Source organism: Pteronotus mesoamericanus, unplaced genomic scaffold (genome assembly GCF_021234165.1).
Source record: "Pteronotus mesoamericanus isolate MK-2021 breed Mesoamerican mustached bat unplaced genomic scaffold, CSHL_Meso_final scaffold_165, whole genome shotgun sequence".
Classification (NCBI taxonomy): domain Eukaryota; kingdom Metazoa; phylum Chordata; class Mammalia; order Chiroptera; family Mormoopidae; genus Pteronotus; species Pteronotus mesoamericanus.
In genome coordinates, this window is record NW_026555307.1 from 2,073,667 (window position 1) to 2,314,944 (window position 241,278).

The following is a 241,278-nucleotide window of genomic DNA, read 5'->3' on the forward strand; positions in this document are numbered from 1 at the left end:
ACACAAAGCAAGCCTCAGTAAATTCAGGAAAATTGAAATAATACCAAACTTTTTCTCAGACCACAAGGCCTTGAAACTCGAAGTCAACCTCAAAGAGAAACTTCAAAAACTTGCAAACTCATGGAGACTGAACAGTACACTATTAAACAATGAATGGGTCAATAATGAGATAAGAGAAGAAATCAAAAAATTTCTGGAAACAAATGAAAATGAACAGACAACTGTCCAAAACCTATGGGACACAGCAAAGGCGGTCCTGAGAGGGAAGTTCATAGCAATACAGGCTTACCTTAAAAAGATAGAAACATTTCAAATAAAAGACCTAACACTACAACTTCAAGAACTGGAGAAACAACAACAAATAAATCCCAGAGCAAGTAGAAGGAAGGAAATAGTCAAGATTAGAGCAGAACTGAATGACATAGAGACAAAAAGAACAATTCAGAGGATCAACCAATCCAGAAGCTGGTTCTTTGAAAAGATTCATAAAGTTGACAAGCCTTTAAGCAGACTCATCAAGAAAAAAAGGGAGAGGACCCAAATTAATAATATCAGAAATGAAAGAGGAGAAATAACAACTGATACCACAGAAATACAAATGATTATCAGAAACTATTATGAACAATTATATGCCAAGAAATTTGAAAATCTTGATGAAATGGACAAATTTTTAGAAAAGTATAATCTTCCAACACTGAAGGAGGAAGAAACAGAAAGCTTGAACAGACCGATAACAGCTGGGGAAATTGAAGCAGTAATCAAGAAACTCCCAGCACACAAAAGCCCAGGGCCAGACGGTTTCCCAGGAGAATTTTACAAAACATTTAAGGAAGAGCTAACCCCTGTCCTTCTCAGACTATTCCAAAAAATCCAAGAGGAGGGAAGACTCCCAGACTCCTTCTATGAGGCCAGCATCACCCTGATCCCAAAACCAGATAAAGACCCTACAAAGAAAGAAAACTACAGGCCAATTTCGCTGATGAACATAGATGCTAAAATCCTCAACCAAATATTGGCAAACCGCATCCAGCAATACATTAAAAAGATTATCCATCACGATCAAGTGGGATTCATCCCAGGGATGCAGGGATGGTTCAATATACGCAAATCAGTAAACGTGATACACCACATAAATCAAAGAAAAGACAAAAACCACATGATCATCTCGATAGATGCAGAAAAAGCATTTGACAAGGTACAGCACCCATTTATGATCAAAACACTCAGCAAAATGGGAATCAATGGGGCATTCCTCGACGTAATAAAGGCCATATATGAAAAACCTACAGCCAATATCATACTCAACGGGCAAAAACTGAAAGCTTTCCCACTAAGATCGGGAACACGACAAGGATGTCCGCTCTCACCGCTTCTTTTCAACATCGTATTGGAAGTCCTAGCCACAGCGGTCGGACAAGAGAAAGAGATAAAAGGCATCCAAATAGGAAAGGAGGAAGTAAAACTATCATTGTTTGCAGATGACATGATAGTGTACACAGAGAACCCTGTAGACTCTACCAAAAAACTCCTCAACCTAATAAGTGAATTTGGCAAAACAGCAGGATACAAAGTCAACATTCAGAAATCAAAGGCGTTTTTGTACACCAGCAATGCAATAGAAGAAGAAGTAATCAGGAAAAATATACCATTCGATATAGCACGAAAAAAGATAAAGTACCTAGGGATAAATTTAACCAAAGACACAAAAGACCTGTATGCAGAAAACTATACAACATTGAAAAAAGAAATTAAGGAAGACACAAATAAATGGAAGCATATACCGTGCACATGGATTGGAAGAATTAATATCCTTAAAATGTCCATACTACCAAAAGCAATTTATAGATTCAATGCAATCCCTATTAAGATACCAATGACGTATTTCACAGAAATAGAACAGACATTTCAAAAATTTATATGGAACCATAAACGACCTCGAATAGCCGCAGAAATTTTGAGAAAGAAACACAAAGTAGGAGGGATCACAATACCGGACATCAAACTCTACTACAAAGCCACTATACTCAAAACAATCTGGTACCGGCACAAGAACAGATCCATAGACCAGTGGAACAGAATAGAAAGCCCAGAAATAAGCCCAGGTCTCTATGGATATCTAATATTCGACAAAGGGGGCAGAAGCATAAAATGGAGCAATAACAGCCTCTTCAACAAATGGTGTTGGGAGAGCTGGACGGCTACATGCAAAAAATTGAAATTGGATCATCAGCTGACACCATACACAAAAATAAACTCAAGATGGATAAAAGACTTAAATATAAGTCGCAACACCATCAAAGTCCTAGAGGACAACATTGGCAGGAAACTCTCAGATATCCCACGCAGCAATTTTTTCACTGATATGTCTCCTAAAGCAAGGGACATAAAGGAAAGAATAAACAAGTGGGACCTCATCAAAATAAGAAGCTTCTGCACGGCTAAAGAAAACATCAGCAAAATGAAAAGGGAGCCAACTATTTGGGAAAATATATTTGCTAATGATACATCAGATAGAGGTTTGATCTCCAAGATATACAAAGAACTCACTCGACTTTACTCCAAGAAGACAAACAATCCAATCAAAAAATGGGCAAAGGACCTGGGCAGATGCTTTTCTAAGGAGGAGATACAGAGGGCCCAGAGGCATTTGAAAGGATGCTCTGCATCACTAGCCATCAGAGAAATGCAGATCAAAACCACCATGAGGTACCACCTCACACCGGTCAGAATGGCCATCATAAATAGATCCACAAACAACAGGTGCTGGCGAGGCTGTGGAGAAAAGGGAACCCTAGTCCACTGTTGGTGGGAATGCAGACTGGTGCAGCCACTATGGAAAGCAGTGTGGAATTTCCTCAGAAAGCTGAAAATGGAACTGCCTTTTGATCCAGCGATTCCCCTGCTGGGACTATACCCTGAGAACACCAAAACGCCAATACAAAAGAACCTATGCACCCCAAAGTTCATAGCAGCACAATTTACAATAGCCAAGTGTTGGAAGCAACCTAAATGCCCATCAGTAGATGACTGGATCAAAAAATTATGGTACATATACACAATGGAATACTACGCAGCAGAAAGAAAAAAGAAGTACTAAACTTTGCGACAGCATGGATGGAACTGGAGAGCATCATGCTAAGCGAAATAAGCCAGGGGGCGAAAGACAAATACCATATGATCTCACCTATAAGCGGAACCTAACCAACAATGCAAAGAAGCAAGGAAAATATGACCAGCAACACTGAAAGGAAAAGAAATCAACAGAGACAAGAGGGAAGGGGGGGCAGGGAAAGGGAAGGGAAGGGGAAAGTCAAGGAACATATAGCAAGGACTCATGGACAAAACCAAAGGGGAAGAGCTGAGGGAGGGAAGGTGGGAGGGGGCAAGGGAAAGAGGTGGGGGGAAGGCAGAGACAAATGTATTTAAAAAGTAAATAAATTAATTTAAAAAAATAAAATAAAATAAAATAAAAAATATAAACCAATACAAAATAGTGTAAGTTGTTTCCCTTTTGAATTTGATTCCATTGTTATTCAGTTATTCATCTTGATGCTTATCTTTTATTTCTGCTGTTTCCCTCAGCTGATGATTCTTGACTTTTTCCATGTCAATTTTTGACAGAATAATTGCTAAAGCTAATGTGAACGTACTCAACCAATGACCCCACGTTGCACCTCTCTCCTTTATGGAGGGGGTGGCTGCAGAAGTAAATGGGCAAGGACATCTATGTAATTAGCTAAGCATCACTTCATTTTTTTGCCAATTTTTTTTTATTGTGGTAAAATACACATAACACAAAATCTGCTCTCTTAACCATCTTTCATTGTACAGTTCAGTGGTGTTAAGTACATTCACAATGTTGTGCAACCATCACTACCATTCATCGCCAGGAAGCGTCTCACCTCGTAAAACTCAATCTCTGTCCATATTAGACACTAACGCCCCGTTTCTTCTCAGCTCCAACCCCTCCACCATCCTACCCCTCACCAGCAACCACCCTTCTGCTCTCTGTCTCCTGAATTTGAGGACTCTAGGTACCGGGTGTGTGCGGAATCATACAGTGTTTGTTGTTTTGTGACTGGTTTATTTTAATCAGCATAATGTCCTTAGAGTTATTCTAAATTGCAGTGTTGTCTAAATGTGTGTATGTATGTGCCACATTTTGTTTATCCATTCATCCATCAATGAACATTGGGTTACTTCCACATTTTAGCTATTGGAATAATGCTGCTGCAAACAAGTGTGTACAAATATTTCTTCAAGTCCTTGTTTTCATATTTGGGGGGCAAAGACCCAGAACTGGAATCGCTGGATCATATGATAGTTTTATTTTTGATTTATTGAGGAAACACCACACCTTGTCCACAGCAGCTGTACCATTTTACATGGCACCAAGAGCACACAAGGCTTCCAGTTTCTCCCCACCTATTTGACCAAGGTGAGGTTGCTCAGGTTGCTTTATGTTGAGAGTAGTTTTCTGAGAGTTGCCTTTAGGAAAAACACCCATGTCCAGCATGAATTGAGTTGACTATATGTTCTAGTTTGCCTGAGATCGTCTTGGATTACACCTCCATTCTGGGTATCCCATCTGGCTTATCATTTGCCCCACACAGAAGTTTTGTGTTTGGACAGTGAAAATGTCATCAGTCTAATAATTATGGAGGTCGGGAGCGTGCTGTGCTCTCCTGTGTCTTGGCCACAGGGTTCTTGCCAGATTCACCTTCCATCTGGCTGCTCTGTGTACTAAAAACAGGGAATGGCTCAAGCTGCTCAGACAGTCCGCTGGTTTGCTTTTGGTCAGCCAATCACTGCACAGCGACAGGATCCTCTTGATGGGCCTGGAGATTTTCTTTTTAATTTATTTTTATTTTTTTCTCAACTTTTTTTAATAAGAAGCTATAATCAAATAAAGCTTTAAATGCTCCTGGGGTCAAGTTCAACCCTTCTAGTTTCCAAAAAGTTTGCAAACTTGGGTAATTCTATCATCCTATTTCTTCCCCACGAGAGGACACTGAAGTCCTGTGTGGGGATTTAGTGGTCCACTCACTGCGTGTTTGCTGCTGGCCTCTCAGCCCTGGGAAGAGCCCCTGGTTAGGGCTGCCCCGTGCCATCTGTGGAGCCCAGCCCACAGTACTGGAGGAAACGCTTTAAACACAAGGAACCTGTTCCCCAAGGCAGGCGGCTTAAGGGAAAGTGCCAGACTGGAGACTGAAGGGGCCGGGGGGTACTGCCAGCTGGCACTCTCTCTGAGCACCTCGGCCTGGGTGCTGGCCCCAAGACAGGACTGCTTTCCAGAGATAGCAAATAAACTGAGGAGAGACCTGTGTTTCCCTGTGACCTGGAACAACAGGCTGTAAGTTACAACATGCCGATACATACAGACCAGATGCTACACTCAGGCTCACACGCCCAGGAAAACCGCTGCAAGGAGAGCTGTCTCAAGCCAGGCCTCAGGCATAACAGGCTTGAGCTCTGGGCTCACACCCTGGGCTCAGCCACCCTCCCGAGCTCTCGTGAACATGTCCACCCTCCTGCCTGGAGCACACCTGCCCCAAATGCTGAGCGTCAGAGCAGATGCCTCCCCCCACCATGTTGTCCTTCACTTCCCTTTAAAAGAGTCATTAAATCGCCGGGGTGCTCGCCTCCTTGCTGTGACACACCCACCCTGGGGGTGGTCCTGGGTGGGGCTGGCAGGGTGCCCATCCCAGCCTGCCTTTGGACTACAAGATGGAGTGGCCGGTGGAGGAAGCTGAAAGGACAAAAGCCGGACAAACAGAGACTAAAGCCGCTGCCACCAGGGTAGACACCTCATTGGACACCAACTTAGCCTTTCCTGAGCTACAGGAGGTTCCTTGCGCGCCCACTCCTCACTCTCCGGTGGGACAATTGAGGTGGCAAGGGGAGCCTGGTCAGGGAGCCACGGGCAGGATCTGCCTGTGAGGCTGCTGCCCTGCTGGCCCCTCGCCAGGCGGCCTGTGGCATCTCCCTGCTCTCCTCCAGGCAGGCCTGTGGCCTCCGGGAACGTGGGCTTCCTATCCTGGGGAGACAGGGCACCTGTCCACCTCCGTGTGGGGCTCCCACCCAATTCCCCAGAACGCAGGCTTTGGGCCTCACTCAGGGACGGCACACTCAGATAAGACACTGGCCTGGCCTTGGAACATGGCTTTTCCAACACGCAGGGTTACTGGAAACAGGTCTGACCAGCTTTTGAGGAGCAGGGCAGGGAAATGCAGGGAGAGCCCAGGGAGGGCTGTGAATGCGGGTATTAGGGAGCCACCTAGAGCCATTCTTTCTAACCTTAGCTGCGAACCCGAGTGTCCTTTCCTGGCCATCCAGAACCACCACGGCCCCGAGGTATGGCTCATGGGCAGCGGCTGTGCTCTGCCGTGTTCCCGCCAACAGAGGGTTAACTGGACTTTCATACATGGGGTGGTGGGAGCAGTAGGGTAGGGGCTCTGAGTAAATGTGCAAGTGATGGCTTAGGGCCAGGCAGTCCACTGACCAGTACTGGGGCTCAGAAAGGAGGACAGGGCGAGGGGCCCTCGGTTACAGTCCCCCTTACTCTCTGAGCTGGCCTGCCTGGGTGGTCACCCCGAAGGCCAGCTCGATGGAGCCTTCCCCCTCCTGGATGCATTCTCCACAGCCGCCTCAGTCTGATGACTGTGGGAAGGTGGGAGGGGGGGCCAGGAGGCGTGCCCTGACCTCCTGACCCACAGCAGGAAGCCCAGGAGGGGAGGAGGCTTCCGGGGCAGGACTAGTCTTCTTGGCTTCAGATGGGTGGCCCTGACATCAACGATGGGCAGGTGTGGGGCTCCGTTCCTGACAACACCCGTGTCCCCAGGGAGGGGCCTTCATACGGCCTGAGGCAGTGGGTCCCAGGGGCTGCTGGGATGGCCCGAGCCTGAGGAACCCCTGCGGGCCTGTGTGAGGAGAGCGGGTGTGTGCACCGTGGCGTGAAACACACTCCTGGTCTGGCATGCGACTCCCCACTCATGGCTCTGCTGTCTTTTTCTTTTTTTTAAAATTTTTTATTTTTAAATCATGTTTATTCAATTACAGTTGTCTCAATTTCCCCCCCTTTGCCCTTCTCCACCCATCCCACCCCACCCTTCTCTCCTACAGTCAATTCCCACTCTGTTGTCCATGTCTGTGGGTCATTCTTACATGTTCTTTGTCTAGTCCCTTTGCCTTCTTTCTACCCTTGTCCTCCTTCCCCTTCCCCTCTGATCACTTCCAGTCTGCTCCATGTTTCCGTGCCTGTGATTTGTTTTGTTCATTAGTTTATTTTGTTGAATAGAGTCCACTTATAGGTGAGATCATGTGGTATTTGTCTTTCACCAGCTGGCTTATTTCACTTTGCATAATATTCTCCAGTTCCAGCCATGTTGTCGCAAAAGGTAGGAGTTCGTTCTTTCTTTCTTCCTTTTTAAAATGCAGATTTATTTATTTTTTTAAATGTCAAAATCCATTATAAAATATTTAAAATTTAAATCCATTATAAAGTTTCAACAATTAAAACAACATGACACCGGCACAGAAATAATCAAGTAAATCAATTAAATAAAATGAGCATTCTAGAAACAAATGTATATATCTGCCTAACAATGTAATATAAGATTAAATTGATATTTTGAATCAATGGGGAAAATAAGGCTTATTCAACAAATAAGGTGCATGGACCACTCTTACTTGAAATAAAACAAATATAGAGCCCTATTTCACATATTATATGAAAAATATTCAGGTGCGTTAAAAATTGATGTGTAAAATCTAAGGAGTTTTAGGAGAAAATACAAAATAATATTTTTTCTAAACTTGGAGTAAAATATTCAAACCCAGAAGCTATAAAGTAAAATACTGAAAATATGACTACATTAAACATTTAAGACTATACAGTAGTATACATATTTAAAAAGTTAAAGGACAAATAATAGAATAGGAAAGTATTTGCTACACATCTAAAAAAGGGTTAATAGTTGGGAGTTTTTTAGGGAAAAAAATTATACAAACATTTAATCAAAAAATGGATGAACAATATCAAAAAGTCATGTAAAGCTTTTTTAAAATAATAGAAATAGGCAATATACAAAAACAGGTTTAGTTTCAACAAATAATAAAGTAACAATTAAAATAACACATCATTGTCACAATCAGATTAATACCTATTAAAAATATTGGTAATATCAAGTATTGGTGACTGTGAAAAGAACTGGGTATTCATGACTCTTTTTCTTCATCTTCTTAAAGCAGTCCCTTTAGCATATCTTGCAGTGCTGGCTTGGTGGAAGTGTATCCTTTTAGCCTTCTTTTGTCTGGGAAACTCCTTATTTCACCTTCCATTTTAATTGAGAGCTTTGCTGGGTAGAGCAGTCTTGGTTGTACACCTTTGTCTTCATTACTTGGAATATTTCTTGCCATTCCATTCTGGCTTGTAGAGTTTCTGTTGAGAAGTCAGCTGCTAGCTGTACTGGGGCTCCCTTGTATGTTACTACCTGTTTCTCCCTTGCTGCCTTTAGGATTCTCTGTTTGTCTTTGATATTTGCCATTTTAATGATGATGTGTCTTGGAGTGGGCCTCATTGGGTTCCTCTTGAATGGGACCATCTGTGCTTCCTGGATTTGCGTGACTTTTTCTCTCCTCAAACTAGGGAAGTTTTCCATCATTACTTTTTCAAACAGGTTCTCTATCCCTTGCTCCTCTTCTCCTTCTGGTATCCCTATTATACGGATATTATTACGTTTCAGGTTGTTCTTCATTTCCCTTAATGCCTCTTCATTCTTTTTGAGAATTTTTTCATTTTCTTGCTCTTTCTGCAAGCTTTATTCTACCTTATCCTCCAGCTTACTGATTTGATCCTCTGCTTCATCTAGTCTGCTTTTGATTCCTTCTACTGTGCTCTTTAATTCAGAAATGGTATTCTTCATTTCCTTTTCTCTCTTATTGATAGTTTCTATGTCCTTTTTCATGCCGATATAGTTTGCAGTAAGTTCCTCATAGTTTCCCTGTAGTTTTTGGTAATTCTCTCTGAGCTCACTGAGTTCATTGAGCTTCCTTAGAACCATTGTTTGGAACTCAATATCTGAGAGTTTATGTGCCTCTACTTCATTTAGTTTTCTTTCTGAGGATCCCTCCTTTCCTTTTGACTGGGGGGGTGGGACAGTGTTTCTTTGTCTTCCCATTATTTGTGAGACTCTTCTTTTTCGCTTCTGTTCCTTAAATTGATGTGTCTTGATTTCCTGACTTTGTGGTGTGAACTTCTATGGTAGGAGACCACTGTTTTTTCTTTCTGGATCTGCCTCTGATAATGTCAGATGTTGACCCTATCTGACCTTAGGTAGTCTGTTTGAGCCTTCCAGGAATCTACTGTCTGTAGCTGTCTCTTTCCACTGTTAATCTAGTCACTCTGCAATAAGCAGCTTGGTTTAGACACCACAGGGGAAGGCAGAGTCCCTCCTGGGGGTGGGGCTATTGGGTCCTCTCACCTGCCACCGCTCAGAGGAGTGGTCTGCCTAAGCCAGATGGCTGCTATCATATGGGGGAGGAATCAGCACCGGGATCCTGCCATTTACTCTCTCCGTTCTCTCTCCAAAGCTTCATCCCCAGTCTTTTCTCAAGTGTCTCTAGCCCACTCTGCGCCCCCTTTAGCCAGGGATCTACTATCTGTGGCTGCCACTCTGTATTCAGCAGTCAGGCTTTAGCACTACCGGGCCAGGGCTGAGTCCCTCCTGGGGTCGGAGCTATTGTGTCCTCTCACGCTGTTGTCACTCAGGGGAGTGCTCTGCCTGAGCAAGACAGCTACCACCGCATGGGGGATGCATCAGCACTGGGGTCCCGCTGGCTACTCTCTCAGTTCTCTCCCCAAAGCCTCCTTCCCCAGTCTCTCCTTCCCAAGTCTCTCCTCAGGTGTCTCTACCCCACTCTACCCTGACTTTGCCGGAGACCAGGGTAAGTGGCTGCAAATAAAAATTTATTCACTGGCCCTTTAAACGGTTCTTTGTGTCTCCAGCCACCTGTCTCTGGAGCTGGTTGTTATCTGTGTACTTTTTGGGCTCTGGTGCTGTAGGCTGGAGATCCCCGCTTATGGTTTAGACCCTGCTCTTCTCAGGGGGATCCAACTGGTTTTCAATATCTTTCTTGTGCTGCTGTCTGTGGGCGCCCTGCCCGTCTTTTCAAGTCTCTACCGCACTCCTTACCAGTTAGGTTGTGCTAAAGCTGATTCTTCTGTCTGTCCAAGGTTATAAGGCTCCTCTCTCGCTATTGTTGAATTGTTTGTTCCAGGTGATATCTCAGCAATTTAGTTGTAATTCCATATTAGCCCTGGGAGAAGGTCATTGTGACATCCATTCACTCCTCTCCTATCTTGATTCACTCCACTGTCTTTTTCTTGTCTTCAAATGTTCAGCTGTTGTGACAGTGAGGTGGGAGCCAGAGAGCAGGAATGCGACCTGCCCCACCTGGTCTTTGCAGGCCTGACTGGGACATCCTTCAAGCACACTTTCCCCTGAGCCAGGGGACAGCACAGGTTGGTGTCTCAGGCCTCAGGCCAGGGAGAAACCATGAGAACCAGCCACACTGGGCCAGTATTGCCCATCCCTGGCCTCTGTTCAGGATGTACTTACTGCCTGGTGAGGAGACCTGGGACTCTCTTCCCATCTGAGTGCTGGGCGGCCCCTTGTGAGTTTGTCTGATTTCATCTCCCCTCTCCCGACCGCCTCTGAGGGGCTGCCACTGCCACTTCTTGATGATGTGGCTCCTGCGGTCCTCAGCGGGGACATGGCCTGGCCCTTTGGCATTCTGTCACCGCAGAGGCTCTCTCGCTCGGTGCAGCCGGCGTTCTTCCAGGCTTCTGGGGCGCTGCTCCCTGCACTCCAGCCGCTGCTCACACTGGCGGTGCTGCTGGAACAGGTCCTTGGCACAGTCAGAGCTGCGTGTCCAGGTCGCTGAGCTCCTCATACACTGGGCAGTGTCCTCATCCACCTCCACGCTGCCCCCTGGGGCTGTTGTATTGCATGAAGGACCAGATGAACTTGAGGGAGAGCGTCCGCTGGAACTCTGTCAGGCTAAAGAAGGCCATGCCCCACGGGTCCTTCTTGGCACTCTCCAGTAGCAGCTGGGCCCGCTTGCCTTCGGGGATGAGGGACAGGTTGGGGCAGCCCACCAGACTCAGACTGGCCAGCATGCACACCTGCCTGTTGTTGGCCAGGTTGCAGGCGCAGTCCATGAACTCCTGCAGTGTGCAGCCTGCCCAGTCCCTGACCTCGTAGCTGGGCAGTAGTTAACTCTTGCGTGAGTGTGCCCCCATCACGCATGCAAAGACACGTCTTCCATGTGGCCCCACGCTGCCGGCGCCCCACTCACTCAGGAAGCGGGACCCAGGGCCTCGCAGCAGGGCGATGTGGTAGAACTTCCTGGGCGTGCGCAGCGCGGCAGGGTCACCGAGGGCCAGGACGCCAGGCACACAGTTGCTGAGCTCCATCCGGTCCGCGTGTAGCCCGCAGCTCTGGAGGTAGAGAAGTGGGAGAAGAGCCAGGTCTCCCGGCAGTTGGCCCCGTAGCAGGTGCACTTCTGGCGCGGACAGCAGTCGCAAGGCACCTCAAGGAAGCACAGTTCTGCACAAGGGAGAGGCCTAAGGTGGTGCCGCCTATCTTCCGGATGTGCAGAAAGATGACTCCAGCGGCGTCACCCCTCAGGGTAAAGTTCAGCGAGGGCTCCAGCTCCCACACAGGGAAGTAGTACTTATTCTCTCAGTGCGGGTGGGGCGTGGGGAAGGTGTCCTGATAGGAGGGCGGCGCGTGGCTGCTGGGCGCGCAGGCTCAGTCCCGGCCGGCAGGCTCAGCCCCAGCCCGCTGTGGGTACAGGACGATCCTGAAGGTGTGGAGCCGCCACCACCAGCACGGGCTTGCTGGCGCGCTCCACCGTGGTCCTGACACCAGCGCGCCGCATGTGTCACCACCGCCGGCCTGGGGACGTGGGGTCCGTAAGGGCGGGAGCCGTGTGCTCAGCTACCTCCGTCGCGGCCTGAGCCCTGGCCCTGAAAGCCTCGGCCGGCCCTGCGCTGCCCCAGGAGTGTTACCGGTCCGTCTTGGCTCACCAGCTTCCCCCTTGTCTCCCCTCCCACCCACTCCAGGGCTCGGCTCGCCTTGGCTCTCGCCCGGCCTGAGCCCACACCCCAGGGGCCCCTCTGACCGCCGTTCAGCACCGCGCGCAGAAGATTCTGTGCGGCCCTGCGCGCTTCCACGTCTCCCCAGTCCTGGGCCTAGAGATTCTCAAGGGCTCTCTTGGCGAGTCTGCTGTTCACTTGTGCTGCACCTGCCCTTTACCAAGTGGCTCCACGGCTCTGATTACTCATCTACTCTACTCCGTATCTCAAGAATTTCCTCAAAGGAATCCCTGCTTTTGGTAACCTCTATGTTCCAGTGCTCCATTTCTTCGACTTGTTCTTTCAGGGTTTTGTCTTAGGGAAGTAATTGTGTATGTTCCACTCACTCTCTTGAATTAGAATCAGTTCTCACAGTGACAAAGCTGTTCTTAACAGTGTGCCTCTTGGTCTCTCTGCTCCATGCCAACCTCCTAATGTTGACGCTGCTTCCTTTTTGCCATTGGTGCCTTTCGCACCTCATCCCCTTCCTTCCCCTTCATCCTGCAGGATACACAGCACAGCCCGTGAAGCCTAATCTGGAGACTCTTGTTAAACCACCCTCCACCTTGTACGTATCGCTAATAACACCTCAGGCATTCCTGCAAGCAACAAATATTTACTGTTGCAGGAATGAAATACTTTAATTAAATTCAAAGACAGGCAAAAACAGTCATGCAGGTAGTTAGCTGGAAGAACTCAAGGAGCTCACAGTGGAGGTGCCTGTCAGAGCAGCGAGTGCAGGAAGGAGCAGACCAGGGAGCGTCTGGGGGCACCCATGCGAAGAGGCAGGGAAGAGGAGGAGCCACCAGCAAAGACCACTGAAGAAAATGACAAAGGATAAAATGGCTGTGTTCATTTACATGGTGTCTCCTTATTGGGATATAAACTTTCTGAGAGCAGGAATAATGTTTTACTCATCTTGTGGCCCCCCAAACTCACGCACTTCAGTTGCAAAATCAGGACTCAGTTTCTATTTTGGCTTGAGGGGTTTTCGTTTTTGCTTTTGACATGAGAAGGAACCCAAAGGCCGTGCATTTCCAGTGTGGTTTGTTTTCCTTCCACAGTCTGTAACATAAAAAGGTATACAGTGTTCTTAGTTGACTGTACATGTGAGCTCGGTAAGCTCGTGTCCCCATTTCTCCACTGAACCCGATTCTGACCACCCAATTCCATGCCATTACAGGGGCCAGTGTTATTCAAAGATGTGACTGTAGACTTTACCCAAAGGGAGAGGCAGCAGCTGGATCCCACTGAGAAGACAGCCTACAGGGACGTGATGCTGGGAAACTACAGCCCCATTATCTCTGTAGGTGAGGAGGGCTTGTTCTCTGAGTTGCTACTATGTGGGGTTTCTAGTCAATGATATAGTCCTTGAGATTGAAGAAATAAGTGATAAAACCATTTAATTCCTTTTGGGCACCAGGTAGAGTATTTGTATCCCTGCTTCTCCATCAAAGGGTTCTAATGTTGATGAGGTGCAAAACTGGCCACCTCATGAAGCAGCCTCTGAGGCTGCACCTTCTACTCAGGGATGTGGAAGCCAAGCAGCTGGTCCAAGCCTGGTTCCATTTGTCATGCACAGGGTACGACAGCACCAGATCCATGTGATCATTAATTTGAAGCAGGCAGAAGAGCCATGGGTGGCAGCAGAGCCGTGTGTAGCAGAAGGTGACTTCCCATGTCAGAGTCATCCAGGTCAGTTAGTAGAATACTTTTTATAAACAGTCCCCCAGGACCTTTGGGAGAGGCCAACAGCACCCCTGTGCCTCAGATGCCCTAAATCACACCGCCAGGACCCAGGCGTCACTCTCCCTCCAGCACGTGTTCACAAGCTCCTCTGTGATTTTACAGGGGATTTCCGTGGGAGGGGGCGTTCTGTGCTTGCCGGAATAGAGTCAGTCCTCTGGTCCTGGCATTCTCAGTAACTTACCTATGTCCCATTGCCACAGGATTCCTTTGTTTTCAGGCATTCAACGGTCTAACAAGTGCCTTAACTTCTCTGAGGCTCAGTTTCCCCATCTTTGAAATGGGCATGATGAAATGGCTGTCTTGCTGGGCTGTGTTCAAGATCAAACTTGACAGAGACTGCTAATCGTCTGCCCAGCATCCACTCTTCCACTGCCCTCAGTAAGGAGCCTGGTGTAACGCAGGGGCGTCGCGGTCGAAGATGACACCTGCACTCCCAGGCTCCACACAGAGGGGCGCCCCCAGACACAGCTCTGGCTTAGAGTATTAAACCTTCCAGAAGAATGTACCAGTGAACGTGTTATTCGAAATTTGGGGGAGGGCTACCTCAGGGAGCTGTGGTCAGCAGAATGACCCCAGAAGATGTCCGAGTCCTTGCCCCTGACACCTGACGGGGGAAGAGGCTTATTGAATAAGTAATGAATAACAAAGTAGATAAACTGTCGAGTTCCATGGTGGGAAAAAACTGTCAACCAGAAACACCTGTCACTGAAAGGAACCTGATGGCCATGACCTTTCACAATTTGGATGCTAGTTCGCCAATCCATGTGTTTCCAAAGTCGGGACACTGTCTACTTCCTTGGCCAAATGTTGAGCAGGAGCACTTGGAGCCCGTTTTAGCCCAAGATCACCGTAGGTTCAGGGCTATGGAGAGATCTGAGACTGTTCTCCCTTCAGACTGTTGCATTTCTTCACTGGGGAGCACGTGGTTGCTGTCGAGTATGAAAGCACCGTTAACCTCTGAGATTCCTGGGTTAGCCACACAAGCGGAGAGCTCGCCGCTGCTCCATGCAGCCGCTGACTGGGGCCGAGCAGTAGTTGTGGCCACGTTCTCATGACAGACGAGGACCCAAGCACTCGCTGGATGGGAAAGCCACTCACCCTGCCCCTGAAACAAACAGTGGGGTCTGCATCTTCCCAGGGCTAAGAGAAGCTTGTCAAATATGAGAATCACTTCTGGCAGGAAGAGGCTGACCGTTGTTCTGGAAGCCAAGGGAAATGGGCTTAGAGGGAGGGACCGGCTCTCAATTGGCTGTAAAGGACTTTTTCTAGAAGGATAATTTAGGGAATTTCCCTGGGAGGAGGCTGAAAGAGATCCTCTGGCTCTCACAGGATCCTTGCCAATCCTAGAAACTAATCCTGATCAAGAGTTTGGGGCCCTTCGCTCGCACTTGAAAAAGCCTGACATGTTAAACCACTGTTAGCCCCCAAGGGATCCTGTAAGCTTCCCCCCCTCAAGGAATTGTTCACCCCTCTACCCATAACAGTCTCTCCTGCCTGTTGCATGAATTTGTTCTTTGCTTCAAGTCCCAACTACCAGGGAGCCTCCCAAGACCCTGCCCCTACAAGGTGTCCCCGGCTTGTACCCCACACCCCCTTGCTCCACATGCTACCCTGCAGCAGTGGAAAGCCTGCTGTCCTGTCCCCTCTTCACCCACCACCACACTGGGACAGAGGTCTGGGCCAGGGCCCTGTGTGGGACAAGGAGGGGACGGCCAGCGTCTTGGCGGGAGCAGAAAGATGTCCCCATCGATGGATGTTGAGGTGCTTCTCGGGTGATGTTCTGGGTTCAGTGAGGCTGCTTTAGCCCATGGCAGCAGCTCAGCCACGTTCAACAGCATAATCTTTTCAAAGTATGGCTTCCCTCCGATGGTGTGCTGCCCTCGGTCCCCGAGCAGGCAGCAGACACGCTTCTTCCCAGGAAGCCAGAGACGCGGTTTCCCAGAGGAGAGGCAAGGCCCGGGTCAGCATCCTGCAGGTCACTCAGGTCTCTGGGAGCTGGCCTGACTCTGTGGGAAGGGGGGATGGCAGGTTGCCACTTTCTTGGGGCCTGGGTCTCCACACTGTACTGGGATGAGTGGCCGCCCCACCTGGGGACCCGTCCCCAGGGTATGGACTGAGAGCTCAAGGTGAAGATGAGGCAGCCAGGGAAGCCACTGCCCACGCTCTCACAGTAAAAAGGCTTGAAAGGCAAGAAGCTGATCAGCATTTCTAAAACAAATGCTGTGACCAGGGTCAGGGAGCATTCTAGAGGGTCATGAAGCCTTGGTTGGGTCCCATGGTGCTGTCAATGTGAGCCAGCAGGGAGGACAGGTCAATGATCTCTGCTGCCCAATGTGCTAGCCACTGAGCACACATGGCTGTTTATTTATTTTATTAAAATAAAGTGCTCTTTTTAAAAATATTTTATTTATTTATTTTTAGAGGAGAAAGGAGGGAGAAAAAGAAGGAGAGAAACATCAATGTGCAAGAGACACACCGATCGGTTGCCTCCCGCACACCCCCTGCTGGGGACCCGGCCCAGAGTCCAGGCACCTGCCCTGACTGGGAATGGAATGGGCGACCTTTCCATTCACACGCTGGCACTCAGTGCACTGAGCCATACCAGCCATGGCTATCCAAATAAAGTTTTCTTTTTATTGATCTTGGAGAGGAGAGAAAGAGAGGGAGAGAGAAACATCAACTTGTTTCACTTACTTATGCATTCACTGGTTGCTTCTTGTTTGTGTCCTGACTGGGGATTGAGCCCACAACCTAGGCATATAGGGACGCCGCTCTAACTAACTGAGCTACTCAGGCAGGGCACACACATGGCTGTTTAAAGTTAAATTGAAGTGAACATATATCAAAATTCAGACCCTCACATGCAGCAGCCACATTTCAAATGCTCAATAGCCACATGTGGCTTTTAGCTCCTGTACTGAAAGGTGCAGATCTAGAACATTCCATCATAGAAAGCTCTTTTGGATGGGGCTGTACTACATGGTAATTGCTCAATAAATAGTACAGGATAGAGAAAAAAGGGGAAGAAGAGGAGACAAGAGAGGGGAAGGGAGGGAAGGTGTTTCTTTGTGCTCCCTGACTTGAGTCTGAGGTACTAGAGATCCCAGGAATATTTTTCCCAAAACCCCTTTAAACTGCTTGGAACACCTTCTGTCCAGAAGGTCACAGGTGTCTGGGCCTCACCTGCAGACAGCAATCAGCAGCCCCAGGAGACAGCTGGTAAAGCCAGGGCCAAGCTGGGTGATGGAGAAGCTTCCAGTCCCGACCTTCTCTGAGAGGTCTCTCAGACAGTGCCCTCTTGTGGCTCCTCCCGGCAGCTTCAAGAGAACGCATGCAGGCAGGGAGCGCCTGGGCTCGGTCTCATAGCCACACAGCACGTCCAGCTGTGCCGCTGCAGCCTAGTTGTCACTGCATTAAGGACAAGTGGCTGTGTCACTCCCCTGGAGCACATCTGCACAGATTTCTGAATGATGGCACCAAACCCTCCTCCGTACCTGGAAGAAAATTACCACTACGGCCACTGAGGCCCGGGCACCACCCTCGCCACATCACCATGCCTGCCAGGTGGCCTGCGGCAGCCTCCAAGGGGGCCTCCCTCGCCCACTCGCGCCCTGCATTCCATTGAACTTGATTCGGCCATACTGGCTTTTCCCGAATGCAAGTCTGCTGCGCTTGTGATCTTTTGAAAATCTCCCTCTCTCTGCCCCAGCTCCAGCTTCTATCCCTGGCCCCTCCCAAGCGCGAGCTTCCTCTGTAGGTTGCGCACACCGTCATCTGGAGGCCTCCGTGCTGCGTGCCTCTGCCCAGACATCCTGCCCTCACCCTTCACGGCTGGGATAACCAGACTCGTCTTCCTGTCCCAGCTCAGATGGCCCTGCCCCCAGGAACCTCCCTGACCCTCAAGACCCAGTCCGCATGCCTGGTCTTATCTAAGGTCCCCCAACAGGGAGCCTGAGGCAAGGGCTGAGGACCAGTGCTTTATTGCGGGGTGATGCAGGCAGGCTTGTGAGGAAGTGGGGAAGTAAGACAGGGGAGGAAAGGAGCCAGGACAAAGGACATTACCAGGAAGGCGACCACTGTGGGCAGTCGGGGCTCGGTCCTGCTGGGGCCTCCAGGAGACAGGAGAGAGCACAGCTCGTGGGGAGAAGAGGATGGGCGTTTATCCACACTTCCCACCATCATCGGCTGAGGACGCTTCCTGGGGTGTCACTCACATCATCCTGCACCTGCACAGGCTCCCACAGCCAAAGATCACCCCAGCCAGGGAGCGCTGGTCCTTCAGGGAACATGGGAATGTGGGCAGAGTGTGACATGGGCGATGTCCCCTGCACTCCCACCCACCTCCCCGCTCGCATGTGCCTCACTCTTAACGCCACTGACCATCTGCCTGAGGGCAACTTGGGGTTCAAGTGCATGCTCTTATACTCTCTCCCCAATGACTGGCACATAATAGGCACCAATGTTTGCTGACTGAATGAATGATGCCTAATGTGGCCCTTGGGGCACGGAAGATGTACCCAGGAGAGCACAGCTGTGCCACCCCAGGGGAAGCCTGGGGGCCCTTCGCAACAGCCAGCTCAGGGGGAAGGATGTGCCTGGGACACGCCGCAGGGCCAGCTACTGGCCCAGTGACCGGAACCCTCATCGTCTTGCAGGTCTGATGCACCCAGTCCTCTCCCGACTAGACTTCCTCCTGTCGCTAAGGTAGACACCCCAGTTCAGACATCCCAATGTCTGGTTCCTATGGGGATCTGCCTGTTCCTTCCTGCAGGGCAGCCAGAGGTTAGCTCAGCATGGGGGATTTGGGTGGTTTCTCGTCTCTTCTTTGTACTTCTCTGTATTCTCAAATCTCCTGAAGCAAACTGTACTGCTTTTCTAATTAAACTTTTATTTTGAGATCATTGTAGATTCACGTGCACTTATAAGAAACAACAGAGATCCCATGTTACCCTTCATCCCGTTTGCCCCTCTTGGTAATGTAACATCTTGTAAAACTACAGTACGATATCACAACCAGACAACTGATGAAAGTCAAGGTACAAAATAGTTCCATCACATGCTGCCTTATGTTGCCCTTGGATATTCACACGCATTTCCCCCTACCTTGCCCACTCTTGAACCCCTGGCACCACTAATCTGTCTCCATTTCTATAATTTTATCACTTGAAGAATATTATGTAGGACAACTGGCTATCCACATGCAAAATAATGAACTGAGATCCCTACCTCATACCATATACAAACACTATAAAAATTAACCCAAAATACATATAAAAAATCTAACTGTAAGAGTTAAACTATGAATCTCTTAAGAGACAAGTAGGTACCGACCTAGTTGTGAACTTGGATTAGGCGATGGTTTCTTAGAAATGACCATATGACCTAGAGAACAAGCAACCTAAGATAAAATAGAAAATGGATTTCACTGAAATTACAAACTTTTGTACCTGAAAGGATATCAAGAAAATGAAAAGGCAACCCCCAGAATAGGAGAAAATATTTTCAAATGATATATCTGATAAATATCTAGTATCCAGATTACATACATAATACAAACTCAATAAAAAAGATAATTCAATTAAAATATACACAATAGATTGGACTAGACATTTCTCCAAAGAAAATATGTAAATAGTAAAAAAAAAAAAAAAAAAAAGAAGCATACAAAAACATGCTCAGCATCACTAGGCATTGGGGAAATGCAAGTCAGAACCACAGTGAGATACCACTGCGCACCCACAAGGATGGCTGGCATGAAAACGAGAGATAAGTGTTGGAGAGGATGTGGGGAAATCCAAACCCTCATGCTTCGCTAACAGGAGTATAAAATACAAAACAGTGCAGTTTTCCTCTGTGGAAAACTGAGACAGCTCCTCAAACATGAAGCAGAGTTACCCAGCATTCCTAGGCACACACCCAAGAGAAATAAAAATATGTTTGCATGCAAACTTGTGCACAAATAGTCATAGCAGCACTAGTCACAATAGCCAAAAAGCAGAAACAACCCGAAGGTCTACCAACTAATGAACGGACAAACAGGATGTGCTCTGTCCATATAATGGAATATTATTCCGTCATAAAAAGGAATGGAAGCACTGATACCTGCTACAGTGTGGGCGAGCCTTGGGAACATTACGTGAAAGAAGCCAGACACAAGAGCCACATATTATATTATTACACTTACATGAAACGTGCAGAATAGGAAAAAGTCAGGAAGCAGGTTAGGGGTTTCAGGGGTTGAGGAAGGCGAGGAGGAGGAGTGGCTGCTTGGCAGGTACAGGGTTCCTTTGGGGGGTGACGAAAAGGGTCTAGAATTACATCGTGGTAAATATACTCAAAACCACTGTATCATATACTTTTAAAAGGTGTAATTTACGGTATGTGAGTGGTGTCTCAGTTTTAAAATTTCAATTCACATACAATGCTATGCTATCTGCAGTGAGACCCACCTGAAACCGGTGCTGAAGGCATTTCAGGCCCCCCGCAGAGGGCCTGCTGTCCTCGGCAGAGGGAGGGAAACTTGGAAGTGGCCCCCACCCCACAGGGACACAGAGGTAGAGGGCACGTCACTCCTTCATGAGGGGAAATCATTATCAATAAAAAGTGGCCACTCTAGAGTTCCACAAATAACATTTATTGACTACATTTATAACAGAATCTCACCCACATTCACAGCAACTCTGTACAACCAAGAATCTCTCTATGATAAGTAATTTAGGTGGAACCTTGGGTGTGAATGATGTGATCTGAGGAAACAGTGGCTATCAGAGGCTCCTCCTGGTTTGACAACTTTTGTTAAAGACTTTGATTGACATTTTTGTTGATGTTCTGAGAGTAGCTGAAGATCCCAACCCTAACCCTTCAAATATGGCTGGAAAGCAAAGAGAAAGGCAGTTACCAGGACATGTCCCCCTGCCGGGCCTGTCAGGAAGCCTCCGTGGGGAGGATGGTAGAGGGTCCCCCTCAGTGGAGGGGGATGTCACCCAGGTCCCCAGTGCCCTCAGTCCCGAGCAGCCCAGACAGGACAGGGGTGCAGGGAGGCGACGCCAGGGTGGAGTCTCGGCGGCTCACTTTCCAACTACTGGGTTTGAGGAGACTCACTCAACCCCTCAGAGCCCACGCTCTCCTTCTAGAACAAGGAGCAGAGCCCCAGCTTTGCAGAACTGGAAAAGGAATCAAATAGCTACAACAGTTCTGATCAAGAAGGCAAGCACTTGATCACTGCTCCTCGGGGCTCCCTGCTGGGAAGGTTCTGAGCTTGCCCTCCTGAGGCCTCCCCAGTTCTAGCAAGTCTCTGCCAGGCCGGCTGATGGGCGGCCGGTGGCTTCTCCTCAGATAAGCTGGTTGTGTAAGTTCGGGGTATCTCACTGGGCGTCCCACACACACGGCAGCCAGGCAGGAAATCTCTCCTGAACAGCGGGCTGCTGCCTGCAGCTCTGCTCTAAGAGCCTGACTCAAAAGCAAACACCTCCCATAAAGCGTCAGGAATTCTCCGTCTGGCCTGCCCTGACCAGAGGCTTAACACTCCAGTTTCTTTCTCTGCTCTTCCCAGAGTGGGTCCAGGAAGTCCCACTAAATTTGGCATCTAGTTGACAAACATAAAAACAAAGATGAATCTTCATGAACAAACAGCAAAGGAGGAAAACCTCACAATGCCGCCCTATGCGTGTTTACAGGCCACACCAGGCTGAGCAAGGGGCCCTGCCCCGGCCCCCTTCCTGGGAGCACACGCCCCGCAGAGGTTGTGACCCAGGTCACTTGTAAGTGAACGCACACCACAGGGTTGTTTGTCATCCCAGGGAGTCCAACGCTAGGGAGAGACAAGCAGGACACGGGAGAGGGACTCCCGCTTCTGGCCATGGCAGGGTGACAAAGACAAAGCTAACCTGCCATAAACGACCAGAAGACTGGGGAAATGACACCTACAGCTGTTTCCAGACACTGGGCATTTTCTAGGATATTCCTCTTACAATTACATGGAGGAGGCAGACAATTAAAAAGCAAACAAGTCAATGTGTAAATTAGAATTGTATACATTTACATATTAATATATATTTGCATGTCTTTTATTTATATATGTTTTTACATACAAGTGTGTTGCAAAGGAACTGGGCTGCATAGGGATAACGTTTGGGAAAGATGGGTGAACTGGGGCCGAGGGAGTTTGGAGGAGGAGGGAGCCTTTTTCAGAGGAGACTAAAGGAAGAAGCTGGGTGTGGGGAGGCCCTGGCTTGAACCACAGTGTCACCCTGGGGGCTCCTGGAGGAGGGACTCAGCAGGGTTCCAGGTGAGACTGTGGAACCTGGTCAAGGTTTGTGGGGTCCAAACTGGGTCAGGGCTTTCCAACATGGCGCCTCCATGGTTGGGGCCGGGCTGGGGCCAGGCAGCCGGTCCCCACCCGGGAGGTGCAGTCAAACCCCGAGGTGCCCGCTGGGCGAGCTGGCTCTGAGATCCACTTTCAGCCCCGACACCATGAAAATGTGTGGGAGCTGGTGGTCTTTTGCGGACAGGAGAATTTTAGAGCTGGGGGACAGAGAAGTGAGGAAGGAAGGGTGGGCGGCCCCGAGGCGCCCCGCCCCCCACCGCCCGCTCTGTCCTATCCGCGGCGGTCTTCCTTAACCGCGCTGGAATGAGAAGACGCCTGCGCTGGGTAGGACGAGACTCTGGACAGTGCTGACAACAGAACGGTAATCATGGCCACACCCATTTCTCACCCTTTTGTTGAACTACAGCCAAGTTCTCGCACATCCTAGACTCAACTAAATCCCAGCAGGCCCTGGAGGAAGCAGTCCAGGCAGTGCGATGGGCCCAGGACACCGCTGCCCCCACCCCGAGCCTGCTCACCGAATGACAGCGATGACCCTCAAGACATCCTGGAGGAAGGCCAGGAGGCCGAGGCAGAGAAGCAGGAGGGAGGTCGGGGGGTTCGCTCCCCTCCCCTGGGCCAGCGGCCCATCCTGGTGAGGGGCCTGAAGGTGCAGCCACTTGAGGCGGAGGCGTCTGTTGCAGCAGATCCGCCAGCGGTTGTGCCGGGAGCGTGAGTCCTGGGGGGTTTCTAGGCAGAGAAAGCAGGTCAGGCCCCGCCTGAGTGTGAAGACAGGCCCGTCCTAGGCTTGTACACGGCACACCAGACAGCCCTCCAGAACCCAGGGCAGGGAGCCAAGTGTCCCAGCCGGGGCGGCCACAGCCCCAGGGTGTGGGCGGTGAGCCAGCACTCGCCAGATGAAGAGAGCTGTTTACTTATTTCCAGGGTGACTGTGGGGCCTCCTGGCTGGTTTTTGAGTCTTTATCTTTCAGAGCCACATACTGTACTGACATAGTTATGGATGAAAGGATAGGGAATTTAGCTGGGATCTGCTTCACAGTAATCTTTTTCTCTTTTTTTTTTTGAGGGGAATTGGAGTGGTGAAGCTCAGATGAATCCAGGTTGGCAAGGAGCTGATGGCTGGAGGGGAGTGATGGGAACATGAGGTTTTTCTGAGTATTTGAAATTTCCCATAATCCACAGTTAACAGCAACCACAAGCACCAGTGGGATCCCAGCGACTCCACCGCCTTGATGCTCTCCGCTCGCCCGAGGCCTGCTCTGTTCAACACATGCCCTCCTGATAGGACAGCTCCCTCATTTTTATTATGCTATTAATATGCTACACAATAAAATGTACACTCTAATTATACTGATACAAAGGGGCGTTATTAATATAAAACATAACAAATGTATTTCCCTTATAAGAAATTCAACTGCAAAAGCATAGAGAAGAAAAGTATAGAAGCCCCCTCTTTACAAGGAAAATCCAAGATGAGAAATATGGATTATCTCTTAAAATAGAAATCAGACAGACATGAGGCCCAGAGAAACACATTTTTCAGTTCCTCTGTATGAAGCTCCAGGAGAGACGCGCGCTAACTCTCTGCTAACTCTCCTCGTGGGTGAGGCTGCCCTCTGGACCCTGGCCTGGGAGCCCCTCTGAGGTCTTGAAACATTATTAATATAGACTGCAGATAAAACCTTGGTTGGAGTAAAAGTTAACCTTGTTTTTTAACAATGTATCAGATGATGCATATGGTTCAATAATAAACTGAGCTTTTAGCTTTTCTTAAAGACGCAGAGTATTATTCAAAGCCAAAAACAATCAATAAAAACAAACCCATAAAAGTGTGTGATTATATGGTTAGAATAACAGTTTTTCCTACTGTCCTTCTACTGGTGTAGAGTTTGTTTAAATAAAGTGATTTTTGGTTCTTTTACCTGAAACTAGAGCCTACGCATTGCTTCCTGTTTTATTCACTGTGCATCCCGTCTCTCTTGGTGGGGCCTTTACCTGCCCTCTTCCCTGCTCTCGGTGACCTCACAGGTTACCAGTGACTGTCAGCTCAGACCCACCCCACCCAGCCCTTACCTACATCCTAACAGGGCTTTCACTTGTTAAATTGACATTAATGGAGTCCTATTGTGTGGGCTACAGAGACTTGCTTTTGTTCTTCTCTGTTGTGATGTGTCAGGGGGGTCCATTTCACTGCCCCTAACAGCTGCACACTCCAGGCAGCGAGTGCCGCATATCCAACCCCGCCCCCCCATGTCCATCCTCCCGCTGAGAGAGGCTTATGCTGTTTCCGGTGTTTTGCCATGGAAATCACTGCTGCAGACGGGTGCACGTGGCAGTGGCTCCGGGTACGACCCAGGCGTGGGCTCGCGGGATTAAGGTTAACCACGTTATGAAATTCGATAGACACGTCCAAATTGCCCCCCTACCCCCAGCAAAGGCTGTGACAGTTCACACTCCTCCTCATGTGTTACTTTTATAATCAGGAAAAAATATGAGTCTTTTGCACCATGAAGAGGTGGGCGTGTCGGGCAGTGGCCATTCACTCCCCAGGCTCCCTCCCACCCGGCTCCCCCTGGGCCCTGACAGGGCTGCCCAAGTCACCCGCCCGGCACAGGAACCGCGGCGACAGCTCCACAGTCCGTCCCCTCCTGTGTTTACAGAAGCCATCAAGGGGTGCTCACGACGCAGAGGCTGGCAACACAGCACGCCAAGGGAGGACGTGACACAAGCGACAAGGCACGCCCACTCCTTTGCTCCCTGCAAGGCCGAGGAAGCTGACGTGTCGGCCATCGGTGCCAGAAAGGCCCTTCGAGAGCAAGTCCAGCCCACTCGTTTTAGAGACAATAAATGCAAAGGTCAGGGTGCAGGTGCCACCTCCTTGTATAGCGTGACATGTGTGCATAACTGAACCTATATACTGGGTCACAAATATGTACATATATGAATATACTGTGTCGTGAATATATACGGCATTGGGAACGTACAAATATGTGTGTACTATGTCTTCATGAATATATGAATGTAGACATACGAGGTCACAAACATGAATGTATTAAGATATAACACATGATATGAATATATAATGTAGGAATATGTACTATGTCATCAATATATAAATAAATATACTCTCACAAATATACATATATACAACACACTCACACACTATGTGATAAGTTACAGATGGTTTGGGCTTTAAAAAAACTTTAAATACCATATAATGCCAAAAAGAAAAAAAAAGGATAAAAAAATATCATCTAACTCCTGACTGCAAATTGGTTTCATCTTAAAAGCCAATGCTGTTTGATCGATAGAGTCTGAGGCTTCCCTGGGGTCATTGGGAAAAGATGGTAGGCAATTAGTGAGGCCTAACAGGGGTAGGAGAGATGCTGTGTGTACCAGTCTGTGGACGTCTCTGCGTCACAGGCATCTGGGATGACAGGTCTCCCCATCCCCGTCATGATGGGCATGAGACCCGCCTTCCTAATAGAGACTCATCTTTGATGCCTTTAAAACTCTGTAGCCTTTTCACCACCTAGAGGAAAAGCATGTGGGCAAATACATCCACCCGGGTGACTCATGGGGGAGTCATTTGGTCTGGAAACCTCCAACAGAGCCATGGCCAGCGCAAATGCCAGCCCTGATCTCCTTTTAAAAGGACTCTGGGTCTTAGTTCTGGGGCTAGTTTACTGCTTGATGATGGAAACCCAGCACCTGGAATGTGGGTGAAGGCAGGAAGGAAGCCTCTAACTACCGCCCAGGACACACGTGGGAGGAAAGGGCCCGGGGCGCTGAGGAGGGCGGGACCACGCCAACCTGCACTCACTGCCTTGGAACCCAGAGCCCGGGAGGCACCAAACAGAGCAAAGAGTGAGTACAGAAGCGCAGGGCTAAGGTCCTTCCCTGCCACCCTCCCTCCCACCACCACCCTCTGCCCAGGCTGGGGCTAGAAGCACAGGCTGCTCAGACAGGCTGGGAGAGCCGGAAGGGGGTGAGGGAGGAGGGGGTAGAAAACGAGGAGCAAGGAGGTGAGTAAGTAATCCAGGTGGTAGAACAGAGGGAAGAGGAGGAGGAGGAGGAGGCAGGGGAGGGGAAGGTGGCAGGAGAAGCGATGGGAAAGAGGGCAGCAGAGACAGGCGCCCCCCTCAGAGGGCAGTGCGCCCCCCTTCCCAAGCCCCACCAGGACACATGACCTGGCCCCATCCCACACACCGCCTCTGGGCCCCTTTGCCGTGGCTTTCAGAGGACCCCTCCCCGCAGGACACCAGTGGAGGCCTCTGTGGAATAAGAGCCCAGCACCCTCCGCCCCTCACCTCTGGGTCCCTCCCAAGGCCCACACTCGCTCTGAGTCCTCGCTGCTGTAAAAGCCTCCCTCTTACCTTTTTGTAAGTCGTTAAGACCCCAGGCACCCAGTAGGGCATCACAGCCTGACCCCTAGGCACAGGGAAGCGGCCCCCAAAGCGGCGACTTGGGCAGGGGCACGCCTTGGTGGCTTCAGGAATATCCACCGGAACCATCTTTTGGATCTAACAGAGGAGGGGAAGAGAAGGTCCAAAGGAGGGTGGGGCTGTGCCCCAAACAGCCTCAGGGACAGAGCCTGGTGGGCTCCTCTCGACATGCCTCCCACAAGCACAACCACCCCCCAGCTGAGGGAGCAGGCGCCCCCTTCATGACAGTCTGGGGCCGGAGGCACCAGCACCTCCATGCTCTCTGTGGCCCTGCGACCCACCACCTGCAGGGGCAGGGCACACAGGACACACAGGTCGGAGGCAGAGACCTGGCTCTGTGCTGGGCCTGGTGGCCTGCAGGAGCAGCACTTGGGCACAACGTTCAGCCCCTCCAAGCCTCAGCATTCCCAGCCACACAGAGCGCTCCGCTAGCATTTTGACAATATCAGAGTCTCAAATGACTGTCTCTGATTCAGCAATCCACTGCTGGGACTGTATCCCAGGGGCACTTGCGTGCACTTGCAAAATGTGTGCTCAGAACACTCATTGCTGCTTTGGCTGTTGTGACCAAACAGCCTGAATGCCCACCAATAAGGAACAATAAATGACAGGACAAGGAGACAAGAGGAAACAGCGTGGCCTTTGAAAACAACAAGGTGGTCCAGGCTGTCAGCACATGGTATTAAATGGGAAGTGTGGCCTTGTAAGCACATCACGCTACCATTTGCAGTTTTAAAAGAATATAAGTGTTGTGGTGCTTGTAGATGAGTTGTGGTGGGTCATACCCAATTCTTCATCCCTCCCTGCAGCCTCCCCTTTGCCACGTGACTCTGCAGTTCCTCCCAGCAGGGACACGGTGACCCCGCCCTCAGCTTTGGTTCGACCAGGCACGGGCTTGGCAGCAGGAGGAGGAGGGAGGTCAGCAGCCAGACTGGACCTGGGCCAAGAGATCCTGGCAGGTCTCCAGCTGCCCTCACTCCTGTCATTGCCACTAGGAGACCACGCCTGAGCAAGCCCACCCGGCCCGAGATCAGGGCCACGTGGGGCTCAGCTGCCCAGCAGAGGCCTCCTCAGACACACAAGTAGTAACAGTGACTGCTGTTTCAAGCCAGGAGTTCGGGTGGCTTGTCATACATCACTGGTGAAAGGGCAGAGCACCAGAAATCCTTGCAGGAGGGGCCAGGCAACAAGAAAGGGGGCCGGGGCGGGGGGAAGAAGTAGGTAGACACCTATTGTATGCCCTTTGTATGCCTGATTTCCAACCATGTACTCAGCTCACACATTATAGAAAATAATAAAAATTGCTTCTGAGTGACCTTTGTATGGCCCAATTTCCAACCATGTGCTCAGCTCACACATTATAGAAAATAATAAAAATTGCTTCTGAGTGACCCCGCGGATGCCCCCAGGCCACTAGGAGCGCCAGGCAGCCTGTGAGAGACGTCCTACACAGCGCAGGTGGCTCTGCCGGGCAAGGGCTGCGGGACCCCAGGGCTCGTGCAAAGGAGAAGACCGAGCAAGGCCTGGAGCGCTCGGGCCCCTCCCCCACCTCTGTACCTCTTGCCACCGCAGCATGGACACCCCTCGCCTGTGACCCTTTTGCCTGGCAGGAAGGGGACACCGGCCATTTCTACGCAGTCCGCTAAGCACTTGCCGAGTGCATGCTCCGAGGCAGGCGCTGTGCTAGAAGCACATAAAGCCCCACCTGGCCCACGGGGGTCACTCCGCCTCACCATCTGCGAGAAATAATAAATGCCGGGGTGCTGGGGAGCAGACTGAGACGGGAAAGCATTCCAAGCCAGAGGAAGCTTTCTGAGAAAGTGTCACTGAGCCGAGTCCCAGGGGGCTGACTAGGTGGCGAAGGCGGCAGAAGAGCAGGTGCTGACTTAAGGGCCCTCAAGGATGTGGATCACAGAACTAGCTTAGGGGGCAGACCTTATAGTTTGTCTGTACAGCGATCATTTCCTCCCTCTTGTTAAAAGAACCCAATTTTGCTAAGGGGCACAGTGTCCTATCCCACGTGATCAGCATCAGCCAGGTGGGGCTTTGCCAGGAACGGGTCTGGGGTGAAGTCAAAGGGATGAAAGCGAAGTTGACTGGGGTTTCTGGGAACATTTTATTTTTTATTTTTAGTACTGTCCTCACTGCATGCTCATTGGACAGTAGCGCAACCCCAAGAAAAATATTTGGGAATTTTTTGTCCCTGATAAGAAAGAGGATGAGAGAGTAAGCTTTCTGTGCCCTCCTATGAACTTCCTGCCATGCGCACTGTGGTGGAAGAGGGAGACTCGCAGCCACTGTCTGGAAACATTAGTGGTGACGGCGCCAACACTCTGAGCTGACAGATGAAAAGAAGCTGGGTCTTGAAGACACCATTAAGCCATAAAACCGACCCTGAAAGACTCTTCTTCTGTCAAAAATACTGGATAAACACTGGCCTGTGAACCAAAGAATCGCAGTTTGATTCCTAGTCCGGGCACATGCCTGGGTTGCAGACCAAGTCCCCAGTGGGGAGCACACAAAAGGCAACCACACACTGATATTTCTCTCCCTCTCTTTCTCCCTTCCTTCCCCTCTGTATAAAAATAAATAGATAAAATATTTTTTTTTAAAAAAAAGACACTGGATAAAACCACTGTCAGTCAGTTTTCTATACTAGCAACCTAACACCTACTCTCTGATGGAACCGGAGCCGCTGGGGAATAGGAGGCCCCGGGGCACGCAGAAGGGGGCTGGGGAGCCAGGCAGAGGTACGATCAGCAAGGACCCAGCAGTTGTGTCAGGCAGTGGGGTCGATATTCTGAGAAAAGTGGGAAACCCCTGGGGAGTGACAGGACCAGATCCATGGCTCTAAAACTCGCGGGGCTCCAGAGCAGAAAATGGACAGTCAGAGCTAGAGAGGATGGAGGCACAGAGACCAGCTAGGAGTCACCGTGGTGGGACATGCTGGCACCCTGCCACATTCCTTCCATCCTGCTTAGAGCCACCTCCTTCCTGGTCCCAGCTGCACACCTCAGTGGGGACTGGACTCAGAGCCAGAGACCTGGGTCCTAATCCCTGACCTGCTATGGACTGACTCTGTGACCTTGGGCAAGCTCTGTCCCCCTTTGGACCTCAGTTTACCTGTTACAGGGGTGTGATAATAACTACGCTACCCAACTTTAAATGATACAATGACCGAAGGCTTTCATCACTGCCTAGAACAGAATGACCTAGGTATCTTGTCACTGATCCCTTCTTTGAGAGTCTATTAAAAAACAAGAAGTGAGAGAGATGGCATCATTACAGATTCAACCGATATTAAAAGGGCAATAAGAGAATATTATGAACAACATTATGCCAATAAATTCAACAAGACTTAATGGACAAATTCCCTGAAAGACATAAACTACTAAAGCTTACTCAAGAAGAAATAGATAACCTAAATAGCTCTTATCTATGAAATAAATTAAATTTGTAGTTAAAACCTTCCCACAAAGGAAGCCCCAGGCCCACATGGCTTTACTGGCAAATTTGGTCTACCAAACACTCAAAAAAGAAATACAGCCAATTTTACACAAAGTCTTTCAGAAAAATGGTGGTATACTTCCCAATTCATTTTACAAAGCTGGCATTACCCTAAACAAAGGTGCTATGAGAAAAGTTCAGACCAATATTCCTCATGAATACAGATGCAAAAATTCTAATCATGTCAAAAGTATAGTACATCATGATTAAATCAGGTTTATCCTAGGAATGGCTGGTTTAATTTTTGAAAACTTATCAATGTAATTCATTGTATTAACAAACCAAAAAAGAAAAACTGTATGATGATCTCAATAAACAAAGGTAAAATCCAGCATTCATTTCTGATAAAAGCTCTTGGCAAACTAGGAATACAAAAGGAACTTTCTCTGCCCAATAAGGGCATTTAACCTTACAGCTAACATCATAATTAATGGCGAAAACCCTTTAAGATCAGGAAAAAGATAAGGATGTCATTCTCCCCACTCTATTAAACAGTGTACTGGAAGTTCTAGCCACTGTACCAGGCAAGAAAACTAAGTTAAAAGCATCTAGGTTAAAAAGGACAAAATAAAACCATTTCTATCTGCAGGTGACATGATCGTCTATGCAGAAAATCTGATATAATCTACAAAAAAAAAGCTACCAGAATAAATGAGTTTAGCAAATTGTGGAATAAAATTAAAATGCAAAAATCAATAGTATTTCTAAATACAATGAGCAATCATAAATTGAATTTTAAAAACAATGTCATCAAAAATACGAAATACAAAATGGACTCCCTTTTGACCCAGCAATTCTACTTCTGGGAATTTATATGAAGAAAACTGAAATGCTAATTCAAAAGAATATATGCACCCTGTGTTCATAACAGCATTATTTACAATTGCCAAGATTTGGAAGCAACCCAAGTGCCCATCAGTAGATGTGGTACATTTACACAATGGAATTCTACTTGGCCATAAAAAGAAGAAAATTTTACCCTTTGTGACAGTATGGATGGACTTGAAGGACATACAGTAAGTGAAATAAGCCAGTCAGAGAAAGATAAGTACCATATGATTTCACTCCTATGTGGAATCTGATGAACAAACTGAACTAACAAGGAAAATAGAAACAGACTCATAGATACAGAGCAGGAGACAGCTCCAGGGGCGGCGGGCAGTGTGGATGGGGAGGTTAGGAGGGGTCAGGATGGAGCCCAAAGAAAAAGAACTCATGGACATGAACAACAGCGTGGTGATTATGTTAAGCTGGAACATTCCTCCATGGAATCTATTCCCATGATTCAGAAGGCCTCAGCTATGGGTAACTGGTGATTGGCAGCTTCATCACAACAATGTGCTGGTTCATGCATCATGTCTCATGCAGAGATTTTTGGCAAAACATCGTATCACTCAGCCTCCTTACAGCCCAGATTTGGTGCCCTGCGACTTCTGGCTTTTCCCAAATTAAAATCACCTTTGAAAGGGAAGAGATTTCAGACCATCACTGAGATTTAGGAAAATACAACGGGGCAGCTGATGCTGATTGGGAGAACTGTGTGAGGTCACAAGGTGCCTACTTTGAAGGGGACTGAGGCATCATTGTCCCATGTACAATGTTTCTTTTATCTTGTATCTTCTTTAATATATGTCTTTATTTTTCGTATTTTTCATGGCTGGATACCTTCTGGATAGAACTTGTGTAATGTTACAGCAACAAGACATCTATATGCAAAAAAACTAACTCAATACACACCTCGTACCATATGCAAAAATTAACTTGAAATGGACCACAGGAACTAACACAAACTGTAAACTATAAAACTTCCAAAAGAAAACTTGGAAGAAATCTTTCTGATCGTAGGTTAGGCAAAAACTTCTAGAAATGCTTAGAAAGCATAATCCACTGCTTCCTAGGGGTGGGCACACCTAAACAAGATCTAGAAAAAGGTCAAACTGATAAGTTGGACTTCATCAAAATTTAAAACTTCTATGCTCTTTGAAAAATTAAGAGAATAAAGACATAAGCCAAAGGCATTGAGAAAATATTGGCTCATTGAATATCAGATAAAGAACTTGCACCCAGAATATATAAAGGCATGGAGAAAATATTGGCTCATTGAATATCAGATAAAGAACTTGCACCCAGAATATATAAAGGCATGGAGAAAATATTGGCTCATTGAATATCAGATAAAGAACTTGCACCCAGAATATATAAAGGACTCTCAAAACTCAGTAATAAACAAACAGCCCATTTTTTCTAAATGGACAAACTATCTGAACAGACACTTAGACATCAGATAAGACATGCAAAATCATATGAAGAGATGTCACCATATGTCATAACAGAATTACTAATTAAAACCATAATGAGATACGCACCTATTAAAATAACTAGAACTTAAAAGACTGACCAAACCAAGTGTTAGTGAGGATATGGAGAAACTTGAACTTTATGCTACTGGTGGGGATGTAAAATGACACAAACACTTTGGAAACACAGTTGATAGTATACACCTACCATATGATCCAGCATTTCCCCTCCTAGGCATTTACCCAAGAAAAATGAAGTCATGTTCATACAATACAAAGACTTGTACACAAATGTTCATAGCAGCTTTATTTATAACAGACAAAACTTCTGCAAGTGATCCAAATGTCCTTCACTCAACAAATGGATAAACTGTAGTCCATTCACATAATGGGAACACTAATCAGCAGTAAAAAGGAATGAACTATTGATACACACAACCACGTGGATGAATCTCAAAAATAACTGTGCTGAGTGAAAGGAGACAGACCAAAAAAAGTATATATTATATGATTCCATTTATATAAAATTCAAGAAAATGTGAACGAATCTAGAGCAACAGAAACAGGTGAGAGGTTGCCGGGGAACGAAGGCAGGGCAGGGAGAGTTAGATGGGAGTGACAAAGGGGCATAAGGAACCCTTCAGGGTTGTGTCTCAATTGTGGTGGCGTATACGTATGTCCAGACTTAGCAACTGTACACAGATTTAGCAACTGCTGCATTATCATGAGCAAGTCTCAAGTTCTGGCTCTGAAAAGTGGGGAAGTACAATCAACTCTAGTGGGGAAATGATTGCTCTTTTTGTGGTTATGTGTCAATCTGCATACAGAGCTTTCCATTGGCAAAGACTTCCACATCGATCCCATGTGATCATCCCCACACCTACAGGCAGGAAGGAGATGGGAAGTCCTCCTCTTCAGGGGCAGATGAAGGCGCTGACGCCCACAGCAGATACTCTACAGGGCAGCGTTGGTTCTCCCTGGCCTCCTGAATACCTGTCTCAAAGTGTCATGAGGAACTGGGGTCTAGGGATAGGCAGTGGGTGACCCTACATAGAGATTTTAGGGGCTCGGTGAGGGCACCTACAACCACGGACTCCTGTGGATGATACATCCTCTCACGAGATGCTGCTTCTAGACACACATTCTCTGCTCTCCCCACCCCACAGGAGTGTGTCGGGGTTGGGGTAGAGTACCTGAGGGGTTGCTTTCCTTACCGAAAGATCTTTCCCAAAGGTTTGAAATTTGCTCTTCCTAGAAAAGAAGAAAAGGAAGTCTTTGAAAGCTCTGGGCTCTGTGTAAATTGGGGACAGGAGTGATAACCTGGGTCAGCCTTCCTGGAACTGGTTCCTATCATTAAACATCAGGGGCGGCAGGGGTCATCCTCCTAAGCCTAAGAAGGGGGGCACAGTGATGATAACAGAAGGTGTGTGCGGGATCATGTGCTAATGTCTGGGGGTTCCCTGGAGTTGGATTATTTCGGAATCCTGCATTCCTGAACCTGCTTGCTCAGGCACACTCCAGCTAAACTCGTGCGAGGCCCTTTGGGAAAGACAGGAACATTCCAGCCTGGTGAGAACTTTGTAAAACATGGAGCTGCCAAACACAACACCTATGATGCTTTATCAGCCACCCCCACGCTTACCTAGAATACTGAAGAAAAACCTTGTCAGCAATGCACATTTAATTAAATTACTTCCAGCATAAAAACCTGGGTGCTTTGTCTCTGGGATGACAAGACTCTGGGTTACTCTTCCTCATTGTCTTCCCCAAATTGTAGAATGTTGGTCATATGGAGTCTCCCATGGGCATAAATGGAATGTGTCAGAAGTGTTTTGTAATATGGAAACCACAAGAGTGATACAAGTGTTTTTGTGTTTCATTATTAGCATAATTATTATTGCTCTTTTATTACAGCAATGGCTTCAGGTCATTGAGTGCAACTCATCCAGCTAATATTTGAAAACACAGAAGATGCGGCACATTACCCTGCACAGCACCCAAGCAGCCCGCTGGTAGTGACAGCGTTGCTGTTTCCTTGGGGGACCGCGCCCATCTCAGTTCCCTTAGTTTAAATGGGCTGAAACCCCCGACTCGCCAGGCGGGAAAGTTTGGCCCAGCTCATTTCAGGGATTGATTCGGAACGGTTTCATCAACCAAGTCAGTCCAAGGCACTTCGTGCTATAATTACTGGTAAAGACAACCCTCATTTCTGCTGAGGATGTAGGCCTGTAGAGGTCTGGGTGGTCATTTGCCTCCAGGGGAAAATCCAGTAGACAAGAACGCAAAGCTGAGAGATGCAGACGGTCAGTCCTTGACCACAGCTCTTGAGCACCTGGATACATCCGTGCCGGAAGACCTTCCCCGGACATTTTCGGTGAAACAAGAAATTGCTGTTTTCTGTACACACACACAAAGACCCACATGTCGTCCCCGCCCCTCCACCTCGCAGGCCGGGGACCACAAGTCCCTCTTCCTTCCCCGGGGCTCCGAGACCCGCCCTTCCGGCTCCACCACCGCTCTGTGCACCGCGCTCAGCCCCGCTGATTGGTGGGTCTCCAGCCAATAAAGCGCTGCCTCCCAGGCATGTGCACTTAGATGGCGGCTGATTGGGTCCTGGTGGAACTGCCCTCGGGGTTTAGCGTCGGGGGCGGGGGTAGTCCTGGGTTGGAAAGGAGGTCAGAACGGCGCTGGTGGGACGAGCACCCTGGTCCTTGTTTGTCCCACCCTGCGGGCTCTCCCTGGTGGGCGTCAGCCGGAGAAGCCCACCTGCCCACACTGGCAATGCCTGCTCACCACTTCTGATAGATTGCTCCCGGGGCGCCCCAGCCTAGTGCGGGGGTGGGTCTGTTCCCTGGAAGGAGAGGAGGTGGGACCCGCGGCCTTACAGGGTCTCGCAGACGCGTTCCAAAGGTTGGTTTCACAGAACCAGGCAGCATCTCGGCATGAGTGTATCACACGCATGATTTGGCATATACTTGTATTTAAAATTATAAGTCGTTTTAATGAAATTCATATTTAACTGTGCATTTCACTTGCTGAATCTGACGCCCCTACCGATGGGCTCAAATTGTGATTTTCAGAGAAATGTGTATTGCTTGAGCAACCTGAGGTTTAAAAGGCCATGGAATTCAAAACAGCTGTCAACCTGAAGTTCCTGCTGCTGTTTTGAACCCTTTGGCCACTTTTCCTCCGCCTCTTAGTCTCCCTTCCCTCCACTCACTCCCGTGTGCAGGTGCATGCCTGGACAGCTGCTAAATTGAAAACAGGATTATGTCTTTATATTTTCGTAAAACCAAATGCATTGTCTCAATATGTTCCTTTAGTTGGTCACAAACTTCTATTTGTATTTCTTGGAAATGCGTTTTTACACACTTTGCACTATTTTCATGATGACTTGAATACTCTTGATATCAATATTTGCCCAAACTATCATAAAAGGAACTGTAGCCCTGGTGGGCAACACCCCAGTGCGCTGTGTTCTAACCAGGGAGCAAACGGTGCTCGCAGGCACTGCTCAGCTTTCTTGGCTCTGCTATTTAACCATTAAGGTGGTGACCTGTGAGAGGGACTGAGTGTGTAAGCCAGAACCCATGTGCGTGCTCTTGTGGCCGGCACCTGTGCTGTTTGGGCAGTGCCCCTACCATATTAGCTGCTAAATATCTGGAACCTTACCCCCTATATCTGTGTGTTTATAAAAGTCATCACTGGTCTCTTCATAGCTAATGACAAAATTACCCAGGAATCTCATCATTAGCCTGGAATGTTCTTTGCAGGTAGCTGTCCTGTTCCTGCCCACTTCGGAGCACTCCTGGCTACCCTGCTGTTTTAGTTCTCTTGGGCCCACCAGAACATGGCTATACTATAGAGGACAAGCTCATGCCCCCTGGAAGTCCGGCCATTACTACTGGGACACTGTCCTGCCCTTTTCATGTCAATAGCTCATTACTGTCTCCATCCCCATCCGGAATGACTAAAATTAAAAGAACTGAAGATACCAGGTTTTTGAGGAAGTGGCAGGTGGAATCCCCATACATTGCTCATGAAGTAAATACAATCATGTTGGCAAACTGGCAGTGTTACAAAACCTCAACATGAACACTTGATGACAAAGCTGTTTCTTGCCCAAGTGTAGACCCAAGAGAAATGTCCACCAGAAGACATGGGCAAAATATCCACAGCAATCTTCTGTTAACAGCTCCAAACTGGAAACGACCCAAATGTCCATAGGAGAAAAATTTTCTTAAAAAATGAATGGCGTATTCCCCATGTGACAATGAAAAGAACACACAGTTGCAGCCCACAACAAAGTAGATGAATGAAGCACATGGACAAAGAAGCCAAACCCCAAAATGTGCATGTGATTCCACCTGTATGATGTTCAAAGCTGGGATAGCAAATCCACCACCACACCAGCTGGTGATCTGAAGGAGACCCCCACCTCCCCGCCCCAAGTGTTCAGAATAACAAGGGGCCTGATCCCAATCCTCGCCCTGCCTCTTACTCACTGTATCAGGCAAGTCTCCTAACTTTTCCAAGCCTCAGTTTCGTCAGCAGTGATAACCACAGAACCTATCCCACAGGAAGTTTGAGATCAGGTAAGACAGCATGAAAGGCGCTGGAGAGCCAGGCACATCAACCATCGCTACCTGACTGTGGCAGAATTGTAACCGCCTCCTACTTCCCTTTCCCTTCCTACTTTAAGCAAAGGTCGGCTCATTGCCACGGTCTCTGGGGAAGGAAGTGGGACCAGAGAAGCCTGTTACTGTCCAAACGTTTCTGTGCTGGCTCTTGTTTCCAGAGTTCCCCGGTAAGGAGAGAGGGAGCAGAGCGAGGGCTCTATGAGTCCCTGAGTCATGGTGCAGATGTGCAGTGTGTTCACCAACCAAGGGTCCCTGCATGAGAGCACGAGGAGGACTTGCATTTAGTCTGCGCTCAGCCTAACACCCACCACAGGCACAGAAAAGGAGCTCTACAAATCTAAGCCCTGTGGGTTAAGTTACAACATAATTTTAACATAAAATCTAAATAAGAACTCTAATTTTTAAAATTTCATGTTCCTTACTGGGGGATTTCTGTGTCATGTGCCTGGTCCCCACTAGTGGACATCATCCTGTGAGACTCTGCTGTCAAACTCTTACCCTTTCCTGGGATCAAAAGTTTCCTTGCCTCCCAGGCTGTGACATTCTAGAATTCTCTCTTCAATGAGCTGTATAACTTCAGCGTCTTGGTCTTTCTTCTTCTTCATTGGGTGCTCCTGCCATCTGCTGAGAAACAAGGAACCCACCATCATGCCCCTCCTGTCATCAGAGCACTGTGAAAGGGGCGTAGCCCAAGCCAGCCAGCCAGGTTCTGAGTCTATTCGTTTTCAAATGCCTCTGACACCATCACACCGTCCCCTCAGCTCCCCCCATCGCCCGCCCCCCGCCCACACATACACCAAGGACTCACATCCTAGCACTCTCCTGAGATCACCAGCATCCTCTAGGAGAAGAAGGGTTCTGAGAAGTGTCTCACTTGCCTATGGCGATCAGTGGAAGCTTGCCTTCCAATACAACCATGGAACAGTGGGAACAGAGAGAAGCTCTGTGGTGATGAGGAGCATCCACTGGGCTCAGCCAACTTCCATCTTCATCCTGCATCCTGCAGGGAGCCAGAGGAGAGGACAAGAATTGGGTCTAGGTCCTCGCCTGCCTCCTGGCCGGTCCACATAGTACTCAGCAGACACTCTCTGAATGGCTGTCTGAACAACAGTGTCCTGTGAATTCCTCCTCTGCTGCCTGGATTTCCGGGTTAGGATGGCAGCTGCCCTGAGCTATCCTAACCAAAGGTGTTACCCAACCAAAGTGGAGTTCAGCTGCCCACAGCCACCAAAAGGCAGACTCTAGGGGCAGAGCCTGGTGAGAAAAGAAACATGGTTGGTTGGTTGGTTGGTTTTGTTTTGTTTTGTTTTTTTTCAGATGCTGCACAATCTGGGAGAATGGCAGACTCTTGTTTCAAAGCCCATTTCCTCCACAAAACCTGGACAAAACTCAGCTGTCTTCAGCAAAACCAAAACAAAAGACAGAGTCCACCCTGACCGGTGTGGCTCAGGTGGTTTGGTGTCAACCAGCAAAGTAAAAGGTCACCAGTTTGATTCTTGGTCAGAACACATGCCTGGGTTACGGGTTTGGTCCTGGTTGGGGCACATACAAGAGGCAACTGAATGTTTCTCTCGCATAGATTGTTTCTCTCCTCTTTTTCCCTCCTTTCCCCTCTTTCTAAAAATAAAATCTTTTAAAAAATAAGACAGAGTCCAGAGTTCCTGCTCCCATTTAAAGTACTGTCCTTTGGGACCCACAGGACAGCAGTCAACCTGGTAGCTTAGCTTGTTCCTGGCTGCTGCCAGGCTTCAGCCTCTCTTGTTCCAGCATGTGGGGCCAGTGCCACCATAGGCCATGTGGCTTCTAGGGCCACAAGGTCCCACAAACACACCAGCCTGTGCATTCATTAGGTGAGCAAGAGCATTTCTTCATTCCCCTGGATATGTATCAGCTAGGGAGGGACCAGATTTTTTTTATGCTTTGGGTGGGTCCACCTCCCAAACAGTCCTTTCTCTTCCCTGGCTACACTGACACCTCGGTCAGCACCTCCCGTCACCATTTTAACTTCTATTTGTGCATGTTCTGGCTTTCCCCTGGTCTTACCCTGAATCTCGCACGAAAGGGGATAGAAGGGCTTTTCCCCTCTTATCCAATTATCTTGCTAACCTTGCACATGCACAGTCTAAGGACTTCCTTCTGTCCGCCATCTTGCCCTGGGTCAGGTGGGGTGGATACGCTCCGTTACCTGACAATGCCCCCCTTGCACTTGCACTACCTTGCCTTGGCCCCTCTGTTTACCATCGTGCCCTGGAGCCCCTTCCTGTTCTCCGTCCTCAGCCTGCTCCCAGCGCTCTGGACAGCCCATCAGTATCACAGGCACCTGTTGTCTACGGAGTGGTCATGGTGGCTCTGTGAGGGGCTCCAGGACTATGCCATTAGCAGACCGGTCCCCTGAGACTACATTGGGGCCAGTGGCACACAGGGGCAAAAGCGGCATCAGCTCTTCTCATCCACTCTTCACCCAGAGTCTTCTCACTTCCCAGGGTTCAGACCGTGTCAACCCTTACCAGAATCCCCAAAGCAGCCTCCTGGGAGACATCTCCCCCCACCTTCTTCACCTGCAGTCCCTTCTCACATTGGCAGCCAGAGCCATCTTCTAATCCGAAGTCTCCAGGAGCTCCCAGGGCTCAGAGGCAGATCCCCGGTCCTCACAATGCCCAAAGGGTGCCGTGTGCTCTGCCTGTGTGAGCACAAGCACACGTGTGCACATCTCATTCCCAATGACAGTGTCAGGCAAACTGATGGCACTGTGGTGTTACCAAATTTAAGGCGTTTGTCACTTAGGTGGTCTATTCAAGAGGGAGATGTGGTTATGCATGGCTAGTCTCATTTACTGGCAGCAAGTGAACAAGACAGATTCACATCCAAAATTGTCTCCCCCAAGGGAGGCTTAGCCATTGCTTGTATGCACTGTTTGGTCAAGTGCATGTTCATTTCTTCTTGGCAGTTGGCTAACCATATCAGGCTGGGTTCTGATTAAGCTCATCCTTTACAGCTGCCTCTGAAAAATACTGTTACATTTTAACACTCAGCAAGAATAGCATTTAGTAATAGTAAGAACTGCACAGATCTTGAGATCCTTGTCCTATCCAACAGTGGTTTTCTTCAACTCTTTAAATACTTCTGAGAGCATTTAGTCAAATTATGTTCTAGATCCTCTCCCAAAAATAAAGACAGAGGGGTTAGCCTCTGTTAACACTGGGATAGCCCATGAATCGGGGTGTTTTCTCCTCAAGCCAGGTCAGGGTTATATGAGGACATTCATAGCACTCCTAACAGATGGAACATGAAGGTAGTGAACAAAATATAAGGTTCCAAGAGAATATGACTGCTTTCTCGAAGCTCTGAGCCATACCTTGGGCTGCTCAGAGTCTATACACCAGACACCATGGCCACAAGGAACCCAGGAAATTCCAAGATACCTGTGACCAAATTCACCAAATGACAGAGACTGAGCAGGTTTGTGTTCCTCTCCATCACTGCTTAAGAATACTAACGAGTGACACTCTGGCAGTGCGAGAAAACACGGGCAACCTACACACTGAAATCCAGCCCCAAATAAGTGTCCTCAGGGTGCAGAGAATGAGCTGGCTAAGCAAGGGCTCCTGGCTGCCTGGGCTACAGCAGTCAACTTCAAGTTCTCAGTGAAACAGAAAGCCTGTCAGGTCAACTAGACTCCTGGGCTAGTGGGAATGGAGGCCTGCCTGCATCTAGCTGGTCAGACCACTGTGGGCGCCGCTGGCCCCCCATGCTGGCCAGGTGGACGTGCCTGGTCCTGAGCTGCCTGGTGTGGGGATGGGAGGGTGAGGGAGGAAAGGAGCAGGGCAGCTGTGGCAGTGAGCACCAGCCAGTGAGCCAGACGCCCAGACCCGGCACGTGGTCAGGGAGGGAGGTGCCAGTCTCAACTGCAAAAGGAGTTGGAAACTCTCCCACTGCCAAGAGGCCTTCAGACCTGCTCACACTCAGCTGTAGATCCTGGCAGTCTGAGCTGGACAGGCAAATATAAGTGGATATATGGCCAGACCCATGTCACATAGTTGGGAAAAAATTCATTTGCAACAGTCTCATGCAATGAGCATCCAGCCCAATACAGAAGAAACCTCCAATGACATCCTCTTCCGGTGAGTAGCAGAGAACAGAGCACACTTGAGTATGCAGATACAGCTGTTTCTTCCAGTCCACGTAACAGACTCACCTTACCCAACCTCACAGCAGCAATGTGGCGTGAAGGTGATGCCAACGTTTGAAATGTGTCTACGGGTCCTCCTAGGCCCACCTGCCACCTTCCCCAAATCAAGCATTACAAGGGCACTGCTGGTCCCTAAAGTGGGTCATTCAGGTCTGGTTAGTTCATTGGAAGTTAATTCATGCAACAAGTTCTAACAAGCTGCCCGACCATTCCCATGACCAAGGAAAGCCAGCTGGTGTTGGGTCCCTGCACATTCACCTGCAGAGCTGGAAACAAAGGACACATCAGAGTGGGAGAACAACACATACTCTGAGCTGCTGGCCCTGCCTGGCATCACTGCGGGCCACTGCCAGATGGACGGACCCCACAGACTTTGGGGCTTCACCTCACACCAGAGGCAGAGTTAATGTGAACACAGCCAACAACCTACAACTGAGGGCTATTGTAGTCAGTATTAGTAGAAACGACATATAGACCCCAACGCCAGGGGCAGGTTACATCGTTCAGATTTGAGATTGCTTTATAATCAGAAGTGCTCATCTTTGATCCGTGTGCACTTTACAATGCTTAGGGGAGGCCTCAGATCAGAATGAAGTCCCCTACAGCGAGCCTCAGGCTCTGGGTAAAATAGGCATTTTCTTAATTTTATTTAAACAGTGGTGAAACTTAGAGAACAAGAGCTGGCATGCCCAGTTTTCCTTCTTCATTTTCCTCAAAGCTTCATGGCCATAGTTAACACGCACAGTTCAGGGCTGGCCACATTTGGCATGAGAAAAAAGTCGTACCGCAAGACAGAAGCAGTGACGACGCTTGTAGGCTCAGTCCTGCAGAAGATGTGGAAACTGGGACCATGACTCAACTCGACTGCAGGACCTGCTAGAAGGATCTGGAAGGTACGCCCTGGGCATGCATCCCTGATGAGATTCAGCTGATAATGTTGGGCAGCTGAACCCCGCGGCTGCCCAGGTGGGACCTCACCTTCTCCATTTGCCTCTCCGGGTCTCCACAGAACCTCCCAGGAGGGCCAGTTGGCCATTGAGGGAGTGTGTCCCAGAGCCTGTTGATTGTGCCACTGGGAAGCAAAAGGAGGTCAGAGTTGCTAAATGAACTGCAGTTAGGGTAGTGGGGAATTTTTTATTAAAAAAAAAAAAAAAAAAAGGCCAAAGAAAAAATTAATCAGGAAAACAGAGGACACATTGCATGAGACAGCTCAGATTGGTCTCTGTCTGAAGGCACCACACAGCTGCCCCCTTCCCTGGGGATCCTCGCACTCATCACAATCCAGCCAACAAAGACAAGCAACGAAGGGACAAAACTCTGCCCAGCCCTCCATAAAGCGCACTCCTGGGCAGGTAGTGTGGAGAGGGCTCTCTGCGGGCTGGAGGGGGAGCCGAAACATTCTTGGAGGCCAGCACACATTTAGGGCTCCATTCTGCAGGAGACGCTGAGATCGGGGACCTTGGGAGGGGGTGGTCCCCAAATGCAGTTGTCAGCCCAACATGGGCACAATGCCAATAGAAGAATCACTACCAGGGTCACCATGCAGGAAGGTTCTGGTCTCGAAAGTGCACCCTGATGCAGTGTGACTTTTCTAGAAAGCTGCCCTCTCATCTGTGAAGGGGCTGCACCGTCACACTTCTGATGCTTCAACACTTCCCAGAACAGCGCCAGTGTACACAGTGCAGATGAAATAAACGCAGGGCCATAAAAAGACGTAGCTCTGACCCAGTCCTGGGACACGTGGCTGCAGTTTGGGAATCTAACATCAAAGCATGCGTGTGTTGGTGGCGGGGAGTGCACCGTGAGTACTGACTAGAACTGGCTGCAGGGAAGGTTTTCAACCTAGAGAGGCCAGGGCAAGCATATCAGATGCTGCCCGGGCACCAGGACCAGGGGTGGTCACAGGGCCTCTGTGCTGCTCAAAGGCCCACAGTGACATTCTCTAGTGACCCGTATCGCTAGCCCCATTTCCCTGATTCAGAAACTGAGATGAGGATGAAACGCTTTTGTCCAAAATCCAAGTGAGTCAGTAGAGAAATGGGAATTCACAAAAAATGTGGAAAAAACAAAACAAAAGAAAAAAGAGACAACAAAAATAAAACAGAAATAAAACAATGCAAAAAAAAAAGGCGGGGGGAGAAATAGGAATCCAGTCCTCAGTCTTGAGACTGACACCCCCAATTCTCTAGAGCTGCCTTTCCACACACACTGCTCCCCACCTGCCCAGGCCGCACGGAAGTTCGCCTCACCTGGGCCCTCAAAGGGCCCTCACAGGCCCATGGCCACTTTCATTTGCTTCCTGCGGAGCAAAAGGTAGAGTTGGCACCCCGCACACTGGACCCCTTAAATCAAGAGACTGAGCTATGTCAGGAACTTCCCTGGAGGATTTTGTTTTCCCTAGAAAATCGTCAGTGAGCCAAAGACAAACTCAGTTTCTCCAATTCTTTTTTTGTTTTGTTATAAGACATGCTCAGCTCAGCTTCCCCATCAGCTACTGACAAATGTGCAGGCCTATGCAGCACCCTCTATAGAAAGCGTTTCAGGTGGCCGGGCCGAGGCGCCTACAAGAAGGTGGGTGTTCTGGTCAGAAGGTTGAATCTCAAAAGTGCATGCTGCTGCTCTTCCCAGGCTACGGGCTCTGGAGCCGCCCCTGGCAGGGAAAGGGGCCGTCAGGAGGTCAGGGACTGAATGTTCTTGAGCATCTCCTCGAAGGCCTGTGGGGATGGAGCATCTGCATTCCGGAAGGTGGCCTGGACTCTGCTGTACAGGCTGAAGGATTTCAGCTCCAGCCAGATGAACCCAAAGCGGTCCTCGTCGAACAGGATGAAGACCCCGGGGGTGCGCTCAGGGCTGGTGAAGCCATGGTCGGCGATGAGGCCTGTACCATAGAAACTGAACAAAGAAAGAAGAAAAACACACGGGAGAGAAGAGTGAGAGGGGCTTTCAGGAACTCCACTGGCCCCAGTCAATCACCGTGTCATCCTGGAGTGCTCTAAAACCCTTTTATCCCACTCAAGCCGCTTTTCGTTCTTTGGAAGCAAGCAGCTAAGAATCAGCAGGCACCCAAAGAGAGCCTGTCCTCATGGAGCCCCTGCACAATGCTCAACGTCCAGCGCACCGAGCCGTGGCAGTGGAGGGGCAGGGCTTCGGTGAGCGGGGGATGGATGTTCACTTACGGAGCGTGTGAGGGGGCGTGTAGCGCTTGCCCCATAAGGCTGGGCTCACCCCGCCAGCTGCTGATTTCTACCACCTCACTCAACTACGGAAGGAGGCTCTCAGGCAGCCCCGCCTCACACCCCTGTCCCTAGGATGATGTCTTTTCATCATGCAGGCCCAGGTCACAAAAATCTTAATTCGCAGGGTAGTTAGGCCATCATATGAACACTTCAAATATAATCAATAAAGACTGACTGGCATGCAACTGACTTTAACTCAGAAGGTAGAACTTTCAAATACCTATATGGCCAACTTTTGAGATCTACATCAGGCCGAAATACATTTGTCTTTCTTACAAACAACTTGGTGCTTCTGCCAGTGACGGGAAGTTGGGGCTGGCCTGATGCTCCCAGCACATGGAATGGTGCCCGAGGCCCCCACCTCCTTCCACCACACTGATACTCTGCTGGGTGGGAGAGGGGAGAGCAGCCTGTGGTTCAGAGGGTTTCCCGGGTGGGAATAAAAGCACTGCAGCGCACAGGGAGGCAAACAAATGCCTCCTAGATTCAGAGAACACACAGCAAATGTCTCCTGCACCAGTGCTGTGACAAAGCCTCGCAGACACACAAATCAGATAGGGAAGGAGCACAGCAGGCCCCCCAAGCTGTGGGGCCCCTGATATTCAGCACAGGGGGGAAGATCACCCTGGGACTCTGCCAGGGGGCTGGATCAGACTTCTAGACTGGCAAGCCCCAGCAGGCTGGTGATCTGCTACCGGCTCCTGGCTGGCCACGCGCTACGAGTTAAGTTTTACAGGAAAAACAGAGCCTTTTCCTTCTATGGCCTTTCAAACAGGCATGTCATATGCAGCATAGGGCAAATAGTCAACATTATCCTAATTACTTTGTATGGTGACAGATGGTTACTAGAGATGTACTCTGGTGATCACAGTGTAAGGAATATAGATGTCGAGTTACTATGCTATATACCTAAAACTAAGAGAATATTGTATGTGAACTGTACTTTTAAAATTTTAAAAACTTTATGAAAAATTTACATCAGGTGAAATAATATTGGAATGCCATTTGAATGCCTCCCTCTGGAAAAACCAAATTCAGTTACTTTTATCATAATTGTATAACAAGGAGAAAATGTACTCAATTTTTCTGCCAAGCCTACACAGGTACCTAAATCCCTTTCCCTTTCAGGGAGCTTGGCGTGCACACTGGTGGTCTGTGTGTAGATACCGCTTAGACAGCTGAAGGCACATGACACAGCAGTCAGCCCAGAGGCAGAGGGAAACAAACCTTCATACATAACTTGAAAAAGGTGGAGACTTAGGTGTAATGCCAGGAAGCTGACAGATTACTCCTTCAGAATATCCACTAAGGCAACTGCACAGGAGAACTTTCTGCAATGATGGAATGTTCTCACCTGCATGTGCAATATGGTAGCCATCAGCCACGTGTGGCTACTGAGCCCTTGTGGCCAGTGCAGCTGAGGACCTGAATTTTTAATTTTACTGATTTTAGTTAAAGTTAAATAGCCCTAAAGTATAGGAAACTGGGGCAAGGATCTCATGATACATCTACCAGGGAATGGCCTGAATGGCAGGGCTGGGTTCAAGTGGCTGAAAGTAGAGGCCAGAGAAAAAACCGTAGGAACAGCAAGTCAGGCGAGAGGCTGGCGGCCTGGGGGAGGCCTTGGCCCAAGATCAGGGATCCTGACCTCTGTACGGAGGGAAGCGGCAATGCCAGCCCCTCTCCACATGCTGTCTGGGCTGAGGTTCACTCTGGTGGCCAATTAGGCACCAGCTCAAAGTAGCTGAGGAGGGCATAGAAGTAACAGAAATGAGGAAGAAAGGAAGGGAGGGAGGGAGGGAGGGGAGAAATCACAGGAAGAAATAATGATCTGACTGCAGAACTACTTCCTTTAGGACATGAATGGAGAACCCACGACAGGCCTTACCTACAAGGACATCCGGGGGAGCTCCGAGCAGGCTTTCTACATGGAGAGGTGTGCGCTGGGGGAAGAGTCCTTCTCCTCACTGTCTGCTGCAGTGCTGCCTCACATCCTGCCTCGTATTCCTTTCACCCGAGTAATTATGTGACACAAGGCATTCTAGGGGGAGTCTTTATGCCTGGTAGTTCCAATAACCCCAGTCTGAGGCTCCCCAAGGGGGTGTGACAGCTGACTGTTCAGCCTAGGAAAGTGTGCCATGTTTTTGGGTCTGAGCTGGGGCTTGGACCAAGCTGTCGGAGGCTCCCATTCTGGGGCAGAAAGCCCCTGCGCCAGCCGGTCAGAGCCCAGGCCCACCCTGAAGCCCAGTCTTCACCCACCCGCATGTCCTTACCACATCCTGCAGGTTCGGGGGTAGTCCTCGTTCCTTGAGCTCACTCCCACGGGCAGAACGAACTGGACAGACTGCTCTTTCAAAGCTGCAGCCCCTCTGTCCCCGGACTCCCAGGCCTTCTCAGTGGGTGGCCCGGCACCCTCACTGTCCTCAGTCCTGTCTTCTTGCTGCTGCTGCTCCTGGCGCACCTGCTCATGAACCTCCAGGACGATGCGGGAGAGCTCATTGAAGTTGCAGAGGTTCTCGACGTTGGGCAGCTGGATGCGGTGCATGAGGTTGATCTCTACCGTTTGCTGCCCCGCAGGAATATTGGGGTCACCCTGTGGAGCAAGTGGATGGTGGTCAGCAGGGCTCAGAAACACACTCCAGCCTAGGTCCTGCCGCTGGCCAGATAAGCTCACACTAGTGTTCCTACTGACTTAGAAGCAAAAATATTTTTTTTTTTTTGAGAAGGAAAAAATATTTTAGAAGCTCTTAAAAAATTAGCCCATAGAGCAGGTGTCCCCATCTGTGAAGGGATCTTTGAGGCCAGAAAATGACAGCACCTACTAGTAACGGAAACAATGACTCATCTGCACTCAAAGACCTCAGATGACAACTTGCTTGTGTGACAGTTGAGGAGACCGAGGTTTAGAGGACTTCACCCTTGCCCAGGGCCAGCCAGAGGCCAGCCTGCCTGAGAGGCCAGCCTGCAGAGGTCTGCCTGGAACGCAGAAGCTAAGCCTCAGCCCTAGGAGTCCTCCCAGGCTCTGCAGTCCCATGTGAGCCCCAGGAGCACGCCGAAATCCCCACAGCAGAGCCCTGGCTCCAGGCTCCCATGCACAAGGAGCTTTCCAAAAAGCGGAGGGACCCCAGAGGACACAGGCTCAAAAGCATTGCTGTGTGAGGACTAGGACATGGTGTTGCTTCTTCAGGAGGCTTTAGTGCACCTGCCAGAAACCCAAGCCAACGAGCTACGCAAATGACAGGGGAGCACAGTGTGAATGGGGGCCCCTGGAGAGGGCAACAAAGGGCCTACTCCACTCAACAACCCTCCAGTTGCTTTCACAAGCTGCTGAGGCCAGGACAGGCAGTGGGACCTGTATGCTGCCAGAGGGGATCTCCATGGTGGTGGCCCTTGGGGTCACCTTGGAGCTTGTAGAACCCTTACCCAGCCCCCCACCTGTTAAATGAGAATCTGTAGGGTAGGGCAAGGGCATCAGTGTTTCCACAACTTCCACAGGTATCTCAATGTGGGAAAGCGGAAGTGCTCACCATCCTGAGACCCTGGCTGGGTGGGTCCAGGTGGGGCCTAAGGATCTGCATTCCCAATCAGCTCCCTGGAGAAGCGATGCTGCAGTCTGGGCCCCTCCGAGGAGCCCGGGGGCAGCCCAAGTCATGCTACTCCAAGGCTGGCCTGACAGGTGCACGCAGGGCTGGACCCACCTGGCAGCCCCAGGACTTACTGTGATCTTCGTGGCCCTGGCATGCTTCCCGTGGAAGCTGAGCATGACAATCTCCAGGCCGTGGCTGCCATAGGTGCCTTTGAAGAGGCCTGGCCTGATGAGGTCATCCGGGTGGCTGGGCGGGAGGTAGATGCGGCGGTAGGTCAGGCAGTTGCTGTGGGGGAGTGGGTGGTGTGAGAGCCACGCAGAGCTGCAGCAGAGCAGAGCCCACGCCTCTCTGCCCACTACAGGGAGCGGGCAAGGCAGGCGGCCTAGCACAGCCAGGTGAGTGGGGAGCAGGGGCACCCCACGTACCTGAGCCATGCTCACCCCGCCCACATGCACACAGCACCCTCACACTTTCTCTGATTCCAACAAGGCTTAACAGGGCCTCACGTGACCCTACCAGGCACCACAAAACCGCTGGCGTGGAGCTCAGTGGAGGGAAGGGAATGCCACTCCTACTGTGTCACCCTGGGACAGGAATCCAAGACTATGCAGGAGACATGGCAAAGGAGCTACACAGGGGCTGCAGGGACAGGCCCAGGGAGAGAGAGGTTGTAAAGCAACCGCCCCAGGTGAAGGTAGAAAGACAACCCCGAGGTTAGACACACACGAGGGCCGCCAGGGCATCCTGCTGGTGGATGGTGATGATAAATAAGACAGAAAACGTACGGGGGGAGGCAAGGAGGCGGGCATGGGGACTGTGCCACAGCAGCTGGAGGGAAGCACTGAGCTCACAATACTCTCACAGAGGGGGACTGTGCCCACAGTGCCCGCAGGGGGGGCTGCGCTTACTCATACTGACTGGTGTAGATGAACTTCATCAGGATAAGCTCCTGCATGTGCTCATGGAAAATGTCCTCCAGCGTCCGCCCCCATTCTTCCCTCAGCCACGTTCGGAACTCCTTCCAAGAGAACACAGATCATGAAAACCACCATGACACCGGGGCACGGGGAGGCTGCTCTCTGTGACACTGAGTGGACAAAGCAGCATTTTTATAGTTGTGGGTGATGCTGCAGGCACCCCTCTGACAAAGGAACCCACCTCAGTGGACACATGAAGACGGGGCTGGGCGGGAGAATGGGAACCTGCACGTGTTTGGTCTCCCAGCACCTGGTCTCCCTTCCTGTGGAGGCGCGCCACCAGCAAGAAGTGTGGGGCTCTGCTTTCCCAGAGCAACGAGCCCCGACTTCGGGGGAAGCAGCAGGCAGATAGGGTCCCTTCAGGTGAGGCTGGGGCCACAATCCACGCCCAGAGCTCCCAGGGAATGCCACATGAACCTCACTTCGTGCCCACCCAGCAAACAGGCGGTGTCTACCCTGAGCTGGCTCGACACTGCACAGCCTCTGAGCCCCTCTGACAGTCTTCTGAGAGAGCAGTAGGCACAGCAGGACTCTCACTAATCCCGTGCTGGGCGAGTTGGCCAGAGTTGCCTTCTGTGACTGCCAATGAGGACCATGGTAGGTATAGCCAGAGTCAAGGGACTGTGAGTGGATTTTCCTTTCTCAAATGTGCCTTCCTAGTTCTGTTGTATGTTAAGTATATGCAAAAAAGGGAGCTTTTATAAACACTGAGTCTCCAAAGCTCAATAATTCATTTTGGAATCAAACACTGTGAAGGATATTTGTGCTTAGTTGCTGGATTCTGCACATTTAACTTAATCCAGAGAACTGAGTTCCTAACTTGATATAGTGTTTCTAATGATTATCTATAATTAGCTCTATAAACAGAAGCAAAAGCAATTTATGAAAACAACAAAAGAGTTACAATCTGTCTATTGCCCAAAATCTGGCAGAGAATATTACTATAGTGACTAAACAACTATTACAACTACAAAGTCAATATATAAAATCAACTGAATTTTTATATATTAACAGCACAAAATTGTAAAATAAAAAATTTAAATCCTATTTATAATAGCCTAAAATAAAACAAAACCAAACTAGAGGATTTGGAAATAAATATTAGAAAATATATGCAAGACCTCCACTCTGAAAACCTCAAGACTGCTGAGAGAAGGTAAAGCCTAACAACAGTCAGAGGTCTCTATGGACTGGAACACTCAGCATTAAGTTAGCAGTTCTATACAAACTGACCTACAGATTCAATGTCAATCATAACCCCACCAGACCAGCCTTTCTTTAGAAACTGACAAGCCTATTCTGAAATTCCTAGGGAAATGAAAAGAACCTAAACATCCAAAGCAATCTTGCAAAAGGATAAAGCTGAAGGACACACACTAGCTCATGTTATGACTTACTCTAGGGCAACAGTAATCAAGACAGTGGTATGAGCATAAAGACTAACAAATATATTAATAGAACTAATCAGACAGCCTGGAATAAGTCCCACATTTATCTGGTCCTCTGATTTTCAACAAAGCTGACTTAACTACTCGGTGGGGAAAGAAAAGTCTTTTCCACAAATGGTGCTCCAACAACTGGAAATGCATATAGAGAAAAAGAATCATGATCCCTACCTCACACCATATACAAAAAATAACTCAAGATGAGTCTACACACCTAAACATGTGAAGCTACCAAACTAAAAAGAGAGAGATTCTCTGTCCCTTGAAGAAAGGCAAAGTTTTTTAGATCACAAAAAACAATAACCATAAAACAATTTAAAAATTTTCACTTCACCAAAGTCAAAACCTTCCACTTAAATGGTTTAGGCCCTTTTCCTTCATGAAGGAAAGGCCCTTAAAAAAACCTAATAGATAAATAACAGATAAAAATGGAAGCAAGTGCAAGTAATGAACAAGGATTTCAATGTTGCCATGGTGAATAATCAGACTTGAGCTAAATGCCAAAGAGAAGATGGCTTGTGAATAGTCATAATCTTGTTTACTTTGCATGAAAAGGTCAAAGTCATTATATCAACCAGACTCAATTACTCAGAACAAATAACTTTGAAATATATGTGTGTATTACAAAATAATCTTATAAGATACATATGCATAAGGAAAAACACAGGGGTCTAGAACATGTAAGAATCAGTTTAACTATTATCTGGAGCTGATTCACCATGTGCTAGCACTGTACAATCACTGCGTTAATCTGCACAATGTCCTAGGAGGTGGGTGCTAACATTTTTCTTGTTCTACACAGGCGTGGGACTTATCAGAGTAGAGAAACCTTTCCAAAGTCACCCAGCTAGTGAGTGACAGAATCAGAGCTAACCCAAAGTCCACATGCTAACTGGTCTTGCCTCCGCCATGGCCAATACCAGAGCCAACAGGAGCACGGGAAGCAGGGCTCACCTGCCCTGGCAGGCTGTACACAAGGACCATCAAACTGACGACATGTAACAAGAATTTGTAATGTCTTCACAGCCTTTTACCCGGCAATTCCATTTCTGCACGATCCAAAACCCAGATAAGGTTTTGCATGGAGTTCAAAGAGTGGGATGACAGTAATAACACTTGGCATCCTCCTGGTGTGGTACCCTATTCGACTCTCCAAAGTCACCTGGGGTCCACAGGTAATCATATGGCCCTACTTTACAGATAAGAACTGAGGCTCCCGGAGGGTAAGTCACTCAAGCATGTGGTCAAGAGGGTAACAGGAGAAGTGTGAACATTTGAGACAAACCCCATGGCCACCTGCAGGAGAATGGTTACATCTGATGACATCATGGCAAGATGATGGATGCTATGCTGAATTATGAATAAATCTTGTGAAGGGTTATAATGAGGCTGGAAAATATCTCTGGAGTAACAGTTAAATTTAAAAAATACCAACTGAGAGAGTTAAGCTGTAATTACCGTATTTTTCCATGTATAATGCACAGTTTTTTGCCCACATTTTTGAGGGAAAAACAAGGATGGGCATTATACATGGGTAGTACTGAGGATGTGCATTACATGGGCAACACTGAACCGTGGGTGCGCATTATACGCGGCAAAACGTGGTATGTCAGAAATGCCAAAAAACATAGAGGGAGGCTGGAGAACAAGCTTGGGGAAGACTCCTAGGTGGGGCTGTGCCAGTACTTTTCCCCTCCAGACTGCTCATTTCATATTTGATGATAACACATCATTTTAGTAACTGGGTGATTACTTCCCTATCTCTGCTCCTCCCTGCAGCCCCCAGGTTTCCAGAAGCCTCAGGAAATAAGGTGGTGGCTGGGCCTTGGCCATTGTCCATGAAGACAAGCCAGGCAGCATCTGCACTAGGGAGGCAGGGTCGGGGGCGGCCTGAGGGCTACACTGCTGCTCACAGGACAGCCTGGACTTGGCCTTCAAGGGTGCACTGAACCCGCAGAGAGCCTGGAACTAGAGTTTGCATGCAAGCAAGTGGGAGAGTTGGCAAGCCCCGTGGATGTAGCTTATGACCCCCTGGAGCTGGCTTCTGGTATTGATGAAGGGTGGAGCCCACGTGAAGGGCTAGGCAGGACGACTCACTGGTTTCTTCATGAGCAGGATGCTAAAGGGACCATGAGCTAGCTCAACCCATCAGAGACTCAGAAACTGGCTGAGAAATGCACATCCCACAAATACACAGAACTGTAATGAGTCTTCGATTTTAAAAATTCAAGATTTTCTTAAGAAATGGCAATATGACTTGGATCCTCAGAAAACTACAACTCAAAGACAAGGTAAAATTACTAATGCAAACAAAAGGAAGCACAAAGAAACTCCTAGGTGTCGCTGACACACAGGTTTACCCACTGTGCTGCCTGGTCTGAAATCTCAATCACCAGGTCCACCTGTGGGGAGAACAGCGCGGCCCTAAGAACAACCCCCAGGCCTCCCTGCATCTCACCTCCAAGAAGAAACATGCACGGCACACGGACACACTCAACAAAGGGGTGAGGGAGAACCACTTAGTGAAAACTATTTCCTTTTGGCCATACCTTCTGAGGGTTGGTGCAGAAACAAAAACCTATGCTTCCGTACACACATCCCTCTGAGGCCATTTTCAGACACCCTTTCTGTGCCAACAACATGAGGATGAACCACGGGAGAGGGCCCTCTTGTTGGTATGCAGACGATGTCAAACCGCTCAACCTCATGTCTGCTTCTTGTGCACAGAAAAGGTATGGCCTTACCTCTTGCCTTCCACCAGACATCCTGTGGTGGTCTGTCTGGTTGCACTTGGTGGAGAACTCGTCCTTCTTCACAATCTTGAGCATTTATGACAAAGGAGTGAGGGAAACAAATCAGTCATGGCATCTCCATCAGACAATGAGCCCCTCCTCCCCGATGCACCCCGCTCATCTACAGAAGCCCAGTATGCCAACAAATCGTGACCAGTGCAGAGAAGGGAGCTCCAAACCACCCCAAGCATGCACTCCATTCTCAGAGGAGTAGTGCATCCAACAGAGAGGTGTTTGTACTTTTCCAAAGGGATTCTTAGAGCAGGAAAAAGGGGCTATCATTTCATAGTGTTAGAAGTTTTGAAAAAAGAACAGTGAGGAATGGAGTGGTTGGAAAGAACAAATGGTTTTAACTGGATACTGGATGCAGAACCAGTGGAGGGTTTCAACTGGTGATTCTTTGGGGAGTTACATCACAGCACCACAGCATAAATAACACACAGAAGGGGTGCGGTAGAGCCCCATTTCCTCCCATTTCCGCTGATCTGTACAGACACAGTCTTGTAGCTACGGACACCACTGAAAACTCAGCTGGCGCCAGGATGGGGAAGAGCAGAGGAGACCCTGCCCCTCGCCTGCATGTGGCTGCCGTGCCTAAGGGAGTCCAAGCACACAGTCACCTGGATGTGGCCGTTGTGGGGTCCTCTGTGGCCGTACATGCACTCCACCGTGGGTGATTTCCTCTCTGTCAGGTGAATTCTAAACAAGGGCTTGAATCGCATTGGGTCATCCACATGAGGGTCATGGGGAGGCAGGTACATCCATCCAATAATGAACAAGCCGTCTACCTGCGGTGAGGAGAAAGGGCGCATGTCCACGTGGGGGTTACGTGAGGCACCGGGGCAGGGGTTCCCCATCCGCAGCGGTCCACGATGACCACCCACGTCTCCACACTCCAGGCCCACGGAGAACCTCAGGGTCAACAGACACTGAGATGCCCCTGATCTATCACAATGGGACAAGCACGGCCCCGCCCACCCAGTGCTTGTTAATTATAAAGTAGTTGTCTAATGAAAAACAATGTGACTATGGTTAATGACAATGTGTTGATCACTGAAATTTACTGAGAATAGAACTTAAACCTGTGATGATGAATACATTAACTAGATGGTGGGGCCATGAAGTGTGCTTTATAAATCTTACATTTTTGCCAATTATATCTCAATAAATCTGAAAAAATTAACTTTTTTAAAATAAAAAAAAAGCACTTAGACCTGAATCCAGGAAAGCCTTTTAGAGAGAACTTCAGAGCTAAAGTGGAGGGTAGGGGGAGCTAAATGACACAAAAAAGAAGCAAGCAGAATAATCCAGAAAGTGATACCCATTAAATAGGGTAACTGACCCAAGAAAAAAATGGAGGTACTGCTTTCAACAGGAGAGAGTCATGAGGCAAAACACACAAATGCAATGTGAGGGCCTGATTTAGGTCCCGATCTGAATGAACCAGCTGTTAAAAGGCAATTTTGAGACAATCGGGAAATCTTACATATGGACTGGGTCTCTGGTAACATCAAGGAATTACTGCTGTTTTTGGAAGATGTGATAAGAACGTGGTAGATATGCAGGAAAATACCCACATTTTTAGAGGCCCACACTGAAGTACGGACAGATGAAGTGACACGGGCCTGGGATTTGCTTGAAACTTCCTGAAAGCAGAACACCAGGGCAGAGACAGAGGCCACAGACTTGGCACACTATCGCTAACTGCCGAATCCAGGTGGTGGGCGTCGGCAGTTCATGCTGCCATTCCCGCTAGTCTTATGGGTTTGAAACAGTGATAGAAAGTGACAGAGCGCAAAGGACACGCACACATGCTCAGCACAAAGGCACCCACATTCTCAGTGGAAAGACAAGGACAGCCCCACTTGAAATGACCCAGCAGTCACTCCTGCTTTCCCAGGGGAGCCTAGATCACAGCTTCTGGCTCTAGTGACAGGAAGAGAGAATTTATGCACTTTTGTGGCCAACTGGTCTGAGACAAGAGCCAGTTGCCACTGTTCAGTCATGGGATCCATTTTCTGCTAATTATCCCCTACTTTCAGAAGCTTTTTTTTTTTTAACTCTATTACTCACTGCCAGTATGAAAAAAACAATTATCATCCTCCCTGACTAAAAGGAGAAAAATGTGCCCACGCTGGGAGGTGTTAGGCTTGTCCCTGAGAGAATGTTTTAATAGCAAGGCTTTTCCCCAGTGACATTAAACATAATGTATCTAAAGTGTGTTTCTGAATGAATGCTTCCACCAAATATGAAGAGTATAGAGCAATATTTACTCCTGTCCAAACCCCACCTGGTGAGCAAAATACAGAGTGACAGAGTCCAGAGTCATCAGGTGGTCCCTCTGGACCAGGCTCAGAAGAGCCACACCAAGGCCATCTAGGGCCACTGCAAAGCAGGCCGACCACTACTACATGATGTGCAGCCGGTCTCCTGGGCTTCTGGCACGAGCCAGCAAGAAGGGAAGTGGGGGCGGAACACCAGTGCTCCCCAGGGGCACCTGTTTTCACTGGGACGTCAGCTACAGCGGCACCTGGGCCCAGGCGCCTGCCCAGAGTTGGCCAAGTATTAGCTGCACATGCCCAGCCCTAGGGCTTCTGTTCAAGAGGCACCATTCAGAGCACATGCAGACCTCACAGTGGGGGAGACAGCTGCTCTGTGGAGAACCAGCTGGGGCCGCAAAAAGTAACCTGATGAAAAGTTCCTTGTGATTAATGTCACGCAGAAAGCAGCTGACTTGTCCCTCTGGTAGAAAAGGCACTACGTCCCGTCCCCGTGGGGCAGCAGTCCTGACCTCACGGGAATCCCCACGCGAGGCTCTCGGACTCACCACCACGTTCAGCAGTCCTCCGTAGGGCCCGATATCCGGCTGCCACAGTCCCAGGATGTGCCTGTATCGGTGGAGCACTACGGGGAGAGAGAGAGAGAGCAGGGCTTCATTTTAGAGGCAGCCAGTCTTCACTTTAAAGTACATCAGAGCAAAGGGCAGGAGGAGGAAGAGAGAACTATGAGGAAATGGCAAAGGCTTGTAACAGAGCCTTGTAAGCAAATGTGGATTTAAGCGAAGCTTACCTAGAAAAGTTTCTAAAGAATTCTAAGAATGAAAATGCCTTGAAAAGCATAATAAAACAGACAACAGGATCCTTTTGAAACCCAGCCTCTATGTGAGCAGCTCCAAAGACAGGGAACTGCTGTCTTATAAGACTCAGGCTGAGCGCCGTTATGAAGCGGTGAGCCTGCCACCCATTCACACAGTTAAGGAAGCATTTAAGATTCCTTAAGAGGTGGGGACAGAGTCTACAATGTCATGGGGCTGGATATTAAGAATTAAGTTGGGTCATCTCTCTGTTTTAAAAACACCACACTTCCTCACCTTATTGTCAAAGCAATGCATACATATTCATTAAAGACACTGGAGAGAAGGAAACCCAGTGCCAACCTGAAATCCCACCACAGCAATGACCAGCTGCAGAAAACATTTTGGAAAATGTCCTTCACTTCAGCTTCCTCTGCCCTTCCACATGCATTTGTTGACTGAGTAAGTGAATGAATTAATGGGCAACCAACTTACATAAGGCCCTGACTGCCTGATGTAGGGCCTGGGGTCTCTGTGCAGGCAGAGTGTGCTGGTTAACATCACGCACCAGCTGGGCCGGACCGCGGGGTGCCCAGACACTTGGTCAAGCATTATTCTGGATGTGCATTATTCTGGAGGCTGTTCCTGGCTGGGGTTGACAATCACATCAGTGGACTGAGTAAAGCTGACTGCTCTCCCCAATGTGGTGGGCCTCACCCAATCTGGCGGAGGCCTGAGTAGAAGGCGGCTGACCTCTCACCAGGAAGAGGGAGCCCTCCTGCTGGGCTGCAAGAGCTGAGACATGTTTTCCCTAACTTCGAACTGTGGGCTCCCCCTGACTAGAGTAAGAGGCTAACTCCTGCAAACAAGGGGGAATTTCCTCCTGCCTGATGGCCTTGAGCTGGACACTGGGTAAGAGTGGTGAGCAGTGTTCTACCAAATTCCTCGCATCCATCAGAGCGGTCGGGAGCCAGGACTCGAGGTCAGAGCCTCAAAACCCAGAGCCCTATGGTTAGTTATTTTTGAGTTCAAAATGCACTTTGACAGTCACCATCAATTTGCACACAGGGACATGTGTTAGATATGCCTTAAGGACAATACATCCCCCCATGATGCTTCCAACTTCTTATAGACACAAATTATCAAGAATATTACACAACATATTGAGACATTGAGAAAAACAGACAAAAGTGACACTGCAGAAGCCGTTAATCGGAGGCCACAAAGCTCCTAACAGTCAGAACCTGCAGCCTCAGACGATGCTGGCTTGCTTCTCTCCAGGACGGTGTCGTGCCCTCAAGACTGTGGATCCTTTCTGGTCCAACAGAACACGGCCCAGCGGCTCTCGAGAGGCCATGGGAACACAAGTTCTCAACAGCTCCAGGAACAGTGCAAATGGATGAGGAAGAAACAGTGCAAGGTCCCAGGTACCTCACGAGCCAACCATTACAGCAGACTTTTCTGGAAAGTCTGGCTAACAGGAGAGAAGAAATTCTAAGCTGCGCTCTGTGAGAACATTCTAGGAGCACTGGAATGCCAAACACTGGGGCATAGAGAGGTTTGAAATTGGGGTTGAAATGACCTTTCTTTTTTCACACATGTAATTTTTTTCTCCTTACAGTCATGGAGGTAACAGACCACCCAGTTTAAATATGTCCACAGAGAAATGCAACCAATGCTTGCATTATATTTTCTGGATCTTCCACGTTTCCTATAGGGACTCCTATATTTTTATAACTACACTCAAACCTTAGAGAAGAAGGCAGTCTCCAGTTAGAACAGTCTTTTCTAAGCTGCCAGCTGCCCGCGGCTGGGGGACATCCAACATGTGGCTAAAGTCCAGATGCTCTGGAAGTTGTGGTGAGTCTGGACTCATGGCACATCTTTACAAGATACAGAAAGCTTCTGAGCAGCCCTTGGGAACAAAAAGAACACCCTCCCGACACAACCCAGCCACCGAGCCTCCCTCCCAGAGCAGGGTCAGAATTCCGTTCTCAGACTCAGGTATAAGTTCCATATAGACTGTTGTTCTAGAAGAATCCTGAGGCAAATGTATGACATAATGAGCCTCTAAGTGCTTGTCCACTTGTATTTAAAAGCTCATCCCAGCCTGTTCCCATCAGCACAGCTGTGATGAGGGATCCGCAGTTCTATCATTAAGTGCTCTCTCCCACGGGCCTGGAGGGCAGGTTGGTCTATGGCAAAATGTTCCAGAGAGGCTACTTCCAAGAGGGTTTGGAAGAGAACAGAGGTCATGCCTTCGGACTCAGCCCACCTCACCCCCTCGCCACCAACCGCAGCCGCCCCGCTCCTCCTGACTGCTCATCTGCACCCCTGACACGGCCCTCGCCGCCGGTCTTCACTCGAGCAGCCCAGCTCTGGGCCTGATGACACAAGCACTGTGGGTGCTGCTCATGGCCGTGCACCGTGCTCAGTCACCGCCCCAAGCACGCCGACCGGCGCTGGCATCCGCACACTGCCTCCGGGGTGGCTCCCCGGAGTAGGTAAGATGGGACCAGCGAGCCCTGTAGCTGCATGTCCAGAGCCTGGCAGGGGTTAGGAGAAATTCCATAAACGACTCTATTCCTTGTGTTCCAAGTAGGTTTTGTTAGAGACTGTGCCCTTGTAAGACCCAGAAGTGGGTCTGGTCCACGCAGGCGATGCTGACACAGGGCACACACAGCGGGGCTGAGGGAGTACACAGCTGGGGGTCCCCGCAAGCAGATACTTCTAATATCTTTCTTGAAAACTGAAATTCGCACTCTCCCTCTCAGCTCAACCTAATAAAAAGTGGAGGTACCCTTAATCACTAAGGAATGTAGCTTAGGAAAATTTCCAGAGCCATTTAAGAGGAATCAGGTTCTAAATAATCGTTTCTACATGGCTTGGTCTCATGTGTATATGGGTACAGATGTATGTAGTTTTTTCAAATTCACATGTGCTGTCTAAACACGACTGACTACTGAAGGCTGGAAGTAACCACTTACATTTCATTTTGGAGTACGAAGGCACTAAGGCTTCTATTCTGTTCTCTCCCTTTGGCCTCAGTAAATAATAAGTGCTAAAATGGGCATCAACAGAGTGATCGTGCTGCTATTACCCCAAAACACAAAAGATGCTGCGGAAACCTGGCCCAGGCCACCGCTCAGGTGTGATCGTGGTCATGGCCGAGCCACAGAGAATGCTGCAGAAAGGTGGAAAGACAGCGAAAGCCGAGGTCAGCTCGCTCTTAGGACCAAAGCATCGGCATGCTGTGAGTTAGAGGCCCCCCTCCATGCAGCTTCTCACAGTGCTCCCCCGCCAAAGCCAAAGCAGCAGGAGGTACATACGGCAGGTGTACACATCTCTGTACTCCACGTGCTCGTAATCGGGAAGAACTTTCATGAAACGTCCCGACTTCACGTGAGGGTTTATACCTGAACAGACACAGCAGGGAAAGGGCTAAGGATGGTTCCACTTTCACAATGGTATAAACAGTTTTCATAAGACTCAACATCCTTTCCTTCTCTGCCATCATACTCAGCCCCTTGTGCCTTGGGAGGCAACTACTTGCCAAAAATGAGAGGCTTGGCTGGAAAGAAAATGTAATATATCTTCTTTTAATCAATAGATTCACACCAGAAACTCACGACAGCAGGCAATCTTGAGACACTCTCCATGCTCACTCTCCTCTTGCAACTGTCATGGGTCAAGGGAGGTAGGAGAGCGGTGGGCATGGCTTGCAGATATTGGGACTGGCTGTCTGGGAACCCTCATGCCCCAACTAAGATATCCAGCTGGTATAGTGTATGCCTAGTGTTCTCCTTTGCTTGTGTTTGTTTTATTTTGTTTTTGACTATGGATAACGTCAGCCAGCTCCTAACTCAGACCCTTCACTCCTAAATCAAGGCTGGCTCACGCTCACCTAGCCAGCAGATAAGGCAGACCTTCTAGTAGCACCTAGTCCAGAGGTCATTTTCTCCTAGATAAGGCTCTCAAAGCAAACTCACAAGAACATGTTCCTGCACTGTGAAAGCTTCTTTGCTGGTGGCAAATTAAATACTTTAGGATACTAAATAAAGATAATATGAACTATTCTCTGAATTTCCCAATCATTTTCAAGGGGTGAAGAATAACCAGTCAAAAGAACTTTCCCGGTGTCCTCCTTTGTCTGCCCACATCGCCACATGCATGTGTGTGCTTATCTCGCCATGGCCTTGTCCCACGCCCGTTGTCCACCTCCTGACTTACCCCTGGCCACACCATCTCCTGCCCCCCGCAGTCCCTACACACCTGTGGAGAAGAGACTGTTCCTTGACAGGACTGAGTCTGTCCCACAAGCTGGACTTGCACGAGAATGAAGGTTGATTTCTGCAAACCCCCCTCAGAGACTGGCTGAATATAAATGATGTTCATTTAGATATAAATCAGTACCTCCATAGCCTCCTGCTGTGTATTGGTTCCTGGAACAGGTGGTTGTCCTGACCTCGCCAAGCATGTAATTTCCCGTGCCTGGCAGCGTTCACGGACTAGCCCCTGTGAGTATCACCCCTCTCTCCTGAATAATCCTTGGGTGCCTGCCAAGTGGCAGGAGATCCTTGTCATCTTGCAGCTGCCCCAGACACGCCTCATATATAAGTTTCCCCTAATAAATTGCGTTGATTCCTAGACAGGAGTGGCCAGTCTCTCTCTTCAGTCTGTTCCCTGCCCTCGCTTTCAGAGGTACATTGTGCCATCTTGCGGCTTTTCCCTGGGTCTGCGTGTACAACCACCACCGGCCTGCCCACCCGTGCCCAGACGTCCCCTCCACAGGACAGCCTCCAGCAGGGCCCCGCCACCGCCCTCCACCCAGAGCCGAGACGCACTCCGTGGGGCCCTTAGCTGCCACGTGTGCTGAGCTCTGGGTGTCCCAGCCTGTAATGCCCGGGACCTGTGCGCACCTGCCCGCCTCCAGAGCGCTATTCTGAGAGCTCCCAACCCCTAAAGAGAGAACAGTCTTCATGCTGCTTTCAGAGAATATTATCAAACGGCCTAAGAAAACTCCAAAAGCAGTGATCAAAGACAAGAACTTCTCATGTTAGATACCCAGAAAAGCCGCCTGGCCGTCCACAAGAGCCACGGAACCTTCCTGGAGGACATGCACTCAGAGGCTGCGGCAGCGAGGGCTTGGTTCTGACTCTGACACCAACGGCGACAGCGAGGCTGAATTCCTCCCACTCTACGCTCTGACGAGATGTGAGACACTGGGCTCCGGGTGAACAACAAAGGAACAGAGGGTGGGGCCAGGACCTGGTGGGCTCCTACAGGGCAAAGGGTGGAAGGAGCGCGGTGGAGCACCCAGCTTCCTGCCTCTGAGACTCTGGGCTTGGCCAGAATCACAGAGGCATCGTTCTCGCCCGTGAGACGAGAGGACGGGAAGGGTTACATTTCCAGGAGACATGACGGCTCGGGCCTCCCCGACTCAATTCCTCTGGAGACACACGTCTTCCTGGGTCGGTGGGATGTGAAGCAGAGACAAGAGAAGAAACCAGGTGTCTAAAAATGACATTGGGTTTAAGACCAAACGCAGAGGAAGGAGCAGCGGGCGGTCCGGAGCAGATCAGCCTTGCCGTGGGGCCCAGGGCCGGGGGCAGCAGCGCAGGAGGCAGCAGGCAGCGTGAAAACCGTGGCTGAGGGGGAGGGGTGGAGCCCGAGGCCCACAGAAAGGGGGTAGGGGGTGCCAGGAGTCGGCAGAACTGGGATGAAATGCGGCAGGGCAGACGGGTCGACAGCAGCCTCTTGGAGGCTCGCTGAGGCAGGCGCGGGTGGGGACAAGAGCTGGGGGGGCAGGGCTGAGCCACCCAGAATCATCCTGCAGAAAGGGGACGGCCCATGAAGATCTTAGAGCGTTTGCCAGGAAATGCCCCAAAGGTGGGCAAATGCTAACCCAGAAACACTAGCCAATCCGGCCATCCCAAACGGCCACGGGGTCATAGTGTGCAGAGTCCCGGCTGGGACGAAGGAATGACGAGACGATGAGAGCGGCCCAGACACAGGGGCTGAGGCTGCCCCACGCCTCCCCGCAGAGTCAGCCGCTCTGCAGAAGTGCTGCCCTCTGCCCGCGCTGGTGGCCCAGCCACGTGAGGAGGGGCACCTCAGGTGGCCTCCCTGAGAGGAACAGACCCACAGAAAAGACAGAATACACAAAGCGACACCAACTAGCCCCAGACCTGGAAGAAAGCTTGTGGCACTTGAGTGCACAGACGGCCGCCTGGCCCACAGCGAAGCCCGCTCCACTGCCTGCCTGTTTCTCGGTCCCAAACCACAGATGTTTCTCTCACTTCCTCACTTCAGGGAAGCGCGTCCCTCACTTCCTGGGTGAGGTACTTGGTGAGAACACATCCCCTGGTCTGCTTTCAATGGGGAACTGGGTAGAAGGTGCTAAAGAATGTGGAAACCAAAACCTTCTAAGATGGGTTTAGGACGGACACGTAAGGTCCTTTTCAGAGAGGTCAACAGGTCCACTTTAGGCCAAAGAGAACGGGGTCACCATGTCTCTCTTACTCTGCTCTTGACTCCGAGTCCTGGGGCCTCATAATACCTGCCCCACCCCAACGGGGTGGAGGATGAGTGGGCTGCTCCCTGTGACGCCGCTGCTCCTGGGGACCTCGGCGTTAACAGGAGCCTTCACAGCCTCCCGCCCGGGGCACTGAGGAAGGCCAGCGGGGTGGGTATTTGGGGCTGGGGAAACTGGGAGCGCTCAGCGAGTGTTGCTGCTGACTCTGCAAACTAAAGCAGCAAGGGGCAGAAATGGGGGGCTGGGAGGACGGGGTGGGGGTCGACACATCTAGAGGAAACTGAAGGGAAGGCCGAACGCAGGGCTGGAGCCCCGTGCCCGGCTGGAGCGGGGAGCAGGCCCGCAGGCAGCCCCGGTAGCTGAGGGCGCCAGCGGGAGGCTCACGGCTTCATTTCCCACTTACTGTCAGCCGCCCGCTCCTGTGCTCAGGCTGTGGGCACAGAATCCAGAGGAAGGGAGCCCTGGACGCACCTCAGAGTTTGTTCCCAGGGCAGACGTGTTCTCAGATCAAGGTCCTGACACCTGTGATGGGCTGAAAGGAAGGATACTGGCGCGCCCGGACAGGGAGGGGAGCGCGCCCTCCACCCAGCTGGCGTGCTGTTACTACCGGTGAAGTCTTTAAAATGTCAATTGTGACACTAAGATTAAGGTGTCTGAGAATGAAACTGGACTTTGGGTCAAATTAATGTAGGATCCATTGTTGATACTCACGGTGTCTGCTCTTGGAACGAAGTTAATGATGGATGATATTAGGTTAACTTACGCTTCGCATAGACGTCTCGACAAGATACACCCGTGATCTCCAGCTTCCGCAAGTTTTCACAAACGCCATACTCTGTAACAAGAAACATTTGCTAGACATCGCAGTGAAGAAATCACAAAGCAACAGAAATAGACAGATAGGAGGGAGAGGAGAAAAGGAGGGAGAGGGAGGAAAGACTGGAGGAGGCAAGAAAGTCTGGGGAAGGGAGGGAGGGAGAGCGGCAGGGTGCACACCTAATCCTTGGTCTTGTCTTGTGGATCTGATCACACAATCCCCAAGTTGGACAATGCCCAGTTTATGAATATGGTGTGGCAGAAATTCAGTGGTCTGAGGTAATGCATGTTTCCATGAAAATGAGATTGTCACTGGTGTCAGGGTTCCACAAAGACCCATTTAACCCCTAGTTCAGCACCACACTACTAATGCTATTAAACAAAAACACAGTTCCTGCAACTGAAGACCATGCATGACGCTGGAAGGAGGGAGCTGGAGACTCTCTGCCCTTTTGCACCAGCAACCTTAGAATAACAGTTAGTAAGGAGAGATCCGTGACACCCTCCCCACCGCCCTGTCCTCCCCGCTCGCCTGGCTGACAGCACGTACCCTCCTACTTCTTCCTCCCTGTTCCTTCTCTCACCCTACCACGGCCCCACTTTTCAAAATCACCCTGCCCCCCACCCCCCGACACACACAGCAGCACTTCCCAACGAAAACCTCAGGTCCTTCTGTTCAGATCTCAGCCAGGCTTTGAAAGGAAAGCACCACAATTGAACTAATCCACACTAATACAGAATTGCCTGTTGGCCAAAAGCTAATAATGACAATGCCGGCCTCATACCAACCTTTGTGCATGCTGGGCGCCATGCCAAGCTCCTGCCAGGCACCACTGCAGTCTATTCTGCCAGCAGCCCATGAGAGAGGTGCTACGGTCATCTCCATTTTAACAATGAAAAACCAGGGGCACAGGGGTGACTGTTTTGCACAAAGGAGCACGGGCTTGTGATGGGGACCCAGAGTGAAAGCCTGGATGGGAATGTCTCGTAGCAGTGAGCGCAGCCTGGGCACAGGTATGTGCTCAGCAAGCATCTGATGACGAGAACAGGGGGCCCCTAGGACTGCATAGGAATAACCACTCACTGCTCATACCAGGCGCAGGCATTCAACTGGGGCTTCACAGGACAGCCTCGTAACAAAGTCCTGATAATTACCTTTAAGGCCAGTACTGTGCCCACTGCATAGGGAGGGAAACTGAGGCTTGAGGATGTTGGTGACTCAGCAATCATTTGGCCAGTAGCTGTACAGCACTGTCCCTCATCTCCTCACTTTCGATTGTGCCTGAACCCTCCTGAGGTCTGGTCTTTTCTTTTGTTTTCTTTTTTTAAAACTCAAGCACACATTATTTTCCTTGAGACAATCATTATACTCCTATATACAGCCTGGTCTTTTAAATAAAATGGGTGATATTAACCCAAAATACTTCCGTAACTGTTAGGATTTTGACAGCACACAAAGAAGAACTCAAGATGCACACAGGCAGAAGCTGTCTGGGGCGACGTGGTTACCACTCTGCAAACCCTTTTCATGAGGCCTGCCTGGGGGCTCCTGCTTTCCCCAGCTCCACTTCCGATGAACAGACATGAAGTTAAAGACCTAAAACTATCGCCTTGCTCATTATCAGGCCAAATACACCTGCTTCGTCCTTTTGCCAAGAGGAATGTGGACTCCATTCTAGAGGATTATAGAGATTATAAACACTGGTGAGGAAACATGAATCATAAAATACACTGTTTGAGAATCTAGGGTAGGGATAAAATAATGTAGGCATGTAATATGAGTTACCAAAAATCTGAGAGGCCACAGTTTGTCAGAATCTTTGCAGATCACCCCTGGTGGGTGAAACAGGAGCAAATGGCCTACCCCACTCCCACGAGAAGAGCTCTGCCCTGTGTTAAACTATCTTCACACTTTCCTGTGGCTCTGTGATGCCAAGGGGCTCCTCCCGAACACTACCAGTTGTCACTACTTTGTCCAGCTCTCCGTAAACACACTTTGTCCTTGTACAATGACGCACTTCAAAGTTGTCACCCACATAGTAATGCTGGTGCTTCACTTTGTTTTCTGTGTGGCTTTGAAAGGCCAGCTCCTTTTCTCAGTTCCAGCGTGCCACCAGTACAGGAAGCAGCCAAGGACCAGCCTCTTTCTGCCTTGCTGACAAAGCAGTTTGATTGTGGGGCAGGGGGTGTGGGAAGGTGTCCTCCTTTGAACTGCATACTTCTGTAACATGTGTTAGTGCTGCAGACCAACAGTTACACACAGGGCAAGAGCTGAAAATACACTGTGCTCTTGTTGCTGATGGCGCCTTAAGTCAAAAGCCAGGCCTTTTGTGATGCACTGAGACTGTCTCTTGGGCATCCCTCTGTGCTCAGATTGCAGAAGGCTGGTGATTTGGTTTATGATCTCTCTCACTCTTTTTTTTTTCTTCACCTGAGGGCATTTTTTTCATTGCTTTTTAGAGAGAGGAGGGAAGGGAGGTGGTGGAAGAGGGGAGAGACGGAGGGGGAAGGGCAGAGAGAGAGACAGAGACAGAGACATCGACTGGCTGCCTTCTTGTATGCACCCCGACAGGGGATGAAATCCCCAACCTGGTTATGCCCTAACCAGGATTAAAACCCATGATCTTTTGGTGTACAGGATGATGCTCCAATCAACTGAGCCATACTGGCCAAGGCTGGTTTATGATTTCTATATGAGTCCAATGGATACTCTAACCTGGTAGAAACAACCATTGCCCCTCACTAATCACTTGGACTTCTGAGTGACTCTAAGGTTTTTAGCTAGGATGACCAAACCTTCATGAATCTCTGTATACTTTGTCAACAAATAATACTGCTAATATCACACAGGAGATGAACTTGCACAACCAGATAAAGCATCTACCAAATATGCCATTAACAATTAAAGAAAAGCAAAGTTATGATGTACTGCTAATGAATACGGCAATCCTTAGTGGACTTTTCTTAATGTTCCCAAAATATCACAGTAAATCCACCAAAGTGAAATAATGTCATTCTGACCCAAATGTTCCTGTAAGAAACGTTTGGTATTTTCCACATGATGGAAAAATCCCCCCCCTTTTTTTAAGAGTGGCCAAGAACAATTCCATATCCTCTTGACTGTTCTGTAAACCTTCCCATAAATCATCAAGGGAAAACACCCTGAAAACAGCTTTAAGGCCAGTTTACTTGCCCAGACTACATATCCTCCCTTCCAGGAAAACAAGTGTTAACTCTGTCCGTTGGCAGAGACCCTATCTGAAATGATTTAAAAATTAGCAGACCAAAACATACTGCCTACTGCTGCTCTTTAAGTATGGGATTTGGTGTTGCAGGCTGTCAATTTAAAAAGTTTCCTTGTTAATCTAGTACACGATTTATGAAATTCTTTTTTTAAAGTATCTGCATAAAAGATGGCAACAAAGTATCAAAAACGGGTGACCTGGACTTGGAACTTTATAAAATTAAATGGTCTTATTCTGGCAAACAGTCTGGTGCATTTTCTCAAACAATAAAACATAGAATTACCATATGACACAGCTATTATTCTACTTCCCACACATAATCAAAAGAACTGAAAGCAGGGACACGAAAAGATATTTGTACAACCACGTTCACAGCATTATTCACAATAGCCAAAAGGTGGAAGCAACCCAAGTGCCCACTGACAGAATGGATAAACAAAATGTGATCCTTCCATAAATTAGAATATTACGCAGCCTTTAAAAGGAAGAAAACTCTGACACATGCTACAATGTGGATGAACCTTGAGGACATTATGCTGAGCGAGAAAAGCCAATCACGAAAGGACAAATACTGTATGATTCCATTTACAGGAGGTCCCTAGAGGACTCAAATCCATAGAGACAGAAAGGAAAATGATGGTTACCAGGGGCTGGTGAAGGAAAATGGGGAGTTAGTTTTAACGGGCAGAGAGTCTCAGCCTGGGAAGATGGAAAGAGCTATGGAGATGGGTGGAGGGGGACAGCTGTACAACAATGTGAATGTACTTAATGCCACTCAACTGTACACTTACAAAATAATTAAAATAGTAAATTTTATTTTATGTGTATGTTACCACAATAAAAAATTAAATTGCTACTTCAAATATTCCAATCAGAAATTTTTTCAAAAAGCTATCTGAAAGATGTTATGCCAAAGGTTAAAAAACAGCACAGTGGTTTGGCCTTCGTCAAGTCAACACTGAAGCTGCACCTGACTGCCAGGGGCTGCTGACCTCTCATCACTCATTTCCTGTCCAATGAGGCCAGCGCTGCTAATGGAGATTACGAAAACCCCTCTGTCCCTTCAGCACGTTTCTGAATATGCACTGAATCTAGTCGGTCTCTATGGGTGGGATCAAGAAGAATTTTCTCTGTCTTTTCTGCTCTCTCACCCCCACAGGAGAGCCCGAGACATGTCTGCTTCTTTAGGCTCCTTCCCTAAAAGAGAAGATGGAGCAATGGAGATGGCACCCATGCCAGTGTAGAAGATCTGTACACACTTTGCACTGGAACAGAAGAGGACCAAGAAAGTTAAATACCATTACTCTGCATGCAGTTTTGGTATTGGGAGACCACAATTAGAGAGGACTTAACCTCCTTGTCCCCAAAAACGCCACTTATGAGGGAACTCTGCCACATTGGAAAGGCACAGTACTAACACACCATCTAAAGCAAGGTGGTGGGGACCCAAAGTAAGTCTGGAAAGGGAGATCTCTCCTGGTCTTCCAGGGGCTCGAATGCCAGATGGGAGTCCACAGGCAACAGAGAAGCACTGAAGAGTCTTAGGGAGAAAAGCAGCAGGGAGGGGGCCTGCACAAGTGGGCTATTTACCTGTGGGTGGAGCCAGCAGAAATGCACCTGGAAGTGCGGCAGGTGGGGTGCAGGGCAATGAGAAGGCCACTGTACCACCAGGTAAGACAGAGGCAGGAGAAAAGGAGGGTGCAACCTAGATTTGGCACCTGGCACGCAGGAGGGAGCCAGGGAGAAGGGATGGAGAGTGGGCTGGGGGAACGCTGCTGGCTTGTTTCCTACCGGCTGTAAACTCAATTTTCTAAATAAAACTAAGAGGTGATACTGATGAGAAAACTTCATTTTTTGTTTGTACTAAGTTAGGGGATAATTATAAGCTTTAATGAAATATAGTTAAAACTTTTACTTCCAAGGCTACAAGAAATCAAAGGTGGGGGGCAGAAGCTGGTGGGAGGGTAGAGGAGGGCACTGAGGCCACTAGGTGTCCTGACAGCTCCTCTGAGCGACCATCCAAGAACACTCCTCAACAACAGAGCCCTGATTTCAAATCCCCCTGTGTGTTCTCCAGTGGCTGCTTTACTCAGCTATTACGGTAAATGCATGTATGTCCTTTAAAAAAAAAAAAAATGTAGCAGATCTAGAAAAATGCTCTGCAACCAGCTCATCTTATGATGGGAAAAAGTGTAAAAGCCAAAACCTGGACATGGGTGTCTTCTATATAAACACCTTAGAACACTCAGGACGCTGAACAAATCGTTCTCGAGGACAGCTGAAACCACCTACATAATCAATGTGGCTTATTTCCAACAAGTTCCACCCCTGCAAAGATAAACAGCCTCGGTGCCAACAGGAACCTTGAGAAACTCTTCCAGCCAGATGACTCTGACCCGCCTCCACCTCCCATGACAGGCACCCCGCTAGCCAAGGGAGACCCACTAAGGCTAAGGCCCATCTGTCATCCCAGACACCCCTTCTTCCTGAGTGCATTCACCGCTGCTCTTCCGCGGTACCCATCTTGAGACCAGGAGATGTGCCCACAAGTCTAACTGCAATCATCTCACTCTGGCCCTTTTCTAATATTCCAGACACATCCCTATTCCTATTCCTCTAATACTAGACAAGCAGGCCTGGCGATTCCAGGTTTACTCTCCATTGCCACTGGGTGGACAGTGATGGCATCGCTGCAAAGGATGCTGACTCATGAGTTTGGAACCCAGGCCATCTCCTCAAAGAGCCTGGTTTTAGACTGAACACTTGTTCCTCTCCAAAGGCCAAAGACACCCTTGTATTTATTTGTATGTCCTTTACAGCCAGAGAGACAAACTCAGATCCTCAACTGCATTACATAACCACTTTATAAACAACAGTAAAAAATGGCAGTGCCTGGCCCTCTAACCACCAATCAATTCTTTTTGGCAAGTCACCAGTGTCTGACCAATTAAACAGTGCTAAAGCAAAATCTTTACGCAATGCTTTCTGGGTACCAGATTCACTCTCCAGCTCACTTTTTTAAAGTCAAAAAGCAGAAGTTTTAAGGGGTACCATTTTTCTTTATCCTTTTTTACTTTGCTAACTGAAAGGCCTAGGTTTCTCTATGAAGCGGCATATGAGATTTAACTTGCAAAAATAACAGAGGACTGTTGCCCTTTTAGTTAGCAAAAGAGAAGAATAAAGGTTTTCCCTGTAGATTTGGATCCTGCTGTATGTCCAGGAGGTGGACTGGCTTCCTTCTGTCATGATTGAGACACATGTTTCTATGACCCGGACAGTTTGTTCATTTACTGCCAAACTGCCCTCCCTACCACCAAAACTGGGGGGCTCTAGAAGCATCCACTTAACAGGAATCAAAAAATATTTCTCAAGCCAACACTAAAACCAAAAAATGGGAGAGGCCAACAACTTGACCATCTCCCCTCTTCCCGTGATGGCCCTTCCAATTTCAGCCATATTTAACAAAAGCCACATTACTCATATTTTGCATCAGCATATCAGACAGAACGGAAATAGCATTTTCTTCTGCCTGCACAAAACAGAATTAAATAATGGTTTTTAATTTCCCATTTCTGTCATAAAGATCATACATTATGGGAAAAAGATATTTCTAATTATGATGGAATGTAAGCCCACTTTAGATTTAGAACTGATCCAACGATTATACAAATAAATAGTATCCCACGTGTCATTAAAAACACCATTTTAAAAAACTCACTTACCATCAAAAAAAGAAATGGGAAAATCACATATTATTAATTAAAAACCTGATGCTGGCAGCAGGCACTGAGCTAAAAAATGCAAAATTTTTGTGACTAAGTATTTAGAGTTCAGTGTGGAACAGAAAATTACACATATGAGTATTTCCTTTGTTTTTAAAGTTATCTTCTGTTATTACTTGAATATTCTGATTTAGAACTATGGTCTGAATTTCGTACTCATAAGCCTTAGGGAGACTTCATAAAATATTACATAAATAAAGTGTTAAAATTGGCAAGTATTTCAAAATTCACCAACTAAACGGTGAAGTATTAAATGAAAAAGCCCCGTCAGGGTCAAAGGCAAAATAACGGACTTGGCTTCCACCCTGGGTACTCTGAGAACTGAAGACTTATTTATAGCTCCACATGCAAGTAACTGCAAGAGGCCTGTAGCCAAAGGAATGATGCATCAAAAAGTGTTTATCCTCCATCTATCTGCCCCTGCCTGCAAGACTGGGTTGGGTTTGGTTTCCTTTAAGAGGGAAAAATATCACCTATTTGTCATATACTTGCCCCAAATCAGGAGCCCAGATTTGGCTTTTCAGTAGCAACCCTTGTACCTGCCCAGAGAAATACCACCAGAAAATATTACATGCAGGGGACTAGAAAGGCCCTATAAAAAGTTCTATAAAAATAACTGATTCACTATTGCTAACTTACTATTGCTAGAACACTGGAAATTGTGAGCTTCTCACAAAACATTACAAAAAGATACCTCATTTGAAGTTTCTAGTGCACCTCCCTCCCCTCTGCCCCAAAGTCATCCTATCATTTTAGGAGGAGCTATTAAATGTGCACGCCTTGTCGGCTCAGGGCGCCCTGAGCGTTAATCACAGCCCCAAATGCTTTGAAGCGACAACAGGTGAGTGGCATCCTCCTTCCCACTCCCATTTTTTTTGTGGCTTGTTTCCTGTCCTGGAAAATCCAATTATATAAATACAGAAAGCAAACACGTAAACACTGAGTAGTAAGCACTCAAACCCACTAGTCTCACTCACCCTCCCAAGACACGAAAAACTGGAGCCACCCTTATACCCCAGTCAAGACCAGACCTGAAGGCTATTCAGGAAACCTGATGAGCTAGGACCATCCAGCTCCCCAATCAGCCTGAGACCTTGTCTCCTATTCACCAAGGCTGGGGCAGCTTTGGTTTTGTACCCACAGGGGCTTGACTTTGGCCTTATTAATATCCACTATACCCAAATGTCTAGTACCAGAAAGGTGAAGTTTTGAGGTTCAAAGAAATAAGACCACCCTTGTCTCACACACAACTATTCTTAAATACAAACCCAATCATAATTATACTAACTTACAAGACACCTGTGAATACCACATGGGATTATCCGATTATTGACTAGATAAGCTGGAAATTAAAGCTATTGGGTGAAATAGTGAAACTGAAATCTAGCTATCGACCACCTTCATAACCTTGGAATGGCAATTATTACTTAAACCCAAAGTTAAAATTTTGTAATTCTGATTTATGTTGCACACTGTCACTATAAATGACGTTAAAAAACAAATGACTATAGACAAGAAAATGTTTTGCAATGTATTAAACAGAAATCTATCCAGATTAAATAAATAAAATCCACAAATCATTAACAAAAATAACAACAGAAAAAGAGGGCAAAGATTAAGGATAAGCAAATAAAAGAAATCCAAATGACCAGTAATTATATTTTTGAACTGTGCATCCTCACTAGTCATCAGGTATACACAAATTAAAATGAGATGTTGCTTCTCCTTCAGACTGGTGCACTTTTTTTTTTTAATCCTTACCTGAGGACATGTTTTTTTATTTGAGAGAAAGAAAGAGGGAGGGGGAATGAGGGGAATAAACCCATAACCCCACAACCTGGGTTACGTGCCCTGATCGGGAATTGAACCCACAACCTTTTGGTGCACAGGAGGATGTGCCAACCAACTGAGCCACTGGGCCACTGGTGGCACACATTTCTAAAGATGCATCATTCACATTAGAGAGAATCTAGCAGATAATGGATTAAATGAGATAACTTGGATCACAGAAGGCAGCTACTTTGTAATGATGCATACTGAGCATTTGTATTTCATATTTTGTGACTAGCCTATTCATGCCCCAGTGACAGGTTTGTAAAGTGGTAAAATCACTCCAGGAAATAACTGGATAGTATCCAGTAAAACTGCAAATCTCAAAGCCCACTGCCCAACTACACTGCTTCTGGATATAGTCCTTTATATGGACTATATGCATCCAAGGAAAGACATATTTATATGCATCCAAGGAAAGACATATGAGATTATTCACTGTCACACTGGGTTTAATAAAAATAAAAATAAGGTAAGGAACAAAAGTGTAGCTTCTTCATATTATGAACCAGCACATAGCATTTAAAAAGACTTCACCAGACTTAAATGTATTAACATGCACAGAACTGAAAGAAACACAGGTTGACAGGAGAAAAAAGAAGACGCACAATACTTACAGTATGATACAGCACTAAAATTTAAACCATCACAAAACAATGTAATGCTGGGAATGTATACACGTATATTTATATACAAGTAAACTAAAACCACAACAGTGGCTGCTTCTTAGAATGGGAAGGAGAGTGGTGATCAGAAGGGACTTGAGTCTCAGCTGAGACATGTTCCTAAAACATGGTAGAGGAATCAAAAGCAAATATGACAAAAGACTTTTGGGGGGGAGGGCAGGATAGGAATATGCTTGTTTTATCATTATTATCTTTCATTTTTTTAATTTCTCAAAATGAAAATTCCCCGAGTATGTCAGACTACCTGGGTGAACAAGATGCCTGGATTCCACTATCATGTCTGTTGTTAATAAGAGAGCTGAGCTGAGAAGTGCACTGAGAAAGGAAGGACTCAAGGGTTCTTCCATGTCCGCTCCTCATCTTCCTTCTATATCTTCATCGGGACTTTTTATATTTCCATTAAAAATTCTAGGAACTTACCTTGAGTTAAAACTCCAGTTAATTTGACCCTGTAACATGCCTTTGAGTTTTCTAATTACACCAGAGTCTTCTGTTACCTTCCATTCCTAGAGGTGAACTACACACAGGTACATTACAGTTCCCAAGAGACCACAACACAGGTTTGCTTGACTGATAGAGAAACTCCTCAAAGCACAATGGAACATCTGTGATGAATCTGAGTCTTTTTTTTTTTTTAAAGATTTTATTTATTTTTAGAGAGAAGGGAAGGGAGGGAGAAAGAAAGGAAGAGAAACATCAATATGCAAGAGATACATTGATTAGTCTCCTCTCCCATGCCCCCAACTGGGGGCCTGGCCCACAACCCAAGCAAATGCCCTGACCAGGAATCCAACGAACAATTTTTCGGTTTGCAGGCCGGCACTCAATCCACCGAGCCACCCCAGCCAGGGCTAAATCTGGGTCTTACACGAATACAAAACACAAAACAAAGCAAATGAAAATCACAGAGAAAGAAAAAGTGGAACTTTTTTGCCTCTTTTTTAAAATGTCAAAGGAAATTTACTTGCCATATATATGACAAAAGGTTAGTATTGCTAATAGTCAAAGAGTTCCTACAAATTTGCAAGACAACAGACACCCTGCCCTGGCTGGTGTGGCTCAGTTGGTTGGAGTGTAATCCCATGAACCAAAGGTCACTGGTTCTATTCTAAATCAGGGCACATACCCAGGTTATGGGTTTGACACCTGGTTATGGCACATACAAGGAGGTAAACAATGTTTCTTTCTTACATCGATGTTCCTGTCTCTCTTTCTCTCTCTCTAAAAAGCAATAGGAAAAAAATGTCCTTGGGTGAGGATAAAAAAAAAAGTGATAATAGACTCCCTAAGAGGACAAGAGACAAAACAAAAAAAAACAACCCACAAATAAGAAATTCATAGAAGATGAAATAAGAATGGCCAAAAGCTGTGATAACTAAACACTTACCACTTAAAGGGTGAGGGTTTCACATGTATCGTCTCATTTAAACCTCAAATCACCTCATTTAATCCTATGGGCCAGCACTTCCCACTAGCATTTGGGCAGGTGAAGCAGCCTATCCAGGATCTCAGTGAATACACAACCTGCCCTTATGACTACAAATCCAGAGTCTTGACCATTGAGGTTTATAGAAGAGAGAAGATGACTGGCTGATTCCCTTGCTGGGGAGGATTTGAGAGAGGAGGCTTTCTCATGAAGACGTCCTGGTAGTTCAAATTCCAACAACTGGGCAATGCATACCATTGTGTTATCAATGTGCACATCCTACTACCCACAACCCCACTTTGGGAAACGTGCACTAAGAAGATAATCTCAGAAGCGGTAGAAGATAGATGTAAGTCTCATAAGTTCCTATGAAATGCACAAAGGCAGTCTTGATAGCACTGTTTATGACAAGAAAAAATAGCAAATTTAAAAATCTATCAGTAAGGGACTAGCATGTGGCATATGTATGCAAGGGGAGTAACATAAAGCTTTTTTATACTAAACTGTCTCTAAGAGAATATATATGGTACGATCTCATTTAAATGAAAACATGTACATGACTTTATATTTGTATATGGAGAGGCATTTTCCAAAAGTTTGAGTTTATCTTTGATTGTAGGGGCTCTGATGATTCTTACTTTTAAAAAAAAAAATCAATTTGAGCCACCTTGATGACATACGCCAAGGAAGCAAGATCTCAAATGCTCCCTGATGATTCTTACTTTCATCCTCTTGCAGTTCTGCGTTGTTTAGATTTTTCTTGCCTATCCTGTTTACCAATATATGAGAGCTTATTGAACATCAAAGATCTTCTAACATTTAAACGCAGAGAGTCTTGCACTCTGGATTAAATAAACCTTTCCTCCTGGGATTTGTTACAAAACTAAGTATTTATTACCCTCACCACTACCACGAGCATCCCTGAGGTGGACAGCAACACCTCTGACACTGCCGGGCTCCACTCACCTGTCCACAGACCCAGTCCTTTCCTCAGGAGACCCTCCAAACACTCAGCCCCTCTACTCCCTAACTACTCATGCTCTCCTCAACTTCCCCCTCACACACTCCCAAAGGGCTGGGGGCTCGGAGTGCGCCGGCGGATTATCAGCGGAGGTCGGCCTAAAACTCCAGGGTCTCACACCTAGAAGAGACCACCCCCCATGCTAGCCCCCCCCCCCCCCCCCCCCCCGCTCACTTCACTTCCCTTGGCTCCGCTGAGTCCTCTCCCGGCAGCTGAGAGACCACTCACTCCTATCTGAGCACCCCGATGTCCACCGGGAACTATACTTCACCCGCACCCCGCATCCCGGATCTGCTGCGGCCCCCCCCCTACCCCGCACAGCCGGGTCCACCCCTTGGAACCCACATCTGTGTCAGAACCCCATCCAGGGCCCATGCAGACTCGAGAGACTCCGAGTCCCCTCGAGGCCCGAACCCTTCACCCAGCCGAAACCCTGCCCATAGGGTCCCCCGATCTATGGCATGTCCCTGTCGAGGGCCCTTGGGGACCTCCGAGCCCCCATTCCAGGCCCGTACCCCAATACAACGCACTCACCCTCCCGACAGCGCCGTCTCCAGATGGTGTCGGTGTGCAAGATGTGACGGAACTTGGTGCAGACCTGAGCCAGGCTGGGCAGGTCCGTGCCGGGTAGCGAGGCGAAGATCTCCACCAGCAGCTCGGGAGGCAGCTCCAGCAGCGAGCAGCGCGGGGGCGGCGAGGGGCTCGCGCTCCGGCCGCTCCCCGCACCGTATAGCGCCGCCGCGCCTGCCTCGATGCGCTCCTCTTCCGGGTCTGTGTCCGGTTCGCTGTCGGCCGCCGCCGTCTCCGCCGGGCCCCGGCGCTGCTGGCGACGCCGGCATCCCCGCGAAGGGCCCACGCCGCAAAGACGAGCGCACACCGCCATGCCGGTCAAGAAGCCGCTGCTGCCGCGCCTGCGCCGCGCATCTGTGAGCCGCCCCGCCCCACCCCACCGGAGAGCCCAGCCAGCCCCTCAGGGCCTAGTCACGCCCACTTAGAGTCTAGCCCCATCCCCCCCCCCCCCCCAACCCCCGACCCTGCTCCTCTTGCTATCTCGTCTCGGCCCCGCCCCCTAGGAGGGACCCACAGAGGACCCGCCCCGGCGAGCCCCGCCTGCCGGAGGGGCCATCTGCCTGTTTCGGGGGGCGATGCCCCGGGCCCTCTCCTAGCCCAGTGACTCCCTAGCGGCCCTGGCCTCAGCTCACCGGAGGTCTGAGGGCCTCCTGTCCCGCTCCCGGACCGAGCCCAGGTAAAGAATGTCACCCACATGCGCGCGACGGCTGCCCTTTCCCAACCGAAGACATGCCGGTGGGCAGCAGAACGGCGCGCTGCCGCATGTGAGGACCAAACTCGCCACCTCCAGAGTATGGGACTGACGCGCTCCCCGCTGCACGGACCGGGCTCGTGGAGGCAGCTCCTCACCCTGGAATGCCCTCAGACGTGTCTGCTGGCCCGAGGATGGCCCCAAGGACCGCCCTCCCACCTCCCCACCATGGATTCGAGGACCCCCCCACCACAACCCCAGGGCCTTCCCCTGAGGACAGCCGGAAGCACTGGCCCCCAGTATTCCCCAAGCACACCTTCCTCTCCAGGAAACCCCACCCCCACCCCCTGGGGAGCTCCCGATGACCCCCAAGGACTGACTGCTGCACACACGGAAGGCGTCATTAAGTGGCAGGAGGAACTAACTAGTGCCAACTGCTAAAGCCCTACAAACTAGGTAAGCAAAATAGAACCCTGAATTGTGCCTGTCAGCTCTTTTATCTAAAAATTAGCATTCACTCATTTCTGCCCTCATTACAGTGGAAAGGGGAAATCATGTTAGCGGGTAAATCCTGTGTCATCTGTCAGGGATCTCGTTATACCCTAGTTACCTTGTTTACTGTGCTCCAGGGCAGGTGTGTTCTAGAGAATCTGTAAAGCCACCTGTGACAGTGGCTTCACCTTCAGTTGCCGGTAACAAGAAACTGTTGCTGTTAGTTGTTCCCAGAGAGGAGGGCTGGGGGTGTGGAGCCAACTCCTCTCTGGTCGAGACTGACTTCAATGACCGGAAGGGCTGGAGAAGTTGCCCGGAATCTAAATGGAAGCTAAGAATCCGCCGGCTACCCCAGTGTTTCTGGTCGAGTGCGGGGTCTTGCTAATCTAATAAAAAAAATAGTAAGCTTGCCAGTTCCCCTGGGCAGTCTCCACCAATCGCTGGCTATCCACTATCACCTCCATAAGGAAATCTCTAAGCAGAAAAGAGGGAGCCTGCCCTAGTCCACCGAATCCCATAAATGGGGAAGTGCATCTTCTGACAAAACTAACAGTACCTTGGTTCAAATTTTGACCATCTCGGGTCCACACAATTGAAAACAACAGCAGAGTGACCTCCCTGCACCTAGGTTCTTCAGTCCACTCTGTGCAGTTACCAGTACTCACTAACCAGTGGCAAACAAAAGCAGACTCATCCTGTTTAAAAGCACCTAGGAGGCCCACTGACTCCTCCTCACATCACACAAAGTAGCTCACTAGCTTGTCCTAACATCCCAGCCTGGCTTCCTCTCCTTCCCCACACGTATCTTTCAGTGGGAGCCACCAGATTCCTTAGCCATAATTCACCATGCCCTGTCACATCTCTGTCACTTAGCTCAAGCTGTCTCCTCTGCCAGGAAGTCCCATCACCCCAGCCTGTGCCATTAAAACCAACCCTCTTCCTCCTTGTCCTCTAATGGCACCCCCTTCTAGGAAGGATGGCTCCTTTATTACAGCACCATCATATCGTTTTATTGTAAACACTTGCTTTCTTTGGCACCTACTTTATTAATGTATCCCTTGTAACATGATAGACTAATGTTTCATGTAATCAAGGGATGTTTGCTGACTAAATGTTTGTTGAATGAAAACAAACAAACAAATAAACTGGCTAAAAGATGAACCAAACAGATGTAGAGAAGACTGGTGGGCTATCACCATCCAAGCTAGGAAGTATTTCAGCAATGTATCAAGTAATATAATAAATATTTACAGAATGCCTGACTAGCCTAGGTGGTATGTTCTGTGTGGATTCATAGATTCTAAAGCATGATCCTGGCTGCTGTTACATTTCAGTCAGTTTTTAAAATATATATATATATATCTATTCCCTACTAGGTCCTATTAATAAAATATAATTTTCTTCTAGAGGAGCTTAGAGTATATTAAAATGTACAAAATAATTTGCTCCAATTTCCATCTTTAGTAGAATGGTTAAACTATTACATGTTCATAATTTGAATTATGCAGCTATACATTTAAAAGGTATGTCTATATATTCTTTACAGCAGGAAATCTGTGTGCAATAACTCACTAAGATGCTGAAGGACTGAGTTGGTGCAGACCACCAGAACAGAAAGAAAAAGACAGTTGTTAGAGTTTGGGTGATCCATGTTGCTGTAAGGGAAACAGAGGGAAAAGACTGCATATAGCAGAGAACTATTACAGGGTGAACCCTGGAAACTTTATGTGTCCTTGAACAGTTGTACAATCCCTTATACAGAACTGTATCCTTTGCAAACAACACTAAGGAGGATGCATTCATACTAAAATGAGGAAAAACTTGGTAGAAGAGATCATTTGTTTTAACACTATGAGAATACAATAATCGACTCTTTGTTAGTGAGAATTGATAACATTTAAGGAAATAAGTAGAATACAGAGCAGGGAAGACATTTTCCAACTGGTAGTAAACAATGTTAACTTCACTCATGCTGTTTCTCAGAATCCAGATGTGAAAAATGCCATCTTATCATTGCTCAGCAGAAACAGTCAAGGTGAATGGGAAGGAGGGAAAACATTCACAGGCTGAACAAGAGGTTCATGGTTTAAAATGAGAGTCTGAACAGTTACATCCCTTATATGGGGAAAAGCTGGAAAAACAGCAACCCTTTGAAATATGTTAGAATTAAACGAGCAAGCAAACACCGACAAAAAACCTGTGGAACGTCACCCAGTTCCATCGGTTGTTATTCACTCATTTAAGAAATAATGTCAGGTTCTGTGAGCGGTTCATAGTGGCGCTCCGAAGTGCACTAGGTTGCTCTCTTCTGGAGTCGTACCCCAGAGGCGGGGCTTCAGGGGAGAGGAAGCGCTGGCTCCCGAAACCTCCCGGGAACCGGCGAAGACACTCCCACGGAGCCGCACCGCGGGCCTGCCAACTCCAAAATCCTCCTGACTGGGTCCTTTCTGAGAATAGCTCCTGCACTCCTCTTGAGCAATACTTGTTTGTTTACTTGTTCTAAAGAGCAAAGAGATGACACACGACACACGACTGATTGGACAGCTGACCAATAGTGGCCCAGACAACTTCCAGGGTGAAATATGCCTTCCAATCAGGAAGAGGAGAGGTGGGGCAGGCCAGGCGGGCCTGCGGAGGTGAACTACTTCTCAGTGTGACTTGCCCTCCATGTTGAGTGTGGCAAATATAACCCTTCTGTGTTCTAGACTGCAGGGTAGTGTTTCCTGCCCCATTGTACAGATTCTTAGAAACAGCTAGACGGCATGATTTACAGCCATGGAAATCATGTTACATCACTCATGCTGGGATGTCACATTTATTTTTTATCAGTTAAATTATGTCCCCCATGATTATGGTCATTTAATGTTATGAAAAAAAGAATAGGTGAGAGTTACTTAAAACTGGCACTGCTTGGCTTTCTACAGTGATTATTTGATAGTTTAAAAGCACCATGAGATTCCTGGAAAAAACACTAAATAAATTTAAATGAAAGATGTGCTTTTGCTTTTTCCCTTCATATGTATAGTTCTAAAGGAACAGTAATATTTATGTTATTCACCTAAAAATAATATTATCCTTATATTAGCTAACATAAAATAATTCATGAATAGTATTAATTTACCACTCCGAATATTGTTAACTACATCAAACTTCTATTAAATTGTAGTCTGGGGAACAAGAAATTTTTCTCCATATACTTAAGCACACTTGATTTCAAAAGTTACATGAAATTATTCTTTTTTTTAAATTGATTTTAGAGAGAGAGAAAGGGGGAGGGAGAAAGAGAAAAACATTGATTTGTTCTTCCACTTATTTATGCATTCATCAGTTACTTGCAGTAAATGCCCTGACCAGAGATAGAACGTAAAACCTTGGTGTATTGGGATGATGCTCTAACCAACTGAGCTACCCAGCCAGGGCCTAAAGTAATACATTTTAAAGTAATTTATTATTTATTCAAATATTCTAGTCTAAAATGGAGATTATGTTTATGAGACACCTTTACACACCAACTGTACTGGATAATTTCCTGAGAAGTATGTAGGGATATGTGGTTTTAGATTCCAGTAGGAATTTGTTAGCGGCAGGACTATAACGAGTGCTATAAATGTGGACTTCAGTACTTAAAAATCACAAAGAGTAATCCTGTCCAATCACTAGCACAGTCCTTGAGGCTAATCCCTTGAAGCTATGACAGTGAACCCAAGACCTCTGGCAATTTGGTATGGATGCCTTAGGGACCAGGAAAATATGAAACCCTCCTTCCCCTCCCCCTACCTCCATATGCCAGATAATGGAGTCCCCTCCTCCTCCTGCGTTTGAAACAGTTGTCCAGCAAGAGAACAAGAAGTCCATTTCTTACAGAGCAGCACTAAGCCAAGAAAGCACTCAGCAGCCAGTCCTTAGTATCATAAAAAAAAAAAAAAATCCTTTTTGACTTTAAACTGATCATTTTGTGTTTGGCACAAGGTAGGTACCTAATAAGCACTTACTGGATATATAATTTTTTCAATCCTCACAGAATAAACACAAAACAACCAATGTAGTACACTTGGAATTTTAAAACCTTCCTTTGGAACTTTGGAAACTACATAAACTGTCTAAGTACTATCAGATTTTCAAAGTAATGAATTGTGTCAGGAAGGGAAAAAGAACCCGGGAAATAAAGTGACACACGCACAATTGCACTGTCCTATTGTAGACAATGGTAGGATAATGAGCTGCAACTAATATTGTTCTGGTGGTGGAGAATAATTAATTACACGAGGTTCTCCGACATACTTGCTTCTCTATAAAGAAAGAAATCCCAGATGTATTAAAACCACTTTGAGAAAAGTATCTTAGAAAGTCTTGAATGCTTGTATAATAATGTATATTATCACAATCCAATTACTTTATCAAATAGGCATATAGGAAACGGTTTTTCAAACTAAAAAGGTGGGGCGGGGGGAGCCTGGAACTAATGCCAATCTTACAAAACATTACATATTAAAGAGCAAAACCAGCCAAAGAATCAAGTGCTGTTTTTAGATGTATGTTCGGCAAATGTTAAGATGGGCAATAACTGAACTGATAACTAAACCTTGTAGAGTGATCTAGATGCTCCAGGTCACTTTGATTTACTCCGCAAAAAGCACTTGGAGTTCTAAGATATCGCCCCTTTACCCGAGTCTGAGAGTTAAAAAAATGGCTTATTCAAGGTTGCTCAGCTAGTTAGTGTTTGAAATGAGTTAGATTCAGTATTTAAGAGATTGGAATATCCTCCTTAAATGGAATCAGCCTTAATGATGTTGGGCAGGCTCTCTTCTCCAGTCCCGTTGCAAGTACAAATGAATCAAAAACGCTCCAGGGCCCCTCCAGAAGTCACCTAAGGGCTGTTAGCGACGGGTCAAAAGAGGAATCCACCCCGCAGGAAGGTCTTAGGCCCCAACGATTATCCTTAGCCTTTCTTCCAAGTTCAATACTAGTAAACAAAGCCTGAATTAACCAGTTGCAGTTCTCTCCTCGTTCGGACGACGTGTGACAGAAGTTACCAGTGGAGATTCTTAAAAAGTAAAACACACACCCACAACTGAATACACTTGATGTGGAAGGCCAGTGAAAACAAAAGGCTTACACCTCAGAAATAACCAGCAGCTCCTAGGTCGGTGGTACTCGTGAAGTAGGAGCACAAACGTTCTGTATTTTTCAGGTGGAATCGTTGAGTCACCAGCACGGAGCGCTGGGAACACTAGCGCACCACTCAAAGCAGCTAAGCCATTAGGGACGGCACGACGCGACAGAACTCCGGGGGGCGCACCCACACCTCTCGGCGGGGCGGGGGCCAGGCGGGCTGCCTGGTCCCGTTTCGTGCTCCCTCCCGCCGGCCACGAAGAAACGCCCTCACTTGGGGCTGCCAACTCAGACATTCGCCGCGGGCCCCCTTCCGCCACGCACGACATGGCGGCTGCAGAGGCCGCCCTTTGCCCCGCCTCCAGGGGCGGTGCGCTGGTCACCTGACGCGGCTGCGGGCTGAGGAGACACAAGAGGAGTCGCTGTCGCCACTGTCGCATCCGCCGCCACCTGAAGCTGCTGGGACCCCCAGCCTCGCCGTCCCTTCCAAGCCTCCCGCGCCATGCCGTCGGAGAAGACCTTCAAACAGCGTCGCACCTTCGGTGGGTGCCGCGGCCGGGCCCGGAACGACTCAAGGGGCCGAGGCGGCGGGCCGGGCTGGGGGGGCCGGGTGTTGACGGGGCCCGGAGAGGGCTGAGGGGCCGAGCTGGCGGCCGGGAGCTGACGGAGGGCCAGGCCCGGGACAGATGTGCGGCCCAAACGGCGGCAGGACCGGGGACTGACGGACGCCCGCAAGGGCTAGGGAGCCGAGACGGCTGGCCGGCCTGGGGGCGGCCTGGGGGACTGACGGGCACCGTAAGGCAGAGGTGCCAGGGTGGCGGGGATCACGCTCCGGGCAGGTTGAAGGCTAGGGGCCGCGGGGCTGAGGTCTGGGTGGCCGAAGGCTGGGGGGCGAGGGGCCGGGCCCGCGGTGTTTCGGGTGGGGCTCGGGGCCTGACGCGCCGAAGTCGGGCGGCCGACGGGCCTAGGGTTCCCGGGGAGGGCCTGTGAGGAGGGCTGAGAGGGCAGCGGGGCGGGGGGGTGGGGAAGGTGGGGGGAGGCGGGGCGTGAGAGAGCCGGGCCCGGGGCGTTCACACCTGGTCCCGCGAGGGCGCGCTTGCGCGGAGGTGCTGGGTCGCCTCCGGCCCCTCGTCAACCCTCCAGTCGGGGGCGGGGCGCCGCCGAGGCAGGGGTGACGGTCCGTCCGAAAAGCGCAAACCCCTGTAAGAATGTCCCTTCGTGGGGAGGCTGTCCTGGACGCCGGCAGTGTCAGGTCCTTTGAAGTGGTTGGTGGCGTGAATCATCTCCAGGTAAGTTGTCCTGATCGCGTGTGGGCAGTAAAAGAACGTCAGTGCCCTAATTGAGAGGAGCGAACGCTGGTGGGCCCCCGAATCTGCACTGTGTCTGCACCCCTGCACCGGCCAGCACAGACGGACATGCCGGGACATCGTGTCCCTGTTTGTGGCAGGAGAGCTGGGGCGGGTCGTTCTTTCTCTTGGCTCACGGGTACGTTCTTAGTTTGACACCAGCAATAAATGAAATCAGTTCTCTACCACTTTAAGACGACAGACCCAACCTAGGTTTACTGGCATTTGGTTGAAATTGAAAGTAACATCACGTTATTTACTCCTCCACGAAAATGACGAGAAAGAAGCAATTAGTGCTCCTTTTAAGCAAGAAAATTCTGCAATAACGAGTGACTTCCGTCGATGTCTGTCCGAAGGGCTAGTTTGTAGCGACTCGGGGAGGGCAGGTAGGGTAGGGAAGTACCAGGTTCCTTCCCTCGCACAGAGAATTCCCTGGGCTAATCTCCTTTAGATCTAAAGCAGTGATACCTTTGTCTAGATTCCTGGCCTCTAGAAGAGGTGAGCGTTCCTTCGAGCTTGGATATGGGTTTCTAGATCTCATTATTGATAAGTATTTGATTTCTTGTGCCTGAGAAGTTTCAGTAAATGAAATCCATGTTGGCCTGCCCAGCGTGCTTCAGGCAACCTCTTGAAGGCAGTTTGGTGAACTAGACTTAAGATGCCCCTTTTTTGTTAGAAATTTTTTCTTCAGTGACCTTAGTGAACTCTTAATATTGTTTAGCTTTTATGAAACCCTGAGAGCAGCATTTGAAGCAGATTTGCTGTATCTGGCTTCCGTCCTTACTGACTCTGGCATTTAAAAGTTAACTGGGGACATTTGTGTGGGAAAGATGCCCATTTTCTCATGACTACAATGACTACAACTGTACTCTCCTTTGCTTAAAGTATTTTTAGGTTATTCTGAAAAAATATTTTCTAATGAATTAGAAGGATTTCACCTGGAACCTGTAGCCCTGGGAGTAAACAAGCAGGAATGCCCCATTCCCCCCGCCCCCCAGTGTATCATACTGTGCCATTAAGACATTCTCTTGAGTTAATAAAATTATTGTAATAATCATAACCCACGTCTTTCCACATACAAACAACTGTAAACCTACTTTTGCCCACCCCATATATTGTATATGGGCTCTTCCCTTAGCTCACCATTCCTCCCTGCCATTTTAAGATATCTTTAGTAGTAATTTTGCAGAAAAGTATCAAATATCTTTTAATGATTTCTGCCTTCCCTTGCTCCTGATTATCATAACAGCACTGACAGTTGACAGTTTTCAGAGATTTTTAGCACAGTAAATGAGGAGAACCAATTCTTTGGCAAGAACCTCTTTATAGGCTCTAAGGCCAGCCCCAGTTGGCTTAATCACTTCTTTCCAAGTGAGTGAGTTTAGGTTAATTTAAAATTGTTATACTTCTATTGATACACCATAATTGAAAGGGTTGAATTGTATCTTAGGGTCCACCCCAGGCAACCCCTTCCTTTTGCAGCTGAAGAAGCTGGGTGGAGCCCAGAGAGGTGAAGATCATGGTCCACCTAGTGGCAGAATCTGGACTTGTACTTCTGACCTTCTGGGATGAATTCTATCCTCTGTAGGTAGCCGTCATTTCCAATACATGAAGTGGACCAACACTCTCAATCAAGATGCATAGTATAGCTTTTCAGATGATTTGAAAACTATAATGGACTTCAAAAGTTGTATTTGAGTGACCTGGCTAGTGTGGCTCAGTGGATTGAGCACCAGCCTGTGAACCAAAAGGTCGCTGGTTCAGTTCCCAGTCAGAGCACATGCCTGGTTGGCAGGGCTGTGAGAGGCAACCAACTGATGTTTCTTTCCCTCTCTCCCTCCCTTCCCCATATTTGAAAATAAATAAAATCTTTTAAAAAAAGTTGTATTTGAACAAACAATTTTGGATTCAGTCATCCCAAACGGTATAAGAATTTCACTCCATTTTCTTCTGGGGTTGGCCAGTTTATTTAAAATCAGAACTGTTTCCCAGACACTATTCTGCTGAGATTCAATGGTAAACTTAGGTCTTGAAGCTTCTCCATTGATAATTAAAGGGCTTGCATGTGTCAGGGGAAATTTATGTGTTGGTCTAGAATATTAGCTCTAATAGGTTGACAGGAGGGTGAGATTGATATCAAAACCTAGGTAGCACTTCATGAACTTAACAAGCTGTGGCACTCATTGATAGGTTGGATGTTATGTTTATGATTTATAGACAGGTTGAGGAAATATTTATTATGCTTCTGTTTCACTTAGTGAAATAAATCCTGGAAAATCTATGTATGTGAAGTTTTACTTTAAATGCTCTGGGGACTCTCAAAGCAACTTTGCAGGTGATGTGTTGGTAAAATAAGGTACCTTAGACTCCTATCTATTTTTATCTGTTTGTAAGGCTTATCAGGATTCTTAGAGACAGGAAAAAAAGGAATCCAGGGAGGCATATCTTGATGTGCATTTGGAGCAGTATTTCCGTTTTACATTTCTTTATTAACCATCTTCTATGTGTAAGCCTGGGCCCTGGGGGAATATAGACATGATTGGAGCTGGGTCCTTGACTGCCAGGGGCAGTTTGTTGAGGAAGGCAGATGATAAACAGATCATTAAAGCACTAAGAAAATCATTTAGTAAATGAATTGCTCTTTTTATGTGCCTTTGATCTGTGTTGTTGGTGTGCTCCTTTCAAATGTACCGTTAGCCTCTGAATATAACTGTCTAATCAAAAAGAGGAAGGTGTCAGCATATGTCATATTTAATTGCTTCAGCACCACTGGGCCAAGACACTAAAGACATTCCTATGGTACTCTTTGCACCTTAAAGAAAACACTTGTCTTTAATAAAAATAATCATTTTTGTCTTCCTTCTAGGGCCATATTTTAGGGATAAATCAAGATAAAGAAAACTTTTGACACTAGTTTGAAGCTCCACATTTAGAGTCTATTTTGTTTTTTCTTTCATTTACCAAAATAAACCTGTGTTTTTGTGTAAAAAAAATCTCTTCCCCTTGTGCCTAAATGTTTCCACTTTTAGATTAGGATAAAGTTTTAAATATAGAATATATTTAGGGTATATTAAGAATTGCCATCCATTTGCTGAAGTGAGTTAATTAAATTCTGATTTCCTTTAGCCTCTGAAAGAATCTACCCTGACAAAATAGAGGTTTTTGTTGTGAATAGGGCTGATAGCTAAGCCCAGATGGTTGAGCACCTTTTCTAGGCTAGGAGACTCTTAGGGGCAGGTCTTGGAGCAATGAAGAGGAATCCACACTCTCAGAAACAGAGAAAGGTTCAATGGACAATGTAAAGGAAAACTCCTCCTGTGTGTTTCCTCAACCGTCAGTATCCTACCCAAACACTGCTTCCTTGTGACTCCAGACATGGGTTTTTTTTACCCACCAAGCAGTTCAGCTGGGTGTCCTACAATATAACTCAATTTAACACTATTTACCCAGTGATAGCCTCAGATCCAACAAGTTGAGGGCTCAGTTCCACAAGAGTGCCCCTCCCCCACTAACACTTCAACCACTAATTGCAAGTGCAGGTTTTTAACTTGTGCTTCTGACCAGCTGGCTACAAATCACAGGTTCCCACAGCCCCCTCATGTTTGATTAAATCGCCAGAGTCGCCAGAGAACTCAGGATAACCAATTACTTACTAGGTTACCAGATTATGACAAAAGTTATTAAAGGATAAGAATGAACAAGCCTATGAAGAGATACAGGGTGAGGTCCAGAAGACTCCCTGTCCGTTTGGTGTGTGCCACCTGAAAGCTTTCCAAACCCATCCTTTCGGATATGTATGGAAGCTTCCTTACATAGGCACAAATGATTTAAGTATTGGTCATTGGTGTGATTTAGCCTCTTGTCCTCCTTTCCCCTCTCAGGTGGTCACAGAGTGGGGCTGAGAATTTCAACCCTCTAATCACTATTGGTACCCCTGGCAACCAGCCCCTACCCTCAAACACTTTCCCAAAGTTACCACATTAACATAAATTCAGGTGTGGTTGAAAGGCACTTGTTATGAATAAGGAAAGACATCTATATCACTCCTATCACTTAAGAAATTCCAAGGGATTTGGCAGCTCTGTGCCAGGACCAAATATATATTTCTTGTTATAAATAATATCACAGGTGAAAACCACTAGGTTAAGTTTATTATTAACAATAGCTAAATTTGTTTATTCTCATATATTGATTAAAAATATGCATTGGGCCCAGTTGGTAGGAGCATCATCCCATACACCGAAAGGTTGCAGGTTTGATTCCTGGTCATGGCATATACCTAGGTTACAGGTTCAATCCCCAGTTTGGGGATCCTATGAGAAGCAGGCAATCTGTGTTTTTCTCTCTCTCTCCTCCCATCCCCCTCCTTCCCTTTCTAAAAAGCAATGAAAAGATGTTCTCAGGTAAGGATTTAAAAAAAAAGAAAGAATGCACTGGTAGGAACCCATGAGTTTGCAGTCTTCTTTGTCTATAGCAAATATGTTTGTTTACATTTAGTAATTTATCTTAGGAGCTGATTTAGAAATGTTGGGTGGGAAAATAGAAATAGATCTTATAGGTTTATATTTGAATATGGGAATTATTTCAGTAGATTTTATGAAGAATACTAAAATTTATTTTTTAATCCAAACCAAACTGGCAATGACGTTAGAATAAATTCATAGCATCTTTTTTTTGGCACCACCAGTATAAGCACTTTATCAGGAAGTTCATGACATTGATCATTTATTTGCAAATACCATTAGAATGAGTCCTACCATAGTTAATCAAGATGATTTTTAGGGTTTTTAAAAAAATTTATTGATTCTGGCGGCGGGGGGGAGATCAATTTGTTCCACTTATTTATGTATCCATTAATTGATTCTTATATGTGCCCTGACCAAGGATCGAACCCTCAACCTTGGTGTATCAGGACCATGCTCTAACCAACTGAGCTACCCAGCCAGAGCTTTAGAAGATTTTAATTAATGCCATCTTAATCATAAGTTCATGTATTTATTTCTTTATATATATGTCTCTCCAATTATACCTTATTGGGAACTGGGTTTAGCTCCCCCCCCCCCACCCCTTATTCCCCAGAGAATGGTACAATTATTTGAAAATATTAATAAGTGATTATATTAAGGGGCAGAATATAGAGATAGTCTCAAAGTATTCAACAGTTGACTTTGTGCTTTAAACTTTTATTTTGGACACTGTACAAAACTATTTAAAACTTAAATAGGGCATTCTTTTTTCTCCCTGGTCTTACATTATACCAGCTGATAGAGCCATGTAATTACATATTAGTTTCCATGTAATTGCCTTTGACCTTACATACTAACCTTTGCCAGATATTAAGTGTTAGTGCTTGGTTTCTCTTAGTTCAAGGAAAGATGCATCTACTGCTTTGCTGTGCCACAGCTAAGGAGAGGTGAATTCAGCTATGAAAGTCACCAGAAAAAGTACAGGCAAGAAGCTGCATTTGGGCCTGTAATAACGCCTATGTCTTTTTCTCGTTGCAGAACAAAGAGTAGAGGATGTCCGACTTATCCGAGAGCAGCATCCGACCAAAATCCCGGTAGGTGGTTTCAGGTACCTGTGTATGTTTCAGTGGTTAATGATGTATGAAGAAGAGCGCACTGCTTAAGTATAACTTTAGTGCAATGCTGCAGTGTGCAACTACCTGACTCTACAGGAGTCTTAATTCTGAGATCTCTTAATCTAGTTTTTGATCTTATCACATTGTTTCTTTTTAAATCTGAGTTTGCTGTCTTTTTTTGTTTGTTTTAAAGATTTTATTTTTAGAGGGGAAAGGAGGAAGGAAGGAAGGTAGAGAAACATCAATGTGTGGTTGCCACTTGCACGCACCCTCCTGGGTACTTGGCCCACAACCCAGGCATGTGCCCTGACTGGGAATTGAACCACTGACCCTTTGCTTTGCAGTCCAGCACTCAATCCAGTGAGCCACACCAGCCATGGCTGAGTTTGCTGTCATAATGTTACAAACTTCACAAATCAAATGTATTTGGGGGAACAGGGCGAGAGGGGCTAGAACTGTTAGTATTTTATCAATGAAAGGAAATTCCACTTTTTTCCAAAGAAAACAGACTACTGCTGTGGGCAAAAGAATAGCTCTCCGGATTTAAGCATGACCATATATTCCAGGCGGCCTGACTACTGAAGCCCAGGGGAAGTCTCTTCTTACATTTGGCTTCTTTGCAGGAGATGGAGGAAAGACACTGATCTTCCTTGTCATGTGTTGGGGTAGCCTCAGGTGCTCATTGCTGTGCCTAGCCAGTGTTCTCTGCCCTGAGTCCTTTGGTGGTGGACCTTAAATAGGCTTCTGCTGAGGTACTAACTGGTCTAGAGAGAAATTGTCAAAAGGAACTTTTGGTTTCAGGCAGAGGCTGAGTTCAGACCCCCCTAAGGTAAGGGTTGCTGAGTGATCTTAGACTAGTTAGTAAAATTCTGAGAGGAGCTGCCATATCCTCATCTGTGAAATGGAGGGGAGCAGGGAGGGAATCCCATCCAATATGGTTGTTGAAAAGGCTTGCAAGATCCTGGGTATGTGGTTGTTGCCTCCTACAACTTTTATGGACCACTTACAAAGAAACTCCACTGCTAAATACTACAGAAGCTTTCAAGTGTGGCTTTCTGACTGGTCATCTCATACTGAAGGGAGGGGAAATAAGATGAAAGATCCATGGGATTGGGGCTGAAAGGTACACCAAAGAGAGTAAGGTCGGGCTGCTCAGCAGTTTCACGCCTATAGGATTCCATAGTAAAAGACATGTTCTGTTTTGCTTGGACTGGTTGGAAATTTCACAATATGACCTTGGACATAGGAATGTATGGCTTAGAAGTGAGCCTTCTGGGGAATTGCCTTAATTTTAAGGTTTTTCTTTACTTTTGAGTACCTGCTATGTCTACTTGCTAACAGATAATACCCCTTGGAGACAAATAGCCAGCCCAACAGTCTGCCAGGATTTGTTCCATAGACTCATTTTGAAATGTGACTATCTGTGTACATTAAAAGTCATCTTACCCTGGCTGGTGTCTCTTAGTGGATTGAGCACCAGACTGTGAAGTGAGGGGTCGCCGGTTTGATTCCCACTCAGGGCACATGCCTGGGCTGTGGGCCAGGTCTCCAGTGGGGGGTGCATGAGAGGCAACCACACATTGGTGTTTCTCTCCTTCTCTTTTTCTATCCCTTCCCCTCTCTCTAAAAAAACAAAATCTTTAAAAAATAAAAAAATAAACATCTTTTCTACTAGTTTCAGCATTTTTTATTTTGCAGAAATTATATATTTGTACTTCCATGTATGTGCTTGTGACATGCTGAACAAGTTTGAGAAGCAGACTCATAGCCACTCACATCTTGAGAATATGATGGGTGGATAGACAAATGATGGATGGAAGGACAGACAGGCACAAGCAGTTCCCTGGCCCTCCAGTCTCATTCCCCAATGGTGGCTTTTTCTTCTGTGCTCCTGTCCATAGCCCTATCATCTAAAATATCAAGAAGGTGTTTTTCACATCTAGTCAAATACCTTATTTTATGAATTACACATCTGCTCTCCCAAATTAGAAGAGTTAAAGGAAAAATTTTTAAATAAAAGAACTGAAAAGTAAACCAGTAATTTATAGGTGATTGTATTTTCATGGCGATCATCACATGTTGAGCGGGAGCAGCTACAACAGCTTCTCCCCAAGCAGATCAGATTCACAACTGAAAGCAGGAGGTACCCAAGTTCACCTTACCCAGCATTTTTTCCAGGCTGCTGTGTGTTCCTGCAATGGAAGGATTCTAAGGTCCTGAACTTTTCTTCTCATTCTCTGACTACTTCTGCCTCTTCCTGGGCCAAGTATCTAAGATTTCTGTATTGTCTCTGATTTCTGCCAGCACTTAACCCCTGGCAGATGTAGGCTACCTACTGATACTTTCTTGTGGATAGCATGTCCTGAATACACAGCTGTGTAGGTAAGCTCTTCATTTTAACAAGGGAGGTGATGACAGCTTGACTTGGCCTTAACTCAGAACCTCATGTAGGTACCATAGAGTGGAACAGAGTACAGGTAAGTTATTTTCCCTCTTCTAAAGAAACATGTAAAGGTTTTCCATTCCTCTCTCTCAACTTCTCATTGTTGTGACAGGACAGAGAGGTGCTGTACCTGGAGAAGGATGTCTGTGGTACTCAGTACAGACATGATAATGAGCCCCAAAGGTGGTCACCAAGTATGTGGTCAGACCTTTTATAGTGGCTTAGAACTAGAAAAAAAAAAATTTTTTTTTTCCACTACAGGAAGGAAGTATGGCAAGGAGCTAATGGATTTATTTCATTTCATAATGTGAAACCATTTTTGTTTCCTGAATAGTTTAAGATTCTTGACTTCAATACTCATTAAAGAAATAGCAAGAATATTTTACCAAAATGAAAGAAATCCTCAAGTAGCAAATTTGTCTCTGGAACCAGCTAATCATGATCTTTATTTGTCAAATATCGGCTTAGGATTATTTTCATGTCGAATAGAGAAACAATATTAATATCTCTAATATTAAAAGAGTCTATTACCATAATTAATCTTAAAATTTTATTAAGCTTCCTTTCCGTATCACAGGAAATGATGGTATTGGAATTGATATGGACAAAATCAGATCTTTACTCTTTAAGCTGCTACCCAACCTCTGTTTTTCTAAAACTTAGGGTCTTTTTTCTGACTAGGTAGTATATTTTCATGATTCCAAATAACAAAAGAATACATAGCAATTTCTTCCTCCACCCTGCAGCCATCCTGCTCACCTCCCTGGAGGCAGCTACTTTGTCTCTTGTGTACCATTTTATGAGATAGTCTAAGCTAATAAATGATCACTCTTCACAGGAGAGCTATGAGGAAACTAACAAACATGCTATTTTAAACCCCATTTTGGCATGTGCCAGTTACAACATAGGAAGTATTTTATTTTTCTCTGTTAATGGCTATTTAAAAATCACCTTTCTGGCTTTGTTTCTAGGTGATAATAGAACGATACAAGGGTGAGAAGCAGCTTCCTGTCCTGGATAAAACCAAGTTTCTTGTACCTGATCATGTCAACATGAGTGAACTAATCAAGATCATTAGGTATTTAATCATCTTTTTAAAAATTTCTTTGGGTAACTTCTCATTCTTTATCACATTTACAGATAAGTTCTGATTAAAATTATGCAAGCTAATAAGACGACAGGATGTTTCATTTTTCAGTTTTTTCTATTTCTTACCTGCTGGATCTCATGACACTTCTGATCCTTTCATAATACGTAGTATGGATGTTGTCTTTTAATCAGAAAAGTTGCAAGTTTCGTATAGCAAAACTAGTAAAAGAGGATGTAGACTTGGTACACTGGTAATAAATTATACCGGCTTAGGTCTTGGTTTATAAATATTTCAACTGTTTTTCTCACAGCTTAGACACTATCAGCTCTTCTGACAGCATCCTAGTTAAAAACTGGCCTCAAGAAGGTAATAAGAATAACCTATCAAGGATTATCACTAATATTGATCATGAATATAATCATAGAAAATGTTTTGTGCTTTGTGAGAATATCAAGTCATCATCAGTAAGGTATACACTTTAATTTGCCAGAAGCAGCATTTAGAAAATTTCTGTACTTTTAAATCATTAGGGGTGATAACACTTTTACATGTACTCCCTACTTACTGATGTATCAATATTTTTTTCACATTTCTTTCCAATAGAAGGCGCTTACAACTCAACGCTAATCAAGCCTTCTTCCTGTTAGTGAATGGGCACAGCATGGTGAGCGTATCCACACCAATTTCAGAAGTGTATGAAAGTGAGAAGGATGAAGATGGATTCCTGTATATGGTATATGCCTCTCAGGAGACATTTGGAAAGAAATTGTTGGTGTAAGACTAGAAAAATGCGTATGTTCTAGAATTTTTTAAACCCTTACCAACAGGAAAAAAAGGGATGTTACCAACTGAGATTGATCAGTTCATCTAATCACAGATCATCAAAACAGTAGTGTTCCTGCCTAGGGGCTGTAGAAAGTTGTTTTTGTACTTTGAGCAGAAAAACTGAGTTCCAAATGAGCACATTCAGCTTTGGAAAACTATATTATTTAACCTAGGCTGTCTTGTTTTAAAATTTAGAAGTTTAAAAATAAAATACTTTGCCTTCTGAGTTACCAATAAAATAGATCTTCAGTTATTTTAATGCCTTTCCACAATAGGAACTTGCACTTTGAGCATTCAGAGACAATAAATCTTTTCTCTAGGTTCACAGAACCTGCCAACTTTTTAATTGAAGGGTTTCTACCCAACTAGAAAGGTTTCTAAGAGGATCTTTAAGCATAAGTTGTCAAGCATAGCCCCCCAAAATACATTTGCCATAGTAGCTGGCAAAAAAAGCAGGCCAAATAGGGGTGTGTAAGAAAACTGTGAACTGTCAAAGATTCCTGATTCCAAGTCAGCTGTTGCAGTGTTAGGAAGTTCCTATTTGGTTTGTTCTCCAGACAGGAACACACAGAAGACTACCACTGCTCAGTAGAAACCTTCAATAATTTATTTTGGTCTAGTTTCTCAAAAAAAAACCAAAAAACAAAACAAAAAAACCGGAGGAAAAAAGTGACATTTCTTCTGTTTTGGATATTCTCTGATCAAAGAGCTCAAACTAGTGCCTGTTTTGGTAAATAAACAAGCAATTGTATCAGTTTCATTTTTTAGGGCAGGGGTGGAAACTACAGAATTCTGACACTAAAAACATCAAAATTCAGATGCACTTCCTCGATATTTAGGCTTAAAGATACAGATGATCCATGTTTTATGTTAAGTATGTGACTAAAATATGTTATTAAAAAGTTACATTTTTAAGAGTATTTCAGTTATCACTGTTAAGTCAAAACAACCATCGAAATTCCCGCACTCTTAAGTGCATGTCAGTTGTGAAGAAAACAGTAAAAAGAGATATTCTCTTCACAGATATTAATGTCAAAAGTTAAAACTTATTTTCCAAGTCCCACTAGAATAACCAATACGTCCTACTACCTGCATGAGGTTCATTATTTACTATTTTTATGGGAGTATCACAAAAAGATCACAGACCACTTTAGATTACATGTAGCAGGTCATGATTTGCCCTTGTATATTTAGATGTATATGGAATACCTGCATCAGTTAGTGGAAATTATTTACTGTAATGGAGGGATTAGGCAATATTACTGCATATGGGCCTTGAACCCCCAACCTCCCATCACCTACTGCTGCTGCTGCATGCGTCTGTCTACATGGCTAACTTTTAATATGTATATTTTTACATTATGTACATTCTTAATTGGCCTGTCTTACTTAGATTGTATACGTCATTATATCTGACATTCTTGTAACTACTGTGTGATCAATAAGATTCCTGTAAGAAATTCTGCTTTTTAAAAAAAATACCATGGCAAGAGGGGTGACATATCCCGTATTAGTGGGGGGTCACTCAATATTTATAGGGTCTTTAAAAAAGTACATTTTTAATGAACTAAGGTGAATAAAGGCACAATTAAAAACTGTCATCAAACTCAGTTTAATGGATCAGTGTCTGAGACTTACAATCCTGCATATTGTCTGTAGTAGCCGAAGACAAACAAGTAATATCCTTCCCAAGGAGCACCCAGGCTGGTTTTGCGGTGTGGAGGAACAGCTGAGTTGGAGGGACACCCACCTTTGAAGGTCTCTGCCTTGTCATGGGCACCTTCTTCAGGGTGGAGGAACAGCTGAGTTGGAGGGACACCCACCTTTGAAGGTCTCTGCCTTGTCATGGGCACCTTCTTCAGGGTGGAGGAACAGCTGAGTTGGAGGGACACCCACCTTTGAAGGTCTCTGCCTTGTCATGGGCACCTTCTTCAGGGTCAAGGTTCTGCCACCTGGTTGAGGGCCTTGGTCAGGAGGCTCAGTCAGTTGGAGTGTTGTCCAATATGCCAACATTGTGGCTTTGATCCCCAGTCAGGATACATACAAGAATCAACCAATGAACGCATAAGCAAATGGAATAACAAATTGATGCTTCTCTCTTCCCTCTTCCCTCCCTTCCTCTCTAAAAAATCAATAAATAAAATTTTTTAAAAAGCCTAAATTCTCCTTAGAACTTACATGTTACAAAGTACACAGAAGATGGATGTATGACCTAGGTGTATCATGGAAATAAACACTTAAAAACTTAGTCGCTCTGAATGAACAACAAAGTAAAATACAAAGGTGTTTTGGGGTCACAAACACATTACATGACTTATGGCACCTCAGTTGACTGGGGAGCTGCATCAAATAAAGATACAGTACAAAGAGAAGCCAAGTAGTAGCCAGTGTTACTCATTTGCAAAACGACCCAGAACCAACTCAACTGAAGTAGACACTAACATCAGTAGAAGAGTACAGGCAGCAAGTTAAGGGAATGCTCTGCTTCCCTGAGTTTCTTGTTCAGCAGATGTGCACGTCTCCCATCTCCGGAGGCCTGGCCTGGATGGTTCCCTAGACAACCCAGAGGCCCTGGAAGTAACCAAAGAGCACGATCCTCCATGTCAGGGACTGCCAGCAGGTGCCAGCTGTGTCTCCTGATGTTATTAACCTGACAGTGGCCCTGACCATGCTTGAAAAAACCAAGAAGGCTTAGGGACCTCCATGGGGAAAAGGCACGAGGGTTCTCCCTCTAGTGCTTGGCACTGCTTGCTCATGACAAAAAGGCAGTCCCAGGCACACTCTGACTGCCACCCTTCCAAATCCAGAGAACAGAGCTTTAGATGGCCATGGCACATTAATGTCACATTCACCACATGTGGAAACATTCAAAAGATGCTTACATCTACATCAGAATTACAACTAAACTGCAGAACCACCATCATTCAGAACCACCTGAAATCTGAATGGAAGTCTTGTAAAGATATACAAAAGCCTCATTGAGACTGGTGGGAGGGGCAGAGACGCGGAACAGGCTGTTCTGCAACCATGTGTGGTGGATCAGGAGAGAGATCTTGGCTGTGGAGGTCCCCCCTGAGAAGTGAGGGGTCCTGGCCCCACACCAGGCCCCCTAGCCCAGGAGGCTAGTGCCAGAAGAGAAGACTCCACAACTTCTGGCTGGATCCAAAGATCAGTGATGCAAAGAGCTTCTGGAGTCCCAGACAGCGCCTCTTAGAGGGACCACCCACAGACACTGGCGCTCACTCCCTCTGAGCTCCACTACTAGAGAAACAGCTCAAAAGCCACCAGGGACATATGGGGAGGAACTCAACTGTCTGGTATCATGGTGAAGCCTGGAGAGGCAGCTTTCTCCAAGACATAAGTGGTGGCAGAGGCCATTGTTCCTTTGCTGAGCCCCTTCCCCAACAGAGTAGGCAGGCATTGCCTTATCTGAGTGTCCATCAACCTGGCTGACATTGCTTGCCCACCCTGGTGATTTCCCTGAGAGCCTGCTCCACCCAGCTTTCAGCTCACCCAAGCTGTTGCCAGTGGCTTTTCCATACGAATGGCTGACTTAGCTCATGCTTCAGATTTCCTAAAATCTCTCATACAGGCAGCAAGCATCAAGCCTTGCTGTGCCCCATACTCCTTGCTAAGTGGCCCCAGGCCTGGTACTAGTGGCAGCTGATCTTGGTTCACAGCCTGGTCTCTCCTGGACATCTCCAAGACCAAAACAAGTAGCAGCCACCTGCAGATAGCTTTGTAGCTCATGCCGGGCATACCCAAGTAGAACACCAGCGGCGGCTGACCTTGGCCTGTACTTCCCAGGAGGCCCCAGAGCCATTGCACCCAGCGGACATCTTCAGGCCATGTTGAAGCACCACCCAACCACCTCCACAGGCAACACATTCAAGGGGTGGACTAGGCAGGCACCAAAGCCCCACTGAATTAAGTCCTGCTCTGTGGGGTGGGCCTCTGCACAGCTGTTTTTCAATGGTAGTAGCAGTCAGTCCTTGCAGCAGACCTACCTGGGTTAAATCCCTCCCACTGACTTGCCAACAAGGCTCAACTATAAAAGGAGGGTATACACAACCCACAGGGGGTGGGGATGCACGCTTTAAATGCCCAGCTTGGGTGAACAGGTAAGCTGTGCCACTGGACCCTATAGGACACCCACTAAATTAGGCTATGGAGTCACAGCAGCTCGACCTAATACGTAATAGAAACACACACAGGGAGGCTGCCAAAATGAGGAGACAGAAACAGGTCCTAAATGAAAGAACAGAACTCCAGTAAAAGGACTAAATATAGTGGAGACAAGCAATCTTCTAGATGCAGAATTCAAAATACTGGTTATAAGGCTGTTTAATGAACTCAGTGAGAACTTCAACAGCATGAAAAGAACCACTCAGAAATGAAGGCTATACTAACTGAAATGAAGAATAATTTACAGGGAAATCAACAATAAAGTAGATGATGCCAAGAATCAAATTAGTGACCTGGAATATAAGAAAGCAAAAAAAAATCCACTCAGAACAGCGAAAAGAAAAGAAAAATCCAAAAAAATGAAAATTGTTTAAGGAGCCTCTGGGACAGCTTCAAATATATCAGCATTCACATCACAGGTTGCTGGAAGGAGAAAGCAATAAATTGAAAAGCTACTTGAAAAAATAATGACAGAATACTTCCTTAACCTGGTGAATGAAATAGACATACAAGTCAAGGAAGCACAGAGAAACAAGATGAACCCAAAGAGGCCCATATCAAGCCACAGCATAATTAAAATGCCGAAAGTTAGTTATCTAAAAGCGAGCTCCCATAAGACTGTTAGCTGAGTTCTTAACAGAAACTTTGCAGGCCACAATGGATTGACACAAAATATCCAAAGTGATAAAGAACAGGGACCTGTAACAAGATGATCCACTAAGGCTATCATGTAGAGTTGAAGGAAAGAAAAAGAGCTTCCCAGACAAGAAAAAGCTAGAGTTCAATACCACCAAACCAGAATTATATGAAATGTTAAAGGGCTTTCTTTAAGGAAAAAAGATAAAAATATGAATAAAATAGCCATACATATAAACAATTAAATCTAAAAAAATGAAAATGAAAAACTGGAACAGACTCATAGCTATAAACATTTTGACAGTTGCCAGATGGGAAAGGGGTTGGAGGAATGAGTGAAAAAGGTGAAAAGATTAAAAAGTACAAATTGATAGTTACAGAATAGTCATAGGGATGGATGTGAAGTACAGCATACTCAATATAGTCAATACCATTCTAAGAGCTAAGTATGGTGTCGGACTCATACAGGATATATCTGAATGATCACTTAGTAATTTATGTAATGTCTAATCACTAGAGTACACCTAAAACTAATATAATACTCTATGACAACAGTAATTGAAAAAAAAATTTAAATTTTAGGAAAAGATGCTTTAATCTATTAACACCAACCTTGATTGTTATGAAACCTGCCACTGTATGTAACATCCTTAAACCCCAAATCAGTAATTCAAATTTCTGTCCATATCAAGGATATTTTTAAAAACCTGGGGAACTTGAAGGAAAACAGATTTAAGACCAAGTATCCCTTTTTGTAAAGCTGGGAAGAAGGCAGAAAGAACTGACTCCCTAGTGTAGAGATCAAGAATTGTGATTTATTTGAAAAGAATGTGTGCTTCATATTTTGAGACAAAGACCTCATGAAACGAAAGGGGTTTTTTTCAATTTTTATTTTCAGTACATTAAATTTACTCATAAAAACATTCTAAAAATGTACAATTTTTCCTTTTTAACAAAGTATAATAAAACATAAAAACCCCAAAAACAGAATACTTGACATTTACAATTCAAAATCAAATTAGCAGAATATTAAATATTTACAAAACTATATTTTTAAAAAATATTTATAAAGTTACATGCAATTTTGTAGAATTGACATAAAAGAATGGCTCAAAAATGGGAGACTTTTCCTTCATTCCTAAAAAGAAAATATGTCCAGTAGAAGCTGTGAAGATTCTTGAGTATACGAGGTCTTCAGTTTCAGTACCAAAGCCTTTGTCTTTGTGCATGTAAGAACTTACGCATGTGAGGGGCTTGTTACAATACCCAGGACGGAGAACCAACACTCCCCTCCCTCCATTAACAGTGTAGCAACATTGACCTTTGGCCTCAACCAGCACAGTATGTAGTTTTATGAATGTTGATTAAAGATCTTTTCTTTCAGAACCTTGGGACTTTTCAATAATTGAGCCTCTTCAGAACCCGTGGCTTTAAATGTCACCTGACTCATTCTTTGGGAGTCATCCGTACTTTGGAAAGGATGGCCGACAGGATCAGGTTCCACAAGCCCATCCTCTGAGACAGGTGGTCAAGCTGAGCAGGGACATGGTTTCCCTTATAACCTTTAAGACTCTTCAACATGTAACGCCATCAGTTATCGGTATGTAAAACTAACAAGGCATCAAATAAACCACCACAAAAGCAGGAAGAGTGACAAAATGATAGGGAGTGAGGAAGGTAGGGTACAACCCGATTCCTCTTGGCAAGTGCTCACTAGAAACACTGGAGTGAGTGGATGAGTGCAAGCCTCGGTCAGCCTGTGCTCAGACAGGAAACACGTTACAGCTGCGTGATGTTAGGCACAGTTACTATCACTGCTACTGCGCCTCCATACATAATGTGTAGTGTGAACTAACTATGTTGACTTCTTGCGATAAAAGACCTATAGAATTCTAAATATAGTGAACTAAAGTACTCAACCTACTAACTACTATATTAACAAGCTGACTCCTGTAATCTTTTGAAGATTATAGATGATGCTGGTTTTTTTAAAATACCCAATCACATATCTGCTTTTAAAAAATAAATTTGTCTATTTTTATTAGAAGTGCTAGCTCCCATTTCCTCAGTGCTCTTTAACAATTAGGAGTTTTAATGTTTAAACACTTTCTAATTTTCAGTATTACCATGAAATAAAAATTAGAAAATAATGTATAAAATTGAGTGTTTTTCTTAAAAAAAAAAAAAGATTAAGTTTCACCCCAACATTGTATTGTACTTTGATCTGTACATTCCTCTTTCCCCATTCTTGGAGATAAAAATGGGGTTAGAAACTTTAATATATGACAGACTACACAAAGCAAAGTGGCTGGTGCCACACCTACCTGGTTGCCACGGCACTTCGAAACAGCCACGTTTTCAGGAAAATGACTAAGTAGTTGAAAGGATCAGTCTGATCTGTGTTTCTAACTGGTGAGGACATCTTCTGAGGAAATGCAAAATGCTCTTTTAGATTTACTGACTTTGGTTGCTTTTGGAGAGAAATTCATCAGAGATACTGCTGCTAGCAAATATTCCCAAGTCCAAGTATGCGATTCATTTGGGAAGATATTTGACAGATCAGCAGCTTTATGTCCTGTGTGCCTCATATTTATATTTTACAAATGTCAACTTGGAATGACCTCATTGGAAATGTCACACCACACACGCACTTTCAAAGAAACCAGGAATTCTTCTAACACCTTTGATGACTGGAACACAGCCACACAATGTCTGATATTTACCTCATTCTGAATGTCATACTTCAAATCAAAGTTTAATTTTTTGTCGTATTTAATACTAACCTCTAATATTTATCAAAATAGTTGTAAGGGTAACAACATGTACCTTCATTCCCCAATACTGACCATTAAAAGAAAAAACCTAAGTATGATTTTTTTTTATTATGAGACAGTTTTCAACAATTTCACTATGTTGAAATAGGATTTATTTAAAATATTTCTTTGTTTAAAAAACCAAAAAATTTAAAAGTTTGGCTTTCAGCACATATCCAGGCCACTACAACGGCCTTCAGAAATATTAAAATCGTAAACATCAATGAACACTCTAAGTCTTCCTTTAACATAATATGACAAGTTCCAGTCTAATATTCTTTAAGGCAAAATTGTGTCAGTTCTCATTATTTTGACATTTTTGTAGTGTTTTTAATTTTAGAGATCAATGTAACATTCCCCCCAAAAGCTGCTGTAAGCATCGCCATTGCTTAAAGACCGTATCTGATGATACTGTGTACCAGGACGAGAGATAAGAATACAGAGGTCTGTCAATTCTGCATTGCATAGAAATAAAACTCTACTAAAATAAAACTCTAAAAAAACTCTACTAAAAGCCTTTTATAAAAAAAAAAAAAAAAAGGTAACAACTTTCAACTTTAGTTTCCATGAAGCCAGGAAACTGATCTCAAAATGTGAAGCCTCACATCACAATGCCTCAAATTCTAGGGTATTCTTTTAATTTACATCAGTTTTGCTTGAGGCTGATTGTCCCATTTTAAGAATGGTCTGACTATTGTGATTTTTTTAAAAAATAAATATTCATCTGGAAAAATCCCTGGGCAAGGCCTTACCAATCAATATTTTAATACTGAAGGCTTTCGCATTTAAAATAAATGTTATTTCAGCAGAAAATTCCCTTTAGTCTTAAAGATTTAAGTCCCTACATTTCAGGCCCCAAAGCTCTCACTGCAATGGGGTGAAACTGAGAGCTGTGCGGTGAGGACTATTTCTCACCTCGATAAAACTAGACTTCTGCAGGTCCCGCAGCTGTCCTGTTGGCGTGGTCTCTTTGAGAGTCTACCACTTTCTATTAGTCTTCCAGGTAATTTTTAACAGAACTAACTATGAATACACAGCCTAATACAAAAGAAGATGACAGAGAAAATTGCAAATCTTTTGCTCATAAATTACAGGGCTGTATTATTGTTGAAGTGTGTGTCTCAAGTGTGAACCTGTCAGCAGTAAGCCTTGGGGTCTCTGGGAAGTCTGTGTGAGATTTAATAAGCTTGCAAACTTGGCTAAGGAGAGACGGCATCTGTCAGAGCCAACTCACAAAGGCAGTGCTGTCACCATGTCTCTGTGAGAGTTCCTTCGTGGTGGAAGATGACAGGACTGAAAGGTATGGAAGGGCCAGTAAAGAACATATTCTCAAAGCTTTGATAATTAGGAATTCTCTGGGACTTGGACCCTTAGATATTAGTTGTTGTGAGTAACTATTGCTACTTAATAATGTAGTTTAAATTTATTTGCAAAAAAAAAAAAAAAAATTAAAAACCTGAAACTGCTACAAAGTGTTCTAAGGAAGGAAGTAAATACTAAAATCTCTGTTGTGTGCTAAGTCACGTGGCCTGCTGGTGCCAACTCTGTAAAGACAGATCCTCTGAATGTCTTGCACTGACTGGTCTCAGGGAGTATGTCTCCCAGAACTGCAGAGATTGACATCAGTTTACATTCTTCCGTAGTGCAATCCTTAAAAAGCTCAGAAATTAGTGCCTAACCACTTTAGGAACAAAACAAAACAACAAAACAAAACAAAACAAAACAAAGGTGACATTTTCCCTCACCCAGGGGTGTCAACAGTCCGACTGGTGGAACTCCACTTGGAGAACTCCAACCTTCAGCTCTCACTTCCGATCTCGCGTAGCTGCCCTGGAATTACGTGGGAGCCTAGAAGGACCAGTTACGGCAATGCTCTTCCAGAGACGGCAGGTCTCTGCATTGCAACCAAGGGTGGAGGTGGCCAATTTCACCCGCTGTGGAGATACCCACTAGGCAAGTCCTGACATCGAGCTCCAATCTAAAATTTTGGCAATAAAACTGAGTTTGATGCACTCCTACGCTAGGTTTTCTATCCAGTCTAATAAAGTAAAGCACCTTTGGATTAAAAATATTAAGCTCAACAGCAACTAGACTTCTCAGTTTTGTATTTAATTTTCCTTATGTCTCCATGGCTTAATAGTGTTCTGTTGCCAGAGAAAAATATCAATCTGTGGAGTCCAGACTTTCTGCTGGAGGGGCATATTTCAACCTAAAAGTACCTAGAGAGAGGGAAAAAAAGAGATCACATTTGAATCACTGTAGAATTACCACAAACAACTGATCTGTCCAAAGTTATTTCCAGAGTAACTGGTCAAGATTCAGGTGCTGGAAATCTAGACCATCTCTTTCCAACAACTGCAAGCCCCCCTCTCCCACCCAAAAACTGGATGTTACTATATTAGTTTATAAAATCAGACAAGGGGTGAAGTAACTGAACAGTTACTAATCCATTCCTTAATTCTTTTAGCAGCTCTTTTTCTGACTCCAACAGCACATAGCTGGTGAACTGTCCAGCATGCCTCGGCCCAGAGACAAGGATCACATGCTCTGGGCTCGCTGCTTTAGGAGATGCAGCACCATCTCTATCAACACGGGTGGCCATAGCCAAAAGTCGCCCGTACCTGCCACCAGACCTACTAGGACTGACTTGTTTGTCTTTAAAGCTCTCCAGATGACTAAGATACACTGGGAGGTCTGGTCATCACAGGTCTAAAGCAACCCTCGCACCTACAAGATCAAGTGACTTCAAGGCCGCAGAGCAAATAGTCACAGAGCTGGGACCAACTTTCCCAATGCCCAGTTTAATGACCTTTCCAAAACCAATTGCAAGAACAAACCCGTTGCAATAAATACAGCAGACATACACTTGAATTTGACTAAAGCAAACAAGAGAGCAAGTGGGAGAAAGGTGGGAAGAAAGAAGATGGCAGTGCAGTGAGGACGGTGTCACGCACTCATGTACACACACCAACAGCCACGGGCACCCTGGAGGGGGGAGAACAGAAGTGGGGACACGGACTTCCATCTGCAGCATCTGAATTTATGTGCTACGCCCTAGGCTTTCAGTTAAAGGTTGGGGGTGACATTAAATCACCCATACTTGCTCCCCAGTCACATGGGAAGAAGTAATAGACCAAGGAGCCATCAGGCCAGACCCCCCTCTCCACAGCCAGCTCGTCACATTCTAGAATAAGGAGCAGGCCAAAATCATGAAGACAGTCTCAGAACCAAAGTAACCCTCCTTTTGGGAACTTCACAGCCTACCAAGAATTTCATGCTTTTTCAAAGAGATTTGAAAAATTGATTTTTGCTTTTAAAAGAAGAACGTTTACTATTATTTTCATAAACAATAAACCTTTTCCTGCACCTCTCTGGGTAGCGCTGCACTGCTAACCAGTGAAGCCGGTTTGCCTCCGGAGCTTCGACGGCCGCGGCCCGCCTTTACCTTGCCGATTGAAGTCCATGGACGGCTGCTTGCAGTCCTGAGCACGGTGACCGGTGGCCCCACAGTTGTAACATGAGAGGTTGCCGCTCTTTTTGTGACTGGAACCATTGCTACTGCCCACCACGCCCTGGGCCTGGTACACACCGGCCGCCCCTGCCATGAAGCTCTGCATGGGAGGGACGGTGAACGTGGACTGGCCACCCAGCACAGGCTCCGCGGGCACGCTGCTGCCGTAGGGTGAGGGCATGACTGGGAAGGTGCTGCTGCCATACTGCTGCGTGCCCACGTAGCCGCTCCCACACACGGGACTGAAGGGCAGGAAGGGGAAGGGGAAGACGGATGGCCCCGAGAATGGGTGCTGGAAATAGTTGGCATAGCTGACGGTCAGGCCGCCAGAGCCACAGCTCCCACTGCATCCACAGGACGTGCACACGACGCAGCCAGGTGGCGGGCCGGGTGAGGGTTGCTGGGGCCCCGGTGGTTGCTGATGGTGGTGGTGGTGGTGATGGTTCTGAGCAGAGGCAGGAATGTTCCCGGGGGAACCGCTGCCACTGCTGCTGCTGCTGCTGCTGTAGAAACTGCTTTCAGGGACTGAGGAGAGCGCAGGGCTGGAGCTGGGGGCGGGGCAGCTGGGCACAGTGGCCATGTTTGGGAAGGATGGGGAAGCGTGGCTACTGGAGGAGGCAGTGTTGCTGTTCGCACAGAAGCTGCTCTGCAGGGGGCCCACGGGCACACTGCTCATTGCAGAGAAGGCAGCTTTGGTGTTGGCTGTGTACAGAGCAGTCCGGGGGTTTATTATTGCAGGGGGCACACTGATCTGCACGTTATTAGAACAGGAAGTTTGCCCAGAAATGGCAGAATCCGCAGGGACAGATGAAGACATCAGAAGTTTCATTGGTGGCCGAGCCACATGGAAGACCGTGCTGGATGTCCCCATGGCAGCAGAGCTCGTCTCTACCACCAGGGCTGGCTGCTGGGCCGGCTTCATCACCCTGTCCAGTGCAGACGCGTGGACAACTTTGGTACGAGGACCAAAGGACACGGTGGGTGACACGGAGTTGCTCTCAGTAAGTCCAGAGAGGACCTGCATGGGCTGATGGGGGGCAGACGTGGGTAACACGTCCATCATGGCATTGCCAAAGCTCTTGTCCACTTTGATGCCACTTCTTGGTCCAGAGACTTTATTCCTTTCTTCCAGAGACAGCAGTGAGTGCATAGAAGACGAGAGGAGCTTCATGTCCGCACCCCCTCGTTCCGATTTGTGCACAGAGTTCAGCATTCGGATGGGAGCGATGTGCGAGGCTGCAGTCATCATCTGAGGAGGCAGGGGGTGGTGGCCCGACGGATTAGAGCCTGCCTCATTCTGCACAGGAAGAACCTGGGCCGTGGGTCTGGCGGAAGTTGAAGTGAAATGATTCAGTAGCATGACAGGCTTCTCCTTATCGGAACCCTCCAAGTGCACCTCCACACCTAGAGATGGAAACAGGAAGGTCAGCACAGTCCCACAGGCCAGGGCGGAGCAACCCTGGGCCAGCCACGCCGGGCATCCTTACGTCTGTCGTTCTCCTCGGCGCTGTCCGAGCTCTCTTCCCGGGCCTGCACCCCCATGGGGCTGGGCGAAGAGCTGGAGCACTCTGAGGAGCTGCCTTCCCGGGCCGTCTGGTGAGGTGTCTGCTCCACTTCCACCCGCAGCGCTGCACGGAAGAGAGAGGTGACAGTCGGAAGGTGGCACCCAAGTCCATGCGCTATCGGACGCCTCTCACCCACCTCCATGAACATCTACCATACACTGATTTCTTTACATCAGCCCCAAGAGTCAGACAGGGCTCTGACATCTTAAGAGAACCAACTGCCCACAGTCACGTGGCTGGTTATACAGCAGATGCAAACACAGCAATGCTCTCAGCCAGATGCTCAGATACCTCCCTACTCAAACACCATGGAATGAGATAGAAGGTTCCCAAATCAGCACAGTGCTACGAAAGTCATCATCCACAAACACCCTATTTCATGAGGTTCAGGGACATAAGACCTTTTTAGTCAAATAACCACTTAAAAGATACACTGGCATTTTCCCCTACACTCTTGTACTGTTACTCTTGATATCTCTATTATATAAATAAAACAACAGAGCAACTTATATGGGGGTCGCTCAACCTTTTTCTGAGGAGAGAAAACAGCAGGAGGAGGATCACTGGAACTTCAAGTCCCCAGAGCAAAAGGGCTGGTAGTTAGGCATTAAGGAGAAATTTCAAAATGGACTTACTAGGCAATGACCTAAACATGACCTCTGTGCCCCATCTTGGGAAAAGAGATGCTCTCATCTATTTTGTATGTTACCTGCTCTTTCCCTCTTATCATAGTAGTTTCTGGATCTAATTCTTTTGCCCTAACAACTTCAGGTGAGTTATCAGTCTCCAGCTCCTAAGTCAAGACACTTTTAATTTCCTATGGTAAAGATTACAAAAGCTACAATAACGAACAGTCATTGTAAATACTGAAAAAAATGTGTATGGCAAAAGGGTGTGTTATGAAGTCTAATGATTATCAAAAGAACAGACTGCCGTCCGTGTGTCCAGGCTAACCCGGCGCTCGCGCACCTGCAGCGTGGGTGCTCCGCACATTCTGCACGGGCCCCACATGGCTGGTGGGGGGCACGCGGGCCACTCCGCTACTGGTGACAGTGGGTGGGGCCGAGGGGTTCATGCACCGTTTCTCTGACTTCTCCCTGTGCAGTAAGAAAGCATGCAAATAGATGAGGTTTCCATTCTGCTGAAAAACCTTCTCACGTGTCACCAACTCTGCTTACATACATCTATTCCACACAGAGGTGACTTTCATCATAATCATCTCCATTCTCACTTGTCAGGTTCACTGCAGACGGCCTTACCTAGCAAACCAGAGCCACACTCACAGAACTGTAAAGCATTAAGTTTGATAAGCAATCAAAAGTAATCCAGTCATTGACACGTAACACAATTCCAAGTCCCAGCATCAATCTGTTCAGTATGTCAGAAACTAAAATGGGCATGTACTTCATAAACAACTTCACACTTACTTCTCCAGCTCCAGTTGAGTCTTGAGTTTTTTCTTTGCTCCCATGGTGAGGGATTCAAATTTATTTAGATCTTCTTCGGTGAGGCTGAGAAACTTCCATAGAAGAAACAAATTACAAAGTTACTGAGAATTAAGATTCTAAAAACAAAGAACTTTGATCCTACTTCTAGGATATGTAAACAGATTGAACTTACTAGATAATAAAAGACTTGGGAACACTAAAACATTTACTTGCTAAATGTTTCCATATCCACAGTTCAAAATACAAGATGATCATTTTGCATCTAAGGGGCACAGGCGCCTCGCAATTGCTTGGTGAAGACAGAGTCCCCTGGAAGGAAGGTCCATGCTGTGCAGGCAGGTGATGAGAGATGCAATTTGGGGAAGGGCCTCCTTCCTCCCTGGGACTCCCCCTCAAATGCAAGCTTTTATCCTCTTGGAGACAGGAGGACAATTTCTTTTAACACCTCTTTTTTTCCTGAAATCTGGGCCAACATCAACTTTGTTGGGAAGCAAGGTGATCCAGAAGAGTACAGGGCACCAGAACTAATGAGGCCTCACACCAACTGAACAGATGATACTCTGGTGCTCAAGACAGCCCATGACATAATTTGTGACTGTAGCCATTTTAGCTGATGCATTAGAGTAAAGCTTTTAAAACTGATCATGACTAATGTTAATAAAATCTGTTGTTTTTAAGATCTATGAATCCTAAACTATCACAAATGTACTTAGAATTTGTTTTTTACTAGGCAGTAACAGCTAGATTTCTAAGTTCAATTGCAGATTTTTGGACAAATGAAATTTTTAGCTAGATAAAAGTCACAAAGTCACTTTATCCAACAGGGGGAGCTCAGAGCTCAAACACCACATACAGGTCTAATTTGGTTTTATTAGTGATACCAAAACTCCAGAATTTAACTGTAAATAAATGCTCCTACTGAGAACTTTCTGTAAAAACTAATTTCTATGAAGGACTGCTTGAAAGCCCTGAAATCCATCTATTCCTTTAGCTATATGACCCAAATCAAGCCTGATCAACAGAGAGCCATTTGCGGGGACCAGTGTTTGGACCCCTCAAACTGGCCCTCTTGAGCCAAGCCGCAGCCCCTGCACAGGCCTCCTGCGAGGGGTACTTCAGATAGCAGTGGGGGGCGCGGGCAGCAGAATTCACTATTTCAATCTATTGCAGGACTGATGGAGACATAACGTCCTTCACATCACACAAAGTACCTAATTAGTAAAGACCCCAAACTACCTAAAAAAGCTGTTTGTTTACAACCAATCCTGTTCCAGCTTTTCTTTCAGCTGCAGGGAGCCTTCAAGTTCCACCCACTGCCGGCCCCCAGCAAGCATGCGGGACTCAGGACATGCCTCTGGAGGCGTTAGATGCCAGGCACCATCACTCCCGCATCCCATACAGTCAGAAATCCAATTCAATTCCTCTAGGAGTGAGGTCAGAAGAAAGACAGGTTACCTGAAAAAAGAAGCAAATTCTACACTACCTGCTAGGTAGCCAGCATACCTTCTCCATTGTGAGCTGTTTAAAGACGGGGTAGTATTTGTGCAAACGCAGTTTCCTCAGCCAGTCTAAAATCCCATTTTGCTCCTGGGTCTGAGGAGTCTGCAGACTGGAAGGCATTAAGATGGCAGGCGAGGTGTCCATCTGGGTCCGGTAGGCCAGTGCTGAGCCCCCGCCCCCTGCGTGGGAGCAGTGGGGCAAGGCAGCCGCACCCGCTGAGTGCTGCATGTGGTGCTGGGTGCCACTCTGAGAGGATGGGATACCGGCCACTCCACACACAGGCCTGCGAAGACAGTGGACAGGTGGTTTCAAAAGACCGCAGCCTCCACTGACAATCACTGTTAGAGGCATGCACGAGCCAGCTTCCACATCCTGGACTGCACCTGTGGTCATTCCCACTACTAACCTCGGAGCCTTTTCTGCCACTTCCCCTCCTCACCCCACAGTTTGATGCCTGTAGGTGCATGTGTGTGCGTACATGTATGTGTTCATCCGTATGCTCTAAGGAAATGTGTATACATATGTACACATGCCTTTCTATGCATGTACTTGAGACTACATGTATCTGTGTACACAAATGTATACATACATATGTGTGTGTCACAACCAACTTCTGGCTGAGCTGCCTAGTTTCTTTCTGTTACTTGTGTCACAAAATGATACTCATAATCATAAATTAAAATTGACTCCTAAATCTTTAATACTCAATTTTTTTTAAAGCAAATCCTAGAAGCTGGAAGGAACACAAAGCACCTACTTTCTTTCCTTGCCCCTTCCATCCTAAACTGTAAACCTATATGCCAGGCTAAGTGGTGTGCAGTAAAGAAGAAAGTCAGCACTTTCAGAGAACTCATTAACTACCGAGGTTGTCCTACAACTGCATGCTTGCACACAGGCTCCCTGTGACGCCGGCCCACTGGAACGTCAGCTCTGAGACAGGCAGGCAGCCCGCGCGCCACTTGAGCGCGCCTGCCACTGCTGTCAGGCCTCACCAGAACGGAGGCCCCCAGAGCAGCACGCCGGCACCATGGGCATACTCACTTGCTGGGCACTTGTGAAATGGAAGGTTCTCAGAAACCTAGACTGTACAGGGCCCAGACACTGGAGCTTGCAATAGAGGTCCTTGGGAATTCCAATTCCAGTGGCTCAGAAAAAGGAAGCATTTCTTTCTCTTTCTTTTGAGCAATTTTAAATTGGATTATCTCTACATAATTCCTCTCTCAACATTATTCAAGACTAAGATCGAGAATGACTTAACTCTAGAAACAGTTATTTACACACAACCAAAAGTAACAATATTATTTGAAAGGTGTTGGTTACATGGTAGAAGTCTCACCTTCCAGACACACCCATCATGGTACCGACTTTAGAAAGGGAAAGGTTGCCAGGACCTGTGAGTTAAAATAAATGTTGTAAAATTTACAGACAATAAAAATGTTCTTATTTTTACTTAATTACATTTTACGAACTCACTTGGACTTTGAAGCTGTTGGGTGGGAGATGAAGTGCTGAAAAATTTCTTAACATGGTCATTTTTCAGTACGTGAGAAGGTAATGAAGCCAAATACCTAAAAATTAAACAAATGGGTTTATCTGCATTAAAATACTACAAAAAACTGAAATTTACATTTTCAATTAAGAGAAATATATATTAGATGAGAAAGTAAACAGTAGTGTCTTAATCTATATTCGTCCTGATTTAACTCCATTTGATCTTTATTATGATTCACACTATTTCCCCATGCACCTTCCCTTACTTGTACTGTATCAGATTGTAGCAATCAAGCCTTCACGGGCTCACTATACAGTCCGGTGAGCCATAACGTGAATGCGACCAGCGCCATCACGATCACAAGGAACTTGTAGTCACTGTGCTATGACTAGGTCTCAGGTGCCAAGATGTCAGCGCCTGTTCCGGAGCCAGGCAGCAGGCCTTCTCCTCCCTGCACGTCTATGAAACCAGTATGCCAGGAGAGTCTCCGGGGTCCACAAACACCTGGCCTGGGAGACTTTTTGTTAGGCCCTGGATCAGTCTTAACTTTCAATTACAGGGCAGAAATAGTCATCAGATGTAATTGTTATAAGACTGTCAAAATTACATGTTATGGTAGCATATATTTTGATTTTTTTTATTTATTGATTTTAGAGAGATGGAGGGAAAGAAACATCAATTTATTGTTTCACTTTTTAAAAAATTTTATTTTTATTTTATTTTTTTCCATTACCATATACCCCCCTCTCCTCAGCAATCACCACACTGTTGTCCATGTCCAAGAGTCTTTTTTTCTTTTTGCTCAATCCCTCCACCTCCAACCTCTCCCTGCCAACTAGCTGTCATCTGCTCTCCATCTATGAGTGTGTCCGCATTGTTCCACTTACCTATGCATTCAATGGTTGCTTCTTGTATGTGTCCTGACCGGGGACTGAACCCACAACACCTTGGCATATTGAGATGACACTCTAACCAACTGAGCTACCAGGTCAGGGCAAGTACCACATACTTTGAAATTCCTTTGCTCATAACCTCAAAATCACATCTAGGTTATTAAGAGTCTTAAACTGCCCATTGCTGATGAAAATTCCTACAAACAAAGTAGATACTCAAACCAGTGAGAGTAACATATAATGCGAAGAGGTCCTCGGATGACCAGGCAGCTCACGCCTGGCCCTGCCGGCCCTGCCCACACTGCAGATGTCCATGGGTCACCACCGTGCCACCAGCAGGGCTGGCCCTGGGGGCGGGGTGGGGAGCATTACCTCAGGTCCGCTTCCAGATCTATGTGGTTTCGCTCTACATAAAACGAATCTGGGCCAGCTAAGCAAGGAATGAATTTCTCCAAATTTTCTTCAGGGTATAGCTGAGATAACTGAAAGAAATGAAAAAGCACAGGAAGTACGTCAAAATTCATTTTATAAAACCAGAACTCTTCCATGTAAGAAAACCCTGGGCAGGTATAAGATGGTGACATCTGCTAGTATATTACTACAAAGTGCCGTTCTATTAGCTACTCTGAGGTTCTACACCCGCTTAGGATGTAGAAAGCCACAAAGGAACATAGAACTCCCACCGTAACATCAAGAAATAGCCTGATATTCTACAAAATCGTACCTTTCTTTGAGCCCAGAGAGGTGAACTATAAGGCCACCACCTGAACCGAATTGCATGAGGGACTGGTCCCTCCAAGGAGAAACAGGATACCTGAACTGTCTTAACTGTGACAGAGCACTAGGAGGAAGTGGCCACCATGTAAGTGGGTAGAAGAGACTGGCCAAGATGGACACATTCCCACAAGCCGAGTGTGGGCCAGACATCGTCAGCCAGGAGCCCCAGACACAAGGGGACTGTGCCCTCACTGCAGAGCTCTCTTCCACAGGCAGACTGGCAAGAGCCTCCACAGGTGGCACAGGTGTGGGCTGGCTTCTCCTGGGGGTCAGGCAGGAAACCCTGAGCCTTTCCCTGGAGGTTCACCCAATCCACGACCACAGCCCTTACACTGGGAGAGGAACGAGGCCGTTCCTGCTCCCAGAGCCCAAGCAGAGACCCCCAGTTGTTGGGGACAAGGCAAAAGCAGTACTTTCCTGCCTCTGAGGGTGAGTAGGAAGTCCTCCTGGTACCAGACCATGGGCAAAGATACCCTGGCTTGGGGGGAGATAAAAGCAAAACCCCTCTAATCCCGAGAAAGGGGCCCACCCGGGTCAAGGATCCTGCACCGTCACAAAGTGGAGGTCAGCTGCCGCGGGGGAATGAAACGTGGGGATGCTGCGAAAGCCCTCGCCAAAGGCCTTGTGCCTGGCCCAAGGCTGGGCCGGATGGAAGGAGGATCCCCCTCTCCAAGTCCATGACCAGGCAAAGAGTACCAGCTGTATTCCCCGAGGAGGTAGCAGTGGTGGTGGTGCGAGGGGCGGTCGGGCAGTCACCAGAGCAGGGAGACCCCTCTCTGTGCCACAGTCACACGAGACTGCTGGAAGCTGAGTGTGAAGCAAGGCCACTGAGAAGCTTCCCACACTCCCAGCCCCGCTCAGGGCTCAGGGTACCAGCAGCTCTCCGCTTCCGGAAGCCTGCGGCACGCAGAAAGTAACCACGGGAACAACAGTACCAAACCCGGCCCCGCCCCTGACTGGGGCAACGGGAGGACCCCACTGCTGGCGGGACAGAGCGGCAGCACGCCGTTTCCAGGCGCGACACTGCTTCCCCGGTCTCTGCATTTTCTAAACATGATTTCTAACATTCAGGCAAAAACTGTAAGGCATACCCCAAGAAAAAGGGAGAAGAAAAATCCTGTCAAGATCGTCATCAGAACCAGACTCAAAACCAACCCAGATGCTAGAACTAACTATCAAACAGGGATTTTAAAATAGCTATGATTAACATAATAAAAGATTTAGTTAAAAAAAAAAAAGAACATGTATGAACAAATGGAAAATTTTAGCAGAGATGGAAAGTTGATTAAAAGATGTCAAATAGAAAAGAGAAGAAAAAACCAAATAAGAGAGGAAAAAAAAACAAGAAAACCATGGTATCAGAGATGAAGGATTCAGCAAATTTAACAGGCTCATCAGCAGCCTGGGCTGAGCTGAGAGGCATAACATCAACAAACTGGAAGACAGAGCAACAGCAATTATCCATATGCTGAAACAGAGTTAAACAAGGGAGAAAAACAAGCGCCCCAAGGCTGGAGAGAATAGCAAAGGCCCAAGTACATGTAACTAAAGTCCAGAAGTACGGGTGAGCAGGGTAGAAGAAATATCGGGAAGAGATAACAGACAAGCATTTTTCAAAATTAACAGAAAGACAACAAACCAGACATCCAAGAATGCCAGAGAACCCAAAGCTGGGTGCACAGGAGCCACTGCAAATGCGCGGACAAAAGACCAATGCAAGGTTAGAGTTCCCGCCCGCATCAGGGAGTCCAGAGAATTTTTCTTTCTATTTTTTTTCCTTCTAACAAAGTGAAAAGACAAACAGAAAGGAGAGGCAATTTAGTGTTCTAAATGTTATAGAAGAAAAATGGCCCTGGGGGGTGGGGGCGGGAGAGGTCAGTGACCCTGGAGAGCGTGGCACTGTGGGATTCTTCTGTGCCTGACAGGCCAACTGGACAGGCAGAATTAAACCCCCTCCTGTCCAAACTTTTAAACCAGGATCCATCAATGGGATTGTTTCTTAAAGGGATTACAGTCAAACCTCGGTTCTCGAACGCCTTGGTCCTTCAACAATTCAGTTCTTGACCAAACTGTTCACAGAAAAATGTCTTGGTTGTTCAACAAAATTTTGGACCTCGATTCTCTACCCGACAACCCTTCTGTGCTGATTTGAGTATGATCAGTCACTTGTCTCTCAAGCAAAAATGGAGATTCTGTATTTGAACAAATTGCTTCTTGAACAGTTTTCTGGAACGCATTAAGTTCAAGAACTGAGGTTTCACTGTATAACCTTGATTTTTTAATGAAAATGTCAGACTCACTGTGGAGACACTTTAGACACATGTAGGTAAGTCTGTAGGTATACATGTACATGTGTGTATGTAGGTAAAGAGGTGTTTTATTTAGTAGTGGAAACTTTTGTTCAAATAATGTTTGTTGAATCAATTTTAAAACGGGAAAACCCAAAGTGTGAGACAGGTACAGATGGGACTAGGCGGAGTCTCTCCCTCAGCCTCTGCTGAAAAGCAATCAAACCAAACCAAACACCCTCAGTCATCTGCATAGTTGCATCTCCTGCCTCATCTCATTCTCAACAACTGGAAGGAGTCCAGACTGTGGCATCGAGGACCGTGTGTTTATTGCTGCGCACTGTCAGACGCAGACCTTGGACCTCCTGTGGACAGGCACGCATTCCAGGCACTGCACTCACTATGCCAGCTGAACAGAGCCATCCACTGAAATTACTCTGCTGTATTACCAAGCACAGGGAACAAGAGCCTTCTCATTTTCAGAAGAGCCCTTCATCACCTTACCTTTGAAATAAATTCAGTCACTTCAGAGGAAGATTTGGTTACAGATGTTATTGAAGAGTCAGACCACAAGACCTTAAAAACAAACAAACAAACAAACCTTAAAAACAGACACCACATACGTAATCCACAGCACGCTTGTCCAGGCATTCTTGCTGGCGCAGGTGCCATGAACACAATAGGCCCTAGTGTGCTGTGCATCTTGTGAATGGAACATTTATACATCCCTTAACTTGTTAGAGAAAGAGCACTCACTCAGGTCCAAAGCTTAACTTTGTGTTTTGTGCAGTTATTCAAATATTACCAAATTACTCAGGCATGGAGTCTACGGTTTGCTTCTAAAAGTTCTAACAGGTCACCGGCAATTACGACTTGTGATGTCCATACACACTGCCCTCAAGAGGACCTCCGTTTCTTAGGTCAGTGTACACAACTTTGGATGCAAATCAAGAAGTTACCAGAAATCAGCCCATGCATCCACACAGTAGGTGCTTCTATGTGCCCCTGCCCTCAGGAATCTCACAGAACTGGGGGCCCCATGGGAGTAAATCCATGACAATAGGCCAGGCCATCGATTACTAAACAACAGAGAAAATCTCCCCTGGGCGGGGTGGGGGTGGGGGGGAATCAGTGCAGAAAGAATTCTGGGAGAAAACCTCAGAAGAAGGGCTTTCTGGAAGAAACTCTACAATGCCTGGTATGCCAAAGGCCTGACTATACATATGTCTGTTTCTCCTTGCCTGGAAATGTTTATGACAATGGGTAGTTTTATTTCACTTCTTCATAAATCTCAGCCTTCCCAAAGAGACTAAACTCCCTGGGGAAGAAGGCTGGGTCTTTTTCTTCAGCTTTCCCTCCGCGTGTCTCACACTGTTTCCCCCTGAGGTGCTGGGTGAACACAAATGGAATGGGAGATGGCACCTACGAACATCATCAGAGGGCTTTTCTGCTTGAGAAAAGCATGAGCTAAATTCAAATGGGCAAGCAGGAAGCCTCCTAAAGGAATGAGACAAACAAAGGGGACAGAATGCAGTGAAAGGGAGGAAGGGGCCAGAACAAGAAAGGTTCAACCATGAAATAGGAACTTTACCCTAAAATCCAAAAGAAGCTACTGGACAATTTCAAATCAGGAAATAAAATGACCAAATGTATTGCATTTTGTTACCAAAAAGAAAGCATTACATTCACACTGGTTTAGTGCAAACAGAGCCTGGAGATATCAAAAGCCCCTCCCGCCCCCATCGTGTGTGCTGAGGGCCCCCCGTGGCCTGGAAGGACTGCCGTCTCCCCTCTTGTCCGCTGAAATCCACATAAGTCTCTTTCTATTTCAGTACTTGTCACACCACACAAAAATTACTAAGCCATTTGTTTCATCAAGATCGTGTTAAATATAAGCTAACTGTGGAAAAAGGCCATCTTCTTTGTGAATTCCCAACACCTACAGGAATTCACCAGCAAGGCAAGCATTGGCATTCTTTGAACAAACTTGCCTTGCCATCTAAAATCTACCTATACTAAAATGAAAACACCCAAATAGTTTTGTCTAAAATAATCAAATCTTGTAACAACATTAAAAAGAAGTTTGGTGGTGGTGGGTGGGTGGGGGGCAAGCTGTGACCCTCATAAACTCAAGTAACTTCTATGATTGAAGATGAAAACTTTCTATTCATTAGATGTTTGATTTAAAGCACTGTTGACGTCTTCTGTGATGTGGAATACTTATCTTTTCCTAATAATGTTTCTAGTTTGAATCTTTTCTCTCTTTCCTTCCACATTCACAGCCCATGAATGCATCCTAACCCGAAACCATGAAAGCCAACACCCAGACAGTAAGGGCAGCATGGACAGACCACTTCATGTTGAATCAACAATCTTCACCCCCAACAACGGTGTACTTTAAGTAAGTACAACTATCCTAGGTTGTCTGCTACTGATATGTTTTTCTTTTACTTCCAAATGGAGTTGGTATTTCAGCTGAAGGCAGATAGGAAACCAAGGCCTGGAAACACGAGCTCACCTCCAGGCTGAGTTAAGCAGCGCTGCAGATGATGCAGGGTTGTCTCACCCTCACGTCCTCTGCTCCTGCCTCACTTGCCCGCCCACTCCCCTGCACCAGTGAAGTGACAGGCCACAGAGGGGCATGGATACAAGAGAAAAGGCTCACGTCCTGCCACATGCTAGAGATGCATGCCCTGTCAAATCCCAAGGTGGCATAAACTGTAATCAACCGCATTACTTTATGTACCATGAAAACATGTGGCCAATCAAATTATGGCACACTATTTTCCTACCACTTAATCAGAGAGCTACTTGACCTTACTGAGACAGCTCTAACACATCTTAAGCCTATACAAAAAGCAAAATATGCACAAAATAGATACATATTTAGGATCTCTTCACACTCAAGAGTATAACTCTGACTCACTTTGCACCTCAATCGTGTTTTTCCACACAGCATCATATTCCAAAATGTGGAGCGACATTTTCTTCACCTTCCACAGGAATCCACCGAGCCAGAGGCCCCTGCACACTGCTCATGCCACACCCTATGGTGAGCGGGAGACCCAGAGCCACCACACCTACCGGCCAGGCTGCAGGGGGTCCCAAACCAACCGCAAAGATGGGCAAAGCAGCGACACACTACAAGGCAGCCTGGGGGAAGCACAGACCATGCATGGAGAAGGAAACTTTACAATTAAAACTATCATTAATATTCTCAGTGAACTAACAAGGCATAATCAAGAACAAGATGCTATGAAAAAAGAGTTGTCACAGAACAAGTGTTCCTTGAAGTTAAAAATAGGATACCAAAAGTGAAATGAATGTGACTGAAAAGATGGAAGATGAGGTCATCTTCCATAAAGTAGATAAGAAAAGAAAAAAAATCAAAGGGAAAGAAAATAGAGGGGGGACAAAACCCAACAAAAAACCCTAAGGATCATTCTTGAGGCCCAACATGCAATGCAGACAACAGTTCCGAAACAAGAAAACAGAAAAATCAAGCAGAGGAAATCAAAAGGACTGATTCAAGAAAAAGTCCCCAAATTAATGGATGAGAGTTTTTAGAGTAAAGGGCCCCCTGTACCTCAGCATATGACGACTACAGAAATACACCCAAGCACGTCTCTGAAATACGCAAACACTTGGGACTAAGAAAATCCTTAAAACTGCTAGAGACTATAAAACAGGTCACAGTGCAGGATCAGGAACCAAAACAGATTTCCGATTCCCAACAGCAACACTGCAAGACAGTCAATAAGCAGTGCTTTCAAAGTCCTAAGAAAAATGGTGCCCAATTTGGAATTGTATTCTCAATGTCAGGGTGAACAGATAAATGCACCTCCAGACATGAGAGTTTCATCAACTGTACCTCCCATATACCCTTTCTAAGAAACCACCAGATAAACCACTAAACCATGACTAACTTAAGACAAAAGACGACTTAAGGTCCAAGAACACAGGACCAGAGCCAGGAGGGAGGAAGGAACCTCTGGGTGATGATGAAAAGGGACTCCATGATGAGAAGTGCGTGCAGGGCTGAAGAACGTGAGTCCAGGTCGGAGCAGAACCACAGCTCCAGGGCCGAAACCAAAGGATACTGGACACTTCTCAACGAGGGGAGTGGTAGACACCTAGGGAAAGCCTTAGGGGTGAAGCCTTTTTGTAACCACTTGTCCCTGAGCAAAAAAAAAAAACAAAACAAAAACAAAAACAAAAACAAAAACAAAAAAACAACAACAACAAGCAAAAAGAGACATGTAACTCCCGGGAAAACATAATGTTGGAATGAAAAAGTACTAAGCATATACCATATGGCTCCAGTATCAACAATCTTCACAAAGTCACACTAATTGTGATACAACCACTGAGGCATATATAAAAAAAAAAAAGTTCCCTGCAACTCCTGGCAGTGCATACAAAATTCCTGGACTTTTGGAACTCTGTGTGTGTGTGTGTGTGTGTGTGTGTGTGTGTGTGTGTGTGTGTCTGATGAAAACAAAAACTACATTAAAAAAAGTCACGAAGATTCACCCTTTGCTAATGGTGGTAAAATATTCATAGCAATTAAGACTGTTTAGAGATTAAATTTAAATTTTAAAGAAAAGATAAAGCATTCTAATAAATGTAATGGCTAGGTTCTTAAGGAATAATGGCATAAAAATAATGCTTTTTAATACTCCGTGTTCTATAGTTAGTTCCTTTTAAGTAAATAAAGCTCTACAATCTAGTAGGTGTTTCAATGATTTGTGTAGTCTTTTGATTTTTTCCTTCCCTTTCCTTCACACGTAATAAGTAAATTTTTTAAAAAAGTTTTTTAGTTATTCTAGCTTCTCAATAGGGAATTTGGAGAACCTGGTAACATTTGGACATTTCACATATATATAGTTATATACTAATTTTATTCTGTCACTTGCTTCCTATATACTGATTTGGTTTCCTCGGTAACTAGTAACTATCAATTACAACTTCAGCAAAAACAAAAACATCTCCACAGAAAAGAACAGGAAACTCAAACTCCTATCTGTACTACATTTGTGTATTTTGAAATCATCTTGAGCCCGGGTTAGGTCTTCCCATAAAAGAGTAACGTTTCATTTGTATCCTGGAAGACAATGATACATAAAAATTAAAACTACAGATAAACAAAGCTGAAAAACTGGTGGGGCAGAGTGTCAATTGATTTCTCCCTGAAAAAGTGAAGGCTTTCAGGGAAAGTATTTCATTGAGCCTTTTCCATATTGTTAGTAACAAACTGTCACATCTCATCAAGGTTGGCAGACATTCCTAGTAAGATTTTTTTAATTGTTCCGGTCACAGTATAATTAATAGCTATTTATTTCCACATACAAAGGACAACCTATGTAAAGAGCTCTTTAATCTTGATTACTTACAGTTCTATGGATGAAAGGCAGATTTTTTTTTTAAAAAAAAGCTGTATTAACTTAAAATTGACATCGAACTGTACATACGAGGTCTGTCCGGAAAAAGTCCAGCCATCATTACTGTAAGAACAGTTTGCACCACATCGATGTAACCTGGCAGCCAAAGAGAGTGGGGCTGGAATGTGATTGTGTGCACAATGACAACTTCACTGTACTAGTCAGTGGGGGAGGCAGATGCCATTGAGTGAGCATGTGTGCTGTGTGGCCATCACATTCAAAATGACTGAGTAGAGAAATGAATCTGCATCAAATTTTATGTTAAGCTTAAACATTCCCCCACAGAAGCTATTTAGATGATTGAGAAGGCCGCAGCTATGGGCAACTGGTGATTGGCATCTTCACCACAACAATGTGCCCACTCATGCATCACATTTTGTACAGAGCTTTTTGGTAAAACGTCAAATTGCCCAGGTGACTCGGTACCCCAACAGCTCAGATTTGGTGCTCTGCAACTTCTGTAGCTTTTCCCAAAACTACAATCACCTTTGAAAGGGAAGAGATTTCAGGCTGTCGATGAGATTCAGCCAAATTCGACAGGGCAGTTGATGGAGACTGGGAGAACTGTGTAAAGTCCCAATGTGCCTACTTCAAAGGGGACTGAGGACTCATTGTCCTATGTACAGTGTTTCTTTTTTTAAAGTTTTATTAATTTATTTTTAGAGAGGGTAAGGGAGAGAAAAAGAGGGAAACATCAATATGTGGCTGCCTCTCATGCACCCCCTAGTGGGGGACCTTGCCTGCAACCCAGGCGTGTGCACTGACTGGGAATCAAACCAACGACCTTTGGTTCACAGGCCAGCACTCAACCCACTGAGCCACACCAGCCAGGGCACGTCCTATGTACAGTGTTTCCTGTATCCTGTATCTTCTTCAATGTGTCTTTTTTATAATGTGTGGCTGGATACTTTCTGGACAGACCTTGCCTTTCAAGGGCACAATTTGATATTCAACAATATGTATATACCCATTATGAATCTATCACTCCAATCAGTATAATGAACATATCCTTCACCCTCAAATTTTCCTCCTGCCCCTCCCAGGAAGCCCTGATCTGCTTTCTGTCACTATAGTTTGTGTTTTCTACAATTCTATGTAAATGGACTCTTTTTATATTTTTGAGGGGGAGGGGGAGTCTGGTTTCTTTCACAGAGCATAGTTGAGTTTCATCCATATTAGTGAGTGTGTCAATATTTCACTCCTTTTTATTTGAGCAGTGCTCCACTGTTATGAGTATGAAACCATAGTTTGTTTAGCCATTCTCCCGTGGAGGGATATTTGGGGTGTTACAAATAAGGCTTGTTATGAACATCCACGTACAAATATTCGTATGAACTTATGTTTTCATTTCCTTTGGGTAAATACCTAGGAGTGGAATTGGTGAGTCATATTTTAGGGATATGTTTTAAGTTCTTTTAAAAAAAAAATCAAACTGTTTTCCAAAGTACTTGTATCATTTTACATTCCCACCAGCAGCGTAGGAGAGTTCTAGTTCTTCCACATACTTGCCAACACTTGGGATGGTGAGTCTTTTGAATTTTAGCCATTCTACTGGGCATCTATTATTATCTCACTATGGTTTTAACGGTATCTTCCTAACAACTAATGATGCTAAACATCTGTTCACATGTGCTCTCTGCCAACCATACACCTTCCTTGGTGAAGTATCTGTTCAAATCTTTGACTCATTTTTTATTGAGTTGTTTGCTTACGGAGTTTGAGAGTTCCTTATGTATTCTGAATACAAATCATTTATCAGATAGGTAATTGGCAATTATTTTTTCTCCTAATCTGTGCCTTGTCTATCCATTTTCTTAACAGTGCCTTTGAAGAGCAAGTTTTAAATTTTGATGAAGTCTAATGTATTTATTTTGTATCTTATGGATATTTTTGGTATTGTATCCAAAAAGTCTTTACCTCATTTAATTCACAAAGTTTTCTTCCATTAGTTTTGTCACTATACTTTCTCCCATTAGTTTTTTAGCTTTAGGTTTTACACATTTAGGCCTATAATCAAGTTAATTTCTGTATAAGAAGTGAGATTTGGTCAAGGTTCATTTTTTTGTGTATGGGTATCTGTTCCAAAACAATTTGTTGAAAAAAAATCCTTTCTTTATTGAACTGCCTGTATACCTTTGTCAAAAATCAATGGACAATTTACATCTGAGTCTAATTCTAGACTCTGTTCTGTTCTGATCGATGCCTCTGCCCTTTCAGCAACGCCACAGTGCCAGGATTCCTGTAGTGTGACAGGAAGCCTTAAAACCAGGCAGTGTGAGTCTTCCAACTTTTTTATTCTTTTCCAAATTGTTTTGACTACTCTATAGTTCTTTCTATATGAGTTTTAAAATCAACTTGATTTCTAAAAGAGAAAAATCCTACTGGGATTTATTCTTGAGGGGTCATTAAAATGACAGAAAGTTTAAAGATACGTTGTTGTCCCCTCGTAAGATCTTGACAGCTGGCTAGAGTGACTGCAGTGAAACACCAAGGACTTCAAAACCATAAGGTGGTTCCACTTTTCCTACATGTGAATAATACATATCTGTATCCCATAAGCAGCAGCATATTTAACAGAAGACTACAACTTACCAGCACACTAGCACCCAGTTTAAGGAGCACAAATTAACAGTGTGTTTTGTAAATAAGATAATTTTTCATAAAAATGTTGATTATTATCTTTCCTCTGTGCCTTGAATACCATCCAACAAATGCAGACTGGACTGCAAATTCCCTTGGGCACATCAAGTTCGCACCTCAAAAGAACTGACAGTGCGACGGCTGGGTGCTGAAGGACACTTTCCTGAACGCAAGAATACTTTTAAAATCAGTTATCACATCAGGGAAAGTCAGCTTTTCAGACACTTGAGCTTAATCATTGGGGTGAAAACATCTTATATTGAACATCTAACCCCTGTGACAGTTATCGGTGTCAACACTAAGCAATAGTCCCTGATCTAGTGCAGCAACCTCCGAGCTGGGACTGGCCTGAGGCTGACAGCTCCAGGCTCCTTTCAGAGCTGTCTAACTTGCTTTCACGGGACTCAGGGCACGGTCCCCATCTCCACCAGTCTGCTGCTGCTCTTTCTCCTGATCATAATCCCCTCCTCTGAGGAGAGACTGTGAGAGTCCAAGTGTTTCTTTTGCCAAAGCTATTTTTTAGCAGTAGCTGCAGGCAATTGAGTTGTATCCGGTTTCTGCACCTCACCCTGCATAAGCTCGATTCCCTGCCACAGGTAACAGGACTGACGATGGGGGCACGAATCAAAGCCCAGATGATCAGACGGACTGTGCATGGGGCCAACCACTCCAGATACACTCCGTGCTCGGCAGTCTCCCAAGTGGGTAGTCCCTATGGAGGCAGATGATGATCACCAAAGCCCCTCTGGGAACACCTGATGGCAAAAGGCAGAGAGTGGAGGGGAAGGGATAATATGCCCAGGGTCTGGGGACGTGCTGGGCTCCCAAAGCCTGCTAGGCCTGGAGGATGCTGGGATTCCGAGGGTCTCTGGGTGCTAAGACTCCGGTGCTAGTCACAAGCTTTAACAATCTCCAAAACCTAAGCCCTTCCTGTACGTTCTGAAAAGACATTTATAGCTTATCAACTGATTCTTACAATGCAGTACCTCCCAAATGAAAGGAAGATTTTATTTTTTAGTGGAAAAAGTATTTAAAGTATTTTGACGCAGCTACACTTTGAAAAACTAGTAAACTGCTCATGGTATACAAACTACCATATTTTGTCGTGCATAATGCACCATTTTTTGTGCAAATTTTTGAGGGAAAAATAAGGGTGCGTATTATACATGGGTAGTACCTGAAATATCTTGTATCTGTTCTTGTGCTTTGTAACTATTTGTTACATAAAATTACTTGTATCATAATATGTTTGAAAATAAATGCTAAAATTCCTTTGCAATACAAAATAATATAAAACAAGTACCTAAATATAAATAAATAAAAATTGAATAAAAAAATTAAGACTAAAGATTTTTTTCCCCCTGAAAGTCTGGGCCAAAAACATGGGTGCGTTACAGACAGTAACACATTATACACGGCAAAATATGGTAGATATTCACCAATAAACTGTACTTAGTATACATACTAGACACTAAGCAGAAAGCTTTATTCCTGAGCACATTCCCCAATAACGTGGGAAGCAGACTTTCCTTATGAATCAGTATTGAGGTACATGGTCAAAAGAGACCCTCACACAACATGGCTGGGCAAGTGAGGGAAATCCATTTCCCAGCCTCTTCCACAGATAAGTGGGACCAAGAAACTAAGCCATGGTCAATGACAAAGGAAGTGTCAAGTAGCTGCTTTCAGGAATGTTCTTTAAAAGAAAGATAAAACCTTTTCCCTTCTCTTCATCCTGTATCTTGCTATGTGGAGTGAAAATGTAAGGACAGGAGCCCTAGCTGCCATCCTGGGCCATGAGGCTGGGGCTCACCTCCTGGGGATGTCCAAGCAGTCAGCTGGAGGGAGCCTGGACCCCAAGAATTTTCGAGAGCATTAACTGCCATGCCAGCACCAGGCTGCTTCACTGTTGTTTCAGCCACTGTCATCGAGGGTCTCTAGCCTCAATATACATCATGTCTCACTTTTCATGATTCTCCACATTTGCCACCTTAGGTAATCAACTACCAGCAGCTGAGCATGTCAGCCGAGAGAATGTTCACCATACAGACCAAGAAGCTTTTGTCATCGAGTGGGTACAGAAAAACAGCTTTTGTTTGCAAGCTTTACTATTTCCAGACCTTGTGCTGAGTGCTCTGAAGGGGCTGTCTCCTTTAATTCTCCCCCCAAACCCCTCCTCCTTTACTGACTGGAGGTGCTGGGGCACAGAAGTTCAGCATTGTGCTCAGTCACATGGCCAACAGGGACAGAATTGGACTGCTAAGTCCAGGCTCTTCTAGAGCCGGGCCCCTCCCCCTGACGGAGGCCACGGAGGTCAGGGAGTGAGCACCCTGCAGGCCGGAAGCCCCATCCTGGAGAGGGCCCACCCACGGACTGAGTCCCAGCTTTCTCTCTCCCACAGCACCGACAGTGCTTTGCAAAAAGGCCCATCTTTTATTTAGATAAATAAAAGTACCAATTCATGGTATATGTTTCTTTCCTATCCCTTAGAGGAGAAAAGGGGAAAAAAAACTTAGCATCTTACCTCAAAGGAACATTCAACATTTCTTTCATTTTTTTTGTGTGATAATCCCTTCAGGTCTATCTTTTCAACACTCACTGTAAAAGTAAAAAAAAAAAACAAACACAAAAACAACAAACAACAAACAAAATTATAAAAATGAAATAAAACCTTGAGGTACATATTATTTTATTTAGCATTTGATATTTTAGCAATTTTCAAAATAAGGCTTTCAATGCCCAGTGCTGCTCAGTCTCTTCTGTGCTGTGTTCACCTGGAATGAGAAACTCAAGAGGAAGGCAAAGAGCTGTCACGCTGAGGAATGGAAGGTGAATTTAAAAGTAAAGCAAGAAAAACAGGCAAAAAATAAATACAAATTATAGAAAAAGAAGATAACAGTGCTTGGAAAGAGACCAAAAGTTTATCTGTATGCACAAGAGTATGAACACCAATTATAATGAAGATTAGTTATGATCTGTTCCAATTTCTGAAAAACTAACGCTCAGTGTTTCTGCTGTTCCTGTTTCTGACAGAGCTGCCCAGGGCCTCTCACTGAGTCTTCTCGTCAACAGAGCGCGGTCTCACCCTTCCCTGACGGGGCAAGGCTGGAGGTGAACAGGGCAGCACACAGAAAAGAAACTGAAAATTCCTAATGCTGCCTCTAAAGGACATGCCAAGGGCTGTCCGAGACTGACTGCACAGACGGATGGTGACAAAAGAGAACCGCCATTAAGAGAGTTCTAAAGTCATCAGTGTCTTCACACTGCCCTTTTCACATACATGAGGGCATTCCTTTCTGCTCAAAAATAAAATGATACATTAGACACACCTTCCTCCATTATTTTTTCCTATTTTCAGAGGACATATGGCAGCGATCTACAAGGATTTCTACAGGTCTTTCAATCTAACTGTCCAATATGAAATACTCAACATAACTTATCAAAACTATTGTTACAATTCCTGCAGGTGCCCAACCTCCTGGCCTGCCACACTAAGGGTTCCCAAAGTATTCTCTGAGGAACACCAGTTGTACAGTAAGATGTTCAGGGACACCCCTGAAAACCTTCACAGTCACAAAGTTTGAAGGAAAAATCTCAAAAACTCCTTGTAGACTGTCTAGTACATCAGCAAATTAAAGGCTCTGAGAACCCATGCAACAAATAAATCTTTTTGTTAACACTTCCCCAGTTATTTTTGGCCACAGACCTCTTTCTTCCCTACTGTGTATGAACATCCCAGGGAAAACGAACTGCTCTGTGTAACATGCTTTGGGGGAGGTTCTAACCCTGCACTACCCAGTACTGTAGCCGCTAATCACATGTGACCATTCAAATTTGTATTAATTTCAACTGAATAAAATTCAAATCTAATTCTTCAGTTGCGCTAATCACATTCTAAGTGGTCAAAAGCTATGTGCGGCTAGTGGCCATCACGCTGTACAGCACAGACACAGGACATTCAGTCATCAGAGATATCTACCAGGCAGTGCTGTTCTAAGCCAGGAGCCAGCAAACTACAGGCTGCCCTCCCCACCTGTAAGGATAAATGGTTTTATTGGCATGCAGCCATGCCATTTGCTACATATCTTCAATGACTGCTTTCTACCCCCAAAAATATTTACTATCTGGATCTCTGCAGAAAAAAATTTGCCAAGCTCTGCTCTAAACCAACAAGTGTTCATTCACCAACATGTCTTATGAAGTTCCTGCTATGGACCAGGTCTCATTCTAGGGGCTGCGAATACAGCAGTGAACAAGACAGGCAGGTTCTTGAACTCACACAGGTTACCGTTGGAAGGGGAAAAGACCCTTTGCTTGCTCAATTATTCTCTCATAAACCTCCCTAATTTTGTAAAGTTGCATCAGGGTAGATATGCTCCTTGGGAGATACTAGAACCTATTTGGTTTAGAGTATTTTAAGTTTAAAATAGCACCTTACAGGAAGGAATTACTCTAAAAAAAAATAAGAATGTTTGTTTCCTTTCTGGCAAAACAAAACACTACATTCAGAGCTTGTACACCTCCTTATTTTCACTCAGACTACTCACTGTTCCTGTTTGACTTCCTCAGTCATATTGTCGCAAATAAACAGATTTTATGTTTTCCCAACCAGTATTAAAAAAAACAAAAAACAAAAAAAAACTCACCCACAATGACATCACTCTAATCCAGATCTTTAACTTTTTAAAACAATAGGGTAAAGTCAATGAAAACTGAAAAATGTAGTCAGCATTTTTCCCAGCCACAGAACACCAATGTGTACCTAAATGTCCCAGAACTTAATATTAGGATTTATGGGAAAAAAAAAAAAACCCTCATCTGGACTGAAAGCAGGAAGTGACTCATATCTGGACAGGAAAATGTGAAAAGCAGATGAACATTATTCAGCTGTTTTCAAATAAAAGAAGCATTTGAACTCTAGGACTAAAATCTTTGTGAGAGCTCTTCAAAATCATCAGACCAACCGACACTGGGCTTTGTATCAGCTCTGTAAGTACAAGGAGCTGCTGCTGCAGTGGCTTTAGCCACCTGGACAGCTCTGGACCAAATAAATGGTTTAAAAGTAATGTTACTCAGTGAAATCCTCTCCATGTTGCCCTCCCCAAAAACAGCAGCTGCTATTAGGCAGGGCTCTGCAAATGGGAGAAGGGGAGCCTGCTGGAATGGGAAGGCAGGAGGGCACCTGCTAAATGATTTTCTGTAGCAGATTATCAGCAGTGATGATGGCTCTTGTGGAAGGCGGGGTTATAAGATATCTAATTAGGTTTCAAAGATGTTTAAGTACGTTCTCAATTTTAGAGCTATATTAAAGACACAATTATAAAATAATTTGGAGCACAATTATAAAAACAAAATAATGAAAAAACGTTTATCACATCAACTGAAAGATTATAAATTGTATGTGATGCATAATGACAGTTGTTGAAAATGTTAAAAAAAAAAAAGACTAAAAAAACAAAATCATCAAAAATAACAGCAATGAGCCCTGATGGGTGTGGCTCAGTTGGTAGAGTATCCTTCAAAGCCAAAGGTCGCTGGTTGGATTCCTGGTCAGGGCTGTGCTTGGGTTTCGGTTGTGGGCCGGTTCCAGGTTGGGGCGTGTGCAAGACACAACCATTCGATGTTTCTTTCTCTCCCTGCCTTCCCCTCTCTCTAAAAATAAATAAATAAATAATCTGTTTAAAAAATAACAGCAATGATAGGAATAACTGTGATTGGTGGTGAAACTCTAGGTAGCTTTTACCCTAAATTTCTAGAATGCGGTTTAGTAATTTTAAAGTGTGTATCTATATCCATACAAATATCTACTTATAATCCATTAAAAGTCTACTGGTAGATAAAGTGACCCCCCCTTTCCTTCTCACCTCCCTGGTCAGTTCTGCAGACTGTGTCATGCAACTGCCACACAGAAGTCCCACTGCTTTCTGGAGTACAAGCAAACGTGTGTAAATTTTAAGGGATAGATAATCAATCCATCACCCAAAGGAATGGAACAGAGTGAAAGGTGGCCGTGAAGACAGGATTTGCATCAACTGAAAAGACTCAAAGGGCAGGCTGCTCTTTGGCTGGAGACAAGCCAGTCACAGCCAGGAACTGTACCCTACAAGGAGGACTGGGAAGGACAGGAGCGTCCACCTGGGGAGAAGCTTGGGGAAGGAGGAGAAATGGGGCTGGGGTCCAGACTGTGCACGAGCACGTCTACAAAGGACAGATGGAGGGGGGACAAAGGGGGCATGAAGCTAGACCATGCTGAGATTAGAAAGAAAAGGATGATGTGCTTTTTCCTTTTTAAAATTTTGTTTGTTCAAACTTTTCTTCTTCATTCAAGATACACACCAGAAATTCTCAAATCTTACAAGTTAGATCACATAGGTTTTAATAAAATGTATAACTGCATTAAACTCTTGTTATAACTGAATCAATAACTAATTGTAAAAACCAATATACTAATGTAACTGAAATAAGAGGGAGGAAATTTGTGCAAAGAGAAGCACAAATATGTCCTAATAAAAGCCCAGGCAAGCAACTGAAAGGCCTGAAGCAGGACCAGGCAGCTACGTGGGGATGGGGGCTGGCAAAGAGTCACAAATGACTTAGGACGATGACTGACCAAGAGACCACACTGCCAGCAGGTGCCTTAATTTCAGCCCAGGGAGCTCCTGGATAAAACTGCCACAGCCAATAGGCCACTTTAGCTACTAAGCATCTTCAAATGATTTACAATAGCCAACTGTCACATCAGTACTTAAGACACCTATTGATAATGGCTTTTCTATGTTCCAAGAATGAACCACTCTTTTGAAACATTTTCCATTTCTAAAGTTTTCAGGAAAAAACGGTGGTTGGTAGTTTTCTGTGAAATGTTTTTTACTTCACTTTGATGTATCTTTATTAAATAGTTTAATTCTATATGCTCAATAACAAGAAATCACTTCAAAGATGACCAAAACTACACTAAAATATATCATAGTAAAGAAAGTATTATTGATGATTAAGGAAAAATATTAAAAAAATAATTTTCTAATACAAACACCTCCTCCTCTTAAGTTCTATACACTAGAACTCAAGTCTTCATACTTGAAATAAAGAAACTCAATAAAAATATTGAAGATGCCTCCTTCTTTAAAATTTTATTAGTGAAATCTAGTTTTCATTTAAAAACTGAAAAACTATATTCTTAAAAGTCGCAGTTGAATAATAATGTTTTTAAAATACCAATTTACTTTCTCACTTTCATTTACTTGCCTATGTTAATGGCAGGAATTTTTAGAAGCACTGCTTCTTTCAGCTGTTGTTAAAATGTGGACATTCACTACTACCCTGATTAAGCTGATCCTTCTTTTCTACATCTTTTTAGGATATGTATCATGTTATATTTAAGAACTCTATTATATATTTTTGTTTTTTTTAAATCATCTAGCTACCTTGCCTTATTTGATTTGTTAGTTCTCCAGAAATAGAGATAGAAACAAAAGTAGTGCTAACTGAGAAAACACAAAGCTGATACAAGATATTCCTAAAGTAGCAAACACAGGAAATGAACAGGCATTTTCCATTTGAGTGGTTAGCGATAAGAGACTTGATTTTTGGAGCCTCGGGAATTTCACTGATTTATGTATCATATCAAGAACAAATATTTTCTTCATTATCCATATGTATTCAGTACGGTACCAGCTATGGGGTAGAAAAATTGCAGAGTTCAAAGTGGTAATGCCTGAGCTAGACCTCAGAGGGAAGGGCCCACCTGAGAAGAGTGACATGGTGACCCAGGTCCAGGTATAACAGCACATGGTATTTGAGCAAGTTTAGTCACAGCAGGAGCCATGACATGAAGAGAAGGGAGACAGGAGAGCAGAGAGGGGAGGACAGTCACAAGGAGGCAAAGGCACAAACAGGACCAGCCCACCAACCCCACAGCAGGCACATAAAGAAACTTAAACTCACAGGCTCTGCGGTCTGGCAGGCTCAGTCTGAAACATGACACTTCCCAGCACAGTGACCTTGGGCAGTTATTTAATCCGTGAACAAAAGGAATAATGGTTTTCACTTCATGGGACTGTGGTATCAACGAGGTGAACACACGGAAACTGCAGGATGGCACTTCCTGGGGGTTAGTGCTGTATGCCATCGGCTGCTGCCCTCAGTGCTCCTAACAGGCTTCCTGAGCAGAGGACCGTGATCCAAAATGCTGGACAGGTCCCTGCTCAGGAAACGGGCTGGAGAGGTGAACCCACAGGCGGCAGAGCAGACCGAGGCCGGAACCAGGATGGGGGCCCAGCGACAGTGAGAAGCAGCTGCGACGGCCTTACGGGCCACCCTTGCTGGGACTGTGAGGGCCGCGGCACCTCAAGTAGGGAGAGAACTGTCATGGACTTCCAGGTTTTGCCCCAAGTGCCTGAATGCTGGTATCAATCACAAATACTGGAAACCCATTTTAGGGGGTAGCAATGAAAGTAATGGTTGCATTCTAGGCATAGTGACCGAGGTACCCGTGACCCATCTACGTGGAAACAGTCAATAACTGGCAGGCTCACGGCGATCTGGGTCCAGGAGAAGGGCCTCAGCTGGACTCAGACCTGAATTCATCAACAACAGGCTCAGAGAAGACTGCTCCGTGTGAACTGGGGGACCGGGAGAGAGCCTGGAGAGCACTGATGTTTAAGGGGCAGAAGCAGCAGCAGCTGCAACGGAACAAAAGTGAACAGAAAGGCAGGAGGAAAAGCAGGCCAGCGTGTTGTCAGGAGACCTATAGAGCTTGCCACACCAATGCTTATATATGTCTGAGGTCCCACAATTTAAAAATGAAAGAAGCCAAGGGAGGGCAAAGTCTGGAGCGGGGTGATCACAAATGCCAGGTGAAGGTAAGAGCCAACTTGTCACCCACAGTGTCATCTGTGACCTTCCATGAGGGCAGCTTCGAAGAGGAGGATGCTGACATCAGGGGTCACAGAGAACCTGCTCTTCTTCCAGGAACTAGGCTATGGGTTGTGGGCGTACAGCACATGTGACCATACATGGTAACTATGGCAGGTCAAAAGAACTACTCCAATAGTTAACAACTTACTTGAAAATGCATCAAAAAATGCATTGATGGATGGAGAGACGGGCAGATAAAGGAGAGGCAAATAAAGTAAAATGAAACTGTGAAATCTAGGTGACAGCTATTCATTGTAAAATTCTTTGAACTTGACTCTGTGTTTGAACATCTTCATAAGAAAATGTTGAATAAAGAGCCAATAGAGAAATTAAAATTATCAAGGCTTCTCAATTACAAATGCACATTAGAATCCCCAACACAAGAAAAATAATATACTACTGGTATTTTAGAATTTAAGCTTTATTGCGATTCTTATCTTATTAGAATTCATGTTCTAGTTCTCTGGGTTGGGTTTTGTTTAACCAAAAGAACATGACTTTTCACCATGACAATGCTGCATGATAAACAAAAAAATCTCACTGGCACACAACAAAAAGCATTTCTTTAGGTTAAAAAAAATACCAGTTTTAATCTACAATATGCTAAATATCTATAGACACAACCTACATAAACAAGAGCTTTTTGGAATCAACTTTGAAGAATTCAAAGAGGTCCTGAGATCAAAAGCTTTCAGAACTTCCGGTAAATGATCTGCAGTTTAAGTTTAATGAAACTCTCTTCTACTGTTATCGCAAAAGGATAATTTTAAAAAATAACTACTTTAAGTCTAGAGAACAAAGTTACAAAAATTCTTTCACTTATAGAGTATGATTAAGAGTAATTCCCACCTCACCTTGTACATTATAACCATTTCCCTAAGTTTTAATAATAATAAACACAAGCGGCTCGGTTGGGAAGGCCTGGAGCGCTCCCAGAGCGTGTACAGCGGCCCTATACCACATTCCTGAGTAACTCAAGGCCCCAAAGGGACACACAGGTGATCACCTGTTGCTGAAGCCAGCTGTGGGCAGACTACTGTACTCTTCTCTATGCCAGTACTTGAAAACCTTCCCAATATATAGTATGGAAAAAAGGGTAACACCATCACTTTTTAATGTCTTTTTAAGCACCGCACCATGATTTTTGTTTGCTGTTCTCTTCAGTCTAACATAAGTGGTGAGAGCATTAGCTCTGGGTTGGAATCCCAGCTTACCTTGGGAATGTTACTTATCTGGGACCCAGTGCTTCCATCTGTAAAATGGAGTAATAATCTCTTAACGGAACCGTTGTTAGAATTAAATAGGTGCGAGCGAGCCCCTACAGCACGCTTTGGAAGATTATGTGCATTCATCTAGGTAATAAGCTTGGAACATGACCTGACCAGAGCAGTCAGGGTCCTCACTGCTATTCCCTGAGCTTGTAATCAAAAGACATGGAAACATGTGAACTCTTTGTAAGTTAAACTGTATCAGGGAAGACTTCCAAATAAGCAGAGAAGAACAAAATCACAGATGGGTTACAGAAAACACAATGAGAAAACTTTAAAATAATACTTGAAGTGACTTCAGACTGCCAGAAAAGCAATAACGTACACCCAACAGTATGGTAGGAGAGGTGTGACTAATAAAACCAAGTTAACTTGCTTGCCAATTTCTGGACGAAGAAACTATTATTACCCATGGCCACTGAATGGAGGAAACTGTAGATAACTAATGATGTTTTGGCACAGCTGATGCTAAAGCTGGCTCACCATCTCGCTGGGTACCAACACACACAGATGTGAGTGACAGGGGTAATAGACACATATTCTGCAAACATATTTAAAAAAAGAGTGAGGGGTTCTTGATAATTATGTCTTGAGGAAAAAATACTGTGGTGAAGAAGAGGCCAGCCCTTCGGGTCCGGCGGGTGCAGGGCACAGGTTCTATGCTGGACGGTCTGGAGACAAAGGGAGCAACATCCCATCCGAGGCCCTGCTCCCTGGATGACACGCCGAAGGGAAAAACACAAGGGCAGTTTTAGGGGGAGAAAGTGCTTGTGATTGAGTGACAACTACCCATCCTAGGAGCGCAGGCTCTGCTGCATCCTGAAAATGATGGTTCTTGGAACAGAGCACATAAAGCAAGCTGACTGCGCTCCCCGGGCTACGTTTTAACTCAAGGATTTACATTTTAATACCATAACATGATTATGTATATATAAACACAGGTGCAGGCAACAGAAGACAGACATATCCAGCACACGACCCAAGTCAGGGACAGTGGCTCACTACTTCTCAAAATGGGGCTTTATTTTAAAAACAAAGTGTTTACTAAGCATCTTTGAGGTACAAAGCACTGTGCCTGAGAAAGGAGGGAGGCAGAGAACAGAAAACACAAAATAAGCAGGCGACAAAACAAGCAGGCGTGGCTCCCACCTTAGCAGAGCTCAGTTCTGGAAGGGACACAAACGAAAGGCGGAAGGAACGAGGCAGCCAAGGGAGGGAGGAAATGCCTTGGGGCTCCATCGTGACCATCCCAGGGGCATCTTGGCCCTTCCGACAACTCTGCAGACTTCAGGTTCACTGTCAAGCCATCTAGTGCTACACGTCACCTTCATTCTCCTGTAAAGTCTCCCGTACCTCCATGCAGCTCACCAACTTGGTGGCAAACTGACTCTGTGACTGTCCAGCTGGCTGCAAAAGTCAGGCGTACAAGAACCAAGGAACTCACAGCCTCCTCTGAAACGTGCCCTCCATCAAGTCCAGAGCTGCACTGCCCAATACGGCAGCCAAGGTCCACACTGAGCTACTGCAATTGCAATTGCAATGGGAAAAAAAAAATTCAGGTCCTTAGTTGCATACGCCGCATTTCAATATGCTCCAAAGAGACGTGTGGCTGGTGGCAACTGAGTTAGTGCAGATACATACCATTCTATTATCGTAGAAAGTTCTTCAGGAAAGAATTTAGGACTTACTTTGGTGTGGGATGAGGAAGGGTGTAACAACTTTCTTTTCTCCTCCTTAGTAAACATCAGTATTTGAAATTTTTACAGCCATGATACGTTCATGTATTACTTACAGAATTTAGAAAAATAATACACCTTCTTACAACAAACGTTTATGAAGATCTGAAAGCACTGTATCAAATATCATCAAAAGATCTCCCCTCCTACACTCTAATACGACCCCTTCACTTCACCCTGCAGGTAGACAGACTTACCTTTGGAGTGTTTTCCTACAGTCCTCTTGGGCAGCGACTCCTCAGTGGAATGTGCTGATGTACGCAGTGCATTCTCCAAACTATTACTGACACTGGTGACAGGGGTCTCAGTTCTTGGAGTGACCTACAGGGACAAAAAATGTAATCATCTTATTTTCTTCCATTTGGTTCATATGGAATGGTTCCCATGGTTATTTAAAAGTCATGTATGTTTATTACAGTTTCAGATTTTTCTATAATACATGTCTTACTACGGGAATAATAAGCACTTTCTGTGAAAGACAAAAGTTTCACCAATCTACCATTCACCACTAAAATTTAAAAATAGCCCAAAGAACTTTAAGCAAACACGGGAATTTATATCTTGTGTGTGTGGTTCACTTGACTGGGTAAAACTATGTCAGCCAGGCTGCCACAATCATAACCTATAAAATTAATTACACAGCAGGACTTAATGCTATCCTTCTACAAATTTTAAACAGATCATAAAATGCTCTAAAAGAGCATAAAATGCTCTAAAAACAACACCTGGATCTAGTTGAGAGGACATTTTACAAAAGCATATTCTGAAATTATATTATAGTTCCATTTCCAGGAATCCATCAAACTAAGTACTTACACATGAAAAGGATGTATGTGCAGCAGCGTTGGTAACAGTGAAAAGCCGAGAACATCTTAAACAGCCACCGACAGAGAGCCCACTACACGCAAGTACAGGGCATCCACAGATGAACTACGTACAGTCACAAAACCACCATGAAAGCTTGTCAACATATAGAAAGATTACACAAGCCATAGAGTGTCATCCCACGCCCTCTCCTCCTTTTCTTTGGTTTAAAGCGAACAGGTCTGTGTTTAAATGAACAGGGGGAGGCCTGGCAGGATACGGCAAACGCGAACTGCACTGACGTGGGGAGAGAGAACCGGGAGAGGCGAGGAGACTTTCTCGGGTCGGGCAAGGAGGATGCAGTAACTTCTATTTGTCCCCCTTAATAGCAAATTTGTATTTGAAAATTTTACAACCAAAATATATGTATGGCTTGTAGGATTTAGGAGAAAAAACGACCAATGCTTTTTAACTTCTTTGGCGTCACAATTAAATGTATATTAATATTTCAAATAATAAAAGAGGAAAGTTAAGATTTTCAAGTTTATCAAAAGCAGCATGAGTTTTCACAGGTGGAGAAACCGTACACTACACACACAGTGGAGGGAAAGGCAGCACGACTCTCAGACCCGATTCTTAAAGACACATGTCCGCACCCCCTCCCCCCGCCCCCCAAGCTCTCCAGCCTTCATTCTCATTAGCTCACTTCGGTAGCTGGAGAGCAAGTGGGAGCTGACCAAAAGGATCCCTAAGTGCACGGCAGGCTCAGACCCCATCGCCTGCGTATAGCTCTGGAGGTGGGGCCTTGAGGCAGAGGCAGAGGCTATTGCGGAGGAGGGAGATGGTCGCCCCTCCTGCAGGGCCAAGCTGGCATCTGCCACATTAAATAGAACGACATCCAATCATTCACAAAGAGCTGCAGCAAGACCACATGTCATATATGTAAGCTCTCTCTACTCCCGCCCCTGTCAGAGCCATTGGGGCAGGACGGCCTCCCTGCCTTGTGCGGACAAGACTCGCTGCACACACGGCACAGAACTGACAGGCCCTGTTCCGCACAAGAGGTCCCGTGCAAGGGAAGGAACTCCTCACAAGCCCAGGTAATCTGGAAGGTAATAGAACTCGAGGAAATAACCCCATTGATCCAATACTTCCCTAAAAGTCAATTCTTTTGATAACATTATCACGGTATTGGTTATCAAGAAGTTAAAAATTTAAACCACTTAAGATAATTTAACTGAATTAGGTTGTTCCCCTTAGACTTGGCGAAGTTTCTTTCAACATCCAATGGTCAGAGTACTCCAGGAATGAATTTCTTTCCTGTTAAGAGAACCAGTAGGTACAAGTAATTACTCAAAAAGTACGATTTTTAGTTCCAATAGTAACTACTACTGTGGGAAACAACTCAGGGAGTTAACATTTATAACTATATAATTAACATAACTGCAGCAGATTCCATCCTGTTTGGCCTGACTCGAAAGAACCCCCATGTTCCCTTAGCTACCCTGGTAATTCTAAATCCTGGTCCTAAGGAGAGGCCACGTTGTCTGCATTAGCGACAACCCTCTCCTGCCCTGAGCTTGCGCACACAACCGCTGTGTTGTTCTACACACACACGCTTGCCCACCCTGACACATCCCCAACAGCCACAAACAGAAAGCCAACGTCCCAACTCTCCGTCCGCAGGCAGGAGGGAAAGGAGAGTCACCAGGTGAGTGGAGGAGAGTGCGTTTAACGCATTTAACACTGTGGCCAAAAGAACACAGCTTGTGAAATAAGGAGAGTTGGACTGAAAGGGTGGTTTTCGACCTTGGCTGCATGCAGAACTCCCAAGGCACTGGAAGAACATACATCAACACCAAGTCCAATACCCTCCCCGCCCTGCATTAAATCAGAATTTCTGGAGTGGGGCTGGGCCACTGCTTGTGGTTTTGTTTTGTGAGTTAAACTCCATAGGTGATGCCAACTGCAGCCAGGATGTGAATCTCTAAGGGCCCCAAGTTCAGGTTTTTGACTGTACCCATCATCTTGTCAATTGCCAGCAAAGTCGAGAAGAAACCCGAGAGAACTGGAAGCTCTTTTTGTGGATTGACAGGGAACGCTAAAAAGGTGTGTTCAATTGCCGTGCTACAAAGACAAAGGGAACACCTCCGAGTCACCCTTTCCAAACGTATCCACTGCATCTGACAGAAATACATGAAAGAAAACTCCTTACATTTGTAACTACTGGAAAAGAAGTATTTGTTTTCCTCAGTATTTTTTCCCTAAAGTGTTCCTTAGTTTTCTAAACGTTCACTTTTTCACAAAGCCTTTATCTTTACTTTGCTCCTTTGTTTACATTGAAAGCTGTCTTCGCTTGCTTTTCCCAGAAATGCTGTTTTTGGGGTTATTTTTGGTTAAGTTAATTTGCCCATGTGACCTACGCGTTCAACTCAGATGCTCTCTGACTCATGCTCACAGCAGAGCTCCAGTCATCGGCCTGATGTGCACGAGAATGAAGACTTGATCAGTTCCAAATGTTGTCCTCTGCTACTGCAAGGCAGCTAGAGAAAAGGCTCTCCGACGACCACGCCGGACTCAACCTCGACGGATGTTTTCCATTAAGTTCAAAGTCCCTCTTCATGCAAGCGCCTTGCTGTATTTCTAAATGAACACTCGGTACACACGCCCAGACGAGCTAACCACTCTGCCTCTTCACAGCCAGCCTCTCCTCTGAGCTACAAGGGCCTGGCTCCTGTCGTCTCCCACGTCTCCCCTGTGCTCAACTGCTGCAGCCACCGAAGGTGGACTCAGCAGGCGGGTTCTTCCTGAAGTCCTTCGCCCTGGCTGCACGCCCTCTGCCTGATATGGACCTCTCCACTGCCGTCACAACTACACTAGAATGTCACCTTCTTAGCAAGGCTTTCTCGAAGCTCAGTGAGGCAGACACTTTTGGTCTTTGTTCACTGCTGTATCCTCCATGCTTCAAACAGTGCCTGGCACAAAACAGGCACTTAACATATAGCTGTAAAATATATGACTGTATCCATCAAACTTCAATGAAATTCAGGTTTTACCTAACAAAAAAGTACCTCTATTTCAAAGTAAAGTCTCTGTAGTCTAAATTATGTATTACACAATCATCAGAGTATTTCGCGAGGTCTAATAAAGGACTGACAAAGCTTCGGCCACGAATGAAACCTGACTCTGAAGCGTACTACCAGTCACGAGGCACACATTCTGTTCTGTGGTTCTGCCAGGAAAGTGATTCTGGTTTGCCACACACCTAGGGAGACCATAGTGGGCCATAAAGTCTTTACCACCACCTGGACTCACAGCTCGCACCCTGGCTCTAAGACAGCTAAACTTCTCCTTGTTACAAATATTTCAATAGACACTGGGCTTCAGCTTCCAAACTTTAATGTGCAGAATGTGTCCAGATCTAGTCAAAATGCAGTTTCTTACTGATAAAGTCTAGGGTGGGGCCTAAGATTCTGCATTTTTAACCAGCTCTCAGGGAGGACAATGTTGCAAGAGTATTTCAAGATTAAGGAGTTCATCATAATCAAAACATTCATAACCTCTTTTTTTAAATTTTTTGATTTAGAGAGATAAAGGGGAAGAAAAGGAGAGAAGAAAGGAGGGAAGGGAGAGGGAGAGAGAGAAGGAAACATCAATTTGTTGTCCCGCTTACTTATGCATTCATTCATTGGCTGATTCTTGCACATGCCCTGACCAGCATCGACCCCACAACCTTGGTGCACTGGGACAACCAAATCAACTACCCAGCCAGGGCTTCACAACTTCTTTTTAGGCAGGATGTAAAAAGAAATCTAGTGCTGTGTAGAGAATTAGATCAGATGAACACAAAAGGCCCCTTCCAAAGGCGAGGTACGAAGATGACAACCATGTAAACCGTCCCCCTAAAGAAGAGACACGTTTTGGACAGCATGACTCCTGCTAATCCTCTCCCTCAGATATTTACACTTTTCTTTAAGGGTTTTCCTCAGTCCATGAATCTGACGAGAGAGACCTAACGCTGCATAGTCTACTTTAAAGCTTTGTGTTTAAAACTCACTTTAGTATTCATGGACCAGAACTACAATTTTTAGAAGAGAGTTTCAAAGAAAATCTATTTAATTAAAGATCAGTCAAAGTCATCCAAATGGGGCATGCTAATGCGCAGCTGGACTGAAGATGAACTCCAAACCCCAGATAAGCTGACTGGCACCCCTGGTCTCCAAAAGTCTTACTTCATGCCACCAGCAGGCTCTGAAATGGCTCTGAAAATGACACTAAACACCAGAGCAGGGGTTATTTACTTTCTTTGTGAACAAACAACTGGTAGCTGTTTGATGAAGTCTACTGATCCCTCCCAGAAATATGTATTAAATGCATAAAATACACAGGATTGCAAATGAAGCCAATTATACTAAAAATAGGATCTTTAAAGACGAAATTCTTTAACACACTTAGCAAGCACGTGTCACGTAATCTGAAGTTATGATGAGCACAAAAGATACCGTAAGATGCCTCACCACTGCAATATGAAAACATCTGATTTCTGCTGATGACAAGAGCACTGTTACCATCACTGTGAGTTTCCTTCTGTTTTCTTAATGGCGGCAAACACTACATTTCAGGTTAGAGCAGGGGTGTCCAACCTGTGGCCAGTGGGCCACATGCAGCCCAGGATGGCTGTGAATGCGGCCCAACACGAAATCATAAATTTACTTAAAACATTATGGGATTTTTTTGTGAATATGTGTCTCAATGCATTTAATGTGTGGCTCCAAAGGACTCTTCCAGTGTGGCACAGAGATGCCAAAACGTTGGGTACCCCTTAGTCAGAGGCTAGTGGAAGTAAAGCTGTGATCTTCCCTACGGCCTCTGGGAGTGTGAGGGCAATGGGAAGCGGTCAATGCAGGAAGGTGCTGGGCTAGCAGAGAAGCTGACGTGTCGTCAGCACACCCTCAGATCAGGACTCAGTGTCGGTGACAGCTGTTCCCTTCTGAACTGAAGTGCCGAGAGACCACCCTGGTGAAGCACTCCAACCATCAGGGCCCCCTCACTTTGTTTTTTTGTCCTGAATAGTATTAACATAAGCACTGTCTTATAAAAATGAGCCTGACAAACAATCCTCACGGTCACCCTAGAGTTCAGGTGTTTCTCATGGGGGAAAACATATCTTTATGATGCTTACATGTCGCTTCTTATCATCTACTATATCAGGTCTGGACCTCTTCATCTAATTTTTAGAACTCTTCTAGATTTCTACCCTTATTTTTCTTATAAAGTCTTATTTTCCACTAATCCTAACACTCCTAGATGCCAAAGGGAAGATCACAGTTTTAACTTTGTTGGCTTCCACATGCAGTCAACATTTAGAATGTTGGAAATGTGGCATTTGCTGCCACTATGAAATCAGGCAGAAATTAACAACGCTTGCCAGTCTGCAGTAGGTCAAAACTGGGAGCAAAGCACCCAGGGATATGGCCATGTCTGGAAACATTTTTGGTCATCAAAACTGGGGATGGGACTCTACTGGCATCTAGTGGGTGGAGGTCACGGATGCTGCTGAACATCCTGCAACGCACTGGGCAAGTCCCCAAGCAAAGAATTATTTGGCCAAAACCTCAACAGTGCTGAAGTTGAGAAACTCTACTCTCACCCAATTCCTTTTCTCTACTATAAGCCTTGGGACTTTTAAGGCAAAAGCAACCTCCTCTCTAACTGGAACCCCCAAACCCAGCGCGCACTGGAGAAGGCCTGCGGATGGCCCTCCTTCATCACCTCACCGCACAGCACAATCACTCTAAAACAAAAGCAATGCTTCACTCTGCCTGGAAGTAGATGCAGATTTGTTTTGCCTACCTACGAGATTCTTGAAGATGGACCCCAAAGCTCACCCTTTACATATGTGCTCCCACAATGCCCACAGAGGACAAGGCATGATGAGAGAGTGCATGTAGCATGCACTCAAATGTTCAACATGTAAGGGATGTAGAGGAGGGGAAGCAATGGTTAATCTCTTAAGAACCCAAAGTTTCAATGTCTTAGCTGTGCAGTAATTAAATGATCAGTAATGAAAAAAGAAATGGAAGGGGATGCAGTAGACAGGCAGCAGGAAAGCCCATCTGTTAGCAAGGTAATGGTTCTGTGCTGAGACCGCCCCACAGACTCGCGTGTGAATGCCTACAGAAAGACAATGGTGTGGCTTCCCCTCACACATGAAGCTGAAAGTTCCAAAAACCTACCCTCAGATACACCCAAACACATTCAAAATAACATCTATACAAGTTTACTCTGTAGTGATGCATGTACTAACAAAAGACTGGAAATAATTTAGTGCCATTAATACGGGATTGGTTAAATGACATGACATACCTACACTTGTAATACTAGGCAGCCAAACACAAAAGGTAGAGTGACATGAAAATAATGTTAAGATATGAGGTAAGTTTAAAAAACAGGGTGGACACTGAATGCCTAAGATGTGAACACTTTGTAAGAGGCCATGGAGAATAAAATAATGGAAAATACTAGTATTATAACTACACTTTGTATAGTTCTTATCATATCACTTATCCAATATGCTTATACACACATGCATCTATGTGATGGTGGAAGTTATCGTTACCTCCACTTTAATAATAAGGACTGATGCTCATCAAGAACTTCTCCAAGGTCATCTGGCCAGTAGAGAGCAGTCACAGAGCTACAGAGGTTTTTGAGTTGATGCAGATTCAAGCCAAGGAAGAGAAGGGAGCTCTAGACAGCCACCAGTTTCCGTGTACACCTCCCTGCAATCTGAGTATGGGGGTGTTTGTGTGTGGGGGGTACCTTCTCTTCGAAATAGGCACTTCACTTAAAAATGGGCTCTACCATGACCAGTAATCACCTATTCTAAAACTAGCACACAACAGCTTGAAGGTTATTTGAACTACACTTAGACAAAATGTCTTAGGAGTCAGAACTCAAAAAATGTTAAGAGAGGGGGCATCGTCATCCTCAGCCAGCAACTGCAAATCGGTGCAACTGTCTTGACAGCCATTATGTACATGTAACAAATTCTCATTCCATTTGTACCTTTGAATCCACTAATCCTGCTGGGAGGCATCTATCCTAAGAATATAATCAATGATGCAAAGGCTTGTGTGCAAGGAGAATCATCTTTGCTTTAGAAGAGCAAACATAAATATGAACATAAATATCCAGAAAGATTAATATTTAAATACATTTACATCCCCATGATTAAATACCATGGAGCTTTTAAAAAATAATTTCAGAAAATATAAGGCAAGGGAAATGCTCACACTTAGATAAATGAAACAGAACAGAATTTTTCTTCTGGGTCATTTATTTTTATTTACGTTTAAAAAATGCATAATTGGTATACAATATTACATTAGTTTCAGGCGTACAGTATAGTGATTTGACATTTTTATACCTTACCGGGGATCACCTCACTAATTCTACAATAGTGATCATTTATCTGTCACTCATCACAGGACTACTGACTACATTCCCTCTTGCCTTTTTCACCCATTCTCCAGCCCCTTCCCCTCTGGAAATCATCCCTTTGGTCTCTGTTTCTATGAGTCTGTTCTGAAACAAGGTAGAATTTATAATGTCAATTGAGTGCATACACACACAGGCATTGAAAAAAGAAGAAAATGCACATAATATCAATAATATTAATTATCACTGGGGGATTTAAAAATTTTTGTTCTTCAATTTTTCTGCAATAGACATTAACTATTAGAATTTAGGGGGAAAATTAGAAAATATTAAGTCTACATGTAAGTACCTTCCTATAAGATGTGAACAATATAAAAAAGTAAAATAGAAGCACCTTCCGAAACCAAAACTACTCATCTTGTCGATGACTGTCTGCCCTCTCCCTACCAAGCTGGGTGCTATTAAGGAGCTGTCAGAGGTGAGACGCAGCACCCACAAGACATGAGAGATGCTGGCCTCATGGGGGAACAAGTAAGATAATTTCAGAGAAAATAAGGGGGGGAACGATTCCTGGTGATCCAGAAATAACAGCAGAGTTGAGGTCTGACTGGAAAAGAAGCCAGACAAGCCAAGACCTGGCGGGAGGGCCTTTCAGGCACAGGATCACAAAGGGTGGCGCCCCGAGGCAAGAAGAGCTGGGCATCAGGACCTTCCTGATTGAAGCTTCTGCGAGCCAAGGGGGCAGCAGGGCCAGGTACTCTCAAGTAAGAACATGAACTTCAAAGTGTCTACAGACAGAGTCATTTATTTTCAATTTGTTTTCCAAGTAACCCGTCTCTACACAGCAAAGAATAACATCTGTTAAACACTTTTAACTCAGTGGAAAAAAAATACATAAAATAAAAAAAAAAAGAGTGATTTGTAAGCATTTTATTAAAATAGTAATTACGTGTCTCTAAAAACCAGAACAAGAAAATAGATAGTTTAATAGTGAAAGCTATTTGCTGACTTAGGCCAAGTGAAAGCCAATGCTAACCAAAAAACTGTTTTCCATATGAAAACATTCCTTTTAATATTTCTTACCGTAGAGCTCCACTCATTAAAAAAAGAGAGAAAAAAGATTACTGCTCAAAAATCTCAGCAAAAGGTACCAAGGACTTAACTAGATGAGCTCCAGCACTGTGATTATAAAGCAGTTCTTCCGCAAGCAGCCTGCAGAACAGCACAGCTTCTACTGTTCCCAGCCCTAACTGTGAACACCCGAGAAACTTTAAGAAATTCAGATTCAAGGACACCCCCCAGCAGGCTAATTAAACCAAAATCTAGGGAGCACGCCCTCCATACAAACAGCTCTGACACAGTCCAGAATTACTGTTCAAGGGACTCCAAAATGCAGAACAACATGGATTTGAGGCAGAAGCCCTGGGTGGACTAAACGCAATACTTGCTACGCTATGCAAACCTATAAAGTGGAGTTAAAATAGCATCTTAATCCATTTCCTCCGGGACTAAAATATATAGTACTTGGAAGGTTTATAGAGCCTGTCCTGAAGGTGTTCAATGAACAGACACAGTTATCCAGGTTGGTGACAGAACCGAGGAGCAGGGGGTACCAAGGAAGGCTTTTGTCTGAATAGCCACACTACCCCGTCTCTCATTCAGAGCTTTATTTAAACACAATTCCAACAGGCTGAGGTGTATTCTCCTAGAGCAGAGCAAATAATAGGCAGCAAATTTAAGGTGGGGGTAGGGGCAGCCTAAAGAAATCAATGGTTGCTGGAGAAAGGTACAATGTTGGCAGTAAGAAGCCGCAAGTGACAGCAAGGGAACATACAGAAGCATTTTTAAAAACAGAAGTTTGAAAGGCACAGCCAGGTGGGAACAAACAACCCAACCTAAATAAACTCTGAAGGCAACAACACTGTGTTTGACTATAAAACACCACGTTCAGGAAGACAGTCCCTCCTCCTTCAAGAAAAACTTAAAATATGTGACCATGTAATATTAAAAATTGTTAACAGTGAAAACAAGTTCGGATGCAGAGGCCGCGCTTGCTCCTCCTCCACACGCAATTTCAGGTGGAATTTCAGCCTGTGAAGGTCACGGCCCAAAGGGTGGCAGACGAAGCATTCGTGTAGGTTAGTTTTACCTCCAGGACTTCTGACATTAAGCGCACACTATACACAATATTGTTATTGTGCATATTTTGGCCAGAAATATGTTTAAATATTGAGATTTTCTTTGAGAAACTAGCTCAGTGTCTAATCATAATAAGTAAACTGTGCTATAATAACCATTTTGGTTCCCAATATAATATTCAACTGCCTGAGATGAACCATTCAGAGCAGTTAACACATGAAAATGGTTGCTTCACAATCCCCGTGGGGTACTAGCCACAATATAAATTCCGTTGCAGGAACATTTCAGGATCCAGGAGGGGAAGATCAGGCACTGAAATAAACCAGAAATGTATGGGAAGCATCAAAGGTCCAGAAAGTATCAATAAAACAGGCCCTTGGGTTTTATTTCTATTGGAGCCACAAATTCCATTCAATGAGTCTTGACTGGATGTCTATTATGAGCAAGGCAAAGCTGCCCAGAGTTCGAAACCAAATCTCTTTTATGGCCAGCCATGCAGGGAAAGATCAGGTCAGAAAAGGCTCAAATGGAATGAACAGAAAGAAAAGACTTTGGGGGTCAAGAAATTCAAGATTTACTCCTTTAGCAGATATAACCAGACTCAGCATCCAACAGGTAAATGGCATTTACCTTAAATGAATTCCATGACTACAGGTAAATTAAGAGCCCAAATCTGCCCTTTCTCCTCCAAGTTCATCCACACACCTGATTCTCCGTTCGGTTACTTAGCATGTAGGAAGTGCTAGAACGTTAAAATCATCATCTCATATTCTCCAAATGACCCTCCAATTTCAAGATACCAGGCCAGCTCATTTTTCCTCTGCACAGAACCTTAATCTTTATAATGACAAATGTCACAGTTAGTGTAAAACCCTCCTTTACAACTACACTTTATGAGAGAGAATTAATCCTTCCTAGAACACATGTTCAATACTTATACTAACATTGGGATTATATAAAAAGCAGGTGATTCTACTTTCTATAGTGGTTGGATAGTCAGAACAATCTTCATGCAGATAACCAAAAACTCTGGACAAAGCATAAAACAGCAATCACCCCGAGCATAACCAAAAGCAGAGAGAAACTAGAGGGAGGTCGACACTTGCAAAAAGAGGTTTGCCCTGGGGAATTTCATATTCTACAGGCGCAGTCCCGGTGAGAAAAAGAAACCACTGAAGCTCAGAGAGAACCCTGGTCTCACTGACTTGAAAAACCAGAGATCAGAATTCTCATAGACCACAGTGGCTGGACAATGAGGGGGAAATCCCGGAAAGGAGGGCGCCTAGAAAGGGAAACACTCAATTCTGCATACAAATGCCACCCATATCGGAGGGAGCCCTGACACAGGCATGCCTGGGGTAGGCTCCAAGAAGCCAAGCTGAGACCAAAGAACTGAACAGAGATTGCAGCTGCCGATCAACACAGGGAAGAGCACTCCAGAGTTCCAGTCCAGCCATATTTATTACTAGCTAAACAAACAAAACAACATCAATACTCTTCAGGAGGATAAAACAAAATCCAGTTTCTAAAATGTCTCATTCACAAAATCCAAGAAGCAATCCATAATTACCAGACATGTAAACAAACAAAAATATGACCCATACACAGAGAAAAAGAAGACCAAACACAAGATGAGTCACGAGCTGGAATCGGAGGGAATATTAAGTGGCTGTTATAAGGAATCTCAAGAACAAAAAGGAAGATAGGCTCATGAGGTCCAAACCAGAAAGATATCTCAGCGGGGAAAGAGAAATGATTTTAAAAAGGAAATTCAGGAAGGAACCACAGCGTCCTTCAGTAGGTGAATGGACAATGAACTGTGCACTTCCAGAGTACACATATTACCAGTGATTTAAAAAAATGAGCTGTCAAGCCATGAGAAGACATGAAGGAACCTTAAATGCACATTACTAGGTGAAAGAAGCCAATGTGAAAGGCTACACACTGTATGATTCCAACTAAGTGACACTCTGGAAAAGATAACACTATGGAGACTAAAAAGATCGGTGACTGCCAGGGGGTGAGGGAAGGGGTGGGATGAAGAGGCGGAGCACAGAAAATTTTAAGGACAGGGGAAATACTCTACAATACTATAGTGATGGACACATGTCATTATACATTTGTCCAAACCCACAGAAATACAATACCAAACTCTGATGTAAACTGTAGACTTTGGATGATTTTAATGTTTTATCTTTAAACCTAAAACTGCTTTTAAAAAGTCTTAAAATAATAAACATCTTTTAAAATGGAAATTCTAAAATGAAAAATGCTATTTCTGAACTAAAAAATCCACTGGATGAGCTTAATAGCAGTTTGCAATTAACAGAAGACAGTGACTATCAATACAGATTGACAGAAACTATCTGATCTGAAAAACAAAGAAAGATTTGAGGGGGAAAAAATGAACAAAGTTTCCGGGCCTTGCAGAATATTAAAAGATTTAATATCCTTGCAGCTGGAGTCACAGAAGGAAAGAGATACCGAGACAGGAAACACTATGGAGAAATTATGTCTGAAATTTCCCCAAATTTGGTAAAAGACAAATCTATCAAATCCATTAAGTTCAGAGAACACCAAACAAAATAAATTCAAGCAAACAACACTTGGTTAAAGGAGGATATATGATGATGGAAGGAGACTTGACTTGGGGTAGTACACCACTATCCAATCTGAAAAACAAAGAAATATTTGAGGGGGAAAAAATGAACAAAGCTTCCAGGACTTGTGGAGTAATATCAAAAGACTTAATATACTTCCAAGTAGAACTGCAGGAGGAAAGAGGTGGCATGTTGTAGAACTGTGCACCTCAGACCTATATGGTTTTGTTGACCAATGTCACCATAATACATTCAACAGAAATTAAAAAGGAAACAGCATTTGAACACATTACAGTCAAGTTTCTCCAACACCGAGACACAGAGACAATCTTGAAACAAGCCAGAGAAAAACAGCATGGTGAATGTATCAAAAGAGCACAACAAACTATGATCAGAGGATAGTGTCTCAACTTCTTCAATTGATTTTTTAAAAGATTTTATTTATTTACTTTTAGAGAGAGGGGAAGGCAGGGAGAAAGAGATGGAAAGAAACATCCATGTGTGAGAGAAACATCAGTCAATTGCCTCTCGCTCACCCCCAGCTGGGGACTTGGCCCACAACCCAGGCATGTGCCCGGACTCGGATTTGAACCCACAACCTTTCGGTTCATAGGCCAGCACTCAATCCCCTGAGCCACACCAGCCAAGTCCTCAACTTCTTTATGTGCTGGAAGAAAAAAATGAAAACACAGAATCCTACATCCAGTGAAAAGACCCTTTAGCAATAAGGCAAAAGCAAAACATTTATGGATAAAAGAAAACTAAGAGAATTTCTTGCCAGCACTCCCACACTCCAAAAATGTTTCCCAGACTGAAGGGATATGGTAAAAAACTGGGTCTTTGGTAAGGAATGAAAAGCACTGGAAATGGTAAATATGTGAGTAAATATATGACTATCTTTTCTCCTTAATTTTAAAAATTGCATTCATGTTAATATAAAAGATAACAGACTGTGGGGTTTATAGCATATGTAGGGTAATATGATAACCCTAGCATGAAGGACAGAGAAGGTAAATGGTCACAATTCCAAGACTGAAGAGGTACATTGAGAGACGGTGGAAACTTAAGAATATACACTGTAATCCCTAGACCAACTGCTAAAAATAATGCAACAATGCAAGCACAAGGCAAGCCGATGGCTAAAATGAAATTCCATGAGTCCACTTAAGTGAAGTTCTAAAATAGGCAAAAATAATAAATGGTGGGTGGAAAATAGAAGAGAAAAGAAAAAAGGGGATTGGGAAGGGAGGGATTAGTGGTGGCCAAAGTAGGAACTGACCAGAAAATGGCATGAGGCCATTTTCTGGAGTAACAGAAATGTTCTCTACCTTGACAGTTGTTTGCTTACACAGGTTTATGCATTTATCAAAACTCAAAGATATACTTAAAATACAAGGTCTGTCCAAAATGTATCCAGCCATGTACTATGGAAAATAGAGACATTTATTGAAGACACAAGAAACACTGTACATAGGACAATGCCATCTCAGTCCCCTTCAAAATAGGCACCCTGGGACCTCACACAGTTCTCCCAGTCACCATCAGACGCCCCATCCTATTTTCCTGAATCTCATCAACACTCTGAATTCTCTTCCCTTTCAAAGGTGATTTTAGCTGAGAAAAGCCAGAAGTTGCAGGGCGCCAAATCTGGGCTGTAGAGGGGGCTGAGTCACCTGGGTGATTTGATGGTTTGCCAAGGAACTCTACGCAAGACATGACACATGAGCAGGAGTGTTGTCATGATGAAGCTGCCAATCACCAGTTGCCCATAGCTGCAGACTTCTGAATCATCTGAGTAGTTTCCATGGAGGAATGTTCAAGCTTAATGCGAGATCTGATGCACATTTGTTGCTCTACTTGCTCATTTTGAATTCAATGGCCACAAATAACATGTGCTCATTCAATGGCAACTGCTGCCCCCACTGACTAGTAGAGTGAAGTTGTCACTGTTCACATGTGCCCATTCCTGTCCACTTTCCTTGGCTGCCAGGTTACATGGCTGTGGCGCAAACTGTTCTTGTCTTATTAACAGTGGCTGGACTTTTTCCAGACAGACCTCATATGTGCATTTCATAAAGTGTGTTTCAACTTGAAATTTAAAGAAAGAGAGCTTAGTACTAAAGATTATCAACTGAAGGTTATTGAATGAATAAAAATGAATAATTGGGGGAGGGAGGAGGTAGTGGGGAGAGGAATTATGTTATAAAGACAGTAGATTCCAAACACAATCAGCAGCAGGCCTAGCAGTGGCTGGGCGCTGGCAGTGTGAACAAAGCTGTGAATGATGTCATGCTTCCCATTTCTACAAGTTAAAGAATTTAGGCCTCCCTTTTTCTTCTCATTTCATATTCTTCACGTTTTTCCTCACTTTTGACAACGTAGGAAAATATTTTTAAACATAATTTTGGCTTCACATAATAAAAAGAGCCACTTACAGATGTCACCACTGGCAAATTACCTACACTTAACCTTTCTGTGTCTGTTCTCCCACTGCTAAAATGGGGACAAAAATAGAACCTAACTCACTGAGTTGTTATGAGGATTCAATAAATACATTCGAAACACTTAGAACAGTGCCTTGTACATAGAAAATATCTGAAATGTATCTATCATTGGCATCATTCTCTCTTTTTGACTGTCTGTTTACTACTTCATCTCTTTATTAATAATTCAAAAAGACAAAAATCATTTTGATTGGTAAATTAGCTTCCCCAATACAAATATTAATGGTATACTGGTTCTTGAATATTATATCTAGTCTTTAAAATAAAGAAAAAAATCCCACACAAGTAAATGTTCTCAGAAATACCACACCCTGCAACAGTACCCACACAAGAAAACATTGTCAGGAAGCTGGGTCAGAAGAATCCATCCTTCCACCGGTAATGCGTAAATTCAGCACAGCAATCTGAAATTTACTTGTGTCCAGGTAGAGTACACACACCACAGTGCTTCCCACACAGCTTCAAGACTAGGTACGTTCAAAGTATCTTGTCAATGTTATTAACTTTATTATAGCTAGGTGGTCAGCATTATTCCCAAGATTTTATATTTTATTAAAATGCCCCAAAGAGGGAAGGGGATTATTCCTCTTCCCTATAGATTAATTCTCTTTTCTTTTTCGCAGTTATTTTTTCAAGACTTTAATATTTCTAGAAGTAGCTCCTACATATACGTTTTAATCAATTGACTGTGAATCAGTAAGAAACCTGAGGATATAATTTCTTCCTAGTAAATCTTCTGAAGCTTTTATGTGTAAGTCCTAAATAATTAGGAGATGACTCTATAATGCTCCCTTCTTATAATTAACCTGGTGTCACTGTTTAAAGTATAAAAAATATAAACAATCTTTAATTGGGATGATTAAGTCATTTGGTTTATTGCCATTCTATAGCAAACTAACATATCTAGGCTTACCAAGATTTACAATTTTGAAACATTAAAGGAATAAATTCAAACCAGTCTTACCTTTAGAACTACAAACACTACTCCTAATCCACATGGATAGCAAAGTCAGAGCATCAGAAGATGATACACCCTTCCCCAGCTCTCTGTATACTTTGTCCATAAAACTTGGTTTTGTCATGAGGTAATATAAAGAGAAACTATCATGTTCAGAGAATTTCTCCCAGTGAAAGCTTCTGCATGCCAACTTTTGAAAAATAAGAAATGTAGAATGCCAATGTTAAAATTCACTACCATCTACAGCTATGAAATGCATAAAAGAAATGGCCATTAGATACAGGCAACTAAGGAAGAGCCTGAGTTGATAATAGGTACTATTACTAATAGGGCCATAGAAAAAAAAGCACTAAGAAAAAAAATGTTTTCACTAGGATGGCGTTTCACAAACACCCAACACCTCCCTCCCACTAAGTTTTCACAGATGCTCAGGACACAGTCCTATTGGGTGGCAGGGACTGTAAACTCTGGGGTTGAAAGAGAAAAACAATCTCTGCCCTCCAGTAAGTCTAAGTCTTGTGATGGAAATTTAAAAAAGCCTATTACAACACAGTATGATAAGTTCTAGGACAGAAGGAGGAAACAGAAGGTTTGGTATGTACAAGGCAAGAAGTCAGGGCGAGTGTGCCTCGGGTAGGCACCAGGTATGCCATCGGAGAGAAGAGCATCTGCTAAGGCTCAGGGGAAGGAGGAAACACAGTGAACATAAAGTACTGCCAGCACAGACAGAGGTGAGGATAGGTAGGCAACAGACAGATCATGAAGACTGCAGAATACCATGCTAAGAATTGCACACTAGAGAATAAGAATCCTACAGGCATCTTACCAAGACCATTCCAGTGACACTACTGGAACTGTCGCTGGAGATGAAGAGTGGGGTCAGGGAGACTAGCTATTACAGTGGGCTAGATCTAGGTCAGGGAGACTACTAGGCGTTATGGTCGACTAGACCCAGGTCAAGGTCAGAAGCTGGTTATGTCGCAGTTATTTCTTTAAAAAAATAAAAAAAAAAGAGTTAATTTAATGAAGGAAAAAAAAAGAAATAGAGCAGCTATAAAGTGTTCTCTTGTTGACTTTAAACAATGACATCAGCTGAATTCTAAAAGGAGATCATCACTCACTCACATTCCAGCATGCGTTCTTGACTCAGGGGAGAGTGGAGTTACATGAGGCTAGGGTTGTGCTTGTTCCCTGAAGACTAATTTTATCCATTCCCTGGCTCCCTGGCAAATTGCCCAAAATCTAAGTCTGCCTACACAGAAGTGTGCCATATGTGTGACCATCATGCCAAGTGTGGTGGGACAGGTTGAGGGAGAGGGAGAGCGAGGGACAGACAGACAGCGACAGAGAGAACCTGGGTTGTGGCCGTGTTGATGGAAAACAAATCTACAGAATGCTTAGGACTTGGAAACAAGCTGGTTGGAGGGATAAGGAGGCAGGCAAACCATCTATGAAAAGTGTGGGCTTCTCACTGGGGATATTGGGGACAAGGGCAGAGTGGTCCAGGGTGGGAATAGAGAAACTTACCTTTGGAGAGACTGAGCTACCTGGAACCTCCAAGCTGGAGCTCAGGTCTAATTGGGCAAACAGGTTTTGAATTCATCAGTGTAAGTGGCAAAATCACAGTTGAAAATGTCATGAATTATAAGGTAAAAAGAGAAGGGAAAGGAGGAGAGGAACACTATCATCAAAAGGATAGGAAAGCAGCTGCAAAAACTCCAAGAAGCAGGAGGAAAATCAGTGGTGCCTAATCAGAAGCCTAAGAAAGGCTCTCAGTGGGCTGCCCAGGCCACACCCAGACTCCTTTAAACCATAATCTGGGGGAGGCACCTCAGGAGCCATGTATATTTAAAAAAACAAAACAAAACAAAACAAAAAAAAACCACAGTCTCTCCTAGGAATTCCACTGTGTGGGGGAACCCAGAGAACAAATGAGACACAAAAACACATAAGGATTGAAAAGTATCCAATGAAACTGACAAGTCATCAAATAAAAACATCAATGAAACCAAATATAGTCTAGAAGTAAACCTAATTATATATAATGGAAAAAGCACAAAATGATAAAAGATATTTCAAATCTTGGAGGGAAAAGATGGATTATTCAACAAATGGCACTGGGGCAACTGGGCTATCATCTGGAAAACATAAAACTAGCTCTCTACCTTACACCATAATAAATTCCAGATGAATCTGTTAAATGTAAAATGAGAAACCACACAAGTTCTGAACCAGAAGAAACCATGGGGAATGTCTGTATAATGTATAATGCATATGTATAATGTATGAACAGTGCATAATGTATAATGCATTTCTGATTATGACACAAAACCCAGAAGCCACACAAGACTGATAAATTAACAAAACAAAACAAAAAAATGCTGCATGGCAAAAGTCCAAAGGCAAAGGAAAAAAAAACCCCTGGAAAATAAATATTTGCAACTTCTAAAGACAAAAGGACAATTTCCTTGAAACTTAAAAGAGCGCCTAAAAAAACAATAAAGATCAACAACCCAACAGATATGGGCAAAGGATATGGACAGCTTGCCAAAAATAAAGGTTCACTTTAAAAAATATTCAACCTCACTCAGAAAAGAACTATAAAATAAAACTATACTACACAGAGATGTGTTTCTCACCTAACCAAACAGCACAGATCTGGGGAAGGGGACAAGGGGTGCTAACCTTTCATACTAGCTGAAGGTACATGAACAGGTACTCACACACTGCTGTGGGAATTCCAAAAGGTGGATCTCGGCAGTACCTAAAGTAATTACAGAAGTGCAGAACCACCAATCCCACTTCCAGGTTTCTATTCTGTAGATACACTTATGGAAATGAGAAAGGTCATACATACTGCTTGTCATATACATTGGGTTCGTCAAAAAGCCTGTTATGTTTTTTTCTAGAAGACGTTTTTCATTTTCACCAATAACTTCATTGATTTGGACATTTTGAATATGTCAGCTATGTTCCACTCTTGCCTTCTAGTGGGTAGAGGCCAGGGGTGCTGCTCAACATCTTTCAATGCATAAGACATCCCCACAGCAAAGAATTATTTGGCCAAAAAGTCAACGGTACCCAGAAACTTCACAAATCTCACTTTTGACACGTTTGATCAGTCAGAGCACCTTCTCTATACACTGCACAAATCTTTTCTTGCATTTCAGTTGCATTTTTACCTTTTTTGAAATTATAAAGCGTAATACGCTAACAATGTTGTATATTTTCTTCCATCTTCAATATTAAAATGGCTGCACAAAAATTCACCAATTCTGGTAAGTTTTTTTAAAACGCACGCTGATATGACAGCTGTCACAATACAATCTAACATTATTGTTTCAAATGAAGTTAAAGACAACTAAGCACTAGTAGAACCATCGTATGGAAAAAACGTAACAGACTTTTTGGCCAACCCAATAGATGACACATACGTAATATGTCGAAGACACTGAGTTGTCTGTAATGGTAAGGTGGGAACAAAATGTCCACAGATAGGGACTAATTAAATAACACATAAGCTAGAATGAAAAAGCTGTATGAACTGATTGATACGGAATGCTCATCAGGAAAGACTGCCAAGAGAAGGGGACAGACCATGTGGGTAGTAAGATACCAGTTACCGATTTGTTAATACAGAGTCTCTCTGGAAGACTGCACAAGCAGCAAAGAGGGGGATGGCTGGACAAAGGGTAAGAAACCCAAAGGAAGACCACTACCCACAACGTTCCTGCACTGAACACTCTAAAATCATTGTTTCAACAGCCCCTTTAAAAAAAATCAAGTTCCAGCATCATGATCCCTACCGTGAGGATTCTGAAACACAAAGGTGAGAGGATACCATTCTCTAAATGTACTGAAAACCAATGAATTGCATTCTTTAAAGGGGGTAAATTTTATGGTATATGGGCTAAGTCTCAATAAAGATGTTATTTTAAAAACTAAGCATATATGGCCACAGCACAGTATCACTTAGGCAGAGAAAAGACTATAAAGGATAAACTTAAATTTCCCCCCAAACTATGGCTGTATATTTAAATAAAAAGGAAGCACAGAGGCAATGTGAGTCTAAACCAACCATTATCACTGTTTCCCATTGTGCCTTGAGAGAGAGCACACCTGCAGTACCTGTCAGCTTCAGAGTACAGTAAAGCTACTGCAATCTACTACCAGCTCTACTGCTATGAATACCTTTCTTTCTGAAAATAAAAATGTCTGTTTTACATTCCTCACACTTCTAAACTTCACCTGCAAGTTCTCAACAGCAGTAAGAACTTTAAAATAAGATGGTAAGGGTTTGGAAGAGCAACTATGTAAAAGAAGTGTCACTTTAAATAGGATTAAAGGATGGAGGAGTCAACATCTTTATCTCTAAAAGATAAACACAAAATCTCTAGGACCAGAGTTTAAAACAAAATACAATAGTTTACAAAAGAAATATAAATAGAGCTTTAATGGAGTTGCTTTCTCAGGATTACACTAAATATTAGATTAAGAGAAACTAAGGCAGCAAAATACTTAAACACTAGGTTTCATCCAAGTTGCTTACTCCGAGCAACTCAAAAGAGTTTCTCAATGTCCAGGCTTAACTTTAAAGCAGCACAGGAACAGAAAGTTAAATGAACATTACTGAAATGAGTTTAGCAGTGATACAGGGGATGTAGGGAAAACTAGTTACCACGGTTGTTTAGAAATAAGGAAGCAATAGCCCTAAGGTTACTCATTACAACCTCGTTGTTAAAGGTCAGGCAGAATTCTCCAACTTCCCAAGGATGAGCAAAAAAACTGTTAATTCTAAGTTAAGTATCCAACAATCAATTTAGAAAAAAATGAACACTCAAAGAGACATAAACATTTCACTCTATAACACTGTGTCTTGCTCAAATTAGCTTTCCTCTGTAAAAAGCCAAAGAGGACAGAAGGAAGTCCTCACTGCACATCTGCTGGGCAGTTCACATGTGACCTCATGTGACCCTCCAAACAAGTCCATGAGGCAGGTAATTTGCCTTCCAATAGGGAAACACGGGAGGACGGAGGACTCTGGCCAAGGTCACTCAGTTGGTCAATTCAGTGCCCATTTGGATAGGGAGTGGGAGAATAGATAGATCAGCCCCTTCATCACATCGAAGGGATTTCTGACTTGACAGAAAGTCTCTCTCATGATATTTTCTCCCTAGCTTTTAGCTGATTGCCCCACCAAAATAATGACCACCATCTTCTGCTTTTAATAAAGTGATGCATCTGCACGCAAAAGACCCTCCCTCGAGAGCCGAATACAACTGGAATCACAGCCATGGATATTATCCATGTCTGGCATTTAACCTGAAGACTAAAGTGACCTTAGGGGACTGAAATCCCATGAACAGGTGACAGTCCACTGGCACCCCAATGCTTACTGAGCTCCCTACAGATCACCACACTGCCTGGGACCCAGCTTTCCTTTGCTGTAGCTGGGGTAACATTTTTCTCCATAGTGCACTACATGGGTGGGATTTGCACACACACTTAAAAAGAAAACCAGCCTCAGAGGTCAATGTCACCAAGAAAGGTAGGACACAGATTAAAACCAGCGCAGGGACCACAACCACTTCTTAGAGGAAGACATTAAAAGAAAAGCCACAATCCAAGGCTGAAAGATAGCTTAAAACCACCAACAACAATCAGAGAGTATCAATCATTTAACTTAAAAGAGCTTAAGCACCGTCAGAGAAAGACGCTCAGCACTACTGGTCCTGACTGTAACCTCTTGTTTCCCAATGTCAGTGTGTAATCGTAAATATGACACACTTGGTAAAGAAAAATCTTTCTCGGAGCAGTTTTGGCACTGGGTCCCAAAGGTCCGTTAAAAGTAAGTTTGAGCCCCACTTTGTTTACTCAGTTTTGAAACATTTAGACAAAAGTTCACATTTCTAAGTGTATCACCACGATGCCCTTCCTGTTTAATTTGGAGACTGGAGATCTCTAACTTAACCTAGCATTCCTTAGGAGACTCAACACCCACAACACCGTCAACACCCACAAAGGAAGGCCTTGAGAAATAACTGTTTCACATGCCACTGTCTGTTAAACAGAAACAGAAACATAGGTACGCATGTGCATTCATAAATACACATACACACGTATGAACACACTCATAACACATCCATCAATATGCATACACACGCATGCATGCACTCACGAACACATGTGTACATGTACTCACACACCCGTGCCCCCGCCGCGCTACCCCCCCCTACCTCTCCAGCCGCGACACCCGCCCACTTAAGGGAAATAGACACGCAGGTTTGGGGTGCCGCACGACACCCGCGAATGTCTGCGAACGTTCTAGTGCCTTCTCATCTCCATCTCATAATGGCTTCCTTTTCTAGTAATAAACAACAGATTTGGAGAAACCAATACGACACAATGTGTAAATATTATCTCTCGCTCAAGAGCCCGATTAAGAGGACAAAGAGCTGAAAGAACCGCACAGGAGCCACGACCTCTGACTGGGTCTATCTGTTCGTCTAGGGGAGCCACGAGCGTGGCCTGCCTTCCCGCGACTGACCCCGGGGAGACGGATGCCACAGCTCCAGGGCGTGAAGTGCCAGACAGGTCTTGGGGTGCAGACTTTGCGGGTCAAGAGGCGGGACGGGCACAGGGGGAGGGTGGGGGCTTGGGGTACAGGGTGGAAACTTGGGTTACAAACGTGGAGGGGGAAATTGGGAGGTGGCGACTCCGGGCACAGGATAGAGGCTTGGGGTTTGGAGTAGAGGCTTGATGGGCAGGTAGGCGTTTGGGATCCCTAGAGAAAGCTTGGGGACCGAGTGCAATTTTGAGGTCCGGGGTGGAGACTAGGTTGTGGGTGGGGTTTGGGGGAGCGGGTTGGAGACTTGGGGTACGGGTGGGGGCGCCGGACCCGCCTCCCGCGTAGGCACTCACCTTGTGGCAAGACGGGCAGGTGGGCAGCGCGCTCTTGCCCCCGTGGCCTCCGCCGCCGCCGCTCAGGCTGCTCTGAATCTGCGTGAGCTCCTGGCGCAGCACCTGCTTCTGGTGGAAGCTGAAGGCCGGGTGGTTGGAGGCCATGGTGAAGAGCAGCAAGAACTCATCGCCCGTGCGGCCCTCGTTGAGCTGCAGCCCGTAGTTGTGGATGATGGAGTCGATGTGCGTGAGCGTGCGGTAGAGCACGCCAGCCGCCTCGCGCTGCTCCGAGCCCAGCAGCGCCAGCGACACCAGCAGCTTGCTGCGCACCACCTCGTCTGTCAGGTTGGTGAGGCTGCCCAGGTCGGCAGGGTTGTTGGCCTTGATCTCTGAGTCGCGCAGCGAGTGGTAGTCCTTGCGCGCCAGGTCCTCGAGGCAAGAGCCGAGGAAGCGCAACTCGAGAGGGATGCACAGGTCCAGCAGGCCGCACAAGAACTCCACGCGCTGTGGCGACGGCAGCTCCGAGAACCAACGGTACACACCGTCCCTCTGCAGCGGGCAGCGCTTCTCCACCATGCTGCCGCCCGTGCCGCGCCGCCGCCCGGGGCCGGAGGCCGCCGCCCGGGGCCGGGGGCGCGGGGCACGGCGGGTGCGGGCGGGGGGCGCGGCGGGCCGGGGCGCAGCGGGGCCGGGCGACGGAGGGCGGGCGCCGCGGGCTGGGCCGGGGGCGCGCGGCGCGGGTGAGACCCCCGCCAGGGGCGGGCGAGTGGGCGCGCGCGGAGCGCTTGGGGGGCCCGGGGCGGCCGGGGGCGGCGAGCGACCTCGGGCCCCCCGCTCACGGGCGGGCTCTTGGCCCGCGCCCGTCCCCAGCGGTGGCCGGTGCGCGGCGGCGGCGGCGGCAGCTCCTCGTCGTCGTCGTCGTCGTCGCCCGGGAGGCGGCCGCCCCCATCTCCCCCCGCGCCGCAGGGTCTGTCACTGCGGGCCGCCCCCCGACGGAGCCGCCCAGGCCATGCCACCGCCGCCGCCGCGCTTGTGCTGGCCGGCCGTTACTAGCACGGAGGCCGCGGGCGGATGGACAGGCGCCTTAGGAGCTGCGATGGAGGGACACGCGGGGCGCGGCGCGCGGGCGGACGGCGGAAGGATCTGCGCCGGCACTCGCGCGGCCTCGCGCCCAGGCTTCTCGCGCACAGGCTTCTCGCGCACAGGCTCCCCGCGCCGCGGACGGATCCAGGCGAGCGCAGCCGTGCTCACTGCTGACGGATACCGGGATGAGGCTCAAGTGGGCGGGGTGGCTGCCTCTCGCGACAGCGGGGCCGGCAGGGCCCGCCCCCCCCGCTGATTGGCTCGAACTGCTGCTTCTAGGTCCGTGATTGTTTCGGGTCCCCAATCTCGATTCACCCCCGGCGCGGCCACGCCTCTCTGAGGATGTCGATCAAGTTGGAACTCCCTTGTCCTTCCCCTCCGCGGCGAGCGGAGTCGATTGGTCAGTGGAGCCGGAGGGGCGGAAAACGCGGGGCGGATTTCTGGTTGCTTTTGTTCCGATAGATTTGCGTGGAGCATTGTTTTAGGTAAAAGCCTGGCGTCCGACCTGTTTTATTCCTGAGCGGCACAGTAGGAAGATAGCTGGTGTCTTCGAAAAGACACTGGAGCTGGGCTTCGAGGACCCGAGTCCCCATCCCTGCTCTGTCTGCTAAGCTGTGTGACCTTGGGCAAGTGGCTTGGCCTCTCTGAGCCTGGCCACCTTCTAAGAAAGTGAGAGTGAGGGTAATAATAACCGCCCTGGAGGCTTGTGAGCTCACAGAGGGCGGGCGCCCTCATTTCTGAGGCTATTGGCCTGCCTTGGGCATGTGATGGGAACAAGTTTTCTCCGTTAAGTAAGCTTCCTTTCAGTGGGTTACTACCTTAGTTTAGGAACCAGAGGATGCAAATAGGCCACAGGTCAAAGACCAGGTGAGCCATACCCTCCCCTGGCATTTGAATAGGCACCAGATTACGGATTGGGGAAAGGTGGGGCATCCAACCACCTTTAAATTCTGCCACTGCAGCAGCGGTCCTACCATCTACAAATAAGGAAGCTGAAATCCAGGAACAAGAAATTCTTTCCGCCCTTGCCCTACATCTAGAACCCTTCTTCTGATGTCTTGTGATCAAGGGTGAGTCTTTTCCCTCAGCAACGCAATGGAGGCCTGGCATGTACCAGATTCTAAGCCCTGCTGGGCAGGCATAAACAAAGTCGTGCCCTCACTGCCCTAGGGAGCTTACAACTTGGTTCTGGGCAATACACAATAGAGAATCATTTAATAAATGAATTTTTTCAGGCATGATCCCAGGTACTAGAAACTCCCTAACAAGACATTCTCCATCCACCCTTCGGACTTCATAGTTGGCGGAAAAAGAAAATTTGCTTTCCACCTCTCTCTACACCTTGGACAAATTCTCCCAGAGCCACCCTGGTGTTTGGCAAGTGTGTGAAGGAGCAGGAATCCAGGACAGCTTCCCCAGGGCATAAAATTCACATAGGTAGCAGGGGAGAGGCTGGGTCCAGCTGGGTCTCTCTACCTTATTTTCCCAGTCCAGACAATTTCTACAAATAATTGAATCAACCTTTGTTTTCTTTGTCCTCGCTTTTTCAAGTGACTAAGGAAGCAGTCACATTCCAAAATCTATTATGCGAGGGAGTGAAGGAATATGAAAATTAAGACAGTTAACACCTTTACCTTCTATTGATGAATTAGTGCCTCAGGATGGAAAGATCTTGAGATCTTACCAGCATTGGGGCTCCTCAAATCCAGCCCAGCCTGGCTGTGAAAAACCCTCAAGCTCTGGTGCCAAATCAAACTGGATTTCAGTCCCAGCTCTAGCCCACTGGGGCACCTTGGCTGTTCACTCAACACCTCTTAGCCTCAATTTCCTCATATGTAAAAGAGGAACCACGCCCCACCTCCAGCTGACAGTGGAGCTCCAGATGTTCAGGAGCCCCCACTAACTAGGACAACTGAAGCACAGAAGTCACTAGATCAAGATTCCCCCGCTCCCTACAGCCTTTTTTTTTTTTTTTTTTTTTTTTTTTTTACCACTTCTTGCTGTGCTATTTGCTACCTAATGTTTGCACTGGGTTGAATAGTGCCCTCCAAACGATCATGCCCGCCCATAACCTCAGAATGTGACCTTATTTGGAAGTAAGATCTTTGTAGTTATAATTCAGGTAAGAATCAAGATGAGATCATGGATTAGAGTAGGCCCTAAACCCAATGAGAGTGTCCTTCTAAGAGACAGGAAAGAACAAGCAGAGACTCAGAGAAAAAGGCCATGCAGAGATGGAGGCAGAGATTGGAGCCAGGAATGCCTGGAGCCACCAGAAACTGGAAGAGGCAGGAAGGATCCTTCCACAGAGCTTTCAGAGGGAGGATGGCTCTGCCCACACCTTGACTTTGGACTTCTGGCCTCCAGAGTTGTGAGAGGATACATTTTTGTCGTGTTAGGCCCCCAAGTTTGTGCTTATTTGTAATGGCAGTTTCAGGACACATAACTGTGTCATGTCTCCCTCAACTTCAGTCCAGCTCAATTTAATGCAACTAAATGGATAATAAAATGTTACCCTATAGGATCAGACTCCAGTAAGGGTTTGGGGGCCTCTAAGGAGAATGCGATCCAGCCCCTGCAGTGAAGGAACTGGCGGCCTGAACTACCCCAAAGTAGACAGGCCCCCCCATGTGTAGGAGCTGTCCCTTCTGCACTCTGTTCCCTTCCCTGGGAAGCAGCCAAGGGTCTCCCAGGGCAGAGGGGTGGACACCCACCTGGCAGTCCTTCTGAACATCCCTTCTCAGGCCTGGCCCTGAGGCTGTACCTGCTCTCCCTCCCAGCCAGGGCTCCTAAGACTCCATCTCTGGGCTATTTGGAGGTTCTTGCTTTCCTGTTCTCTGCAAAATGTGACCCCTGGTTTCAACGTTTATTCACCTCTGTATTGACATAGTGGAGGGTCTGGGGGTCTGTGGGAGGAGGTTGGGGAGGGGGGTGCAGGGTAGGTCAGAGGGTAGCCATTCCTCCTCATGATCAACACTGAAGCTACAGGTATAAGGCAGGGCTGTGTGTTGAGATAGGGAGAGGAGTCCACACACAACACTGAGCGGGACAGCAGATTCACTTATTCCTTCAGGCCATACTTGCCTTGTGTTTAACTTGGGCCAGGGGCTGACAGAGCAGTGGGCCCTGCCATTGGAGAGCTCACAGTCTAGGACAGGATAGGACAATATGTCTGTCTGGATTTTCCATAGGCTGGAATCGAGCATAAATTAATACTATTTTGAAAGAGAGAGACTTGGAGTTCACAAATTCCCCAAACAAATGACTATGCAGCAGAGATACCATGTGCCTGGGATTATTTCATGTGTCTGAATCAGTGATACTAAATTACCAAAGTAGACGGTGACCATGCTGAGACCAGGTTGGCCATCTGAATGCCATGTGCAGCCCCTTCCCTCCACCCCCACCCTGATCTCCCCCCTACACACACACACACACACACACACACACACACTCACCGCCCCCCCCCCCCCCGCCACATAGCCTTCCTTTTCCTTTCTCATTTAGAATCGGGCAGAGAGGAGGAGCCTCGAGGCCAGGCTGGGATTAGGAAAATGAGAACAGAATTACTGAGACACAGATTAAGACAAAGATTTCTTTAACAGTTGGGGCTGGAGGTGCTCTCACAGGTTCGCTGCCTGGATCTGCTGCTTATTTTACCCCGGGAGTATGTCATCAGGATGCGTGGTCGCAAGTGGGATGGGTTTACTGAGTTTCATTTTTCCTTTGTTCTAGACCCTGCTTTCCTCAGCCTCTAATGTGGAAGCCTTAAGAAGTGGGTCCCTAAGCTTACTGATGGGGATCGCTGTCCAATGCCTCAACTCCTGATAGCCTCTTGTGACTGCCATTATCCCATGTGACTGGTTCTGGCACTGCTGTCATTGTTCCCATTTCACAGATGCTCAGTGGTCAGCCATGGGCTAGGGCCGTGCAGTTAATATGTTTTGGGACCAAATTCTGACCTAAGTCAATTGCCCAGACTCTGTCCCCCCAGGAGAAAAGCACAAAGGTGACGTCATTTATTCACTATTTCTGCAAAATGAAGACTCCAGAGGTGCCTGTCACATGCCAATTTTCCTAGCCGTGACTGCTGACAAAGTCCACCTGGAATCAGGAATGGGCAGTTGTCCCAAATTGCGTCCAGCCCTGTTTCTGCTTAGCCACATACCTCCCTCCACACAGACCTGCCTCCCAGGGGGTCTTTGGCCTTGGGCTAAGTGTGGTATTTCCCTGGTGGGAATTACCTAGGCTCTTATTTAAGGTGCAGATTCCTAAGCCTGACCCTAGGTACAGACTGAGTCAGACTCCTGGAGAGGGAACTTGGCCTCTGCGTTTGCCAGGTCCTGGCTGATCCCCATACTCTGGTTCAAAAACTGCTGTGGGGGTGAGGCCATGCTTTCAGGCTTCTAGGGTGCTTCTCTGGATCAGCCAACAGCAACCACATGATAACCAGAGTCTGTATTACACGCCTACCAGCCAGCAAGGATCCTCCCTATTGACAGATTGGGAAGCTGAGGCTTAGAGAGGTCACACAGCTAATGGCTCTTGGATTCTCATCATTAAGTTCTGCGGCCTGTTTCTGTTGTATATTTGTTTGTTTTTCACATTTCTATTGTGAAAACCAACTGTTTTCACAATACTGTTGCTTTTACCACAGTAATGAAATACTCTGAAAGCCAACAATTCATTGTTTCTTGCAGTTTTGTGTGTTTACCTTTTTTTACTATGGAAATTTTCAAAAATATCCCTAATCAAGGAATAGTGTGGAAGGTCCCCATGTCCCAATTGCCCAGCTTCAAAAGATGACATTTTGCCATTCCTGTGTCTTCTACTTTTCCCATTGTACCTGGGCATAACATTTTCTTTCCAAAATATTTTAAAGCAAATAAATTGGAGACAATATATATTACTGTGTTGTTTTTTTTATTATGAGGTAATGTATGCTCCTTGTGAAGCATACAGTGCAATTATATCTCACTAAAAACCAAGGTAACAGTCACAAATAATCTCATTTCTCATTCATAACCAGTGTTAGCATTTTGAAATACATCTTTCTAGACACTCTTGTACTTATATATATTTATGCATACCTAGCTCTAAAAAAATGGTACACACCACAGAAATAGGAAATACTCCATATTTCATGACCCATATTTTTTCACTTTACCTATCTCAGATGTCTGTCCATGTCGTGGGCTTTTCTATAAATCATGGTTTTTAAGGGCAGCCCAGAATCTTGCTGTTTGGATATAACATGGTTTATTCAGCTAGTCCCCTATTGTTGGGCATTCAGGTTGTTACTGTGCTCTGTTGACTGAGTTTCAAAAGGCAGTTTTGCTTACCCTAGACTTCGCACCATGCTGAAACCGGATCCACCTTCCGTAGACTCCTGCCTGAGTTTCCGAGAGGTGTCAAGCAGAGAGAAAGATGGAGGGACTAGATTGCTTCCCAGTGCCATCCTAATCAAGTCTTCATTGCTTGGTTTAAACTCTTCAAGACACAAGACACACCCAGACTCAAGTATGGGTGAAAAACACATTCCAAAGGCAGGGAACATATTTAGGCGACAAGCTATAAAACAAAATACGGAACAAACATACCAGAGCTCACCCAACCCAGTAACTCTCTTTCCTTCAAAGTAGTCACCCCACAGGATGGCACTCTCCTTGCAGTTATACTGTGATTGCTTGAAAATACATCAGTGAACCCCTCTTCTAAAACTGTCTCCAGAGGCTGGTGTAAATAATTTTTTAATGTATCATATACTGGAAAGTCTCCATGCTTCAAGGGGGAATGATATTTGGAGATAGCCTGTGCTGATAAATTACAAACAACAGAGTCTATTTTGTCTAGTTTGAACAGAAATGTTTATTAATTTATAACAGGGAATTCAGAGTCTCTAGCATAGCCTGAAAACCAGGTGAGTGTGCCATTCTTGTATCTTTTTAAAAATAAAGCGCCTGTTCATGTTCTTTGCCCATTTTTCTATTAGGTTTTGGGTCTTTGTTTCTGTCAATTTATAAGAGTTGTTTATATATTAGGGATATTAGCCCTTCATGTGTGATTTATGTTGAAAATACTCTTTCCCAGTTTGTCAATTACCTTTGACTGCATTTTAGGTGGTGTTTTAACCTTGAAAAGTTGCTTTTACTTTTTTGTAGTTAAGTATCTTGATATCTTCTTTTATTGCATCTAGATTTTGAGTTTTGGTTAGAAATCTCTCCCTACACTCGTTATAAATAAATTAACCCATGTTTTAGTCTATTATGTATTCATTTTTTCATATTTAGATCCCCGATCCATTTGAAGTTTACTCTTATGTGGAATATGAGGTATTTGCTTTCGAAGCCAGTTTTATTAAGTGTATTAATTAAACCAAGGGTGGCAAATTAAAAGGCTTTAAAGGCAGAGACTAAATGAATGACACTAGGTGGTAAAATAAAATAGGGAATAGCAACGTCTATGGCCAACCAGGTTTAAAAAACACTCACCTAGTAGGTGGGTATATTAGTTTCCTAGGGCAGCTGTACCAAAGTACCACGAGCTTGGTGGCTTAAAGAAATTTATTTTTTCAGTTCTGGAGGCTGGAAGTTTGAAATCAGGGCATCAGCAGGGTTGGTTCCTTCTAGGGCTCTGATGGAGAAAGTTTCAGGCCCCTCTCCCAGCTTGTGGGGGTTGCCAGGAACCCTTGCCTCGCAGTTGCATCACTCTGACCTCTGCCTCCGTATTCATGTGGCCTTCTTCTTTGTGTCTGTGCCCAAACTTCCCTCTTCTCATAAGGACATCAGTCATCGGATTTAGGGGCCACCCTAAATCAGCATGCCCTCACTTAACTTTGCATAGTGCACCTGCAAAGACCCTGTTTCCAAATAAGATCACATTTATAGGTTTTCCAGGGGGACACTATTTTGGACCCAGTAGAGTAATGGGAAAAGCAGAATGTCTGGAGCCTGTGGCCTGCACGCTGAGAGCCTGAGGAGCCTTCGAGATATCTTATGTGGCTGTAGGAATCATCTCTGCCTAGTGATGAAGAAGCTGCTATGTTGGCAAACTCAAATTCACTCTGAGAATCGGTTTTGAAAAGTGTCGACAGCTTGTCACTTTAAGATGTCCAGAAAAGAAGGAAGAGGAAATCCAATGGTCAAATCTTCTAAGTCTGCACTAATAGATGGCCTGTCCAACAGCCTGACAGAAGACAGGTTTGATCAGTATGAATATTTGGGTTTACCCTTGGTGGTTCGGACTCTGTTCCTTTTTTTCCTTCACCATAAGGGGTGAATTCCTACAGATTCCTCTGCACCAAAACAGGGCCCAATTTATACCAGGAAGGAGAAAGATGGTGCCTTAACCCTGCCCAGAGATCCAGAGGAGGGGCTCTCTTTGCAGCTAACCTCCAGAAACCTTCCGGGATAGGCAGAATCCTAAGGGTGGCCCCCTAGACTTCCTGACCCCTAGTTCTCCAAACACTAATCTAGGTGCTGCCATGAAGAGATTTTGCAGATATAAAGCCCAAGGTCAGGTGACCTTAAAACCTGGAGATAATCTGGGTGGGCCTGACCCAATCAGGTAAAACTTTCAAAGACAAAGTTTTCTCTGAATAGCGGCAGAGTTGTTACAAGGGTCAGAAAGACATGACATGCCATTGCTGCTTTGAAGACAGATGGGACCATGTGGGAAGGAATGTGAGTGGCTTCCAGGAGCAAAGAGTAGCCCTGCTCTATAGCCAGCATGGACCTTAGACCTACAGCCTCAAGAAAGTAGGTTCTGCCACACCTGAATGAGCTTGGAAGCAGTTTCTCCAGCAGACTAGAGCCCAGCTGGGTGGAACCTTCGTTTCTACCTGGGAGACCTGAGCAGAGAACCCAGTTGAGCCTGTTCAGATTTCTGGCCTGCAGATTGTCGGATGATATTATATATAGATGTTGTTTTAAGCCACTAAGTTTGTGCTAACTTGTTATGCAGCAGTAAAAATGAACACACCTCTGCTCTAGGGGTGGGGACACCAGATAAGGGAGAAACAGAGATTTGGGATTGAGCAATTCCCTTTCTTTCTCTGTTGCATCTCCATTCATTCGTCCATCCATTCAGCTTACAAGAGCTTCTGTCCCCTGTGCAAGACATAAAGATACCAAAATGAATCGGCTGTGGGGTGTCCTCAGTGGCTTCAGAGGTTGATGGAAATCAGACACCTGTGCCCCCTTCTTGCAGTTAACTAGTTATGAAGACCCGGGAGCCAGGTGTGTCTAACCACATTCTAGCCTGGCATTTTCTAGGTTCCTGCGACTCAAAGGAATCTCGGTAAAGTCTTTTTAACACAATTAATTCCCCTTTTGGAGTAATGTCCCAGGAAATTGCATTCCCCCACCTTCCAGAAAGAAGTGAGAAGCAGCAAAGGCTTTTGTGCACCACAGCTCTGGGTACACTTAGCCTTGGGCAAGTTACTTTCCACCTCCCGGGAGCTCCATCTCATAGAGTTGAAGATGGCAGGTGTGAAAAGCTGGCTTGTAGCAGGTACTCAATAAATGTTAGCAGTTAGCAGGTGCATTTTCATGCACCCACCCTTTGTGTACTGGTGTGTTTCTTTCCCCACCTACACCAGAGGGCCAGGTCTGTGTGGTGGTTCTTCGACTACAAGTTGATTGAGACCTCGGCTGCGCTGTGCCACAATGTCCAGGTGCTGTTTGAGGTCACCGTGCGCCAGGGACAGCAAAGAGGTCCATGCACATCAGCAAGCAGGTACCTGGAGGCAAGAGATCCTTGGCAGCCCCAGGACACCCACCCAGTATTCGAGGCAAGGGCTGGAGATGTGCAGCACTGCTGATGAACTACCGGAAAGCCATTCCCACCCTGTCATCTCACTGTCGCAGACTGCAAAGGTCGGAAAGCAAAAGTTTTACGTGCCCACTTCCCTTGCATCCAGGAGTGACCATCTGACCCAGTTCTGGCCAATAAGACCCGAGTAAGTCTGCCCCAGGAGTTTCTGAAAACGTCTGCTTCTCTAACAGAAGGGGAAATGTGTCAGACACACCTCTTCACCCCCTCCGTCCGTCAGAGCGGCTTGGAACACAGCGTGGCTCCAGCGTCAGGGGTCCATGGCTGCCATCTTATTACCTTGCTATGACAAGCACGGAGACTCATCCAAACTCTCTGCTTGGCATCCTTCAGCTGCTCAACCATGCTTGTCACGCGAGAAAAATGAACACGTATTTGTTCAAATTAGTGTGTTTCCCTCTACCTGCTGCCAAACGCTTTCCTAGGTGATTCCATGCTCTACCCACAGGAGCCTTCCCAGACACCCCTTCCCTCTCGTGGACCAGCGAGGTTGAGGGCAGGAGCTCTGGAGGTTGGAGTGAGTAGATTCTAATCCCAACTCTTTCACCCCCAGTTTGCAATTCACTCCCCTCATCTCAGTGCCCCCCATTCTCTGCATAATAGAGATAAAACTATTTACAGGATGGCTGGAGAGTAAGTAGAGGGTCCACAAAAAGCTCAGCACCATTAACAGGGCCAGGGTGAGGACTGTGTCATCTCACCTGGACTTTGAACATGCTCTTGACATGAAAGGGGGTCCCCTTTCCTCTGTGTGTGTGTGTGTGTGTTTATATCACAGACACTATCTTGCCTTCTACCCACTACCCCTAGATCGGCTCAAGCCATTCCCAAGTCGGAGAACAATAATGGCAAAAGGTCATCATGGTCGCTTCCATTTACTGAGTGGGTTCTGTGCACAGGGCACAGAGTAGCAAGTCCCTTGCCAAAGGACAAATATCTAGTAAGTGACAGAGCTGAGTCTTAAGGCTGGCAGCACACTGTGCCTCCTGCCAAGTCCGTGCTAAGGGTTTTGGCACCAAAAGCAGGAAAGGCAGAAATGCCAGGGGACAAAGCACTTTCACGCCTCATTTAACCCTTGTGACATGCTTTGAAATCAATAGATCATTATCCTCACCTGGCAAAGGCGGCAGTCAGGCCTTGGGGAAGGAGAGCAGACGCTGGCTGCCAGAACTCGGACTAGAACAAAGGTTTCCTGATCCCAAATCCTGCTGGCCTGTCCCCTCTAGAATGGCTGACGATCAGGGCTGAGCCTGGGTTGTAACTCATGGGTGAGAAGGGTCACTGGAGAGCGAATTTCTTCAACATGATACAGGCGACCCTGATGTGAAGGAGCTAAGAACACCTGTCGAGACCTCCTGGAGTCTGGGTCCTGGCACCATCGTCTCAGCTCTCCTTTTACAGATGAAGAGATTGAAGCTCAAAGAGGCCACTTGTTTCGTGTAGACAGCCTGCAAGGACAGACCCGTGTCCTCTCCACCATGTGAGCCTGTCACATTGGGGGTCTCCTGACCAGGTCGAGGCCTTTGCCCTCACATTTTAACCACTGCCCCTCTAATGTATAACACATGTGTGTTTGTATGCTTTCATATGCAATATGTAGTTGGCTTCAGCTTAAGATTTTGTTTGAAGAATGGTTTCTGGGGCTAATGTTTTTTAACACCACTGGTTCATATATCCCACATGTGATTCTTTCACACATTTGATTCTTGACTTATTTTCTTTTACGCAAGAATAGCATTCCACGAGGACATCTGTACAGAAGCATCAGAACCATCCTGGCTATAAAGCACTCCAAGGCCGTGCCAACATGTCCCAGCGGAATATCAGTCCTGTGGATACACATATACCAATGACTTAATTAAATTCTGAGCTCTTTGGGAGCAGGGACCAGGCTTGATACTTTTTTTTAAAAAAATCATTTTGGGTTCTCAGCTTTATAGGGATACTTTGTACGCAGTAGGCACTTATCAAGTATTTGCTGATGGTCATTCCATCAGCAAAGTTTTTGCAATGCATCTCCCAAACAAACATTTTCTTCTGTAAAGATGATGGTACTAAGTCAATTTCTCCAATTACTGGGAAATCTTTCCTGTCAGTTATTATTTGTTATATATAAGTATGGTTCCACCCAAATGGTTGTAAAATGGAATTTTTTCCCCAAAATGTTGTTACTATTTCCTTGTAACATAGTGTTAACCCCAGGATAGGAAGGACTTGAGCCGGAATAGTATTTAGCAGTCCAGTGAGCCAGCTTCTTACTCAGCAGATGAAGACCCTGGAGTTCACACAAGTAGAGGGGCCATCAGGCATCGCTCAGTCAATCCACTTGTTGGTCTGCTTTGGGAGCTGATGGCTGGTGCGGAAATAATGGATTTGATTTACACATCTTCAGGTTTTTGACCAAATATATGTTTGACCAAATTTTTCTGTATTACATTGATATTTCAAATCAATGGGGAAAATAAGGCTTATTTAACAATAAAGTGCATGAACCACTATTACTTGAAATCAAACAAATATAGAGCCCTATTTCACACATTAATTTAATCATATATTACATTGTTAGACAGATATATACCTTTGTCTCTAGAATGCTCATTTCATTTCATTGATCTACTTGATTATATCTGTGCTGGTGTCGTGCTATTTTAATTGCTAAGACTTTATAATGGATTTAACTTTTTAATATTTTATAATGGATTTTGACATTCAAAAAAATTAAATAAAATCAACTGCATTTTAAAAGAAAAGAAAGAAGGAACTCCTACCTTTTGTGACATCATGGATGGAACTGGAGAATATTAGGCTAAGTTAAATAAGCCAGTTGGTGAAAGACAAATACCATATGATCTCTCCTATAAGTGGAATCTACTCAACAAAATAAACTAGCGAACAAAATAAACCACAGACACGGAAACATGGAGCCGACTGAAAGTGACCAGAGGGGTTGGGGAAGGAGGACAGTGGTGGAAAGAAGGGGAAGGGACTAACAACATGTATGAATTACCCATGGACATGAACAACAGAGTGGGAATTGAGTGGGGTGGGGGATGGATGGAGGACCGCAAAGGGAGAAAAATTGAGACAACCGTAATAGAATAAACATGATTTTAAAAGAAAAAAAGGAATGAAAATCAAAAAGCAAATATATCAAAAAAAAATAGGTAATTATCTTTAAATTTTTTTCTGTATTACATATGTGATAACATTTTGCAATTTTGCAATAATGTGTTCTATTCACTATCAATCCATGCTTCTGTCATTAGACCTGACTTTATCCATGGAACTTGCTAAGCAGAAGATCCCAGAGGGGAGGGGACAGGTTGGTTTGCTCACAGTGACTAGTATATGTAAGGTAATCAACATAGATTTGCTGAATGAATGATGAAACTTGGACTGAAACCCAGTGTATGACTTTCTCATTACTCCAGTGTTCCACTTAGCATAGACACTAGTGATAAAATGACCCCACAAAGTGGGACCCATGAAGTAGAGGCTGTCTTCCTCAGTGGCCCAGCCCAGGGCACAAATCTAAACCTGAGTCAACCTGCACTTATGGAAGGACATGTCAAGGAAACCTAGTATACAGCAGTCACAGCCCTCCGACTCAGCCTGAGCTAGCTTACCTCAGAAGGCAGGGCCTATTGGCCTTATCAGCAAACCCCTGGCTTCCTGTACAGTTATGCCCCTTCTAACATTCTATAAAACCCTCTCTGTCTCAAAAGCCCTTGGAAGGAGTGCGCCACTGCTGGTGAGGACCTGTATCCCCCAGTCCGTGGTTTCCCTTGAATCAAAGACATCAAACTTATTGCTAAGTTGTTTTAACTTTGTCATTTGACACTAGACCATTCTGTTTAGTTACAATGGGGTTTTAATGAGAAATATCTTTGGCTGCACTAAACAATGACATGAAACATATGGGGTTTGTTTTTCTCACATGACAAGAAATCGAGAGATGAGCCAGTGCCCATGCTGCTCCAGGAGTGATGCTCGGTGACGTCAGGGACAGCGTCCTTGGTCTTTCGGACTCTCCGAATGGTAGCAATATGGCTGCCACAACTGCCACAGCTCTGGGCATCACATCCTGTATTGAATACAAGAAAAAAGGAAGAAGAGGTGAAACCTGGAGATGTTTCTTTTATGAGGAAAAGCAAACACCTTCTGAGAAACCTTCTTACAGATTTCTACTTAAATCTCATTTGCCAACATTGCATCAGTGGCCATCTATGATACAAAGGAGATGAAGAAAGAAAGTGGCCAGGATCTGACCAAAGGCATGGAGACTGGGCAGCTCACTTGCGCCTCTGCCATCACCCTGAGAGGAGCATGCCCAGACTGGCCCGCTGGTCCTGAGATGAGAGTGAGAGACGTGGGGAGAAGAGCCATCCCAGCTGAGCCCGGCCTGGATCAGCCGGCCCGAATCGAGCCCCCAGGTGGGTGAGTCCAGAGCTGCCCTATTGATCAGCTGACCCTCAGCCTACCTGCAGATATATGAGAATTAGTGTGTGTATAAAATATATAACAACACCAAAACAAACAAACCAATTAGAAAATGGTCAGAGGACTTGAATAGACCTTTCTTCAAAGAGGATATATAAATGACCAATAGGCATATGAAAAGATGCTCAATGTCACTAATCATCAGAGAAATGCACATTAAGACTACAATGACATATCACCTCACATCTGTCAGAATGGCTATTGTCAATAAATCAACAAACAACAAGTGTTGGCAGGGAAGTGAAGAAAAGAGAACCTTTGTGCACTGCTGGTGGGAATGCAAATTGGTGCAGCCACTATGGAAAACAGTATGGAGTTTCCTCAAAAAATTAAAAATAGAATTACCTATGACTTAGCAATTCCACTTCTGGGTATTTATCCAAAGAAACTCAAAACACTAATTTGAAAAGATGTATGCACTCCTAGGTCCATTACAGTATTATTTACAATAGCCAAGACATGGAAGCAACTGAATGCATGCATATGTATACACACACACACATACACACACACATATATATACATACAGAATGAAATATTACTTGACCATAAAAAAAGAATGAAATCTTACCACTTGCAACAACATGGGTGGACCTAGAGGGTATTATGCTAAGTCAGATAAGTCAGACAGAGAAAGACAAACACCATATGATTTCACTTACGTGTGGAATCTGAAGAACAAAGTCAATGAGCAGAGACTCATAGATACAGAGAATATACTGAGGTTTGCCAAATGGGAGGAGGGTGGCGGGGGGTGAAAAAAGTGAAGGGTTTAAGAAGTGCAAATTGGTAATTACAAACAGTAACAAAGAGTTAAAGTATGGCATAGGAAATACAGTCAATAATATTGTAATAATTATGTATGGTGCCTGGTGGGCACTAGACTTATCAGGGTGATCACATTGTAAGTTATATAAATGTCTAATTACCATATTGTATACCTGAAACTAATATTACATGTTGACTGTAGTTGAAAAATAAAAAAGAGAAAAAACCTCTTGAATCTGCATATTGAAAGATCACACCTTGTCTCAGAAAAATTAACAACAAAACAAAAATAAAACTGCACTGATACAAAAAAATTAATGATTGTCATTGTTGGTTTTAAATACCAATTTCCACAGCAGCTTTATTGATATATAATCTACACACCATACATTTCACCCATTTAAAGTATACAATTCAATAATTTTTAGTGAATTAAGAGTTGTACAACCATCACCACAATCAATTTTAGAACATTTTCATCATCCAAAAAATAAGCCCTGTATCCATTACTAACACTTCCCATTTCTCTCCAATAACCCCAGCCCTAGGCAACTGCTTACGTATTTCCATCTCTATGGATTTACTTATCCTGGGCATTTCATATAGATAGAATCATACATTGTGTGGTCTCTTTTCAATGATTGCTCTAACTTAGAGTAATGTTTTCAAGGTTCATCTATGTTGTAGCATATGTCGGTATTTCATTTATTTATTTGTGTTTTTTGATTTTATTTTTCTCCAGCTTTGAGATTTATATTTATATTGAGATATAATTGACAAAAGTATATATATTGACACCTAAGGTGTACAGCCTGAGGATTTGATAAATGGATACTTAGTGAAGTGATTATCACAATCAAGCTAATTAACATTCCCATCACCTCACACAGTTACCCTTTTTCTATATGTGTGTGGTGAGGACACTTACAATCTTCTCTTTTTGCACATTTCAAGTCTACAATACAGTATCATTAACTCTAGTCACCATGCTGGACATTAGATTCCAGAATTTGTTCATCTTATAGTTGAAAGTTTGTGCCCTTTGACCAACATGAATGATTGCTGCTTTGCGTGGTTTCTCTCCCAGTGTTGCTGTGGCCATGGTTACCTGACATAGCAAGCAAACCTCATTGTTTACCCCTGGGTCAGTTGCAAAGCATTTATTAAGCAGACACTGGGGCCTGGCAAAGAAGTCCAAGACATTGTCTCTCTTAGGCAGTTTATATCTCTAGCTGAGGAGAAGAAAGTCCTTGGAATCATGGTGACTTGCTGTATTTGTTTCTCAGATCATCATCTTGCACAGCAAAGAAAACCATTGTGCACCAGGCATTACAGTAGGTGCTTATATATTTAATCCTCAACACAGCCCTGCATCAGGCAGGATGCTTCTGGCTATGTGTACCAGACAATTCAAAGGGGCTTAGACAAAAAGGAAGTTCATTGTCAAGAAGCCCTAAGATAGGAAGCCTCAAGAGATAGTTAATGCATTGGCTCAAGGACACTGTTGAAGACTCCAGCTTTCTGTCTATACTTTCTGCCCTCCTTTGTGTGTCAACATTGACCTTAGTCTGGTTCTCCTCATGTTCACAAGTGGCTGCACTGTTCTAGGCATCACATTCAGCATCCAAAAGAAGAAAGATTATCTTTCTTTGAGCATCAAATTTAAGAGCAAAACCAAAAACCAAAACAGAACCTTTCCCTGAAGCCCCTCCACTCATTGGCCAGATTCTGTCACATGCCCATGCCTAAACTAACCACAGACAAGAGAAATCGAGTCATCATCATGGTCCTTGGATATGTCTTCTGGGGCTGGAACCAGCCTCTCCTGAAGCCCGTGGCTGTGTAGTGAGTGTGAAAAGCAGGTCAAATTTAGGGTTCTGTCTCCACATGAGGACACTGAAGCTCCGAGCGGTTATACAACTTGCAGGAGAGCACGCCTGGTATGCTGTTGTGCCAGGCCTCCAACCCACATTTTTCTGACCCCAAAGGTCTCCCCGTTAGACCACCCTGCTGCTTTACATCAGGTGGCAAGATTAGATGAGGAAGGGCTTGCCTCATTATAGGGTTGTTGCTGCCCTTTAAGTATCATAATCACTGCGGTCAACATACTCCATTAGAGTCAATTCTTGATCATCAGGTAGGTGCTCTGTAATCATTAATTTTATAGCCAGGCAGGTACAATCTGGCCTCAGGTAACCACATGGGCTCATTCCAACGTTGTCTGAAAGCCAAGTCGGCCAGGTCAGTCACCTCCGTATGTGGGGCACAGACTTGCAGCCTCCTGGTAAGCTTTCTTCCTTCTCACCTACCCCGTGGCTAGTTCCCTGAGAGTGAGCCCACCACATCAGGGTGAGGGAAGGAACATCCCTGGACCCCTCATTAACCCACTGCCACAGATGACTGAGGATTAGGTGCATCAGCAGCAACCTTCTCATCCTCATCACTCACTTGGCACTCACACAGCACTGCACGTCACTAGCACGAACACACCCACATCATGCCCTGGTCTTGAATTGATTGTGCGGAACCCTCCTCATTTCTGTCTGGGTCATTAACAGTTGGTGACATTGGAAGGGAGAGAGAGCTGAGAAAACTCAGAACTTCGGAAACCTGGCTTCTGCAGTTCCTAGCTGAGTGGCTCTTGAGTGGGCCACTTACTCTCTCTGAGCCTCAGTTTTCTTATGTAACAGGTGGTGCCTTGCAGGGCTGCTGACCGTGAACACAGACAACTGATGTGTGGCTGGGGCCTCAGGAGCAGTGGCCATGAATGCCATTACCTTTGGGCTTGGGCCAGTAAAATTGGGATGAACAATCAAGGCTCCTAAAAGAAACTGTTGAGTTTATAAACTTTGGTGCCAATTTGTTACAGCACTTGGAGTGTGGCCGAGGTGGATTCAAATGAAGTGAATTGATCTGCTAGTAGTCACAGGACATCTTGGCATACTCTGAAACAAGTTTCAATTTTCCTATGAGTGCCGGCTTCAAAGCCTTGTGAGCTTCCTTGCTTTGTCCAGGGGAACAAGAAAAGAACCGTTGAATGGGTTTATGTTACCATTGGGGTGGGTATATTAGCTTCCTATGTGGCTGCTGTAACAAATTACTCTGAATGTAGTCGTTAAAGAAAACACAAGCTTAATTATCTTACAGTTCTAGAATTTGGAAGTCTGAAATGAATCTTACAAGTTGAAAAATCAAGGTGTCGGCAGTGCTGCACTTATTCTAGACGCTCCAGAGGAGAGCCCGTTTCTTTGTCTGTTAAAGCTTTTAGAAGCCACTTGCATTCATTGGCTGGTGGCTCCCTCCTCCTTCTTCAGGGTGCATCTCTCCAGCCTCTGCTTCCATCGTCCCATCCCCTTCCTCTCTGCTGACCTTCTCACCTTCCTCTTATTCAGGACCCTGTGATGACATTAGGCCCACCACACACTCCCCCATCACAAAATCCTTAACTTAATCATGTCTGCAAAGCCCCTTTGCTGTGTAAGGTGACATATTCACAGGTCCTGGGGATTAGGACGTGGGCGCCTTTGGGGCTATTATTCAGCTTGCTGCAGTGTGTTTTAAGCAAACCTATGGCAGAAGGGAGGAAATGTGCATTTAATGTCCAACGTGCTCGATGCTCCCGTGATCACTGTCCTGGGGTGTGAGACGATCTGCAGAGAACCAGGAAGGGATTCTAGATTATTTCTGGAGACTAAGAGAGAGATCTGGCCTTATTGCTCTTGGCTCTGGATTGACACCGGCTCTCTGTATCCCTGAGGGTCGAGGCAGGAGGACAGACCTCACTGGCTGGTTTGGCAGAGAGAAATTAATTTAGGAGTCGCCCTTTCCGGAGGTTTTGCTTTTCACAGTTTCAGTGGCCCACAGTCAACCATGGGCCAAATATGTTAAATGGAAAATTCCAGAAATAAACAATTCATAAGTTTTACATTGCTCGCCATTTTGAGTAGCACAATGAAATGTTGTGCCATCCAGCCCAGGATGTAGCTCACCCCTTTGTCTGGCGTTGGCCATGCTGCAGACATTCCCTGCCTGGTACTCACGTCGTAGCCATCTTGACAATCCCATCGACTGCTGTGGTATTGCAATGCTTGTGTTCAGGTCACCCTTCTTTTCCTTAATAATGGCCTCCAAGTGCAAGAGTAGTGATGGAGAAACCATCAGGCTCTTCCTTTTAGTGAAAAGACGTGTGTGTAAGCAGGTCCCATGGTGTAATGGTTAGCACTCTGGACTTTGAAAAGATGTGTGTGTATAGGAAAAAACATAGTGTATGTAGAGTTCAGTAGTATCTGCAATTTCAGGCATCTACTGGGGGTTTTGGAAAGTATCTCCCACAGAAAAGGGGGAACGACCCTACAGGGCATTGGTTGACCATATGTTGTAGGACTAGAAGGCAAAAAAAGAACCTGGGGTAACACAGAGGGGGCGTAGCTGTGGCCCATTGGGCTTGGTCATGCTGCAGGTGGTCACACCTCACCCACCTCCCAGCATATCTCCTGTGGGAGAGGAAGAGTTTCATAACAAAGTCCCATTGACCCGTTTGTTAGCTCTTACAAGGAAGGGTTGTGAAGTATTGGTTTAGGAAAGTGGATTTGCAGGTTATATACCTATTTTATCACAATCTAACTAAATTAGACATGTGCCTTAACAAGAGTCCTGCAAAGAAAGTGTGGACTGAAGGAAATACTGTACTAATAAATCAAGTACAAGTAAAGAGCGAGAAAACTGTAGAGGCAACTGTCTTATTTCCAGAACAGGCTCTTTATCAGATCTATCCCAAGGTGAAAAGAAAACAGCAATCCAAAAAGACATCAAAGGAAGACAGCCCCAAATTCCAAATTATCAAGAAGTCTATTTGAAACACGCAGTCAAAAACCCATGACCATTCACAAACATCCTCACCCCAAAGGCACTTTCTGCCTTGAGGTATTACTAATGATAGAAGCTGCCACAATTAGCAAGAGATTAAAAAACGTCATTTAATCTTTTACTCAGCATTTAAAAATTTTCATTTTGATAAGGTTTTTATGATTGTGCATAAAATATAAGAACAATGATGCATGTGTACATTCATAAATTTTCATATGCACATGTATTGCAGGTGCATGCTAGAAAGTTTTTGCCTGATGGGATTCATGATAACAACAACAACAAAAACAATTTAGAAGAATGCTGCCCAAAAGAATTGGTGCCTGCTGGCTGTCAAAACAAACACACCAAATTAAACGATTGTATAAAACATTTCAGCTTTGTTTTATGTAATCAGAACTACCTAAGGAGATGACTATAAGCAAATCATGAAGTTCTAGACATTTTTTGTTGGTGCAGAGAAGCAGTTGTATAGCAAAGGTGTTTGGCAGAATTTTATTTTTTTACAAGTTATTAGAATCAGACAGAGGAGTCCCTTCCCCTCTCTACGTCATCCCCACTTCTCAACAGAATGGGAACTGGGGGGAGAGGAGACGAGAGCTTCTAACAGCCACAAATGTGGGGACAGCTCTGGTTCTCCAACCACACATACATTTCTGGTCATACGTGTACACTGCAAGGAAACCCCCCTCCCTAAAAAAGAGAATTATCTTCTGGAGGGCAGGCCCCTTGTAGTACAGGCTTCCCCTGTTAGGTGAGTGTTCTAGGAACCCACCCGCATCAGTGCACCAGCTGGCATTGCTGTGAGAGGCTGTGTTTGGCTTCAGTGAAATTTTTTTTTTTTTTTTGAAGACTCAATGCATTTGCCCATTTCATGATTGGTGATTTACGAGCACACCTGCCCACACCACACTGAGTGTTCAGCAGTTTTTGACAAAACAGCATGACCCCAGTGCCCCATTCTCCCTATTCACCTGATCTCACCCCCAGCAACTTTGTTTTGTTTCCCTGGATAAAAAAAAAAGTCCTCAGATGGAAACATTTTGCCATGTGAAAGAGATGAAACAAAAACAGCAGAAGCACTAAAGAGTATCAAAATCGACAAGTTCAAAAACTGTTTTGAGCAGTGGAAAAAAGTCTTGATACGTGTTGTGCATCAAATGGAGAGTACTTTGACCGAAGTTAAAACATATAAGAATAAATATATAATTTTTATAAATAAATTCCATTATTTGGGGAGTTCCCCTCTCGTACATCTACAGAGAAAACAGTTCTGGGTTATTCTATTCTTCGAGGCTGGGGTAGGAGGTGGAGACCAACTTCCCTCTCTCCCCTTCACCTGGAGACTGTTCCTGGCCACAGAGATGGAGGGTAGAGGTGAATGTGTTTGGACAATTGATGGGGATTCTTATCAAAGGCTTCCAGAAGTGCTTGACTGAGCTGCCTGAATTTATACGCAGCATTTGCATGTAAATGTCTATGCCCATTTTTAAAAACAGAGGGCTTGTACCTTTCACCATATTCTATTTTTAAGTGTATTTTGTTGGTTGTACTATTACAGTTGTCCCACTTTTTTCTCCCCTTTATACCCCTCCACCCTCCACCCCGCTTCCCACCAGCATTCCCCCCTTAGTTCATGTCCATGGGTTGTATATATAGGTTCTTTGGCTTCTCCATTTCCTATACTATTCTTAACCTGCCCCTGTCCATTTTATACCTCCCAATTATGCTTCCTGTTCCCTGTACCTTTTTCCCCATTCTCCCCCCTCCCGCTCCCTGATGACCCTCCGTATGATGTCCATTTCTGTGATTCTGTTCCTATTCTAGTTGTTTGCTTAGTTCCTTTTGGGTTTTTGCTTTCACCATATTCTTATGGGACTCTGGGACTTGAGGCAGGTCGAAGAGAGAAGCGACAGCCATGAGATTGTCACTTCACCCCTCAGAGCCTCAGCTTTCCTCAACTGGGCCATGGGAGAATCCTGCTGCACCTTGGGTTGTTGTCATGGACACAGGGTCTGGTGCCTGGAGGAGCGTGGTAGCGGGCGGCCATGTCCAATCCCGGCCATGCCAGCGTTTACAGACTGACTCCATCCTTCCCCCTGCCAGCTGCACAGGCCTCTCTGGGTTCCCAGTTACCAGTTTCCTCAGCAGCCTTTTTGTTTGTTTGGAACAGTTTCTTGGGGTCTCCTAGAGAAAAGACTCCCAGCTGAGTTCCAGAAAATGAACACACTCCCCCGCCTCCCGTCCTGTTTGGAGGGCTCCCAGCTGCTCCCTTCATCGCCTAGCCGAGAAGAAATGATGTTAGGAATGTTTATCTCTTGAGCAAGTGGCAGAGCTCCTTTCAGCAGAACAAGAAGAGACCACAAAAAGGGGTGCAGGGGTCTTGCCAAAGCACGGCGCTGCAGGGATATCCATGTTCTTTGTCCTGCCTCAGCCCACAATGCCTCCAAGAGAGGCTGAGACAACTGGGCCGGCAGTATCGGCTTCCTCAGCCCAGTCGTGGTTATTTCATGCCACAAAGCACATTGGTAGCTCAAGAGCAAAGAGACCGGGGTCCTCAACTCCAGCTCTCAGCCTTTAGTTCTGAACGCAAAGGGCCCTCTCTGATCAACATCTCGGCCTCCTGCCAGGCCAGCAAAGAGATGGCGTTGTTTTTAGATGCCCTCTCACATAGAAAAGCAGCACTGGGTGCGGTTTGGGTCTATAATGTAATGGTTCAGGGCCTCTGTTCTGGAATCAGATTGACCGGGGTTTGAATCTTAATAGTTGTGTGAACTGGGGCAAATTACTCAATCTGTCTGAGCCTTAGTTTTTTAATCAGCAAAATGGCAATAACAAGAATTTGTACCACATACCACAAAGGATAGTTTTGAAACTTGAATGGGACCATCGTTATAAAGCACTCAGCACATGTCAGTGCTGACCAACGGGAAGATCCTAAGTGCAAACTATTGTTATTTTAGTCATTTGATTACAAAATCAGAAAATTGGAAAATACAGAAAAATTCAAAGAAACCCAAAAGGCCCCTTTAACCCTATGCCCTGAAGGTACATACTGCAGGACTCTGGTTAGGTTTCCTTCCAGCTGTTTATGCGTGTGTATTTCAAACACTCGCCTCATTGTTGAATGAGTACTGCTTATATGTGTGCATTTATTAATTTTTCCTAATACCAGGCAGGATGTTTCTTAAAACCCACTTTTTTTTTATTTTTTTAAAATTTATTTTAATTTATTTTTTCAAATACATTTGTCTCTGCCTCCCCCCCGCCACTTTCCCTTGCCCCCTCCCTCCATCCCTCCCTCAGCAGCCCTTCCCCTTTGGTTTTGTCCATGAGTCCTTGCTATATGTTCCTTGACTTTCCCCTTCCCTTCCTTTTCCCCGCCCCCCCCGCCCCCCCCCCCCCCCGCTTCCCTCTTGTCTCTGTTGATTTCTTTTCCTTTCAGTGTTGCTGGTCATATTTTCTTTGCATCTTTGTATTGTTGGTTAGGTTCCACTTATAGGTGAGATCATATGGTATTTGTCTTTCCCCCCCAACTGATTTTGCTTAGCATAATGCTCTTCAGTTCCATCCGTGCTGTTGCGAAGTTTAGTAGTTCTTTTTTTTCATTCTGCTGCATAGTATTCCATTGTGTATATGTACCATAACTTTTTGATCTAATCATCTACTGATGGGCATTTAGGTTGCTTCCAACACTTGGCTATTGTAAATTGTGCTGCTATGAACATTGGGGTGCATAGGGTCTTTTGTATTGGCGTTTTGATATTCTTAGGGTATAGTTCCAGCAGGGAAATCACTGGATCAAAAGGCAGTTCCATTTTCAGCTTTTTGAGGAGATTCCACACTGTTTTCCACAGTGGCTGCACCAGTCTGCATTCCCACCAACAGTGGACTAGGGTTCCCTTTTCTCCACAGCCTCGCCAGCGCCTGTTGTTTGTTGATCTGCTTATGATGGCCATTCTGACTGGTGTGAGGTGGTACCTCATAGTGGTTTTGATCTGCATTTCTCTGATGGCTAGTGATGCTGAGCATCCTTTCAAATGCCTCTGGGTCCTCTGTATCTCCTCCTTGGAAAAGCATCTGCCCAGGTCCTTTGCCCATTTTTTGATTGGATCATTTGTCTTCTTGGAGTGGAGTTGAGTGAGTTCTTTATATATCTTGGAGATCAAACCTCTATCTGATGTATCATTAGCGAATATATTTTCCCATACGGTTGGCTCCCTTTTCATTTTGCTGATGTTTTCTTTTGCCGTGCAGAAGCTCCTTATTTTGATGAGGTCCCACTTGTTTATTCTTTCCTTTACGTCCCTTGTTTTAGGAGACATATCAGTGAAAAAATTGCTGCATGGGATATCTGAGAGTTTCCTGCCAATGTTCTCCTCTAGGACTTTTATGGTGTTGCGACTTATATTTAAGTCTTTTATCCATCTTGAGTTTATTTTTGTGTATGGTGTCAGCTGATGATCCAATTTCAATTTTTTGCATGTAGCCTTCCAGCTCTCCCAACACCATTTGTTGAAGAGACAATTATTGCTCCATTTTATGCCTCTGCCCCCTTTGTCAAATATAGATGCCCATATAGACCTGGGCTTATTTCTGGGATTTCTATTCTATTCCACTGGTCTATGGATCTGTTCTTGTGCCAGTACCAGATTGTTTTGAGTATAGTGGCTTCGCAGTAGAGTTTGATGCCAGGTATTGTGATCCCTCCTACTTTGTTTTTCTTTCTCAAAATTGCTGCAGCTATTCAGGGTCGTTTATGGTTCCATATAAATTTTTGAAATGTCTGTTCTATTTCTGTGAAGTATGTCATTGGTATCTTAATAGGGATTGCATTGAATCTATAAATTGCTTTGTGTAGTATGGACATTTTGATGATATTAACTCTTCCAATCCATGAGCACAGTATATGCTTCCATTTATTTGTGTCTTCCTTAATTTCTTTCTTCAATGTTGTATAGTTTTCTGCGTACAGGTCTTTTACGTCTTTGGTTAAATTTATTCCTAGGTACTTTATTTTTCTTCTTGCTATATCGAATGGTATTTTTTTTCTGATTTCTTCTTCTTCTATTTCATTGCTGGTGTACAAAAATGCCTTTGATTTCTGAATATTGACTTTGTATCCTGCTGTTTTGCCAAATTCACTTATTAGGTTGAAGAGTTTTTTTGGTAGAGTCTACAGGGTTCTCTATGTACACTATCAGTCATCTGCAGACAATGATAGCTTTACTTCCTCCTTTCCTATTTGGATGCCTTTTATCTCTTTCTCTTGTCTGACCGCTGTGGCTAAGACTTCCAATATGATGTTGAAAAGAAGCGGTGAAAGTGGACATCCTTGTCGTGTTCCCGATCTTAGTGGCAAAGCTTTTAGTTTTTGCCTGTTGAGTATGATGTTGGCTGTAGGTTTTTCATATATGGCCGTTATTACGTCGAGGAATGCCCCATTTATTCCCATTTTGCTGAGTGTTTTGATCATAAATGGCTGCTGTATCTTATCGAATGCTTTTTCTGCGTCTCTTGAGATGATCATGTGGTTTTTGTCTTGTCTTTTATTTATGTGATGTATCACGTTTACTGATTTGCGTATATTGAACCATCCCTGCATGCCTGGGATGAATCCTACTTGATCGTGGTAGATAATCTTTTTAATGTATTGCTGGATGCGGTTTGCCAATATTTTGTTGAGGATTTTAGCATCTATGTTCATCAGCGAAATTGGCCTGTAGTTTTCTTTCTTTGTAGGGTCTTTATCTGGTTTTGGGATCAGGGTGATGCTGGTCTCATAGAAAGAGTCTGGGAGTCTTCCCTCCTCTTGGATTTTTTGGAATAGTCTGAGAAGGACAGGGGTTAGCTCTTCCTTAAATGTTTTGTAAAATTCTCCTGTGAAACCATCTGGCCCTGGGCTTTTGTGTGCCGGGAGTTTCTTGATGACTGCTTCAATTTCCCCAGCTGTTATCGGTCTGTTCGAGCTTTCTGTTTCTTCCTCCTTCAGTGTTGGAAGATTATACTTTTCTAAAAATTTGTCCATTTCATCAAGGTTTTCAAATTTCTTGGCATATAATTGTTGACAGTACTTTCTGACGATCATTTGTATTTCTATGGTATCAGTTGTTATTTCTCCTCTTTCTTTTCTGATATTATTAACTTGGGTCCTCTCCCTTTTTTTCTTGATGAGTCTGCTTAAAAGCTTGTCAACTTTATGAATCTTTTCAAAGAACCAGCTTCTGGATTGGTTGATCCTCTGAATTGTTCTTTTTGTCTCTATGTCATTCAGTTCTGCTCTGATCTTGACTATTTCCTTCCTTCTACTTGCTCTGGGATTTATTTGTTGTTGTTTCTCCAGTTCTTGAAGTTGTAGTGTTAGGTCTTTTATTTGAAATGTTTCTATCTTTTTAAGGTAAGCCTGTATTGCTATGAACTTCCCTCTCAGGACCGCCTTTGCTGTGTCCCATAGGTTTTGTTGTCTGTTCATTTTCATTTGTTTCCAGAAATTTTTTGATTTCTTTTCTTATCTCATTATTGACCCATTCATTGTTTAATAGTCTACTGTTCAGTCACCATGAGTTTGCAAGTTTTTGAAGTTTCTCTTTGAGATTGATTTCCAGATTCAAGCCCTTGTGGTCCGAGAAAAACTTTGGTATTATTTCAGTTTTCCTGAATTTGCTGAGGTTTGCTTTGTGTTCTATCATGTGGTCTATCTTTGAAAAACTGCCATGAGCATTTGAAAAGAATGTGTATTTTCTTCTTTGGGATGTAAGTTAACCCACTTTTTTTAACTTACCACTTTTTTTTAACTTAAAAATATATTGAGAACATTTTCTCCAAATCATTTCATTTTACCATATTGCATATTTTCCCACACTTTGATGTTTCTGAAATTAGGATGTTTCAGAATCAATGTCAAAAGAAACATGCCAGCTGTTCCTCCTCTCTCTTTTCCCCTGTAAAAGGGTGTTATGAAATGGGTGATACATGCAACGAATGACGATGCCTGAGGCTGGAAGAAATGTGGCATCTCATTCTGAAAGATGCTTCTTTAAGACCACATAGTATTCCTAGGTGCCTTCTCTATAATTAACTTAATAGACCATTATTTTTGGACATTTTAGCTCCTATCGGTTTTTCACTGTTATCATCAATGCTGCAAAAGAAAACATATGGCAGGAAGTAAAATCAAGTGTGTCACTGACCAAGCAGGGTGGAAAGATCTGGGCGGAGAGGTCAAGGTCAGAGCTGGTGTGCGCTGATCTTGTCGGGAGGAAGGTAAGAAATAAGTAGCCTGGCAACCATCTTCTTCCTCCCTGCAATCTCATGCCAGGGCTCCCACTTGCAAGGAAGTGGGGGATACTGTGCTTCAGGTCAGCACCCCACCTCCCTGGCCATGTTATAGAGTGGCCCTGGATGGGCAGAGGCAATGCCCAGGGCACCAGCCACGTTGAATCGTGAAGCCCTCTTTAGGCTGGGTGCTCACTACACAGGCTTCCCCTTCCCATGCAGAACAGGAGGCGCTGGAGAGCAGCCCCTTGGCAGTCAGTTCCGGCATGGACCCCTCGTGAGCGCACATGCTCTGAGGCAAGAGAGCTTTCTCCTTTTCTGGAGTTCCGTCTCATGACTATATTTCAGGTTATTTTTAAGCGCCTGGCACCGTGGATTTGTATACTTGAAGGGAGGAGAGGGGTCTCAACACAGAGCAGGCCTGGGTGGGCAGAGGGGTGGGGGAAGGCTGCATTTGTGCTCCTCTAACAATGACACCTCAGGCTGGCGGGCTGTCACACCCACAGCTGACATTAATCACATCCTGCCTTGCCTTCTCCAGAAGCTCTGACACATGAGACCACACCCTACTTCTGGAAAGCTCCCGCCCAGCCTATAACGGTGCTTCTCCGCCATGCTTCCCATGTTGGGTTCCCCTCCCCTCACCCCCACCCTTGGATCTCTCCTGCCTGGCCCTGGAGACTGGGTGGGCTCTGGGCCACCGTGAGAAGTAGATAAAGCCCTTTATGTGGAAGCGTTCTTGAGAGGACACAGGTGCCCTTTGGAACGTTGGCAGCCATGTAAGGTGGGCCAGGAGGGGCGAGGTGCGGTGCCAGCCCAGTTGCTCTTTCAGCTAGGGTTATGGGGTTGCAAGCAACAGAAATTGACTCTTGCTGGCCGTCTTGGGGCCCCAGGAGGGGGCTACTGGAAGGAGATGAGCTAGTTTGCAGAATAGAAAGGAATGATGGGTAACAGATCACAGGACAGACAGGAGCATCACAGGCTGCTAGGATCTGGGAGGCAGAATTAATAAGCAGGGCAGGGTGGGGGCAGGGGTGAGGGGCTGTGGAGGAGGTGGAGGGAAGGGCGGATGCTGCTGGGATCAATGTGCTCCATTTTACACTTTAAGCAACTGGAAATCAGAAGGGGAGGGCACTTGCCCAGGGTCACTTTGGCTCACTGGAGCCACAGCCAGCCCTGGATCTCAGACCTCTGATGTGGTGCAGTGGGACCAGCCCGGGTCCTCAGAGAAATCCTCCAGGGTCCTCCCCACAAGCAGAGGAGGTCCTTACAAGAGCAGCATCTCCAGGGGTGCCTGTTTCCTTCACAGATCCTGAATCCGGGGCCACGCATTACTGACAAGGGATTGGCTCAGCCTATGCCCCAGGCAGAGGGAGGGGGCTCTGGCAGGACCTGGGAGTGACTCATTTCTGTCTACCAGCCAAGCGCGCCAGAGAGGCTGGCAAGCCGGAGCCAGTCCACAGCCACCAACCAGCAGCTGAGACCACGCTCAGGGCAGGCGGGCCTCCATTTACACTGAAGAATGACCTTGGCAGGACACCCGGCCTTGCCTCTCTGACCCCCAACAAGCCCACCTCCCCAGCATCCGCCCCCATGACAAGTCCCTCCCCTTCTTGCTCTGGACGTTCCGGACAACTCTCCAGTCCCTCCCTCCTCACGCATTGCATGGAGAATGCCCTTCTGTGTTCCTCCCAGCCCCACTAGCTTGGCATGAAAGAATTTGGGCTCTGCAGTCAGAAAACCACATGTTTGGCTTCACAACTTCCTGGTTGTGGAGCATGAGCGAGTTGCATAGCTTATGTCTGTCTCAGTTTCCTCCTTTGTAACATGGAGATAAAGCCTCCCTTGGAAGCTGCTGTAAAGGTCAGGGGTAAGGTGTGCAAACACTGATGTTTGGTTCAGAATAGGTTGCGACAGCTGGTACTCTCCCTCCAGGCCCGGCGTCCCTCTCCAGGACCCAGCCTGAGCAATGTCCCAGGCCTCAGGGCTGCTCTCTCTTGAGCTGCCTATCACCTTGATCTGGATCATTTTTATAGCGCTTCCCAGAAGCCACCCTGTATTGTACTCGTGGCGCAAGTGAACATTTTGGCTGCTTAAAAGCAAGCCAAACAAAAAACTGTCATCAATTCTTGCCATCTAAAGAGAGTGGCAAATTCTCATTGAGGGTTTTGGCCTGGGATTCTGGTTAGCCAGGAGCAGAGGAAAACATGTCATTTCAAAGCACCGCCTAGTGCTTTGTGCTGCTAACTACTAGGGTCCTGGCTTAGCCAATCGTCTTGGAGAGGTTGCAGTCTGCATGTTTTTTCAGGACTCTTTTTGCTGCAAATGACAGAAATTTAACCCAGATCTTTAGGTTTAAAATAATATATATTGGTTCACTAACTAAAAAGGAAAACCTATAGGTGTGTCTAGCTTCAGGTACAACTGGATCCAGGGTCTCTCCTCTTCGCTCTACTCTCCTCTGTGTGTTGGCTTAGTCTGCATAGCCCCATCCATTTGAGTAAGGATGATGGTGGCTCTAGACTTCACAACAAGCTGTGGCAGGCTATGTAGTTCAAATTTGGCTGCATCAACATATAACCAGTTCCACGTGCTCTTCTAAAAGATAATATTGATGCCCTGACTGGTGTACCCTGATTGGTTGTCCTGTAAACCAAAAGGTTGCAGGTTCAATTCTCAGTCAGGGAACATGCCTGGGTTGCAGGTTTGGTCCCTGGTTGGGGCAAGTACAAGAGGCAACCTATTGATGTTTCTCACATCAATGTTTCTCTCCTTCTCTCTCTCCCTTCCTTCCTCTCTCTCTGAAATCAATAAACATGTCCTTAGGTGAAGGGTTTAAAAATCTCTTAAAGAATAAATAAAAGATAGTATTGACATACTTCCATCAAGACGGAGGATTTATGTTCCCCTCTTTTGACCTTGAATGCCCTTTATAACTATCTCAACCAATAGAAAATGGTGGGAGTGACATTATTTAATCTCCAAGTGTTTTAAAGGTCATACAGCTTCTGCCTGGCTTGTTCTCCTTTGGGACGCTAGTCCTTAGAAACTAGTATGTTGATTCTCAGTAAAGATGCAGATTGATCTGGCTTGGGCAACAGTCTCATTTATAAACCAGTCTTTGTGGCCAAAGGGATGGAGAACTCTGTCTGTTTGGGCCGAATCATGAACCATGCTCTGGCCTGCTGACGGGTGGGGACAAAGTTAGTCAACCGAGTGAGGGCCACAAGGAGCTGGCCAGAGCATGGCCAGAGTTGGCTCAGCAAGGAAAAGGGAGCTGTATCTATTACATGAAGGAAGAACCATTCAAGGATAAAAAGGCATGTCCACAGCTTATTTGTGAATTGCTCTGCTTATCAAGAAAATGTTTTATTTGTTAAGGCATAGGTTATGGAAAGTTAGGAAAAGGAACCCAGAAAAATAAGATTCATGCTTTTTTTCCTACCATACTTGGGTAGAATTCGGAGAAAGCAAGAGAATGTCAAGGTATGCAAGCAATTAATGCTCGAGTTAGCTGAGTTGGTGTGAGAAACTAACATTTACCTAGGGCCAGCTCTGTGCTTAGCATTGCATTGGGTATTTCATATATTAATACATTCTCATTTAATGAACCTGCAACTCTTGGAGGGAGGGACTGAACCTCCAGGGCTTACAATGCTGTGTATTAATTAAGATTATATCTTGGCTGCAATAACAAATACCAAAAAAACAGTGACTTAAACAAGAGAGTTTATTTTTTTTTTCCTCCCAATTGCCCAAGATTAAGCAATGCAGGCCAACACAGCAACTCTAGGTGCTCTTTTATTTATCTTGTTTCACTGAGAACCCTAAATGTGTGGTGTCCACTTAAGATAGCTGTTCCAGTTTCTGCCAGCAAATCTACATTCCAGCAAGGACAAAGAGGGAACAAGAAATGGAAGGCATCCCCTCTTCCTTATAAGGAGAAGGCCCAAAATTTTGACTCATCTCTTCCGCTTATGTCCCACTGGAAGAAACTTAGTCACATGACCATATCTAGCTGCAAGGAAGGCTAGGAAACTCAAAGGCTGTAATGTTAAAGAAAGAAGGAGTTAATGGATATTGGGTGATAACCAGCAGACTTAGCCAAAAACTCTCAAAACTGTAGATCTGGCGGTTTTCTCTAGTAAGAGAAGTAGTGTGTAGCCTCATTAAGAAGAGCTCTGGCCCCAGAATCAAACCTCCATGGGGTTTAATCTTGGCTGTACCATTTAATAGCTGTGTGACCTTAGCCTCAATTTTTTTATCCATAGCATAGGAGTGATGAAAATACCATATTTCATTGATTCTAAGATTCACATGTTAACATGTCTACAATTGGGATGTGTTTACAAATTACTGATATATTGAATTGACTTTTTTTCATTCTTAATAGTACACAACATAATGGTTATGTTATATTGTACAACAATGATATCTAATATTCAATGAAATACAATTGTTTTAAAGATAAAATATAGAATATGCATATTGTATTAGTAGAACTATCGATAGAATATAGAACAATTGTATTCATATACACCCACTTGAATAGCTCTAGGATTACAGCAAGAACTCAATAAATGCCAGTAATTATTGCTATCACCAAGCGTCCCAGAGGAGGAAGTGGTTCATTCAGCTGGGGCTAAAATAATACTGAGGCTCAGTGAGTTTATAAATCACCTCCCTGTCAGTAAGGCAAGAGGCAGGCAGGTGCTTCCTCCTTCCCACATACCCCTCAGGTTCTAAAAATCAATGTGACAATTGGTGGCTGGATGGAGCAGATAGTCGGAGGGTTAGGTGGAAAGGGATGGAGATCAGCTCATTTACCGTAATAGTCAGCTCAGGCTACTCTAACAAAATACCATAACATGGGGGCCTTATAAACAGTGGGAATTTATTTCTCACAGTTCTGGAGGCTGGAAATCTGAGATCAGGGTGCAGTAAGGTTAGGTTCTGGTGAAAATCCACTTTCAGGTTATGGACTTCTGATTGTACCCCCACATGTTGAAGAGCAGAGCGAGGCAGAAAGCCCCTTCCTGGCTCTCAGAAAGGCACTGATCTTCTTAATGAGGACTCTACCTTAAACCCCATCTAATCCTAATCACCTCTCAAAGGCTCCACCTCCTGGTATCATCACGTCAGGGGTAGGGTTTCAACTTACAGATTTTGGGGGGATTCAACCAGTCCATAACATTAACTTTTCTTGTTTTTCTATCATAAGCTCTGAATGAATGTCCTGTGCTTGCCATAACAAATGACCACACACTATGGAGCTTGAAATAATAGAAATCTATTCTGTCCCAGTCCTGGAGGCCTGAAATCTGAGATCAAGGTGTTGGTAAGGCCAGGCTCCCTCTGAAGGTCTTAGGGGAGGGTCCTTTACCTCTTTCAGATCCCGGTGGCTCTTGGCAGTCTTTGATGGTCCTTGGCTTATAGACGCACCACTCCAACCTCTGCCTCTGTTGTCACCTGGTCTTCCCCTCTGTGTCTTCCCATGTCTTGTCCTCTGTTTATAAGAAGAGGCCCACCCTAAACCCGTGTGACCTACTCATAGCCTCACTACACTCCTACAAAGACCTTTCTTTCAAGTAAGGTCACATTGAAATTCTGGGTGGATGTGAATAGTGAATATTTGTGGGGCACTGTTCAACACAAAGCATCTTTCACTGCACTCTGTTTCTTGTCTGGCCGTGGTTGATGCTGCTCTTCCTTCACTGTATCATTTTTGCTCGTTTTCACTCCCTAGCACATCTGCCAGTTCTGTGCAGCATCCCTGACACCAACCTCTTTGAACATTCTGTTCCACACAGATGGGAAAGGCGGGACCCAAATGTTCTGCTAGCTGTGCTAGTGTATAATAAACTGGAGAGGAGATGGGGGAAGATAAGCCAGGAGAAATCATTAATAGAAAGGAATGTCACATGGCAGGAACTCACTCAAGCACATCAAAATTTGTTATCAAAGACCCCTGGGATTCCATTTATTACTGTTTTATTTTATTCTTTTAATAAAAACATTTTAGTTAAGCACTGAATTTGTCAAAGCACAAAGGGGGCATAAGAGAGATTTTGAGTTTGAGGTATTGGCTTTTCTCTTTTTCGAGGTAAACAAGGCAAGTATTGTGTGAGCAAGTGTTACAAACGAGTAGTTTTTCTACCAGGGGATAGAAGAAAGCTTTCTGAGAGTCCATAGGGTCACTTAATTGAAATCAGCCTCTAAATGCACATGGGCCATGGAGGTGCAATGTTGCTCTGGGGATTATTAAATGGTGTCATGCACTTGATTGTATTAAAATCATGGAAAAAGTTTTCTGAGGTCAAGTGTTACTGTTTAAAAGCTGTCTGGGATCTGAAGACATCACACAGCTCAATGGTTTCAAGGAGTATAGCACTAACACCTTCTTTTTTTCTTATAAGAAATATTTTGTAATTTTTTTTCATATTCTGAAATGAAACTTACAGTGAACTTGACCTACCCACACTCCATTGCAAAAAATAATTGTAATGCCCTAATGGTAACATTAAAAGCAACATAAAAAATGAAAATCACTTACAATAAAACAATGTGGATTTCAAAAGGCAAATGTTCAGGTCTGGCCATACAAAATGACATGATGATGTGGTCAGATGCTTGCACCCAGAAGGAGGGTCACGGTGACACATTCATGTCACATAAAAGCTCAAATGCCATGAAGGCATTGCTGCTGCTGATGTGATTTTCCAAAATGATGAACAATTCTTAATAAACATCCAAATAGAAGAAGTGATGATCTTTCCTTGACTATGAGGTAGTTGCTTAGTTGCTCGGTTACAGTGTCATCCTGACACACCAAGGTTGCAGGTTCAATCCCCATTCAGGGCACAAACAGGAATCAATCAATCAATGCAGAAATAAATGGAACAAAAAATCAATGTCTGTCTCTCTAAAAAAAAAGACAGAAGATGGAGCTAGGTTCTAGACCTATAAATTATATGAGGATTTTTCAGTTACATGAAGGTGTGGTAGGACATGGGAAGGTGGAAAGATGGAGGAAATTCTTCATTTAGAAGACTGAATTAGGCATTGAACCCTTGTAAATTTCCAGAACACCCCCTAAGGGGCAGAATCACCTCTCTAAGGACTGCTGATCTTTGGGGCCCTCATTATTTAAGAACACTGAGACTAAGAGATTGAAGGTGGTCTACCCCGTGTCTCACTCCCACCACTGGGGCGGGGTGGGTGGTGCAAGCACACCCAGGGGACCCTGTTACCGTAGTACCGGGCTTCTTTCCGGTCACACTGGGCCCGGCCAGCGCTCTGTCTTTCTTGCTGAGACATAGTGGTGGTCGGAAAACAGAAGCTTCTAAGCTCAGGAACCATGTGAGCCGCTGAGCCACTGGAATTCTGGAGTTCTGAAAGGAAGGAAGAGGACTCCTCCCGTGCTCTGGGCCTCACTCTATTACAGCGACGTCTTTGGGACACGTCCTTTGGAGGCAGACGGGCCTGGGTCCCAGTCCTGGCTCTGCCATCAACTGGCTTGGTTCTTTGGGGCCAAGTGATCAATTTCTGTCTGAGTCTCAGTTTTCTCACCTGTAAATGGCGTTAATAATATTACCCAGTTACAAGGTGGTTGAGAGCACTTAGTGAGAAAGATGCATGCAAAGTACTAACTTAGCACAGTACCTGGATGGCATGGAAAGTTCCACTCAGTGATCGTAAGTTTATGTAAGCCACAGCCTAGGGGAAGGGGAGGCAAAGAAAAGCCCTTTTCAATTAATCTTCCACATTTATTTGTTTTACGATTCAGTGGTTTTTAGGGTATTCACACAGTTGGGCAACCGTCATTGCTATCTAATTCCAGAAAGTTTTCATCACCCCAGAAAGAAGCCCCATATTCATTAGTGGTCACTCCTCATTCCCTCCTCCCCTCAGCTCCGGCAACCACTTTTAGTTTCTGTAGATTTGCCCATTCTGGACATTTCATGTAAATGGAAACACACAATACTCCGTCCCTTGTGACTGACTTCTTTCACTCAGCATGTTTTTGAGGTTCCCCCGCATTGTTGCGTGTGTCAGGACTTCATTCCTTTTTATGGCTGAATAATATTTTATTGTTTAAATAGACCACATTTGTCCACACATCGGTTGATGGATAGTTCCCCCCCCGCCCCACTCTTTGCTATTGTGAACAATACTCCACTTTCAGGGCACTAGTCCCTCACACATTGCAGGTATTGATTGAGAGCTGGCTGAATCTATTCTGAATCTACTCCTTTCTATGGGTTTGGATCTGATTCCACATCAGTCACAATGTGCCTTAAACTCTCTGAATTTCAGTTTCCTCATCAGGCAATGGATGGTTATGAAAAGTCAAGACAATGCTTGTACGTGACTAGCACACAGTAGGTATTCAACATTTGTCTCAAGCCAGCCCCTTCAATGCCTTAATATTACCCTCTAGCCAGAGCAGGACATCCCCCTCCAGTCCACTCAGATTTACAGAATCTAGCTGGGTTTTAGTGAGGGGTGCCCGGAGCTGGCTCCGGCTGGCTTATGGGGAGGGGCTGTGCGCATCTCTTCCCACCTCTGTGTCACATTGGCAGCTTGAAATCAGCGCAGTGGGAGTATTTACACCATGAAAACCAGCAAACCTTCCCATGAGGGCTTCCTCTGCCCTGAGAGCCAGCCATTAAACACTAACCAGCACACCCCAGGTTCTAGTACTTTCTGTCAAGCTGTCCTGAGTGGCAACAGGACAGAGATTTCAGAAGTTCAGACGGCACAAGCCTGGGGTTGAGTCTGAAGGTACTGGAGCAGGGGTGGCTATCTGCCCACCAGTCCCTCCCACCTGTGGCTGCAGGGCCTGACACCCACCAAAGAGTCTGAAAGCTTCACATTGTCCCTGTCCCTATTTCCCTTGGGGCCCTGCTGCAGACAACAGGACTGGGGGGAGGCTTGCTGTGGAGGTGCTTTGGGGAAACTTTTCCTCCCCAATAAAAAGTGATGCAGAGCATGAAATGCCCACATACGTGATACCTAGAACTACAGTTGTCATATAACCGTGTGGAGACAGACCTAAGAATCAGAGCAATATGCTGAGGATGGAGGTGTAGACAGAGTTCGGGTCCTCGGTGGCACCGCTGTGCCCCTGACCCAGCCCTGGAACTGCCTGCCTCTGGTCTTCCCACTTGCATTAGTAAAAAGACTTTGTGGTTTGAGCCATTTTTAGTTAAATGTTCTATTACTTGCAGCCCAAATCATTCTGATACAGATGCCAACAGAGAAAGAGAGGAGCAGGAGGGACTGGGGTTCCAAAGAGGGGAGAAGGTAAATTCAGAGAGATCCGCTTCAGGTCTAGAAGGTACGAATATACTGAAGGGCGGCCAGGCAAGGGCTCTCCCAATTCAGAGAGTGGTAGGGAAATGGAAAAACTCTTAGAAAAAACGTAATTGACCAAGAATGACTCAAAAAGAAATAGACGTTGTGAGTATCCCATCACCAATAAAGAAATTGAACAGTAGTTTAAAATCTTCCCACAACATAAATGTCATACCCAGTGAGCTTTACAGATGAGTTCTACCAAACACGTAAAGCCTACCATTCTAGTCTTACGTGAACTCTTCCAAAGAATACAAAATGAAGGAACATTTCCAAGCTTGTTTTATGAGGCCAGTGTTATCTTGATACTCAACCTGACAAGGATAGTGTAAGAAGGCAAAATCATAGGTCAAATTCACCCATGAAAGTAGACACAAAAATTTTACACACGATAGTAGCAACCCCAATCTTTGATATATAAAAAAAAGAGCAATGTTAAAATCAACATCCTTTTATCATAAAAATTCTAGGCAACTTAAGAACAAAATTAAACTTAATATGATAAAACACATCTATCAAAATGCTACAGTAAACATTATTCTTAATGGTGCGCATTCAAAGCTGTGTCTTTAAAATCAAGAACAAGACAAGATTAACTCCATCTTTGCTTCTGTCCACCATTGTACTGGAGGAGCGACCAGACTAGGAAAATAAGAAAAGTAATACAAATTGTCAGGTTGTCAAGGAAGAAACTAAACTATCATTACTCTCAGATGATGTGACTACATTAAAAACTTGACTCTACAGGAAAAAAAAAATAATGTAATTAGACATGATAAGAGAGTTTTTAACAAGGTCATATTCGTAATTAAAAACTGAAATCTAAGGGCCAGGGGAACAAACAAAGCAACAAGGAGCACGGCTTAGACAGAAGGCGCAGGGTACTACCTACCAGCAGGAGCAGGACCCGGAGATTTTCAACAGGAGCGCTGCAAGCATTTTTAAACCATGCAATACCTGAATGTTAAGTCAGGGGCACTGACCTCTTTTCCCTTAGATTGCAAATTAAAAAATGACAACAGGCAACACAACAATAGCCGTCCAGTGTGAATGAATCAAATTATACCTATTTTTTCTGTGTCAGATCAGCAAGAAAATGTATTTTTTGGTGTGTCACAAAATTTTAGTAGTTTATGTGTGTCATGAGATGAAAAAGGTTGAAAACTGCTGACAGAACCCAACACAGAGCCACTTGTCCCCAGAAGGGGTTCTGCCCAAGGCCAGAGTAAGCACAAAAATGTGGGTGGGTCCGAGCCCGGAGGGAACTGCGTGGTTCCACCTGGTTGAACGGGAGGCACGGGGCAGTGGAGAGCAAGGCTGTTCCGGCATTAGCCTTCTAAATCTCTCGCTCCACTCTCTGTCCATCCCACAGATAGTTCTCCCGCTCTCTTTCAATCCAGCTAGCAATGCAACCAAATGGTTGGGTTAGAGTCTTTCATATTGGAAAGTGACAGACACACCCAGATCCAACGACCTTGCTTGGATGCTAGCAAGTCAGGACTTAGCTCTGTTTTTCCTTGTCTCTCCCGCCTGTCTCACCTCTCACCACCTCTGCCCCCAGAAGAAAGAACCGGACGGAATAGTGCTTATCTTGTCTCCTACACTCATCACCTCTGGTTCTAGTTATCTGTTGCTGCCTACCAAACTGCTCCAAACTTAGAGGCTAAAAGAAAAAAAATTATTTATTTTATGGTGATCCACCTGTTGATTGGAGCAGGGTTTGGCAAGGATGCTCATCTCTGCTCTGTGTGGATTCAGCTGGGCAGCACAAAGCCTGAGAGTGACCCAGTGGCTGTGACTGGGCTTAGCTGAAGATTCTCTCCCTCTCAGGTCTGCTGGGACCTCAGTTCAAACACCTGCATGTGACTTCTCCATGGTAACTGGCTTCCAAGAGCAAACATCTTAAGAGAACCAGGTGGAAGATAAATACGTCATTTTTTATGACCTAGCCTCAGTTGTCACATAGAATCACTTTGACCATTGTCACAAACCCACTCCCATTCAAGGGAAGAAAACCTAGGCCTCACTTCTTTTGGGAGTGGTAAAATTCCACCATAAGAAGAGCATGTGGGATGGGAGATACTGTGGCAGCCACTTTGGGTAACGTGTCTGCCCCTCCTCTCCCTGCTCCCAGCCTCCTCCTTTGCATGATAGCAGACCCATTTCCAGATGGGAAGCCCATGGCCTGGGTTGGGCCAGTGGTAACCACCCTCTGTCTGGCCGCAGAGCTTAGGCCCGGGGTAAGCATGGAACCCAAATCAGCTCCACTGAGGCCAAGCCCCTCTTGCCCTGTGGTCATAAACCCCAGGTGGGGGAAAGCCACACACTAAGGACACACAAGCAGAACTTTGCTGACAGTGTTGTGTGGTTGTTGCATCAACCCTGACAGTTGTCTTCAGGCTTCTGGTGTGAAAAACTAAACCCTTAGTTGGATAAGCCATGTCACAAGTCACACAGCGTCACTTCCCCTGTATTCTATTGGCCAAAGCGCTCTGCAGATTTGCAAAGTAGCAGGTCTACAAGGTCTGTCCAGAAAGTACCTAGCCATGTACTATGGAAAATAGGGACATTGATTGAAGAAGATACATGATACAAGAAACATTGTACATAAAACAATGAAACCTCAGTCCTCTTCAAGGTAGGCATGTTCGGACCTCACACAGTTCTCTCTGTCACCATCAGCTGCCCCTTCATATTTTCCTGAATTTCATCAACAGTTTGAATTCTCTCCCCTTTCAAAGGTGATTTTAGTTTTGGGAAAAGCCAGAAGTCGCAGGGCACCAAATCTGGGCTGCAGGGAGGCTGAGTCAGCTGGGTGATTTGATGCTTTGCCAAAAAACTCTGCAGGAGACGTGATGCATGAGCGGGTGCATTGTTATGATGAAGCTGCCAATCACCAGTTGCCCATAGCTGTGGCCTTCTGAATCATCTGAATAGTTTCCATGGAGGAATGTTCAAGCTTATGCAAAATTTGATGCAGACTTGTTGCTCTACTCAGTCATTTTGAATGCAATGGCCACACAGTACACATGCTCACTCAGTGGTGTCTACCGCCCCCAGTGAGTAGTACAGAGAAGCCGTCATTGTTCACACATGCGCATTCCAGTCCACTCTCCTTGGCTGCCAGTTTATATCAATGTGGTACAAACCATTCTCATTCTATCAACAATGGCTGGACTTTTTCAAGACAGACCTTTTATAGGAAGCTTCTTTCAGCTCTAAATTGAGAATCACTTTTCCCCCAACCCTACGATCCCCTTGAGGATCTCCCCAAAATCTTCAGTCTTCTTTCTATGGATAGTTTCCTATTGTTGTCACTGATAATCACAAACTTAGTCATTTAAAACAATATAAACTTATTATCTTAAAGCTGTCGCGTTCAGAAGTCCAAAATAGCCCTCAGGACTGTGTTCCTGCCGGAGGTCCTAGAGTGATTTCATTCTCTTGCTTTTTCCAGCTTCCAGAGATGCCAGACTCCTTGGTTTGTGGCCCCTTCCTCCACCTATAAAGCCTGCAGCGTAGCACCTTCCTTCATCTCTGACTTCCTCTAATAAAGACTCTCAAGACCGCATTTAGGGCCCGCCTGGACAATCCAGGATATCTCCTCGGTGTCAACACCCTTAACTCATCACATCTGCAAAGTGCCTCTGCCAAGGGAGGTAAATTACTTGGTAAGGTAGGTAGGTGCTCACAGTTCCTGGGCACTAGGGCATAGACGTCACTGGGGGCTGTTATTCTGTCTACCACAGACTCTCCTACTCTTTCTTTTTAATCTGCTAGTTTCCTAACTATTTCAAACATATTCCAATAGGAGTTAAATAATTTTTTTAAAGAACATGCCCCAATATATGTAATTAAAAGCCTGGGCTCTGGGGCCCCCACCTCCTGGCTCACTCACTGCCACGGCCAGGCTTCTTAACCTCTCTACACCTTCGTTTCCTCACCTGTGCGAGGCGGGTGTCAGTTTCCTGTGGCTGCCATAACCAGCTGGCACAGACGGGGTGGTTAAACAACAAACATTGATTGTCTCATGGTTCTGGAGGCCATCAATCCAAGATCAAGTTTCAGGCTGACTGGGTGCCTGGGGAAAGCCCTCTTTCTGGCTTGCAGATCATTTCCTTCTCTCTGCGTACGCACATGGTGGGGACAGAGCAAGCAAGCTCTCTCGTGTTTCCTCTGTAAGGACACTAATCCTATAAGGCCTCATTTCTTCTTTACTATTTCATTACTGCACCCTACTAGAGGTTAGGGCTTCAGCATATGAATTTGGTGAGGGGACAAAATTCAGTCCATCACAGGGGGTAATGACGTCTCATAGAACTGCGAGGAGTAAATGAATGATCAGCTGTAAAAGGCTTGGAGCAGGGCTGTGCTGTGTAGGCAGTATAAGGACTAGCTATTATTACTAATATCATTTGTAAAGCATATAGCCATACTCTGCTGCTACCATTTTATGCACATTATCAAACATTAAAAAGGAACTATAGGAGGATGAGATGAATTGAAGTTGAAATCATAATCGTATCTTCCTGCAGTTCCAATGGATCACCTTGTGTGTCTTGAGGCACACATGCCTTGCTCTTCTGGCCGGGGGTTCAGTCACCTGTGGTAGCTTCCTGAGCCCCACCCAGAGTAGCTCAGTCAGCCTCACTGGTGGAGGAGCCTAATATCTGTACTTTCAGAGCATGTTGTTGGTGTGGGAAAAACTGTTGCAGTCAACGGTGGGAAGCTTGTATCCCTCAGACCCCACAGCCTCTCAGTCAAGGTCATTCCCACCCATCTAAGTGACACTATATCTGATGTTGAGCTCTTATATTCACAAGGTGGCAGTCACCATGCCAACACCCAATCCAATCAGGCACCCCCACAACAATTCTACCTTCTTTCCTTGAGATGCAAAACCATTTTGAAAGTTTGAGATTCGAGGCACAGAGAGGCCCAAACTTGGGATGTTCCTGAGTTCTTGCTCCCAGCAGAGCCCTTTGGCCTTCCGCACTGGTGCCAGGTCCCCCTCCTCACTGTTACCCCGCCAGTCAGCACACACACCCGTTCTTGAGGCCCAATTGCGCAGGAGATCTGTGTTCATTTCAGAAATGTGAAAAACACAATTTCCCAGTCCTTTTATTCATGTTCCCCCTCCTTTTCTTCAACTGGCCAGCAATGTGCACTACAGCTGGCCTGAGGGCAAATGCAGTTGCTCCTCGAGAGTTGCTTCTGGTTCATTCAGCTGATTCTCAGAGAACCCAAAAGCCCAGCAGTCCTCTCTGTTGCAGAAACAAATTCACAGCTTGTCCTTTGTCTCTCAGGAAGCATTTTCCAGCAGCCCAGGAGCGGATGCAGTATCAGAGAAATTCAACCATACTTGGTTTGCATTTGCTGGGTCTCTGACTGAAAGCATACCAGGGCCAGTGACCTCTGACCTTCCAGCCACATGCCCTGAAAGTGAACTCTTGAGGTGTGAGAATTAAAAGAAATGAAGATTTTTGCTTCCTTTTCCAGCTTCCTTCCTTCCTCCTGCCCCCTTCCTCTTTCTCTCTTCCTTTTTCTCCATGTTCCTGTTCATCTATTTTTTTAATTGAAAAATGAATGTTCGCAAATAATAAAAGAAAACCCAAATGCAACAAAAAAGTATGCAATAAAAAGTAAGTCTCCTCCCATCCCAAATCTCTGGGGACCAGGCTGGTCTTTTCAGAGCTAAGCAAAGTCATCAGTTACTTGTGTCTGTTTTCAGATATACTCCCTATCTACGTGTGTGTGCATCGATATGTATGCATGTATATATATATATATCCCCTGTACATATATGCACATGCATGCATGTTTGACATAGATTACACATTCCCTCTTACATAAGTGGGAACGTCCATGCACATTGCTCTTTTTCCTTGATTTATCTCAGAGAACTGCCCTACATCACCTCGCACGGGCTCACCCCGTCTTTTTGTCTGACTGTGCGCCGTCTGTCGGTGTGCGGGTGCCAGGCTGTGGCCCAATTACCAGCCCCCATCTCCTGGCTGCACTCCCGCTACACGTCAGCCGGTTCTCGGTCTTCGTTGTAGGAAACAGAGCTGCGTGGGGCATCATCGCCCCTTGCATGCCTGTGGAATGTGCCTGGGTTAGAAGGGACCCCAAGAGGTGGAACTGCTCCATAGAAGGACTCGCTGTCTCAGTGCGGACAGTTGTCATTTCATGGCCCTCCACAGGGGCTACCCCACTCACACTCACGCCCACCGTGTGTCGGAGCAAGGCCCTGCTCCTAAGGCCATGCAGCGTGCCGTGGGCCAGGAGCCCTTCCAGAGTCCCAGGGCATTCACTGTCAGGGAGCAAAGGTATTCAGTGGACTTGATTTTCAAATGACAAAACCCACCTCCTCAACTCTCGGTTTGGGAATGTGAGCCCTTTGCTGGAAACACAGTTATTAAAATGAATGAATGAATGAATGAATGAATGAATGGATGGATGAGAGGACCAGATGGAAAGGGCATCTCGAGAACATCGTTAGGACGGCTGCCTGCACCGAAGGAGCCAGAGAGACTGGATCCAGATCCTCTGCCCCTGGTCCCTCTGTTCTGCCAGAACTCACCCAGCCAAACCGAGACATTAAATAGACACTATTCTTGCCAGCACAGAAGCAGCTCCAAGTCTGCTCCTCTGAGCTTTCTTCAATGCTCAAGTCACCAGAAGGGGTTTTTTTAGCCTTGTCAACCACCCCAACATACACAGCGCCCTGGCCCAGTGTGGCTGGTTCAGGTCTCTGTGTCTCTGAGACACACAGGTGAGAAGAAACAGTGCCCGATATGTTCCCTGACGCAGTAATTGCAGTGGCATGGGGTGAGGTGGCCCCTGCCCAGCTGGATGGAGCAGGGCTCCCAGACTGTGACCTCGCTTCCCCGAGTGTGGCTGTTTCCTCTGCACGATGGCCTGGCCCACAGGCCACCACAAACCGCCCTGCCGAGCCCACCCCGTCCACACCGAAAACACTGATCCAGAAATTATTTATAGATCTGAACTCTACAGGAAGCATTGTGTCTGCCGTTGCTGTGGCAACAGGGATGTGGAGCGAGCACTGGGCTTTCAGGGGCCAAGGAGGCCAGGGAAGGCAGTGGATTTCCACCCCGGGAGCCCTGGCTCACACGCAGCGTCAGGAGTCACCCAGGAATGAAAGGCAGCGTTCAATGGCGCTTCCAGTGGGCTGGCTCCTGTCCCAGAAAACAGCACCACCTGGGCGTTTAGCTGCTGGCTGGCTGTTGGGTGTTGTTCAAACCTCTGATGAAATCATCCAGAACAATGTCCCCAAGCCTGGCAGGAAGCATCTGTTAGCAGAGGAGATTTTCAGGATCCTGGCTCCTCACCCCAAAGCAGCTGCTTCAGGCTCCTTGGAGGGTGAAACCCAGGAACCTGTATATTGTTTTCTGGAATGGTGAAAACCCACATGACTCAGCAATCTAAACATATGCATAAACATATCTCACACTCTTGCACCCTATGTACTTACTTTCATTAGATTCATTTATTAATCCTCACCCGAGGACATGCTTATTGATTTTAGAGAGAGGGAAAAGGAGGGAAGGAGAGAGGGAGAGAAACCTTGATGTGAGACAGAAACATCTATTGGTTGCCTCTTGTATGTGCTCCAACTGGGAACTGAATCCACAACCTGGGCATGTGCCCTGACCAGGAATTGAACCCAAGACCCTTTGGTTTATGGGATGATGCTATAAACAACAAAGCCACACTAGCCAGGGCTCATTAGTTTCTGAATTTCTTTCTTTCTTTTTTTTTAATGGAGATGAAAACTCATACGATATACAGTCTTATCCTTTCTTTTCAAAAATAAGAATACTATATCCACCCTTGCTTTTTTCACTGAATAGTATACTCCAAAGATGTCTCCAAATCTGTAGCTCCTACTGCTTCTCCTCCTTCTCCTCCGTCGCTCCCTCCTTTGCCTCCATCTCCTCTTCCTCAGTCTTCATCTCCTCTATCTCCTTCTCCTTCTCTTCATCTTCATTTTCTCCTTTGTCTTCCTCTCCTTCTCTTCCTACTCTTTCTCCTTCTTGTTCTCCTTTAAAAAAAAAATAGCTACATGTATTTTTACATGCTGTTTCCTTTGTTGGAGGTACTGAAGAATCTGCATGCTTACCCAATCCCCTTTCCTAGGACAAGTTTCCCAGAAGCAGAACTTAACTTGAAGATTTGTTTTTGAGTGATTATTAGGGAAGTGTTCCCTGGGAAAATAGGAACGGGAGTGAGGGATATAGGAAAAGAGGACAGGAAGCCATACAAGGACCCCCAGGGGGCAGGATTTTTCCCTCTCCCACCCCAAGCCCACCGTCTTGCTGAAAGGCTGCCTAGAGTGACATAAATCCCCAGGCATTGCACTTGTGAGGGCACAGTGACACATGAGGACACGGCGGCCTGTGAGAGCCCAAAGCAGTCCTCCAAACAACAGCTGCAGGTGTCGGAGGCCCAAATGTACCAAAACTTCGAGGGCACAAAGCTGGGAAAAAGGGACCTGGGAGACCTGGGAGGGAGCCCTGATACCACCTACTGCACTGTTGAAACTGATTCTGCTAAATTTGGTTCAGACTGGCAGCTTCTCAGCAGCTGGGAATCCAGGTGGCAAAGGCACTTCCCCATAGTTTAGGGACCATGAGCGAACAAATTATCATCCATTTACGGAGCATCTCCATGAAGAGTATGAGGAGTCCAAGAGGCACAGAACCATGCATATTGCCTCCGAAGGCCTGGCGCCCAGCAGGAGTGATCAAACAGGTCAGCGGCTGCTAAGCCTGCATTCTCATTGGCTTGCAGCAGACTCCCCAAAATAAGGCTCCTCTCTGCACCTCCCAGCCTTGGTGTTTGCTGAGCCCTGCTGTAGAAATCGCTTTAGTCATCAGCTTGTTTTATGTATTGGTTTATATATTATGACAAATATACAACTGTGTGATTGATTCCCAACATTCGATACTGAAGTTTGAGGTCTTTTCAGATAAGCAGAATCTTTGCAAGTGCCGGCAGAGACTGTATTTTATTATCTGAGGTTTCTTAATGGTCCCCTAACCCTAACTTCCCATAGATACCAGTTGTGTGTGGTCCGTAAACCATCCCACGTATGAAGGCATGAGCTCAGGCAGAGGCCACGTGGTCCTGCGTGAGCCGCACGTGGCCCAGTCAAGACGACTCTCTGGAAGACGTCCCTCCTGAGGGTTTTCTACTTTTTGCAGGCCACCTGTTTATACCATGACTGGCCTCGCCTACATCGCAGTCCTGTGCTAATCTTGCCATAGGGGCCTTGTGTCTCTTCCCACGTGAGACTTCAAGCTCACAAGGCAGGTGGGACCCAAGCCAATCCCATGAGATGTGTGTGTGTGCAAATTAGAAAGGCATGATCTTCTGGGTGGATGAATGTTAAAAGGCACGCATAATGACAGGGACTAAATCTGCTCAGGCTGCCCATGCCTCCATGGGGCCTGGTATGTTAATGAGGATGTTGACTGGTGGGCTGTGACAAAGATAACCAACGTAGCAGAGAATGAGTTTTCTTTCTCTGTCTCTCTCATGTCACGGTGAAGCTGGCATGGCCCAGGAGCCCTGTCACTCACCGCTCCCCTAGTGCCGTGGTGCTCCAGGTGGACGTCTGCGTGTGGGAGGAGTTCTGGGAGTGCTGTCGGGCAGGGGAGAGCATGTGTGGTGCAGCGTCCACAGGCCTCAGACGGCCCCCCGAGGAGCTCCAAGGCTGGGATATCCCTTCAGGGATGTCCCAAGCAAGAGCGAGGGATGGGGCTGTTGTATTCCCACATGGACCAGAAGGGATGTGGCTCCAGCCAAGGCAGCTCTTCAGTGGAGAGTCTTTCCAGAGAAGGCTGCCTCCTAGAATCAAGCGCAGTGAGTCCTTTAGTCTTGCAGGGTGATCTGGATGGGGAGCACAGCATTCACTATGGCACATGGTACGTAACCAAACTGGCTCGCTACAGGCTGCATTCCAGCTGGCAGGAAGGAGAAGGGCAAGGGAGGGCGCTCCTTGGTCCTTAAGAACACAGTTCAGAAGTTGCACGCATCACTTCTGCTCTGATCCCCTAGCCAGAACTCACTCACATGGCTACAGCTCCCTGCGAGGAGGCTGGGAGCTGCTGTGTTTATTGTAGGCAGCTGTGTGCCTATGCGAAGCCAAGGGTCTCCTACTATGTGAGCGATGGGAAGAGCATAATACCTGGCACCAACCTGGGCCAGTCCAGAGCCCAGGTGCTCAGTCACTCAATAAACGATCTGTGGAGGGACAAAGGGGCTGGCCGTCTACCGTATGTAGGAAAAATGGGATGTTTTCTCATGGTTCAGGAGGACTCTGAAGTATTGTGTGTGTTAGTTTTCTGTGAGGCACAATAAATTATCACAAACTTAGCAGCTTAAAGCAACTCAGTTATTGTCTCAGTTTCGGTAAGTCAGGGGTTCCAGCTCACGGGCTGCAGCCCAGGTGTCGGCTGGGCTGTGCTGTCATCTGGTGACTTGGTTGGGGAACTCTCTGCTTCAATGCTCACTCAGGTTGTTGGCACAATTTATTTCCTTGTGGATGGAGGATTGAAGGCTTCGCTTTGTCACTGGATGTTAGCTGAAGGCCAGTTTTGGGTCCTGGAGGTACCCAGAGTCCCCTGCTTCGTGACCTGGTCCACAGGCATTTCACAGCATGGCTGATAACCATTCAAGGCCAGCAGGGGGATTCTCTCACTCCGTTCTGCTAAGTCAGCCTTATATAATGAAGCGTAACCATGAGAGTGACACCGCATATTCTACTAGTTAGAAGCAGATCACAGGTCCTGCCCACACTTGAGGTGAGGGGATCACACGGGGTGTGATTCGCTGTGGGTCACCCTAGGATGTGTCTGCCACAGCATGAGACTGTGGAAACAGATTCAGAAGGCCTATGTTCCAGACCAGTTTCTCCTACTGCTGTGTGACCTTGGGCAAACCACTCACCTTCCCTGGGACTCAATGTCCTCACCTGTAGGAAAGAGCAGTAGAGGTCAATAGTCATTAGCTTTGACATCAAAATAGATGCGCCTTCCCTGGTCAGGTACTTAGTTGTTACAGTGTTGTCCCAATACACCAAGGTTGTGGGGTTCGACCCCTGGTCAGGGCACATACAAGAGTCAACGAATGAATGCATAAATAAGTGGAACAACAAATCAATGCTTTTCTCTCTTTCTCTCTCTCCCTCCCCATCTTGAATCAATAAATTAAAAACAAAAGAGAAATAGATGTGCTTTTTTCCTTTATGTTCAAAGAACAAGTTTAACAATTCTGTTTTTTGTATTAATAAGAACGCTCCCTGCTGAGGCTATTAAAGCTAAAAATGACTAAGCATTTGCCATGGGTCAAATGCTTCACATACACTCCTGTAATCTTCTCAATAATTCTACAAGGTAGAATTGCTGCTCTTGCTTTATGGACCAGGAATCCCAGCTCTGAGAGGCTGAGGGACCTGCCCAAGCCACCCAACGAGAAAACGGAAAGGCTGGGCACCTGGCCCAGACAGGTCCAGCTTCAAAACACATGTCCTTCCCGCTGCAGCTCTATCTCTTATTGGCAGCTGTCACTGCTCTCTAATGGGATTTAACTTTCCAGCAGGCAGGGGTGGGGGCAGGCGGAGGTTACCGCCTTTGACCTTGACAAAGTGCTTGGGAAAAGCCGGGGCCTGCGCCAACCCCCTCCCCTCCCTCAACCTTTCTGTTTTCCTCAGAGCTCAGGGCAGAGCAAGAGGTGGCTAAGGGACAGTTTGACTTTCTGGTGGCAAGCTTGGCCCTATAGCATGCCGACCCAGCCTCATAAATCTCTAAGACATCCCATCTCCAGGAGGACAATGATCCAACCAGAACACACGGCCCTCACCAGTGAAACTGATTGTCACTGGAATCTTTCTGACTTTTCCTGGGGGTCCTATCTCAGTTCATAGACTTAGGGGATCCTGAAGGAGGAAGAAATGCCTCAGGGAACTCATGGCACCCTCACATTCGGATAACAGGAGGAGGGTATTTATTTGCAGAGTGTGATTTACAGTGTGTGGGGGGTGGGGGAGAAGGGGCCAGAGGAGTAATGCAGGCACCCTGGTGGGGAGGGGGCGCGGCTGCAGGGCTGCTACCACCACTAGGCCTGGACCAGGAAGGCAGGCAGCGCTGGGGCCTGGAGGGGGAAGGGCCTGGAGTTTACAGCCTTGAGACTGTGTGACCTTCAGCTGCGGACACACCAGCCTGAGGCAACCCTGCAGGAAGGGAGCTTGAGGAGTAAACACTGGACCTCGCTTGGCACCTTCATGTTGATTTTATACCAGAGTGCCTATGGGCAGCCCCGTGGCCAGACGCAAGGGCGTGTCCATTCTACGTAAAATACAGTATCTCCTTGGGCAGCAAACAATGTGGAGTGGGCAGAGCCTGGATGTGCGGGGCATTTGGTTAGACTATGTGTGGCAGCAGTTTGAGCAGACGTTTGTGGCAGGGTAACTGGGCAGGGTGTTTGTAGCGGGCATTTCTGTCAAGTTTTATGACAGGTGTTTGTGGCAGGCTGAGAAATCACACATATGCAAATAACAGCCGATGTGGTATTAGGGCTCTCCCATAACAGGCTAGAGCTGGGCGCAGGAAGAAGAGCTGGGGCGAGCAGAATTGCTCTGCGTGATTGATGAGAGAGAGTCAGAGGTGGGGCATGGACCAGAGGGAGGAAATGAGGAGAGATGGGGTTGGAGGGAGAAGACATTGCCAGGAGGAGGGCAAGGAGACTGGGCCGGGGACCAAGTGGGGGGCCGGGGGCAATCTGTGGCAGTTCTTGGACGGCAGGTTGGCTTTTAATGGCAAAGAGGTCTGTGACTGCAAAAAACAAAATACGTAAAACTCTTGGGGGAAAAGGCCATATTTTTATGACTTTAGTGTAGGCAAGGATTTCTTTAACAAGAGTCCCAAACTGTAGGGAAAAAAGGGGTGACTTTGACATTAAAATTTTAAAACTTCTGTTGAAAACATGTGCCTGTAAACAATGTGAAAGCGCAAGTCACAGATTAGAAGGTATTTGCAATGTAAGTAACTGATGAAGCATTAATATAAAACTATCTAAAGGATTTCTGAAAATCTTTAAATAAAAGACAAGGAGCCAAATGGAAAGGTGGACAAAGGACCCACGAACACGGAAGTGTAAGAAAAGAAAACACTCAAGGTAAAAAATGTATGCAAAATGCAGGAATTTGCAAGTCAGCAGGAATATGCAAATCAAAGTCACAATTTGGTATCTTTTCTCACTCAACAGATTAGCAACACTTAAACACCTGACCACACCAGGTGACAGCAAAGCGTGGGGAAAGACAGGTGTCTGATCCTTTGCTGCGGAGAAAGTCCCTGCCTGCAGCATCCAGGAAAGCAGGGTCACACACCTCCCATGACCCGACTGGTACACTTTTAAGTACAGGCCACAGAAAAATGCTCACAAATGTACGAAGACATGCACGAGGGTTCACAGCAGTATTGTTTATAATAGCAAGCAACCTGGAAGCATCCACAGACTGGAGAATGACTCCATAAATTATAGCAAATTCATAAAATGGAATGCTGGAACCATTACAATCAATAAACTAAAGCCACATTGATAAATCTCCGAAACAGGATGTTGAATCAGAAAAGCTCATTGGCAAATGTGACCTCACACGGCTTCCGTCAAGCTTGACAAAATGCCCAGAGCAGGTGGTCTAGGTTGACCCGAGTTGTTTGCTGTGCCGAGAGGTGACCACCTCCTGCCTACCCCCCTCGCCCCGCTCCTCAGTGAGAAAGAGCCGCTGCACAGGCAAGGGCGAGAGGCTGGCGTGTGTGAGTGTCAGTGTGTGCGAACGCACGTGTGAGTGAGGGAGTAGAGGTGAAAGGCAGGTACTGTGAGGGTTGGGATGTGCATGACTGCTAGTGTGAGACAATGTGTGATCATGTAAGGGTTGCATCTGTGTGCGTGTGGGTGAGTATAAGCGTAGGCGTATGAGTACATATGGGTGTGCGCGTGAGTGTGGGAAAGGGTGTGTTTATAAGGGTATGTGACCGTGTGTCAGTGTATGACAATGCGTGGGAGTGTACAAGCATGAATGAAAGTGTATGAGTGAGGACAGGTGTGAGAGAAAGTGTGTGTGTGCAAATGTGAGTGTATGCGTATGTGTATGAGTGTGAGCAGTGTGGGAAAGTGGGTGTGAGGGTGAGCGGGGCATGTGGCAATGGGTGTGAGGGCGTGCGCATTCGCGAGTGTGCGTGCTGAGGACGGGGCTGAGGCTCCGGGTGTGGGGGAAAGCCCTGGCTGGCTCTGTGTTGGCTCCCCTTCCAACCTCCCCCACCGCCCCCCCCAACCCGGGCACAGGGTCGTTTCGGCCAGCGGGGCCAGGTGTAGAGACACACATGGAAAATGAGCTCCCGGTCTCTTTAGGAGACACCTCTGAGGGAAGAACACAGTGATGGGAGTTCAGACATGGGAACCTTGTGCTCACAGGCCTTTTCGTGAATGTTCCTACCTGAGCCTTCCAGCAGGTGGCAGTTGGCAGCAGGAAGTTGGGGCAGGCCCAACCCCCTGGGGGGGCTGATGTTACAGTTCTTTCCTCCACTTTCCGCAGCCTCCCCAACCCCAGCTTTTCCTTCTAAACCAGGGGATTCGTTCCTGTAGGTGCCCCATGTCCGTGGGGCCTTGCTTTGTGCTGGGACTGTGCGCAATGGCGAGCAGAACAGATCAGGGTACCTTCTAGAGCTGGTGCCATGGAGGGAACGGGCGTGTGCCCGAAGGGAGTGCCTGACCGTGAGACATTGTCTTTACCCACACCCGGCACAGTCTGCCTATCACAACCGGCAACCTCTGACCCGAGCCCCCTTTGGGAGTTACACGGTTACGGCTGCGCACATTCATCTCTGCTGTTGGACTCCAGTGGCCCCGGGAGGGCCCAGCCTCTTTCACCTCCTCGTGTTTCAGAAGCAGGCAGCCTGTCCCGGTGGACAAACACGGGGACTCTGCGTGGGTGTGAGATTCCCTGCAAAGGCGCAGGGCCTGCGGCAGATTCCTCGGCGAGCCCTTGCCAGGTTTATGGGGGCGTGCAGCGGGTTGGATTGTGTCCCTCCAAAAAGATGTGTTTAAATCCTAATCCCTGTTACCTGGAGATGTGGCCTTATTTGGAAATAAAGTCTTCACAGATGTCATCGAGTCAAACTGGAGTCATTCAAGCTGGATTAGATGAGCCCTAAATCCAGTGTCTTTATAAGAACAGACACAGAGACACACACCGAGGAGAGGACATGTGACAACTGAGGCCGAGACTGGAGGGATGCAGCCAGAAGCCAAAGCATGCGGAAGATTTCGGGCCACCACCAGAAGCAGGAAGAGGCAAGAAGGATCCTGCCCTAGACTTTTCAAAAGGAGTGAGGCCCCGCCCACACCTTGCCCTCAGACTTCTGGCAAAGTGAGAGAACAGATTTCTGTCGTTTCAAGCCTGAGATTTCCGATCCTTTGTTAGGGCAGCCCCAGGGAGCTAACTCAGAGGGTGTGCGCAGGAGCTGGGTGGGGGCAGGCCTGGCCCTGGCTCTGGGCTCTCCTTTCCTCTGAGAACTGGCTTGGCAGTGGGGGAGCACGCAGTTCCTACCCAGCCTCAGAGCACAGCTCTGCTCACCTGCTGCACATAGGCCTCTTCACATGAACATGTGTTCCTGGGTGTCCCTTCCTGGCTCTTACATGCTCTGAGAACATACCTGAGGTGTTGCTTCAGGGAAAGGCACGGTGAAGAATCCTGCCTCTTCTACTTGCAGCATGAGAGGGGACGCTCCCTCTGGGCCTCGGTTTTCTCATCTGTAAAAGGGGCTAGTAATACCTAGCTCACAGGGTTGTTGTGGGGATGGCATCAGACATAGCCTGTCCAGCACACGTGTAGGAGGTGCTCAATAATTGCTCGGTAACTACTGTAAGTATTAAATGCTTCTTGAAACAATGGATAAGTTTTAAAAGAGACTACCAACTCCTTGATTTCCTCTTGACAGTGACTTAGCCCCAGAGCTGGGAAGCTGGTGGAGGAGGCGGTGGGAGGACCAGGGCCCGGGAAAGCATTAGGTTCCAACCTGGCACTTACTCACATGGAGAGAGTTTTACAGGAGACTGAGGGGAAAAGTCCACCTACGAGTGAGAGTCACATGCAAAAGGCTCTTAGAGCTCCCATGCAGTTTACAGGTTAAAACTCGGTATTTGAGAGAAAACAGAGGTTCCATTCGAGCTTTGGGGACAAACAGATGCTGTGAGGTTCCGAGCGGAACATGAGCGCTTCGGAGGCATCGGATCCAACCGTAAGGCTTCTGAAGTCGCGTGGAATGCGGGCACGCATTGGAGCACGTGATTTTCTGGTGACACATGGCAGAGACTCAGTTTCAGAGACTGACCTTTGCAGTGCCCCCTGCGGTAACATAGATGCAGGCTGCCGAGCACAAGGACTGATAACAGGCCCTTTGCCAACAGCAAGTGCCGACAGCAGCAAGCAGAGGGGCTGGGCCTGCAACAAGGGGAGGGCAGCAGCAGGGGGCCCCGGGGCCCCGATCCGGGTCTCCCGGGCCCCGCGGGCCGCCTGGCCCAGCCCCTCAGACCACTGTCTACGACTGGAAGAATTTGCTCCCATCTCCCATTTGTGGGAGGACTGGGCAGCGGAAGCCACAGTCCCGAGAGAAGGTTGAGGGCAGATTTTTGTTGTTTTTTATGTTAGTTATGTCCATGGGACTCAAATGGGAGTGCTGCACCCTGATGTCAGTGGACACATAGTCATTTAGAAATAAGCAGGGATTTTTGTTAGACTCTGCATTCACATAGATTTGAATTTTGTGGGGTTTGGCTGTTTTAGAACCACCAATCACATGCCCAAAGGTCCCTATGTACCTTTTCTGTAGACAGTCTATAAAGCCAGGCAATGGAGAACACTCTCAGATACAGAAGGCACTTTGGGCATAAAGATGTTGCTTTTAGTGTTATTTTCCATTGAAAATGTTGGAAACCATGAACATGTCCAAGGCTAGGAGACAAAATAAGCAATGCTGCTCGCTCTCGATGGAACATGGGGTCATCAGAGGAGTGGGGAGAAAGGTTGACTTGGGTCTGACCCGTGGTCCAGCCATTCATGTCCCAGAATTCATCTCAAAGACACACACAAGGGAGAGTACACCGGAGCATTACAATCACTGTGAAAAAACTCGGAAACCAACTCGCTGCCCAGCAGAGACTTGGGAGAAGAAGCGGCTGATCTTGGAGAGAGTGGAATTCAGTCTTTGCATCAGAAGCAGATGAGCAAATTCAAAAAATTTAGTGTAGGGACAATTTATAATGATGTGGATGGAGTTAAAGAAGATTAACAAAGGAAGTGGAAGCAGGTCAGGTTTGGTAAAGGGGGGGCCCTTAGCACCCCTAAGCCTTCCGGTGGGAATGCAGCCCTGGCCCACCCACTGGAAGTAGAGTGAGTGGGGGGAGATCCGACGCGGGGGGCCTGTAGGACAGCAGGGCCACGTCCGAAAGGTGGCCACAGCACTTAGAACCGTGTCCATGAATATCCAAAAATCCTGAATGCCATCTATTTTAGTGCCCTTGCTCTCCTAATTTCACTTGAGACATAAGACTATAACATGAAATAAAAACACTGTATGCATATATGTAATATATATGTGAATATATGTATATATCATGAAAAATATATATAACAGCAAGCACATATGTAGGTATAATCTTAAGTCTATACTTAAGTAAACACATAAATTTATATAGAGATTTTAAAACAAATCACGCTCTGGCCCTGTGAGCACAAGGAGTTAGCAGCAACGACCCCTGGGTATTGGGGTTAGGCACAATATTATTTTCCTCTGTCTCCTCACTAGACTTTTTATTTTCCGAATATTTTGCAATGAGTATGTACTGCTCTTACAATGAGAAAATCTATCCATTTTGCAATAAATACATAAATCAATGTTGCAAGGAAGAGCAGTGTTTACCAGGATTACGAAATGTTGTGGATGGACGATTCCCGACAAGCTCTGAGGGAGGACAAGAAGCCAGGCTGCCCCGTGTGCACGCGGCGAGTCCGACATGTGCGGGCAGCAACGGCCCTGCCTTGGGAGATGGTGTTGATGGGCCCCTGGCGGCCAGGGCAGCATGGGAGGGGCTGCTCCTGCCCTCTCTCTGGGTTCAGGTTTTCTTTGAAATCCATGCAAAAAAAAGAACTGAACAGACTTTTAAAAGAGGGCAGGGATTCCATGTCTTGGAAGGGAGCAGGACTGTATTTCCAGAAGAGGAAGAGGCCGGGTCAGATCTCGAGGGTCCTGTGAGGTGGGACAGGGTCCAGGCTCCCGGCTTCCAGGTGGGGAAGCCAGGCTCAGAGCGGGGCTTACACTCCTTCCCCACTCCCTGCACTCAGTTGTCACGTGTGCTCCCTGGAAGAGCTCTTAAGACTAAATACTCGCGTTGTCCATATTGCATCAAAAAAGACAGAGAGGGGGTTTTACAGCATGAGGAGGGAGGAGCAGCAAAGTCTCCGGCAACACTCTCTAGGAGGTGGCGCGGGGAGTCCTGCACGGGAACCAGTGTGAGTACCGCAAATTTTTGGAGGCGGTGGAGCTGCAGATTAGCTTGAAGAACTATGACCCTCAGACTCTCAAATGCTTCTTGGCGCTGTCAGGCTTAAGTCCACTCCTTGCCCCCAGTTATCCAGGTATGTTCTGCGGGACCAGCAACACTGTGATGAGGCCAAGGCCAAGGCCGTGGCCCTGGCTATCCCCGACACGGACATCGAAGAAACTCAACAAGAATAAGAAGCTGGCCAAGAAGCATGATGCATTTTGGGCTTCAGCGTCTCTGATTAAGCAGATCCCACAAATCCTGGGCCCCAGCCTGAGCAAGTCTGGCAAGCTCCCTTCCTTGCTGACCCACAATGAGAACATGGTGACCAAGGTCGGTGAAGTGAAACCCACGATCGAGTTCCAGATGAAAAAGGTGCTGTGCCTGGCAGTGGCTGCTGACCACGTGACGATGACAGATGAAGATCAGGCATAGAGCAGTCACTTAGCTGTCAATTTTCTGGTATCATTGCTCAAAAAGAACTGGCAGAATGTCTGGGCTTTGTACATCAAGAGCACATGGGCAAGCCCCAGGGCTGGTACTGAGGCACAGCTTAGTGAACCACACTGCTACTATTAAAAGAGAGAGAGAGTGAGAGAGAGAGGTTGTGCAACTCACCAAAGGCCATTTGGCCAGGAGCAGGCTTGGAATCCTAACGCCTGCCTTCCGAGACCCCATGTTAGGCCAAGTTTGCTGTCTCCTGGAGGGGCTTCTCCTTCCTAGTCAGTTCACCTCCTCCCAACCCAGGGTACAGTCCTTGTAGCTAAATGCCACTGCCCTGGCTGGTCCAGGCTGTTCCCTCAGCTGAAACACCCTCACTTGCTACGCTGCCTGGGGGAGGGGTGTCCGGCCTCCTGAGTGGGCAGCATCCCTTCCTACTCACGGTGATTTGCCACCAGCTTTAGGCCATGCCTCCCCGCCCCCTCCGGCCCCCAGCAGGGTAACATCCCCGCTTCCCGGCTGGCCAGCGTGTTCTCATTCTGCCAAGACTTTCAGGAACACAGCTGCAATGGCTGGTGACCAGGGGGCCTGGCCCCATGTGGCCTTCCTGGCTGCTGGACCCCAGGGATATGGAGAGCACAGAAACAGCTTCTCTTCTCTCCAGCTGCTGAGAGAGAGCCCGGCTGCTGGCTGAAGGTCTGGGCGACCCTGCAGGCCTGTCCCTGGCTCAGGGCTGGCCCTGCTTCCCCTTCAGGAGGAACAGAAAACAAGCTCTCAATCTGTGGGCCCAGGCCGAGCCTGGGAGCAGGGCGGGGTGGGGTGCAGAGGCCACTGCCTGGACGCTTGCACCGCCATTTAGGATCAAGAGGTTAAAAAGTTCCCACTGCTTGGGGAAGACAGGACGGACCAAGAGCCCGTGCCAGCCCCGCAGCCAGGTTCGATTCCTGTGGGAGCACAGTGAGTCCTCATGGGGTTCGTGGCGGGACTTTAGTGGTCGGTGAACTTAGACAGGAAAAAGTTTACACCCTTGCTTTCACCAACTTTTTAAAATTGTGCCTCACCCAAGCACATGTTTATTGATTTTAGAGAGAGAGAGGAAGGGATAGAGAGAGAGAGAGGGAGAGAAACATTGTTGTGAGAAACATTGATGGGTTCCTCTCATAGGCATCCTGAACCTAGGCATGTGCCCTGACCAGGAATTGAACCCATGACGTTTTGGTTTAAGGGACAATGTTCCAACCAGCTGAGCCACACCGACCAGGGATTCACCAACTTTAAATGATACATACAGGCCCCAGATTCAGTGGGATTAGCTGGGAGGCAACTTCAACACCCACAGAGACCTCAGATGGGATCACACCAGATTCAGAGTAAGTAACACTATGTGCACCTCCAATTTTCCAGGCAGATGCTGTGATCATCCCCACTTTACTGATCAGAAAACCAAGGGTGTGCAAGGCAACATCATTACTCAAGGTGCCACAGCTCATGAATAGCAGATTCGGGATTTGAACCCATGTCCATCGGACCCCAGAGCACGCACACTGAACCAGTGCACCAGATGCATCATTCCACAGGTGCCCACAGCTTCCTGTTCGTCCAGTGCCAAAGGGAGAGAGAGATGGCAGTATTAGAGTTTGTTATTTAAGGTGCTAATAAAGAAACACGTATCACTAGATCTTTATCTAAAATGGTAATTAAAAAATTTTAGATAATTGGTTTGTTATGCCATATGCATTTTATTGGTGCATTTAAAACATTATTCTGAGAAGGGACCCATAAGCTTCAGGAGAAGACTACTGGGGTCCATGGCATAGAAAGGGCCAGGAACCCATGGTTTAGAGCATGTCCAGTGACGAGGGGGAAAGTAAAGTACCAGCTCCACGAGGGCAAGGATCACCTCTCCAGCTCGCTGCTCTATTTCAGTGTCTAAATGAGCTTCTGATCAGAGGTAGCACCAACAGGTGCCTTAGGGAAACTTCTACCTTTTCCCCAGCCCCCACCCTATAGGTATAATCAAGGCAGCTTTCCGACATACCCCCTAGGATCCCTCCTCCTGGTGAGATCGACACGAGGGCACTCCTCCTACGGAGACCCCCGGGCAGCCGGGGGCTTTGATGGTCTCGTACGGAAGGGACGAGTCCTGCAGAGTGTGCCGGGCACGACCCTGGATCACGCTAACCCGGCTTCCACTCCTGGCCTTCGCCACTTGCGAGCTCGGTAACCTTGAGCAATTTCCACAACCTTTTGAAAGTTTTCCTCATCTGTAACATGGGTTTAATCATGGAATTTTAATAAAAATGTTTTCTCTATACTTGCTTAATTATGTATAGGTGCAGCCACCCATCCATTACCCATCCATCTGTCCATCCATCCACCCGCCTTCCTGTTCATCCCTCTTATTTTTTTTAATGTATTTCAGAGCACATACATTTTCCCCTAAATACTTCAACATGAGTACTATTAATAGGACTTTATTTTTAAATATTTTATTTATTTATTTTTAGAGAGAGGGGAAGGGAGGGAGAAAGAGAGGGAGAGAAACATTGATGTGCGAGAAGATACATCAATCAGTTGCCTGTTGCATGCCCCCATCTGGGGACTCGGTCCACAGCACAGGTATGAGCCCTGGCTGGGAAATGAATTGACGAACTTTCAGTCCACAGGCCAGCACTCAATCCACTGAGCCACACCAGCCAGGACTGTTAATAGGACTCTAATATTTCAGAAGTTTAATTTTACTTCTGTAAGTGCAGATGGCCAAGTCCTGCTCCCTTCTTGCCTGTCCTACTCCCGCCCTGCAGCCATAGACTATGAAATCCCTGGCCAAGAACCAATAGGACACCCTGAATTCCCTCCAGATGCTGGGTTCCTGGAGGACTCCCTTCTGTGGAGAACCTGAGGACAGAAGCTGGCGGCTTAGCTCACTAGTGGTTTGTTTCTTTCAGGGCCCTTGGTGTGAGCTGAGTATTGCTTGTTGCTCTGGAGACATATGCGTAAGTTCTTCCCCTGGATGTCCTGCCAGTTCTGACGCGGACGCTGAGCTTGGACTAACTGCTCTCAGAGGTAGTGAGCCTTCATCACTGGAGGCAGTTGAGCAAAGGCTGAAAGAAGCCCTGAAGTGGGTAGGAGGATGTCATAAGGGTTCAGACCCAGAGCAGCAGTTGAACTACATCAGGGTTTCTCAGCCTCGGCACCATCGATGTTCTGGGTTGGGTAAAACTGCTGGGAGGCCACCCGTGCACTGTGGAGGGTCCTGCAGTATCCCTGGTCTAGATGCCAGTAGCACCCACACCCAACCAATATGACAATCAAAAGTGACTCCAGTCATTGCCAGATGTCGCTGTGGTGGGGGCTCGCCCACAGCAGAGAATTCCTAAACTGAAGGAAATGGAAGGTCCCTTCTATCTTGAAATTCCATGATTTATCCTGCTCTCAGGGCTTCTCCCCATCCCCCATCTTCTTTGCTCATAGTGCTGCATCCTTTCTGTTGCTATGGAAACTGGGAATTTTCTTGCCTCTTCCATCTCCTTGCTCACCTCATCTATGCCTCCTTTAAACCAGCAAAGCCCATGTGGCAAGCCCAGGGGACACTACCGCAGACAGCCTCAGTTTCCTCTTCTGTCCGAGGAGAGCAGCAGCAGCCGGACCTCGGAGACTGACTGGGGATGAAGAAAGGGGGTGCAGGAGACACCCCCCACACTGCGGCACGCGCGATGCTCAGCTGCCCTCAGAACTGGGACGGGAGTCTGCAGGAAGGGGGGCAACAGACCGGGGTGGCCAGGCCCAGCTGGCAGAGCGGGTGGGCTACCGGGGCAGGGCTGACCGCAATGTGAAATGGAAAGACTGCTGTTCGCTGGGCAGGTGGAAGGGCCGGGGCCTGTGGGTGGTCCTTGCCCCTGGAAGCAACAAGCTCCCTGGAGAGTTTTAAGCAGGGGTGAGCGGCCTATTGGGTGTGAGAACGGGGCTGGAGAGAAGACTGGCAGACCAGCAGGAGGCAGTTACAACAGCCCAGGAAATAGAAGGTGGGGGGCTGGACCCAGTGGTGATGGCCAGGGAAGGGACTGGGCAGGAGGAAGGCAAACAGAGGGGGAAGCCAGTTCTCATGGAACAGGAACGAACGAGCCCAGGGAGGTCAGGGGAAGAGCCAGACTTCCCTGAGGGAGGAGCCAGGCCAGGCCTGGGGGTGGGGCCAGGTCCTTGACTCTGAGAAGGAAAGCAGAAAATTGCCCTCACAGCCAACATTCTCACTATCTCAGAGCCTGGTTTCCATGAGACTAACTCTGCTTCCATCAGGGTCACAGTAACCATCTGACCAAGTAGTACCTTTAGAAATCATTGCAAAAGCATGTGCCCAGGTGGGAGACTAGTTACGTGCCTTCAGGTAAACTCATGCAGCAACGGATGCACAGCCCCTGTAACTACACGCCCCGTCTGGGATAAAGCTAAGCTCTGTTGTAGAGTGGATGCATGCAGAACAGTGTGTTCTGTGCTATTTCACTTGGGTGGAAAAAGAAAAACAAGCTATAATCCTATGTGCTTACATGTGCACCCAGCTTTTCTGGAAAGACCCCTGAAACTTTGCATGCCTCTGGGGAAGCTGGGAGCTGGAACAGGGCTGAGAAGAAGATTCTCACTTTATCGCAGATCCTGTTGGAAACGGCGCATGGCTGAGCGGACAGAACCAGACTCCGACACAGTGGAATAAGGAACGTGTTTCATCACGGCGCCAGAGGGTGTCCAGATGCAGGCGGTCCGGTCTGGGCAGCAGCTCCTCTTTGGCAACAGTGACCTCATCCAGCTCCCGTCCTCATGGCCACATGATGACAGCTCTTCCACCAACATCTCTAGTCTCCAGGTGGGGAGAAGGTCTACAAAGCATAGTCATCAGCTTTTCAAAAGCCTCACCCCTGAGCATGCCTGCCATTGGCTGCAGGGAAGGCTGGGGCCTCGGCTCCCTGGAAAAAATTGGAGCTCTGATAAAAAGAAGGGAGACATGGAGGCCAGGCTGGCACCCTGTGTTCTTTTGAACGTCGTCCGGGGTAACTCAGTTACCCCTCAGGAACAAACACACCCCTCCAACCCTCATCCTGCCCACCGCTCCCCAGCTGCAGTCTGGTACACAGCCTGGCCTGAGCGCGGAGCCCCCTGTGGAGAAGGATGCTAGCACAATTTGGAGGGAGGAGGCTCAGGGCAGCGTGGACGCCCCCTTTACTGCTGGTGGGAGGATGGAGATGTGTCAGGTGACAGGTGAGATGGCAGATGGTGTCTAAGTGGGGTGGCAGTCTGTGAGGTAATGAGGTAGCTCATTAGCAGGCAATAGCTGGCAGTGGCCAGGCGCCCAGCCGCAGCCCAACTCACTTGGCCCAGGGCGTGAGGTCAGGGGCCTGCTGCTGCCTGTCCAGACACAGTCCTGTCTGCATGCAGAGGGTTCTCTGACAGCTCTCTGTGCTGAGCGGAGCTTCTCCGATCTGCCACCTGGAGATAGATGCTATTCAAAAGCAGATCCTGGGCTCCTCCGCCCAGAGGGGAAGACACAGTGGGTCAGAGGGGCCCAGCAGCCTAGCTCCCAGGTGATTTTGCTGCAGTCATGTTCCTGCTGGACTACCGAGGCGGTTTGTTGAGCCCCTACTACGGGCTGGGCACAATTCCCTTTCTATACATTAGGTTTTGCTTAATCCTTACAGGGAATTATCACCCGCAATGTAAAACTGTCATTAGTCCATGTCACAGACAAAACAATGGAAGCCTAGGACACGAAGTCCCTTGGTCAAGATGACACAGCTGTCTGGGAGGAGCCTCTGTTCTGCTAGACAGCCTTGCTCTTGAGAGCAGACTGAGGCCTTAGGAGCTGTGTCACCATCCCGAGTTCCAGCCCTTCCAGACAGTAGATGCCTGTGTTTGTCAGAGAAACAGAATCAATACGATGTGCACTTATAAATGTATAGATGTATATCTATCTATCTATCTATCTATCTATCTATCTATCTATCTATCTGTCTGTTTTGAGAGAAAAAGTGAGGGAGCCAGAGAGAAAGAGTGAGGTTACTTTTAAGGAACTGGCTCACAAAATTATGGAAGCTGGCATTTCAAAATCTGCAGGGTGGGCCAGCACAGGCTGGAGACCCAGGGAAGAGCCAATGCTGTAGTTCCAATGTGAAGGCAATCTGCCAGCAGAGTTTACTCATGCTTGGAGGAAGTCAGTCTCTTAGTCTATTCAGGCCTTCAGCTGGTTAGATGAGGCCCACCCAGATTGTGGATGGCAATCTGCTTTACTCAAAATCCACTGGTTTAAATGTTATTCTCATCTGAAAACATCTTCACAGCAACATCCAGAATGTTTAATTAGATATCTGGGTATCAGGACTCAGCTAAGTTGACATATAAAATCAATCATCACAGGACCCAATAGAAGTTTGTTGAACGAATAAATGAACCTACTCGGGGCCAAGAAAGGCCTGATTCTGTTAGGGAAGATTTCTCATCAATGAGCATCAGTCTGAACATAGAAAAGTCTACTGTGGCCCAGGCTGCCTGCCTTGTGACCAATTCTCTCAGTGGACTGAGCCCTGGCCCCATATGTTCCCTTGCCAGAGGGAGGTGGTCTAGACTGGGGTCCACTGGGCACCCACCTGCTGCTTCCCCCAATTAGACATGTTCAGCCCTGTGGGGGGAGCTGGCCAGGAAAACAGTTGCATCCCCAAGCAGCAGACAGCTTTGTCCATAATTGGAAGCATTCTTGTTTCTAAATACTAACTATACCCATGGAGGTTATAGAGTTAGTGTTTTGGGACGTGGACCTTGAGGTGCCTCTGGGCTCCCCTCTCTTGTTATGTAACCTGCCACCTGGGAGAGGGTTCCAAATGTTTATGGTGTTCAACTGACTTTGCCATTTCAGGGAGATATTTGGAGCCCAGGCTGCCTGTTAGCAGGTAGCGTCAAGCAGGTAGCTCTGGGGTCCAACTTTCTGGGTTCAAATCCCCACTCTGCCTCTTACAACTATGTGATGATTTAGCCTCAGACCCCTGGGCTGCCAAATGGAGAAAACAGGAGGACCTATTTCCTGGGTTGTTGTGAGAATCAAATGGGATGATGATGCAGGAGGTGTCTGATAGGCTTGGCACATAGAAGGATGTCCCTGAGCCATAGTACTGTCATCACCATCATCACTGTGGTATCATTTATAGACACCAGCTCATCAGAGGCCAGAGTGCTATGGTGGGAGGCCCCAGGCTCCCTCCTCATCCCTGCCATGGGCCCCACTGAAAAGGCCCGGGGAGGGGAGGTGGGGGCGTGGCCGAGTCACACATCACCCATCTTCTCACACCTCTGCTCTCCACCATAAACATCTTACCTGCTAGTCACCTCAGGCCAGCTGTATGTGAGGAACTCAGAGGCCAGAGGGAGCGGGTCTCCTGGACAGAGCAGGAGGGGCAGCTGTCCACGTGCCTCGGGTGCCGCCTGGGGTGGCACTGCTTCAGCCCCATGCGGCCACCCCCTGACCGGACAGGAAGCTGGGCCTCCTGGGGGGTCTGCTTCCTCATCTGTAAAATGGGGGTGGTGGTAGTAATGACAGTTTTGAAAAAGAAATGAGGTTCATCCTAGGTCTTAGCACATAGTAAGTACTCAAAATACAAATATACGCTCAGGCATAATTTACAGAGGAAACAGAGGACATATTTCTTAGAGATCCTGGGTCTTTTTACAGTGGGTTAGCCTCTTGATACTTTTATTAGCTTTTTTAAAACATAAGGTTCACCATTGAATGATTGTAAATTATACAGTTCAGTGGCATTTGGTACATTGGAGAGTTGTTACAACCATCATCACTGTCTAATTCCTGAGTTTTAATCACCCTGAAAAGAAGCACCATACCCACCACTAGTCACTCACCATTTCCCCTCCCCTCAGCTCTTGGTAGTCATGAACCTGCTTTCCATCTCAGTGCATTTGCCTATTCCAGATATTTCATATAAAGATAGTCAGACAGTATGGGACCTTCTGTATCTGGCTTCTTTCACTGAGTACAATATTTGCAAGATTCATCTATGTTGTAGCATGAATCAATACTTCACTCCTTTTTATGGCTGAATAATATTCCATTGCATGGACATACCACAATTTGTTTATCTAGTCATCTATTGATCAGCATTTGGATAGTTTTCTTTCACTGACTTTTTAAACACATTTTTATTAGTAGACTTTCTTTGAAATATAAATACAGGGAAAAAACATGCAAACCCTAAGCATACTGCTGGTTGGATTCTCAAAGTGAACCCACTCATGTAACAGCACCCAGATCAAGAAACAGAACATCAGCAGCTCACAGGACCCTCTCCCTTGTCCCCCAGGTGCTGCCCACCCCCCAGGAGTAACCATTGATGTGACCTTTAACATGGAAGATTGGTTTCTGAGAATTGTACAGATGAAATTAGATAGCTTGTGCTTCTTTCACTAAGTGCTGTGTTTATGAGATATGTTTGTGTTATAGTTTTAGCTCATTCATGTTCATTGCTGCATGGGATCCCATTGTGTGAGGAGAATAAATTTTTTTACTCTACTACTGATGGACACATATGTTTTTTCCAGGTTAGAGCAATCACCATCTGTACTGCTATGAACATTCTCGTACATGGCTTTTGGTGAACAAATGCACTTGCTCTGCTGAGTACGTGTTTGAGAATGAAACTTGAATCACTGGGTATGTATATTCAGCTTTAGTAAATATTGCCAGTTCTACAAAGTTCTACAATTAAAGAATGAAAGTTTCTGAATATTCCATTTGCATGACCTCCTTGCCTTCCATTAACTTTCGTTTCTTTTTTTTTAAAGAGTTTATTTATTTTTAGAGAAGGGGAAGGGAAGGAGAAAAAGAGGGAGAGAAACATCAATGTGTGGTTGCCTCTCGTGCACCATCTACTAGAAACCTGGCCTGCAACCCAGGCATGTGCCCCGACTGGGACTCAAACTGGCGACCCTTTGGTTCTCAGGTTAGCACTCAGTCCACTGAGCCACACAAACCAGCGCTAACTTTTGTTTCTTTTAAAGCTTTATTGAGATATAATTCACAGACCATACAATTTCTTCGTGAAAAGTGTAGAGTTCAATGGTGCTTTCCCTATCTGCAGAGCTGTGCAACCATCATCACAGTCAATTTTAGAACATTTTCATCACCCTAAAAAACCCCCTGCACTCTCTGGGTGTCATCCCAAACTCCCCATTCCCTCCAGCCCTAGGTAACTACTAGTGTTTTTTCTGTCTCCATGGATTTAGGTATTTCATGTAAATGGAATCATATACTCTTCAGTCTTTGGTAACTGGCTTCTTTCACTTAGCATAATGTTTTCAGGGTTCTTCCAAGTTGTATCACGTATCAGTCTTGTTTATGGCTGATTAATATTCTATTGTATGGATGGACCATATCTTGTTTTTCCATTTATCAATGGATGGTCACTTGGGTTGTTTCCACCTTTTGGCTATTATGAATAAGCTATTATATGCAGTCTCGTACAAATGTTTGTATGTTTTTATAAGCTATTGTATGCAGTCTTGTACAAGGTTTGTTTGTATGTATAAACCTTGGAGTGGACTGCTAGGTCCCATTGCTCTCAGTGGAAAACGAGTCCTTGTGGTATCACAAGGAAAGTAATTTCCTGAGACCTGCATGGGAGGATGGGGCTCTGTGGTATGGTTTATTAATGACATAAAATTAAGGAGGGGTCCCCTCCTGACATTCCAATATTTCATCTCCATCCCTCTTGCCATGGAAAATCAGGGCCAGAAACAGAGTCAGTGTCCAGAGATTCTGTGCCATAGCGAAGCGCAGTCCACTCCAGCATCCGGCCAGCTTAGTGCATGTTTCCAGCTGCAGTCCACTGCTGTGCTGTGGAATTCAGGGTCCCTTCTAGAGCCTGCATGTGGAGACCCCTGGTCATGGGCTCTATGGCTGCTAGGGCCGCATGGCTATGGAGAGAGAACACATGAGTGCATGGGTGAGTGTGTTACTGGGTGGGCAAGGGAGAGAAAACATCTTTGTTCCCCTGGGATTATATTAGTTTGGGCTTGGGAAGGACAGGTGCATTTTCAAAAGAACCAATCAACTTCCCAAGCTTTCACAGGCTTTGGATGTGTTTATACCCCCTGGTTAGACCGACAGGCCTCTGGTCCAGCACCTTCCCCTGCGCCTCCCCCGATGATCCCATACTGGAGCGGGGAACGGAGGACTGTTAATCTCCTTGGTGGAGCATAATGCTGTGGTCCCCTGGAATGGGAAAAGCTGTAGCTTCCTGGTGAGGCAAACAGGCTTATGGCCCACAATTTATTAAACTCAATGTCTAGTTCCCTTTGCTCCCTTTTCCTTTTCTCAATAATTACCGTATTTTGCTGGATATAATGTGCACTTTTTGCCCAAATTTTTGAGGGAACAATAAGGATGCGCATTATACATGGGTATAATGATTACACACCATGGGTATAATAATCCCATGTATAATGCGCACAAAATCATGGGTGCACATTATACATAGCAAAATATGGCAGCTAAAGTGAAATAAGCCAGTTGGTGAAAGACTAATACCATATGATCTCACCTATAAGTACAATCTATTCAAGAAAATAAACTAATGAACAAAATAAACCACAAACATGGAAACATGGAGCAGACTGAAAGTGACCAGAGGGGAAGAGGAAGGAGGACAGTGGTGGAAAGAAGGAGAAGGGACTAAGTAAAGAACATGTATGAATGACCCATGGACATGGACAACAGAGTGGGAATTGACTGTGGGAGAGGGGGGTGGGGTGGGATGGGTGGAGGAGGGCAAACGGGGAAAAATTGAGACAGCTGTAATAGAATAAACATGATTTTAAAAAAATTTTTTTTTTAAATTGGCAGCTACATACCAAGGCTAACAATATGGCAATTCTATGTTAAACTGCTTGGGAAACTGCCAGGCTTGTTTTACACAGAGGCCGCACCATTTTGCATCCTCACCAGCAGTCACCTCTGTGATGAAAAAGCATGCCACTCCACTAACAGGTGTTGGCTGCAGGCCAGCCCCAGAGAACTCAGCGTCTTCTCGCAGGGGAGGGAGCCGCTGGGGAGAAGTGCCCGCTGTAGTGATATAAGCAGCCCCAGGAAGGCCGGTGTCTGGGGGCTGTCCAGGCTGCCCTTGGTGGTCCACCATGAACGCAGAGGCCTCTGTAGCTTCGGAAGGCGGTGTCTGGACGAGTTACTAGCGGGATTTGCGGCCCGTAGCCTTGGTTCTTCACCCGGAGTGGTCATGCTTCTTTGGTGACAGGAGTCTCCTGGGAAGGTCAAACGGGGCACACTCCTCACACATGGGGTGGGGGGTGGGGAGAGGGTTTGATTAAATTTCATCACTTCTAGGAAATTTCACAGAGGACTGGCCAGAAATCTTGTCCAGCTCCCTGATCATGTTTTGCTTGATGGGGAAGTTTCTCAGTCACTCAGGGTACCAGAAAGTTCCCTCTGAAGTGGAGACATTCCCCAGAACAGAGCAGGGGGCTCCTGACTGCAAAGAACACAGAGGTTCCCGTGGGGCAGATGCTGCTTGAACAGATGCGGAGAGAGGTCCAAGCAGGCACTGGCCACTGGGGACACCAGAGCTTCCATGCAAACACATTGGACGTTCAAGGAAGTCCACACGGGCATGTCAAATGGCGCCACCCTGTGCCCAGAGACGGGAGCCCCCAGGGCAGCGCTGCTTGCCTTCCTCTGCCTGAGCTGTGCTTCTTGCTGTAACAAGGCCTAGGAGTCTATCCGAACCTGTGCTTGGCTGAATATCAAGGGCTTGGACTACACTCTTGACTCCTGAGTGAACTTGGGCAAGTCCTGGCCCATGCCGGGTCTCAGTTTGCCTATCAAAAGGAGCACAGGGTCAGCCTGACTGCTCACGGCTGCCCCAGCTCCCTCGGGAAGCTGGGCTAGTCGCACAGGGGCCCTTGGACAACAGTCCTCCGCGTCTGCTAGTGGGGCCTGTGGCTCCCCCAGAGGAGCCGGGTGGAATGTGTTTATATCCTGAGCTGAGGAATGCCTGATTCCAGAGGCCCACAGCCCTGGCTGGGTGCCTGTCCGCAGGGGAATGCCCGGCATCCACAGAGCCTGTGGGCCCCCCAGTGGCAGGGAGGGAGAAGGGACAGCTTCCCCAGGCAGTTCCATTTCGATCGGCACAGGGATCCACTCAGAGCCCTGAGGCTCTCTTCTTTCTTCATTTGCTCAAATTTTAGCTCAGCGACCTACACTCAGAGGGCATTAATAAATATTAGTTGAATGAATAAGTTTATTCGTGTGCTTATTCAGTCAATGAAAAACATTGAAACCTCATGGTCAAGAACTGCAGCTGCAAAGGCTAGCTCACTAACTGCTCACCTCGGTGGCCGTGCAGGGCTAGGCCAGAGGCCCTCATGGTCTGGTTTGGCCTGCGGAGCACCCTGGGGAGGTGAGTATTGCCATCTCCCCTTGAGGAGGAGGAAATGCCAGGGCAGAGGGGCAGGGACCTGGACCCAGCACCGACTGCCCGCAGGGCTCCCTCTTTGCTCCGCACTGCCCCGGCCCCGGCCCCGGGGGCTCACCAGGGGCTAACCCTTACCTGCCCAAGTCGGGGTGGTGGTTTTGGCAACATGTGTTGTGGGAAACCTGTGGAAGGGTCCATCCCACCCTGAGGAATGTATGGAAAGGTGCCACAGAGCAGGTCACCTCTGGACCAGGCTCCACAGACGGCCATGGTGCCCTAAGAGCCTGAGAAAGAACTGTGGCTGACTTGGTGAGCCCACCTGCCCGAAGGCTGGGATGGTCCCCATTGCGTAGGACTGTGTAAGGATGAGGGGCACACAGCAGAGCTCGATTTAAAAAAGCCAGTCGCCCTGTGCCCACTGTGAGCCCACTAACTTCACAGATGGAATGGGAATGAGGGGCAAAGGGCTGGGTGGGTGATACTATGATAATGTGGTGGTGAGGACGATGATGCCACTCGCCATCGGTGGCCACACACCCTAACAGCGCCGGGGTGCCAATCTGTGTAGCTCTTCATGTAGGGACTTGAGAAGAGTCATTTGAAACCCAAACCCACTGCAGCCTCCTCTACCTTCTAAAGGTGGTGGGCAAGCGGCTCAGGTGTCCTGTGGCTGCTGCAACAGACGACCACAAACTTAGAGGCTTAAACAACACATTTATTTTCTGACAACTCTGGAGATCAGAAGTCCAACAGGGGGCTTGAGGGGCTAAAATCAGGTGTCACGGGGCTGTTTCCTCCACGGGGCTCCAGGTCTCCTCTTTTCTGGCTTCTCAAGGCACCTCAGGCCTTGGCGCACGGCCCCACCTCACAGCGCGTCACTCACTCCTCCCCGCCTAACGTGGCACATCACTGTCTTCCTCCCCTGCAGTCAGATCTCCGTCTGCCTCCCTTTGACAAGGCCCACCCCAATAATCTAGGATCCTCTACCCTCTCAAGATCCTTAGCCATGTCTGCAAACTCCATTTGCCTTGTCAGGTCACATATCTGCAAAGTCCAGGGATCAGGACAGATGTCTTGCAGGGCCATTACTCAGCCCACCACAGTGACATAATGAATCCAGAGGCAAAATGCATCTCCACACTACTCCCTGCCATACATGAAGACCGGAGGTGGCCAGAGAAGGATCCAGAAACACAGATCACAGCCTTTTCTTCCTGCTGTGCAGGGTGGAACCCAGCTCAGCGGACCTGTCCCTGTGATGCTCAGTGAGCCAGACGTGACCCTGTGGTGAGACTCTGGGAAAGGGGGACAGTGTGTCTGCAGATCCCACTGGCAGGAGCCCTCACCGGCACCCAGTTTACTGCCCCTTCTTCCTCTAACTCATTTGTCCCCAGATGAGCCTCCTGTGCAGATGGAGATACAGCCACAGTCTTTGTCCCAGGGCCTGCCGCAGGCAAGTTCCTAACACTCTGAGCTGCTTCTGTAAAACGGGGCAGCAGCCACCTGCCTGCACATGGGGAGCGTGAAGTGTACAGAGTCGGGAGAGAGGAGTGGATGCTGACCCTCCTTCCATGAAGGCCGCTGTCCTGACAGGGAGATAATAACTCGCTTCTCAGCACCAACCCGGATTGGCTCAGGGTAATTTTCATGGCCAAGGACGTCCAAGAAAAACCACTGCTGGCGGCCCTCTATCAAGTTGTAGAAAAGCTGTGGGACCCACGGTGGGGCGAGGCCGTCCCAGGGGGAGGGCAGGCAGGGCTTCCTATGCAACAAGTTAGCGCCCAGCCGCAGAGGCAGGAGAACAGTGCCTGGGAGGTGGGTTGGGCTTTGCAACCTCCGGGCCAAAGGCGGCAGGGCTTCATTTGTCTCCTGAGTTACATTCGTGTCCAGGACAAAGTCATTTTTTTCCTGGAGCAGTAAGTGTTATTTTATGATTACAAAAGGATCACCAAGCCACTTGGTGACGGTCCTGTTCCAGCTGGGGACAGGATCCTTGGAAACCAGCAGTAGTGGTGGGAAGAGCAGCCTCCACAGAAGGAGGGCGGATGAGGCAGGGAGAAGATGGCCCGGGAAGCTTGGATCCAGGTCATTTCTTGGGCCCACAGTGGGGGCCGTGATGGGACAGAAGTGACATGTGCCTTCTTAAGGCCACATCAATTGCTCAGTTCAATATTCTCACACTTCACACTCTGAAACCTCTCTCTGTAGAGTTTTACTACCTGACCCATGGAATGATGGGAGTCCTCACAGTGGCCTCGAAGGCCTCTGACCTCTGACCTCCCTGCCTCCCATTGCTGATAGTAACCACCACACTGAGCCCCAGAGAGGGCTGCCCAGGTCCACTGCAGTCTGGCTCCAGGGCTCCGCCCTGCTTCTGGAGTAGAGGCAGCCCTAGGCTCGGCCTCAGTCTCCTCATCTGTGGCCTGGGCCCCACTCCTGGTTCCCACCTGCCTCCTCTCCCGGGAAGACACCCGTGAGAAGCCAGGTGCTGTAGCTGGGAACCCCAGCCTGGGTCACTGCTGTTTTCTCTACCCACTCCTGCTTCCGGGCTGCCACCACCACCGGGGAAAGGCAAAAGCTGAGCCACTTGATCAATGTCCCCTGGCCAGCACACCCAAGCCCTGCTGGACTGCCCAATGCAGTGGGCGCTGCCTCCCCTAGGGACCAAGTTGGAAGTTTCTGGAAGGAGGTTGTTTGTCACAGTGATCAATAGTACTGCCCACACTTGGAGGGTGCCAGGTACAGATCCTGGACATGACACCCGGGCAGCACTCTACATCCACTTGCTTTAGGACATCCTGTGGGATATTCACGCACATGGAAACCCTGTTACAACTGTGTGTGTCTAGGACCAAACTACACTTAACAGACAGGAAGTATGTTTTGCACGTACTTACTCTGCTCTATTGCCAGGCATGCAACTATTCTAAAAACTAAATACTTATTCAATATAGGCAATATCCAGAATGTTCTGAAGAAGAAAGAAAAGCTGAGGGTTCTTATAGTTAAAAGTATATTTGAGAGAAATAAGTCCTATACTCTTAGCCTCTAAATTGGTCCAAGATTGTAACCCTTTAGATGTCAGGCGGTCTGAGTAAGGAACATCAGGTGATCTGGATACATCAACATTTTTCCTTATTCCTTCAGGGAGTAATCAGAGGTTTATCTGAGGTTTGATGTCTATGTTTTATGTAAGCAAGCACTGAGGCAGAAATGTATGTCAATCAAGATTTTCTGCCCAATGGGCCTTTTAGTCCCCAGATAAGATGCGAGCTTATTGGCTAAGCCTACAAACTGCTGTTTCATCAGTTTAGTGCGAGCAAAATCCAGAGGCTACCCACAAAGACCAGGCGTGCAACTATTCTGCGAATGGTGGGGACATTGCATTTTGTTACATTCAGAACTTTATCAAGAGGTTTTCATCATTTGTAAAGCCACACGAGTGGTAGGTGGGTCCCATTCTCCTCACCTGGGCCAGGTGCCACCTGTCACTGTCATGCTCATGTGAGCCTATGCAGCCACACAAGCCACTGGCAGGTGATTTTCTCTTCCCCAAGAAGCACGGATGAGCATCACCACATTGAAAAATGTGTGATTTTATGTTTATATTTATTCCTTTTAGATCTGCCACATATTACAGCTGGGCACTCTGTGGAGTTGAGGAAATTGTGTGAGTTTCTGTGTGTTTCGTTTCAGGATGGCAATGGGGGTTTGAAATTATTTGCTATGAAGAGGGCACTGGTCTGTTGGATGAGACACCATTGCTTGACTGGACTTACGTTAGGGGCAGTTCCGATGTTTTTCGTGCTAGCTCTGCCATTTGCTCTTCTTAAAGAGAAAAGCACAACTTTATTGAGGTATAATCAATACACAAAAAAAAACTGCACATACTTAATGTACATAATTTGATGAGTTTGGACATATGCAAACACCATGAAAGCATTGCTGCCATCAAGTAAAAAGATGTTGCCATCACCTCCCAACATTTCTTCATGCCCCTTCCTTGTTGCTTTTTGGGTTTTGGTTTTTGGAGGCAAGAACACTTATCATGAGATCTACCTTCTGAACAAATGTTCCTCCGGTGTACAATACAGTACTGGCAACTAGAGGCACTGTGTCATACAGCAGATCTCTAAACGTGTGGTCCAATGCTTTTGTAAGTTATTTTTAACCTTCTATTATAGTCTATTTCAAACACACACAAAAATAAAGAGCACAATTAACCCCATGTAGCCATCCTCTAGTTTCAACTCAATGTTTTGCCACTTGGCCAGTCTTGTTTCATCTGCTGTCCACTCCTTTTTTGCCCCTAAATTTTAAAGCAAATTCCAGACATTGTGTTATTTGCATGTATTTTAGTATGTATTCTCGTTGATAAAGACTAAAAAAAAAAAGTGCCTGTCATGCTGTTGTTACATCTAACAGAATATGAATATTTCCTTAATATGGAGCCATGTTCAAATTTCTCCAATGATATCTTTATGTAATTTCTTAAAATCGGGACTCAAATATAGTTTACACAGTATATTTGTTGTTTTTATGTTTCTGTCTGGATGCTTCCCCCCCCCCCCCGGCCCCTTTTCCTTTCCCCCAGCACCGCCGCAACGCTCTTCCCCCGCCCCCCTCCCCATTCTTTCTTGGTTTCCTACGAGGAAGTCTTCTCTTTTTTGTTATTTGTAATTTTTATTAGACCCAGTTGAGGAGAAATCCACTTTGCCCTGCCATCGTGGACAGCGTAATTGAGAGGGAGAGACAAGCCTTAGAAAAGAGAGCCAGCTGATGTTTCCGGCAAAGGCCGGAGCTTTCCTCCTTTCCTGCCTCCTTCCTCCTACCTGCTCTCAATTCAGCTCCCTCCGGCCCCCAGCGGGCCCTGACTTATTAATTAACTTTGCCTCCCTCCAATGCCTCCTTCTCCACGCTCAGGACACCTGTCTCCGCAGCCGGAGAAGCAACCACCCTCTCCCCTTCTGGTGGGGCTGCCTGCTTTGACGGTCATTGCAGGGGCGTGTCCGTTCAGAGGTCCGCCCCGGGGCTGAGCCCCTCCCATGCGTCAGCTCTGTCATTCTCACGGTGATCCCCGGGGACAGGGACTGCTGTATGTCCCTTTCACCACCAAGGCTTGGCTCAGAGGAGTCTGTAACTTGTCCTCATGTCACATCTGCTGACCTCCAAGGCAGAACACGTCCCCAAGCACTGCCGTGGGGGCTTTCTATACCCACGGTCGAGGCAGCTGAATCAAAGTGGACACTTCCGCATCTCTGAGTGTAGATGAATTAAATCAGTGGTTGGCAAATTACAGCGGCAGACCAAAACCCAGCCACTGCCTGTTTTTGTAATTAAAGTTTTATTGGAACACAGCTGTGCCCGCTCATTTACACATTGCTCCGGCCGCCTGGGCTCCATAATTGCAGAGTCCTGTAGTTCAGCAGAGACCATATAGCGGCAAAACCAAAAATATTTACTATCTGGCCCTTTACAGAAAACGCTAGCCAAACCTGAGATGTAGGTTTGACAGGGAAAGAAAGGAAGAACAAAAGAAAGAGGAAGAGGAGCCTTTTTTTATTTAATGGCTTCTCGAACCGGCTCCGGAAAGGATTCCCTGACAGAATCCTTTTCTGGAAGGTAGGAGGTGTTAGATTGTCAAGGTGAAAGTAAAAAATCGTTAAGTCCTGTCTGAATTCTAAGGATACGCTTCCCAAGTTAAGTGAATTCCCTGCATGAGTTAGTTAATTTAAGTTTTTAACAAGAGGAAGAAAATAGCCATCTTGATCTCTTTTTTCTTTGCTTTGATTCCATCACATGAAATCTCAAATCATTCCTCAATTTACTCAAATGCCAGCACCAAGTTTGGATGGACTAGAGACAGAAACCCCTTCTCTCAGAATGGATCATGCTGCTACCAGAGCGGGCCTGATTTATTTGCGTGTGGGGACAGATGGTGACTGCCCACGGTGGGCATCTGACTGGGGCCGCGTATCCGTGGTCTCAGCTGAGTCCACCCGACTGCATGCGGTCTGGACTCTGGCACAGAGGCGTTGCTTCCTTAGGTGAACCTCTCAGAGCCTCCCCCCGCCTGGCTCTGGGAGGCCTGGCCAGGTGAGTGCATTTGTTTCCCATCAGGGCAGTTTAAACCACAATAACAGATTTCCCCCGCAGTCCTGGAGGCCAGAAGCCCGAGAGTGGGGTACTGGCCGGGACGGCTTCTTCTGAGGGCTGTGAGGGAAGAGCCTGCTCCAGGCTGACTTGCAGGCGACTGTCTTCGCCCCGTGCTCTCCTGTTGTCTTCCCACTCTGCACGTCCCCGTGTCCTTATCTCCTCCTCCTGTAAGGATACCAGTCACAGTGCATTGGGGCCCACCCACGTGACATGTTAACTTGATGACCTCTGGAAAGACCCTGTGTCCAAATATGGTTACATTCTGAAGTCTCGGGGGTTAGTAGCCTAACATGACTTCTGGGAGACACAGCCTGCCTATAACCGCGAGATGGAGCTGCGCACAGAACGCTGTGGTGGGGGTGACCTCAGACTACGGGTGCAAGTGAAGATGTTGAGACACTGAAAAAACAAGCGACAATCTTGGCCCTTAGCTCATGACCACACGACCCCAACTCTTTCCCCCGTGGAAGCCTCCCACATGCATTTCTGGGGGGCCAGAAGGTGTGTAAGAACTAACTCATCCATGGTATTTGTCTGGGCTGTTGCAGCTGACCCAGTGACGTGGCGGCACTGTCGGCATTCAGTAGGTAGGAGGCTTGGGAATTTAAACATTCTGTAATTTGGGGGCACCACAAAGAGCTATCCTGCCACGGGACTCCCACAGTGCTCCCTGGAGGAAGGGCTGGAGACACGGTTGCATTCCTGAGGGGAAGCCATTGGGGTCTCATATTCATTGTGGGTGAGGTGCCCCTCATTAACTCCTCTATCTGCGGGGGTCTCCTGGCCTCCTCAGCTGACCAAGGAGCTCACAGCTTCTCCTGCAAGGCACAGACTAAAATGGAACATGTCTGTCCTCCAGCTTGGCCCCCCTCAGCTTTTGAAACATTAAAAGAGAGATTACTAATAAAAATAATACTAACCAGAATTTATTGTGTTGAACACTTCACAGACATTTTTGCATTGAGTCCTCAACAATGCTTTGAGAAAGGCACTGTTATTTTCTCTCTCTGTAGAAAGAGGCTCAGAGATGGGAAGTCACCTGGCCAATGTCACCCAGCTAATAGGAGAGGCACTGGTACCTAAATCATGGGTGAGTCCCAGACTGTCCCATTCATATGCCTCAAAACACATAAGCAAAGACAACCATGGACAATGACACTGACTGGAGGAAAGGATGACTTGTCTGGTCTTTGCTTCAAAACAATCTGGGGCAGGTGGAGATAAAACAAGATGGGTCTCATGTTGAAGTGGGTAATGGACACATAGGGTACATTGTGCTGTGTCTTCTTTGATAGATGTTTGGCATTTTTTATAGTAAATAGTGTTTTTAAAAAATAACATTGACTAAATATACCAGATAGTCTTCAATATAAGGCATGTTTTCTTATTACCCTCAAAAATGTATCCATTATTACAAAATGAATATACAGAAATATGTCACATTCTATACCCCAAAAATGAACAGTCAGAAGGAGAGATGAATAAAATAATCCCATTCACAATTACATCCAAAAGAATAAAATATCTGGGATAAACTTAACCAAGGAGGCGAAAGGCCTGCATTCTGAAAACTATGACACTGAAGAAAGAAACTGAATAGGACACAAATAAATGGAAACATATACCATGCTCATGGATAGGAAGAATGAATATTGTTAAAATGACCATACTAACCAAAGCAATTTACAGATTCATTACAATTCCTATCAAAATACCATGTCATTCTTCTCAGAACTAGAAGAAATAATCCTAAAATTTATATGGAACCACAAGAGACCCTGAATAGCCAAAGCAATCTTGAAATCAAAGTTGGAGGTATCACACTCCCTGATCTCAAACTATACTACAAGACTATAGTAATCAAAACAGCATTGTACTGGCACAAAAATAGACACATGGATCAATGGAACAGAATAGAGAGCCCAGAAATAAACACATTTATATGGTCAACTAATCCATGACAAAGGATGCAAAAACATACACTGGAGTAACAACAGTCACTTCAACAAGTGATGTTGGGACAACTGGACAGATACATGCAAAAAAAAAAAAAAAAAGAAAGAAAGAAACTGGACCACCCTTATACCGTATACAAAAATAAAGTTAAAATGACTTAAAGGCTTAAATGTAAGGCCTGAAACCACATGATTTTTGGAAGAAAACATAAGAAGTAAGCTATCTGACATTAGTTTGAGTAATATCTTTGTGGACACATCCCTTTGAGCAAGGGAAACAGAAGAAAAAATAAACAAATGAGATTCTTATCAAACTAAAAATCTTCTGCACAGCAAAGGAAACCTTCAACAAAACAAAAAGGCAACCTGCTGACTGGCAGAATATATTCTCAAATGATATATATGATAAGGGATTGGTATTCAAAAAATAGAAGAAACTCCTACAATTCAATAATAAAAAATAAACAATCCAATTGAAAAATCGTCAGAGGACATGAAAAGATATTTCCTCAAAGAAGACATACAAGTGGCAAACAGACATATGAAAAGATGCTCCACTTCACTAATTTTGAAAGAAATGCAAATCAAAATCACAATGAGATATCACCTCACACCTGTCAGAATGGCTATTATCAAAAAGTCAACAAACAACAAGTGTTGGCGAGGATGTGGAGAAGGGGGAACCCCCTTGTATTGTTGGTGAGACTGCAAACTGGCGCAGCCACTATAGAAGACAGGATGGAGATTCCTCAAAAAACTAAAAATAAATATACCATATGACCGAGCAATTCTACTTCTGGGTATTATCCAAAGAAAACAAAAACACTAATTCAAAAAGATATGTGCATCCACGTTCATTGTAGCATTATTTACAATAGCCAAGATATGGAAGCAGCCTAAGTGTCTGTCAATAAATGAATGGATAAAGAAGATGTGGTGCGTATATATACACAATGAAATATTACACAGCAATGAATAAGAATCTTGCCATTTGTGACAACATGGATGGATCTAGAAGGTTTTATGCTAAGTTAGGCAGAGAAAGACAAATACTGTATTGTTTCACTTATATGTGGAATCTAAATACAAACCAAACCAAACAAACAAAAACAGATTTATAGAAACAGAGATCAAAAGGGTGGTTGCCAGAAGAGGGGGCGGAGAAATGGGTGAAAGGGGGAAGGGGAATTTAGTCAATAATATTTTGATAAGTTTACACAGTGACAGATGATTACTAAATTAGTGGAGTGATCACATTGTGAGGTATAAAAGATGTTGAACACTATATTGTGCACTAAAATACTTAGACACTATATTGTGCACCTAAAATTACTATAACCAATATAAGATTGTATAGTAATAATATATATAAATAAAAATAAATTTAAAAAACAGTGGAAAAAATGTATCCCTTACAACAGAGGGTGTGGTGGATGTGGTAGAGACAACACGAAATGGAACCATTTAGCTATCACTGTGGAAGCTGGGTGGTATGTATATGAATGACCACCACACACACTTCATCCTACTTTTATATGTTTGAAACTTCTCAATATAAAAATTAAGTAATAACAAAATAAAAGAGATCAGTTTAAAGATAAAGTCACCTTATAATTATATCTTTACAGGTCAGTCTTCTCAATTATTTTGAGCAGCTAAATTTGTTTGGGGAAGATGCCTTGTTTGGGAATAACCTCAGACAAGGCTAGATACACAGCCTTACAGGGGTAACTGGAGGAAAGCAATAAAAAAGGACCCCCCAAATTAACCTAAATCTAGCAATTCTTCCTCTGGGAGGACCTTCTGAGTATAGATGTCACAGTGAGTAAGCTGTTTAAAGGCCCCTTTTAAAAGGAATATTGTAAGTACTTAGGTTGTGAAGGCTGAAGATCTAAACCTACAAGTCAAATGGAGGAAAACAGGCTTAAAATTTTGTAATGGAGATGTGTATCTTGGTGAAGCCATTGTCAACAATGTCCTGAATGAACGACAACTTCATAGGCCTCAGAAATGAAAACTAGATGATGTGCCTTGGTAAACTGAGTTTGAAGACTTCAGAAGCAGTTCTTGAAGATAAAGACACCATGTTGACAATGTGTGTGAAGAACTGAAATAAAATTGACTCAGGAAATGTGAAGTGGAAAAAGCATTACTTCTAAATAAGTGTATTGATTTAAGGGGCATCAACTGTCAAGCAATTCACCAAACAAAGCAATCATGTGAAGTAATGCCATGGCTTCATCCTTTTCTCACGTTAAGTTCTAATTGGGTGTTTTGCGGGTCTTTAGGGCTACCCCCTGCCCTGGGGCTGAGCGTCCTGGGCTGGATCCAGGGTCCAGCCAGCAGATGAGGTGTGGGTTTGGGAAGGCTGGGTGAGGGAGGTTTCTGAGCCCAGGCCCAGAAACGATGTGCGACATTACTGCCCGCACCCCAGTGGGCAGTATCGGTCCTGAACCAGTGCTGCCTGCCAGCGTGGCTGGGAAACGGAGGCGGTCTCTGTCTCCGGGAGGAAGAGGAAAATGGTTTGATGGACAGCTCACCAGTCTCCACCACACATACTATTTGATCTCATTTATGAGTGTAAAAATGTATTTCTGATATAATTAATGAATTAAATTGTATATGCATTCCTGTGATATTTCATTAGCGTCTAAAACATTTCTGTATTCGAGTTGGGCCAGAAGCATTGCGGAGGATTTGACTGGGCATTTCCCTGTATTGGGGGCTCCCTTATGTTCAGTCACAAGGGTGATGTCTTCATTTAGAGAAATCCTTGCATTCGGAAATAAAAAGAACAAATGGAGAGTAAGAGTTATTGAGTGCTCACTACTGCCCTTGCCCCAACAACCAGGGAGGTGGGCCACTCGGAGGGTTCAGGGTGGGACCTTGCCCCCGCTCACCACCCCGCTCCCACCCCTCTGACTTCTGCATTCACTGCCTCCCAGTGAAAACAGAGGAGCCAGGGCAGGATTTTATCTTCTTATGAGAAAAGAAAAAGGAAAACACACACATACATATGGGAAAATGTCTATAAGCAAACACCCCAAAATGTTAATATTGGTCATCCCTTGGGAATAGAAAGGGGTAAGTTTTTATTTAGTAAAGCTTTTATTGAACGTACACATGGGAAAGTGCACCAATCGTAAATGCGCAGCTTGATGTGTTTCCACAAATGCAAACAGTGGGGATAGTCCAAGCAGTAGAATGTCCCCACTCCCAGGGTGGCCGCCACCCTGGCTTCTAATACCGCAGGTTTGTATTTCCTGTTGGAATGCTCAGTAATAATTACGGCACTTTGGAGGGTCTGGCTTCTTGCCTGTGAGAGTCGTCTTTGTTCTGTGGTGATCAAGTTGGTTTATTTCCTCGCTGTGTAGTAAAATTGTGAGGTTTTTAACTATTCTTTATGTGTATTTATATTTTCTCATTTTTCTACAATACATATACATTCCATAATGAAACGCTGTTTTAAAAATCAAAGGGGAAAATAATGCAAGTTGATTTCAAGGAGAATTCAAACAAAAACCACAAAAACAGTGCTGTCCTAGGGCTTCTGGTTCAGGAAAAGCTTCAAAACATATAATTTCTGGCCAAGGCCAGCCTGTCTGTCGGCCAAATGGGAGGAGCGCGGACAGCTGTCACCACAGGCTGTGTCCTCCTCTGGTCCCCTGATCCGACCCAGGGAAGGCAGGCGGATGAGGCCCGAGGCCGGAAGGAGCGGGTCACTCCTCTGCTCGGGCTAAATACAAGCACCGGAGGCGCCGCCCCTGCCTTTTGGTCTCTCTGGCCTCTTTCTTTCCCACTAAAGCTTTCAGTAAGGAGAAAAAAGAAAACCACCCTCTGGGCGAATGGATGGTCACGCGGGAGGCGCCTTGGGGAGTGGACAAGGCCCTCCGTGCTGTGTGCAAAGGCTCACTTCAGAGGCACCGAGAAAGGACACAGCTGCGCAGACTGTGTTGGAAACAGCTAGCTCTTCAGTCTGAGGGCATGTGGGGTCCCACCTTCCCCTCTGGCCCTCACCCCCAGGCTCCAGGCAGGTCTGGATCCCACCTATCACTTAAGGCCATATTGCGGTTGGGGGAGTCTCTCTCCTTGGAGTCCTTCCTCCTGACTGTAAACGAGCATGTAAACCAGTACACACTGGGATTTCTTGCAGCTCTAGACTGCCAAGGAGCTGAAACAAAAGGAAAGCTGGCAGGCGAGAGCGGCACTCTGCTGTGTGACCCAGAAGGGGAAGATAGGTTTGTTTACATCTTCAGATACCTGCTTAGAGTGTCCGAGTGTGAGCTCTGGAGTCAGGCTGTCTGGCTTTGCACCATGGTCCCCTGTCTGCCAGCTGTGGGGCTATGGGAAAACCGTTCTGCCTCTCTGAGCCTTGGTTCCCTCACCTGCAAAATGGGGATAAAGGTAGAACCTACATGACAGGGTTGTCGTGTGGGTTAAGTGGGCTAATAAATGTAAAGCTCTTAGGATGCTGTAGGGTCCACGATTAAGTGCTCAATAGCTACTGTTAGGTGCACAAACACACATACACACATACCTGCACAATGCCCTCATGCACACACATGCATATACACACATGCACATTTGTACATGCAACACCCACCAACATACACATACTCACCCACATATACATACTTGCTTATATATCCATGTGCACACACATGCACACTATACACATGCATGCACATATACCCTTACATACAAACATGCAAATACGCATGCATATACACTTACACATATATGTGTATACATAACACATACACACATAAACAAGCATTCACACGCAGATATACATTCCTGTACACATGCACATTCACACACATGGGTACATAGGAGCCTTATCTACAATTGAAACCAGAGCCACGAGGACGAGGGGTCATCGCTTTCAGGTGCAAGCCTGCACTGCAGGACCCTGAGGTGGGCACCTCACTTGCCCTACCCAACCCCTCACCAACCCCCACCCCCGGTCCTCGCCTGACCCATGTCTTCAGGGCAGGCGGTGCAGAGAACCGTGCCTGGTGCAGCCAACTTGGGAAAGCCTCTTGATGCTTATTAATTCTTAACATAGATGATGCATTTTTCCTAATGACAAGGCCAGTCCTTACCTGGACCAGGGGGCATACCTTGCTGTCTGTCTGTGTTTCCAAGGAGCAGACCCTGAGCTAGGGTTCTAAAGGTCCAGTTTATCTGAAAGTGACCCAGTAAATTCTGGGTGGGAGAGTGGAGGGCAAGGCAAAAGGGGAGAACCACATGGGAGGCATTGATCTTATACCATGCTAGGGCTACGCCCAGCTGGCGACATTGGGGCAGGGAGGGACACAGCATAGGTCCTCACTCCTGCCAATTATCGACAGGGCTTCCCCTGACGTATAAGCTCCCAGCACTTCATTCCAGCCTGTGCCTGACCACGTGTCTGCTGCACCTGCCAAGTGGTCCCTACTGCTAGACTGTGGGCTCCCTGGAGACATATCTACTTACCTGTCAGTTCACACCTGGACTCCATTCAGACATTAACGGGCACTAGGAGCGCCTTCACGTGCCAGGCCTGGGGGCAGGAAAACCCCATCCCTGCTCAGACGGGGCTCAGAGACCTCCGTGCAGATAATTCCACGAAGTCACATGGAACATGAGACCTGGACAGTGCACAGTCCTGAGAGCACCGATATCCAAAGGGGGTCAGCGTGGGGGTGGGGCTCAAAAAACACACACAGAAAACTATCGCCGGACCCAGCGATCACACTCCCAGATGTCTGCCCACGAGAGCTGAAACCACACGTCCACACAAAAATGTGTGAGTGGGTGTTCGCAGCAGCATTATTCATAATAGTTAAAAAGTAGAAAAAAACAAATGTCGATCTACTGATGAATGAATGGACAATATGTCCTCTAGCCACACAATGGACTGTTACTCAGCCATGGAAAGGAACAAAGTACTGACACAGACCGCAACACGGATGGACCCTGAAAACTTCATGCTGAGGAAAGGAAGCCAGACACAAAAGGCCCCGCAGTGTGTAATCCTCTTACATGAAACGTCCACAATAGGCAATCCATAGAGACAGAAAGCGGGTTGTTGGTTGTCAGGGGCTGGAGGGATCAGAAGTGGGGAGTGGCAGCGAAGGGGTACAGGTTTCCTTTTGGGGTGATGGAAATGTTCCGGAACTGCACTGTGGTGACAGTGACAATAACTCTGTGAATGTACTAAATCCCACTGCATTGTTCAGTTTAAGTGGTTAATTTTATGTTATGTGAATTTTACCTCAACAAAAAAGAAAAAAATTGATTTAGCAGCAAGTGGAGGAGATTCCACAATGGCCCATGAGAGGCAGTGTGGCTCTGTACGGAACTGAGAGAAGGCCAGGGAGGCCACCTAGACACAGAGGGACCGTTCCCTGCCCTGGAGCCCCTTCCTTGCCAGTCCCCACCCAAGATGCCCCAGGGAAGCCGCGTTCAGGCCTGTGCCCCAGGCCTCCCTCGGCTGCCAAGCTCCTCCCGTTTTCATATTAATGGGGTGAATGCTGACCATGCCGCCCGTTCGCTGGGGGCTCTCCTCTAAGCACTGGCTCGCTTGATCCGCCTGGATTCCCTCTCCCAT

The 241,278-nt window shown here is 46.1% G+C and overlaps 3 protein-coding genes, 1 long non-coding RNA gene and 2 pseudogenes across 5 annotated transcripts; 3 read left to right on the top strand and 3 right to left on the bottom strand.

Moving 5' to 3' along the window:
• Positions 1 to 5,720: 5,720 nt before the first annotated feature.
• Positions 5,721 to 11,943, bottom strand: LOC129083010 (heparan-sulfate 6-O-sulfotransferase 1-like; annotated as a pseudogene).
• A 23,181-nt stretch (positions 11,944 to 35,124) lies between these two features.
• Positions 35,125 to 38,747, top strand: LOC129083055 (uncharacterized). The gene is made up of 2 exons (XR_008530463.1): positions 35,125 to 35,373; positions 38,421 to 38,747. It is a non-coding gene; the product is annotated as an uncharacterized LOC129083055 (long non-coding RNA).
• A 3,173-nt stretch (positions 38,748 to 41,920) lies between these two features.
• Positions 41,921 to 76,648, bottom strand: FBXO31 (F-box protein 31). Of its 2 annotated transcripts, XM_054588932.1 has the most exons (10): positions 76,278 to 76,648; positions 63,701 to 63,772; positions 59,732 to 59,818; positions 56,157 to 56,233; positions 53,950 to 54,117; positions 53,282 to 53,356; positions 49,024 to 49,133; positions 48,247 to 48,400; positions 46,802 to 47,121; positions 41,921 to 44,184 (listed from the first exon to the last, which is right to left on the bottom strand). In XM_054588932.1, exons 1-10 carry the CDS (start codon positions 76,624 to 76,626, stop codon positions 43,962 to 43,964), a joined length of 1,635 nt encoding a protein of 544 aa, XP_054444907.1. In that variant the 5' UTR covers positions 76,627 to 76,648; the 3' UTR covers positions 41,921 to 43,961. The 2 variants fall into 2 exon arrangements, with proteins under 2 accessions (XP_054444907.1, XP_054444909.1); XM_054588934.1 differs by lacking the exon at positions 59,732 to 59,818.
• A 6,343-nt stretch (positions 76,649 to 82,991) lies between these two features.
• Positions 82,992 to 95,499, top strand: MAP1LC3B (microtubule associated protein 1 light chain 3 beta). The gene is made up of 4 exons (XM_054588935.1): positions 82,992 to 83,150; positions 89,459 to 89,514; positions 92,950 to 93,056; positions 93,672 to 95,499. Exons 1-4 carry the CDS (start codon positions 83,111 to 83,113, stop codon positions 93,844 to 93,846), a joined length of 378 nt encoding a protein of 125 aa, XP_054444910.1. The 5' UTR covers positions 82,992 to 83,110; the 3' UTR covers positions 93,847 to 95,499.
• A 6,554-nt stretch (positions 95,500 to 102,053) lies between these two features.
• Positions 102,054 to 159,056, bottom strand: ZCCHC14 (zinc finger CCHC-type containing 14). The gene is made up of 13 exons (XM_054588936.1): positions 158,369 to 159,056; positions 135,200 to 135,323; positions 125,607 to 125,680; positions 115,506 to 115,577; positions 112,309 to 112,418; positions 111,025 to 111,119; positions 110,888 to 110,942; positions 109,555 to 109,834; positions 108,031 to 108,122; positions 107,573 to 107,700; positions 106,526 to 106,666; positions 104,973 to 106,442; positions 102,054 to 103,746 (listed from the first exon to the last, which is right to left on the bottom strand). Exons 1-13 carry the CDS (start codon positions 158,921 to 158,923, stop codon positions 103,691 to 103,693), a joined length of 3,252 nt encoding a protein of 1,083 aa, XP_054444911.1. The 5' UTR covers positions 158,924 to 159,056; the 3' UTR covers positions 102,054 to 103,690.
• A 50,691-nt stretch (positions 159,057 to 209,747) lies between these two features.
• On the top strand, positions 209,748 to 214,203 carry LOC129083011 (60S ribosomal protein L10a-like; annotated as a pseudogene).
• The last annotated feature ends 27,075 nt before the right edge of the window (positions 214,204 to 241,278 follow it).

Bases quoted from the DNA above. Each gene is read 5' to 3' on its own strand.
- FBXO31 (XM_054588932.1), bottom strand. From the start codon at position 76,626: ATGGCGGTGTGCGCTCGTCTTTGCGGCGTGGGCCCTTCGCGGGGATGC. The intron at 56,234-59,731 runs GTATGTACCTCC...CTCTCCCCGTAG, and splicing joins CAGAGATGTGTACACCTGCC to TGCTCCACCGATACAGGCAC. The intron at 49,134-53,281 runs GTAAGGCCATAC...TTCTCTTGGAAG, and splicing joins TGTCTGGTGGAAGGCAAGAG to GAGTTCCGAACGTGGCTGAG.
- MAP1LC3B (XM_054588935.1), top strand. From the start codon at position 83,111: ATGCCGTCGGAGAAGACCTTCAAACAGCGTCGCACCTTCG. The intron at 83,151-89,458 runs GTGGGTGCCGCG...TTCTCGTTGCAG, and splicing joins CAAACAGCGTCGCACCTTCG to AACAAAGAGTAGAGGATGTC. The intron at 93,057-93,671 runs GTATTTAATCAT...TCTTTCCAATAG, and splicing joins GAACTAATCAAGATCATTAG to AAGGCGCTTACAACTCAACG.
- ZCCHC14 (XM_054588936.1), bottom strand. From the start codon at position 158,923: ATGGTGGAGAAGCGCTGCCCGCTGCAGAGGGACGGTGTGTACCGTTGG. The intron at 125,681-135,199 runs GTAAGTCTGTCT...TTACTTTTACAG, and splicing joins TGTAGGAAAACACTCCAAAG to TGAGTGTTGAAAAGATAGAC. The intron at 111,120-112,308 runs GTAATGCTCCCC...TTTAATTTTTAG, and splicing joins GATCTGGAAGCGGACCTGAG to GTATTTGGCTTCATTACCTT.